Below are 284854 nucleotides of genomic sequence, written 5' to 3'. Positions count from 1 at the left end.
CCCAAAAGTGACAAATAAGGAGAATTCTACCTCGTTGCTGAGACACTTTTTGGCCTGGCTGCAATAAAGCTGTAACAATTGCAATGGCACAGGCACACAAATTATCCTTTGTGGAATTACAAACTTTTGAGGAACTGGGCATTTCAGTGCGTGAATCGGCCTGGCTTTTATTTCAGGGACATGGACTGTGACCCAGGGCAGGCAGCACACACAGCCCAAGGGAAAGCAGCCCCATTTTCCAGAGGAACTGACTCAGTGGGAAAAGGGACCCTGGCCACAATTCAGGGTTTATCAGTGGCCATGTCAATCTTTCCACACAGAGAAAGATTTGTGATGAGGTCAAAGATACCTCAGACTGTTCTTCCCTTCCCCTCACACAGATTTACAAGCCCAAGGACACCTGTTAGGGTGAGTGGAGATAAGAAAGGACATTCATATTTCCTTATCTGGAGCTCTCTGCTTTATAGCCCTTCAGCCTTACGGGGCAGGAGTGGTTTTATCCCCAGAGAAAGTCCCTGGGAACATCATGATCAGCTTTCTAAACACTCAAAGCCTCCTGAGGAGGCAGCAGCTGGATCCACACCTGGAATAAAGGCCTCCTACCCACACAGACACAGACAGAAATCCATGGGAGTTCATCCAGCTCAGCTCCCCCTCCAGCCAGGGGGTCCCATCCCATGAATCCTCCAGGCTTGTTTTGATCTGGATGCCATCCAAGCTCAGACTGCCCACTCTGTCTGTGCTGGAGGCACTGGGACACTGAGCACTGAGATTTTGGCTGTGAGGTTCAGCAATCAGAGCCTGTCCCTACATTAAATTAAGGTAATGTGAGAAACATCCCCAGAGCACACAAAGCCACAGGAGTCTCAGCATCCTCTGCCACCTCCTCGTCTGGATTTTGCACCAGCTCCTGTTTGAAACTGTGCTTAATCTACTGTTAATACATTCTTTCATTATAACAGTACTTTATGAATAAATTCTTCTATAAAACCTTGCAATGATGCAATCCAGCCTGAAGCTCCTCTGATTTTGCTAAATTTGGGCTTGGGATGCAACCTAGAATTAGCACTTAGGCAAGGTTTGAGAAACGCTGGAACTTTAAAATTAGATGGCAGAAAAACTCCATTTGTGAGGACAACATCAAAGTCAAAACACAGGAAATGCTGAGATTGTACTCAAACCTTAGTAAAGATTATTATTCCACACAAGGAATTTCTTTTTCCTCTCAACAATAGGCCCATAATTAGAATTGCCTCCTGTGCTGAGCGGCACACGGCTCAGTGCCCAGGCAGCACACCCTGCTCTCACAGCAGGACGTGCCAGGGATGGTGGCAAGGGATTTGTCTTTGTCCACAGGGAACATCAAGAGCCTTCAGGAGGCAGTGAAAATTCTGGGTGGACTCTCCATGACCCATTGGAGAGACTTTCCTGTGCAGGGACTGTGGCAGATGCTGGAGATGGCTCCACTGATGTCTCAGGGGAATGACTTGCAGGAAGGAGCTGAGCTGCTCCATTTAGATGATGAAACCTTGGTGAAACTACTCCTGCCCTGAGGCAGCAGTGTGATGGTGTTCACAGGGGTCCCAGGATGAGGGAAGAGACGAGGATCTGACTCCATGTTTCAGAAGGCTGATTTATTATTTGATGATATATATTATATTAAAACTATACTAAAAGAATAGAAGAAAGGATTTCATCAGAAGGCTGATAAGAATGGCAAAAGAAAGAATGATAACAAATGTTTGTGGCTTGGACAGAGAGTCTGAGCCAGCTGACTGTGATTGGCCATTAATTACAAACATGGGCCAATCCCAGATGCACCTGTTGCATTCCACAGCAGCAGATAACCATTGGTTACATTTTGTTCCTGAGGCCTCTCAGCTTCTCGGGACGAAAAATCCTAAGGAAAGGATTTTTCATAAAACATGTCTGTGACACAGCAGCTCTCTGGCCACAGAGAGAAAACACAACTTTCCCAGGCATTGCCCTGGGGAAGGATGTGAGAAGATCAGAGAAAAGAATGAGAAACAATTTTTATCTCCACTTGTTGCACCTGTTGTGCACATGTGGAATGTGTTATGGAGATTTGTTTGCCAAAGGGTGGTTCTTAATTAGCCAATGGTGATGGTGTTTTAATTGAAGGCTCAAATAGGTCCAGGTGTATTGTAACTGTCTATAAAATATATTCTGATGATGATTAATAATTATATAATATAATAAAGAGATTGATCAGTCTTCTGTGAATCATGGAGTCAATGTTAATTATTTCCAGTTCAGGGATGTGCTGCAACACTGCCCTGAGGTGCCTTGTGCACATTCCTCAGGCTCCTGGTGCCATCTGTGCCATGGCCCTGCAGATCTTGGCTGTGTTGGGCAGGATTTATCTGCTGGAGCATCCCCTGAGCTCAGCCAACAGCTCTGTTGAGAGGCCAGGCCTCAGGAGATGGGGACATCCAATTCCTGCTGCTCAGGAATTGTCACAGTGCTGTGTGTGCAGGCAAAGGTTCTCACAATGCCTTTGGGAATCGCAGAATCATTTAGGTGGGAAAAGAATTCTGAGACCATTGAGTCCAACCATTGACCCAGCACTGCCAAGGCCACCCCTGTCCCCAAGTGCCACGTCTACACAGCTCCTCAATTTCCCCCAGGATGGGACTGCACCACTTCTCTGGGCAGCTGTTCCAGGGATGGATACCCCTTTCCATGCAGAAATGTTCTCTAATAACCAGTCTAAACCTCCCCTGGCCCAGCCCAGAGCAGAGTGCCACATCCAGGCCTTCCTTGGACATCTCCAGGGGTGGGATTCCACCACCTCCCTGGGCAGCCCCTGCCAGTGCCTGGCCACCCTTTCCAGAAAGAAATCCTTCCAGAAATCCACCCTGAGCCTGCCCTGGCCCAGCCTGAGGCCATTCCCTCTCCTCCTGTCCCTGTTCCCTGGGAGCAGAGCCCGAGCTCCCGGCTGTCCCCTCCTGTCAGGAGTTGTGCAGAGCCACAAGGTCACCCCTGATCCCCCTTTTCTCCAGGCTGAGCCCCTTCCCAGCTCCCTCAGCCTCTCCATCCCCTCAAAGTCTTCATCCTTTTCCTGAGGGACCAAAGCCACCCCAGGCCTGGAGGTGCCCCAGCAGTGCCAGCCCAGGGGATGGGCACTGCCCTGGCCCTGCTGGACACCCAGAGCTGATCCAGGCCAGCAGGAGCTCTGTCTAGGGCTGTTAAACACATCCAGACAGGGATTCTCCACGTGTGCAGCCTGTGGCACCCACTGTGCTGGCTGACCCTCCACCCCTGCGCCAGTGAAGCATGGACAGAGGAATATTCAAATAATTCAAGTTGCAAAGTGGAATGTTCATTACAGCGTGGGCATAAATGGAATCATTTCCAAAGGCATGTGCAAAGAGAGAGAGAAAGAAAAGGAAGGAAGGAAGGAAGGAAGGAAGGAAGGAAGGAAGGAAGGAAGGAAGGAAGGAAGGAAGGAAGGAAGGAAGGAAGGAAGGAAGGAAGGAAGGAAGGCTCTCTTTTATCTAAGAAGTCTTAGATATTCTTATAATTCCCAAAACACCTAATACATATTCATTACCCAACTCCACCTACTCCTGTTTCATATTAAAATGTATTTAAATGAGTCCAAAGTTCCTTCACACTTGTGCAGCCCTTCACCTCAAATGGGTCTGTGGGTCTGACATGGGTCTTTGGTCTCCTGAGGTCACAGTGACCCTTCACCTTTGCCTTTTTGGCTTTGGACCCCTTGGCTGTAGCTCAAGGTTCAGGGCCCAGGTGCAGCCATGGCCTCTTCTTTTCCACAATCAGATCCACATCCCATCCTGCTTCTGTAAACACAGTAAAGACAAATACCTGATTTATATCTTAGCCTTAACTATTCCATCTGCTAATAATTAACTCTCCCTTATTATCTCTTCTCTTCTTGCTATACTCTTAATTGTTTCTATGCCCCCTAACTAAATCTAGCCAAACTTTTAACTCTTTCACTTTCTTTAAACCCTTGATTGCCAGGCCCTGGGCCAGGCTCACCCCACGCTGCCAAACACTTTCAGCTCAGCCCTGCCCCAGGCCAGGCTGGGTTTGGAATGGGGAACAGGAATGGGGAGAAGGAAGGCAAGAGATAAAGGGGAAATCTCTGCTATTTGATCAGCTGAAATGAAAAGGTCTAAGAGCCCTTCCTTGAAGAGCACAAGGATGAAAGGAGCAGGAGTGCAGCTCCGTGTGCTTGTGCCTGCATTTGAGAATAAAAAGCAGTCAAGAAAGAAAACTCCTTTCTCCTCATTTTATCTGAGGACAGAATGCAGACAGCAGGGTTTGTATTTACCTCTCATTTGGATTCAACAAATGTGTCCTGTGAGTACATTTTTAGAAACTATTTTTCTTCAAGAATACATTTTTTATTAGCTGTTATTGCTCAATTTGTGCTGGTTTCTAAAGAACTGGTGTGCCTCGTAGGGACAGATGAAGACGAATGATTCATGACTCACTGCAAAGATCACAGGGTTTATGGAGCCTCATCAGTCAGGCATTTCACAGCCCAGGTGAACACATGGAACAGCTGTGGCCTGTCTGGAAAGCCACCAGGAGTAGGCACAGGGACACAGGTCCAGGTTTCTCCCAAAGGAGAGCCACACTGGAGGCTGATAGAGATCTCACACACATCCACGGCTTTTCAAATCCTTTAGTTGCCTTCAAGCCCCAAACCAATGAAACTTTACTCTCCTGCTCCTTTTTTGTAGGGGGATAGAACATAAGTGCCACAGCTGTAGCCAATCAGAAGAGTGTTATAAAAGAGTGGATTGGTGGAACTGGAGTCAGTGGCTGCTGTGAGGACAAGGAAGAGTCAGTGCCTAGAGGAGCTGCCTACAAGAAACATCAAGCAGGTATGAAACTCTAGCAATATGGAACCCTTACAATGCAATGGCAGTAGAACTCTTGCACTATATTGACAATACTCTTTTTGCCTCCCACCACTGCAGCTTACAGGAAAATTTAGTCTGGTTGGGATTTTACCTCTTCATTCACAGGGTCATTTGAGTGACAACACCATTTTTTTCAAAAGCAGAACAAGTTTTCCCATGAACATCCAAAGGACAAGGCTAAACTGGGAACACAAGAGGGAAAAAATGCCTAGAAAATGTGTTCAGGTGCCTGGTGAAGCAGGGCCAGGACATTTCAGGCTGCACAGGATCCCTGAACTCCTTCTGCGGTGGTATCAACACCCTCACACTGACGCATAAGCAGATGCTCTGCAACGCATATTCCCCATACAGATATGTTTTCTGGGTAGGGATATATGTGGAAAATATACCATATGTGGGAAATACATCTCTCTCCATCTGAAGATACCATTTGGGATCTCAGACCCATTTCCTTGGTGGTGCTGAATTACTTACCACTGAAATCAATCTTTATCTAACAAAAATCCATTCTCTTCTCTTAATATCCACTGGAGGAAAGAAAAATTAGTGAATAGATGTCCTGCTTTATGGCAAATTTGGGAGAAAGCCTCCAAAGGGGCCCCTCCAGAAAGCAAACCCACACAGCCCCTGCCCCCAACTGGTTTGGGGAGGATTCCTCAGAGAGAAGTGGAAAGAACCTGTTTATTTAACAGGCACAGCACCCCCAGCACACAAAATGAACAATACTGGGTGACACCACTCTGTCACTGCTCTGACAAAGATGACAAATTCAGAAATCTCTCTGGGGGTGGTCACTCTGTTCTCAGTCCCTCCCTGCTGGGGCAGCTGCTGCAGCCACAAGGTGCAAACTCTCGGTGTTTGCCAGGTCCCAGTCCAGAGCAGGTTCCAGTTGGTCCAAAAAAGGGAAAGGAGAAACAGTCCAGGGAAATTCGGGCTGCTCAGCTAAACTAACTAATGAACAGGAGCCAAAGCAAGAGCAAAGCAGAAGCAAGAGCAAAGCAAAAAGCAAAAGCAGCACCCATGTACTGCCCTGTCTCTGTGTCCCACCAGCCATGGGGGAGCGGCTGATAACAAAACCAAAACAAAACTTTCACTCTTCAGAGCCAGTCTGGAAGGCACAGAACACAATATCCAGCATGAACAGAACAATGACTGGGGATGCAAACATCATAACATCACCCTAGGACGATAGAACAACTGGAAGGGAACAGAAAAGAAAACCACTCCTGCTCTAGCAACTCCTACCTCACCACCTGGAGGCTGGAGAACCTTTCCAGGTGTTTTGTGGGCACCCTCCCAGAGGGGGGAAGTCACACCTTGTGCTCCAGGGCACTGAGTTATGTGTGAGGTTCCATCAGGGGGATGGCAGGCTGTGAAAGGAGTGAGGACAGGGCTCAGCTTGCAGCCAGCTGCCCTTCCCACACAGGGAGGCTGGGCCAGAGAAAGCCAGAGGATCACTGCTATTTCTCCCAGCCTCTGAATTATAAGAAAAACACCTTTTATTTCCTTTTTTCTTCCTTCTGAAATAATCACCCAAGCCTAGAGATGTAGTATTTTTGGGGTCCCCCATCATGGGGAGGAATGATGAATCTGACTCCATGTTCTTAGAAGGCTATGATATGATATGATATGGTATTATGCCATACTAAAGAATAGAGAATGGATACTTACAGAAGGCTTAACAAGATATTAATTAAAAACTTGTGACTCTCCAGGGCTCTGACACAGCTGGATGTGATTGGTCATTAAGTCAAAACAATTCACATGAAACCAGTGAAACAATGACCAGTTGATAAACAATGTCCAAACATATTCCAAAGTAGCAAAACACAGGAGAAGCAAATGAGATAATGTTGTTTTCCTTTTTCTCTGAGGCTTCTCAGCTTCCCAGGAGAAGAATCCTGGGCAAGGGCATTTTTCCAGAAAATATGACAGTGACATAGAGAGATGCTCTAACAATAATTCATGTCCTTAAATTGCTTCCCTTTCCTGCTCAGCTTGCTTGGAAAGTGTTCCACAAATTGCAGCCCAAGAATGTTCTTTATTTCTCCTTTGAATCAGCTGGGTGTAAAACAGGAGAGGTTTATAATGAATATTACAAAGGGATTGTTCCCTATGAGGGTGGGCAGGCCCTGGCACAGGTGCCCAGAGCAGCTGTGGCTGCCCCTGGATCCCTGGCAGTGCCCAAGGCCAGGCTGGACAGGGCTTGGAGCATCCTGGGACAGTGGGAGGTGTCCCTGCCCATGGCAGGGGTGGAATGAAATGAGTTTTAAGGTCCCTTCAAAACCATTCTGGTTCTTTTATGAGATGTCTTCTCATCCTTTTCTGGAGGAAAACCTAAACAAAAAGAGCATTTAGGAAACTATAAACTTGTGCAACACAAAATGTCCTACATGAGGAAAACTGCAAAAGAGTAATTAAAAAAATAATAACAGGGAAGATGTGGCCTTTTGCAGAATTCAGTAATCAAGAAGTTCATCTGCTCAGCACAAACCAAATTATTTTCTTGGTAGAAATGTCTGAAGTGGTTTTGGATTTAAGGAGCTTGCAGAAGTAGGTACACATCTTAATTGCTAGGAAAGTAAATTAAAGGCAACCATAGTGCACTGAGCTGACTGATGAAATTGGGGTGGAAGGGTGTAATTAAATTATTTTATAATAGTTATATTATTTCAGAGGACATATGATATAAAAACCAGTGGGTGAATGTGACAAAGGCTGATTTTTCTGAGCAGACATTTAGTCCTGTAAGGAATGAGGAGTGTGTAGGGAATGAGGAGGGTGTGAGGATGAGGAAGGTGGAGGGAGGAGGAGTGTGTGAGGATGAGGAATGTGTAAGGGTGAGGAGTGTGACCATGTTCACAGGGGTCTGAGGACGAGGGAAGAGATGAGGATCTGACTCCATGTTTCAGAAGGCTGATTTATTATTTGATGATATATATTATATTAAAACTATACTAAAAGAATAGAAGAAAGGATTTCATCAGAAGGCTGGCTAAGAATAGAAAAAGAAAGAATGAATAACAAAGGCTTGTGACTGGGACAGAGAGACTGAGCCAGCTGACTGTGATTGGCCATTAATTAGAAACAACCACATGAGACCAATCCCAGATGCACCTGTTGCATTCCACAGCAGCAGACAATTAATGTTTACATTTTGTTCCTGAGGTCTCTCAGCTTCTCAGGAGAAAAAATCCTAAGGAAAGGATTTTTCTTTAAAGATGTCTGTGACAGAGGAGTGTGTGAGGATGAGGAGTGTGTGAGGATGAGGAGTGCGTGAGGATGAGGAGTGTGTGAGGATGAGGAGTGTGTGACACAAGGAGTGTGTTAGCATGAGGAGTGCGTGAGGATGAGTGTGTGAGGATGAGGAGTGTGTAACACAAGGAGTGTGTGAGGATGAGGAGTGTGTAACACAAGGAGTGTGTGAGGATGAGGAGTGTGTAACACAAGGAGTGTGTGAGGATGAGTTCGTGAGGATGAGGAGTGTGTGAGGATGAGGAGTTGTGAGGATCAGTGTGTGAGGATGAGGAGTGTGTAACACAAGGAGTGTGTGAGGATGAAGCTGAGCAGGAGCAGTGCTGGCCAGGTGCAGGAGGCTGGGCTGTCCCACACCCATCCCCCAGTGACCCCTCTGCCATCCCCCTGCTCTTTGGGGATCCTGCTGAAGCAGAACTCCCCCGTTCTCCCCACACCCACAACTGCAGAAGTTGGTTTTGTTTGATCAGCTCAGCCATCCTTCAGTCAGTTCCTGTGGGGATCCATGGGAGTTTCCTCCTGCAGTCCCTGCAAACACACTGAGAATTTCTCCAGAGTGACAAGAGCACTCTTCAGCAGCAATGTCACCAGCAAAACAAGCTGAGAAACAGATAAATATTGTGACAATGTCACTTCATCCACACGATGAAGACAAGAAACCTGCTCCAGGAGGAGCATTTTAGAGAATTCTGCTGTATTTTACAAAATGTTTTGAATTTAATGAAGTGTCCATCATGGGAGAAAATTCCTAATTCAAGCTTTGAAGCAACTATACCCTGGGGGGCTTAAAAGCCCTGTGGATGTGGCACTTGGGGACATGGTTTAGTGGCTTGGCAGTACTGGGGGAATGGTTGCATTCCATGGTCTTGAAGGTCTTGTCCAACCCAAACAATTTTCAGGAATCTGAAGGCAGAAGGGCCCTGGATCTCCTTCCTGGACTCTCAGAATGCTGGGAGGGAACCTTAAATCCAGAAATCATCAGGGCTTCATTAAAGCCAAGGGAAATAGAAGACTCTACAGCACTCACAGATGTGCCCACCCATGTTCAGCTCCTGGTGAGAGCAAGTAAAAAATCTGAAATTCCTTTTCCCTGAGATCTGGAAAGAACCAGAGGGAATTTCACTCTGAACACTGCCCCTGTGATGAGGTGCACGAGCAAAGCTCCCAGAAGTGGGGTAAGAGCAGGTAACTTCTGAAATGCTCTGCACCAGCAATGGCAGGAGAGGGGGCTGTCACCTGGGAACAAAGGACATCAAAGTCTGCAGGCAAAAGCTGATTTTCTTCTGTTTCCCCCAAATATGTTGGGTTTGATGCCAGCCTTGGCAGTGCCACCTATTTATAGCTATTGGCCAACGACAACAACAAAATTTGAAAATCAAATGCAGAGCATCCCAACCCTTTGGGAACAGCTTTTCCTGCACCTTGGGCTCCTTAAACAAAGCTGAGTGGGAGGATAAACTGAGCTCTGTAAGTCAGGAAGAGCAATGATGTTCTCTCATAGTCTGTCATTGATTTCTCTCCAAAAATACATGAGAAGTCACAGCAAAGCAGGAGGAACAGCCCATCGAGGGTGAGGGGGGATGCAGAGCCATCCTGGCTTCCCAAATGTCACACTCCAGCTCCTCAGAGTCACTGCTCACTGGTGAGATCAGGGTCTGCAGTTTTGTTAGACATGAAATCACTCAGCAGGGATTCCTTTGGTACCCCCCAGTTGGGCTAGGAAGTGATCCTGAAAGGTGCCATGGCTGACTGTCCCTTTGCATGGTGGCTAAAGCCAAGCAGGAGGCTCACAGGGATTGCTCATGGCTCTGCTGGGGCTGGGATTTTCCCCATGGATGCTTTCCTCCACCAATGCACAGCTCTGCCTGTCCTCAGGCTCTGTCAAAGGCCAAGCCTGCCCACACCTTGCACTTGTGTTCTCTTTGTGTCTTTTCCTCTTAGCATCTTCCTTTTGTGACTCTCTGGGGCCTGGCAGGGCTTTATTGGGAGCTGAGAGGGACCAATTCCCTGACATTCTCCTGGAAATGCCCTGAACAAGGCAAGCTCAGTTCATTTCTCTTTCTGCCCCATTTCATGTGCAGGATACTCCTGCTCTGGGAGGGTGGAGGCTTTAAGGGGTGCCTGCACCAGTGGTGCTGCCCAAGTCTGAGGTTGGAAGATTCAGCTGGGGCTGTGTGTTCTATTTCTGTGTCTGTCAGAGCTGGGGCAGTTCTCTGCTGTTCTTGGGGCAGTTTTTTCTTGATCTCTGCCACAGCCAATCCTCCCTGCAGGAGATCTCTGCTGTCCATGGCCACCGAGTGTCCCTGCAGGGCTGATCCAATTCCAGCATCCCATGGGGAGATGCTGCGCCCAGGGCAGGAGCCAAGCATTCCTACCTGGATCCAATGTGAGCCTGGCACAGCCCAGCAGCCTTTGCCCAGTGCATTGCCAGAGGAGCAGCTTCTGCTGCCCTGCATGGCCAGAGGGAGCCCAGGCCCATCTCCAGCAGCCCTGGAGCTGCAGAGGAAAACTCCCTCCTTGTGCAGGATCCCTGCTCCAGCAGAGCCACAGCTGGCACTGCAGGAGGGCTGAGCCCCCATGGGATGGGGCTGTGCCACCCCCTGACACACAGGGGACAGGGCCTGCTCTCACTCTGGCAGGGTTAGTTTGTATTGCTGCATTTGTATTTTTAATTTTCCTAGTAAAGACCTGTTATTCCTATTCCCATATCTTTGCCTGGAACCCTTTTAATTTCAAAATTATACTAATTCAGAGCAGGGAGGGGGTTTTCATTTTCCATTTCAGGGGAGGTTCCTGCCTTCCTTAGCAGACACACCTGTCTGTTCAAACCAAGACAGCCTGGCAAGGGGCTGGAACCTGAGGATTTGGAAGGGCCCTTCCAGCTTAAACCATCCTGGATTCCTTGATTCTGTGCTCTTGGATAACTCTCCAGGACAAGACTCATACCTGTGTTGCCTCAAAGTGCCTCTGCAGAGCCACTGACTCATTAAATGGCAGCTTTGGTGTCCACTGAACCCCACATTTTATACCAGTGACCCCTGATCAAAACTCCCAGCTGAGGGTCCCTGCCCAGGGGATTTGGGATTCCTGGGAAATCCCACAGAAGCTTTTGGTACAGGGCCATAAATCCTTGTGCCAGCTCTGGCCTTCCATCCCTGATGCCAGATGGGCACAGCCAGGGTGAGCAGAGGGGCAGTGGCAGCGCAGGCAAACACACACAGGTTGGGCCAGAGCAGCTCCAGCAGGGGGAACACCAGGAGAACCCATCTCCAGCCTCCTGGGAGTGCTCCAGACACAGGGATGGGCAGCTCCAGCAGGAGAACCCATCTCCAGCCTCCTGAGAGTGTTCCCAACATGGGGATGGGCAGCTCCCCCAGCAGCAGGGGCACAGGGAGGGCTGCAGGGCTCTGCACAAGCCCAGCCCAGCCCTGTGTGGTTCTCAGACAGCCTCACTGCTGGGAGAGGCTCCCAGCAGTGCTCTGCTCCTCCTAATCACATGTGACAGTCCCAGAAGCTCCTGACTCATTTTCTGACATTTCCTCACCCTTGTGCCCTTCAGGCCACATCCTCAGACAGGCTGAGAGGTGCTTTCCTTACTTTAACTTTGCTCTGAGACCAGGTTGGATTGGTTTGGAAAGCCAGGTGTCTGCTAAAGAAAGGCAGGAGCCTCCCCTGAAATGGAAAATGCAAACCCCATCCCTCTGAATTGCTATCCATTTTAAATTAAGGGGCTCTCAGGCAAAAATATGGGAGCAGGAAATAACAGTTCTTTACTAGGGAAGAAAATAAAAGGATAAAATAAACAATGCAATAAACCAAAACAACACTGCCAGAGTCAGAACCCAGCCTGACACCCTGTGGGTCAGGCTGTTGGCAGCAGAACCATTGGAATTGTGGCTCAGCCCTCCTGCAGTGTCAGGGCTGGTTCTGCTGGAGCAGGGATCCTGGAGAAAGGTGCAGTCTCTGCCTCTGAAGATCCAGGGCAAGAGGCAGCTGCTGTTCCTCTGGGCAATCCAGTGCAGAAGCTGTGCTGGTGTTCCAGAAGCTCCAGATTCTATCCAGGTAGGAATGCTTGGCTCCTCCCTCTGGGCTCCCATCTGCCAATGGGATGCTGTAGTTCTTATCAGCCATGCAGGGACATTCCATAGCTGTTATCAGCAGGTGTCCCCCTGAGGGAGGAGTGGGTGTGGAAGAGATAAGGAAAACTGCCCACTGACCAGAAGAGAACTGCCACACAGATGGTAATAGAACACAATTTGCTTGGCAATCTGGGACACAGGCAAACGGAGGAGCCCAGGCAAGCCCTGCTGCTCCAAAGAAACAACAGAGCAAGGCTGTTTTGAAGCACAGAAGTTAGAGAGTAAAGCACAGCCAGAGTAGAGTTTAATTTTCCATAAGGAAGCTGCTGAGAAATATTTCTGGAAAGATGTAGGGGATGAAGGATTTATAAAGTCACATTTTTTCTGCTTCAGCTGCTGGATGCCTCCCCAGCAACCTCTCCTTGCTCTCCCCTGAGCCAAGCTCTGCAGCTTTACCAGCTTAGCACTGAGTTAACATCCCTGATGCGCAGCAGCAGAGAAAAGCAGGGGTTTAACAAGATAGAGCAGGAAAATAAATACATTTAATACAGTTAGTGACACTGCTGGTTTAAGTGGGGACGGACAGAAGTGCTCTGCAGGCTGAGTTTGAAATATCCCACTCTGTGCTGAGTGTATTTCAGGAGTCACCAAACAACACAGAGAGCTCAGTGTCCAGCCAGCCAAAATGTCTCATGCTGAGTTAGAGAATTACTGTCCATTTATCCCTGCAATATTTGCCAAGGGTAGCCCATAACCATGCCCCTGTCCTTCAGGGACACACAGTCCCAGGGTCCCTTTTTGGTTTCTTGCAGTGAATTTTCTTCCATGGGTGCAGATACTGCCCAGAATTGGGTAAAAGAGTCTTCCTGGCAGGAACCTGAGCTGCTGTAGATCCACTGGTATGAAGGGGAGTTCTTAGAGAGCACCCACAGGACATTGGGTTCCACTCAGATTGAGGCTGAATCAAAGAAACAGCAGCAGAAGCCTGCAGCCAGGGGTAATTTAAAATAAAGGAAATGAACACAAAATAAAGAAAAGAAAAATTAAAGCCTCTTTTAAACCACTGCATTTTCAGAAAAAGAGATGCAAAGGTGATCTTGTCAGCCAGTTCCAGGTGACAGATTTCATTGTGAATCCTCTCTCAAGCCTTCTCCCCTCCCCATTGCCCTAAAAGATCATCCAGGCTCTTCCTACAACTTTTCCCTGTATTCCTTCCATTGTCCTTTCCTAAGGAAAGGATTTTTCATAAAAGATGTCTGTGACAGTAAACTATTTTGGAGAGAACAGGGGTACAAAGACGAAACTATGACAAACAGAAAATGGGGTAATAAAAACACAGTACAACAGGGATTCAACCCCTCAGCTCAGTGTGGGGACAGGGACTCCACTCCCTCTCCAGGAGAGGGACACAGCAGGGCAGGGACAGCTCAGTGACACCACTCCATTCCTTCAGTAGGTCACAGCCTTGCCTAAAAGCACTTTTTGGCCCACATCCACCTCCCCTGAGCAGGGCAGCTGATCCAGCACAGGCAGCTCTGCTGTTCCTGCAGCTGGAGCAGGTAAAGCCCAGTGGGGCATCCAGGGCTGGCAGAGAGTAACTCCATCTGACTGCTGAGCAGCTTTGCTCCCCCCTGCCTCACTTTTCTTGTCCTTAAATGCCTCCCTCTCTCCTCTCCCACACAGAGAGCATTTCCAGGAGAGCTGAGCTCCTGTGGTGTCTCCTTGCAGTCAGCTTCCAGAGCAGCTCGGAATTTCAACACATTCCTCAGAGAGCCAGAAGGAAAAGTCACCAGGAGTGGACTTCCCTTGCTTTTTTAACGAATAATTTCTTGGTTTTTAGTTTTCAAAGCCAAGCCCTTATCACCAAAAATAAAAAAAAAAAAATCAAAGTTTCCATCAGATTAGTTCTGAAACCTCAGAATTTTATTATAAATAAAAAGAAATCATTTCTCCTTTCCTGAGTGTGCAGATTTAAGAGACTGAATAAACATTTTGCCTTTTAATAAAACATCCCTTTTCTAGTCTTACAGTAGCAGAGAGAATTTGGAATCATAGACAAATTCAAAGCAGGCAACTTCAAGGTTGGATCAGGTCACCGAGAGCCCTGTCCGTCTGTGCTCTGAAACCCTCCTGGAATGTTCATCCCTCATATTCATGGACAACTGCTCTGGTGCCTCACAGCTCCAGGAGCTCAACAGCTTCACCCAAGGCTCTATAAAAGGTTCAGAAACCTGCAGGGAACTAAACGAAAATGGCAGAATAAATTGCTTTACACAACCCGTATGATTAAGGGAGCCTTCATCAGAATGCAGATGTAAAGAGACATGGCAAACCAGGTCAGGCTGGCTCTGCTTCCCTCTGCTTGTGGTCTGTCAGGAAGAACTCCAAAGGGATAAACATCTGGTTGCCTCATTGGTTAAAGTGCTTTCACACTTGGTTCTCCTTTGGTGTTTCATTTTCTTCTCAGCCCATCTCACCACGGCTGGTTTGAGTGGACACATCTCCATGAGAGCCTGCTGGAATCTCTCAAGTGCATCCTCACTTTGGAAGGAGCACAGGGAATGTGAGGAGGGCCCAGCTTCATTCTGAGAGGTCCCTGCCTGCCCACCATCACCACAGCCCAAAGGGATCTGCTGGAAGGCTCTGCTGCTCTCTTGGTTTGAAAAGACAGCTGTCAGCTAAGGAAGGCAGGAGCCTCCCCTGAAATGGAAAATGCAAACCCCCTCCCTCTGAATTGTTATAATTTTGAAATTAAAAGGGTCCCAGGCAAAGATCTGGGAATAGGAAAGTTTTTAAGAAAATTTTAGGAAAATTTTAAATTTAAATTTTAATTTAAATTTTTAATTTTATTAGGAAAATTAAGAATACAAATGCAATAGTACAAAAAAAAAAAAAGAAAACAAACCACTGGCAGAGTGAGAGCAGGCCCTGTCCCCTGTGTGTCAGGGGGTGGCACAGCCCCATCCCATGGGGGCTCAGCCCTCCTGCAGTGCCAGCTGTGGCTCTGCTGGAGCAGGGATCCTGCACAAGGGGGGAGTTTTCCTCTGCAGCTCCAGGGCTGCTGGAGATGGGCCTGGGCTCCCTCTGGCCATGCAGGGCAGCAGAAGCTGCTCCTCTGGCAATGCACTGGGCAAAGGCTGCTGTGCTGTGCCAGGCTCACATTGGATCCAGGGAGGAATGCTTGGCTCCTGCCCTGGGCGCAGCATCTCCCCATGGGATGCTGGAATTGGATCAGCCCTGCAGGGACACTCAGTGGCCATGGACAGCAGAGATCTCCTGCAGGGAGGATTGGCTGTGGCAGAGATCAAGAAAAAACTGCCCCAAGAACAGCAGAGAACTGCCCCAGCTCTGACACATGGGGACAGAGCACACAGCCCAGGCACATCTTACAACCCAGGACAGGTGCCCTGGGAGATCCCTGGAAAACCCACTGTGGACACCACCATGCTGCATGGATGCAGCTCCATGCTCCAGGGCCTGTTTGGATGCTCTTATTAACGCCTTTGTTCTCTCACTTCTCAAGCTGACAGTTTATTTTCCCTCCTCCAGGTTGCTGCCATCACACCAGGGAATATTTACAGCTGTCTGTACCCCCTGGCCATGCATTTTCCAGACAACTGGCTCATGGGATATGCACTCTCCCTGAAAGGAGAGGTAGGAAACGCTAAATAGAACTGAGGATGAGCTTCTCAGGGTGCACAGGCTCCTTGTGGCTCCTTTAATTTCCCTCCCAAGCTCCCCAACATATGGAAAATTAAGAACCTGCATTAAAAGAGTTCAAAAGTTGTTTTTAAAAAGCACCCCACAAGGTGGGGAGGGAATTCAGGGGGGATTTCTTCATGGAAAGGGTTGCTAATCATTGGAAGGGGCTGCCCAGGGCAGTGGTGGAGTCCCCATCCCTGGAGGTGGCCAAGGAATGACTGGACATGGCATTCAGTGCTCTGGGCTGGGGATGCGGTGGGGATCAGGGACTTGATGGTCTGGGAGATCTTTTCCAAGCAGAATGATTCTGGGATTCTGGGATTCTGGGATTCTGGGATTCTGAGCCAGCTCTGGTGCACCTGTACCCCAGTGTTGGCTGTTGGGAAAGAGCTGGGAGGGCCCTTGCTGGAGCTCCCTGCTCATCCCTTTGTTCCCAGCCTGGCCTGACCACAGCCAAGCCTAGGCTTGGCCTTGCTGATCCCAGCCTGGCTTCCAGGCTGGATCTGGGGTCGGTCACCATGAGCCCATCTGGACAAGACTGGCTGAGCTCAGCATGGCTGCTGGACCCTCTGCTCTGAGCCAGGCCCTGGGGGTGCAGCAAGACATCACTGCTGCCCCCCTGATCCCACTGCTGCCCCCCTGATCCCATTCCTGCCCCCCTGATCCCACTGCTGCCCCCTGATCCCACTGCTGCCCCCCTGATCCCACTCCTGCCCCCTGATCCCACTCCTGCCCCACTGATCCCACTCCTGCCCCTCTGATCCCACTCCTGCTCCACTGATCCCATTCCTGCCTCTCTGATCCCACTGCTGCCCCCCGATCCCACTGCTGCCCCACTGATCCCACTCCTGCTTCCCTGATCCCACTGCTGCCCCGCTGATCCCACTGCTGCCCCCCCATCCCATTCCTGCCCCTCTGATCCCACTGCTGCCCCCCTGATCCCACTCCTCCCCACTGATCCCACTCCTGCCTCATGCTCCCCTTGGAACAGCCCCCCCTTCTTCTCCTGCCAGTTTATATCCAGCTGAACTTGTTGGAAAGCACAGTGCACAAGGCAGGGAGACGTGGGAGAGCATCTTTCTTCCTCTTGTTATAAAACACAGCCGAGTTGTTTCTGCCTTTGCAGAGCTCGTTGCTGATATTTTCCTTCCTGTGCTTTTCCCTTAGGCACCTCTGCCCACCAAAAAAAAAAAAGAATTCCCACCATTTGATTGGAAAGGAGCCAGTGCTGGGTGAGTCATTCCTGTGGGTTCACACTTAGGGCTGTCTGTCACTCTGCTGTTGGCCTTCCCAGCTGGTAATTGGGATGTGCTGCTCCCAGTGCCAGGCAATCCTGGGAAAGGCCAGTTCCCCTGGGAGCTGGGACACCACACAGCTCTCCATCCTGGGGACACCCAGCCCTCATCCCAACCTCTGTGCTGCTGCAGATAGGGAGCCTGAATGGAAGCTTTGTGCAAATAGAACATTCATTTTCCTGACAGCGTAATAATAAAGCCACTAAATCAGTGGCGGGGTTTTTTGCGTTACACACACTATTTAAATGACTTGTCATCCCTACAAATTGTGCACTGGATAAATGACTGCTCCAATGTTTACACATGTGACTTGCAATTGAGACTTTCTAGCCATGAAGTGGCATTAGTGAAGAAAAATGTGCTGGGCAGTGATAGTCCTCGAATAATTCACTCCTCCTGAACAGGAACTGTCTCTCCTGAAGTGCTTTAAAGCTGAGATCAAAACATGACCTCCTGAGCCACTGTTTAATCTACATCAAAAAGTGGAAACTAGGGGATATTCTCCAGGATCCTGTTCCTGGCAGGTGCAGGTGCTCACAAAGCTCAGAGCACGCAGCCACAAGATGGGAGGGAGCCAGCTGCTCCCTCTCTGCTCACCACCAAGGGTTAACCACAACCAGGGATTGCTCCGAGCAAGCTTCAGCCTCTGCTTCAGTGTGGACAGGCTTGCCAAAAGGGACAGGAATTCTGCCATCAGGAGTTGCTCTGCAGGATGCTGAGGCTGTTCTGACCTGGGGCTGGTGTGTGCTGTGCTCCAGAGGGTGTCCCTGGGAAGGCCCTGCCCTGTGCAGGCTCAGCAGGGAGCACAGGCAGAACCTTCCAGGCTGGGCTGTGCTCTTTGGGCACAGCTCAGTGTGCAAGGCAGGGACTCCTGAATCACAGGGTCAGTTGTGGTGTTTGTGAGGGTGCCCAGGACAAGGTGAGAGATGAGAATCTGACTCCTTGTTCTCAGAAGGCTGATTATTATATTATATTATATTATATTATATTATCACATTATATCACATTATATCACATTATATCACATTATATCACATTATATCACATTATATCATATCATATCAATTATGCTATACTAAATTATAGAGAAAGGATACATCAGAAGGCTAGAAAAGAATGAATAATAAAACCCCGTGACTCCTCAGAGAGTCCCTCACAGCTGGCTTTGATTGGTCATTCAGTTAAAACAATTCAAATGGAACCAATCAAAGATGCACCTGTTGGTAAACAACCTCCAGACCACATTCCAAAGCAGCAAACACAGGAGAAGAGAATCAGATCATTATTATTTACATATCTCTCTGAGGCTTCTCAGCTTCCCAGGAGAAGAAATCCTGGCAAAGGGATTTTTCAGAAAATATCATAGTGACAGTCAATGAAGCTGGAAAAGACCTTTGAGATCATTGAGTGATCCAACACTGCCTTGTCACCCAGACCATGGCAGGTCCAGGCTTCCCTTCAACACCTCCAGCCACAGTGAAACCACAGCATCCTGCAGGAGCAGCTCAGGGCAGGTTGACAGAGCACACACACAAGGATTTACCCCACACCTTTTGGCAAGATCAGACTGGATTCTTTCATTTTATCTCCCTGTGGCCAAGTCTGAATTGTGAGCTGGTCTCCCTTGCACTGGAGGATTCCCAGACATGATTTGGACACATCAAACCAGCCAGTTTGGGGGCTGATCCCACCCTGTTGCCTTGTGATTTCAGGGTTTACCCCAGAACCTCGGGTCCCTCCCCTGATAATTCCCTTCCAGGTGTGTCAGTCTCCTCTCCTTTCCCTCCCTGACCCCTCCCAGCACTGTCAGTCAGTCCTGGCATTCCAGAAGGGCATTGAGTGATTGGCAGAGTCACAGGATGCCCTCTACCCCTGGGGGCCACTGGGCCATCCAGGTGTCCTTTGTCCCTTTGTCCCTCCCCTCCTGTCCCTGCTTGGTGGCTCCCTGCCCCTTCCCTGCCCCTCTCCCCGGGGTTAAAGGAGCAGCAGCCACGGGCTCAGGGAGCTCTGTTGGAGCTGGTGCTGCATTCAGAGGCCTGAGGGCCAGAATAAAGCTCTGGATCCAAAGCCTCCAGCAGAACCGACTCCTTTCCTTCACCATGGCCTCAAAGCTTCTCTGCCAGAGGGAAACCTGAGGAGCAGCCCCTGTTATGGGGGGAAGCTCCATCCCAGCACCACCAGAGCTCCTGCAGGCCTGGACCTGTCCCCAGTGCCCGGCTGCAGCACCCAGGCAGCCAAAAGTGTCTGTGAGGTGAAACACCACACACCCAGCCAGCCAAAAGTGTCTGTGGGGTGAAACACCACACACCCAGCCAGCCAAAAGTGTCTGTGGGGTGAAACACCACACACCCAGGCAGCCAAAAGTGTCTGTGGGGTGAAACACCACACACCCAGCAGCCAAAAGTGTCTGTGGGGTGAAAACACCACACACCCAGCAGCCAAAAGTGTCTGTGGGGTGAAACACCACACACCCAGCCAGCCAAAAGTGTCTCTGGGGTCAAACACCACACACCCAGCCAGGAAAAAGTGTCTGTGGGGTCAAACACCACACACCCAGGCAGCCCAAAGTGTCTCTGAGGTCAAACACCACAGTGCCAATATTTGGTTCAGCACCAAGGGCCAGACAAGCTCAGGTATGTCCTGTCCTGCTATATTGGTAATATTCCAATACCACCCTATCCACAAGGAACAGCTGGTTTTCCATAGGAACAGGTCCTGTGGAGGACTGAAAAGAAAAAATCCCAATTCTTCCCTGCCTGCTGGAGCAGCAGCTCAGCTAAGCGACAGGGAGTTGTGGATGGACTGACATTTATCCCTCTTAATCTCTGCAATGCTCTCACAAAAGATCACACCCTGAGATCTCTCCTGGTGCATGTGGAGGGCATTGGATGAAAGATTTACAGGGACAACACAAAGTTCTTTTCCATTGAGTGGCTTTTCTATTTAGTGTTGGAGTCAAGTATTCCAGGAGGAGGTTTGAGCCTGAAAAAGAGCTGTTTCTTTCAAGCCATAAGAGAGCAGTAAATGCAGTGAGAAGAGTGCCCTGTCCAGGAGCACGTGTCTGGTGACAAGGGCTGGAGTTGAAGTGGTTTTGGCAGGAAAGGACCATGACCTGCAGCTGGCAGGTCCCTCTCACATCCTGCACAATCACTGTGATTTCCAGATCCTCCTGTGGATAGCAGCAATTGCTCACTTTGCAGCACTTAGAGCTGTCACTGGGGCTGGAAGGAATCACTTCTGGGATCAGAAGCTGCCTGCAAACCCTTTGCTGGCTCTGCTGAAAGGAGATTCAGAGTGTGGGGCTGGAGCAAGTCTGCCCTGAAATTCCGGAAATTCAAGGTTTTGCTCCAAGGACAGCACTGGGATGTCAGGAGTGGCACTAAGGTGGGCAGATCTGTGTGCCTAGGGCCAGATGAGGCAGGAGGAACCCCCCTTTTGCCCTTCCCCTCCTCATCCTCACCACTGGAAGCAACCTGCTGCCCGTGGGACAGCCCCATGGTGTGAAGTGCCCTCGAGCTTTCTGCCTTGCTCTGCATGTTAAAAAACATGCTCTACATGTAAAAAAACAACCTAAAACCATCAAGAGCAGTAAAGAAAAAATCAAGTCCCAGATAAGAAACATAAAGAGATACCTTAATCTTAAAACTGAAATCCTCTTGTAAAACTATAGAGAAAGACTCTTTTTCCCTATAACACATGAAAGTATAGGGAAATGGAAGTGTTCAAATTCTAAATAGTGAGCAAACACTTCTGGGCCACACTTCTCTGTGTGTGGCCATGGAACAGTCACTGCCCTTCCCTGCACCTTCAGCTGCCCTTTCCTGTCAGAACCCAAGATATTCCTGTGGCTGCCCTGGAGGACTTGAGACTCTGGCAGTGGGCTCAGAGACCTTGGCACAGAGTGAAAGACACCCATGCCTTTGATTTTAACCCATGGAAACAATTCCCAACTTTGTGTGAAGAGTTACAAGCCACAAGAGTTTGGGTAGAATGACAGTGAATTTATCACAGGGCGAAAATGTAGAATTTTGGGGTTTTAGAATGGGGGTTCAAGAAGCAAGATGGAGGGATTTGGGCGTGCCTTGTCTTTCTCCTTCTTCTTCTTCTCCTTCTCCTTCTTCTCCTTTGTCTTCTTCTTCTTCTTCTCCTTCTCCTCCTCCTCCTCCATTTTCTGCTGGGATGGTGGCACTTCTGGATTGGTTTAGAGTAGAGACAAACTGTCTAACATAGGTGACAGGTACTGGAAAATTATTGTAAATAAAGCACATGTAGTTCTTAGTATAAAAAGTCAACACCACCCCAAGGGCAGGGACTGTGCCACAACCTGACCTGCTGGACAGATCTCAGCAGGTCAGAGAAAGAATGGAATAGATAGCAGAAAATAAACAACCTTGAAAAGCAGAACCAACAAATCTCAACTTCTTCAGCCGTGGGGCTGGGAAAAGAAAGATTTTCTAATATCTCGAGGTCATCTCAACCACAGAAACCTGAGATTTCCCATCCCAGCCTGTGCAATATTCACTCATGGACCAGGAGTGCCTCAGATTTACAGCCCCGTGGGGAGCAGTCTTAGCAGATCCAGTCCTTGACCGAAGCCAGGCAAATCATCCCTGTGGGAATCACTTCAGCACTCTTCTCCTTGCCACTTGAGAAATTCCTTTGGCAAATGAAGAAATCCTTACTCAGCTGCCCCTTAGGAGGAGAGACAGCCATGAAAGTGAGTAATGCTGTGAGTTCACCCAGGCCTGCCCCTCAGACCCTGCTGTTTTGCTGCCTGCTCAAACTTTGTCTCTATATTAAGCTGCACATCTTTGACTCCCCAGCCTTCCTGGGAAGCTTCCAAGGTTTCTTGCTCGTGCTGTGGCACTGCTCCTATTACCAGCCAGAGAAGTTTGGGAGTTCAGAACAAGGTAAAGTTACACAACCTCGATTAAAATAACACCACAGCAATGAGCTCTGCTCTCCCCATCTCAGTAACAGCCACTCTGTTCTCCTCCAAGGGAAAATCTTGCTGAAGTTTGCTGCCTGCACGAGCCTGAGCCCCTGGTGTTAATCCCCAGCCCTGGGTTTCAGCTCCTTGCCATGCCTGGCACTTCACAGTCAGGCAGCAATGATTTTTCAGCACCATTCACCCACTGTGCTCAAGTTCCCTGGAAAGGTCTGACTGGCTGTAAGATGAGCCTTTGCTCCTTTTCATGACTGTGTCCCTTGCACAGTGGGCTGTGGGGTGGTGGCAGGGACAAACCCTGCTCTGGGGTGGCCATGCAGCACAACAGGGACAGGCTGGGCCCAAGGGGGGCACAAGGAAGCTACTTCAGTACCAAAACACCACAATTAAGAAAAGCAGATTTATCTCCTTGCTGTGCCACAAAACCAATGCAGCCTCTGCACCGAGCAGCCAGGAGCACCCTCTGTGTTGGACAAGAGATCACAGAATACCCTGAGCTGGGGGAGACCCCCAGGATCACCCATGGCAGCCCCAGCCCTGCCCAGACCCCCCAACAGCCCCAGCCTGGGCATCCCTGGCAGCTCCTGGAGCTCTGGCAGCCTCGGGGCCGTGCCCATTCCCTGGGGAGCCTGGGCAGTGCCAGCACCCTCTGGGGAAGAGCCTTTCCCTGGTATCCAGCCTGAGCCTCCCTGGCACAGCTCCAGCTGTTTCTGCCCCTTTGCCTCATTTTCTTTTTTTTCCTTTCTCCTTGTTTTTCCTTCTCTTGCTTGCAGCTGCTTCCCTTGAACAAACCCTGCCCATCTCGTGCCTCCCAAAGCCCCAGCTCGGTGCTGTGTGGGATTTCTGAGCCCTCCCTCAGTGCCAGCTGCTCCCTGAGCACACCCCAGCACATTCCTGGGGCTGCAGGGTGAGCAGGGCTGGGAGCATCGGGTTACAGGCATTTGCAGAGGGCCACTGGCACCTCAGCTGTCGCTGGCTTAAAATAAGCAGAGTTGCTGGGTCTGGTGGCTCTGCAGCTCGTTGTGACAGTGCTGTGCTAAAGACAAGGTCCCAACAAGGTTTTGCTTCTGCTCTCAGCAAGATGCTGCAGAAGAGCTAAGCTTAGACATCATTTAATCACAGCTTTATAGAGCTCTTAAAGCACCATGAAAGAAATATGTTCCTCAGCCCAGGCAGTGCATTTTATTATGCTCATCCAACAGCATAACCTTAGTTTAACTCCAGGTTAATGAAACTTAGGGTAGCACTGAAAGAATAAAAAGTGCCAGGGAGCAACACGAATCCTAAATCTACATTTTTCAGTGGTGCAACCTTAGATTTGACCTTTGGGAACAGACTTGCAAAAGTGAAAGGCATCTGAACTAAAACTTTTACTGGAGACTCCAAAATCAGGCTGAATGCTGTGGGGGTTCTTGGGCGTGGACTTGTCTTTCAGTCTGTGATGAAGGGTTCCCAATGGAGCTTGTGTTTCCTCTCTTTACATCCCAGTGGTGGGCAACAACTGCCTGCCAGGCTTGGGGCAGCTTTCTAGTGCACCACTTCAAATAAATACACTCACTCCTTCCCCATTAAAATATGCTGGAGAGCCTTTCCATGAGAAATGCTTCCATGGGCACTTTTTAAACGAGCAAAGCTCATGGGAGCCATAAATTGCTGCAGCAGTGCAGTCAGGGCTGGGAGAAACCTGCCTGCTCTTGCCTGGCCAGGGGTGATCTGAAGGCTTTGGGGGTGATCTAAAGGTGTGAAAGCACACAGCTTCAGATCCTCCCTGAGGCTCTCTCAGCACTGCCCTGCTCAGGAACAGCACCTGTGCCAGAGTTCCCAGGGCTGCTCCTTGTCCTCCTGCTGAGCCCTGAGGCACGGGGTGTCCCCAGGGTGTCCCTCCTCTGGCAGGTCACACCATGCTTTGGCTCAGGAGGGACCTCAGCTCGTTCAAGGACAGGGATGCCACCCACTGGGTCAGGAGGCTCCAGTGCCCACCCAAGCAATGGCAGGGTTTAGTTGAGGTGTTGGGGCTGGGTTGGACTCAATGATCTTGAAGGTCTCTTCCAACCTGGGCATTCTATGACTTCTGTGAACCTGGCCTCCCTAATTTCTGCCCACCCCCTGTAAATCCTCACACCTCTCTGTAGCTTCACATTTCTCTTCACAGAGAAAAGCAAGGCACAATTTTTTTTAAGAATATTTTTGAGGTTCACCTTCTCTGAACTTCAGAGGAAGAAAGCACAATTGTTATCATTTGCTGTGCCTGTGTTTGTGCCAAAGTAGAATGCAACTTGGAGATTGTTCACCCACAGTGATGGGGTTTTGTTTCCTTGGCCTGTGAGGGCCAGGTGTGTGTGGGGACTGTTGGGTGACAGTCACGAGATTCAGTGCAGTGTGAGCAGGGTTGAGTGCTTGGCAGGTTCAGTTTTAGATGTATAGAATAATATAGTATAATAAAGTAATTAATTACCCTTCTGCTATCCATGGAGTCAGATGCATCCTTCTCTCCCCTCGGCGGGGCCATCACAGCATTGCAATCCCTCTCCATCCCAGCCCTTCCCTCTTCCTCCCCTCAGTGATTCAAACCTCCAGAGCCCTGAGCTACCCCTTGCTCCAGTCCCACATAATCCTCCCCTTGGCTACTGAGGGGCCCCAAATTTATTACCCAAACCTCCTCAGATCCATCCCAAAGGTCCCAAATCTGTATCTGACCCAGTGGAACCCCAGTCTGGGGCACAGCCCCTGCCCAGTTCCACAGCTGCTCTGTCCCCCTGTGTCACCATGATATTTTCTGGAAAATCCCTTTGCCCAGGATTTTTCTCCTGGGAAGCTGAGAAGCTTCAGAGAAAAATGAAAACAATAATTATCTGATTCTCTTCTCCTGTGTTTTGCTGCTTTGGAATGTGGTTGGAGATTGTTTATCCAACATGTGAATTGTTTTAACTTAATGACCAATCATGGTCAGGCTGTGTCAGGACTCTGGAGAGAGTCACAAGTTTTTCATTAGTATCTTGTTAAGCTTTCTGTCTGTATCCTTCCTTTATTCTTTAGTATATTTTTAGTACAGTATTCTTTAAGATAATATATGTAAGTACATAAAATAATAAATTAGCCTTCTGAGAACATGGAGTCAGATTCTCAAGTCCTCCTCGTCCTGGGGACCCAGCAGATACCAAACCCCTGGGAGCAGGACTGTGGGATTTGCCTGGGCTTGTGTGACAAGGGGACTGGGCTTGTGACCCACTTGGCCTGTGAGGATGTCCCCAGCCCTGTGGCTCGCTGGGAATGAGGGTCACTTGGCTGACCTTTCCATGCAGGAATGCACAGCACATCTCTGGGCTCAGCTGCACTCAGGCTGTGCAGGAGGTGAGGGAAGAGGCTGGATTGTGGATTCCTGCTGGAAATTGAGAGTGGGGAGAGACAGGAGCTCCTGTGTGGTATTTTCGGGGTACCCCATTGTTTGGAGGAAAAAATGATGAATCTGACTCCATGTTCTCAGATGGCTAAGTTATTATTTTATGATATTATATTATATTATATTAAAGAATACTATACTAAAACTATACTAAAGAATAGAGAAAGGATACTTACAGAAGGCTAAAAGATAATAATAAAAACTTGTGACTTTCTCCTCAGAGTCCTGACACAGCTGGACTGTGATTGGTCATTAAGCCAAAACAATTCACATGTTGGATAAACAATCTCCAACCGCATTTCAAAGGAGCAAAACACAGAAGAAGCAAATCAGATAATTATTGTTTTTCTTTTTCTCTGAGGCTTCTCAGCTTCCCAGGAGAAAAATCCTGGTGAAGGGATTTTTCCAGAAAATATGACAGTGACACTCCTGCTCTCCCAGATGCTGCAGGCAGAGGTGCAAACAGCCCCAGCTGCACCTTGGAAAACTGCCATGGAGCAGGAGAGGAACCAGCCCTGACATGAGAGATGCTGTGCTGGCTCTGCCTAAGGAGGCAAACACCTTTGTCAGAGCAGGAAATGCCTGCAGGAATGCTGCTTTCTGCTGAAGTCACACTGATCTGCCTGGAGAGGAAAAGGCTCTGGGGGACCTCACTGAGGCCTTCCAGTCCCTGCAGGGGACTTACAAAAGAGGGAGAGCCACTTTGAGCATGGGCTGGTAGGGGTAGTGTGGGATCTCAGCACATCATTCCTGATGTCCAGAGATGCCAGGAGAACCCTTGGGGGTCTCGAAAATCCTGGAATGTTGCCAGAAGTGTCTGGTGGCTTGATTTTGATCCATCCACAGAAATAACAAGAGTTTGAGGACAAGAGAATCACTTTAGAGTAAAAGGTGTAAAAGGGACACATTTAGAGGGTGAAATATAGACTTTAAGGTTTTGGGTACAGGGGGGTTATGGAGACAAGATGGAGGGATCAGGGCGTGTCTTGTCCTTCTTCTTTCTTCTTCTTGTCCTCCATCTCCTGTGGTGATGTTGGCACTTGGGGATTGGTTTATGGTGAAGGTGCACTTGCTAACATGGGTGAAAAGCATTGGGAAATAAAGATAAATATTATGTACGTAGATTTTAGTATAAAAAGACATGACCGCCCCGTGGGTGGTCAGAGAGTGCCTGTGACTGCTTGCAGATCAGACCTCTGCTGGGCAGACACAAAATTTTGTAGATAAGAAACAATAAACAATCTGAAGACCGAAAAGCTGAAGAGTCCAGACTCGTCCTTTGAAACGCGTGCCACCCAAGAACCACCCTACCCGTGTCGGGGCAGAGACAGACAGCCGAACCCGACAGGGTAGGACAAGGGGGAGCTGAAAGAGGAGAGATTCAGCTTGGGAATTAGGAAGGAATTGTTCCCTGTGAGGATGGGCAGGCCCTGGCACAGGTGCCCAGAGCAGCTGTGGCTGCCCCTGGATCCCTGGCAGTGCCCAAGGCCAGGCTGGACAGGGCTGGGAGCAGCCTGGGACAGTGGGAGGTGTCCCTGCCATGGCAGGGGTGGGATGGGATGAGTTTGAAGGTCCATCCAACCCAAACCATGCTGGAATTCTGTGATTCCACAATAATTTCCCTATTATTTCACCACCAGTGCAACCCCTGTGTTCAGGCTGATAACCCTGCCTATCTTTGGGTGGTTTTATTTTTGCAGTGGATAAACATGAGCCATCCAAGCCCTTCTGTTCTGCATTCCCACCCATGAGCAGCACAGAATTTGGAAGGATGGTGCTTGCCACAGCTGAGTTCCTGTGTCTGCAGGGTGCTCACAGGTTCTGTTTGCCTTGAACCTCCAGGATACCAACCCAAATCAGGGCTCTGCTGTGCTCCCAGCCAGGAACAAACCCTGTCATGCAGAGTTTTCAGCCAAGAAAGGAGAGGCAGAGCATTTCTCACGTTATAGACTAGAAACACAGACTTAAGGAGCCTATTTAAAGTACATTTCAGCTCCAGAAAAGACTCTCCTTGACCTCCCCAGGTTTTGGATCCCACTCAGGGAAATTAATCAAGTTGCCAAAATTCACACAGTGAGTTTAGAGAAAAGCCAGAACCCAGAAGCTGGATTTGCCAAGGCCCAGCTCTTGTGCTTCAGCCAGCCCAATGCTGGAGGTGCAGGAATGGCAGCAACAATCTGCTCAAGTGTGAAATCCTCACTGCCAGCCTGGCAGTGCTCTCAGCTCCCTGACCTGCTCCACTGCTCACAGCCAGGATTTTCCTTGAGCAGGCAGGGATTACAGAGCAGAGCCAGCACTGCCAGGTCTGTGGTAATTCCCTGGCCTCAGGGACAAGGGGAAGGGGCTCTTTTTCAGTGTCTGAGGCTGGAAATGGGGCTGTGTGTTCTATTTCTGTGTCTGTCAGAGCTGGGGCAGTTCTCTGCTGTCCATGGGGCAGTTTTTTCTTGATCTCTGCCACAGCCAATCCTCCCTGCAGGAGATCTCTGCTGTCCATGGCCACTGAGTGTCCCTGCAGGGCTGATCCAATTCCAGCATCCCATGGGGAGATGCTGTGCCCAGGGCAGGAGCCAAGCATTCCTCCCTGGATCCAATGTGAGCCTGGCACAGCACAGCAGCCTTTGCCCAGGGCATTCCCAGAGGAGCAGCTTCTGCTGCCCTGCATGGCCAGAGGGAGCCCAGGCCCATCTCCAGCAGCCCTGGAGCTGCAGAGGAAAACTCCCCCCTTGTGCAGGATCCCTGCTCCAGCAGAGCCACAGCTGGCACTGCAGGAGGGCTGAGCCCCCATGGGATGGGGCTGTGCCACCCCCTGACACACAGGGGACAGGGCATGGGCTGACTCTGGCAGGGTTGGTTTGTACTATTGCATTTGTATTTTTAATTTCTCTAATAAAGAACTGTCATTCCTATTCCCATATCTTTTCCTGAGAGCCCCTTAATTTCAAAATTATAATAATTCAGAGGGAAGGGGTTCGCATTTTCTATTTCAGGGGAGGCTCCTGCCTTCCTTAGCAGACACCTGTCTGTTCAAACCAGGACATTCAGGGATTGAGATTCCTTGGTGTCCCCAGGGTGCCTCATGGTGCCCCAAGGAGGCAGCTTGGGGCAGCTCAGGCAGCAATTTCCAGGCTGTCAGCTCCCTGATGGATTTGCCTCCCTAGAGGATGCAGCCCAGGGGTGTTTGCTTTGCTGCAAGCCAAGCAGGAGTCCTGAGGGTCAGCAGACACTGCCTGCTCCAGGCACCCTCTTGCTCAGTGTGAGAGGATGAGGCAGTGGACACTGCCCAGACAATGTATTCCTTTCACTCCACCAGTTAAATGCTGAGGTTTCCCCCCTCTTTCATCCACAAGTGAGTTTGGCATTGTTTTATTTGGTTGTTAAGCTGCACATTACAGCTAAGGGGCTTTCCCTAAAGAAAAATAGTCACTGCCTTGGACAATGGATTATTTGGAATCACTTCATCTATCAATAAAGTGCAGCCTTCTCTGCAGGGAAATGCAGCAGCAATTTAACAGCAGGGGCCAGGAATGGAGACAACTGCAAAGAATGAACAACTGCACCAAGGAAAACTGCAAAGCAAATGGAATGTACCTAGGCAAAACAGACATTTGATTTTGGCCAAGGTCTAACAGACAATTGTTAGAAAAGCCTCACTAAAGCTCTTCTGACTAAGTGCCCTTTAGGTTTTGGATCTGATAAAAGCATCTTCTGGAGAGAAGGTAAGATGGTGAATCTATTTGAAGCAACCAATTTGAAAATCGAGTATTCTGAGGGGATTTATTTAAAGATCTTGCCACTGTTCTGAGTTCTGAAGCTCTATTTTTATGCCTTTGTTTTCATTTGAAAGAGAACACATTATTCCAACTGCCCTATGACTAGCAAAGATGATTATGAACAAGAAAAGAAATGTGCATTTCCTTCTTCTCCTAGCCAAGGAATTTGCATGTTAAAATAATGGATGTGAATTTAACAAAGCAGAAAGCCCAGACATCTGTGGTGGCACCATCCCCCAGCACTTTGCTTTGTGTGGGAATGCAGGAGATCAACAGGAGCCCTGGAGAGGGCACAGATTTGGGGAGAAAATGTTGAGATTGGAAGCAAGGAAAGGTCCAGAATCCCAGCCCTGCTGCATCATGGTGATGCCTCAGGTTTAGCTTTTATATTTCTCAGATTCTGTGCTGCTTTAATGTGTAATTCTGAGCTTCATATGAGGGGATGGTGAGCTCTATGCACAGAACAGGGAGACACAAAACAATTCCTGCTCCAGCTGGGCACCAAGGACAAATGATCCAAATCTCAGCCCAAGAGCACAAACACCGTGGGCTGGAGAGAGAAAAACAAGCAGGGTGGGACTGCAGGGGCTAAAGCTGGAATGGGACAATGAACTGCAAGATGCAAATGGAGCAGAACTGATCCCAGGGACAGACCCCGTGCCCGGCCGTGCATTTTGGGGCCATTTTGGTTCATCTTGGGTGCAGCCCTGGCTGGGCTCTGGTGCTGCCCAAGGTGGATCCATGGAGGAGATCCTTTGAATAAATCCCTGCTTTATTCTTTAGCTCTGTCCAGTCTCTGCTCTAGGGCAGCCCTCACAGGGCATCCATGGCAGTGCCTCTGTGCTGGTTTTATGAAGATCTGGAACACACCCTGGATTTCCTGCACTGCTCAGAGGGCTCTCAATGCTTTGGTTTGCTTGGAGCTGCCCAAGAGAGATTCCCCTTTAAGAGACAGCTTTAAAATCAGTCATTTGATGGTACAGAGGTGTTATTTCTACAGCCCAATGGTGCATTACAAGTTGTCCTTGGACATTTCATTCCTTGGCTGCGAGGAGCCCCGTGGATGTGAGGAGCAGGAGGAGTCACTGAGCAGAGCAGGGCTCCACAGCAAAGCAGCCCCTCAGCCCTGCCAGGACCTGCCTGGTGCCACCCATGCCCACAACAGCTCACACCAGCCTGGCAGAGAGTCACACAGCACTGATGGCAAAGATTTTTTTTTTTTCTCCTCTTACACAGAGAAAGAACAAACCCATGAATTTACCTCAGGAAAGGAATGAGCAGCAGGTTAATCAGAGTCCTGAGGGAGCAATGAAATGGAGAGCAAATACTTGTCTTTGCTGTTTTCCAACATTGGAACAAGTTACAAAAACCCCAGTGAAATACTAAGTGCTGAACTCAGGAGGGGAATATCCTGTCCCAAATTACAGCAGCTCCATGGGAGTCTCAAACTCGGGATGTCCAAAGTTTTGAACTTAAAACAAGACTTAACACTTTAATGAAATATGAATTCAGCTCTAGAGAGATTTTTTTTAAAGAATATTAAGTCTTGTTTACAAGATGCAAACAGACCTCAGCCAGTAAAATGGAAGGTTGAGGACTCCATGAATTTGGTCAGACTTCCTTCTCTTGCATAAGAAAAACAACAAAACTAAGGGAACCTCAGGAGCTTTTTTTGCCATTTCTGGCAAAAAAAGAGAAGAGGTGGATGAGGTGATAACACATGAAACTGCTGAGCAGAGTAAATTTTGAACCAGGGTGCAGCACCACAGTTTTGTGGCTCCTTGATGTCATCACAAGATCTCTTTAAAGGTTTTTAGATTTGTTTCACAGGGAGTAAATTATTCTAATAAAGCATTTCATTGAAGAATTGAGAATATCTCAATGAGGAATCAATAGCCAGTAATGTGTATCAGTCTGAGCTTGTCACCAACAGATGCAAGCAAAGAAGGAAGGTTCATATTTGGGAAGAAATAATATTCTCACCAAACATGCAGCTTTAGAGTAATCAAACCTACCTGCACTCCCACTGCATCAGCAACTGGTCCTGTAAGAAACAGCAAAAGGGGGTGGATGGGTTGATGATGCATTTCAAGTTTTTCTAGATTAAACATTTTGATTTTCTCTAAAGTGGATCAAAAAACATTCTTACATTTGACAGTCAGAGTCAGGATAAAAGCTCTGTGTCTGCTCCAGTTTGAGACGTGAGCTCTCAGTGAGGGAAGGGAAGGACACATCCTGTTTGTCTCCCGCTAAAATACTCCAGGTGTGGGCCACAGAGTGAAAACACCAGGATCTGCACAGAAATAGGGATAAAGGAGGCGCTGGGGAGGGTCTTCAGAAGAGTTGAACACATAGAACCAGTGGATCATGGAATGGATTGGGTTGGAAAGGATTTTACAGCTCATCCCATTCTACCTCCCACTATCCCAGGGTGCTCCAAGCCCCATCCAACCTGGCCTGGCTCTTATTCCCAATGTTTCCTAGGAGAGAGGACCTTCTCTGGGCAGGGGAGTGCTTGTAGGCACCCAGACAACAGCTGGGTAGGTTTTTATTTATGGGAATGCTTTGAAAAAAGCGGAATTCCCAATCCTACCTCACACCTCCCTCCAGCCTTGCTTGTGCCTCCCACAGGAATTCTGCAAGCAGAGAGAATCTGTCCCTCCCTGGCAAGAAATCTGTCTTTGGTTTGAAAAGCCAGGTGTCTGCTAAGGAAGGCAGGAGCCTCCCCTGAAATGGAAAATGCAAACCCCCTCCCTCTGAATTATTATAATTTGGAAATTAAGGGGCTCTCAGGCAAAGATGTGGGAGTAGGAATAACAGTTCTTTATTAGAGAAATTAAAAATACAAATGCAATAGTACAAAAAAGAAAACAAACCCCAGCCAGAGTGAGAGCAGGCCCTGTCCCCTGTGTGTCAGGGGGTGGCACAGCCCCATCCCATGGGGGCTCAGCCCTCCTGCAGTGCCAGCTGTGGCTCTGCTGGAGCAGGGATCCTGCACAAGGGGGGAGTTTTCCTCTGCAGCTCCAGGGCTGCTGGAGATGGGCCTGGGCTCCCTCTGGCCATGCAGGGCAGCAGAAGCTGCTCCTCTGGCAATGCACTGGGCAAAGGCTGCTGTGCTGTGCCAGGCTCACATTGGATCCAGGTAGGAATGCTTGGCTCCTGCCCTGGGCGCAGCATCTCCCCATGGGATGCTGGAATTGGATCAGCCCTGCAGGGACACTCAGTGGCCATGGACAGCAGAGATCTCCTGCAGGGAGGATGGGTTGTGGGAGATCCAATCCAATCAGATCCCAGCTGGATGTGATGTCCCAGCACAAATCACAGCTCTAGGCAGAAATGGGTGAAATTGGGATGGTGAAAGAACTCCATCTACACAAAATCCAGGAGGGAAAATGTATTTCCAGAGGAGCTGGGAAACCCTCCTAGGGAAAAGAGGAAACAGGGAGGGATTTAATGTTTTCATAAATCAGGTGCACAGCAGGAAGGAGCCAGAGCAGAATGTCACAGCAAGAGGGGGTCTGGAGATCCCCCTCCCTCCTGGGGCAGCTCAGACCCCTCAGGGAATGAACCCCTGAGCCCCAGACACCCCTGCCCAGCCCCTTCAGCCACAGCTCCACAGGGCTGGGACAAGGCACCAAAATCCACTGGCTCCAGGAATCTGCCATGTCCTTGGACACACAGAGGTCTCATTTCATACATGCAAGTGTGAGCCTGGCTCAAAACAGGGCAGGATTCAGGGAACAATAAAACACCCAGAAAATGCTCATCAAGGTGAACCAGAAAGAACAGGATCGCTGCTTAAAAAGAGACACAGGCAATGTAACTATATTTAGTTTATAAGTATATGTATATAACTTTAGACAATATTTTTGTCTAAAGCAATGAATGTGGCAGTGCTTTAGGAAAATTGAGGGGTTCTGCTGATTAATACCCAGAAAAGAGACCAGTCTGTGAGGACAAAAATGGGGATTCTAAAGGATGAAAAAGGAACCCTGAGTCTGTCTCCACTCCTTGTCCCAGGTGAGTTCAAGCACAATCAAGGCTCAGCAAGACAGGAGAAATCTGAAGACTTGGAAGCATTTACATTAATAGAGAGCACTTAGAGGTATCAATTACACCAACTGAAGGGGGTTCTTTGTTCATCAGGCCTGAAACTGAACGTTAATTGTTAAAGATAGGGAAGATACAACGTGTGGGCGAGCCCTGCCATTAAGTGCTCCTACTTTGCTCAGAAGAAGCAGCTATTTTAGTTTTAAATCACAACATAAACCTAAGCAAGGAGGGCCTGATCCAGCCTGACAAATCTTATATTCCTCCATTGCTCATATTAATTTGAAGGCCACCTTTCAAAGTTGTCTCCTTATCTCAGGGCTGATCATTTAGGTACAATCATAAAGCAAATTATTTATGCCCAGCCCCTCTGTGAGAGGGTCAGCCCTTCAGATCTGCTTAGTGACACTGTGCTCTGTGCCCATCTGTCAGAAAATACCTGATTTCAGAATTGCATTGTTTGATTTGAAGGAAAGGGTGACAGAAAACGGGGTGTACAGAGAGTTTAGTGAGTGCTGCTCTGCTTGCCTTTATTTTTTTCCCCCTTTCCCAAGCATCTCCACAGGCCCCCAGAGCCACCTCCAGCTGCACACCAGGGGAACAGAGGAGCCACAAGATGTCCTGAGTGAGGAACAGAGCACCAAGGAGCCAGTGCAAAGGGGAACAGGTCCTGAAGCACGGACAGAGGAGTCTTCAGCTAATTAAAGTGAAAAGTGGAATGTTTATTACAGCATCAGACACAAGTGGAATTATTTCCAAAGGCACGTGCAAAGAGAGAGAAGAGAGGAAGGAAGGAAGGAAGGAAGGAAGGAAGGAAGGAAGGAAGGAAGGAAGGAAGGAAGGAAGGAAGGAAGGAAGGAAGGAAGGAAGGAAGGAAGGAAGGAAGGAAGGAAGGAAGGAAGGAAGGAAGGAAGGAAGGAAGGAAGGAAGGAAGGAAGGCTCTCTATTTATCTAAGAAGTCTTACATATTCTTATAATTCCCAAAACACCTAATACATATTCATTACCCAACTCCACCTACTCCTGTTTCATATTAAAATGTATTTAAATGAGTCCAAAGTTCCTTCACACTTGTGCAGCCCTTCACCTCAAATGGGTCAGTGGGTCTGACATGGGTCTTTGGTCTCCTGAGGTCACAGTGACCCTTCACCTTTGCCTTTTTGGCTTTGGACCCCTTGGCTGTAGCTCAAGGTTCAGGGCCCAGGTGCAGCCATGGCCTCTTCTTTTCCACAATCAGATCCACATCCCATCCTGCTTCTGTAAACACAGTAAAGACAAATACCTGATTTATATCTTAGCCTTAACTATTCCATCTGCTAATAATTAACTCTCCCTTATTATCTCTTCTCTTCTTGCTATACTCTTAATTGTTTCTATGCCCCTTAACTAAATCTAGCCAAACTTTTAACTCTTTCACTTTCTTCAAACCCTTGATTCAGTCCAAGGGGGATGCTAGAATTCTCTCAGTGTGGGAAATAGATTTGTAAAGAGTTTTCAGGACTCGACAAAAAGCTCACACAGTATGTATCTGTATATAAACTTTGAGATAAGAAATACTGATTTAGAAATGCCATAGAATAGGACAGATATTGTTGAGAGAGAGACAGAGCTAAAGTTTCAAAAGATAAGTTTCAAATAAGACTAGATATTTTAGAAAAATAGAACTGTGAAAGATGCATTGTAGTAAGAGCTATGAGGGGGAATTTTAGATGATTAGATGGTAGTTTAGATTTAAACCTTTGCACAAGGTTTACAAATTTCAATTTTAGATTATTAGCTTCAAGGTATCTACAGTATAGTGTGTTAAAAAACTGATAAGCTAAAACCCACTTATAGTGTATTGTAATTAAGGAATAGTTAGTTTCATGAGTGGGTACTTTTAGATGGTTGGCTTTAAGGCATCTACAGTGTAGTGTGATAAAAAACTGATAGGCCAAAAAGCATTTATAGTGTCTTGTAATTAGGAAATAGTTGGCTTCTAATTGTGATAGCATGAATTATAACATCTGTATTGTCTCACCCTTCTCATTAAACTAAAAATAGAATAAAAAATTTTTCAAACACCTCTCAGTTACCCCATCTCTAAATAAAAAAATAAAACTATTGTCTGACATCTCAGCACCTACAGTGAACCAGACAAGCCCAGGACATGCCAGCAGCTCCCTAAAATGCCAGGGAATCACAGCATTATCCCTGTGTTGCATAAATGACATTCAGAGCATGCAGAACTTCTCCAGAGATCAGTGCAAGGGCTTGTCATGATGTGACATCTGTCCCATCACATCCCCAGCACGTCACCCACGGAGAGCAGCCAGGGAGGGGTGGCTGGGCAAGGATTCCAGCCCTGCACTTCCTGACCTTTCCTCTGCACATCTGCTGCCAGGAGAGGAGGGGAAAAGTGCCCAGCAGAGCCATGAAAACAGAATCAAGAAAGATCTGTCTCACATTTGCTTCTTTTGAACAGCCAGAGACAGCTGCAGGCTTTTCCACTCCTAAAAGCACAAGAACTACAACCTAGAGAAAGGTTGGGGTCTTTTTTCTGGTGATACAACAGAAAGGTTTCTCTTTGCTGTTTCAGCAGCAAATTTGATAGGAAAAAGCCAAACAAATCCCGTTGCCCAAGTTTTCAAGTCAAGTCTCCCCATTTTCTAGTAAATCCCAGCTTTATCCTGTCAGGAGACAACAAATCCCAGAATTATGGACACTAAGGAGCACCTCCAAGGGCTGCCCCTTCTCCCCAGTCTGACACATCCCCTGTGCTGCTGGATCCAGCGCAGATAAGGCAGAGCTTCTTCAGGAGCTCCCAGGGATCACCAAGATCCCTGCTTGTCTGCTGGGTTGTGAGAGGATAAAACAGTTTTTGGGAAGGTTATCCATATATCCAATTTTCCAAATGATAATAATAATATGTATAAATAATATATAAAATTATGTTTATATAATATTATATAATAATATATATTTTGTATAATATATTATAATACATATAATATATAATTATTTATATATAATTATATAATCATTTTTATATATTATTATAATAATATATAAAATTTTATTTAAAGAAAATAATAATTTTGTTGTATTCTAATTAAATAATTAAATAATTAATTTAATTAATTATAAATTAAACTAATTTAATTAAATTAATTAAATTAATAATTAAATTAATTATTGGATAATAATTTTATTTTATCCATTTAAATGTTAAAGAGCAGCAGACCCTGAGTTTGGAAGGCATCACCACCTGCTCTTCCACCGAGGTAAAACAACCAAACACTTTGGTCCCCAAGGCCAGCCAGCCACAGTGACTGCAGCAGGTTTTTGGTGTTCACCTGCTTGTGAGCACAGCTATTTTTAGCAGGTCATTTATTTGAGATCAGGCTCTGGGAATATCCATTCCCTACTCAGCTGTGAGGAGACAAAACCTCCCTGAGCCTTTCCAAGGCAGAGCCTGCTCCTCAGACACCACAACTCCTTACAAAACCTCATGCTAAAGCCTCTGGGGTCAGGGACATGTTGAAAATAGGGTCAGCTGCCACAGATGCCACGTCCTGCCACTGCCTCCAGACACTTCCCACCCTTACCCCAAGAGAAAACATTTCAGGCAAGCTTTCAAACAGCCTGTTTGAGTAAAACTCAATGATCCTCCTGGCTTCCAGCACTGCTCACTTTGCTCCTGCCTGTGTGGCACAGCTCAGCACCTTGATGGTCACAGAGGAAGAGGCATCATCTGAGCCCAGCAGGCTAAGGGCTAATTGAGGAGAGATTTTATATTTATATATATACAGATATATCTATTTATATGAGCGCCCAGGCAAAGGAAAGGATCCCACACAGCATCTGCCTACCCACAGTGTCCAGAAATCATAAAAAAATTGGACCAAAATAAAAGAGCAATGTAGAACTTGGAAATAACAAATCAAATGCAACCAAGACTACTAAAAAGTCCTTTGCAGGGGAGAGAAAATGAAGAGGAAAAGGTGGAATTCATACTTAACCCCATTTCTGCAGGATGGGACATTAAAAAAGATCAGTTTCTGTGAAGAGATGAACAGGGCCAAGGACATTCCTACAAAGATCCCATGCCTGTAGCCCAGGTATATTTTGATCTCTCCTGCTGTGGGAAATGGCACATAGGAGCAAGTTATGAGTGCATCCACCACAGCACAGAGAGAGAGAATGTCCCACAGCCTTTATGGCCCAGAGAAGCACGAACAAATGCAGCAACTCTCACCAGGGAAAGGCTCTTCCCCAGAGGGTGCTGGCACTGCCCAGGCTGCCCAGGGAATGGGCACGGCCCCGAGGCTGCCAGAGCTCCAGGAGCTGCCAGGGATGCCCAGGGTGGGGCTGTTGGGGTGTCTGGGCAGGGCTGGGGCTGCCCTGGGTGACCCTGGGGGTCCCTCCCAGCCCAGGACATTCCAGGATTCTCTGACCACCCCATGCCAATGCTGTCCCACACATCAGCCAAGCACACAAGTGACACATGGGTGATCCCTGTGCTCTCCCTTCATTCCTGAACCCCTGCACCTACAGAAGACACCAGCAAACCCTTCCCAGCACGTGTGCACCTGTTTTGTTCCTTACAGACCCAGCAGGAGGTTGGTGCATGTCCCAGGGTGACATTATGATGCTTGTATCCCCATTTGTGTGTTCAGTTCATGCTGGATATCATGTTCCGTGCCTTCCAGACTGGCTCTGAAGAGTGAAAGTTTTGTTTTGGTTTTGTTATCAGCCGCTCCCCCATGGCTGGTGGGACACACAGACAGGGCAGTACACGGTGCTGCTTTTGCTTTTTGCTTTGCTTCTGCTTTGCTCTTTCTTTTTGCTTCTGCTCATTAGTTAGTTTAGCTGAGCAGTCCGAATTCTCCTGGACTGTTTTTCCTTTCCCTTTCTTGGAACCCCTCGAGCCTGCTCTGGACTGGGCCACTTTGGGGCCTACCGGGGCCTACTCTGGGCAGCACTGAGAACTCTGGGCAGCACTGAGAACAGAGTGACCACCCCCAGAGAGACTTTCTGAATTTGTCACCTTTGTCAGAGCAGTGACAGAGTGGTGTCACCCAGTATTGTTCATTTTGTGTGCTGGGGTGCTGTGCCTGTTAAATAAACAGGTTCTTTCCACTTCTCTCTGAGGAATCCTTCCCGAACTGCCTGGGGGCAGGGGCTGTGTGGGTTTGCTTTCTGGAGGGACCCCTTTGGAGGCTTTCTCCCAAATTTGCCCTAAACCAGGACAGTGCTGAACCAGCAGCTCCCCTCTTATTGAAATCTCTTTATGAGGAAGGAGCTCTCCTGCAGCTGCCAGTCAGGACAGCAGTTAGGGTTTAAAACATGAAATAAAAGAATCCACTGAAATGTCAGGCAGCAGCATCTCAGCCTGCCTGTTGTAAAAGAGTAAGTTTAAAATAATAATAATAATAAGCAGTAATAAAGCCCTGTCATCTCTGGAGTTCTCTCCCTTCTGTAAGGCTGAATGTGATAAGAACTTAGAGAAAGGAAAACCCAGTCAGAGACAACAGGGCCTCACCAGCAGCCTCTGGTGTTTTATCACAAAGGGACCTTTCAGCAGCCCTTTATCAGAGAGGCAGAGTGCAGAGAGCCCCCCCTGCATCCCTGGGCTTTGGGGATGTCACTGCAGCCCCACAAGCTGCTCTGGCTCTGTGGGCTGGCTCAGACCACCCAAAACCCATATCAGGTAATTCCAGAGCATTGCCAGTGTCTGTGTGAGATAAAACTGCTGAAACTCCCAGGAGTGGAGATCAGGCTGCACAAGGTTTACAAATAGCCACACTAATTACCAGCCACTGGGACTGTAAATCAAGTTCACCAGCTCCATATTTCAACATTTGTACCAATATAGGCCTGGCAGAAACCCCTTTTCATTGCTTTTATTCCCATTTAATGAGATGGAAGTCCAGCAGCAAGGCCTCAGGGCCTGATCCTGTGCTGGACAAAAGAGCCCGGGGTGTTTTGCAGGGTTACTGAACCATCTGTGCTTTGGACATTTATTCCTTCAGACCCAAGCTCTCCTTGCTTAGCCTCAAGAGGAATCAAGGTATTGGAGGCTGTGGGAGCAGATCTGAGCTATCACAAGCACTTCAAGGGCTGTGAATTCAGCACATTAGTCAGGAATTCAAACCCCTAAATATCCTCAAATCATTCAAATGATCAGAATGTTTAGATCAAACATCAAAACAGGCAGTGGAGACAATTTAACTTCTTTTACGCTTCATTTCAAAGCTCTGGGTTTTTGGAACTGATAAAATTTGACCATTTCAGCTTTGTGCACTACAGCAGCAAAGCATGCCAATTAAAAGATGAAAAAAAAAAAGGGGGCAGGGAGGGGCTGTCATTTTTCTGAAGATATCAGACTGGCAGCTTTCTAAGGAGAAGATGATTTGAAGCAAAAATATTGTCAGAACAATATTTTTGTGGCCAAGCTTCAGCAGAACAGCCTCTGGCCATGGAAGCAGCAGAGCTCTTGGGCAGCCCTGCTTTGGGAAGTTTGGGCTTGTAGAGAAATTCAGCTCCAGCCCAAAGCTCTGCAAGGCCATGGATTAGACTGACAGATCAGCTTCTCTTTTGAAGTGAATGTCAGCATTTCCTGACTCAAGGTAGACATTCACAACCACAAACTTCAAATTCACCATTGTCTTGGTTTGGAAAGACAGGTGTCTGCTAAGGAAGGCAGGAGCCTCCTCTGAAATGGAAAATGTAAACCCCCTCCCTCTGAATTGCTATAAATTTTAAATTAAGGGGCTCTCAAGCAAAAATATGGGAACAGGAATAACAGTTCTTTAACAGGGAAGAAAATAAAAGGATAAAATAAACAATGCAGTGCACTAAACCAACACTGCCAGAGTCAGAACACAACCTGACACCCTGTGGGTCAGGGTGTTGGCAGCAGTCCCATTGGAATTTATTGGGATCAGGCTCTGGGAATATCCATTTCCTACTCGGCTGGGCAAATTGGGCTGTGTTTCCAAATGATATATGGATAATAATAATATATATAATTTTATTTTAAGAAAATAATAAAATAATTTTATTGCATATTAATTAAGCAGTCCTCCTGCAGTGTCAGGGCTGGTTCTGCTGGAGCAGGGATCCTGGAGAAAGGTGCAGTCTCTTCCTCTGAAGATCCAGGGCAAGAGGCAGCTGCTGTTCCTCTGGGCAATCCAGTGCAGAAGCTGTGCTGGTGTTCCAGAAGCGCCAGATTCTATCCAGGTAGGAATGCTTGGCTCCTCCCTCTGGGCTCCCATCTCCCAATGGGATGCTGTAGTTCTTATCAGCCATGCAGGGACATTCCATAGCTGTTATCAGCAGGTGTCTCCGTGAGGGAGGAGCGGGTGTGGAAGAGATAAGGAAAACTGCCCACTGACCAGAAGAGAACTGCCACACAGATGGCAAAGAGAACACAATTTGCTTGGCAATCCAGGACACCAACCCAGCCCAAGGAGAAAGGGCTGCAAACAGAGCATGGAGTTACAGCTGTTAATCAGTATTTGGTGTAAGTGGCATCTTCCACAGGAATCCCCCAGGTCTCCTCCCTTCAGTGGCAGATTCAGCCTTTAGTTCAATACTTTATGAGGAAGAAAACCCAGAAAATCAGCAGAATAGGACAGTACTACACAAGGCCAGGAAAAGCCTGAAAACTGATGAGATTTGGCCACACATCCCAATGGTGCAGGTACAGAGGAAGGCAGTGGCTGAAAACAGAGGGGAAATACCAGCTTAAAAATTGCTGAGATTTGCAGCACCATACCTGAAGCTGAAATAAAAAGAAGCACTGCTTGCTCCTGGAGTAATTTGAAAGTAGGAATCTGTCAGTACAAGGAAACATCTCTTTCACTGGACTTATCTAGCACTGATTGGGCTTTAGCAAAAGGGGAAACATTTTCTTCCCCAATTGTACACATGTCCCATGATTTATATTCTTTACAGTGTTTTTATGAGCTTCTTTAGCACATCATCCAGTGTAATAACAGCATGGTAATTGTGTTGGCTGCATGTCCTGGCACTTAATTATAATCCTGTCATTGTCATTTCCCAGCTTGTCTAACAGAATAACCTTGCCACGTGGCTGACATCCAATTAAGGGAGAGGAGGAGAAGGAGAGGAAAAATACACAAATATGATATCAATATAAAAGACAGTTGCTTGATGGCTTTGTGATGATGTCCTTGAGTTACAGCTCATGGCCACCTTCACCTGCAGGCTTCTCACATGGGATTCTGTGCACAAGGACCTCCTGCACTTCAATGTTTTCTTTAGGATGCCTCTTCTTCCTTTCCTTCTGGACCAGCACAAGTCAAGCTCCATCCTAACTCTGGCAAATATTTGCTGTCCTCATGTGAATGGAGATTCTCCCTTCCCTGGGTACAGCCCCAGCACCAGCCTTGAAATCACTGCCTGAAAACACCCAGTGGAAGATGCAGAAGATGGGTGGAGAGTGAAGTGACACCTCAGAGAATGTCACAGGGAGGGTGGCTGTGCCAAACCTCTCTGGTCCCTGACTCCAGGGCACTGAGGGTGGTGAAAATGAAAAGGAGTGGGTTCAATGGAGTTGCCCAAAAAGAACTTTAATAAAGGGTGAAAAACAATAAATGTGGAGAAGTCAAGCACAGTACACGGGGCAGGATCCTAAGACCAAAATAAAGGGGAAGCAACAATTTATACACTTGGGGGTAGAACATTCTAGAACTATAGCCATGTAGGGGAAACAAGTAAGCAATAGGGGAGCAGAACTTAGACAACTTAGCATAACAACACCAAAGGCTTATGTGGGGAGTCTCAGGCTCACCCTAAGTTTAAAAAAATGATTCACAGAGCTTGAAATTCACACCCAGGTCTGTTGGGGTGAAATTTGGCTGACTCCAAGTCACTGTGGGCCAATTCCTACAGGAGAAGTTTAAAACTGAGTCAGAGGGCAGCAATGAGTTAATCTTCAATCCTCTGCATTCTGTTCCTTGTCTCCACTCGTGTTTTTGCTGGCTAGCACAGCTGATGGGGCTGGCACCCTCCTCCAGCCCATCCTTACTCACCAGCTCCCACCCAAAACCCAGTGGAGAAGATCTGGCAGGTCTGGAATAGCTCAGCTCCCACCTCCAGGCTGCTCAGTGTGTTCCAAACCCAAATCACTCCTCCAGGCAGCATCTCTTTATCAAAGCACCCAACACACAGGACTAAATTCACCTTGTCCATCCAGTCTGTCCCCTGCTGCAGAGGGGTTTTAAGGGAATTTGCTCTGGGATCACTCACACAGGCAAGTTCCAGTTAATGGCGCATGGGCCCTGCTGCTGCAGCTCCCAGCTCACACAGGGGCTCCCAACACTGCTGGTAAAGAGCTCATTTGTGCTTCCCATGCAGCCCCACAGAGCCAGGGTGTGCTCCCTGGCACAGATGGATGCAATTTTTTTATCATCATAGCCAGGTATTAGAAGTTCATCATTAAATGATCATTATCTGATCCCACAGCTCAGCATCTCAGCTGAGGAGACACTGCAGCTGCTTGCCAGCTGTAGGAATTCCAGCTCTGGGAACTCCAATGAATTGTTGTCTACTCACTGTCCTGTTCTGCAGTGATTATTTATGTAACCAGGATTAATAAGCCAAAAAAAGAAGAGCTATTGACAAATAGCACACCTGTAAAACAGCAACCTGCAGTGCTGTAAGGAATTAGAACTCCTCACTGCTGAGAGGGCCCTCAGCAGAAGTTTGCCCTGAGAAATTTCTGAAGCTTTCCAGGAGAAAATATCCTCTCCCACCCTTCTGCCCTGTATTAACAAGAGGTGTAAGGAGGCTTTTCATGGGCTCCTCTTGTCTTGTCCCTGCCAGCAGGGCTGTGCCCAGGGTAAGAGCCAGAGCAATGGGACTCTGCAGTCATGGCTTAAACACTTCCCAAGCTGTTGTGGCTGTGTTTACTCTACCCTGACTGATTAAGAACAAAACCCTTGAAACCAAGGGAAAACAGGAGTGACAACTGTGGGGTTTGGGGAGGCTCACTCACAGTGCCCATGACAGCAGGCACGTGGAGTCTCTGCAAGTGGGAGCAGGAGCAAAGAAATGTCCTTTTTCCTTCCTCCCAGGGATGGTCATGGCTTTACTGTGAGTTTTGGAGCACTGGCTTCTCTCCCTAAGGAGCCTGAGAGGTCCCCCAGCCCAGGTGGGCTGAGAGGGAATCTCCATGCAGGGAGTTAATGGAGAGTGGCAGAGAAGAAAGGCTGGTTCCCCTTCCATCCAGAAAATCTCACGAGGATAAAACCCCTGAGTCAAAGCTGGACTTACAAGAGACTTGAGGTGACAGCAGCAGGACTTGGGGAAGAAAGGCAACCTGCAGCTGGCTCTGCCAAGGCACAGCTGACATGGTCAGGGATTTACACCTGCCTGTATTTCTGGGGGTTACCATGGGATGCTTTGGTGCCCAATAGCTCCTGCTGTGCTGCTGAGGCACCCCTGGCTGGCCCAGGATTCCCCAATCCCTTTCCTGATTCCACATCCAGCTGCTGCAGCAGCAGCTCCACAAGAGAACAGCCCGTGCTGGAGCTCAGTCCTGCATCCCATGGAGCCTGCAAAAGGTCACCAGGAATCGTTTCCTCTCTGTTCTTGTTTTTGTTTAAAAGGCAGTCTGCTGAAGTGCTGCTTTAATGTAAATTTTCCTACAACTTGCATTTAAATTGATTTATGAGCGCGCACACCGAGGGCTGCACCAGCTTAACCAAGGCAATTAAAAGCCTGATGTTAGCTTAATTGGTTTGAGGTTTGCTATCAGGAAAGCTGAGCTGCTGAGCTGCCTGTCCAGGGGCACAGCATGCCCACATTTCCTCATTTCCTGGGGTTCCAAAGGCACACGTTCATGCTGATGTCCTTGGCTGCACATCGCAGCAAATCAACCCCAACAAGACACCTCAGTGGGAGCTGAGACTCCCCCAGGGTGCTCAGGGGCTGGGATGCTGAATTCAAGTTTTTCCAGTGAGATCCACGTGTCCCAGTTGGAATCAGTTCATTTATGAAGTGACCCCAAGTACCTGCCCTGTTCAAACCTCAGGGGCCTCCTCAAACACCAACCAGGACATGGTTAAGACCCAGGTTCAGGAATATCCCCAAACCCAGTACTTGGTATTGAGGCTCCAAGAAGAGCTTTTGATTCAGCCCATCTTTCTTGGCAACCTAATAACCTGATTTTTTGTCTTTAATCAATTTTTCCTGTCCTGCACACAACTTTCCCTGCCCCCAGTGTAACATAAGCACCTCAATTAAATGCTCCTGAACCTGCTGGGAGATCCCATCCCCTGCTCCACTGAGCTCATTTGCAGATCTGAACAGGAGCCAAGGCTTTGCCAACACAGCTTTGCTGCTGTTGCACAGAAATTGCTGTTTGGCAGAACAGTAAGTGAAATCAAGCAGGCATTTCCCAGATAAACCACAATGTTCTTAACCTGGAAATGTTTTTCTCTGTGTAGCTGATACACAGTCTGCACATGGGAGCATCTCCCACCATGAAATACCATTCTTTGCTAATTAGAAGCACTTTCCTGAAGAAAATAAAAGGTTATTCAAAGCTAAGGGGAGTAGAAAGAAGCTCTTAGTCTTGGTCAGGGAAAGGAAATGAGGAAGGGAAGGGGAAAGGAAGGGGAAACAAAGGGAAAAGGAAGGGGAAAAGGAAGGGGGAAAGGAAGGGCTTCATTAAAGCCAAATTCAATTTAATTTCTTTAAGAATTCCTCCCTGATCACTATTTCTGTTTCTACATTTCCATTCAATACAAGGATCTCATCTGGTTTAATTCTGCTTGGAGAGCTGATGGGGATGTGTCAGTGAGAGCAGGGCTTTGCCTCTATCCAGGCAGGCTGAAAAATGAAATAGCTCTGAAGACACCACTCTTGTAGTACTCCTAGAAGTCCTTAAAAACCTTCAGCTCCTGCAAGATTGCCCATCCAGAATGTGAAGCAGCTCAGAATTTGCCTTTTCCATGTCTTGTTTCGTGTCTGGATCTACACCACTCATCTCTTCAGGGATCTCACATCTCCATCCCCACACTCTCCTTGCACCAAGCTGCCTGTTTGGCAAGGGCCAACACAATTGCCTCAGTCCCATTTATCTTTTAGCAATCAGGAGAATTAATTAAAACACCAATGACATCAACACACTCTTGGCTGGACCAGTTTACGGGCACTGAGACAAGGAGGGGGGAAAGGACTGAAGAGAGCAAGGAAGGGATAAAGGAGCAGCTCCTCTGTCCTCAGGCAGGTGAGGCTGCAAACATCAACCACAGAGCCAGGAAAGCACAACCCACCTGTCCCTGATACAGAAGTTTTGCCATTATTTGGCATTGTCTCACAGTAAAAGCAGAAATTCAGCTTGTCCCAAACCATCACCAATAGTTACTGTTTTTACATTCATCATTTCAGCTTCTGCGCTGAGGTCTGGTCTCACTCCAGCCCCCATCACCTCAATGTTTGGGAAGCTCTCCTCAGCCTGGCCTTGCATTGAGGATTTATTGTGTTTTGACCTCTTTGAAGTCAGTTCTACTCTTGTTTTCCTCTTCATCCCAGTTATTTAAGGGAACTTTTCCCATCTGATCCAGACAAAACCCTTACATTTAGCAGCTAGAGATCAAAGTTAATTTACCCATCTCAAAGGGCTCCACAAAAACATAATTAAAAACACATCTTCCAATTGGAGGTACATCCTCAGACCCACAGACAGGTGAGACAGGAGCAGCACAAGAATCCCCCACCAGCATCCTGTTGGAAAGGAGCAATCAGGAAAGGACAAAGGAAAAAGCAGAGGAGACACTGGAAGGAAAGTGATGGAGATCCCCCTCTCCACAACAGCAAATTTCCATCACCTCCCCTTATCCAGGTTTGTATTCTCAGTTGTGCCATTTCAGACACAATTTCCCAAGGATAAAATCTTTATTTCAGCATCCCAGAGCTGACAGGAGCACAGGGGGTTTGCCCATCCCTGGGCACAGCCGAGGTGAGGGTTGACTTTTGGGGGCTGCTGTGCTCACAGAAATCTGACATGAGATTCCCAGCAAGGGCTACTGAAAAGGGCTCTGTCCAGCCTCATTCTTGTAGCATGGCATTTTACAAAGTTAACCATGTGCTTTTAATTTTTTTTAAATTAAAATTTGTCTTTTATTTAGATTTTAAATTAACTTCATTTTTTTAAAATTAATTTCCATGTTATTTCTTTTAGCTTCATCTGATGCTGCCCCACCTGAGAGCAATTTTACCAGGAAACTTCTTTACTGGAGAGCACAGAGAATCATATCAACTTGCTTATCTTTCTCTGCCACAAACCCATGAAGATCTCCACAATGTGCCCCCTAATGATGTGGAGACTCCCAGGAAAACCAGGCAGGAGAAGCTGCAGGGTTCCCCCTGCCCTGCTATGGCCCCTCTCTAATAACCCAAAGCTTTATGGAGTGCCATGAACTCCAGGAGCTGGAAATTTCAGCTACCACTGGGCTCACCAAGGACAGGCACTGCCCAGGCCTCAGGGATTTGCTTCTGGCCACGGTTTTCCCCCTTGTGAGCCTTTCAAATAGAATAGAAAATTAAAAATGCAGCGTTTGGCCTTGCACCACCCTCAGGAGAACATCAGTCCGACATCATGGGAAGTTACCCTTCCACAGAACCACAGAATCCCAGGATGTTTTGGGTGGGAAGGGACCTAAAAGCTCTTTAAAGCCCATCCAGTGCCACCCCTGCCATGGCAGGGACACCTCCCACTGGCCCAGGCTGCTCCAAGCCCTGTCCAGCCTGGCCTTGGGCACTGCCAGGGATCCAGGGGCAGCCACAGCTGCTCTGGGCACCCTGTGCCAGGGCTGCCCACCCTCACAGGGAACAATTCCCAATATCCCATCCATCCCTGCCCTCTGGCAGTGGAAGCCATTTCCTGTGTTCTATCCCTCCATCCCTTGTCCCCAGTCCCTCTCCAGCTCTCCTGGAGCCCCTTTAGGCCCTGGAAGGGTCTCTGAGCTCTCCCTGGATCCTGCTCATCTGCTGTACCAGGTTGCCAACGTACTCCAGGTGTTTGCCAAGCCCTGCATCCAGGGAATCCAGCCCTGGTTGGGGGATGTTGAACTGGGAGCTGTGTTTGTGTCCCTGGATGAGCCTGAGCAATCCCTGCCCCTCCTGTGTGCCTCACTGTCCCTGCTGGTGACTGAAGTGACTCCTGAGGCCTCCTGAGCTTACTGCTTACCTTGAGGGAAATTTGCTCCCACAAAAATTGGGTCCTGGCTGAAGCGAAGCAGCATTAACAGACTCCAGCATAAACCAGTATAAACCTGTAGGGGGATAGAATATAAGTAAATAAAGGTAGTATAGAAAGTAATCTTACCCCCTAAGGAGTTGCAGCTGGGTTAATTAGCAAAGATCAGGAGCAGGCCTGACCTTAACAGGCCACAGCTGTAGCCAATCAGAAGAGTGTTATAAAAGAGTGGATCGGTGGAACTGGAGTCAGTGGCTGCTGTGAGGATGAGGAAGAGTCAGTGCCTAGAGGAGCTGCCTACATGAAACATCAAGCAGGTATGAAACTAGCAATATGGAACCCTTGCAATGTAATGATAACAGAACTTTTAACTATAATAACAACATAAACCAGTCAGGGACGGGCTTGCCCTAGGCATTAAACCACAATTCCAGAACCCCACTCCCAGGGGAGGCACTGCTGATGTTGTGGTGCTGGGATGGCTCCAGTCCATCCCCTCACCCTCCCTCATGCTCCAGTTTCCAAATAAACCCCAGCAGCCTATTGCTTTGGTGCACCCAGGTCTCTCCCATAAAAACATGCTTTATATGCACTTTGCATGATCAATACCATCTTGTGTTTCTCTCCAAAGCCTTGGCCAGTGTCACAAAGAGGGATGGAGGTCAGGGTAGCGAGTTCAGTGCCTGGAACAGCAAGAGCAGGGTGCAGGGGGGGCTCTGGCAGCCTCTGCTCAGCTGCCCCAGCTGGTTCTCACTTCCAGGTTTGTCCATTTTCCCGTAAGGCTTTTCAAGCAGAGAGCTGGTATTTATATCTGCATACACTGGGCTTTGCTGGAAGGGATTAGGTATTTTTAATGAGACAACAATAAAATGCATTTACTTAATTTGGTGCACCAACTATTTCATTTGGAATGATTTAGTACACGGTGTAATTTCTGTTTCCAAACACTTCTGCCTGCTTAGGGCTTCCCACAAGAGGTTTGTTCATTAGCAAGAACAGGTATAAACAGAAATTCTGAAAATGCTCCCTGTATGGGGCCGGGAGAAGGAACAATGTCAAGCTGCTGTTATATCTTGTAGGAAAATGAGGTTTGTTTATTAAAGTCATAATCAGTCACCATCATATTTTCTGGAAAAATCCCCTTGCCCAGGATTCTTCTGGAAAGCTGAGAAGCCTCAGAGAAAAGGAAAACAATTCTGATCTCATTTGCTTCTCCTGTGTTGTGCTCACACGTGGAATGTGTTTGGAGATTGTTCACCCACAGGTGATTGTTCCATTGCATTCTGCTGGGAGTTGTTTTCACTCTTTGGCCAATCAGGGCCAAGCTGTGTCAGGACTCTGGAGAGAGTCACCAGTTTTCATTATTATCTTTTTAGCCTTCTGTAAGTATCCTTTCTGTATTCTTTAGTATAGTATTCTTTAATATAATAGAGTATTATAAAATAATAAATGAGCCTTCTGAGAACATGGAGTCAGATTCATCATTCCTGCCTTCATCAGGGGTCCCTGAAAATAATAATCCACACTGTGAGCTTAGATCTCTGCTTAGAGCTCTGCAAAGCTCTGCAGAGGGACCAGCTCAGGGGGAAAATTCAAATGTCCCTTTGCCACAAGCTAAGCACTGTGTGCCCAAACATCCCTGTGCTTCAGTGTGAGAGTGGTGGGGTCACCCTGGGGGCAGGGGTGGCAAACTTCACCCTGTGAGTGTTTCTGTGAGAAACTATCCTGCAGGCAGGGGAGCAGAGGGAAGCAGAGGCACTCACCAAGTCCTGCAGGGAACCATGGCCCAGACTGTGCCCACTGGGATCCATCCACTGAGGGAAGGCTGAGCAGGGACTACAGGAGAAGCAGGAAACAAATGGGCTGCAGGCAGGATGCTCTGTCTCTGATCATCTCGTGGCAGAGAAAAAGAGAAGAAAATAACAACAATGTTCTATGTAAACAATGTGAAAATCCTACAGGACTTAACAGAAGACAGCAATGGAAATTTTGGGGGTAATTCAGAAATACTAAAGATTGATTTTGTGGTGGGTGAAGTCAACCTCCATCTGGGTTTCTTGAGCAAGTCATGAGCGCCTAAAAATTGTCCCTTTGCCTGGAGATCTTCAATAAATAACTCTGTTCTGGGCACAGATTTCCATGGATTTCCAAACAACACTGTGCTCCCAGAGAACCTGGGTGATCAGGGCCTGAGCTTTACAGGAGCACAGAACACAACAGCTGAGGCTTGGAAATAGCTTTCCCACCCTGGTTTTGTATTCAGACAGCACCAAACAACAATTAGTCATTGTTTCTTTCAGAAAACTCAGGTCAGGAGCCCAAAATACAGATTCTCCTTATCACAGAGACCTTGCAGGTCAAGCCCCTGGGCTTTTTCTGGCTGCTTTGACCTCCAGACTTTCCTTTCACCGCTTTTCCTCTGGATTCTGGCTTGCCAGCTGGGATTTTGCAATACTTTCCCTCTCCTCCTTGCAGCTGCTCCCCTCCTCTTCCTGCTCTGGGACACTCAGCCAAAGTTCTTGGAATAGCCAGCCCCTGGTGAACACTCCTTCGCCCTTGGAGGAGAAGAACTTGTAGCCGGCTGGGTTTTGGAAAGCACAGTGAAGGATGCAGCCTCCTCTCTTGGAGGAGAGGGGATTTAGGACGGTGAGTTCCATGGGTCTGGAGGAAGGAAAGAGCCAGGAAGGAAGAGGTGACCCCATAAGGAGAGGGCAAGCCAGAAGGAAATGCCTTCTGATGGTGACAGAAATGGGATAGGAGCACCCAGGAGGAAGAACTTTGGCACACACGCAGCTGAAGGAAGTTGCTCATGCAAAAGGAACTCACAGAGCTGGAAGCAACTGTTATTGGAGAAGCCAGGCCAGAACTGTGGAGTTTCCCAGCTATCCCTGTGACAGGACAATGCCAGGGAGGAGTGTCAGGCCAAGCCAGGCTGAGCACCCTCCCAGCAAATCCACCCTGGGCATCCAGATGCCATCCAAAACCCCAGCTCTGCCCTTTCTTCTCTGACTCTGTTGGTGTGGCAGCTGCATCACCCAGCATGTGTGGAAACATCCCCACAGCCCTGCAGGCACTGCTGGCAGCAGGGCCCAGCCCTGGGTGGTTTTTGGGAGGTGACTTTGCTACAGGAAGGGCCCTGGGTGTGGCATTCAGTCCCATGGTTTAGTTGATGAGTGTCCTAGATTGCAATGCAATGTGTGCTCCATCTGTCAGAGCTGGGGCAGTTCTCTGCTGTTCTTGGGGCAGTTTTTTCTTGATCTCTGCCACAGCCAATCCTCCCTGCAGGAGATCTCTGCTGTCCATGGCCACTGAGTGTCCCTGCAGGGCTGATCCAATTCCAGCATCCCATGGGGAGATGCTGCGCCCAGGGCAGGAGCCAAGCATTCCTACCTGGATCCAATGTGAGCCTGGCACAGCACAGCAGCCTTTGCCCAGGGCATTGCCAGAGGAGCAGCTTCTGCTGCCCTGCATGGCCAGAGGGAGCCCAGGCCCATCTCCAGCAGCCCTGGAGCTGCAGAGGAAAACTCCCCCCTTGTGCAGGATCCCTGCTCCAGCAGAGCCACAGCTGGCACTGCAGGAGGGCTGAGCCCCCATGGGATGGGGCTGTGCCACCCCCTGACACACAGGGGACAGGGACTGCTCTCACTCTGGCAGGGTTAGTTTGTACTATTGCATTTGTATTTTTAATTTTCCTAGTAAAGACCTGTTATTCCTGTTCCCATGTCATTGCCTGAGAGCCCCTTAATTTCAAAATTATAATAATTCAGAGGGAGGGGGTTTTCATTTTCCATTTCAAGGGAGGTTCCTGCCTTCCTTAGCACACACCTGTCTGTTCAAACCAAGACAATGAGGAGGTGTTGGGTTATAGGTTGGACTTTGTGATCTTAAAGGCCTTTTCAACCTGGCTCATTCTGGGATTCTCAGGGGCCAGGCTGCAGGAGCACAGGGTCAGTGTGAGGCGTGAGCTGCTTTTTCTGCAGTGTTTGTACCATGATCCCCTCCCTCTGTGCCTGTACCCAGCTTAGCCCAGCTCCTGCTGCCCTGGAAGAAATATTCCTTTTGCAAATGTCTGGCAAGGGGGAAGGGTTTTACAGGCAAGCTGCAGTTTGGGACCAGGATCCCACCACCTGCCAGGCTTATGATTCCTCCTGAATTTGCCCTTATGTGATTTCTAAAACATTCTTTTTTTCTCAAAACCATTTGGCTTTGTTACTTTTAAAATGAGCACAGCTCACCAAGAGCATAGGGAAGGGAACAAAACCACTGCCACTGTTTCCTGAAATCTAAGCTACCAATTTTTAAACCCCCCTTTTTTTCACATTCTGGAGGCATATTAAGATATTTTGCAGGTGAATATTTTTCAAAGTTACTGGGGAAAACCAAAACCCAACAACTTGGCATTTGAGTAAATAATCCAAAATATGAGAAATAACAGGAGAAAACTGTGTTTTCTACCCAAATCCCCAAAGAAAACTAAAAATGGGCAGAATAAGGAAGCATGAAAATGATACCATGGACACTGCAGGCACAGCAGAGATAAAAATGCTCAAAGATCCACCTCAGGATATACAAAGACAAAAATGAGAAAAACCAACTTAAGATGTTCCCTTTATTCCTTGACTCTTGAAGACAAACTGGGAGTTGCTGAGGAAAGGGAACAGCCCCCATTTGGACACTCTCTGGGAGCTACTGCAGGATTCAGCTCCTGGGGTTCTGTGATTTCCCCTGCTATTAATGCTGCCAGCTTTCATTTTCCAGTGCTTGCAACTGCAAAGAAACGTTCCAAAAGCATTTCAGTTTCCCCAGAATTCTGTGTCTGCCTCACTGCCAGTCCAGAAGAATTAGAAAAACTCAAGTTTCTGTTTGTGTGGTCAGACTTGTCCACAACAGTCCTGCCCACAGGCTCTGGGACCCTTCCACATGAAGGGGATTAAAAAAGCAAGCTAGAGTAGCATTATTGTTATTGTTATTTTTCACTTTATTTCTTTAATTTAATTTCATGCTTCCTTTTTTGTTTTGTTGGTGTTTTGTGCACTGAAACATTTATAATCAGTCATTATTCTGGCTGATGGAGAATGCACAATGTTTTAGGAGTGATATGACATTTACATTCACTTATGAGCTATTAGATGTCTCCTTAGGAGCAATGAAGAATGTCAGATCTTGACATCTTGTATTTTGCATATCACTAAGGTTCCTTTGGAGCTACTTCCCAGTTATTCATAGAATGGCAGAATCACAGGATGGTTTGGGTTGGAAGGAACCTCCAGGCTCATCTCATTCCAACCAGGGAATCTTCCCCTGGAACAGGTTGCTCTTACCTGGGGACAGGGGCAATCCCACCTTTCTAGCAGAATAAGAATGATAATTCCAGCATCCATCCCATAATTTACATTGCAATGCAGATGTAAAACACAGTTCTGTGTCTTTGTTCGTTGGAGCAATGTCTTTAAAGTCAAGGATTCCACTCCTGTGAGAAAGAACTGCTCAAGGTTGTAAAAACAGATCTTGGATGCATTGTAAAGGAGAATTATAATAGTATTTAACTCTCAGTTATAAACTAGAGCCTACAGAGTAAAGAAACAGGTACTGTTCTCACTTAATAAAAAATTCCTGTCATTCCCAGCCTTGGCATGGGGATTAAAATCCTGCTGGATCCCTACATCCTGCTGCTCCAGCTCTGCCCAGCCAGGGACTGCTGCTCACCCAGCCCACCCTGGAAGCTCTCAGGGAATTCTGCCATGGCATCAACCCCACACATCCCTGCCTGGTGCTGCACAGGGCCTTTGGGGGACAGCAGCCATGTCCTGGTGAAAGGAGCTGCCTACAGGATCCAGTAAGGAGGGATTGAGGACAGGCAGAGACACTATTTACAAGAGCAGGACAGGACAAAAGTAAATGTCTCCATACTACCAGAGGGTTGGATGGGATATTGGGAAGGAATTGTTCCCTGTGAGGGTGGGCAGGCCCTGGCACAGGGTGCCCAGAGCAGCTGGGGCTGCCCCTGGATCCCTGGAAGTGTCCAAGGCCAGGCTGGAACACCCTGGGAGAGTGGAAGGTGTCCCTGCCATGGCAGGGGTGGGACTGGATGGGCTATAAGGTCCTTTCAACCCAACCCATTCTGGGATTCTATGATCTCTGCAGGTATTTGAATCTCTGACCTCTCATCCCAAAGTCTGGGAAGTTAAAAGAGTGCTTCAAGATGGCATCTCCCCAAAAAGCTTCCTTCTGGGGGAGACTGAGATCTCCATTTAGGCCCTGTGTCCTTTCAGTAGTGCAAAAAGCCAGAGTGAAAAGATTCTCCTGTTGTCCACGAGTGTCTGCCTTCTCCTCAGGGTTAAACTGCACAAAACTTTCAACAGAGGCACTTAAACCCCGAGTGGCAGGAGGAAAAGCACACCCAGACACCATCCAGTGTCCCTTCATCTCCCTGTGCTCCTGCACAGAGGGAGCAGCAGCGTTCCCAGCCTGGCTGGGCAGGGACACTGCTCGAGGCAGGCTGAGACCCAGCCCTGCCCTGCCCACAGAGCCAGCACACAGCAGCACTGCCTTAGAAAGGACAGCTGTGTGCTAAGGAAGGCAGGAGCCTCCACTGAAATGGAAAATGCAAACCCCCTCCCTCTGAATTAGTATAATTTTGAAATTAAGGGGCTCTCAGGCAAAGATATGGGGAAAGGAATAACAGTTCTTTACTAGGAAAATTAAAAATACAAATACAATAGTACAAAAAAGAAAACAAACCCCAGCCAGAGTGAGAGCAGGCCCTGTCCCCTGTGTGTCAGGGGTGGCACAGCCCCATCCCATGGGGGCTCAGCCCTCCTGCAGTGCCAGCTGTGGCTCTGCTGGAGCAGGGATCCTGCACAAGGGGGGAGTTTTCCTCTGCAGCTCCAGGGCTGCTGGAGATGGGCCTGGGCTCCCTCTGGCCATGCAGGGCAGCAGAAGCTGCTCCTCTGGCAATGCACTGGGCAAAGGCTGCTGTGCTGTGCCAGGCTCACATTGGATCCAGGTAGGAATGCTTGGCTCCTGCCCTGGGCGCAGCATCTCCCCATGGGATGCTGGAATTGGATCAGCCCTGCAGGGACACTCAGTGGCCATGGACAGCAGAGATCTCCTGCAGGGAGGATTGGCTGTGGCAGAGATCAAGAAAAAACTGCCCCAAGAACAGCAGAGAACTGCCCCAGCTCTGACACATGGGGACAGAGCAGCCCCAAACCACATCTTGTAACCCAGCACACTGGGGAATGTTGCCTCCCATCCCGTGGGGATGTGACCAGTGGAGTGGGTGATTCTGACCCACAGGTGACAGCAGAGTTGGGCTCCCACCCCTCCTCCTGCCTGACTTCCTTGGGGTCCTGGGCAGGCTGGAATGAGTGGAACTGTGTGGCTGCAGGTTTTTCTGAGCCTCCAGCCCTGGGCCATGCACACAATCAGCCTGGTTTTGTGTTTTCCTCCTCTCATTCAGCACAGCAGACAGAGGTGTGCAATAATCACAGGCACAGACATCCATCCAGTGAGACCCAGCACTGCCCAGCTCCAGAGATAGAGCTGTGCCTAAACCTCCTTTCAGCTGAGCCCAGCTAGTGCTGGGCCTGAGGGCTGCTGCAGGTAAGACACGGAGAGAGTGCAGGATGGGATGTGGGAAAGACAAACTGCCCTGACATGAATCCCCCCTGGACTGTGGCCTGGAGTGCTGCTGCCTGCCCCATTCCCTGTTTCATGAATGCTCTCTGAACAAAAGGATGAGCAAATCATTATCAGATGAGGCAAAAAGCCAAATATTTCAAGACACATCTACCCCCTGCCTGTGAGGCTGGAGTTGCAAGTTTTGGTTACCAGGATAACAGCAGCAGGATGAATTTCCACCTGGACTCTGTGTGCCTCAGCTGTGACCTAAATGTGTCATCTCCACAACAAAATGGGAGTCTGGCACCTGAAAATGGGGAAATTTAGGTTGGATATTGGGAAGTAGTTTTTTACTGTGAGGGTGGGCAGGCCCTGGCACAGGTGCCCAGAGCAGCTGGGGCTGCCCCTGGATCCCTGGCAGTGCCCAAGGCCAGGCTGGACAGGGCTGAGAGCAGCCTGGGACAGTGGGAGGTGTCCCTGCCATGGCAGGGTTGGGACTGGATGGGCTGTAAGGTCCCTTCCAAGCCAAACCATTCCATGAGTCTGTGAATGGTGGCTGAGCACCCTGGAAATTATCTGCAGTCAGCAAACACTCTGGAAACCAACTGGGAGCTCCTCCACCAACTCCAGTGGGCACTGGATTTGATTTGTAGGTTTTAACTCCATTGAATCCTGCAATATCTTCTGGGATGCCCTGTGGGCTTTGAGCAGTGCTCAGGAGGAGCTCTGGGGGCTCCAGCCCTTGCTGACCCAGAGATGGGAAGGCTGAGGAGCTCCTGGCTCAGTCCTCATGCTCTGAGCAGCACTGCCCATGGTTTGCTCATTTTGTGAGCATGTTTATCCTACTCCCTGGTGGGGAGTCAAAGGATCCCTCTCAGACAGGTTTTATATGGGCTTTGCCTGTCAGACCCTGCCTGCAGCATCCTGGAAGGAAAATTCTCAGCAAGGATGAAAGTGCCACCTGGAACAAGGAGCCTGGAGAGGCCAGCAGTCCTCAGGACACAGGGCTGTGGCCAGCAGTCCTCAGGCATGTGGCTTTGTGAGCAGCCTGTCTAGAGCATGTGTTCCCCAGGGACTGAGTAAACCAAGGCTGTCCTCTGCTGTGTGCATCCCACTGGAGCAGCTCTGACTTCAGAGACAGCACTGAGCTGCCAGAGGGAGAGAGAAAAGGGAGAAGTTGCTTTGGACTCCAGCTTCTAACTCTGTCTTTGGAGCTGAATTCTTCCATGTCTGCAAACTTGGCTCGATTTACACAGGGCATTCTGATTCTCCCTCTCATCTGCTTCAAACATGGGATTAGGCAAAGCATTCAAAATTGAGGACAACCACCAAAAGCCCCCTTGGCCACTGAATAAACAAAGCCAGGCCTCCAGAGGGTGAAATCAATTCCTGTTAGTATTCTGTGCCATGCAACAGGAGCAATTCCACTTAGCTCTGCCTTAAATGCCACTGTGTGTCACCCTGTGCAGAAAGTGATAGTTCCATTTTCAGCACATTGATCTCCCATGAAATCAATGGCTTGGAGCAGGTTCACCTGTCCAGAGCTGGGAGCAGACTCAGCTCCCCAGTCCCTGCAGGATGGGGGCTGGAAATGTCACTGCAGCAGCAGGAGCTCCTGTTGTGCTGCTCACACCAGAGGCAGCCTGTGGGATCCTCTGAATCCTTCCCCCTCAGGGAAATCCCCAGGGCCCTGCCTTGGAAGATAATGTACGCTCTGGTTTGAAAGCAAAATCAATTAGAGACTCCAGGGCAGAAATATAATTTATTAGAAAAAGGAAAAAAAAAACAAAATACATACAATAATACAAAAGAAAACCACTGACAGAGTCAGAATACAACCTGACACCCTGCTAGTTAGGGTGGTGGCAGCAGTCCAGATGAAATGGTCTTGTAGAAGTGGTGATCCTGTAGAAATGATCTGGTAGCTCTTGTCCCCTGGAAACCAGTGGGTGAGGGTGGCCATTCCTCTGGTAATCCAGTATAAAGACTCACTGCTCTCTCCCAAACCCCAGATTATATCCAGGTAGGAATGCTTGGCTCCTCCCCCTAGGTGAAGCATCTCACAATGGGCTGATACCTTTCTGTGAGTCATGCAGTGGGTCCATTAAAAGAAATGGCTCCTGCAGGGAGTTATCTCTGAGTCATTGCGGGGCCCATTAACAGGAGATGAGGAAAAAACCCCAATGCCTCTCCTGGTTTCAGCAGCTCTTGAGGATGGGAATAGAATACATCTTTATATTGTAACCTAGGACATGTACCAAGGGGTTTTCCCCACCTAGGCTAAAGAGGGGACTCAGCCCATGGTGCCCTGCATCACTGCTGCCAATCCACATCAGATTGGCTCCCCCATGGGCCAGCTGACCCGGCCCACCCCAATCATTGATCCCTCATTGCCCCTGCAGGTTGCTGCCCTTTGCCTGCCCCTGTGCCCTCAGGTCATTGGTCCCTGACCCCACCCTTGAGTCTGTGAAGATCCCATGGTTTGGTCTTTGTCCCTGATCCCTTCAGCATCCTTTGGAATAAACCTTTGCTGGAATGCATCATACAGACCCCTTCCTGTCTTTTGTGGAAAACGCCAATCACTTGTTTTAAAATTGTAAAAGTTTAATAGTAATAAAATGGTTATAAAAATAGTAATAGAAACTAGAGCAATAAGAATTTGGACAATCAGAGTTAGGACAATAGAGGACAATAAAAAGCAAAGAAATATGGACTGTCCAGATGCTTCCTGGGCAATTAAGCCCCAAAAGCACACCCTCTAACAAAGGATTAACCCTTCAAAGCAATAGCCTGTTGCATATTCATATATCTCATACATGATGCAAAAATTCTTTCCAAACAATGGGTGTTCTCTGCTTATTGTCGACTCCCCCCATTCATCTTGTTGGCTTCTCAAAGTCTAGAAGGAGGTGGAAGGAGTTTGGTCTTTCCCAATAAGGAGGCAATAATTCTTCTCTTGGAGGTTTTGGTGTCTTATTGCTGTTATCTCTGTGTGAAGAATTTCTTGATTATCTTATCCATTCCTTGAGCTAGTTAGAAAAGTAGCTTACATCACAGAGTTTCTATTTTATATTATTCTATAGCCTAAAAACTGTATTTACCACACTACTTAAAAGAGATTAATGCAACATAACTTTCCAACATAACACATATAGTATTCATCTTAATATTTGTGAAGAGCCAATCACATAATATGCATTTTTCACACTTTCCTCTGCTGAGCTACCTGTGGTGTGTATGTGCATGGACTTGAAATGGCTGCTCTGGTGGCCTTACTCTGAGTGGCTTCTGAAGGAGACTCTTTGAAGAAGGCTGCAGCATTTCTACCACCCTGCCATGCTGCAACAGCAGCATCCCCAGCTGAGGGACAAAAGGGGGGTTTCACTCCCTTCCTTCAGGAGCTGGGTCCTGCAGGAGCAGCCAGAGGTCGTGTGTCTGGCAGGAGGTCACACACGGCAAAGGAATCTGCTCCTGAGTTCCACTGTGTCCTGGTTTAGGACAAATTTGGGAGAAAGCCTCCAAAGGGGCCCCTCCAGAAAGCAAACCCACACAGCCCCTGCCCACAACGGTTTGGGAAGGATTCCTCAGAGAGAAGTGGAAAGAACCTGTTTATTTAACAGGCACAGCACCCCCAGCACACAAAATGAACAATACTGGGTGACACCACTCTGTCACTGCTCTGACAAAGATGACAAATTCAGAAAGTCTCTCTGGGGGTGGTCTCTCTGTTCTCAGTCCCTCTGGCTGCTGCCCAGAGTAGGCCCCGGTAGGCCCCAAAGTGGCCCAGTCCAGAGCAGGCTCGAGGGGTTCCAAGAAAGGGAAAGGAGAAACAGTCCAGGGAAAATTCGGACTGCTCAGCTAAACTAACTAATGAGCAGAAGCAAAAAGCAAGAGCAAAGCGAAAAGGCAAGCAAAAAGCAAAAGCAGCACCATGTACTGCCCTGTCTGTGTGTCCCACCAGCCATGGGGGAGCGGCTGATAACAAAACAAAACAAAACTTTCACTCTTCAGAGCCAGTCTGGAAGGCACATAACATGATATCCAGCATGAACAGAACACACAAATGGGGATACAAGCATCATAATGTCACCCTGGGACACACTGCCAGCCTGAAAACTTCCCCCCAGGCAGAGCCAGCTTGAGGGCTGGCAGAGCAGCTCTGTGAGGAGCTCATGGAATGATGTGGAGGGAGCTGGAGGCTGGATGAGGGCTCTGCTGAAGGCAGCTCCTGGCAGACCAGCTTTAACCCCTCCAGGGCTGTGGTCCTGTCACCCTCCAGGGGACACTGTGAGCTCCAGGGGACATGAGCAGGACTGGCAGGGTAAGGAGGACACTCCCAACCACTGGGGCTGCCTGAGGCTGCCAGGCCTTTCCAGCTGGGTCACAATGGTGAGACAAGGGGATGGTGGGCTGAGGAGCACCCTGGAGCCATGGAGAAATGAGATCTGCAGGGGACAGTTCAGAGCACCCACTGGTGCCCCACCAGGCACAGAAGGAATTCCTGCTCCCAAGGTCGATCAGACTGGGGGGATTTTGCCACTTGGAAGGTCCTGAGCTGGCTCCAGGCTGAGGGGGAGCAGGGCTTGGGCACCTCCTGGGTGTGTGAGCAGTCTGTGGGTCAGGGAGGCAGGTCCTGCTCAGTGCTGGGGGAGCAGCTGATCCCAGCTGTGGGGTCAGGAGGGGATTTTCCCCTGGGAAGATTGGCCCTGGCCACACTGGCATCCCCACTTGCCAACGTGGTCCCTTCAGGCCAGGCTGCCTGCTCACACAGCCCAGAGGTGTCCCTGTGGCCTGCACTGGGAGGAGGATGGTTTCTTTTCCCACTGGCTGGAGTGGGCAGTGTCCCTGGGGTTTTCCTGCCTTCCTGTGCAGCACTGAGCACGGCCAGGGCTCCTCTGGGTCACTCTGGCTGCATGGCTGCTGCTTATGCTGAGTGTCCCCAGGTGCCTGCATCTGGATGGGGGGAGCTTTCTGTGCCCCCAGGGTCAGGAACTCCACTGGGCCTCACCTGAGAAATGACAACTCCTTTTTCTGCAAAAAGGTGCAGGAAGAGCCTGCCCAGGTGAGCCTGTAAGCTCCAGGGACAGCAAAGTCAGGAGTGTTGTGGGTAATGGAGCCCTGGACAAAGAGCCTCCTTTGTCCTCAGGCAGGAGAACATTTAGGCTGGATGGTCCTGAGTGTCCCCTCAGAAGAAAAGTGCCTGAACACATTTACACAGGCAGACAGGACAGGCAGGAATGGTTTAAACTGCAGCAGGAGAGATGAGGTATTTTCAGGGTACCCTGAATGAAGGGAGGAAATGATGAATCTGACTCCATGCTCTTAGAAGGCTAATTTATTATTTTATGGTATTATATTATTTTAAAGAATGCTATACTAAAACTATACTAAAGAATAGGGAAAGGATACGGACAGAAGGTTAAAAATACAATAATGAAAACTCATGACTCCTTCCCTCAGAGTCTGGCACAACTGGACTGTGATTGGCCCCTAAGCCAAAACAATTCACCTGTTGGATAAACAACCTCCCACCACATTCCAAAGCAACAAAACACAGGAGACGCAAATGAGATAATATTGTTTTCCTTTTCTCTCAGGCTTCTCAGCTTCCCAGGAGAGAAATCCTGGTGAAGAGATTTTTCCAGAAAATATCACAGTGACAGAGAGATTTAGATGGGCTGCTGGGAAGGAATCCTTCTAGCAGTGAGGGTGCTGAGGCCCTGGCACAGTTGCCCAGAGCAGCTGTGGCTGCCCCTGGATCTCTGGCAGTGCCCAAGGCCAGGTTGGAACAACCTGGGCTTGGAACAACCTCGGATAGTGTAAGGTGTCCCTGCCATGGCAGGAGTGGCACTGGATGGGCTTTGAGGTCCCTCCAACTCAAACCATTCTATGATTTCTGCCACTCCTTTTCTTGAGGATCTCTCAGGGTGTGCAGAGGTGACAGATGGAAAACATTCCCATGTGGGATATTGTTAATTATGGGGCTCTGTTGCTTTGTTTTTCTAAAGTTCTTCTAAGCCTTCTGATGTTTACATTTTTGTAATGGAGTTTCTCACACACTTTTCATGTAAATAATGATTGTTTTGCATTCATTTCTGGAGGAGGAGGGAACTGATGGACTGTTGGTTTGACCAGTGTGGTTGGAGAGGTGGCAATTTCATCCTCCAATCCATGGCCACTTTTAAAATTCTATAAATATCGGAGTTCACAAATAAACTGCCCCTTTTTTGACTTTGACATCTCAGAGTGCAAGTGTCATTCATTTCTGTGACAGGACTCAGCTGAGATTCACACAATGAACAATGGGCACTGTCCCTGAGCACTGAGGACCATTTTGGGCACAGGGGACCTTTCCCAGTGAGGTTTACGGGGTGGGAAAAGAAACAAAGTGCAAAATAATTTGCCCATCTTGGTCCTTAGGCAGATGATTCTTGAAAAGGGGCTGATAAGGGGATAAGTGAAATATCTGATGAGAAATCTGCTCTGCTTTCTCTGCTGGACACACTGGGAGGGAAACCCAGCTGGTGGAAAACAGAGTACAGGAGTTGCATAAAGTTCTCCAGATGTATTTGAGGTGGCTGAGTTTTACTCAGACTTATTTCACATCCTTCATCCCCATGCCACTGATGCTCTGATGGCTTGTATTTATCAAGCTCCTGTGACAGTCTCTTCTGAACTTTGACCATCAATCTATCTCCTTCTACCTGTCTGGAGCTGACTCCATTTTTTAGGAGCCGAGGAAGGTGCTCTGCTCTGCAGGAATTTGTCACTTTGTCACTGCCCTGCACACGCCCCTGTGGAGGCCAGCATGGCTCTGCTCTGTCACTCTGTCCTCAGTCTCTGGGAGGTTTCTGGTACAAAACCCTGTCCCAGGGGCAGGAGTATTGTATTGGCAGGGAATGACCCAAGGAAGGCAGGAATGATGCATCTGACTCCATGTTCTCAGAAGGCTCATTTATTATTTTATAATACTATATTATATTAAAGAATACTATACTAAACTATACTAAAGAATACAGTAAGGATACTTACAGAATAAAGTAAAAAGATAATAATACTAAAAAGATAATAATGAAAACTGGTGACTCTCTCCAGAGTCCTGACACAGCTTGGCCCTGATTGGCCAAAGAGTGAAAACAACTCCCAGCAGAATGCAATGGAACAATCACCTGTGGGTGAACAATCTCCAAACACATTGCACATGTGAGCACAACACAGGAGAAGCAAATGAGATCAGAATTGTTTTCCTTTTCTCTGAGGCTTCTCAGCTTCCCAGGAGAAAATCCTGGGTGAAGAGATTTTTCAGAAAATGTGAATGCCACACAGGAGTGCTTTCCTGGCACAGCTTTGCTCTTCTCACCCCTCTGAGCCCTCCATGTGCTGACATTCCTGCAGAGCAGTAAGGGATGGGCTGGGGAGCACAAGGATGTTTTGATAAATATTACAGGAAGTATCTCTGACACTTTTGTTATGTTCTTACATCACTGCCTGCAGCAGGATTCCAGCTCAACAAACCCAGTTTCTCTCTGTATTTTGCGCAATGCTCTCAGGGATGCAGAGGGTGGGGTTGTTGGGTGTCTGTGCAGGGCCAAGAGTTGGACTGGATGATCCTGGTGGGTCCCTTCTAACTCAGGATATTCTGTGATTCCACAATTTTGAGAAACCTCACAATAATCTGTGAATTACCTAGTATGTAAAGAAATATAAAATAATATAGAAATAGAAAGAACAATAATAGTAATAAAAGAATAAATATTTAAAATTTAAAGAAATAAAAAAGAAATAAAGGAATAATAATATTTTAATAATATAGAAATATAAAGATATTTGTTAAGTGGGCATCAGACCTAAGAACTCTAATTGTTCCACTCTGGTTTTGGGTCCCTGTACTGGTCTGTCCCACTCAGTGCTTTGTTGACTCTCTCAGCATCTCGGGGAGGGTGTAGGGAAGTCTAAAGGCAGGTCTGAGCTCTCTGCCTTGGCCCTGGTGCAGGTGACAAGCCTGAGCAGCCCAGAGCAGCTCACAAACCATGCCCAGGGTGGAAAGCCCAGAGAAGATTCAGAGTGACAAATGAAAATATTACAAAATAGGAGCTGGAAGTGATTTCCTCCCTTTCTGACCTATTGTTAATGCAGTTGTAGGGGAAATGCTAAACTCCACTGCTGTGATCTTGGCTTGTAACAAGCTCCCCGGCACCTCTGCAAGGATTTTTATTTTAGCCTGACAGGTTTTAGAATTTAATTTTCAGTGGTTTAGAATTTGTGACCTGCCCAGCTCACCTGAGCTCATGGAGCCCAGAAGCATTGGCTGTGTCTGCTCACCACACAGGAAGATACTTCCCCAAATTTCCCCTGGAAGTTTTACATCTGGATATGTGAGGCATGAAGGACGTAAAGTGCTCCTCACGAACATTAATCTGAAGCAACTCTGCCTATTCCTAGAGCTGGGCTTTGGAGATATTCCACCTGGTTTCCAACCCTTTGTGGAAGGTGTGGTTTTCATTTGAAACAAACATTGGCCAAAGCAAAAATCTCCTGAGTGCCTGGGGTCCTGCTGCATCTCTGTGGTGCTGGATCCTCTTGGACTTTCCTGTCAAAGCAGGCAGGAGCAGATTGATTCCAACATCTCCTGAAGAATCCAAGGCTCTGCTGTGAATCTTCAGGAGATGCTCCCCAGGAGTGGACACCTGCCCAGGGTCCCTGTTCGGGTGCCAGCTGCAGGTGGCTGCGTAGCTTCCCTGGGCCGGTGCTGTCGGGTGCCTGCAGCACCAAAAGCGTCTCCAGGCTGCCTTGACAACTCCCCCAGCCCACCAGACACCTGAGCCCAGATGGAGTAATTGAAGCCTCACCAGGAAGATGAGAGGGCTCTTCACATAGTAAACCCAGCAGGATTTATTGAGGGTAGGTCTGGGTAAGGTGAAAGTGAGAGGAATGCAAGGAGATAAGGTAGAGGCAGGAGCAGACAGGAACACAACCCCAGCCGAAAGGAACCTGTGGCAAAGAACCAAGAACACGGCAGGGACCGGGGTATATGGCTGGGGGAAGGCAGGCAGGCTCAGGATGCAAACCATCCCATGGGGAAGGGAGTCAGGGGAGGAGCTGAAGTGGGGTGACATGGGCTGCACCAATGAGGGAGTGGAGTGGGAGTGCTCCTTCAGAGGAACCAATGGGGGAACAGGGGGTACGGTACTTTCTAGAACTGGGGGATGAACAGCAGCTGATGGACAGCAGGACATTGGCATTGGAAAGCAAAGAATCATGGGGAGTTGTGTCAGTTCCTCACTCTAACAATGGTGTTTTCCCAAGGCATTCTGGCTCTGTGTGCCCCAGGGTTGTCTCTTACATTATTGAGCTTCATGCTTTTTCAGCTTAGGCAGAACACGGCCTAGAGCTCAAAACTCAAAACAGATTTTGGGGTTTAGAAGAGGTTTTTCCTGGCCCACATTGTGCCCCCCCAGGGTGTGAACCACCATGGGCAGCTCTGTGCTGACCAGCCTGTCCCACCCTGAGAGTGTTGGGTACAGTTTGATGTGTTGGGGTCACAAGGTTGAGGGATTTGACCAGCTTGGCCAGACCCACCATGAGCAGCACCTTCCACTGCCCATCTCCCTTTGGGAAGAGCTGCCCAACCACAGCAGGGTGGGAAAGGGCCCAGAGGAGCCTCTGCAGAGCCAGCTGAGCCCAGGGACCTTGGGTGAGGAGGAGGAGGAAGAGCAGAGACCCTGTGGCTGCCACTGCTATGGACCAGGTCTATTTACAGAGCTGGGATTTCCTTCTTGTTGGGAAGGATGAAAGTTTGACAAGAGTCTCACAGATATGTGTGCTTAGCAGAAAGATTTTTGAATGTAGAGTCTGATGAAGGAATAGAGATGGAAGCAAGTTTTGATATAGAAGAAAATAATTGCTGAGCCAGTCTCACTGGCTAACCAAGGAGGCAAAGGGTGTGTGAGTTAGAAGGGGTTTTTATGGCTTAGAGCAAAGGATAAACCCACCCCAAACAAGAAGATGTTTTTACCAAGCAGAAAGAGAGAACAGGCAAACAAGGCAGCAAAGCTGCAAGTAGAAAAAAGGTCTCAGAATTTTCCACTGCAAGAAAACTGAAAAACAACTTCTAGCTTGAACTGTAATGTACTGACTTTTAGTGATTGGAGAACAGTAACATGAATATGGTAATTACAGTAGTTATGATAGGCTGTAGATAATAGTTAAGGTATAGATTGGTGCTACTGTGTTAAGATGCTCAGCAAAGAAAAGTCTATAATGCACTGTAACCAAAACCAAAGGGTCTCCAGGCCTGCCTGCAGCTGGAGCTGACAGCTGTGGGCACAGCTCTGTGACCCACAACCCTGGGCTGCTGGAACACCTTGGATGGAATAAACTGCATTTTGGAGAGCCCCTGGAGTCCTACATCCCTCATTTAGGCTCTTACCTTCTCATCTCCTGCTGAGCCCTGCCTGCTTCATGGATCCTGCTGCTTTGGGATGAAATGTGACTCTGGTGCTGCCAAAGCTCTCTGGCAGTGAGGAGGAGGAAGTGGCAGCCCTGTGAGTCCAGCCCAAGGCCAGTACAGAAGGCAAGGAGGGGCACAGCAGGACCTGTCCTCAGTGTGTGCTGATCTTAAGAAAACTGGCACCAAGAGCCTGCTTTGTGTGGAAGAAAACTGGCTGCTTCTTGAAATGGCAGGATCCTGCCACCCCCATTAATGTCAAACTGGCTGTAAAACAGGTGTTTGAAGCCTTTAAATATTTGCTGGCCAAGTTGGAATCTTGCTTCTAATCCTCTAAAATAGTTGTCTAGACCTCCAACAGCCACTGGGTGCTGTTTCTGAAGCAGGATGTGCTCTCACCACCTTCCAGTGCTGGCAAGGCAAGGAGCAGAGCCCAGACCAAAGGGCTGAAAGGGTTAAACCTCCCCCATTTCCCTGGCAGGACCCAAATCAGTGACAAAGGCCCAGCAGTGCTGGCTCTGAGGAGCTGGGTGGGATGGGCCATTAGCCTTTGGCTGAGGCTAATCCAGGAGTGGGGAATGTGCACCCAATTCCCAAGGCCTGGTGGAAGCTGGAACCAGAGCCCTGGGCTGGGTGACACAGGAGGAGAATGTGCAGGCTGGGAAAAGTCCAAATATAGCTTTAAAATGCAGCCTGAGCTGAGTGAGGGCTTGGGCTCAGCACATGGGGAAAGCAACTTGGTGGTGACAGGTGCCTGAGCACTGATCCTGTCTGCAAAGGGGCATTTGCATTAGAGGAAGCACAAGGAATAGATTAAATGTATATTTAGGAGAGTCCTTTCAGGCTGGGAGCTGATGGGTGGCTGGAGGCAACTTTTGTTCCAGATAGGGCAGGAAGCTGCCAACAAAATCAGCCTTTTGGGGCTTGATTATGGAGGAGGAGCAGGGAAAAGGGAGGATAGGTAAGAGCTGGGGGCTAGAGGTGGGTGTGGGAGCATGGGATGAGAATGACACAGGAGGACATGAGGAGAGGCTGGAGATGGCAAGGAGTATCCTGAGGCATTAATCAGGCATTTATCTCTGCTGTCTAGTAAACAACTGGTGATCATCTCCAGCCCTCTGTCCTGCAGAACTCCAGCAGCTTTCTGCTGCTCCTCATTATAGCCTGGCTGGAGGACTTGCTGTGGGTCAGAACATCCAAATCCTGCTGATTAACTGGGTGAGAAATCAGTGCTGCTGGACTGGAGGATATTTTTTCTTCTCAGCTTTTACTTTTTATAAGAATCCATGGGCTGGGGGCATTTGTAAGTTGGCAAAGTCAGGATCTCAGAAGCTGGGCACTGTCTGTGTGTTCTAAATCCACCTCCAGTTATGTGGGATGCAATTCCTGTTAATGAACTGTGCATGCAGGAGCTGCCCTGCCCCTGCCAGCACAGTCCCTGCAGGTGCTTGGTGAGCAGCTATTTTCTATCAGCTATTTTCAGGAGGTTGCCTGGCTGATTAACTGGGATTCCAGATACCTTCTCTTGCCTGGTAACTATTTCAGCACATGCTGAAATGTGTTTGGGAACTTGTGGGAAATGGAAAGAGAGAAACTTCCACAGAGCCAGGAGAGTTTGATCTGCAACCTTGGAGGGAGCTTGGATTGATGTACAAATAAAGTACACAGATATTAAGTAGAAAAATCTTAAACTTATGTTTCTGTAGTTGTAAATAAGAATATACCTTAAGTAAATAAGAAACTGTATTGGGTAAGATGGCAAAGATTCTATAGAATAGTAATGTGATAGTATAGACTAAGCTGAGAGTTTAAAAGTTATAATAGAAGCATATGTATATAGGTGTTAAAATAGGTTAGGTTATTATTATTAGGTTAAATAGGTTAGGTCATTATTGGGTTAAAATATCCACAGTGCAATAGAAGTGAATAAAAGTGATAAGTTAGAAAAGCAAAATGAACCTTATATCAACTGTCTATTAGATTAGAAAGTTATATACTGTCTTTTAACAAAGAACTTGTAGCTATTTTAAACTATGACCAACTGCTTACTCCTTTAAAATCTCTGAGATTGATGTTTATCTAAACAAGAAATTGTTCTTAACCCAACAATAGTCCCATTCCTTTATTACAAAGCAGTGACAATGATAGGAACTGTGTCCTGAGATGGAGCCCCAGGGGATGTCATTCAGCATTCTCCAGGATGAGTAAAATAGTTGAAATTTAGTTTTTATACAGAGGATTGAGAAGAATCTGTGCAGGTGTCCCAGCCTGCCCAGCACAGGGCTGGTCCCAGCCCAGAAGTGCTGATGATTTTTCTTAACCAACCTTTAATTTCTTTATTCCAAGGTAACGATCCTGCTGCTGCTCAGGTTCTTCTCCTCCTGAGTGATCTCTCAGAAGCCCTGGGTTGTGTCTCTTCCCTGCTTTGGAAGTGGCCAGGTGATGATTCAGGGGGATGCAGAACAGGGAAGGGATTTTGCAGGGATCAGGTCCTGCCTGCTGCACTTTTGGAGAGGGAACTTGCAGTGCCTGGGAGGTGAAGCTCTCTGACTGACATATTTTGCAGCAGCTGCCAGAGTCAGAGTGATTTTGGTGCCAGACCTGAGCTGTAATTATTGCTAATGGTGTCGTGTTGACTTTGCTGCTTGTAGTGCTCAGCACAAAGGTGGGTTCAGTAAACACAGGAAACTAAAGCCAATTTATAATAAAAATCATGACTTCTGCAAGTGTGTGCCTGAATGAATGGAGTAATGTGTGGGAACACTCATTCTCATAAAAATGATAAAATTTCCAGCATTTTCTGATCCATTCTGTCCATTCCTCATCAGCATTCATAGAAGTAAATTGTGTTTGTGGAAAGTTCTGTGAGAAAAGGAGTGTTTGAATATTAATGGGAATTACAAGAAGTGACATGCAGCTGTGTGGGGAAAAGCTGGAGTAGAAGCTCTCTGATGCCCAGCATGTGATCTTGGGGGATTTTGCACAGTTTCACAACATCTCTGGCAGCAAAAGGGGATGCAAATATAGGATCAGGTGACTGACCAAGCTCTGTGGGCAATAAACAGCTGATACTCAAGCTAAATGAACTCTGGGGCAAGCCTTGATTTAGACCTCTTCTGCCTACAACATTTAGCTCATGAATAAATAAATACATACATAATTACAATAGTTACTGGGTTATTAGGGTAGGCAGTGAAAAAACCCCACCTGTGACTCCAACAGTGTCAGGTTTTTGCCTTAAACCCTTCAAGCACAACTTGTGAGCTCAGTTTGTGAAGAAACTGGAGCTGAATTTATTACTCAGTCCTATGACTGAGCAACTGTGCAGAGTTTTGTACTGGGGCCAGGGACTGCTGCCTCTGCTGCTTCCAAGGAGAAAATCACCCCTCAACAAACAGGGCACAGCAGTGACTCCCTGAACAGAGATCTGCTGTTAATGTAAGGATAAAAACCAGCTGGTTAGAATTGGGATTGTTTCCTGGATGCAGATCTTCAGCTGGGCTGATGCCAAGGTGTGGGTTCTGTTCCATCACCCTCCTCCTCCAGTCAGGGGGTGATCATGAACTTGTGTGCTCTTGATCCTTCTGCCTCAGGTTCCAATCTTGGACAGGGTTCCTCCTGAGTTTCTACCTAAATCTGAATTAGGGATGAATTGTTAGTGAGATGTCTGCTCAGCCACCCTGGGCTGCTCTCTAGTTCTGATCTGTGTGTGTTCTCATTGGAGTCAACTCTTCCAAAGAATTTCCTAAGGTTTTGTTTTGTTTTGTTGGGGTTTTTTTGTTTGGTTGGGTTTTTTGGGGTTTTTTTTGTGGTTTTTTTTTCTTTTTGGTTATCAGAGAATCCCAGAATGGTTTGGATTTGGAGGAACTTCAAAGACCACCTTGTTCTGCCTTCCACTATCCCAGACTGCTCCAAGCCCCATCCAGCCTGGCCTTGGACACTTCCAGGGATGCAGCAGCCACAGCTCCTCTGGCAGAGTTTATTTCCTTTTTAACCAATGCTTGTCCTTGACCTCTTTTCCTTATTTTGAATGAACTATTTCAAACAGTTACATTTTATTTTGAAGGAGTGTTCCTAGCCACTCCCCATTTCTGTTTCTGCTCCTCTATTGCATGGACCACCCTTCTTCAGAGAATACCTTGAATTCTCTGGACCTACAGGCTCCAAATCTGCTGTCTGTGGATATTGTGGATGTTGAGGTAATGTCTGGCTGGATAAGGCTGCCTGTGAAGTGCTTCTAAATAATAATAATAATAATAATAATAATAATAATAATAATAATAATAATAATAATAATAATAATAACTGAAAACCCCAACCAAAGGGGATCTTCTGAAGGACCAAAGTTTATTTAATGGGAAGTTTGTGGGAACATTTAAAAGTATTTTCTTGGCTCTAAAAGCCGTGGTTTGTATGTCCTCTTCTCTGCAGGGCCTTGGGAAATAGACACAGGATGAGGGACAACCAAATTAAATTTTACCAGGTAAGACTGGTTTAAATTTTTACCTGCTTAGATTGCTGGCACCTTTTGGTACAGAGCCAGGGAGAGCTGTTGCCAGACTGGTTTGGGGGAGAAAAGCCTTTTCCATACCTAAACAACAGGGAAGGGATCACTTGGACACGACCTGCTTGACAAGAGCATTATCCCTGGAGCTGCTTCTCCTTCTCTGGTTATTGATTGTTGTGTATAGTGAAGTATATAAGGTATTGTTACTAATATTGGTATTATAATACTGTATACACATTTACATAGTAAAATTTTTTTAGTTAAGGTGTAAAATTTTTTTAAAGTAAGATCTTAAATTATGATTTATAGTTTGTTTTCTTGATTAATTTTTTTCGGTTTTGAGGTTCTTTGTGCATGGATTTTGAATGGTTAGATTAATTTATATAATACAATTTTCTAAGGTTTTATAATTATGTTTATGTATTAGTAAAAGAAAATTGGCAGTGGCTTTGTTTTGTAAGGTTGTATGTTTGAGAGTATTAATATTTGTTATTATGTTATTAATTGAAATTGAAGTAGCATTGATTTTCTCCAAATCCATTTCCCACACTTCTCTGTGCTCTGCCCCCACTCCCAGCTCTGTTTGCCCGTGGTTCCCCCCATTGTTTGTGGTGATCACAGAGCTGCTCCCAGCACCCCCAGCCTGCAGCAGGGATGCTCCAGTGCCCCTCTGAGAGAGCTCAAATCAAAGCCATGGAGCAGCAGAGAGGGCTGGAGAACATTGATGGAGAAAAATGACTTTTGTCAGAGAGCTTGTCTGAGGCTGGAAATGGGGCTGTGTGTTCTGTCCCCATGTGTCAGAGCTGGGGCAGTTCTCTGCTGTTCTTGGGGCAGTTTTTTCTTGATCTCTGCCCCAGCCAATCCTCCCTGCAGGAGATCTCTGCTGTCCATGGCCACTGAGTGTCCCTGCAGGGCTGATCCAATTCCATCATCCCATGGGGAGATGCTGCGCCCAGGGCAGGAGCCAAGCATTCCTCCCTGGATCCAATGTGAGCCTGGCACAGCACAGCAGCCTTTGCCCAGTGCATTGCCAGAGGAGCAGCTTCTGCTGCCCTGCATGGCCAGAGGGAGCCCAGGCCCATCTCCAGCAGCCCTGGAGCTGCAGAGGAAAACTCCCCCCTTGTGCAGGATCCCTGCTCCAGCAGAGCCACAGCTGGCACTGCAGGAGGGCTGAGCCCCCATGGGATGGGGCTGTGCCACCCCCTGACACACAGGGGACAGGGCCTGCTCTGACCCTGGCAGGGTTGGTTTGGGTTTTTTTTGGTTTTTTTGTGGGTTTTTTTTTTTTTTTTGGTTTGTTTTTGGTGGTTTTTTTTGGTTTTTTTTTTGGTTTTGTACTATTGCATTTGTATTTTTAATTTTCCTAGTAAAGAACTGTTATTCCTACTCCCATATCTTTGCCTGAGAGCCCCTTAATTTCAAAATCAGAGCAGGGAGGGGGTTTCCATTTTCCATTTCAGGGGAGGCTCCTGCCTTCCTTAGCAGACACCTGGCTGTTCAATCCAAGCCTCCCAGTGTCTTGCTGAGTGTTTTCCCCAGAGTCTGCTGTGCTGACTCTGCTGCTGTTGAGCCTTTCCACAGCTCAGCTCTGCAAAAGTAGAGACACATCCGTGTCAGTGCTGAAAAATTCATCCTCACACCCTCTGCTCCAGCTTGTCAGGGATTTTCAGGCCAGAATGGCCCATTCTGATTATTGAGCCTGATCTTCCTGATAACCCAAAGTTCACCCCAGGATTTCTACATCAAAGCCAGGGGCTGGCAGCAGAGCTGAGTGTTTGAAAAGGGCACTGCACCTCAGTTTAAAAGGCTCCACATCCATCTCTCAGTAACCTGGCTCAGTGATTTAAGCACTGCCACTGCCCAAAAGTTCACTTTGTTTCTATTTGAATACCTCCAACTTTCACTTTACAGCCAAATCCCTTTTATTTACAGATTTTTGCAGTGTAACTTCTATTCAGTTGCATCATTTCCTGCAATAACAAATGAACCTATTGTTTTAGCAGTGATGGATCACCCCTGCTTGTCAAAAATAGGAACTTAGGAGGCATTTTGGCTGACAAAAGATGAGTTAGGGATTGCAGGATGCCCGTGCCAAGTGCAAGGACACTGGTACTTGAAGCAGTGGGGGAACTGTGCTGGCTGCAGAGATTGTGATTGATACAGGTGTGACCAGTGAAGGGACAATGATGGATATGTTTATTATTTGAAGTTCAGTTTCAATCATTTTGACTCATCCTTAAATGCATCAGGGTTTATTTGCACTTAAGGGAGAGGAGCTCAGCTAATTGCTGGAGGCTCTGGCTGAGTGTTCAGAAGGTCCAGCTCTGAGAAGCACAGAGTCATTCCCAGTCAGGAATTAGTCAGGCTCTACAGCATCACAGCCTGTTTCTGGAATGAATAATGCTCAGGAATAGGCAGCAGCACTTTCCTCCTAAATGGGAGATTGTTTTACAGCATAAAAAAAGATTTTAAATAGGGAAAATGACATTTTTTTCTACATTTGCAAAGCTTTTCAGCCAAATGATCCACCACAACCACTACGAAAGGTTTTCTCAGACCAAATCAGATTTTCACAGCAGAAGGATGAACAGACTTGGCTTAAAAGAAAAGAAATCCCATTGCATGGGTTAAACAACCCTTTAATTTCTTATTTTAGTGCTCCCAGGGCCACTAAAACCACAGAGTTCAAGCTGACCTTCCTGATTTCTAGGATAATTCTCTAGGAATTCATGAGTGATGTGTAACATTCCTCAGGAAGCAGCTCCCTCTGCCTCACCAGCATCCTCCCCATGGCTGGGCAGCTGCTGAGGCTTCAGCCCCAGCTGGGGATGGCAGGAGGAGGCAGCTCCTTCAGGCTGGAAATGGCTGCAGGGGCTGCAATTCCTCAGTTTACCTCCTTCTCCAGGAAAAACTGCTCAGGCTCCTTTAAGGATGACATGTCTATGACAGGATTCCTTTTTAAATGCTATTTTGTTTAATAAATCATGTCAATTCCAGCATGTAAACTAGAGCATTACAGACAGGCTGGTAAATAATTAACTGCTCGTTTGCATGAAGGGGGAGAAAATACCCAATTCAGCAAATCAGGCAGGAAGCTGAGTGTTCACCCTCCTAAGGAATAAAGGGTTGGCTCCTAAAATTCTTGTGAGTGTGCTGGGGTGAGGGCAGAGATGTTTTTTGCTTGGGATATTGGCTGGAGATTGGGAACAGTGTGGATAAATGAGTGCCTGTATATGTGTGAGCTTTGTAAGGAAGCTTTCATGGCACTTAGGGGTTTTTTGGGGTTGGTTTGGAGGTGTTTTATGTTTGATTTTTTTTTTCCTGCCACCCTGAAACTTTAGGAGTAACAGGGTAGGAGACACAAGCAGTGAGGGTGCTGGTTCTAGCAAATGGATGGTTCTGTAGCAAGAACAAAACTGAATGTATGTAGGAATTACTGATAAATATCTGAACCCACACACACATCCTAAAACCTTGTTGGGGCATCCTTTACTGATATTAGTCAAGGAAATAGCTCCAATTCTCACAGTGATGCTGCCTTCAACAATTACAGCCCCCAGGGCTTCAGGGAATCTGTGCAAGAAAAGCTCCTCAACCTATTTGTCCTCTCTCAAGAAGCACCAAGGCCTTTATGAGGCTTGAATTTCAGGGCTGGGGGTGTTTGGTGTTGCTGGGTGAAGTGTTTAATCAATTAATACTAAAGCTGCTCAAGATTTCTGTGGTGCTGGATGTTCTCTGCCCTTGGGGCTTCCAGTCTTTGAAGCTGTTACTGCAGTAGCCTCTTATTTGGACAATAAAAACAACTAAAAAGGGAGCTGGGTAGGCAAGGAGGACAAATCTGCTTTGGCTTTGCAAGGCTCTCTGCATCAAAGCCTCTGGACACCCAAAAGTGAGATGTGCCAGCCCCAGGTGCCACCTCTGGGGTTAAATGGCTGTGATGTGATTTATTGGATGGAATCCCAAGGGCTACCAGGCCACTTACTGAAATGTCTCAGGGAAAAGAACAGAATTTTCAAGGAGCAGAACACATTAGCCAGATAAACTTGCTGTTCCCTAAAACAAGGTCCTTGGCTGCCCCAGCCCTCTGTGAGCAGGCTCTGTTCCTGCCCCTGGGGCAGCAGCTGAGGGCTCTGTGATGCTTGTGCATATTATTTGTACTGATTGGGAACTGGGTGTGGGAATGAGCTGTAGAATCATGCCAGGCTGCCTGGAAAATGGGCTGTTCTTAGGAAAAACAGCCCCTGCAGTGTGCCTGTGGTGTAACAGAGCTGTGACTGTCACACATAGCTCTGCTTCTCTGCAGGTGACTGAGGCTTGAAAGGCACTGTCTGATGGTGGCTTGGTCTGGGGCTGAGCCTGGCTCAGGCTGCTGGTCAGGGATGGTCAGGGGTCAGAGCTGCTGGTCAGGGATGGTCAGTGCCCCTGGTCAGTGCTGGTCAGTGCTGCTGGTCAGGGATGGTCAGTGCTGCTGGTCAGGGATGGTCAGGGGTCAGTGCTGCTGGTCAGGGATGGTCAGTGCTGCTGGTCAGTGCTGGTCAGTGCCTCTGGTCAGTGCTGCTGGTCAGGGATGGTCAGTGCTGCTGGTCAGGGATGGTCAGGGGTCAGTGCTGCTGGTCAGGGATGGTCAGAGCTGCTGGTCAGGGATGGTCAGAGCTGCTGGTCAGGGATGGTCAGTGCCCCTGGTCAGTGCTGGTCAGTGCTGCTGGTCAGGGATGGTCAGTGCTGCTGGTCAGTGCTGGTCAGTGCCTCTGGTCAGTGCTGGTCAGTGCCTCTGGTCAGTGCTGCTGGCCAGGGATGGTCAGGGGTCAGTGCTGCTGGTCAGTGCTGCTGGCTGCTGCCTTCAGGGGACACAAACAGGCCAGGGAGGTGACACGGGCCCAGAGCCATCACCTGCAGGGCTGTGGGAATGGCTGCCACCCCCATCCATCCCTGCCCACAGGGTAAAAGTGCTCCTCTGCCTCGTGTAAGGGGTGCCCTGGGCCAGCAGGGAGAGCAGCCCCGGGCTGTGCAGGGCATCCCGAGCCGGGGAGAGGAGGTTTGGGCAGAGTCTGTGTGTCCTTATCCCCAGCCTGAGCCTATCACAGCATCCTCTGCCCTGCATTCCAGGAGAATTCCCCTTCCTCTGCCCTGCAGGAGCCTGGCCCTGCTGACACAAACCCTGAGGCTGCTCCTCCACATCCCTCGGTGCCTTCCCTGCTCCCCCCTTCCCCCTGCTCCTCCAAGGGGACCCCGGCCCTGGCAGCCAGCTCAGTCTGTTGCCATGGAAATTGTTGTCACAAATGAGGACTTCCCAGCACGGCAGTGCTGTTAAACCCAGACATTTGCATATGCCTCTGTCTCTGGGGGGGATTCAGGGCTGAGCACAGGCAAGGATGAGGCTGCTCTCCTGTTTCCTGCTGGCCAGGGACACCCAGGGTGGGGGAGTGGGGTATTTTTGGGGTCCTCTGTGGCAGGAAGGAAATGATGAATCTGACTCCATGTTCTTAGAAGGATATTTATATTATATTATATTATATTATATTATATTATATTATATTATATTATATTATATTATATTATATTATATTATATTATATTATATTATATTATATTATATGTTTAAACTATACTAAAGAACAGAGAAAGGATACTTACAGAAGGCTTAAGAAGATACTAATGAAAAACCTGTGACTCTCCAGAGTCCTGACACAGCTGGCTGTGATTGGTCATTAAGTCAAAACAATTCACATGAAACCAATCAAACAATGACCAGTTGGTAAACAACGTCCAAACCACATTCCAAAGCAGCAAAACACAGGAGAAGCAGATCAGATAATTATAATTTTCATATTTCTCCGAGGCTTCTCAGCTTCCCAGGAGAAGAAATCCTGGCAAAGGGATTTTTCAGAAGATGTGATGGTGACAGTGGAGGGATCCTGTATGGGCAGCCAGGGAGCCCTTCCAGTGCCTGTCTGCTGGAATGTGGGTCAGCAGCCAGTCCTGCAGCATCAGTGCCTCCTCCAAACACTCCAGCTTTCCCTCTGAAGTGCTGTGCACAGAGCAGCAGTGTCAGCAGCCAGGAGAGAGAAGTCAGGCAAGAGCACTGGAAATAAATGTGCAGGGAGGGCAGCTGGAGAAGCCAAAGCTGCTGCTGGGGCTTGCAGCCCCCTGGGCTCCCTGAGGGGATTAAAGCTTCCCCTCCCTGGGAAGGGGTTTAGGGGGAACAGGAGTAATCCAAACATGGCATCTTCTCCTTCCTTCCCCCTAAGCATTGCTAAGTTTAGCTGTGTTGCTTCCAAGAAGAACTGCTCAGCTAAATCCCAGGGCCTGGCTTTGAAAATTTCAGCACGTCCCCTGTACTGCAAAATCAAAGCCTCTTCCCTGCTGAATACACCTTTGATCAGAACTGTGAGAAATATTTGCAACCATGTGAAACTTGAATGATTTGGGGTTTCATTACACACTTGAAACTCAGACCATTTTCATCAAAGGCATTGCTAAAGTTCACCAACCCTCCAACAGAACCTTTGATGCTTTATGGCTCGCATTTTGTGCAAAACTCGCAGGTTTGCTGGACTTTTTATAAGTGAAACTAGCTGAAAGTGGCTTTGACTGCATTTTGAGAACAGACACTCATAGAAAAGGCAGCCAGATGAATTTTGTTGCCTTTAGAGCTGCTGCATGCTGTCATCTGGCAATAAAGGGTAATTCTGCTGAACCCAGCAGTCAGGGTTGTGGCTGTAGCTGGGTGAGAAGGAGGCAGAGAGCACTGGTGTGGCTGTGCTCTGCTCTTCCCTCAGGGCTGGGCATCCCATGGCAGCAGCAGGTTGCTTTGAAGGGTTTGGAGGGGTTTTTTTGTTAATTTTTTTTCCTGCCACCCTGAAACTTTAGGAGTAACAGGGTAGGAGACACAAACAAAGGTGCTGGTTCTAACAAATGGATGGTTCTGTAGCAAGAACAAAACTGAATGTATGTAGGAATTATTGATAAATATCTGAACCCACACAGACACCCTAAAACCTTGTTGGGGCATCCTTTACTGATATTAGTCAAGGAAATAGCTCCAATTCTCACAGTGATGCTGCCTTCAACAATTAAAGCCCCCAGGGCTTCAGGGAATCTGTGCAAGAAAAGCTCCTCAACCTATTTGTCACTGTCTCAAGAAGCACCAAGGCCTTTATGAGGTTTGAGCATTTCTCATGCCTTGCCCTAGGTCAGCCTTCCACTGGAGCACTAAGGGAGGTCCCAGCTTCCAGAAGGTGGGAGAACGACCTGTGCTTGTCCAGGTTCTGTCCTCAGCAGGGTATTTTATCATCTCCAAGGGTTCTGTTCCCCACAACATCACCCACTCCTTACTCAGTAATTTTTGCACCTCCTTTCCAGTCGGGTTCGGCTGTCTGTCTCTGCCCCGACACGGGTAGGGTGGTTCTTGGGTGGCACGCGTTTCAAAGGACGAGTCTGGACTCTTCAGCTTTTCGGTCTTCAGATTGTTTATTGTTTCTTATCTACAAAATTTTGTGTCTGCCCAGCAGAGGTCTGATCTGCAAGCAGTCACAGGCACTCTCTGACCACCCACGGGGCGGTCATGTCTTTTTATACTAAAATCTATGTACATGATATTTACCTTTATTTTCCAATGCTTTTCACCCATGTTAGCAAGTGCACCTTCACCATAAACCAATCCCCAAGCGCCAACATCACCACAGGAGATGGAGGACAAGAAGAAGAAAGAAGAAGGACGAGACACGCCCTGATCCCTCCATCTTGTCTCCATAACCCCCCTGTACCAAAAACCTTAAAGTCTATATTTCACCCTCTAAACGTGTCCCTTTTACACCCTTCACTCTAAAGTGATTCTCTTGTCCTCAAACTCTTGTTATTTCTGTGGATGGATCAAAATCAAGCCACCAGACACTTCTGGCAACATTCCAGGATTTTCGAGACCCCCAAGGGTTCTCTTGGCATCTCTGGACATTGGGAACGATGTGCTGAGATCCCACACTTTCCCAGTGTGCCACAGTCAGAATCACACAGAATTAGGTTGGACAAAACCTTTGGGATCATGGAGTCAAAGCTCTGAGCTAACACCTCCCTGGCAGCCAGACCCTGGCACTGAGTGCCATATCCAGGCTTCTCTCAAACACCTCCAGGGATGCCACAGGTCTGGGAGCTGGGACCTGTCCCTGCCTGCTCACAGGGCTCCCTCTCCCTCTCTATCAGAACCCAGGACATCCCTCTGGCTGTCCTGAACACCCAGGACATCCCTCTGGCTGTCCTGAACAGCCAAGACCCCTGCCATGGGGCTCAGAGACCCTAACACAGAGCCCAAGATGCCCCTGTGGTTTTGATTATGACCCATGGAGCAAATGACCAACCTTGGATGAAGATCAGCAAGCCACGACAGTTTGAGTAGAATGATAATGATTTTACATGGGGTGAAAAAGTAATTTTGGGGTTTTTAGAATGGAGGTTCAGAGGGCAAGATGGAGGGATCTGGGTGTGTCCAGCCTTTCTCCTTCTTCTTCTTGGCCTTCATCTTCTGCTGTGATGGTGGCACTTTTGGATTGGTTTAGAGTAGAAGCTCACTGTCTACCATAGGTGATAGGTATTGGGAAGTAATTGTAAATATTGTACATGTAGTTTTTAGTATAAAGACATAACCCTGCCCTGGGGACAGGCAGAGTGCCTGGAACTGTCCTGCTGGATGGACCTCAGCAGGGCAGAAGAAAAATTTTTATAGATAAGATACAATAAACAACCTTGAGAGCGAGAAATGAAGAGCCCTGACTCCTTCTTCAAGCGCTGGGCTGGGAAAAGAGACTTTAACACATCTCAGGGTCACTGTGAGCAGTGAGAGACCCCGAGACAACTCTCTCTGGAAATGAGGTTCCTTCTCAGATTGGCAGCCAGGGCTCTCCTGGACTCTGCTCCTCCCAGAACAGCCTGGCCCAGGCAGGGAGGGTTTTCCCTGTTCCCCTGTCCCTGCAGGGGAAGGGTGGCCTCTCACCAAGCACAAAATTCTCCAGTGCAGCATTGTCCTGGTGAGCTCAACTCCTGCTGCTGAGGAGCAGTGAGAGGCGTGAGGGGGAAAGAAGTGATTGACACTACAGGGACACAGTCAAAGCTAGATGAAGTTTGGAAAAGCCCTCTAAGATTGAGTCCAGCCACAAAGCAGAAGGATAAGCGTTACATTTGCCATTTTCCCAGGCACTGGCTGTGTGTGTGTTGTATTTCCAAGCCTGTTCTCTCCTGCAGATCACTGGGATGTTCTGAGCAGTGCTCCCCACCTGGAGGCATTTGCAAACCTTCAGAAGTCAGCAGCCAGAGCCTCTGCTACGTGTTTCCATCTCCCCTTTTATTTTATGGATCTAACTTCCCTGTGTGAGAGCTGGAGCTTGGTTAGGGTTAACCCTTGGTGCAAAGGCACAGCCTTGATGAAACTGAAATGATCTCTGCTCTTCTGGGTTGGAAGGAGCTGGGAGAGTTACACCTGCATTACATGTGGCTACCTGAGAAGATTTTGCATGTTTAGATATAAAATCTGATCCAAATGAAATATAATCCTTGGAAAATAACCTGTGTACTGTGATACAACAAATGCTGGCTGGGGCAAGTGCTGCTGGGGTGACACAAGGGATGCCAGAAGTGTCCAGCACATTGTGCTTTCTGTTCTAGGTGACTGCTAGGCCATGAAATGTGACTTTTGGCAAGACTTCATTCTATTCCATAAGCCAAGTAGCAGGACTTTGATTTAATGATGGTGTGCTTAGCTTGAGTCCGAGTCTCAGGTTTGAAAGGCAGCATTGAGTTCCAAAGGTGACCTGAAATGGTACCTCTGGTCCTGGTGGTGCTGGGAGGGCCCTGTTTACTTTTTCCCTCCCTTTTCCTGCAGTTATTTGACCTCCTCACACCACACAAGGCTTCTCCTCTCAGGAGAGCAGCAATGCATCAAAGCAGATCCGAGCTCTCCTCTGGAGGAGCAGAGCAGCAGAGTGGATGTCCTGGTTTGGGCTCTGCATCACAAAACAGAGGCTCTGACTTGGACAGGCTCCCCACCATGGCTTTCCCCCGTGATAAAGAGCAGCTGTGGTGTGGCCACTGTCCCAGATTGCAGAGTAATGTGTGTGTTCTGTCCCCATCTGTCAGAGCTGGGGCAGTTCTCTGCTGTTCTTGGGGCAGTTTTTTCTTGATCTCTCCCCCAGCCAATCCTCCCTGCAGGAGATCTCTGCTGTCCATGGCCACTGAGTGTCCCTGCAGGGCTGATCCAATTCCAGCATCCCATGGGGAGATGCTGCGCCCAGGGCAGGAGCCAAGCATTCCTACCTGGATCCAATGTGAGCCTGGCACAGCACAGCAGCCTTTGCCCAGTGCATTGCCAGAGGAGCAGCTTCTGCTGCCCTGCATGGCCAGAGGGAGCCCAGGCCCATCTCCAGCAGCCCTGGAGCTGCAGAGGAAAACTCCCCCCTTGTGCAGGATCCCTGCTCCAGCAGAGCCACAGCTGGCACTGCAGGAGGGCTGAGCCCCCATGGGATGGGGCTGTGCCACCCCCTGACACACAGGGGACAGGGCCTGCTCTCACTCTGGCAGGGTTGGTTTGTGTTACTGTATTTGTATTTTATTTTATTTTTTTTTCTTCCCTAATACAGAACTGTTATTCCTACTCCCATACCTTTTCCTGAGAGTCCCCCTTAATTTCAAAATTATACTAATTCAGAGCAGGGAGGGGTTTACATTTTCCATTTCAGGGGAGGCTCCTGCCTTCCTTAGCAGCCACCTGGCTTTTCAAACAAAGGCAGCCACCATGGCCAGCTCCTCTGAGCAGTCACCCAGCACAGGCTGTGGAAAAAGAGGGAGTGAGGGAGGTTTTTGGGGGCACTGAAACCCCTTCACCTGCTCATGGTGCTGCCAGCCCTGCTCAGGTGTCCTGGGCTCCTGTCCCTAAACCCATCTCCCCCAGATGTGTCTGTGCAGCCAGCCTGCAGCACCTCCAACAAGGACATCAGGGCCAGGAGCTCCCTGTTGCTGTGTGAACACACAAAACAGCCTTTTCCTTGTTTACTGGAAGCAAAGCTGCCCTGGTTCTGCCCCTGATCCCCTCAGTCTGACCCCTCAGGCTGTGCTGTGGGTGGCCATGGCTTTGTATGAAGTCAAATATACTAAATAAATAGCAAGTGAGTGTTAGGAGACACACCAGGTCTTACAAAAAGCAAACTCAAGGCTGAACTTGTTGAATCAATGCTGGAGCAGGAAGGGAATCTCATTCCTGCCTTTGGTCTCTCAGGGCATTGCATTCCTGGTGGATCCTGAGCTCACCTCCCCAGGGCTCAGAGGAGACAGATGGGTGCCAGGCCAATGCCATGTTATGTGGACATGGCCAAAAAATTTCCTCTGGAGCCCTTTAAAAATGTGGGGGAGAAATATTAAAAATTTGGCCACATCTGACCAAGTGCATTCCTGGCCTTGCTTTTGTGTCTTGGAGATGCCCCTTCAAGAATGAGGATTTGTAGCAGATGTCTGCACACATTAACACTGCACAAATATTACCATGGAGGTGTTTTTTAATGTGTGGAAGCAGGAACCAGACTGGCACAAATTGTTCCACAAATCCCAGAGCCTGGGGGATGCAGGCAGCAGATGTGGTACTGGAATGGCTGCCCAGGGAGGTGGTGGAGTCCCCATCCCTGGGGGTGTTTAACAAAGCCTGGATGTGGCACTGGGTGCCAGGGTTGAGTTGAGGGCTTGGGGCTGGGTTGGACTCGATGATCTTGAAGGTCTCTCCCAACCTGGTCATTCTGGGAATTCTGTGGAAGGGAGGGTCAGTTCCTGCTGGTCAGGCAGGTCTGGAGAGGGGAGCTGCAGAGGGACAGGGTCACCTCAGGGTGCTGGCAGCAGAGATGTGAGGCTGTGAGGGGCTTTTAGGCCAGCAGGAGGGCAGAGAGCACGGTCTGAGAGCACTCAGGATGGTGCTGGGGCTCAGAACCCCCACTAGGCCCCCTGTTACGGGTTCCTGTGGCTGGGAGCTGAGCTGGGAGATCAAAGCCGGCATGGCCTGGCTGCCTGAGCTGCATTCCTGCCACAGCCCAGCCAAAAGGAGGGAATTGGCCAAGCATTAGAACACAGCTGGGGAGCTGCAGAGGCAGGGAGATGTGGATGTGACAGTCTGGTCAGAGAGAGAGAAAGCCAGATAAGCTTTCCCATTAATTGGGCTGGGAAGTTTTACTAAGGCAGAGAGAAAGAATGCTAAACAAATGGTAAACTATCTGCAGGTGGTGTTTTGTAATAAGTTGTTTTTCTCATGTTTACCAAAGGGGTGTCTTCTTAATTAGCCAATCATGTGGAATGTGTTGATTAAATGATCAATCAGGTCCACCTTTATCAGACCAGGGTATAAAAGAATGGGATCCAACAAACGGGCAGCTTCTGGTCTCTAAGCCTCCTGACCTAGAGTCTGTGTCACTTATCCATTCCTGACTCAGCAGTGACAGGGAGAAGCTCAGGCATACAGGAGGGAGCTGCTGACACCAGAGATGGTTCCAAGAAGGGCATGAAGAGCTGCTGGAATCCAGATCTGAAAACTGGGCCTGGGAGAGGATTTGTGAGGGAAGTTGTAGCCCAGAAGGTGCTTGTGGCATTCACATTCTCTGGAAAAATTCCTTCCCCCAGGGTTTTTCTCCTGGGATGCTGAGGAGCCTCAGAGAAAAGGAAAACAATTCTGATCTCATTTGCTTCTCCTGTGTTGTGCTCACATGTGGAATGTGTTTGGAGATTGTTTACCCACAGGTGATTGTTCCATTGCATTCTGCTGGGAGTTGTTTTCACTCTTTGGCCAATCAGGGCCAAGCTTTGTTGGGACCCTGGAGAGAGTCACCAGTTTTCATTGTTATCTTTTTAGCATTCAGTAAGTATCCTTTCTGTGTTCTTTAGTATAGTATAGTATTCTTTAATATAATATAGTATCATAAAGTAATAAATGAGCCTTCTGAGAATATGAAGTCAGATGCATCATTGGGGTGTTCCCTGTAAATACAATAGGTGTCTGGGGCCATTTCCAGCCAGGGCTGTCCCAGCACAGTGGCCCTGAGGCAGCAGGCAGGGCAGGACCTGGCCCCACACAGACCTGAGGGCACTGAGACCATTCCCCAGGGAATGGAGACCTGGAAACCCTTGGTTTTCTTTCTCCTCACAGCACAAATGGGAGAGGGCAGGGAAACATCTTTGATCTGCTGCTCACACAGTGCTGTGTGATCCCATCTGTGGTGGCTCAGGGTGAGCCCACCCCGGGGGAAGCACAGCTTGTGGCTGGGCAGGTTTTGTGTGGGTGTGCACGCAGTGTGTGTGCAAACCAGCCTGCATGTGTGAGAAAGTCAGCACAGCATCGTCAGGAGGGTCCCTGAGACACATCCCCCTCCTCCTGCCAAGGTTCTGTGCCCTACCTTATGGAAAGAAATTCAGCAGGAGCTCCAGGAAAAGCAGCGGCTCCACTGGGAGCAGAGCGCCTGTCAGACTTGGAAATTAAATGGAAGCACGACAAATCTGGATTGTTCCTGCCAAAACCAACTTTCATTACTTTATAATTCAACATGTGTTACCAGCTCCTATTATTAGAAAGGCAAACTTCCTCCACTGTGGGAAGAGGCTGAGATGGAGCTTTCTAGCCCTCTGTAAGTTAATTACAGTACACATGTTAAAAGCAGCATCTGTCTTAGTCAATCTAGTTGATTATTGCAGCACTTTATTTTTAGTTGTTATCAAGATGGAGGATGACACTGATATAAGTGGGGAGCTTTGCACAGATCTTGCTCAACCGTTTGTTCTCCAAAACCAGATCTGGTGGCTCTCCTCTCCTGGAGCTGGGCCAGCAAAGCCCTTGATGGACTTGTATGAAAAGAGTCTGTGCAGAGTGCTTTGGCTGTGGGGTTACAGCAAAGTTATCAAGGCCTGGCTGTGAAAATCAGCTGTGGAAATACCAGGGTTGGTGGCCCTTTCTGGTATTCCAGTGGCCAAAATCTTTGCTGCCTCACTTCTATTCTGAGCTCCCTCTGATGTAAATATTTCTGGCCTCATGATTGAATGCTTTGATTTAACACATAACAGCTCCCTGTTCATGCCCTGATGTCTAATTCTGCTGCTTGTGCTATTTCAGCTTCTGGGCAATGTGTGAGTGTCAGGGTGATGCTGACAGGACCAACAAAAGCATGCCAGGTAAGTTTTCCTGGGGAGTATGGGAAGCTTCTCCTGGACAAATGAGAGGTCTTGAGGCTGTGGCTGAAAGTTCAAAGTCTGGCAACAACTCCTCCCTCCTGCCTTAGGGCCAGTGAGCTCTTGTGATGTTGGTGCCATGTAGGAGGTGTGGAATTAGCATTTGGGGGTGTATTTGAGTGGTTTTGGCTGGGAGGCTGGCACTGACACAGTTCCCTGTGGAATGGAGACCTGGGAAACCTTGGTTTGCTTTCTATTCGCAGCACAAATGAGAAGAATCTGCCTCCTTCCCAAGCTAAAATGAACAGGTACACAAGAAAGGAGAAATCCTGAAGAACCCTTCCACCCACCACTCCTTCCATTTGGGTTTTGGAGCAGCAGCACCTGGAAAGCCCAGAGAATGAGCAGTGTGGGTCTGAGGGCAAGGACTGTCCCCAGGGCTGCTCCTCCTGCCCCTCACCTGTGATCTCATGGCCAGCAAACCTGTGCAGTGGGATGGAGAACAGAAAGAGCATGAACAGACCCTCATCAGATTCAAAGCAGTGCTACTCCTGGGGTTATTCCAGGGAACACTTCCCAGAGCTTCCTGAGCTGGTGGCAGGAGGAGCCTGAAGCTGCTCCCATCTCCCTGGGAGGTGCTGCAGGTGCCAGCTGAGGATTTGGTGTGACAGACACCTCGTGCAGCACATCTGGTGCCTGTAACCAGATCAAAGGAAATCTAAATGGGCTGACATCTCAGTGTCCTGTGGCAGCACAGCAGGGCTGATGCTGCCTGATAAGAGAGAAAACTTTCCTGGCTTTTGTGCAAGGGCCATTACCAGTGCGGCTTCCTCACTCTTCTAATTTTTTTTCCTTTGCTCCTTATCTTAGAATGACAGAACAAAATGTAGCCGGGAGAGTGCTGCCTGACTTGTTACTGTAGATGTTAAATGTGCAGGGGTTATCAGAGCCAGGCCATAATTCCTGGTGCTTCCTCAGCAGCAGGAAATCCCCACCATCCCCACTTTTCCAGAGTCCTGGGCAGAGTGGGAGCTTCAGAGTTTTTCAGGGAGACCCTTCCACTGAGTCAGGAGGTACAGCAAGGACCCTCCTTGCTTTCTAAACTCCCTCTCAAGGGAGCTCAAAGGATTTTACAGGTGTAATTGAACCTTTGTGTTGCAGGAATAAGGATGGCAAACCAGATATGTTTATATTAAAATTAATTATATGTTTATATAAAATGAATTATTAATGATGATAATGATTAGACTAAAAGATCTCCATCAGAATTATTTACTACACAGGATAGGAGTTGTAACTATCAGTATAACATAAATGATAACTATCAGTGTAACAGTGCACTGGTTTTGAAGCAATATTGAAGGAATTATATTAAAGACAGCAAAACCAATTATGAAGTAGATGAATGTCCCTCACCCAGACCAACACCCACAGGCAAATCTAACTCTGTTCTCCTCTCTCACCTGGGCACCCAGCAGGGATTTATGGTCCCTGTGTGATGGAGGGTGGAGACTGATGTGCTAACAAGGGGCCTTCTGGTGCTGCCACAACTGAACATCATGCCCAGGTTACTCTGCAGGCTTGGGAGGGAAAACAAACAGCCCAGGGGTGAAGAGAACCTCTTTGGGTTCTTCTGACTCAGCTGGAGCTGTGACTCTGGAAATACTTTGAGGAGTGGACATGAAACACTCTGATGAGCCATGGGCTGGTTTCCAGAGAAAATGAAAGGAAATGAAAGTGGCTGGGAGGGGAATTAATGTCCCTTGGGACGCCAGCAATGTCAGACCAAGCAGCCCTGTCTCCTTTCTGTTTAAATTGGGCCTGGCCTGCACACAAAGGGTATCTGTGGGATCAGGGGCACAGGAACAGCTGGAGCAAAGCTGGAGCCACTGTGTCCAACTCCCACTGACCACCGAGGCAATGAGTTCATTCTGAACCAATAATGCTTGTGTGATTAGAGAGTTGCTCAGTGGAAGGTCACTCCCAAAGGTCACAGTTGCTGTGTGTTTGCTCCCAGGAGGTCTGTGAAGCCACTCTGGCAGGGGGATGGAGAACACCCTGTGCTGGCTGTCTGGGGATGCTCCCACAGCCCTGCCCAGGGCTCCCCTCACCCTGCGCCCACAGCCCCGTGCTGCTCACTGAGCACCTGGGGAAGCTGCTCTGCCCTGTCCCAGGGGCTCTGGGCTGGCCAGGGCTCCTGGGGGGGACAGGCAGCACCTGCTGGGGGCTGGCTCTGCAATCTGTGTCTGTTTGGGGGCTGTTTTAGGGGATCTGTGTGTGTTTGGGGGCTGCGCCTCTTTGGGGGTTGTGTCTGCAATCTGTGTCTGTTTGGGGCTGTGTTTAGGGGATCTGTATTTGGGGGGCTGTGTTTGGGGAGCTGGGTTTGTTTGGGGGCTGTTTCTGGAATCTGTGACTGTTTGGGGGCTCTGTTTAGGGCTCTGTTAATGGGATCTGTATTTAGGGGACCTGTGTTTTAGGGGGGCTTGTTTTTAGAAAGCTGGGTTTGTTTGAGGGCCCGTGTCTGTTTGGGGGCTGTGTCTGCAATCTGGGTCTGTTTGGGGGCTCTGTTTAGGGGATCTGTATTTAGGGAATCCATGTTTTATGGGGGCTGTGTTTGAGGAGCTGTGTTTGAGGGCCTGTGCTTGTTTGGAGGGCTGTGTTTGGGGCAGTTGTGTTTGAGAGCTGTGTCAGAGGCTGTAATTGGGGAGCTGTGTTTTTTGGGGGGGGCTGTGTTTGAGGATTTGTGTCTGTTTGGGGGCTGTGTCTGTTTGGGGGCTGTGTTTAGGGGATCTATATTTAGGGGACTCATGTTTGAGGGGAGCTGTGTTTGAGGAGCTGTGTTTGTTTGGGAGGACTGTGTTAAGAGGGCTGTGTTTGGGGGACTTGGGCTGTGTTCAGGAACTGTGTCAGAGGCTGTAATTGGGGGGCTGTGTTTGAGGATTTATGTTCATTTGGGGATCTGTGCTTGGGAAGGATCTGTGTTTGTTTGGGGGCTGTGTTTGGGGATCTGTTTGTTTGGGGGGCTGTGTCTATTTGGGGATCTGTGTTTGGGGGCTGTGTTTATTTGGGGGGCTCTGTTTATTTGTGGGGCTGTGTTTATTTGGGGATCTGTGTTTGTCTGGGGATCTGTGTCTGTTTGAGGGGCTGTGTTTATCTGAGGATCTGTGTCTGTTTGGGGATCTGTGTCTGTTTGGAGGGCTGTGTTTGGGGATCTGTGTCTGTTTGGGGATCTGTGTCTGTTTGGAGGGCTGTGTTTGGGGATCTGTGTCTGTTTGGGGATCTGTGTCTGTTTGGGCCTGTGTTTATTTGGGGATCTGTGTCTGTTTGGAGGGCTGTGTTTGGGGATCTGTGTCTGTTTGGGGGCTGTGTCTGTTTGGGGATCTGTGTCTGTTTGGAGGGCTGTGCTTGAGGGGCTGTGTTTGTTTGGGGATCTGTGTCTGTTTGGAGGGCTGTGTTTGGGGATCTGTGTCTGTTTGGGGATCTGTGTCTGTTTGGAGGGCTGTGTTTGGGGATCTGTGTCTCTTTGGGGATCTGGGTCTGTTTGGGGGCTGTGCTTGAGGGGCTGTGTTTGTTTGGGGGCTGTGTTTGCACTGAGCCCAGCCCAGGAGTTGCCCTGACTCCCCTGCACGCCGTGGGCAGTGAGTGACCCAGGGGAGGGTCCTGTGCTCAGCAGGAGCCTTTGCAGAGCTACAGCCCAGGGCTGGGGAGTTCCAGCAGCCCTGGGGGAGCCTTTCCCACCGAGCTGGGGCTCTCTGCAGCCGCTCCTCGCTCTGGCTGCATCCCTGCCTGCCCCTCCCCGTGGCTGCCAGGTGAAGCAGATCAAAGGGGGCTCCTCACTTGCTAACAAAGAACTTCCAAGCTCATCCCAGAGACTTTCAACCTAACTGCTCCCTTTGCTCCTTTCATGTCTCCTCTTTGTTTGGTGAGTGCACTAATGCAAGCCCCAAATAAGCATCTGCACTCATAAGACATGAACAAACAGAGAAAGGATAATAATATCCAAAGGTTTTACAGGAGAGGTTAAAAAGGGAGCCAGGCTACAGAGACTGCTCAATAGTGCTTTGCTTGACTGATGTTACAAAGGCAAAAGACAGAAAAATCCTTGGAAAATACCTCTGAGCAGTGATTGCTCTCTCAGAAAGCCTCACAATTAGGCATGAAAGGAGTCCTTCCAAGCTTCTCAGATGCATTAAAGATGTTATTATGAGATAGTTAGGCTACATGGAATAATTGGAGATCTGCTCCGTCCCTTACCTGCCCATCTGTTGAGGGCTCTGTGCAGAGCTGATGTGAAAGGCCTTGGCAGCCCTCAGGCCATTCCTGGCTCCTGGCTGCAGTGCACAGGGAAGTGAAATGAGCCTTGTGTGTTAATGGCACCTGGTGAGGTGCAGCCCTGCACAGCCCCGGCCCTGCCAGCACTGAGTGCTGCCCCAGGGTGTGCCTGACACCTCGGGAGGCACCAGAGCTGCCTCCCCTTGCCCAGGGATGCTGCACATGCACAGGTCACACTCACACCAGAGCTGCCTCCCTGTGCCCAGGGATGCTGCACATGCACGGGTCACACTCACACTCACACCAGAGCTGCCTCCCCGTGCCCAGGGATGCTGCACATGCACGGGTCACACTCACACCAGCACCAGAGCTGCCTCCCCGTGCCCAGGGATGCTGCACATGCACGGGTCACACTCACACTCACACCAGAGCTGCCTCCCCGTGCCCAGGGATGCTGCACATGCACGGGTCACACTCACACCAGCACCAGAGCTGCCTCCCCATGCCCAGGGATGCTGCACATGCACGGGTCACACTCACACCACAGCTGCTCCCAGGGGTAACTCAGAGGAGGAGGAAGAAAAGCCCAGCTTTGTCTGCTGGTCTGTAGGCAGAGCCAGGGGTTCTGTCCTTACAAGAGCACCAGGAAAGCCTTTGATTTTCAATTCAACATTCGAGGTCCTCTGTCTAGCTGAATCTTTTTAGGTTAGGGGTAAAAAGGGTCTTAGCAGGTACTGGATTCTGTTCCTCACATCTAGACATCACTTTGTTTCATCCATTTTGTGTTGGCTCATTGTTTTTAGGGGTTTTTGGCTGGGTTTGGTGAGGGGTCTCTCCCATTGCATGCTGACTCCATGTCCTTTCCCCATCACCCTTTGGGTGCCATCCTCCAGGAAGCAGCAGGGTGTCACTGACAAAAGGGGGAATTCTTAACCATCAACTACAGGTAGTTAACAAAAAACTATTAACAACAGATGATTACAACAACAAACAGTTAGAACTCCACCCTGGCAGCAGCTGGCCCAACCTGTGAACTCTGCAACCTTTTAAAAAAGTGGGCAACTTTTCTACTCATAACAATGAGTATCTTCTCCAATTCATCTTTGCCATGTTTGCTCTGCTGCTGAGAATTGGAAGGGTTTCCTCAAGCAAATGTTGTATGCAGTTGTGTGTTCCTGGGAAGCTAAAAAAGAAAGATTTGGCAGCTCAAACCCCACAATGGTGTCAGTGCTGAATTAGAGGAGTTTATTACAGTAAGGCTTTGCTTTTCCTTCCTTACTGGGAGCTCCATGGGGACCTCCTGCCTGCATCTTCATGAGGAGGCACAGTCTATGTAATCCTTCCCACTGTCCCCGGGTCTGCTCAGCTTTTAAATCCCACACAGTCCAGCCAGAAGTCTGTAAAGAGCCTCCTTCATTGCCCAAAGTTGCACTATAAAAATCACTGAACCTACAGAAGCCCCATAAAACCAGGGAACTAACAATGAATGTGATTTGACTGCCACTTCCCCTCTGGAAAGGAGCTAGGTAGGGCAAGTCCTGCTGGGTACAGAAGGTGAGGAGCAGCTCTGTTGATCCCCTCCAGCCTGAGCTCTGGGATTGCACTGGGGGCTGCTGCTTTTTCCTAAACCACCAGCCTGTTACAGCCTCTCTTTGTTCCTTCTCCTCCAAGCCCAGGGTCAGTTTGCTCCCAGGATGTTTTCATCCTTATCCATCTGTTGCCATCCCAATATTTAGCCTAAAATTCCCCCCTTTCCATTCAAATTCAGGGATCACCTCCTCCAAGGAACCACTGAGGGATCTGGCAGATGGAGTTACTAATCCACTAATCCATCATGTTGGAAAAATTGTGGCAGGCAGGTGAAGTTCCTGATGACAGGGACAAAAGAAAATATAATCCTCATTTAAAAAAAACAGCAAAGGGAAAGATCTGGAGAGCTGCAAACAAGCCAGGCTCCTGAGGTACCAGTGAGGGATCCAAGCACAACTTCTGTGTGTTTGAGGAAGAAGTTCAGTGTTGCTTCCTCTGCTCTCCAATGTTCTGCACCTTCAGCAGCACTGGATGCTCTTCCCCAGTGCACTCCCATTAAAAGCAGTGGTGCAGAACTCAGGGTCCTTGCACGGGGGTTTCACCCTCATGAGCTCAGTGGGCTGAGATAAAAATAGGGTTTGACACAAAGGATTTGACTTGAGGGGGAAAGCAGAGAGGTTTCTTGCTGGGATTTGCTGCTAAGGAGATCTGTCACAGACCAAAGGAGATGTTCAGGTTCCCTGATCTGATATTTTCTTTCATTCCTTGAACTTGGCTGAACTCTGTGTATTGTCAAGCATTTCTTTTGTAAATTGCATGGATTAATTAGCTGCAGATCCTCATAAATGTCCTGAGAAAAACACTTTCTGCCTTGTGATGCTGCCTTTAATGTGAAGTTTGTTAGACAGGAGGTTTCAGGAACCTCTTCCTGGTGACTCATCTGAAGCACAGGGGAGCTTGCATTCCCATTTACCTCACTGGATGATGCTCCCTTCCTGTCGGGGTGTGAGCTGTGTTTGATGGCTCCTTTGAAAGGAAACTTCACCCCTCCAGAAGATCTTCGGTCTTTGGGGCAGCACTGAGTGACCTAAAGGAGCTCCAGCCTCCTTCAAGGCAGTGCTGATGCTCCCAGGCCTGGGGATGGGAGCTCCATGGAGCTGCTCAAAGCTGCAGGGCTCTGGGAGCTGCTCACGCTCCTCTGGGGCTGCTCTGCACAGCCTCAGGGCACCTTCTGCATCATCCAAAATCTGTCTCCAGCTGAGAAACCAGGTCTTGGAGGGAGACAACCATTTGTCCTCTCTCTAAGCCTGCAGAGGTCCAAGCAAAAGGGAGAGGAGCAGCTCAAAGCCCTTCCCAGGTTGGAATGGGATGGAAGTGAGGAGCAGCAGGGCACCCTTGGCAGACCCTGCTGGGCCCCTCAGGACAGAGCCAGTGCTGGAGGTGCTCTCTGTCTGTGTCCTGCTCCCTCTCACAGAGCTGCAGGACAGCAGCACAGAGCTCCTGCTTCTCCTGTTCCATTGGGAATGTCAGGAGGCCTGGGGGGCTGCCAGGGGCTGCCAGGGGCTGCCAGGCTGTCCCTGGAGCCCCCAGAGCAGGGACTGATCTCCAACCTTGGCAACTCCTTATTCCAAGGTCCCAGACCACCAAGGGACCATTGCACCATGAGTCATTCCAGAAAGCCTGGGATTAGTTTAGATGAGGAGAATTAGTTTCATCATCAAAATGGCAAGAAACCTTTCTCTTTTTCCTCTCTCTGCTTTTTCTTTTTTCTTTCTTTCTTTTTTTTAATGAAAGCTGCAAGTCTGAAACAAAGACTAAAACCCACGGGAGTACCCTAAACCCTCCCAACTTGTGGGGTTTATCCATGCTTGAACATTTTGTGCTCCTCTGCCTGTGCAAAACGAATTAAAGGTTTCAATCCAGCTCCTGGTGGAAACAGTGCTCCCATCACAACTGGCACTAATTGGCTCCCTCGTTAGCAGCTCATGGAGAAGATGAGCAGCGAGCTCCACACACACTGAACCCAGCAGCTCCCAGGAAGGTGGGGAAGCAGATCCTGGTGCTCTGCCTCTTCCAGGGAGCACCAGCCTTTCCTTTCCAGGCCTGCCAGCTTGGCATTAAATTCCCTTAAATCTTGTTTGTGATGGCAACGTCCCCCTGAGGGATTAATTGAGCTGTGAGAGAAGCAGAGGAATGTGAAGGAAAGGCTGCAGCTGCATCACCCAGGTGTTGTGGTGTTGTCAGGTCCTCAGGATGAGGAGAGATGAGAATTTGATTCCATGTTTTCAGAAGGCTTATATTATATTATATTATATTATATTATATTATATTATATTATATTATATTATATTATATTATATTATATTATATTACTATACTAAAGAAAGAGAAAGGCTACATCAGAAGGCTAAACAGGAATGATAATAAAAACCCATGACAGACTCAGAGAGTCTGACACAGCTGGCTGGGATTCGTCATTAAGTAAAAACAATTCACGTGCTGGATAAACAATTCTCCAAATGCCATTCCAAAGCAGCAAAACAGAGAGAAGCTGAAGCTTCCCAGGAGAAGAAATCCTGGTGAAGGGATTTTTCATAAAATATCACAGTGACACAGGGTTAATGCAGCAAAGAGGGACCAAAAGCTGCAGCTCTGGATGTCCAGGATGCCAAAGGATCCCTGGCCTGCCTGCAGCAAATGAAGAATATTAATGGGGAGATGGGTTCAGGCTCCCCTGCAGCTGGAGGGAGGGGAATTGCACCTGGGAGGTGGCTCCAGTGCTTCATCCATCAATATTAATAATATAATAACACACAAGGCTGGGGCTTGCATATTATCTCCCAACGAGCAGGAGCCAGACACTGGGTTCCATGTAATTTAATTTCAATTAGTGCACTGGAGCTTTTTAAAGAATGGACTATATATTCTTCTGCAGTTACTCGCAGACTATTAAACACAACGCAGAAAAATTTTTATGTAAATGAGAATTATCTTATTGGCTTTAGTATCTCTCTCCCTTTCCCTTCCCCAGGTAATTGGGTAGGAAGGTGCTGAGAAAAAAATAGCAGGTGATGGGAAATGAGAATAATGAAATCTCTGCAGCATTGCCTCCTGTTAGATGCAGGAGCCCAAAATATATGTGTGTGTCAGGTTAATTTAATTTGCTGTTAATTAGCTTAAATGGCAGTCTTACCTTCGTGTGCTTTCACTGCATTCCTGTCCAGGCTCTCATTAGGCAGAGGGATAAAGCAGGTGCTTCTTAAAAATATCAGGAGTGCTATTTACATTACAAAGCTACTCCCAGCACTTGTGGTGGAGGAGCTGCAGTCTTGTCCCTGGGTACAGCTGGTGGGAGAGGGGAAGCAGCTCCTGGTTGCCACACCAGAGCAGGAATTCCTCTATTAATGAGATGAGAATTGAGAACACAAGGTGCAGCAGCAGAGTCATGGAATGGTTTGGGCTGGAAGGACCCTCAAAGTCCATCTCATTCCAGCCCTGCTATGGGCAGAGACACCTTGCACTGTCCCAGGGAGCTCCAAGCCCCAATGGCCTTGGGCACTGCCAGGGATCCAGTGCCAGGGCCTGCCCACCCTCACAGGGAACAGTTCCCAATTCCCAATCTCCCATCCATGCCTGCCCTCTGGCACTGGGAGCCATTCCCTGGGTCCTGTCCCTCCATCCCCTGTCCCCAGTCCCTCTCCAGCTCTCCTGGAGCCCCTTTAGGCACCAAAAGGCCACAATCAGATCACCCCAAAGCCTTCTCTCCTCCAGGCCAAACAAGGCCAATTCTCTCAGCCTTTCCTCCCAGGAGAGGTGTCCCATTGCTATAAATCCAGTACAAAAATGGGTGTGTAGCTGTCTCCAAAGCCAGGTGCACAGCAGGCACTCAGAAGAATTCCTGCAGGATTCAGGGGTTCACTTCCCACCTATTTCTAGCTCATGTAGAGGAAGACACCTCTGCAGGGATATGGAAATGTCTGTGAATGCAAATCATTCAGAAACAAAGTTCCCAATTATTTAATTCAGGCCAACAAAGGAAATGAAAAATCTAGGTTTGAATTAAAAGAGCCTGGATGAACCTGGGAGAGAAAGCAGAGGTGGGGAAAAGGCAGCAGGGATGGAAAAGGGCACAGGGAAGGAATGCAGTGTAGGGGAGTGTGCTTTCAAATATTGATATGGAAAAGGTATAAATAGAAACAAGCACATGCTTGTGGAGCTCATAAAGGGCTTGTTTACAAGGGAGCAGAGAGGTTCATTAAGAACAGGAGCAAGCACCTGCTCTGAAATAAGGGAAACTCTTAATGAAAGCACAGAGAGGCTGGAGAAAAGCATTTGAGGCCAAAAGTGCTCAAGAAAGAGGAAGCTTCAGCACCTCTCATGGTTCACACTCAGCATTTGTGTGCAGGGTCCCAGCCCATGGCAGGGTTCACAGGAGAGCAGAGTGCAGGGCAATGGGGCTGGCACCAGGAGCTCAGGATCTGCTTGTCACTGCCTCATTCCAAGGAGTATTAAATCCAAGCAAAGAGAACAAATACCTCAGCTCATTTCTTATTTTCAATTCAGCTGCTTCTCCAAGGTTTTTGTTTGTTTGTTTGTTTGGTGGGTTTAGTAGTTTTTATTTTGTTGTTGCTGTTTTGGGGTTTTGTTTTGGTTTTGGGGTGATTTTTTGTTTGTTTTTTTTGGGGGGGGTTGGGGTTTTTGTTTGTTTTTGTTGGGATTTTTGAGGGGTTTTGGGGGTTTTTTTGGTGTTTTTTTTTTTTTTTTTCACTTTGTCTATCTCCAACTGGAAAAAAATACAGGCATGGAGCAGAGTCTAAACCCCCTGGCAGATGTCCTGCTCCCCCTGTGTCCAGCTGATGTGCTCAGCTCTGCAGGGGTGGAGGATTAGGTTGTGGTGCCATCAGGTTCAATCCTTCCTTGCACTCACCTTGACAAGGATAATTCCTGACCCATCCTCCAGGAGCAGATGTGATGGGGCTGTGAGAGCCCAGCCTGGCTGAGGAGGGAGGCTGATGGCCAAATCACCTCAGATAATATCACAATACCCCCAGCTGGAAGGAACCCACAGGGGATCACCAGTCCTGGCCCTCACAGACAACAGACACCCCAGGAATTCCAGCCTGTGCCTCGGGAGGTGAACACAGAGAGGGAGGGAGGGAGGGAGGGAGGGAGGAAGGAAGGAAGGAAGGAAGGAAGGAAGGAAGGAAGGAAGGAAGGAAGGAAGGAAGGAAGGAAGGAAGGAAGGAAGGAAGGAAGGAAGGAAGGAAGGAAGGAAGGAAGGAAGGAAGGAAGGAAGGAAGGAAGGAAGGAAGGAAGGAAGGAAGGAAGGAGGAAAAAGAGAGAGGAAAAAAGAAAAAGAGAGAGGAAAGAGAGAGGAAAAAAGAAAAAGAGAGAGAAAAAAGAGAGAAAGAGAGAGGAAAAAAGAGAGAAAGAAAGAAAAAGAGAGAAAAAAGAGAGAGAAAGAGAGAAATAAAGAGAGGAAGAGAGAGAGAGAAAGAAGAGAAAGCAAAGAAAGCAAAGTAAGAAAGATCTCTGTCCTCTGAGCTCCCTCAGGAAGAGCCCTCTGGGGCCTGCCCTCCCTCCTGCCATGGTGGGTGTTTCTCTGACCTGACATGCATTTTTCTCCTTTTTTGCTTTGTAGGAGTTTAAAAAGATGTGTAGGACGTGTCCTGGTATCCCCAGGGCATCCCTGCTGTGGGAATTGTCTGTCCAGGGACTCCCTGCCCCTTCCCAGGCCTGTGACAGCTCTGCAGCACCATTCCTGCACCCCTACACCTCTCACCTGGAAATCAGGGACTTCTCTGCAGTTTGGCACCAGTGAAAGACAAGAATGTTTCCCTGTAGCAGAGAGAAATCTCCTTTTTCGCCTGTGCCAGACAGCTCTGCCTGGGACAGACTAAGACAATAATTTGGGTGTCACATTCACATTCTCTGGAAAATCCCTTCACCCAGGGTTTTTCTCCTGGGAAGCTGAGAAGCCTCAGAGAAAAGGAAAACAATTCTGATCTCATTTGCTTCTCCTGTGTTGTGCTCACATGGGGAATGTGTTTGGAGATTGTTCACCCACAGGTGATTGTTCCATTGCATTCTGCTGGGAGTTGTTTTCACTCTTTGGCCAATCAGGGCCAAGCTGTGTCAGGACTCTGGAGAGAGTCACCAGTTTTAATTATTATCTTTTAGCATTCAGTGAGTATCCTTTCTGTGTTCTTTATTATAGTATAGTATTCTTTAATATAATATAGTATTATAAAGTAATAAATGAGCCTTCTGAGAACATGGAGCCAGATGCATCATTCCTGCCTTCATTGGGACATTCCCAAATTCAATAATTTGGGGATGATGGTGGGAGAGCTCCTGGTTTGAAAGTGCTGCTTGGCACTCCAGGCTCCCCTGTAACCTGCCATGGGGTGGGGCTCAGCAGGGCTCATGGCTGGAGAGCAGCCTAGAAGGAAGCATTTGCTTTGCCCAGGGAATTGTTCAGCATTTCTTGGTGGCAGGCACTGCCCTGGGGAGCAGAGTCTGGCTGCTGTCTGAGCCCTCCTTTCTTCCTGCACCAGGGATAAGGATGTCCCCTGCCCTGAGGTCACCCCTGAGGCGGCCTCTGCCTCCTTCCCAGCCAGGTACAGCTTTTCCAGCCTGTGGAATCCTTTGAACCCTTCAGGGAAATCCCCAGGGCCTTGCCTTGGAAAAATACACCATGGAGTCTCCACCTAGGCTGAAAGAGAAGATTTCCCCATGGAGCCTTGCAACACTGATCCATCCCAGTTCCTTTCCCCATATGTACCAAATTCTCATGGTTTATCCTTTCTGTGGTGGTGTTCACAGGGGTCCCAGGAAGAGGGAAGAGACAAGGATCTGACTCCATGTTTCAGGAGGCTGATTTATTATTTTATGATATATATTATATTAAAACTATACTAAAAGAATAGAAGAAAGGATTTCATCAGAAGGCTTGCAAGGAAAGCAGGGAATGGAATAACAAAAGCTCCTGACTCTCAGAGAGTCCGAGCCAGCTGACTGTGATTGGCCATTAATTAGAAACAACCAACATGGACCAAAGATCCCCCTGTTGCATTCCACAGCAGCACATAATCATTGTTTACACTTTGTTCCTGAGGTCCTCTCAGCTTCCCAGGAGAAAAATCCTGGCAAAGGGATTTTTCAGAAAATATCATGGCTACACCTTTCCATGTTTCCTCATTGGTTGTGATACCCCTTGTGGCCACATTTCTCTTCACAGAGAAAAGCAAGGCACAACTTCCCAAGAAATTTCTGGGATTCACATTCTCTGAACCTCAGAGAAAGAAAGAACAATTCTTATCTCATTTACTGCTCCTGTGTTGTTCACAAGTGGAATGCATTGTGGAAGATTGTTTACCTGAAGGGAATTGGTAATTGGATTCTGGTGTGAGTGTTTTGATTCGCTGACCAATTGAATCCAGGGGTGTTGGGACTGTCACTGACAGTCACGAGATGCTGTGCAGGGAGTGCAGTTGAGTGCTTGGCAGATTCAGTTTAGATGTAATGTGATACAGATGTAATATAATATAGTATAATAAAGTAATTCATTAGCCTTCTGATAAGATGGAGTCCTCCTCATCATTTCTCCTGGACATTGGGAAAAATATCCCCGATAACCCCTGGTGGCTGGCCCCATCTTCCCTGCAGGGCAGTGCCCTTTGCCCAGCCCTTTGTGCCACCCCGTGCCCTCAGACCCTTGGCCACTGACCCCTTCCTTAACCTGGTGCACCCCACAGGGTTTGGTCTTTTGTTTTTGGTTCCCTTGGGTGTGTTGAAATAAACCTCACTGGAACTGACCATAGAAAGGCCCTTCTGCCTCTCTTGGCTGAGCTGGCCTGGTGAGTGTGGTGTGCGTGGACTTGCCTGAATGCTCACCCAAGCAGCTTTTCCAGGAGATGCTGATTGGGAAATAGGCAGCAGCAACCATCAACCCAACCCCACTCTGCTACAGCAGCCCATGCTGTTCCCCTAAAGGCTCGAGGACCTTGCAGCAGGTGCACCTGGACAGTGAGTTTAGCACAGTTTGCTCCTGGAGCTCCTGCTCGGCCCTGCCTCAGCTGGAGCTCTGCAGAGGGAGGGCAGCCCAGGCTCTGACCCTGGGGGCTGCACTGGCAGCTTGGCAGGGCTTCAAGCACTCCAGCCCAGCTCTCCTGGCCTTGTGCTTCCCCTCCCAGCCATGCCAGCACACGGTGCCTGTGTCCCCACTCCTGCTGGCACTGCTGGGCTCTCTCAGAGGTGTCTGCCTGCCTGTGCAGGCAGGAGCAGCCCCAGCACCAGGGCTGGCTGTTCCAGCCAGAGAAGAGGGTCCCTTGCAGTAACTGTGCCCAAGGCTTGCACAAAGTGCTCCTGGTGTCATCACTCACCTGGGCCTGCTCAGCAAAGGGATTCTGCTCAGTTGCTGCCACACTGAGAACTTGGACAGGCTTAAACCTGGTTTAACTTCCAGTGGAGGGGAAGGTGCTGATCTCCAGTTCCAGGTGATGCCAAGTGAGGAGATGGAATGGAGCTGTGTCAGGGCAGGGTCACAATCTGTCACAATCTGTCACAAGCCATGAGGAGGTGAGGGTGGTCTTGGCTCTCCTGCACATTCCCACTGGGATGGATTTGCAGGGCAGATGGAAATGAGCTCCCTAAGAGCCCTGCTGTGAGGATGAGGAGTAAAGAGCCCATTTGTTCAGTCTGCCAGCATGATCTGATTTCATACTCTGTGTTTAGCAGAGAAGCTGTTTCCCCTTGAGCAGAGTTATGCACTTTGCAGTTCCTTCTTTAAAACGACTTAGTTATACATTTGCTCCATGTTATTTTGAATTCTCTTGAAGATCAAGGACACTACAAAGCCAGCAAGATAAAATTAGCATCTGAGCTGTAGCCTTTGCTTGGTATAAGAAATGCAGATCAGCTTCACTTGCAGTGAATGCTGGAAGGTGAATTTCATTTATGCCTTCCTTCAGCAGACCCAGTTCTGCCATCCCTGTTTGTATTGAGAGCCACCACAGCCCCTAAGCTGTCCTGGTACTCCTGAACAGCCGCTGCCAGAGGAAGTATCAGACCACAAAATTGGATCTCCAGCTGATAAGAAATCAGTTTGTTCAAAATCGGTTCTTATCTCCTCACAGTGTGATCCTGGGAGTTTCAGCAGGGGAGCAGTCAGGCTGGGTTTGTTTGTGCACAGCTCTCCAAGCAGCACCAGGCCCAGCTCCAATGCTGGGGGATTAAAAGGCTTTTGGAGGGGAGATTGTGCCTGGAGAAGAGCCCAGGAATGACCTGAAGGTGGGAGAAGTGCTCTCCCACGGCCAATGGTTTGGGTGGTGCCCATGCTCATGGGGCATCTGCTTGTTGGGGAAATGCTCTCAGAGGGCAAAGGTGGCTGTTGGAGGCCACTTGAGCACAGCAGGGAGATGAGCAGTGTCTGGAGGAATCAAGGCACGTGTGTTTCAAAGGGAGATGAACCATCAGGAGGGGCAGCCAAAGGACCTAAACACCACTCAATCCCTTCTCCTCAGGGCAGATTTCTTGGGCAGGTGCTTTTCAGGAGTTTCAAAGAATCTCAGATTGCCTCAAGCTGGAAGGGACCCACAAGGATCAGCAGCTCCCTTCTCCTCACAGGAATACCCAGAACAAAACAGGATTAAGAGCATTGTCCAGGTGCTCCTTGAGCTATGGCAGACTCTGATATGACCATTTATTTCCCTGGGGAACCTGCTCCAGGGACCAACCCCCCTCTGAGGGAAGAACCTTTCCACAGTGTCCCACCTGAACCTTCCCTGACACAGCTTCATTCCATCTCCTTGTTTGGCATCATTTGAAAGACGAGATCAGCACCTTCCCCTCCATTGCCTGGAAGCTGAACTGTCCTGGTTGTAAGGTCTGTGTGTGCTCTGTCCCCATGTGTCAGAGCTGGGGCAGTTCTCTGCTGTTCTTGGGGCAGTTTTTTCTTGATCTCTGCCCCAGCCAATCCACCTGCAGGAGATCTCTGCTGTCCATGGCCACTGAGTGTCCCTGCAGGGCTGATCCAATTCCAGCATCCCATGGGGAGATGCTGCGCCCAGGGCAGGAGCCAAGCATTCCTACCTGGATCCAATGTGAGCCTGGCACAGCACAGCAGCCTTTGCCCAGTGCATTGCCAGAGGAGCAGCTTCTGCTGCCCTGCATGGCCAGAGGGAGCCCAGGCCCATCTCCAGCAGCCCTGGAGCTGCAGAGGAAAACTCCCCCCTTGTGCAGGATCCCTGCTCCAGCAGAGCCACAGCTGGCACTGCAGGAGGGCTGAGCCCCCATGGGATGGGGCTGTGCCACCCCCTGACACACAGGGGACAGGGCCTGCTCTCACTCTGGCTGGGGTTTGTTTTCTGGTTTGGGTTTTTTTTGGTTTTTTTTTTTTTTTTGTACTATTGCATTTGTTTTTTGGGTTTTGGTTTTTTTTTTAATTTTAGTAGTACAGAACTGTTGTTCCTATTCCCATATCTTTGCCTGAGAGCCCCTTAATTTCAAAATTATAATAATTCAGAGGGAGGGGTTTTACATTTTCCATTTCAAGGAAGGCTCCTGCCTTCCTTAGCAGCCACCTCTCCTTTCAAACCAAGACATGAACCAAGCTGAAACCTGTCCAAGTTCTCAATGTGGCACCAACTGAGCAGAGCCCCACTGCAAGTACCAGGTCCAAGGAGAGGATCTGCCCAGCACCACTTGGCACAGGGTGACCCCTGCCATGCATTCAGGTGCACAGCTGGAGAAGAATGGGCCATGAAATCCTGAGCAGAAATTCAAAGTTTAGATTTTTTTTTTTCCTTTAGCCATCCTTAGAGCCTTTACACATCATCTGTGGCCTTCATCCCTCTTCCTGTGGACTTGCTGGTGCCAGGCCCTGTTATCTCTTTGAAAACAGACCCAGAACTGACAGCCTTCACAGCACTGGCCCTGTTAGGTCTCACAGATGAAGCATTATCTTCTCAGCCTGGACCAGGAGGTGACTAGAAGGGCACCCACATGATCCAGACCAGTGCTGACCCCTCTGGGCTCCTGCAGCTCAGGAGCTGGAGCACTGACCCCAAAAGCAAAGGTTTCCTTTGAATCTGACACATCCTAATCTTTTATTCATGGTGGGTCATCTGTGGTGATAAGGCAAAGCAGAAAGAGGAGGAGGACAGATTAAAACTACAAAACCACCTGAAGATGCAGATGGAATCTCAGATGGCACAGTCAGGATTAAGAGACCTGATTTCAAAACTGGCAAATTGTTTTAAATGCTTTATGTTTACAAATTCTGCACCCAGAACCTGAGGTACTCTGTATTTCCAGCAAATGAATTCCCCCAAAATAAGGGATGTATTTTCTGTCTCCGTGTTTGCAGGGTTACAGAACAGCTCTGAGGTTTTGCACAGTATTTGAGATGATTTACTGAGATCTAAGTAGGGTTGTCAGTGAGCATACTTGGGTGTCAGTCTCTTGATCTTCATTGATTTGTATCCATTTATGCCAGCTCAGGATTATTCTTTCAGGACGATGGCTCTGAGTACCCAAGCTTTAAAGCCCAAGTTGGTTTAATTGGACTCTTAGGTGAAGTGTTTCATGTTTCCAAAGTAGGATGAACACAAAGACACTTTCAAAGGGTTACTGATCCAAGCTAAAAAGTAGGTGTTTATTCTGGGAATTGTGCTGTCATTTGTGGTCATGGATTTACAGGGAGCCAGCAGGAAACAAGGCAAACCTGATCCATCTGGAACCACTGGCACCACCACCCCCTCCAGCACAGCAACCAGGCAGATCTGGATTTTAAATAGGATCATGTCATCTGCAACCACGCTTCTTGTTAGAGGAGAGAATGTTGTGCATGGAACTAAAGGTGGATACAAGCCACAAACATCCCAATCCAGACTTTGGGTCTTTATTGATCCAGATCCTTTTGTTTGTCCCATTGGAGGAATAAGACTGATGGTGAATTTTAGCTCTGGAGCCAACTTCTGCAAAATCTGAAGGAGGTGGGAGGCTGGATCCAGTTTGCACCAGAACACCTCATTCCCAAATCCAGGTGCTGGCTCAGGGAGGACTCTGCTCTGTGGAGCAGCCCTGCCCTGCCCTGCCCTGCCTGGAGGGCCCTGAGCACAGAGGATCTTGCTCAGCCCTGGACAGGATGAGCTGTCAGCACCAGGTCACTGTCCCAGCACGCAGGGACAGGGAGAGCTGATGGGCTGCTATTGTTGAAAATACATCCCTTATTTTGGGAGAATTCATTTGCTGATATTGTAGGGAATTCTGTGTGTCTTAGGTTGGAAATGGGGCTGTGTGTTGTGTCCCCATGTGTCAGAGCTGGGGCAGTTCTCTGCTGTTCTTGGGGCAGTTTTTTCTTGATCTCTCCCCCAGCCAATCCTCCCTGCAGGAGATCTCTGCTGTCCATGGCCACTGAGTGTCCCTGCAGGGCTGATCCAATTCCAGCATCCCATGGGGAGATGCTGCGCCCAGGGCAGGAGCCAAGCATTCCTACCTGGATCCAATGTGAGCCTGGCACAGCACAGCAGCCTTTGCCCAGTGCATTCCCACAGGAGCAGCTTCTGCTGCCCTGCATGGCCAGAGGGAGCCCAGGCCCATCTCCAGCAGCCCTGGAGCTGCAGAGGAAAACTCCCCCCTTGTGCAGGATCCCTGCTCCAGCAGAGCCACAGCTGGCACTGCAGGAGGGCTGAGCCCCCATGGGATGGGGCTGTGCCACCCCCTGACACACAGGGGACAGGGCCTGCTCTCACTCTGGCACGGTTGGTTTGTACTATTGCATTTGTATTTTTAATTTTCCTAATAAAGAACTGTTATTCCTATTCCCATACCTTTTCCTGAGAGTCCCCCTTAATTTCAAAATTATACTAATTCAGAGCAGGGAGGGGGTTTTACATTTTCCATTTCATGGGAGGTTCCTGCCTTCCTCAGGAGACACCTGTCTTTTCAAACAAAGACAAAATTGCTGGGATTTCTGTTGGTACAATCAAGTCTCCTTTTTCCTAGGGGAAAGGATAAAATCCTTACAAACCGTGGATGTCTGGGATTCCCAGAAAGTTGCAGTAGCACCCAGCACATCTCCTGCCTTACTGTCTTATGCTGAGGGCAATATTCCCAAATAAAAGACAATTGAGGGAGGAGCAGAACGTGTCACCTTCCACTGTGTGGGATTTTTATTTGTGAAACACACAAAAAATTAAAGACTCTTCAGTTCTCCTGCCAACTCTTCCATGATTAACACAAAGGAGGAGGGATTGAATTTCACCTCTCTAACACCTGTCTAACCCCCCCTGAAAGGGTTTGCTGCATCCCCACGTTACTCTCATTTGAGGCTTCACACTTTTCTGTCTGCTGTTATTTCATTTTCATTATCTCAGTGTTTCCAGACAAAAATAGTCCCACTCTGGCAAATCACTGGATGTTTTTCCTCTGTTGCAAACAGATTGCTTCCCTGCCCCTCCTCAGCATCCAGCCCTGGCTGCAGCAATATCCCTTTCATTAGATGGATCAAGAGCATCCTGCATCCTCTGTATCAGTTTCCCCCCCAGATGCTGGGATTGATGTGGTGGAAATTTCCATGAGTTCTGTTACCTGTCCTAACATAAAATACAGACACCTGTGGGTGCATTCCTAGGCTGCTTGTCACCTCCTGCTTCCAAGCTGATGTGGAAGCTGTATGGAAAAGACAAATGGTATTTGCCAGTTAGGTCTACTAATTACAGGACGTGGTTTTGGGAGGGAAAAAAATTGTTTTCACTTGCAGTCTTTCCAATCTGTTTTGAATTAGGAGACACTTAGGATTAGAAAGTGTTTTCTCATTAGAACAAATGTCACAGATTTAAAAATCTCTTCATTTAATTTTCCTCCTAATGTTCTTTGGCTTGAATGAGTGAGCTCTTAATGTCCATTTTAATTAAAGCATTTCTGTGGGATTTCTGCCTGGGCACCTAATGACAGCAGGTCTTAGGGAAGTGGATGTGCTCTAGCTAAGAATGGGAACTCCTGGATGGCAGCAGAAACTCTCATTTTGGGGCTTTTTAGGGAAAAGTGCTAAAGGACACACAAATTAAGATGTGCCTAAGAAATGATCCCACGCTTCCAGCGGGCAGAAATACCACATGGTTTGGGAGGCACTGGCTGGGTTTGCAAAGGGATTGATCTGAGTTTCCCAAGCCACTTTGAATTTTTCTCTTTTTGCTGCTGTTCTCCTGCCATCAGCACAGGCTCTGGCAGCCAGGCAGGGGCGCTGGGCTCAGCTGTAGCACCCTGTCCCTGCTGCCAGACCAGGTTTCTCCTCCCTGTTCAGGTGAAGGTTGGTCCTTCCCCCTCTCCCCAGCAGCTCCCGTGGTGCTGGATCCATTTGTCAGTGCACACCCACGGGAGCTGCCAGTGAGCAGGGCTTTGTCAGCTTTCCCAGGTGAGAAATCCTTTGGCACAGCAGCTTTCACCAGGCAGGTGCCACAGGAAGGCAGGAAGGTGCTGTGAAATAAAAGCATTGTTGGAGCACATGCACATCCCTCTCCTGGAGCATGGCAAAGGCAGTGGGAAGCATCCTGGTGGGGAATTGGATGATGCTGCTCCTCAGTGTTCTTTTCCAGCTGGGAGAGCCCCCACTTCTCCCTTTTCCCTGGAGCAGCCTGGGATGAGGAGCTGGTCCCTGCCTCTGCCTCTCCCCAGGACTGCCATCCCAGGGGATCCTAGAGGAGAAGGACCTGGAGGCCAAGAGCAGCACATGGACAGTTTCCCTACAGTGTAAGTGTTGAAAAAAACCCACAGAGCCAGACCTCACAGGTGGAAATGCCAGAGCTGGGGAAAGGCAGGAACCTGCCTGGGCTCACCCCAGTGGTGCCTGGCTCCCTCCCTCCCTGCTCCAGTGACACATAAATCTGGAGACAGTTAATAATGAAAGGCTATTAAGATAAGATTTAGTCTTTATCGTTCTTGTGCTTCCTTCATTTGTCAGGCACTTGAAGCAAGCAGAGCAAAGTCGATCTGGGAAACGCTGCTGATGCCCAGACAGTGGCAGATTTATTGGTGCTTGTGCCCAGGAACAACAACCAAGGGACAAGGAGCTACCTGGGCAGGTGTGACCCTGTGTGATTGGTGTCCCTGCTCCTCTCCCTGGGGACACTCACTCAAAGCAGTCACCTGCATTGGTAGCTCGTGTCACTGCTGGAGCTGGGCAGCATTTCTGGGCCAAAAAGTACCTTGGCAGACAAAGTGTTGTTTTGAGGAAGAAACTCATAAAATTATGCAATGTGTTGTGTTGTAAGAGACCAAAATATGAGCTCGCTCCAACCCCCCCTTCCACTATCCCAGGGTGCTCCAAGCCCTGCCCAGCCTGGCCTTGGAAACTTCCAGGGCTGCAGGGGCAGCCACAGCTGCTCTGGGCACCCTGTGCCAGTGCTGATTAACCACCACATTCCAGGCAAATTGGTTTCTTTTTAATGATCTTTGGATGTAATATTCTTTATTTGCTCCCCCTTCCCCAACACATTAATTGTTTTTCTGTCTTTTCTGAGAGAATCCTCTTTGTGCTGCCCCCCATTCAGGGCCTGTGATGTGCTGTGTCTCCTGTATGGTGGAGGGAGTGCTTAGCAGCAAATCTTCGATTTCCTCAATGTAACAGTAAGAAAAATGTAAGAAAATCAGCATAGGTTTTGTTTTCAGCACGTTTTTAGCTGCATGTAGTGTGCAGATCCTGGAAGGAAAGGATATACACAGGGCAGGGGGTACAGCCCCAGGGCTGCCAGAGCTCCAGCAGCATTTGGACAACACTTTCATGCACAGGGTGGGATTGTTGGGTGTCCTGGATGATCCTGGAGGCTCCTTCCAGCTGCGAATTTTCTGATCCATGATTCTGTGACTTCTTGGCAGGAGTTCCTGTGGGCAGGAGCCTGAGAGGAGACGTGCAGCCCTTCCTGAGACAACAGTGGTACAGATACAGCCACCTGCAAGGCACCTGCTTTTTGAGATCATGTTCACTGAGTTTTCCCTCCTTTAACATCAAGTGGATGAGCTCCAGCTCCCCCCTTCCAACATCCTTTTAATTGCTTTTAGACTGACTTGGAGATGGGGTGGAAACAGAAATGTGAGAGAGGTGAGTTCCAAGGTCAGCGCTGCTCACGCGGCTCTGCCGTCCCACTGAGCTCATAAATTGCTGTTAACACCTCCTGGAAAGAACAACAAATATAAAAGGAGAACCTGGCTCAGCCTGGGAAGCAGAGCCATTACTGGGGCAGCCACTGCAGAGCAGAGTCTGGCATGACAGCAAATCCAGCCCAATTCCAATGCCTGCTCAGCCCAGAGGGGATCCCAGCCCCTGGCTGCATCCTGGTCATCTCCCAGGAGATGGAGATGGACAAAACTGCCTTTGTAGGCAACTTCTTTTTCTAAACATCACAAAGCACCTGGGTATTTCTTGCTCCTCTCCTATTAGAAACCTGCTTTGGCAGAGTGCTCTTTTATTTTATTTTATTTTTTTGCTTGTTCTTCAAACAGCTCCTTAGAATGGGGCTTTGTGGTGTGGAAAGCACAAATTAGTTCAGAGCCTTTCATTTGCACTCCCCACCCCTTCCACTTATGATTCCCTTCAGTGGGATTCACAGAATCTATTATTGCTGCTGCAGATTGGCCATGGTGTGACTTTGGTGCAAATTCTTTCTATGTTGACACTGTTGCTTCATTGTTATTCTTTCTGTATGAGTGAAACAAAATGAAAAATTCATTAAAAACAGAGAAAAAAAAATGAGGAAAGAAACCCACTGGTATTTCTCTATCTCCCAGCACAAAAATCAAATGTGGAAGATTGCAAACAGGGTGATGGGAAGGGTGAGAGAGTTAAATGTCTGAAGGATCCAGCCACACACAGTGTCTAGGACAAACATGCCAATAAAAAGAACAAAAAGGACCTGTCATCTTCTCAGGGTCCCACGATCCAATTAGGAGCCAGGGAAGGGTCCCACAGGTGGACTCATGTCCTGTGATATTTTTCAGAAAATCTTTTTGCTAGGATTTTTTTTTGGGGGGGGGAAGTTGAGAGGCTTCAGAAAAGAATGAAAATAATTATTTGATTGTTTGGGAATGTGCTCTGGAGATCATTTACCAGCAGGTGCATCTTTGATTGATTCCATGTGAATTGTTTTTAATTCATGACCAATCACCATCAGCTATGTCAGACTCTGAGGAGTCAATTAAGAGCTTTCATTATCATTCTTGTGAAGCCTTCTGAGGTATTAATAATAAATATAATATAACATAACATAACATAACATAATATAATATAATATAATATATATAATATAATATAATATCAGCCTTCTGAGAACATGGAGTCAGGGTCTCATCTCTTACCTCATCCTGTGGACCTCACAGCACCACAAGCTCACTTTTTTTGGGATATTTCAGCAGGCAGCACCCCCTCAGAGGAGCTCTGGGAGCTGCAGCACGGCCCCAGGGAGCTCCCCAGGAAGGGGCTCTGCCCTCAGCCCTGCTCCCAGGGAATCACAGGATAGACTGTCCTGGGCTGGGAGGGACCCCCAGGATCACCCATGGCTGCCCCAGCCCTGCCCAGACCCCCCAACAGCCCCAGCCTGGGCATCCCTGGCAGCTCCTGGAGCTCTGGCAGCCTCGGGGCCGTGCCCATTCCCTGGGCAGCCTGGGCAGTGCCAGCACCCTCTGGGGAAGAGCCTTTCCCTGGTATCAGCCTGAGCCTCCCTGGCACAGCTCCAGCCATGCCCTGTCCCTGTCCCAGAGCAGAGATCAGAGCTGCCCTCGGGAGGAGCTGCAGCCCCTGATGAGGTCTGAGCTCAGCCTTTTCCTCCCCAGCTGAACAAACCAAGTGAGCTCAGCAATGCCCAGATGGCCCCTGCAGGCTCTCCCAGTCTGGCAGGACCCCACATTCTCTCCTTTCCAGCTGGGCTGGCACCCCCAGGCCCCACATGGCCCCAAGTCTCCACAGACATCAGCTCCAGTGTGGCTTGCCCCATTTCTCCAAGCAGGGAGGCAGAGGCAGGAGGTGGCAGGGAGGGGACAAACTGAGGGAATCTGAGGCACAGCCAGGCTCTGCTGGCAGTGGGACTCTGGGAACAGTTCCCCACCACATGGATGCTCTGGTGGGCTCCTGTGGTATTTCCTGGGCCCCCAGGATGAAGGAGGAATTGAGAATCTGACTCCATGCTCTTAGAACGCTAATTATTATTTTAAGATACTATATTATATTAAAGAATGCTATACTAAACTATACTAAAGAATAGAGAAAGGATATAGACAGAAAGCTAAAATATAATAATGAAAACTCGTGACTCTTTCCAGAGTCCTGACACAGCTTGGCCATGATTGGGCATTAAGTCAAAACAATTCACATGAAACCAATGAAACAACCACAGGTTGGTAAACAATGTCCAAACACATTCCAAAGCAGCAAACACAGAAGCAGATCAGGTAATTATTGTTTTCCTTTTCTCTGAGGCTTTTCAGCTTCCCAGGAGCAAAATCCTGGGCAAAGAGATTTTTCTAGAAAATATGATGGTGACAAGGGCCTTCTGAATTTCCCAGTCTGCAGCCTCAAGGACACCCATTCAGGATTGGAGGGACAGATTCTCAGGGAAGGCACAGCCAGAGGAGCTGGGCCATTCCCTGGAGCTCCTCCTCACCAGTGGGACCTCAGCAGAATTGCTCAGTGTGGTTCCTCAGCCTCAGAGCAGTGTGTGAGTGTTCAGGGCAGACCAAGGGACTTGGATCAGCACATCCTCAGCTCTGCAGGCTGGAGGTCCCTGTCCACTTCTCCCTGGGCTAAGGCTGGTGAAGAGCATCTTCTGTGGTTCCTCACTTGGAAGCCCACAGCAGCCCAGTGCCTTGGCTTGGCTGTAGTCTCCTCTTGGCATGCCAAGGCAGCACCTCCCAGTGCAGGTGGCTTTGTAAAGGCTGCAGGAGCCCTGGGCTCCAGGGAGAGCAGGGATGGGTTGGGCTCTACCTGGGTGCCAGTTACAAGGGGCAAAACCCCTCAGGGGTCTTTGCTGGGCCATGCCCTAATAGCCATGGCAATGACCTGAGAAATGCACCTCAAAATGAGACCCTCAATGTCCCTTCCAAGCTGAGGTCTCCTGGAATCTTGTAGCTCCCCAATCCTCTTCCCAATCCTGCTGCAGGTTTGCTCTTTTTTTTTGCTGCAGCTTTTTTATTCTCCTGACAGACTCTCACAGAGATCACGTCTTGATCTCCACAATCATCACTACATAATTATCCATCCCAGGAGGGGGACACCCCCAAAAATAATCACCTAAATATTTTTTAAAAATAAAAATGACAAAACATTTCCCAGGATCTCTGCTGAGGAATGTCACAGGGGAAGAAAAACTCTTTTTGTGATCAAGAGACTGAACTTCAAAACACCCAAACTGCACATCTCCACGGGGCACCTTTCTGCAGGGTTATTAATAAGAAATAATTGTTTTAAATGCAGAAAAGCCTGTGTACTTTCTATTCCCTTCCAAAAGCCCTGCATCACTTGTCCTTAATGAATAATGAAAGATGCTTTTGTATTGCTTCCCACCCATAGACTTTCAAGTGATTGTTAAGCAATAATAAATAGGGCTCTAAAGAAATCAGGGCTTGATGAAAACTTAATTCTGGACTAATAAGAGAAGCACCTGCTGCTGCACAAGTTTATAGACATTCCTGGGGCTTTGGTGGGTGGAGAATTTTGGTGAAAGCTCTGAATATTCCAGCCCTGGGAAAATATCAGTAAATGATTCTGAAATGTTGTTGTGTAGCTCCAAGGGAATTAGAATTTGGAAGGAAAGCAGGAGATGCCATGGCCAGAACAGGCACTTTGATGCCCTGATCACAGCCCTGCTGTGATCTCACTCTCAGGGGGAATTTATCATGGAAAGCCAAACCCAAGGAGGACATTGTTCTTTGAGGAGAGAGGGACAGCAACATCCTGTGTCAGATGGGGGATTTGGATTTCATGGGAAAACAGTGCATTCCACCAGGAAGCTGGTGTGGCTTTCAGCTCTGCCAAGGGAAAGCACATGGTGCAGGTGAAAAACTGGAGCTTAGAAGGGATTTAATGGAATAATGGAATGGGTTGGGCTGGAATAGACCTTAAAGGCCATCTCATTCCACCCCCTGCCATGGGCAGGGACACCTTCCACTGTCCCAGCTTGCTCCAAGCCCTGTCCAGCCTGGCCTTGGACACTGCCAGGGATCCAGGGGCAGCCACAGCTGCTCTGGGCACCTGTGCCAGGGCCTGCCCACCCTCAGAGGGGAGAATTTCTTCCTGATATCCAATCTAATCCCTGCTCTCTGTCAGCCATGAGCTGCCCAAGAAAAAATAAGCTGAAAAAGCCAGTTAATTGATCTCATTTGGGTTGGTAGGTATCAAGTTCTTGCCTCCAGCTCACAGCCAGAGACATCTTGATGCTGACAGGAGAGTTCACCTTACTGAGGGGTCTTTACCCAGCCTTCAGAGGTATCTTCTGAGCACCTCAACACTCCCACCAGTCCCATCAGCAACCAGCACTGTGTTGGGTAGTTTTGTGTAACTGATCACTTAAATACCACTATAATTCTGTTGGGATCAGTGGGGAAAACTTGTGGGGGATTTGCCTTGATTGATTTGTGCTGTTGCACTATTCCAGGCATGTACCAGGAATAAATTTCTTCACTGAAACGGTTGTCCAGCCCCGGTACAGCTGCCCAGGGGGGTTTAAAAGCTGTGAGGATGTGGCACTTGGGGACATAGGTTAGTGGTGAGCTTGGCAGGCTGGGATAATGGTTGGACTTGACGGCGATTGTGATTTATGCCTCTCTGATGGCTCGCTCCTGCTGCTGAGCTCCTGCCCTTCCTTGCACGCTGTTGAGAGCAGCTGCCTGAAATTATTTGCATTGATGTCACCCGAACCCCGCTGCCGTGAGCTGTGGAACCCGTGTGCCACCTCCAAGCGATGCTGTCCCTGCACAGCTCCGCGTGTGCCGGTCCCTCTAGCGCCGGGGCTCACAGCCCGGCCTTCCCACGCCTTTAGACAGCGGCGAAATGCCGGACGTTCATTTCGGTCAGGAAACATCATTTTCCCAAGGGAACCGCTTTCTTCCCGGTGAGTGCCAGGAGCAGGCGGACACAGAACGGAGCAGCCGAGCTGAGCATCGCGCTGTTACCGAGAGCCTCTGGGGGAAGAGCGGCCGGGCCGGAGCTCCGCGCTGGACCCGCGGCTCCGCTGCGCGCTCGGCGGGGACGCCGCGGCTGCGAACTTCGGCTGAGGCTCCGGTGAACCGGGTGTAGGCAAAGAGCTAGCGGTGCCGCTGGGAGCGGCTGCTCCGCAGCTCCCGGGCCGCGCTGCGGGGCCGGGACCCCCAATACCGAGAGCCCGGAGCGCAGCCGAGCCCCGCCGGGGCCGCCCCGCTGCTCCCTCACGGGGACCCGCGCCCGGAGCAGCCCCGCGCGCCCGGCCCCGCCCGTGCCCGCCCCGCTCTGGACTCTTCCACCGCGCGGGCAGCGGAGCGGGAGGGAGCGGGCGGTGCGCGGCGAGCGGCGCTGCCCCGGGCCGAGCACCGGCGGCGCGGCCCTGCCCGGCACAGCCCCGTGAGGGCGGATCGGTACAGGCCGCGCCGCGGCAGCAGCGAGAGCGGGCGGTGGGCGGAGGGGTGGGCGCTCCGCGGCGCGTGGGTCCCCCCCGGCTTGGAGCCGTGGTACGGTCGGCGGGAAGGAGCCGCGGCGCGGGGCGGTGCGCGGCACTGAGCCGGCGGCTCCCGCGGGCGAGGCGGGACGGGCCGGGCCCTCCGTCCGCACGGCACCGACCTGCCCGGCACCGACTGCCCGGTGAGTGCTGCCGCCTCTTCCCCCGGCTGCTACGGGGAGCCGCTCCCGCCAGCCGGAGCGTGCGGTCCGTGCTGGTAGCGCAGGTTCCCCTTGCTAGTGGCACAGTGACTTAGTGCTGCTTTATTATTTTTTTTTTCCTTCTCAATCTTCACTTTGCCGATCGGTTTTCTTGCGTGTGGTTAGGTTTTTCCGCCTCTGATGCACGTTTTCCCCGTTTTACGGGATGGGGAAGTGCCGCGCCTGGAAGCGGCTGCCGGGTGGGTCCGACCCCGCCGGGGTGGCGATGGCTCCGGGGCTGAGCCCTGCGCGGGTCCCGGGCGCTTGGCAGGGATGTCCGCGGTGTCACCGCACGGTCGCGAGGTACTTTGTGCCTCCTGCAGACCGGAGATGCTCGGCCGCTCTGCCAGCGGGGCCTCGGGAGGCTGGGAGCGGCTTTGTAGCGAGAAAACAGGCGGAATATCGAGCCCGAGCGGCGCTGAGCCGCGCCGCTCCCCGCGGGTCCGAAAGGAGCCCTGCGGGCTCCAGCGCGCGGTGCCGGCACTGCCGGAGCTCCTCTGTCGCGATTATGTTGGGGCTGCTGGTGTCTGTCGGGAGTTGTATTTAGGAACAGGCTCCTCAGGGAAGTGGTGGAGTCACCATCCTTGGGAATGTTAAAAATGAGCGGATGTGACACGGCCGTACGGTTTTAGTTGGCACGGGGGGACTCGGTCAGAGGTTGGAACCTGATGATTTTGGAGGTCTTTTTCAACCTTAATGACTCTGTTGACTTGAGGTGATGTATGAAACTCTGGCTCTTGCTCCAGAGCAGCTTTGGTGAGTGTGAAACAGTCAGATCTGGCCGTGCTTTGGCAGGGTGTCCGGCGGCTGATTCCCTTTGCACAGCAGAGACACAAACTGCCGGGATGGACAGCGGGGTGGATGTGCGCCTTTATTTTCTGACTTGCTCCTGAAGAGTAAGAGCCCACCTGCTGGAACAGCCCATCGCAGTTGTACTGCAGTGTTTCAGCACAGAATCCCAGAATTATTTAGGTTGGAAAAGCCCGCTAAGATCGAGTCTAGCATTACCAAGCCCACCACTAAACCATGTCCCCAAGTGCCACTTCTGCACCTCTTTTAAATGCCTCCAGGGATGGTGACTCCACCACTTCTGAGTGTATTTCTCCCATGGTTTTGGCATGGGGAAGGGCTGGGAACCAGCCCGTGCTGTGTGCCTCGGGGGCCTGCCCTCAGCGCAGAGGCTGCTCAGGCTCTTGAGGAGACTGAACTCAGCGGCATCACGGCTGGCTTGGGCTGACTTTCAGGGCCAGAAGAAAAGACCCTTTTATTTCCTATTGAGGAGCCTGCTGTCCTTCCCCCAGCAGTAAATCCGTGTGGTGGGCGCAGGCCGGGCAGGGAGGGACGGCGGTGGCAGCGCAGGTCGGACCCTGCTGCCACCCTCCCCGAGCTGGCAGGGCCAGCACCAGCCCTTGGCATTGGCCCTGGACCTCAGCGCCCTGGCTGAACCTGTTTTCCTTGGCTGTGTCATCAGGCCAGCAGGGCTGGGCTGTGTCCCAGCGCCTCCGGACTGTCCCTGCTGCGGGAGGAGGGCTGAGCTCTCCCACAGTGCCTCTGCTCTGGGGCTCCCTTCGGCAGTCAAAGGGGGGGGGCGCTTTCCCTTTGCCCGGTCCTTTATTCTGCTGTTTGTTGGGATTTGGGCTCTTTGCATTGTTCTAAAGGACAGGGAAGGAGCCTGGCTTCCAGGTCAGCTCCGGGATGCTCATTTTGCCCTGTTCTTTATTCTGCTGTTTTTTGGGATTTGGGCTCTTTGCATTGTTGTAAAGGACAGGGAAGGAGCCTGGCTTCCAAGTCAGCTATGGGATGCTCATTTTGCCCTGTATTCTGCTGGTTTTTTGGGATTTGGGCTCTTTGCACTGTTCTAAAGGACAGGGAAGGAGCCTGGCTTCCAGGTCAGCTCTGGGATGCTCATTTTGCCCTGTATTCTGCTGTTTTTTGGGATTTGTGCTCTTTGCACTGTTCTAAAGGACAGGGAGGGAGCCTGGCTTCCAGGTCAGCTATGGGATGCTCATTTTGCCCTGTATTCTGCTGTTTTTTGGGATTTGGGCTCTTTGCACTGTTCTAAAGGACAGGGAGGGAGCCTGGCTTCCAGGTGAGCTCTGGGATGGTCATTTTGCCCTGTATTCTGCTGTTTTTTGGGATTTGTGCTCTTTGCACTGTTCCAAAGGACAGGGAGGGAGCCTGGCTTCCAGGTGAGCTCTGGGATGCAGGGGTGGGAGCTGAGGAGCAGTGCCACGAACAGAACCTCAGATGTGTGACCCTGGAGCATCTTCCTGGGCTGCCTGCTCTGGCTGACAGCTTGTCACAATGTTTATTGCTGCCGTTCCTGGAAGGCTTTCTGTGGTTTTGGCCGCGTGTGAAAGCTTCCTTCGAGAGGGGAGGGTGTTCAGACACTCCTCCAGCTCTCTGAGCAGGGGAAGATTGCTGCTGTTTCACTTCTGTCAGGCTGATGTTGGAGATGGATTTCAGGAGAACGGCAAAGCAGAAAGAGGTGTGTCTCTTAAGAACCACTTTCTTTAGAAATGGCTGATAATAGACAGTGAGTTTGGGGAGGATGTTTTATTTAGGGATTGAAAAGAGAGGATTAAAAGCTCTTGACAGAGAACAGTTTATGTGGAGTAAGTGATGGGACTTGATCATTCAGAAAAATACTCTAACGTGTTCCCATCACCAAGACAGCTTACAGCTCTCTGTGTCCCAAATCATTCAGTAAAAGCAACAAAACTCCTTTTGATTTAAGTTCTTCACTGGTGGCTGCATAAGGAGTTTTCAGACCTAGCAATAAATTTGTATCTGCTCAAAGAAAACAGCCTATGGGTTTAAAAATCTGTGATATGCTAAAGGTACTGTGGATTTATCCAAGGTGTTAATTGTGGGCATTGGAAGTAGCTGTGTCTGCCTCAGAAAATTGCAGCTCTTCCTTCCTTGCCCCCTCCCATTAAGTTTTTGGCACAGGGCTGTGCTCCTGGATTTGCAGAAGCAGAGTCACTGCTCTTAAAATTACTGAAATAAAAAAGGTTTATGCAGGGGAGAAGAAACAAGAATCAAATTTTAGGCTCAAATTGTGATTCCAAAACAAGTTGCTCATTCTTCTCACAGCTTGAGGTTTGTGATGGAAAGGTTGAAAATATCCAGCAAGAAAAACAGGCTGGGGAAAAAAAAATCTGGAATAAACTGAACAGAGTGAAATTCAGAATAAACTGTCATCAGAGAGTGTTTATAAACCTGCTGGAGAAAAGGAAGGGAGCAACCATTCAGATCAATAACAAGTTCTTTTTTCATAACTGTAGAGCTTTAATCATATAGTTTAAAAAATAATCCTAAATGTGTGCATTTTATACCTGTGCTGGTAGCTGGGGCTAAATCTGCAGAGTTCATGCTGATCTGGGTAATCTGAATCAAGCTGAATAGTAAAGAGGCTCTTAGGAGGATCTGAAACCCAGGAGGCATTTTTCAAACCTGAGTTATGTCACTTTTTTTAGAGGTGCCTCAGGCAATTGCATTTTAAGAAGACAAAGCTTTTGTTTTCAAGCTGGCCTAGAAAAATGCCAAGGATGAATCCAAAGTAAAGGCTTTCAGAAGTTGTCATTTGTGATTAAGTTGATTTTGCTGCTGTGCACAGAAGGCTGCTGCCTTCCCCGGCGTGCCCAGAGCTGGGGCTATTTTTATGTTTACCACCAGTCCTGGTGTACCTGTTTAATTCCAGTGAGTAATAATAGTGCCTGGAGGGTCTCACCTGAAAGTGTGTGTTTAATGAGAGGGTCAGGTGTCTGCCAGCTCCATATCCAATAGAAAATTAACTGTAGGTGCAATATAAAAGGCAGAATTGAGGTGATACCGGGCAGGGATTGACTTAGATGGGTATTCTGCAGAATTAACATCTGTCTGTGTCTAGTTTAGTATTTGAGATGCTGGAAATACCAAAGCCAAGGCTCTTTCCTTTCCCAGAGGCCAGTCTGCACGTACACAGTGAATCCAAAGCTTTTCTTGGGGCTTTTGCAGCCTGAAACAATCAGAAGGAGCAGCCTGGTGTTGCCAGGCTGTGGGCAAACAGAGGAGCTGCTCCTGCAGAGCCCGAGCTGGGGGAATATTGTGCAGGATGTAACAGATGATGCTGGAGCATGGATGTGGAAGAGTCTGCTGCCTGCAATCTGGAGTGCTGTGAGCTCCCAGCGAGATGCTCCTTGTTAGAGAAAGGTGAAATCCTGGGAGTGTTGTAATGACTGCTTGTCCTTAAATGAAATGAGAGTAGGTTTTGTCTGAGAATGTGCCTGCAAGCAGCTCTGGCTGCAGGAGCAGTGCCAGGGCTGTCTCACCTGGGCAGGAGGTGTCCCTGGAGCCCCCCTGTCCCTGGGAGCCCCAGATTGCTCAGCCCTGGCTCTGGATCCCAGGGAAGGGCTATAAGGGCAGCCTGAGTCATCCTTTTGGCTCTTGTGTAACACCCAAACAATGCTGCTTGTCCTGCTGGCCCAGGGCTGGCCAGCACCAAGGGATGTGGCCCTGGATGGAGCCTGTCCAGGGGCACCTCTGAGCTGCAGCTCCTGCAGCAGCTGCCTCCTGCAGTTCTCACCCTGCCACCTCAGAATCCCAATATTTGATTATTTCTTTAAAGCAAGCCTTGAGTATGTATTGCAAATGTGTAGAGCAAGTGGTGCTGGTGATCTGAGGCAAGACTTGGCTTTTGCAGGGAAGGTCCCCAGTTGATTTCAGGGCTTCTGGGCTTTTCCTTCCCCTCTGGTGCCCGAGATGCCCTGCAGGATGCTGAGCTCTGTTCCAGGAGCATCCCTGCACCTGCAGCAGGGTATTTTCTTTACTAATCAGCCACAGACTTTGCCAGTGATGTTGCACAACTGTCTGGTTTTTTGTTTTTTTTTTTTTTTTTTTTTTTTTGTGGTTTTTTTTTTTTTTTTTGCTCCTAAAGATCTGGTTTAAAATAGAAAAAACACAATGCCAGGTTGCTAGGGTTTATTTCTACCAAGAGTTAGGTAAATAGATGGGCACCTCTGGGCTGTCTGTGTGAATTCAGTGACTCCCTGGTGGTATCTGCAGCATCACCTCCATGTGGAGATGGTACCAAACAAAAGGAGCTGAGAAGTGCCAGGGCTTTATCTGATGATGCTTTTGCAAGCAGCTTACATTTCAACAAATACAGCCACGGCTGGGAATGAATGTGAACTCATTTCCAGCTTGCTACTGCAGGCAGAATAAGAATGGCCAGGTTAAAAGTGTGAGCAGGAGGAATAACTGAGGCAGTGCAGCTCCATTCCTGCTGTGTCCTACCTCCCCCAGAGCGACAGCATCCCTCCCCTGGGGCTCTGCCTGCTGGCACTTCAACCGGAGACAATTTCTGCAAGAGGAAGTGTTGAAGAAAAGGTGGCAATGTGGAACCACTGGTGTTCATTTTAATGTGTGAATTCTTGAGTTCAGGATGGGCTGGCAAAGGTCACAGTGGACAAAGGACATGGTTACAGGTCCCCCCCCCCCCCCCTCCACCAAAGCTCTTGATGTCTTTATTAGTCTAAATCTTATGCTGCCCTTCTGTCTTTGGCAAACTTTCTTTTGGAAAACTGTTTTGGGAGCATTAGTGAGAGGCATTCTTTTGGAAGGGAGGGTGGAGCCCTGGCTGTGTCAGTGCCCTCAGTGCCATGGCTGCCTTTCACCTGCCCTCCAGTGACATCCTCCACTTGCCAGGGCTTCAGGGTGACTCTTCTGGCCCAGCCTGTGGCCCCTGTGTAGAAAACTGCAGGTGGCTGGTACTCAAACATAATTCTTTTTTTTCAAACCTAGCAAAAATCTCGGTGTTTGCTGTGGGACAGACCTTGCAGAGCTGGTGGTGCTGCCTGGCCTGAGCTGTGTTCCTGCTGAGGGGCAGCCCTGGAGGGGTTTGGTGGCTCAGCAGCTCCTGGTTCCCATCCCTGGGGCTGTGTCTGCTGTAAAACAGGGATTTTTGTTGGTGCTGCAACAATCTGCAGTGCTTGGAGCTCTTACAGCTCCCGAAGCTCCTTCTGGAGTTGGTAAAAGCTGTAAGCACTGCAGAAATCCTCTTGAGCTCTTCTAGTAATTTAAACTTACTGGTTTTGTTTATAATTTTTTAACTTCTGCTCCAAAGAGGGCAGCTCTTATGTTCACACATTTCAACAGGCCAATAAAACCTCACCTGCCTCTGTGCTGGCTCTGAGAGAATCCCAGCATGGTTTGGCTTGAAAGGGACCTTAAAGCCCATCCAGGAAGGGAAGGCAGGGACAGCTTCCACCATCCCAAGCTGCTCCAAGCTCCATCCAGCCTGGCTTTGGACACTTCCAGGGATGCAGGGGCAGCCACAGCTTCTCTGGGCACCCTGTGCCAGAGCTTCAGCCCCCTCACAGGGAACAATTCCTTCCCAAAATCCCATCTAACCCTGCCCTCTGGCAGTGGAAGTAATTCCCTGTGTCCTATTCCTCAAAGGGAAGCCAAGGATCTGGCTCTGAAATTTCAGTTTAAGGTGAAAAATCCTCGGTGCAGCTCACACCCTGCAGCCAGTGTCCATCCTGCCCCTCTGGTGGCACCCTCAGGGCACAGGTGGGGCTGAGGAGAAAACACCCCCTGGGAATTTCCCCTGGCAGGAAAGCTGTGCAGGTAGTTCTGCACATCCCAGGTGGGGTTTGGGAGCTTTCCTGTTCATCAGGAGATGTTTTCCAGTGCTTTCCCTGCAGCTGGGCTCCCCAGCCATTTGCCTGCAGCATAAACAGCATTTCCAGGAGGTCATGGGAATAGTGCCGAGCTTGCTGATGCCTCCTGTGAGCACAGCCACACCTCGTGGCAGGAGACAGGCAGGGAGGGCTTAGATGATTTAATTAAACTTGTTGTGAGGAAGAAATTAAATTTGGTCTCTTGCCCTGCTCGTATTACGAGGGGGAGAGTGCAGCCTCTCTGAACTGAGCCATTCCTTGCCTTCTGTTTGCCTTGGAAAAAAAGCAATTTCTCTGTCAGCTTTTAGCCTGGCTCCTGGGCCCCAATTGCTTGTTTATCTTCAGCAGCTCCCCAAATGGCTTTGAAGATGGCCTTAAACATTGATAATCTCTTACAGTCCTTCATCTTTGTTCTGCCAGCAGACATTAGGAAAGATATTTTAAATTACCTTTTCCCCCCAAATGAACGGGCTGTGTGCATGGGCTGGGAGAATTAAAGCTCTTTCAGCCAAAGTATAAATCAGCTGCTCCCATGTTTTTTGCCCAGTTCTCCTGGATTCATCTTCCAGCCCAGTCTGCAAAGCAGCAGGGATTCCAGGGAAGATAAAAGCCAAAGTGCAACCTAATTTCGAGGCAGTGTTCTGTTTGGGGAGCAGGATCCTGTTTCAAAATATCTTTTTCTCCCCTTATTTCAGCACTGGGATCTTTCTCCTTGCTGCTCCCTAGGGGAGGGCTGGGGGGCTCCATGGAGTGATGCTGTCAGACAATGGGGTGCAGAGCTGAGGTGATGCCTGACACTGGCAGCTGCTGGCAGGGAAGTTTGGAAAAGCAACTTTTGGATCTCTTCCTTTGCCATTTGAGCCCTGAGATCTGGGGAAAAAAAAAAAAAAAGTACTGGCTAACAGCAGAACATTTATTCTGTGTCAAACAGGCAGCAGACAGCAGAGGTGGTTAATTCAGCATGGAAAAGCCCAGAGCTACAGCTGAACAGGCAGGAAGGTTTAATCAATCATTTGGAGCAGGTTTCTGGTGCTCCTTTATGCAGGCACAGTTTTTTGTGGTGTTGTTAACATTTAATTGGTAGCAGGTCACAGCAGCCTCCCTCCCAGGCAGAGCTGGAAGGGAGCAGGTTATTTACATGCACAATCCCCCTAATTCTTGGTGAATGTCCCAAAATCCTGGTGAGAGGAGGTCCTGGAGGGCTTGGGCTGAGGAGCTGGGCTCAGTGAAGGGGGTGCAGCAGCCTGAGCTGTGTGTGGGTTTGTGATCCAGGCTGGTTTCTGCATTTATTGCTTTTATCATCATTTATCATATCACAGAGTCACAGACTGGTTTGGGTTGGAAGGGACCTTAAGGGTCATCTCATTCCAGTCTCCTCCTGCAGTTCAATTTGCAGATTCCATATCCCCATCCCCTTCTGTGTGCTGATGCTCTCTGCCTTTTCAAGCCCTCGTTTGCAAGAGGGGGGGAAAGCAGTGTGACCTCAGAGTCAATAGATTTTATATGTAGCATAAATATCTACATTTTGTACTTTGTTGTGAGGCATTGGTGCAGGGGATTCTGGCTCAGTGAGTCAGAGGCTTTTACCCACTCAGTGATGTGAGTAATTTATGGCTTGCCCCAAGTCTGCACAGCTGGGCTGCCAAACTACAGCGTGTTGGGGAGTAAATATTGCATGTTTACACAAAGCCTTTTCTCTCCAAGTCCCCAAAAAGAGGATGAGCCACTTTAACAGGCTGCTCAGGCTGGGTAGGTGCCATATCCCAGGGCAAAATGGAGTTGGGCAAAGCAGCCCAGCAATCTTATAAATACAGTGAATTTTAAATTCTTTCCTGGGTTGTAACAGGAGGGGAGCATTCCTGAGCATCTCCACAACCTGCAGTAATGTGACAGTGATGTGAGAGAGAAAGCTTTGTGCAGTGATGGCAAACAGCCTTTAGATCCACTGAGTTTTTGTTTAAATAAAGTGGTTTTGGAAGTAGGTGCCCTCAGCCCATGCTGGAATTGTTTTCCCTGTTAGTACCAAACAGGCTGATGCTGCTGAGGTGCAGGGAGCCAGACTTGTGCTGCCAGTGACTGCTTTATAAATTTCCAGGTTAAATCAGGCAATAAGTTTGGATTTTATTACTTTTTTTCCTTACCCTGAAGCTTGTCAACTTATTTTACTCTGAGTCTCACAGTCCTGAGCAAGAGGAATCTCCAGCAAATAGACCAGCTGATAAAATTGATACAAACCAATTAATTAATTTTATTAGAATTTTGAAATACTCTGAGCTGGAAGGGACCACCAAGGATTGAGTCCAACTCCTGGACACTCCAGTTATCCCACCCTGTGCCTGAGAGCATTGTCCAAGTATCCCTTGAGCTCTGGCAGGCTTGGTGCTGTCACTTCCCTCAATTCTGGTTCATCCCTTGAATTTTGCTTGCTCAAAATTATCTAGTGAGAATAGAGACAACCAGGAGGTATTGATAAGGATTCCCACCCTCTAGATTTGCTTTTTACTCCCACCCCCCCAAAAAAATGTAACCAAATCTGAGCAATCTGTAGGACTTAGTAGCCAGTGCTGCCATTTGCCCTTGCAGCAGGGTGGTAAATGAAGCTCTGGCCCTGATGCTCTAAATATAAAGCAGGTAGGAGGGCATGTGACATGGGCTGACCTTGGGCAGCAGCAGCAGAGCTGGGAGCACAGCCAGGGCCAGCTCCCAGCTCCTCTCTGGGACCTTCCTGTGCTGCTCTGGCCACCCCCAGACCCTGCAGGTCCCTGCCCAGCCCCAGCCAGGGGCAGCTGCCCGAGCCCGGGTTGGTGCTCCCGGCATTGCCGCCCCATGCCCAGGGCTCTGCCCTGGCACAGCTGATCTGCCCGGGGCTCTGCCCTGGCACAGCTGATTTTCTCAGAGGGGCTGGACTCTGGGGAATGCCTGGCATGTGGGATTTCACTCATAGCTGCAGTTTTTGCCAGGCTTGGTGTTGGGTTGAGGAGCTGGCCCTGCTCTGAGCAGCCTCCTTGGCCAGTCTGCCCTCAGCACCTGTTTCCTATTGCTGCATCAACTGATTTTCTTACCTTTTTTGTCTCAGGGTTACACTCTGGGAGGTAACAGACACCTGAAGTTACAGAATCACTGAGGTTGGAAAAGACCTCTAAGACCATGGAGTGTAACTGTTAACCCAGCACCGTGTTTGCCATTAACCCATGTCCCCAGGTGCCACATCCCCCTGGTTTTGGAACACTTCCAGTGACTGAGCCACTGCCCCAGTGCCTGACCACTCTTTAGCAAAGATATTTTCCCTGATATCCAATCTAAACTTCCCCTGGCACAGCTTCAGGCAGTTTCCTCCTCTTGCTTGTTCTCTGAGAGAAGAGCCCGACCCCAACCTCTCCTAAGGGACTTGTACTTTGCCAGGTCACCTGCAGGAGTGTGCAGCTCATCTCTGGTGAAGGGGTTTTGCAGCAGTGCTGTGGCTGTGCCCTGATTCAGCAGCCCCAGGGCTCTGTCCCTGTGCTGGTGCCATTCATGATCTGTGAGGATCCCTGGGGGATGGATGTCAATCCTTCACACTCCTGCCCAAGGTTACAGGGCTGCCAGTCCTGGGAGCAAAAGCTGTGTCCCAATATTGGAAATCATAGAATCCTGCAATGATTTGGGTTGGAGGGACCCTAATCATCATTAGTTCATCCCTTTTCAACCCCTGCCATGGACAGGGACACCTTCCACTATCTCAGCTTGCTCCAATCCCCGTCCAGCCTGGCCTTGAACACTTTCAGGGATGGGCAATCCTGTGAAATGTATTTAAACCAAAAAAGATGGACGTGCTGCTCCCGAGTTCCCATCTGAATCCTGGTGCAGCACTCCTGTGCACAGCTGCCTTTTGTTCCTGCACGTTCCCAGGCAAAGCAGGTGGTGGTGAATTTTTTTCTGCATTACAAAAAAAAAAAAAAAAAATCTGTGGCGTGCTGTGTGAGGCTACTCACATCTGTGCACTCTATGTAGGTCAGATGTGGAGTTGCTTCTTTACGAAGACTCAACTTGACAGCGTTTCCTCGCTGCAGCCAGCCAGGGAGGATCACAAAATTCACCAAATTCACATGCTGCCTCCATGAGAAACGTCCTCAGGGAAGCCCCCCAGGGGCTGGGTGTGCAGGTGAAGTTTGCTGCCTTCCTGGTGGGCTTCAGGTTTGTGACAATGAGCTTTATTGAGGAAAGATTTATCGGGGCTGCGTATCCAGCCTGGGTTCGGTGTCATAGCAGATTAGCCTTGCAGCTGGAAATGCTAAATGCATCCCTGCCCTGCTTCCAGCAGCTGCCTTGTGCTCTGCTGCCACTGAAAAGCCTGTTCCCTAATCTCTGCAGCCCGTGTTGCTCTTGCTGTATTTCTTCACATGCAAATGCCTCTCCCTTCCCTCTCCTCCCCCCAGCTGCTCCTGCTCTGGGATTCCTTGACCTCTTCTGACTCTGGCAGTGGTGGAGGAGAAAATGAGTTGGAAACAGGCAACCTGTCATGCCCAGGAGCAGGTTAGGGACCTGATCTAACGCCTTGTAGAGCAGCTGAGAATCTCCCCTTGCTCATGGACACAGCCTCAGATCCAGGTGTGTGTGGTCTTGTGGGAGATGCTCCACTGGGGTGAAGCCATCAGGGATGAAGGACACAGTTCCTGCTGATCTGCTACTGAGCAGGGTCCTCTGATCTCCTCAGTCTGATCCCAGCCCATGGGACAGGAGAGCTGAGCCACTCTGGCTGGTTTGGACATGTTGGGACTTCCTTCTGTCTTCAGTCCTGGGGTTCTGTGGGCAGGAACTTTCACAGAAGGAGATCCTGGGGGGGAGAACTTGAAAACAGGTCCCTGAACATCCATTAAAAACAGATCAACAGAGGACCTGAGGTTCAACTTAAATCTGAAGAGGGAAGTGGCTCTGCTGCCCACCTTACTTTTCCTGAGCTGAGCTGACCTTGGAAGCCACCACCACAACTGGAGCAGTGGCCAAGGGGGATCAGAGCAGATGAAGAAGGATGTGTGGATGTCCTTATGCAACCCAGTGCAGGGTGGAAGATGCTTCCAGTGTTCAAATTATTCTGCCTGCTCCACAAGTCTTACCAGGAAACATTTGAACTGAAAGAAGGGCTCCAGCTGCCACCTCCTCCTCTGAAAATGAGCAGCATCTGCAACAAAGGAAGGATTCAGCAAAGGAGGGATTGTCTACAGGTGCTGACAGCTTCCCAGGAAACTCCACATGGGATGGGAAGTTGTGTCCTGAAGCAGCTGGATGGGCACTGAGGAGCTTGGGCCAATGAGCAGCTCCTGGTGCCTGGAGCAGCTCCTGGTGGAACCAAACCTCATTCCTGTTGGTGATATTCACTGAATAAAATATCTTTCAGTAAATTTTTGCTGTCCATATAGAAGTCTTGGTGGGGTTCTTATGTCCCAAGACAAATCTGGTTGTGACTTACCCATGGATTTGGGAGCATTGCTCTTGGGTTGGAGTAGGCTCCCAGTGGGAGGAGATGGACTCTGGAATTCACAGAGTCACTCAAAGCTCCATGGAAAGGAGCAGTGTTGGAACACTTGAGGGGAAATTGGACTAATTGAAAATTGCTTGTCCTGCTCTACAAGGAAACCAGCTGCAGTCCTGGTTCTGGGTGTGTAAATGAGTGTGAGCACATCCCAGTGCAGCTCTGCTGCAGAGAGCACCTTGCTAATTGCTCTGCTGCTGTGTTCAGCCACAGCTGCAGGGATGAGAGGTTCCCATGGCTGCTCCTTCCCTCCTTCCCAAAGAAGATGAAGAGTGCCTTGTTAGGGGAGCTCCAGAGTGCAACCAATCTCTTAAACTCCTGCTGATCAACTGAAACGAAGAGGGAGCTAATGAAATCCCTATTGCCACAACACATTTGTTTTGACCTTTAAAAGGGAAATGTGCTGGTGAGTCAGGAGTCCCAGCAGGAGATCTGGCCTTGTTTTGGGCAGGGGATGGAGTGGGGACCCTGGGGGGTTTTAAGTGGAGGCAGAGAGCAGAGCAGGGGTAAATTTGCTGTGCTTTGGGTTCTGGTGAGCTCACAAGTGGAGTCCCTCAGCTGTTCTGGTGGTGAAGCAGACAGAGGTACTCCAGTATTTTGCAGTTTTCTCCTGACTTGATTTTAAAAGCAGGGTGTAAACTCCTAATTTTTAGAGATGAAAAAAAGGGAGGGAGGAAGGATCCTGTGCCATTCTTTGTGTTCACAGCAGAAGTGAAATGACTGCTTTGGCCAGAGCAACGAATCTCAAACGTTTTCATGGCAGAAAGTCCTTCTGAGAAAGGTTTGGGGGAAGTTTGTGCCTCAAGGGGAGTGAGCCTGGCTGAGCCTCCCACAGCTCATCAAGGGAGAAGATGGGTAAAGGCTGAGTTTGGTGCTTTGAGGAGGTTCTCCTCCTGAAAGTTCAGAGGTGAAGAGGATTTTGCATTCCCCAGGACCTCCATCCATGGAGAAGTGGCCTTGTGGAGGACTGGCTCTTCAGCTGTTGGGGCTGCCTTTCTCCTGGCAAAGACCTTGAAGGTCTCAGTAGCCAAAGGCAGCAAAGCCCAGGTGTTTGGAAGGCACAGACACTTTGGGAACATCTCTCCAGAGGAGCACATGCAGCCAGTTCCACACTGGTCCCAGTGCTGTGGTGGTGGTGGGCACCCTGCCCTGAGGATGCCAAGGACCAGAGCCTCTCCCTGTGCAGGGACTGGGTGCCAGGGGGCACAGCTGCTCCTGTGTCGGGTCCGTCTGTCTGTCTCTGCCCCGACACGGGTAGGGTGGTTCTTGGGCGGCACGCCTTTCAAAGGACGAGTCTGGACTCTTCAGCTTTTCCATCTTCAGATTGTTTATTGTTTCTTATCTACAAAATTTTCTGTCTGCCCAACAGAGGTCTGATCTGCAAGCAGTCACAGGCACTCTCTGACCACCCACGGGGCGGTCATGTCTTTTTATACTAAAAACTACGTACATAATATTTACCTTTATTTCCCAATGCTTTTCACCCATGTTGGCAAGTGCACCTTCACCATAAACCAATCCCCAAGTGCCAACATCACCACAGGAGATGGAGGACAAGAAGAAAAAAGAAGAAGGACGAGACACGCCCTGATCCCTCCATCTTGTCTCCATAACCCCCCTGTACCAAAAACCTTAAAGTCTATATTTCACCCTCTAAATGTGTCTCTTTTACACCTTTTACTCTAAAGTGATTCTCTTGTCCTCAAACTCTTGTTATTTCTGTGGATGGATTAAAATCAAGCCACCAGACACTTCTGGCAACATTCCAGGATTTTCGAGACCCCCAAGGGTTCTCCTGGCATCTCTGGACATCAGGAATGATGTGCTGAGATCCCACACTCCTGTGGTGCCGGGGAGGTGATGCTGCTGTGACAGCTGGAGGCAGCAGCTCTGCATTCTTGGAATTTTGGGATGGGTTTGCTTCCAGAGCAGCAGCCTGCTCGTTCTCTCCCTCCTCACAACTGGAATGAAATCAGTCTCTGCATGAGCTGCTGGAAGGATTTTTGTGACAACCAAGTGCGACAACTCAGGAGGAGCAGCAAGAGCCACAGAGGTCCTGGGATTGTCAAAAGTCTGCCAAGCTCTGTCCCTGACCCTGCCACCACCCTGTGTGCCTCCAGTCCTTTGCTAAGAGGAGTTTATTAACCTTCTGCAGTAATTTTCTGTCTGGCTGCTCCTTGGCCAAGGCTGGGGGGAATTGAGCTGGAACTGTCCCCCTTTTGGGCTGGGTTCCACACCTGCCTGCCCAGAGAGCTGTTCTGTAGGGAGCCTTGTCCATCCCTGCTGCTGATTCAGCCCCAAACCACCCTGGTCAGAGTCCAGGAGGCCCTTGAGGGTCTCCAGCACTCCACTGAGGCTGTCTCCATTCGCTTGGAGTGTTAAAAAGGAGTTGGAATCTCTGTGCTCTGCTGGGAAGTGCTGCCTGTTCCTCTCCTGCCACCCCAGGATGCCACCAAGGCTGTGCTTTGATTTGCCTCCATGGATTATTTTGATCATAAATCACCTGGGAATGCCACAGGAGCTGGGAATCCTGTGTGCCCTGCTGGCTCCAGTTTATTAAAATCCCCCATCCATAAACAATAACTCTTCAAAGCTGTGTGCTGCAGAAGCTGCAGTGCTGGGTGATGTTTTATACATGACCCTGCCAGAACCAGCCTGCTCCTCTGGGGGCAGCTCAGATCTGGCCATCCTTGAAATAATGCTCAAAACAAGGTGTCTCCTGCTTGTTCAGCAGAGCCTGAGACTCCTTTAAATAAAAATGTGACACTGGATTTTGTCAATAGGATCTGGTTAGTCCCTTGGAATGGGAATTATTCCTGACTGATGTCAGCAGTGCCTCTGGGATGGTGGGATTTAGCTGCAGATTAGCATGAGTTACTTGGTATAAAGGAAGGCAGAAAACATGCCAGCCCAAGCAATTTGACCAAACTTTACATTTTTCTGGGTTGCAGGGACAGTGGGGAGCTCCTGCAGCCCTGGAGCTGTCAGTCAGTGCTGGGGGCCCTGTGTGGCACCCTTCCGCTTGGGAAAGGGCTCAGGAGATGGGAGAAGTCACTTTTTGTGCCCCTTTTGGGGAAGAAATGTGCTGGTTTCATGGTGACTGAGTGCTGGGAGCTGGGGAGGGCTCAGGAGTCAGGTGTGAGTCACTGGTTTGAAAAGAGAGGTGGCTGCTGAGGAAGGCAGGAACCTCCCATGAAATGGAAAATGTAAAACCCCTCCCTCTGAATTGTTACAATTTTGAAATTGAGGGGCTCTCAGGCAAAGATATGGGAATAGAAATAACAGTTTTTTTATTAGGAAAATTAAAAATACAAATGCAATAGTACAAAACAAACCCCAGCCAGAGTGAGAGCAGGCCCTGTCCCCTGTGTGTCAGGGGGTGGCACAGCCCCATCCCATGGGGGCTCAGCCCTCCTGCAGTGCCAGCTGTGGCTCTGCTGGAGCAGGGATCCTGCACAAGGGGGGAGTTTTCCTCTGCAGCTCCAGGGCTGCTGGAGATGGGCCTGGGCTCCCTCTGGCCATGCAGGGCAGCAGAAGCTGCTCCTCTGGCAATGCACTGGGCAAAGGCTGCTGTGCTGTGCCAGGCTCACATTGGATCCAGGTAGGAATGCTTGGCTCCTGCCCTGGGCGCAGCATCTCCCCATGGGATGCTGGAATTGGATCAGCCCTGCAGGGACACTCAGTGGCCATGGACAGCAGAGATCTCCTGCAGGGAGGATTGGCTGGGGGAGAGATCAAGAAAAAACTGCCCCAAGAACAGCAGAGAACTGCCCCAGCTCTGACACATGGGGACAGAACACACACAGACCTTACAACCAGGACACAGAAATCCCTGGATGTGTTTAAAAACTGGATGTGGACTCAGTGCCATGGTTCACTTGATGAGGAGATGTTGGGTTGTAGGTTGGTCTTGATGATCTCAAAGTTCTTTTCCAACCTGGCTCATTCTGTGAGACTCGAGCAGGAGCCCTGCACATCTGGACTGTCCCATGCACATTTCCCTTGGGTGGAATTGCACTATTTCCAGGTAATAATCTGGCACAAGCAGCTAAAATGTTGAACCAAACCCCATTCCTATTTGTGGTATTCACTGAGTAGAATATCTTTCAGTAAATTTTTGCTGTCTATATATAGATTTTCCATTCTTGGTGGGTTTTGTTACCCTTTTCTGTCCCAAGGTAAATATCCTGGAATGAGTGATCTCATGATTTCAGATTCTGTATTATTTTTTGAGTGTTGCACTTTTCTTTCCTCTCTACCTTTTGCTGCCTGGCCTCCTCCAGGGATGTTGTTTTCAAGATTTATTCTTGCAGCTATTTCAGCAGGATGGCCAGCAGCAGGCACGGGGAAAAAAAAAAAAACCTCAAAAACCTCAAGATTTTCATGTTGCTTGACCTCAAGAGCCCCAAGTGTCAGGAACCCAATAATAAACGCTGCCAAACCTTGGAGGATGGTGGGAGCTGGTGACCTTGTAGTGCATGTTTGCAGATACTTGTGCTGCAATTTCAGGTTCCTGATGGTCTCTTTCAAATGCTGTGCTGCACCCTTGCATCTGATGAAGGCATGGGATTTTTTTTTTTTTATATTGTGATTTAGGCCCCAAAAGCCAATAAAATCCTTGAGGTTCCTTAAGGTTCTCTTGTTGTGAGTGTTTTTAATTCCTGTGTGCTCATCCACCATTGCTCATCCATCATTGCAGCAATGAACTTGGAAAGGCAGCACAGGGACATAATTATGGTAGATACTAAAAAAAATCATAATAATGCAGAAAACCATAGATACATTAAAAAATCCTAGAGTTTGATGAGCCTTGGGGTGTTGTGGGGGATACAGCCTCAGCTGGTCTCTGTAGGAGCAGTGTGTGTCTGTGCTTCCATGTGAGGTCTTTTCACACTTTATGGGTGCTCTCATATCCCTGCTTCCAGTTTAATTCCACTGTGTGCTGTCTGTGAGGGAATCCCAGGATGATTTGGGCCCTAAAGCCCATCCATTGCCACCCCTTGCCATGGGCAGGGGCACCTTCCACTGTCCCAGATTGCTCCAAATCCCAATGTCCAGCCTGGCCTTGGGCACTGCCAGGGATGCAGGGGCAGCCCCAGCTGCTCTGGGCACCTGTGCCAGGGCCTGCCCACCCTCACAGGGAACAATTCCCAATCTCCCATCCATCCCTGCCCTCTGGCACTGGGAGCCATTCCCAGTGTCCTGTCCCTCCATCCCTTGTCCACAGTCCCACCTCAGCTCTCCTGGAGCCCCTTCAGGCCCTGCAAGGGGCTCTAATGGACTCAATTTTGAAGATGTCCTGAGTTATCACCTCTATCTCTCTGTCAGTCCACTTTATCTTCAACCTGCCAAGTCCTTGATCTTTATGGTGACATCTCTTGGGAGATGCCAGGGGTGTTCCACTGAATGAGGCATTTCCTTGTACCAGGAAGATTTTCTTCACTGTGCAGCTTTTCCATGCCAGAACACTTTTGCAGCTGATGAGCTGAGCTTGGCTTGCTGATATTCTGGGCTGGGAGTAATTCTGGTTTCACTGCAGCTGTTTTGATACACAGTAATAGAAGGATGGAGCTCTGTGAGAAATGGGGCTGTGATAGGGCAGGAGTCCTGGCAGATGGCACACCTGGACCTCATGGATCAAAAGAAACCTTGCTGACCTCATGAAGTAACTGCAGACTTTATTATTCCTTAAAAAAAATTTAAAAGTCAGGTTTCTCCTATTCTTTGTGTTCTGCAGGCTTGTCCAAAGGTTTCCCTGCAGGGATTGATTTAGGCTGTGTGTTTAGGCAATGGCACACAGACCCTGGGGTGCTCCCTGTGCCCTCAGCCTGGGGCTGTTGTCACCTCAGGGGGCTGTGGGAGGCTGACCCCAGCTCGGTGGTGGCACAGGGGGGATGTGCCCAGGGGGTGCCCAAGCTCTGGGTCAGCTCCTCCCAGGGCAGTCCTGCTGCTCCAGGAGCTCTGTCTGTCTGTCTGTCTGTCTGTCACTCTGGTGCTCCCTGGGCTCTGCTCTAAGGGCTTCATCCCACTGGTGTTGGGGCAGCACAGCCAGAGGCACTTCCTGTTTATTTATGATTATTTATTAATAATAGTAAATTATTATTTCTTTCCAGGATTATTTAATTCCTTGTTTTGTGTGCACTGCAGGTGTGTGTGAGTCCCTCTGCTCCAGAGCTGTGGGAGCCTTTGCAGAGTCTCTCCCTAGTTCACCACTTCTTGGATGGGATTCTGGCTGCTCATGGAAAATCTGAGCATCTTCTGCCAAGCCAGAGCAGACAGGCCCCAGGCACATTCTGCATTCCCTCTGGGAAGCCTCATCCCTAGAATTCCTGGGAAAGGCAGCACAAACTCAAGCTGCACCAAGGGAAATACAGGTTGGATATTAGGAAAAAAGTTTTTCATGGAAAGAGTGAGAAAGTTCTGGAATGGCTGCCCAGGGAGGTGGTGGAGTCCCCATCCCTGGGTGTGTTTAACAAAGCCTGGATGTGGCACTGGGTGCCAGGGTTGAGTTGAGGGCTTGGGGCTGGGTTGGACTCGATGATCTTGAAGGTCTCTCCCAACCTGGTCATTCTGGGAATTCTGTGAAACCAGACTGGTTGGCTTTGACATAATCTGTGTTTTCCAGGAGCTTCCTCTTGCCCTGGGCATCTTTTGGATGTTTTCCATAGTGAAGAGAGCCCACCCTCAGTGCCAGCAGCTCTCTGACCAGCAGAGTGTCTGGAATGTGAAATCCAAGAATGAAATCCCCCCACACTCAGACACTTGTGCTGCCCATGCAGGGCAGCTCTGCTCACAGCTCTGTTCCTTCTGCTCCTGCTCTTGTGTAATGCTGAAGATCCAGAGCTATTTTTGCATCTTCAATTAATTAAGGAAGGAGGGTTGATTATTTTCTAAATGCCATCTTTAGGAAGAAGAAACTTGAGTGAAACTTCATTCCCCTGGCTGCCTTTGTCCTCTGGTTGATAATTATTTTTAAACTGCCCGTCATGTTGTGAGCAGGGTTGTTGTAGAGTTTTTTTTGCAGTTGTCAAAATGTCAATTCTAATGAAAATCTCCACAGACACGCCATACCTAAGTGATTTAAGCCTTTAGGCTAAACAGGCTGCTGGTAAAATGCTGCTCATTTCCAGATGAGTCAGAAAGGTTTGTGTGTGTCTTTTTGTTTTTAATATGATTTTGTTTGGTTGGAATGTCTTCATCAAAATTCGTTGTTGAAGGGTTTTTTTCCCCCCTCTTTAAAGGCTAAGCAGCTGCCTGTCAGCTCACCCCAGAGCTGCTTGGAATTCAGCATCTCACAAAGCAGTCACATTTGGGAAAAGGGAAGTTCCTGTGTAATAACAATAATTGAAAATTAATAGTAGATTAAATTAATACATAATTAGAAAACACTAATGCTCCCTGTGAACAAAGGCTGATTCCTACAGGAGCCTTATGAACTGAAGAGGGAAAGTGGATGATGCTTTCCCTGGGCCCTGTGTATTCCAGCCTGCAGATCATTAAAGCAATTATAATTTCACAGAGGTTTGATCTGGAATTGATTTCTTTGTGATAATTCAATTTGGAGCCTTGCTTACTCCAGGGGAGCAAACGACAGAAGATGAAGTGTGGAATTCCTGAGCTGTGTCCTGAGCCCTGGGCTGGGGGGGCTGGAACCCACCCAGGGAGGGACCTGGCTGGAGCCTGGGACCTCTCAGAGCTTCACTGGGAGGTCACCAATTGTGGTATTTTCAGGGTCCCCCAGACAAAGAAGGAAGGAAGGAATCTGACTCCATGTTCTCAGAGGGCTAATTTATTATTTTATGATATTATATTCTATTAAAGAATGTTATACTAAACTATACTAAAGAATGGAGAAAGGATACAGACAGAAGGCTAAAAGATAAAAATGAAAAACTCGTGACTCCTTCCAGAGTCCTGACACAGCTGGACCATGATTGGTAAGTAAAAAAATTCACATGTTGAGTAACCAATCTCCAACCACATTCCAAAGCAGCAAAACACAGGAGAAGCAAATCAGATAATTATTGTTCTTCTTTGCTCTGAGGTTTCTCAGCTTCCCAGGAGAGAAATCCTGGGCAAGGGGATTTTCCAGAAAATAGGATGGTGACCCATCAATAGCAGCTTCTGGGGGTGGGAGATGGGGCTTGGGTCCCTGCATCCTTTAGCTGTGCCAGGCAGGCTCAGGCTGATACCAGGGAAAGGCTCTTCCCCAGAGGGTGCTGGCACTGCCCAGGCTGCCCAGGGAATGGGCACGGCCCCAAGGCTGCCAGAGCTCCAGGAGCTGCCAGGGATGCCCAGGCTGGGGCTGTTGGGGGGTCTGGGCAGGGCTGGGGCTGCCATGGGTGATCCTGGGGGTCCCTCCCAGCCCAGGATATTCCCTGATTCACTGATCCTTGCTGAGAGTGTATCCATAGAATCTTGGCCTGTGGCGAAAAATTCTTGGGACTGTTCCACCACAGGATCCCAACCTGGTGTTCCCAGCCTGTCAGCTGCTTTGGGTTCATCCTGATCTCCACAGAGCCTCCACAGCCTTGGCTGTAGCTGCTGAAGGCTTGGTCCTGATGATCACAGAATCCTGGAATGGTTTGGCTTGGAAGGGATCCTAAAGCCCATCCAGTGCCACCCCTGCCATGGCAGGGACACCTCCCACTGTCCCAGGCTGCTCCCAGCCCCATCCAGCCTGGCCTTGGGCACTGCCAGGGATCCAGGGGCAGCCCCAGCTGCTCTGGGCACCTGTGCCAGGGCAGAATTCCCTGCTAATATCCCATCTAACCCTGCCCTGGGCCAGCCACCTGGTGTTCCCAAAGCCAGACTGGATCCAGGTAGGAATGCTTGGCGCAGCATCTCCCCATGGGATGCTGGAATTGGATCAGCCCTGCAGGGACACTCAGTGGCCATGGACAGCAGAGATCTCCTGCAGGGAGGATTGGCTGGGGGAGAGATCAAGAAAAAACTGCCCCATCAACAGCAGAGAACTGCCCCAGCTCTGACACATGGGGACAGAGCACACAGCCCCAAACCACATCCTACAAGCCAGGACACTGTCCCTGGATGTGTTTAAAGAAATTGGATGTGGCACTCAGCTCACTGGATGGGCATGCAGGAATGTGCTGTCCTGCAGCTCTGAGGGGCTTGTGGAGGCTCCTTCTCAGTAGCCAGCCCTGGGGGTTGTGGTAAAACAGAGAGAGATGAGGAGGAGGAGGAGGAGAGGAAAGAAAACGAAGCCAAGGAAAGCAAAATATGCAGAGGCAAAGCAAATCCAAGGCAGCAGGGAAAATTGGGACCTCATGGAAAATAATGATAAAGTTTGGTAAGCAGCTGCTGAGCTCCATCCCTCCCCTCCCAATTAGGCTGCATTAGTGCCTTGTGGGAAGCACCACAGCCTGCTGAAACTAATAGAAGCAGAAAGAGCTACTCCTTGGTGAATTTGCTTTCTTCTTGGCCCAACACAACATTTAACTTTTATTTTCGTTGCTTTGTGCGCAAGCCCCTCCATTTCCCTAATCTCTGAGGCTGTGTGTTTGGGAATCCTGGAGGAACAGCTACTCAGGCTGGGGTTTTGTTCCTAATTCTGTTTGTGTGAGTTGTGACTTCAGCTGCTCCTCTGTTCCAGGGCTTCAAAAAAACCAATAAACAGAACCTGTTCAAAAAGAAAAGAAATTGAAAGACTTCTAGCTTTAATTGCATTCATTAGGCTTGGGTATGATAATAAGGGGATGTTAGGGAAAGATGAATTTTATAAATTTATTATTTCAATCAAAGGTAGGCAGGAAGGGTTCATGGCTGATTCCATAACACTTCTCTGGAGTGAGTGCTTATTCAATGAGTGCATTTATTTTGATCTCTCTTATCTCTAAAGCCATCTTAGCCCTGCAGTTGTACCTTGGGCTGGTTTGGGTTGGAGGGAACTTGGAGCTCATCCCATTCCCCCCCTTCCACACTCCCAGTGCCCAGACTGCCCAAGCCCTGTCCAGCCTGGCCCTGGCACTGCCAGAGCTCTCTCCTCACTGCTGTGGGCACACTGAGGGGTGACCCCAGTGATTTTCCATGGGGTGGCTGCTTGTGGTGTGAGGAGCTGAGCTTTCCCCACTGCAGCTGCTGGGGGACACAAGAATGTTCCTGTCACTGTTGTTTTTCTGAAAAATCCATTTGCCAGGATTTCTACTCCTGGGAAGCTGAGAAGCATCAGCTTCTCCATGTTTTGGTGCTCTGGAATGTGGTCTGGAGATTGTTTATCCAAACATGTGAATTGTTTTTAATTAATGGCCAATCACCATCAGCTGTGTCAGACTCTGAGGAGTCAGTCATGAGCTTTCATTATCACTCTTGTTTAGCATTCTGATGTATCCTTTCTGTTTCTTTAGTATAGTTTTAGAATATAATATAATATAATATAATATCATATAATATAACATAACATAACATAACATAACATAACATAACATAACATAATATAGTATGATGTAATATAATATAACATAATATAACATAACATAATATAATATAATATAATATAATATAATATAATATAATATAATTAATATAATATCAGCCATCTGAGAACATGGAGTCAAATTCTCATCTCTCACTTGTCTTGGGGACCCTCACACCACCACAGTTTCCATGGTGGGAACTTGTGGGAAGTTTCCTCCGAGGGGATGTGGGAAGCCCTAAGAGGGGATCTCCAGCCCCAAACCCTGGGGTTAGGGGTTCTCAGTGCTCCCAGGTGCCAGAGGAAGGGATGTGACACCTCCTGGGGCTCTCCACAGCTCCCTAAGGGTGCAGCCAGGCTCTGCTCCCAGGGATGAGTGACAGGACAGGAGGAGCCACCCTCAGGCTGTACCAGGGAAGGTTTAGGTTGGATATGAGGGAAAATGAGACAATCCTGAGAGGATTGTCAAGCACTGGAACAGCTGCCCAGGCAGTGGTGGGGTCAGCATCCTTGGGGGGATTTAAAATCCACGTGGATGTGGCACTGGGGGCCGTGGGTTCGTGTGGCTGAACCTGATGAGCTTGGAGGGGTTTTCCACCCTGAATCACTCAGTGATGCTTTGGCTGTGACACCTCCTCACTGGGACCCTGCTTGGGGTGTCCCAGTCACCATCAGCCCAAGCTGGCTGGACCTGCAGTGAGCAATTTGGGGCTGAGTGGCCTCGAATGTAGAGGAGAACATTTTAATTCTCCTCTCCTGGTTGCTCTGAAGGCCTCTCCCCCAGAGCAGTGCCCTGAGCTGCTGCTGTGCCAGGTGTGGTGGGCAGCCCCCACTGCTGCCTGGGGAGAGCTGCTGGAACTGGGGCTTTGTCTGGGAGGAATTCTGAATGCTCCAGGGTGTGGCATCTCGACAAGAACATCTGACAGACTCAAAGTAGTGCTCACAGAATAAAAACAAATGTGGAGAACTTGGTGGTTTCCACTTCACTGAGAGGGTTTGCAGTGCCATTCACACAGCTGGGGATGTCAATGAAGTGACACATCAAATGGGGTTATTGTGCTGCTTATTTTGTTGCTTTGAAATACTGATTCCAAAATATCAAACTTTTTTTTTGTTTTGCTTTCATGTTTCTCATTAGAAAAGAGCCCCTCAAATTGTATATTTTCTTTCAGGAAAAGGGAAAGTTTTTTTTGAGGATTCTGAATTTTGTTGAGGATTCTTTCATTTTTATAAAACCCCAGGTGCTGAGTTTGCTGCTCATGTGGGTGCTGTGGCTTGGGCTTTCTCTGATCTGCATTTTTCATTCTCAAAGTGTAAAGGGACAGAGCAGGATTATTTCTTTCACAGAATCTCAGACTGAGTTAGAAGGGACTTAAAGCCCATCCAGTGCCACCCTTGCCATGGCAGGGACACCTTCCACTGTCCCAGCTTGCTCCAAGCCCCATCCTGGCCTTTCTGCAGATTAAAAGTGTCCAGAACAGGAATTTTGGTGAACTGCAGGCCCAGTGCTGGAGTTCATGTGGTCCCTGGGTAGTGGTGGCTCTGTGGCTGCCCCTGCTTGGGCACAAAGTTATTAAACATTAATTTTAATAAGTTACTGATAACACAACGTTGCTGAACTTTGTGTCCTGGCCAGGTTCCATGTGGAGCAGGGGGAAAGGGGTGTCTGGACATTTTTTCCTCAACCAGCAGTGGACACACAGAGGCTGTTCCTGGCCAGAGCAGCTCTCAGTGCTGGGCTGCAGCACCAGGCTGCTCTCTCCTGTTGTCACCCCCAGAAAGGATGAAAATGCATCCCCAAGGGTCACACCTGCTCTGACAGCTCATTTTTCACCTGGCACCAAGATGAATCTGTGTGATAACAAGCTCCAATGCACTAGAAAAATGTTGCTTAAAGCAGCTGGGTCAAATTGAGCTAATTGGCTCTGACCTCACTAATTCAAGACCCCAATTAATTTGGTGTGCTTTGAGGGCTGGGCTTTGCTGCTCTCCAGGGCACAGCCCAGCTCTGGGTTGTGTAAAAGCAGCTGGATGCTGGGCAAGGGCTTTGGGACCAGAATGAGTGATGGCTTTGTACCTAGAGCTGCCTGTGGCTCTATCAAACCTGCTCTTTCATCAAAGGCAAACTGGGGGTGATACCTGAAATGAAAAGTTTGGGAGGCTGTTTGGGATCCTGGCACTCTCAGCAGACATTTACTGGGACTGGACCCTCCCCAGCTTGGCAGTGGGCTGAGCACAAGGCTGCCCCAAACACTGCCTTGGGCTGCTCCATGAAAAGAATCCATTGTTGCTTTGAGGTTCTGATTCTGCAGAGAGATTGACGTTTGCAAGGAGCAGTCCTTGTGGGTGGAATCCCCAGCCTATCGTGGAATTTCATCTTGGAGGCACCACAGCTGCAGCATCCCGGGAGCTGCAGCTGGATCTCACCTGAGCCACGTGCACACAGCTTCCTCCAGCGCTTCCCTCAAGCCCTGTTGGGCACCTGGCTCCAAACCCTTCCCTCCAGTGCTGCCCCAGCACATGGAGTCAGCTGCTGGGAGCTTGTCCTTCACTGCTGGAGCCACAGCCTTTGTTTCTGTGCAGGGCTGGGTTGAAACAAGATATTGTGCTGCTGGAGGCAAGGTTTGAACTGGATGTGGTAAAATGAGAGCTCAGTGTGTGTTGGGAGAGATCCCCAGGTGATGGCCCATGCTGGGGAGGGAGGGGTGAAGCTGCTGCCTGTGTGTGCCTGTGTCCCACTCTTGCCTTGCTCTGAGCCCCTGATAAGGCACAGTGTGGTTACATTTAGGGGATCTGATGTGCTGAGCTGCTTTAAAAACTGTTTAAAGATGAGGAGAATTGGGAGGCTGTGGGTTTAGGAGCTGGATCCTGGCTGGCTGGGGGGAGGCACCTGAGCTTATGGAATTTGGGGTAGGTAAGGGCAGCAGCTCCAGGATCTCACATGGATGCTCTGCTTGGCACCAGCACTGAGCTGGGAGAGGAAAAAGGAGCCTGTGGATTTGGGAGCTGGGATCTCAGTCTGTACTCTGTTAATCACAGAATTATGGAGCATCCTGAGCTGGGAGAGACCCCCAGGGTCACCCATGGCAGCCCCAGCCCTGCCCAGACCCCCCAAGAGCCCCAGCCTGGGCATCCCTGGCAGCTCCTGGAGCTCTGGCAGCCTCGGGGCCGTGCCCATTCCCTGGGCAGCCTGGGCAGTGCCAGCACCCTCTGGGGAAGAGCCTTTCCCTGGGATCCAGCCTGAGCCTCCCTGGCACAGCCCCAGCCATGCCCTGGGTCCTGTCCTGCCACAGAGAAGAAATCGGTGCCTGCCCCTGCCCTGGCCTTTGGGAGGATGGTGCAGAAGGACAAAGGGAAAGTCTCTCACTTCCCCTCTGCCCACAGAGCTGTCCTCTTGGACCACTCTGGGTCAGTGGGACCAAACCTCTCAGCACAGCCCTGTGTCCTAGCTTTAGAGGCTGCTGAGAGCAGCAGTGGCCCTGTGGGGTGCTGCACGTGATGCTGCAGTGAGCCAGTGCCTCTGTGCTCTGCTCCAGCTGCCCCTGCATGCTCAGCTCCTTCCTTCCCCCTGCCAGGCTCCTCTGCCCCCAGACCTGTTTCTGTCCTTGCTTCCCAGTGGGCACCTCCACCTGCAGCCAGGATCTGTGACTCAGTGGGTACCAGTCCCTCCATATCCAGCATTGCCTTGCTCCCTGGTGCTGATCAGCCTGAGTCCTGCTGGAACCTTTTCCCAGGGGACCTGCAGGCTCCTGGTGGGAGGGAATTGCCCATCTATCTGCACAGCCTGCGGCCTGGCCTGGTGGAGAAATGCCCATTGGAGCTGGAGTGAGGTGGGCACAGATGCAGCAGGCACTGCTGCAGCCTCCCTGCATCTCAGATGAGACAGGCCAGGATCACAGGGAGTTTGAGCTGTGCTGGGAAAAATCCCCAGGAATCCTCTGCTCTGCTGCAGGTCTTAAGGAGACATTACAGCCACAGCCTGGGTGAGAAGGAAGTGGAATATTGGATGATCTTTAGGGCTCAGGGCAAATTGAGCAGCATTCTTCCTATGAGAGGAGGGAGGTGGAAAGCATCATTCCTACAAATGGGAAGAAATAAAGGAAATTTCCATGAGTTGGGTGTCACTGTTTTCTGGAAAAAATCCTCTTTGCCCAGGATTCTTTTCCTGGGAAGCTGAGAAGCCTCAGAGAAAAGGGAAAACAATAATTATCTGATTTGCTTCTCCTGTGTTTTGCTGCTTTGGAATGTGGTTTGGAGAGTGTTTATCCAACAAGTGAATTGTTTTGACTTGATGACCAATCACAGCCAGCTGTGTCAGGACTCTGGAAGGAGTTTTCATTAGCATCTTGTTAAGCCTTCTGTCTGTATCATTTCTCTATTGTTTAGTATAGCATTCTTTAAGATAATATCATAAAATAATAAATTAGCCTTCTGAGAACATGGAGTCAGATTCATCTTTCCTCCCCACGACAGGGGACCCCAAAAATGCCACATTTGGGAAGCTGGGGTGTCTCTGTGAAGCTCTCTGGGAGGAGAGCAGATGTGAAGCCTCTGTCTGCCCTTTCCTGCTCCTGGGAGCTCTGCACTCCAGAATCTCTGGCTGCTTTTCCAGGCACAGCAGTGCCACAATTGATTGTCCCTGCTCTCTGAGCTGGTTAATTTATGGAGCAGCCCAGCATGGGAGAAGGGCTGATGCATTTTGATCTTTGTCCCGTTTTGAACTAGTGCTGTAGTTGATAAAAACGAAAAGTTTATTTTGTAGAATGAGCGAGAAAAATCTCCCAGGTCCACATGCAAGGATACTGGTGCCAAACAGCTCCAAATCACATTTGGAATCCTGTGACTTAAATATGGCCAGGAACATGGAATCTACATGAGAAAAGAGGGGAGCAGTTGTGTGGATTTTAGTATTTTTAGTGTCCCAGTGCTTCCTGTTTAAACTCAATGAAATATACCCCCCATAAAAGCACTGTGGGGTTTGGATTTTGGTTTGTTTGGGGTTTGTAAGAGTAGGGAATAGCTGTATGTCCATGGTTGTTACTCCTCCTTGCCCATACATCCCAGGAAGGAAGCCAGGCTTGAGCTGCAGGGTTGGGTTTCTGTAGAAGGGACAGAAACACATGGCACAGCTTGGCTGGGCATAAAATATCTCCTGGAAACTTGTTCTTGTGAAAAGATGATGATGGTTTTATTCTAGAGGAGAGAGCACAGAGACAGCAGGGCACGGGTGGGTGAGGGATGCTGTCCTGCTGGCATCTCCTCTGGGATTCTGGCAGGTTGTTGTGTGGGATGTGACATTTCTCAGTGCAGATGTGGAAAAGTGGTTTGGGCTCCCTGGAAGTGAGAGGTAATGATGGAGGTAAGACTGTACTTAGTAAAGCATGTTTACCATGGTTTCAGTGTTAACACTGAAATGTTGAACGGGCAGACTTGGAGTGGAGCCCAGGTCTCTTCCTGACTCGTGTCCCATTTGCAATCCTAAGGAATTCCAGGGGTGCTGGATCACCAACATTCCCCAGGTGGTTTTGAAAAGCCAGGCCCAACAGCAGGAGGGGGAGCAGAGAACCCTTGACTGGTTTGGGTTGGAAGGGACCTCAAAACTCATCCAGGTCTGTCACTGTGGGACACAAAATAAAATGACACCCACACTGGAGCCTCCAAAGTGGAAAGAAGGGAAGTTTATTTTCTGACTCCAACATTTATAGGCTTTCAAAGGTGACAGTGGATTGGAGGGTGACAGTGCCACCTCCAATGACACTGGACAAACCAACAGTCCATCAAATTTCTCCTCCTCCAGAAAAGAATGTAAAAACAATAATTATTTAAATAAAAGTGCATGAGAAACTGCATTACAAGAATGTAAACATCAGAAGGCTTAGAAGAACAGGGTGACACAGGACCCCCTCTGCCATGGCAGGGACACCTCCCACTGTCCCAGGGAGCTCCCAGTCCCATCCAGCCTGGCCTTGGGCACTGCCAGGGATCCAGGGGCAGCCCCAGCTGCTCTGGGCACCTGTGCCAGGGCCTGCCCACCCTCTCAGGGAACAATTCCCAATATCCCATCCATCCCTGCCCTCTGGCACTGGGAGCCATTCCCTGGGTCCTGTCCCTCCATGCCTTGTCCCCAGTCCCTCTCCAGCTCTCCTGGAGCCCCTTCAGGCCCTGGCAGGGCTCTGAGCTCTCCCAGGGCCTTCTCCTGGCTGAGCAACCCCAACCCTCTCAGCCTTTCCTCAGAGCAGAGGGGCTCCAGCCCCTGCAGATCTCAGGGGGATTTGGGGGGAATCTCCTCCTCTACATCCCTCCAACAGCTCCAGGTGCTTCCCGTGCTCAGAACCCAGAGCTGGAGCAGCATTGGAGGGGAAAATCTCCTCTCCACACACACAACCAGGAATCCCAAGTTGATATTCGTGCCCCAACCTTTATGTTTTCTAACCAGCACAGATCTGCTCTGCTGCAAGAATCAGAAATACTCTTCCAAGCTGTTTTGCTCTTCCCTTAAGCCAATGGGAATGGGAAATCAATTTAGGACAAATTGGGCTAAATCAACCCAGGGAGGATGATGCTCTTTGAAATCAGGGAATGTCTCGGTTTGAAAAGCCAGATGTCTGCTAAGGAAGGCAGGAGCCTCCCTTGAAATGGAAAATGCAAACCCCCTCCCTCTCTAAATTGTTACAGTTTTGAAATTAAGGGGCTCTCAGGCAAAGATATGGGAGCAGGAATGACAGTTTTTACTAGGAAAATTAAAAATACAAATACAATAGTATACAAAAGAAAACAAACCCCAGCCAGAGTGAGACCATGCCCTGTCCCCTGTGTGTCAGGGGGTGGCACAGCCCCATCCCATGGGGGCTCAGCCCTCCTGCAGTGCCAGCTGTGGCTCTGCTGGAGCAGGGATCCTGCACAAGGGGGGAGTTTTCCTCTGCAGCTCCAGGGCTGCTGGAGATGGGCCTGGGCTCCCTCTGGCCATGCAGGGCAGCAGAAGCTGCTCCTCTGGCAATGCACTGGGCAAAGGCTGCTGTGCTGTGCCAGGCTCACATTGGATCCAGGTAGGAATGCTTGGCTCCTGCCCTGGGCGCAGCATCTCCCCATGGGATGCTGGAATTGGATCAGCCCTGCAGGGACACTCAGTGGCCATGGACAGCAGAGATCTCCTGCAGGGAGGATTGGCTGGGGCAGAGATCAAGAAAAAACTGCCCCAAGAACAGCAGAGAACTGCCCCAGCTCTGACACATGGGGACAGAGCACACATTTTACAACCCAGGGCAGTTCTTGTATCTCCCCTCGGGCACCTTGGCCCTGAGCTGCTCACAAGGATGGTGACTGGGGACTGCTCAGGATGTGCTGAGCCCTTTGTGGAGGTCCCACAGACCTTGCTGGTGTGTGGGGAGGTGAAGGCATTGCTGCTGCTGCTGCTCTGGGAGGGTGGCACTGTCCTCTGGAGGAGGTGTGGGCAGGTGTCCCCTCCTGGGCCAGCCCTGCCCAGGAGCAGCTGTGGCTGTCTCTGAGGGGCACAGGTGTCCCTTCAGTGTCAGGGTCATTCCAGAGGGGAGTTCAGCTGGCAGTGTCCATGATCAGAGCCAGACATGGCTGCAGCCCTGTAAGGCACCTCTGCCCTGTAATTACCTTGAAGGCAATTACCTTTCTCCTGTAATTACTACCTTGTTACACTTGTAGAAAATGAAACAGGAAAGCCTAATAAATATGATTGCCTGGCAAAAGATTTTGAGAATATGGAAACTATAAGTGAGATTGAAATGAAAGCAAGCTTTGAGATACCTCAGTTACTGAACAATGGGAAAACAATGGTGTGGCCAGCTGAAGGTGATCCCCTTTTGATGGAACAACACCCTCTGCTTGCAGACAGGCCCAAGGCTCAGAGCAGACCCCACTGGCTGGGCAGAAGGGGCCCAAAGAGGAGTTTTTAGGGTTTAAAATGTAACACAGTATGGTAATGTAGTGATTCTTATAGGCTGTATGTAAATGCTATAGGATTTGTATCTTGTACTAGATTGGTTAGTGAGAATGAGAATATTCATCACAGAAGAAGATTTATTGTATTGTAATGGGAACTTTGCTCTCTTATGCTCTTCCTTGCTCTCTCATTTTCTCTTTACCACGCTCTTGCTCTCTCTCTTTACCTCTCTCCCTCTCTCAGGCCTGCTCTGGGCTGTGTTTGGCAGCTCCCAGCAGGGCCCTGCCCCAGGCCCTTTGCAATAACCCCCAAGTTCCAGCCCTGGCTGCAGAGATCTCTCGTGTCCGTCTGTCCCAACCGTCCTACCCCCAATGCTCCTACAACACCCACTCCCATCTCCCTGTGGCTCTTCCCTCCCCCCTCACTGACACAGGCTGAGCATCCCTAGACCCAGCAGTGCTGGACAGCCATTCTCCTTGGGAGCAGGGGTGGGGAGCAGGAGGGATTTGTGTCAGGACCCCCTTGGCTCAGGGTTCCAGATCTGCTGGCTGCAGGAGCAGAGCCTGCAGGTTCCTGTTCATCCACAGCAGCTGCCAGGCTGTGCAGGAGTGTCACTGCAGAGGGGAGGGGGGGTCTGGACTCTCCCTTGCCACCCCCAGCCCCTGTTTCCAGGATCCAGGCTCCCATCTGAGCATGGCTTACCCAGCCCTGTGGGAAGGAGCACCCTGAGCAGAGATCCCTGCTCTGTGCTGAGGAGGAGTCTGCAAAGCAGGAATGCCCAAAAAGGGGAGTTTGGGGGGAACTGGGCTGTGGACACAGCAAGGAGAAGGTACTGGGGCTGGTCCAAGCTGCTTTGGCAAAGGAAGGAGCTCAGGAGCTGAGTTAGAGCTTTCACACTGGTGCAGGGGAGGAGCCCATGTTGGGGTGCTGCCTAGCGGGGACCCTCTCCAAAACCTCTGGGGGTGTGCTCAGGCCATCCCCCCGTGCACCCACCTGCCTCCATCTGTCTGGCCAGCAGCAGCCACGTGTGTCCAGCAGTGAAGTGAGCCAGGAGGGCCCTGCAGAGCTGCTGAGCCAGCAGGGGACAGCTCCAGCTGCCTCGTGGCTTTGCTGACCCTGGCTGACCTGGCAGGGCCCCCTGTGCTGGGGACAGTGGGGTGAGAAGGGGGGGTCCTGGCAGAGCTGCTGCTTTGTGGAGGTCAGAACTGTGTTGGGATGCAGGTGCAGAGCTGGGTTTGGAGCCGCTGTGTGAGCAAGGGATCACATCCCATCCCTGAATGCCAACCATCTGCATGATCTGCCACAGAGTGAGGGGCTCAGTGAGCAGCTCCTGGGCTTTTGGGGCAAGGTTTGAGTTGCAGAAGCTGCAGGGAGGAGCTGCAGGGATGGCCACAGTAGATGTTGCAGCTAGCACACCTGCTGTGCTGGTTTAGTGAGTAGCTCTGGATTAAAACTGGAGGGTTTCTGCTTTTAAGTGAAGTGAGAATGAACTTCTGTGTCACAGACATGTTTTATGAAAAATCCTTTCTGTAGGATTTTTCCTCCTGAGAAGCTGAGAGGCCTCAGGAAAAAAATGCAAACAATGGTTATCTGCTGCTGTGGAATGCAACAGGTGCATCTGGGATTGGTCTCATGTGGTTGTTTTTAATTAATGGCCAATCACAGCCCAGCTGTCTCAGACTCTCAGACACAAGCTTCTGTTATCCTTCTTCTTCTTGCTTGCAAGCCTTCTGATGAAATCCTTTCTTCTATTCTTTCAGTATAGTTTTAATAGATCATTTACCTTTAATATAATATATATCATAAAATAATAAATCAGCCTTCTGAACCATGGAGTCAAATCCTCGTCTCTTCTCTCGTCCTGAGACCCCTGTGAACACCACCACACTTCTGCCCTAAGTCCATCTGCTCTACCCCTGTCCTTGGAGTATTACAGGACCATCATCCTCAGAAACTTCCTGTGCATAAAGGGGCTCCAGGAGGGCTGGAGAGGGACTTTGGACAAGGGATGGAGGGACAGGACACAGGGAATGGCTTCCCACTGAGAGAGGAGGTTTAGATTGGTGTTAGAGAAAAAATCCTCACTCTATGAGAGTGCTGAGGGCCTGGCACAGGGTGCCCAGAGCAGCTGTGGCTGCCCCTGAATCCCTGGCAGTGCCCAAGGCCAGGCTGGACACTGGGGCTTGGAGCAGCCTGGGACAGTGGAAGGTGTCCCTGCCATGGCAGGGGTGGCACTGGATGAGTTTTAAGGTCCCTTCCAACCCAAACCATGCTGGGATGATGCACTGGGAGCAGCTCTTTGGGATCTCAGAGGCTCTTGTGGGACACAGGTTCCTCTGCACCAGCCCCTGCTCCAGACAGGAGGTTTCTCCCAAGCTTGTTCATCAAGTGGTTTTGGTGAAGAGCTCTCAGAGCTGTCCAGCTTCAAGCAATGTTTGAAATTCCAGCTTTGCTGTTTGTTTGTGATTGGCCTGAGAAGTTGGAGGGTCCCTAAGAGTCACTCAGGGCTGTGATTGCAGTCACTGGGAGCCTGGAAGGGGAGCAGGAAAAGTGTTATTCCCACAAACAGGACTGGGAGAAATTTGAGTAGCAGGGACTATGAACCTAAGGGAAAGCTGTGCAAAAGGAAGAAAACCAAATTTTACTGTATAATCTGACTCCTACCTGTTTGTGCAATTAAACATTTTGTTTAAATTAGCTCCAAACATGACTGCAAACATGTATTAGAGTCCTTCAAATGTTTGTAAAGAACCTCCTTTGAAGTGCCCCTTAATCAAATGCTCTTATCCTCACGAGTTACTTGTTTAACTGCTTCCCCTTTTTCCCACCTGCCAGATTATGCAGTTTCATGGAAAATGCAGTTCCATGGGAAAAAACTCACCAGGAGAAGCCAGGATTTTTGGAGCATTGGTAGCTCCCCTTTTAGACCTGCTGTTTTCTCTCTCTCCAGCTTTTTGCAAATCCTGCTATGACTCTTCCCAGCTGGATGTGTGTGGTGGTGTTCACAGGGATCCCAGGACCAGGGAAGAGATGAGAATCTTGACTCCATGTTTCAGAAGGCTGATTTATTATTTGATGATATATATTATATTAAAACTATACTGAAAGAATAGAAGAAATAATTTCATCAGAAGGCTTGAAAGGAATAGAAAAGGAATGGAATGATAACAAAAGCTCCTGACTCTCAGAGAGTCTGAGCCAGCTGGACTGTGATTGGTCATTAATTAGAAACAACCACACGAGACCAATCACAGATGCACCTGTTGCATTCCACAGCAGCAGATAATTATTGGTTTTCTTTTCCTCTGAGGTTTCTCAGCTTCTCAGGAGAAAAATCCTGGCAAAGGGATTTTTCAGAAAATATCATGGCTACAGATGAGAGCCAGTGGAGGTGTCACAGAGCCCTAGGGGGTGGTACAGGTGTTCCCTTCTCAGAGGCTCTTTGGTGGCCCTTTGGCCACCGCTGAGCCAGCCAGGGGAAGGTTTGGAGCATGCCTTTGGTCATCCCTGAGCTGGGAGGAGTTCCTGGGAGGAGTTCCTCAGGGTAGCAATGAAACCTTGTGTACATCTGATAGCAGAGCTGGCTGTTCACTTACCAGTAAATAACTCTGTGGCTGGGGGCCATTTCTGCCTTCTTGCTTCATTTCCCCATCTGTAAAAATAGTCTAATGGAAAAAAAAGCCAGGCTCAGGTCTCTCAGGAGAGCATTTTCTTGCTGCTTCCCTGAATGTTTAGTGCTGTTTTGTTCTCCTGTGGGGTGCAGAGAGCTCTCAGCCCATCACAGGTGCCTGATGCAGAGCTGTGCCAACATCCATGCCAGGAGGAAATGCCCAGGAGCTTTTCAAGGCTGCAGGGCCACAGGGTGAGTCCAGATCAGCTCCTGACCGTGCCACAAGATGCTTTTCTGCCCTGGGGTGAATTAAAATGACTCTGGGTTGTGTCCTCCTCAGTTGGAGTGTAAAAGCATCTGGTTGCAACCTGGTCTGGCCAGGTTGGATGGGGCTCAAAGCAGCCTCCTGGGGTGGGTACAATCCCTGCCCAGGCAGGAGAGCTGGAATGCCGTGGTCTTTAAATACCTTTTAAATTCCTTCCACTCCAAATCATTGTCTGATTTCTCTGTGTAGCAGTTTCTCTTCTAGCCCAGGTGATTTTCTGTCTGACCTGACCCTTGCCCCTGTGGAAAGCAGCCTGGATCTCCTCTCAGCTGGTGAATTTTCTAGGATAAACAACCCAAAAAGGGCAAACAACTTGCTTGATCCTGGAGCTCCCCAGCTGGTGCAGCAGAGGGCTGCATCTGAGTTCCCTGGTCAGCTCTCCCATCTGCCTGCCTGGCCTGCTGCAAAAGCCTCTGCTCCATTAGGAGTTCCCCCAGTGGCTTCCTCTGTGTTCTGCACATGAATATCTCATTCCTGTGTCCAAGGCACAGTGGTGGCTTGGGGACATCCCATCTCCTGGTCCCAGCTGGCTGGCTGGGGCTCCAGTGCAGCACCAGGGGCTGCAGCATCAGCCTCCTGATTGTGCAGCCTGAATCTCTCTGCAGGAGAAGGGAATACTGGTAGGAGCTGTCATGGTGTTTTCCATGTGGTTTTGCTGATTTGTGCCTTTCAGGCATGCAGAATCAGCCTGATGTTGAGCATTATGCACACCTTGTGCAGGTCCCACAACTGGAGGTGTCATTTGTTCCAGGTTATCAGTCAGCTCTGGAAGCTCCAGGGGAATCTGTGCCTGTCTCATGTAACCCCACCCAGGCAGGACTTTATCCACTGTGTGCAATAACTGAGTGAAGTTCTAATTAGACAAATCTAATTAAGGGCTGGATGTAAGGACTGTGCCTAATTGTGATGATACCCCCACCCATTCCTGTACAGAAAAGAGTTGCTGGTGTACAACAAATCACCCAGCTGGGTGCAGAATGAACATCCCCCTCTCCAGCTGGAGCTGTGTGGATGGTGGGGACATCCCTGGAGGTCCCCTGGCCATGGGGAGCCTCCTGTGGCTGCCTGGGATCCCTGGCTCCTTTGGGAGGAGGCTCTCAGAGGTGCCTGTGAGGATGAGGGTGAGGAACTGGTCAGAGTTCTGAGGCGCCATGGTCTGTGCACCATGACCAAGGGTCCAGGTGGCTGCTGGGCTGGGATTTACTGGGTTTGTGTCAAAGCTCAGCCATGCAGAGCAGCAGTGGCACCTTCCCTTCAGTGTCAGACCACCTCTGCCTCATCTGATGTGCTCTCAGAGGCCAAAGGAGCAAAAAAATTAATTATCCCATGTGGTATTTGCAGGGTCCCCCTGTGGCAGGAAGGAAATGATGAATCTGACTCCATGTTCTTAGAAGGCATATTATATTATATTATATTATATTATATTATATTATATTATATTATATTATATTATATTATATTATATTATATTATATTATATTATATTATATTATATTATATTACATTATACTATTACTAAAACTATACTAAAGAATAGAGAAAGGATACAGACAGAAGGTTTAACAAGATACTAATGAACAACTCATGACTCCTTCTAGGGTCCAAACACAGCTGGCTGTGATTGGACATGAAGTAAAAACAATTCACATGAAACCAGTCAACCACACACCTGTTGGATAAACAATCTCCAAACCACATTCCAAAGCAGCAAAACACAGGGGAAGCAAATGAGATAAGAATTGTTTTCCTTTTCTCTGAGGCTTCTCAGCTTCCCAGGAGAAGAATCCTGGGCAAGGGGATTTTTCCAGACAATATGACAGTGACAATCCCACTCTGGAGATCTTTTGTTCTGTGATTCTCAGTGCTGCACCAGCTCCTGGAGCCAACAGCATCTGCTGGTGGGTAAAACTTCTTGGGTGCTCTTTTCCCATGAGGTACCTCTGCTATCAGCCTTGAAAATCAAGTGTCTGCTTGTCCAGCAGCATTTCCATCAGAGGGAGGTGGTTCCTTCCAGCAGGACGCAGAGCTCAGTCCCTGCACTGCAGTGCAAGGTGTAGAGGGATCAGCTGCACTTACCAGTCTGGAGTTTTCTGTCCATATTTCTGCAGTAGTTAGTGCTGAAATCACTCTTGCAGAAGAATCTGGGATGTTTTCCTTTCTTTACCTTGGAAGTTTGTCCTGCAGTGGGAAGAGCATGCCAAATTTCTGTCAGCCCTGCAAGAATTTGGATATCAGAGGGGAGCCAGACGTGGGACAGAGGGAAGGAGAAGATGGCAGTGAGGTTAAATAGAGAGATAATTGATTGTTTTCAGTTCTGGTTGGGATGTGAATCCATTGTGGTTAATGAAGGAAGGCAAATTGAATTGAAGAGCCCTGTGTGGGAGGCTCAGCCTGGCACCCAGCCAGTGCCAGAGGCTCCTTGTGGTGTTCCCTTGGTGTTCCAGTGGCTCCACCCTGGTGTCACTGGGGGTTTTATGCCAGGTGAGGGGAGCTGAGCTCTGACAGCTCCAGTCATGGCACAGGTGCCCAGAGCAGCTGTGGCTGCCCCTGCATCCCTGAAATGTCCAAGGCCGGGCTGGACAGGGCTGGGAGCAGCCTGGGACAGTGGGAGGTGTCCCTGCCATGGCAGGGGTGGCACTGGATGGGCTTTAGGGCCCTTCCCAAGCCATGCTGGGTTTATGATTCTCTGCTGTGCCCACACCACCCTCTCCAGGCAGAGGACAAGGCCAAGCTCAAGCTGTCACCATGTCCCAGAGCAGAAGCACCTCCAGCATGACCCATCTCCCAGAGACCTGAGTGTGACAGTGCTCACAGGGGTCCCAGGATGAGGGAAGAGACGAGGATCTGACTCCATGTTTCACAAGGCTGATTTATTATTTTATGATATATATTATATTAAACCTATACTAAAAGAATAGAAGAAAGGAGTTCATCAGAAGGCTGGCTAAGAATAGAAAATGAAGGAATGATAACAAAGGCTTGTGTCTCAGACTCTCTGTCTGAGCCAGCTGACTGTGATTGGCCATTAATTAGAAACAACTAACATGGGCTAATCAAAGATCCACCTGTTGCATTCCACAGCAGCAGATAACCATTGGTTACATTTTGTTCCTGAGGCCTCTCAGCTTCTCAGGAGGAAAAATCCTAAGGAAAGGCTTTTCCAGAAAATATCATGGCTACACCTGAGGAGCAGCTGGGCCTGCTCCTGGCCAGGGAAACTGCACCAGCCTCTGCTCTGCCTTGCATTTGATCTCTCTGCCTAAAGAATTCCCCTCTACTACCCTGAGGTGTGGCTTCCCACCATGTCACCTGCAGGGTGGGGACTGCAGTGCAGGGACAGCCCTGCCCCATCCCTGAAGTGCCCAAGGCCAGGTTGGAAGGGGCTTGCAGCAGCCTGGGACAGGGGAAAGTGTCCCTGCCATGGCAGAGGTTGGACAGAGATTGTTTTAAATGTCCCTCCCAACCCAAAGCACTCTGGGATTCTGTGATGGTTCTGTGTGGAGCAGGCTCAGGGCACATCCCTGTCCTTAGGGCTGCCACTGCCAGCCCAGTGAAGTTGCATCCCACTGGTTCTGGTGGTGGAAGCTTTCCAGGGACCTTTGGGCTGTGGCAGGTGTGTCCAGCTGTGGTGGGGGCACAGCAGGGGCAGCCCAGCCCTGCTCAGGGTGTGGGGCATTGCCACTGCTAAAGCCTGGTACAGAGATTTCCATCTTGGATCCCACTCTGGATGAGTTTGTTCACAAACCTTGCTGAGCCTGGATCCCTGTGCTGGTGGCAAGGCAAGAGCCTAATTCACAGACATATTTTCTGAAAAATCCTTTTCTTAGGATCTTTTCTCCTGAGAAGCTGAGAAGCTTCAGCTTCTCCATGTTTTGCTGCTTTGGAATGTGATTTGGAGAATTGTTTACCCAGCATGGGAAATTGTTTTTACTTGATGACCAATGACAGCCACCTGTGTCGAGGCTGTGAGCAGTCACAAGATTTTATAATCATTCCTTTCTATTCCTTTCAAGCCTTCTGATGGAATCCTTTCTTCTATTCTTTTAGTATAGTTTTAATATATAATTTTCTTTTTATACAATATATATCATAAAATAATAAATCAGCTGTCTGAAACATGGAGCCAAGATTCTCATCTCTTCCCTTGTCCTGGGACCCCTGTGAGCACCACCACAAGCCTTCACCAGGGTGGTGTTTCCATGCTTTATCCTGTCCCTCTGCTCCTGCACATCACCCTGCTTTGTGCAGCAGCTAAAAATAATGGCAGGCAAGGTGTGATGGGGGGACAGGGGACAGTTCCCTGTGTGTGCAGGAAACCTGAGCCCTCCAGCTGCAGCAGCCTGTCCGTCAGGCAGCACCAAGTGCTGGGCTCTCTCTGGGTGCTCCCTGCCTACAGAAATAAACAGCCTCTGCTAATGCCTCTTGCTAGCCTTGACTTTTTGGTTTGTCTCTGTATTTTTAGCCTCAGGACACTGTGTCCCCAGGGCTGGAGAGGACCTGTGTTGCCTCACACCCTTCCCAACCCAGCTCTCCCCTCTCCTGCTCCCAGTTTAGCAGAGGGGAGGGGGCAGAGCTGCTGCTTCCCCTGGCTCTGCTGCAGCAGGACCTGGGCTGGCAATATCCCTCTGTCCAGGGGTTTATTTGTGGTTCTGGTGAATGAGATGATTTTGCCTGAGTTGTGCCTTTCAGGCATGCAGAATCAGCCTGATGTTGAGCATTATGCACACCTTGTGCAGGTCCCACAACTGGAGGTGTCATTTGTTCCAGGTTATCAGTCAGCTCTGGAAGCTCCAGGGGAATCTGTGCCTGTCTCATGTAACCCCACCCAGGCAGGACTTTATCCACTGTGTGCAATAACTGAGTGAAGTTCTAATTAGACAAATCTAATTAAGGGCTGGATGTAAGGACTGTGCCTAATTGTGATGATACCCCCACCCATTCCTGTACAGAAAAGAGTTGCTGGTGTACAACTGCTGAAGAAAAGGAGGCTCAGGAGGGACCTCCTGGCTCTCTCCAGCTCCCTGACAGGAGGGTGCAGCCAGGCTGGGCTCTGCTGCCAGGTGAAAAGGGACAGGGTGAGAGGAAACGGCCTCAGGTTGTGCAAGGGGAGCTTTAGGTTGGAGATTAGGGAAGATTTTTCCCAGAAAGAATGGTGAAGCCCTGGAACACACTGCCAGGGCAGTGGTGGAGTCAGCATTCCTGGAAGTGTTCAGAAAACACTTTCAGTGTGGGCATGGGGCTTAGGGACATGGGCTTGGCATTGTTGGACTCATTTGTCTCACGGGTCCTTTTCAGCTTTAATGATTCTGAGATTCCAAGTGAAGGGAAAAACCCCCACAGTTGATTGCATTCAGCACATTGCAGGATTTCTTTGTGTTTCACCGAGTGGGGGACAGGCTTGGGAGTTTATTCTCTTTTATTTACAAGTACAGAATGATTTAGCACAATGCAAAATTAAATGCCACTTGGAATAAAGGTTCAAATGTTCTTCCATTTGCCAAGTGCTGGGCTGAGCACATGATTCATGATGTGCTACTTCAGTCATGCCAAATCCACCTTTGCAGGCAGCTGAGCCCTTGGGTTGTCCTGTTCCTGGCTTTGGAGCCTCCTGAGCATCTTCACCCTGGCCCTTGGCACTGAATTGGTTGGCTTGAGGGCTGAGCTCCTCTCTATGGGTCCCATGTGTGCTCTGCTGGGCTCTCAGCCTCCCTTAGCCTGGACTCTGGAGTGTGAAGGGCTCCCAGGCTGGCTCTGGGTTATGGCTGTGCTGGAGGTAAAGAAGAAGGATCAGCCTCTGCCCTAAAACCTCCATCTTCTTTTATATATAAAAAATATATATATTAAAAAAAAGTGTATATATATATATATATCTATCTATATATATCTATATAAAATAAATATATATTTATATCTATAATTATATATATATAAATATATTAATTATATATAATATATTTAATATTATCTATATAATATATATTTATTATATAAATATATAAAAATTAAATATTAATTATATATATTACATATCTATTTATATATATTTATATATATAATTATATATATATTTTATATATATGTATAATTATATATTATATATATATATAACTGGGCTTAAAGGCTACCTAGTGCCTTAAAGCCCATCCAGTGCCACCCAGGCCATGGGCAGGGACACCTTCCACTGTCCCAGGCTGCTCCAATATATTACTATATTATTATATATATTATTATTATTATATTTTTATGTATTATTATATTATATATATTTTCATATTATTTTATATATATTACTGTATCATGATTACCTTAAACTCTGAGTTTTCCACCCTGTGATATCACACACTTCTATTCAAACTCCACAACCACAATCCCAGTTCTGTCATTCCATTTTGGAAGCTTTCTCCACGGCCTCAGGTCAATGCAGTGTTCTCTTGAGGGTCAGTGCCTAAAACCACAGAAAGTCTGGAATTCTCAGCACCCAGGGCTCCAACAGCTTTGGATGGAGCACAGGAATCCCATGAGGTGCAGCTGGGCAGCAGCACAGATTTGCTCAGCACCCTGCAGTGGTGGTGGCAGCTGTCCCTGCTGCCATGTGTCCCTGCAGGACTGTGTGACCTGCCCCAGGGACAGCCATCTGAGGGCTGCTGGGAGCTCTCAGCACTCATGATGGACTGTGGAGACCCAATTTTGGCTCTTCAAGGAATCCCAAGGGGTGCTGGAGTGAGTCCCAGCAGGGCTGTCCCTGCTCTGCAGTACCCACCTTGCAGGGACATGGTGGGAGTGACACCTCAGCAGGGCAGAGGGGAATTCTTTGGGCAGAGAGATCAAATGCAAGGCAGAGCAGAGGCTGGTGCAGTTTCCCTGGCCATGAGCAGGCCCAGCTGCTCCTCATGTCTCTGGGAGATGGGTCACTGCTGGAGGTGCTGCTGCTCTGGGACACGGGGACAGCTTGGCCTTGTCCTCTGCCTGGAGAGGGTGGTGTGGGCACAGCAGAGAATCATAAACCCAGCATGGCTTGGGTTGGGAAGGGCCTTAAAGCCCATCCAGTGCCACCCCTGCCATGGCAGGGACACCTCCCACTGTCCCAGGCTGCTCCAAGCCCTGTCCAGCCTGGCCTTGGGCACTGCCAGGGATGCAGGGGCAGCCCCAGCTGCTCTGGGCACCCTGTGCCAGGGCCTCTGGGTTGTGCTGTTATCCCATCACACCATGTGCTGCACAAGGCTTAACTGATCTTCATTAAAGCAGAACTGTGCAAAGATTTTTGGGGGGCAGCCATACAGTTCCTTAAAAGAAGCTGCTGCTTAATTTTCCTGGCTTTATTCCCTGCCTTCCCTGTGCAACTGGTGCTCCTCAGCCTCATCATTTCCTGTCCAAGTTCTGAGCTGAACAGCTGAGAGATTTTGCATTTTTTAATGGCTCTCTACTGTGCCTGAATTAATGGAAAAATGAACTGAGACCAAGATGAAGGTATTGAAGGGAGAGGATGACAAATTGGCTTTGGAGCATGGCAGCAACGAGCACTGTCAGGGGTTCACGCACTGACCTTTATCTAAACAGAACTGTGTGTAACGGATAAGAATATTTAACAATAATTAATGTCACATCAGTGCAGAGAACAAAATGACTACATCAAGCAGACAAGAAATCCACTGCAAATTACTCAAAAGAGAAATGTCAGCTCCTCCATATCTGCAACCTGCCTCGTGCTGATGGGGCTGGAAGGAGCTGGGAGGGCACTGAGGAGAGGAGCTATTAGAAATGATTTAGGGACTGGATGATGTGTGCAGGAGTGGAAACAGCAGCAGCTCTGCGGGCCCAGAGTGCTGTGCAATCAACCACCAAACTGAGCTGGTAATTGGGTGGGGGAGGAATGTGTACAAACCAATTATCCCCACTGCTGAGGCTCTGACAGGCTGCTCAGGGCTTCTCTTTCCTCTCTCCTGGCTCTGGGATGTCCTGGTGTGCTGGCATTCAGCAGACACTGCCCTGCTTACTGAGCCCCTATTGCAATGCTGTGATGGCCCTGACGAGGGGAGAGAATGATGCATCTGACTCCATGGATAGCAGAAGGGTAATTAATTACTTTATTATACTTATATATTATATATTATATTATTCTATACATCTAAAACTGAATGTGCCAAGCACTCAACCCTGCACACACTGCACTGAATCTCGTGGCTGTCACCCAACAGTCCCCACACACACCTGGCCCTGATGGGCCAAGGAAACAAAACCCCATCACTGTGGGTGAACAATCTCCATGTTGCATTCTACTTTGGCACAAACACAGGCACAGCAAATGATAAGAATTGTGTTTTCTTCCTCTGATGTTCAGAGAATGTGAAACCCAGAAATATTCTTAAAAAAAATTGTGCCTTGCTTTTCTCTGTGAAGAGAAATGTGGGGCTACAAGCCCCCTTTGTGTTTTATAGGCAGGAAAAACCATCTGCCTGGTGATGCTGGGGTGTTTTTCATTCCCTTTCTGAGCTGGGGCCTGGCATGGTGCCCCACAGGCAGGGGCAGTGCTGGGGAGGGATGCAGGAAAGCAGCTGGGGCACATCCAGAGGGAGCAACGAGGCTGGGAACACAAACCCTGTGAGTGAGGAAGCCCTGAGGGAGCTGGGGGTGCTCAGCCTGGAGAAAAGGAGACTCAGGGCTGCCCTCATCACTCTCACAGCTCCTGAAAGGTGCCTGTGCTCAGCTGGCCCTGGGCTCTTTCTCCAGCAGCACTGACACAACCAGAGCACACAGCCTCGAGCTGCACCAAGGGAAATACAGGCTGGAGATTGGGAAAAAGGTTTTCATGGAAAGGGTGAGAAAGTTCTGGAATGGCTGCCCAGGGAGGTGGTGGAGTCCCCATGCCTGGGTGTGTTTAACAAAGCCTGGATGTGGCACTGGGTGCCAGGGTTCAGTTGAGGGCTTGGGGCTGGGTTGGACTTGAAGATCTTGAAGGTCTCTTCCAACCTGGTCATTCTGGGAATTTCTATGATTCAGCTGGGCTCCAGGGGTGCCTGTGCTCTGCCTGGGACAGGGAGGGCACTCTGCCAGCCCTGATCTGATTGCAGGATGGGTGGTGGTCCATGGACCATTCTCCAGTGGTGGATTTCATCAGTGTCATGACAGCACCAGCTGATTGAGGGGGAGTTAACCCCTCCTGACCTGTGTCCTGCTGCAGAGCATCCCCTGGCCCTGGACACTTCACAGAGTCAGTGTGACAGATGAGCAATGGGATGGGTGACTCTCACAATTAAAAGGCAAATATCCTGTATATATGTTGGGAGAAGCTTTATAGATTTCTAGTTATGTTTGACCCCCTTGTGTTGTTATCATGGGCTGGCCTGGGTTTGGGACATTTGGGAGGGTCAGTTTGTCACTATGGCAGCACCTGAGCTCCAATCAGAATTTAAGGCAGTGATCTCCACCACTGGGCAGCAAAGAAGGAGTAGATGGACAGAACTTTGGGAGGGGCTAAAGGGTTAAAAGGTGAAACCTCCATGGTGGATGAGCACATGGTGGGGAAAATCCTCTGCTCCCAGTGCTGTAATGTTGTCTCTATTCAGTCTTCTGTTGGTTTTTTGATAAGGTTTTAATAAATCTTTTACATTTTGGAAGTGAGTATCATTTCTCACAGTCAGGGAGTGGTTTGGGCTGGAAGAGACCTCAAGTCTCTTCCCATCCCACCCCTGCCATGGCAGGGACACCTCCCACTGTCCGTGCTCCCAGCCCTGTCCAGCCTGGCCTTGGGCACTGCCAGGGATGCAGGGGCAGCCACAGCTGCTCTGGGCACCCTGTGCCACTCAGTGTGCTCAGGCTGACATTGTGAAAATATTTGGAATATTCAGCTAATGCACAAATGTGGTGAAAACCTTAACCAGGTTACAATTTTATTGTGAACAGACCTTTGTGCCCATCCTAATGAATTATTTCCTTACCATTAATTAATTTACCTGCATGGCCATGTTGGGGAAGTGTTACCAACCTCAGAGCACAGAGCTGGAGCCCAGGGTCACAAAAGGAGCCTGGGGAAGAGCCAGGAGCTGCTCCTGAATCCCTTGAATTTTTGGCTGGTGCAGTAGCAGCTGGTGCTGTGACCCAGCCATGATGCTGCTGCCCACTAATTAGTTTTGTTGTCAGCATTTTGCCAGTGGCAGGAGGCAGCCAGGTGCCTCTGGATTAGCCAGGGTGTGAAAAATGGCTTTCCAACTGCCCTGGTGACCTTCTGACAGCAGGAGAGGATTCACAGGCAGAAGATGGAGATGTCAAGATACAAAATTAGGGATGATGGGGAGCTGTGTCTGCCCCTTGAAGTGAAACAGGAAAACCTATGCTGGCCTGGGACCTGGTTTAAGGTTTCCTGTCTGTGATACAGGAGATTCTGCTGTTTGCCTCCTGCAAGGCACATCCTGCTCCCAGGAGAGAGGTGGGAGCAGAGCCAGCTCCCAGCACACCCTGAGCAGCATCCTGGCCCAAAAGCTGGGTCAGGAGAAGTGGCTGATGTGCTCAGGGGCTAAAGAAACCCAGCCCAGGGTGGGATGGGCAGAGAAGTGATAACTGAGGGATCTGAGCAGCCTCCCCATGGCAGGGAATTGGAACAAGATGATCTTCAAGGTTCCTTCCAACCCAAACCACACTGGGATTCTGTGGGGATGGATCCAGGAAAATAGGACATTTAAAGATCAGTTAAGACTGAAGCCAAACTGAGGTATTGTTTACAATGAAAAGCTGGGAATTTGCTTCAGAATGCAGGAGCAGGGCTTTGACAAAGCAGGCAGTTAATTAAAGTGCATCAATTAAAGAGGGTTCCTCCCTATTTTGTCTCCCTTGAGAGGAGGTGCAAAAAAAGTACTTGTTAGCAAAAGAGATTTAAATAAATCCAGGGTGTTAGAGGTAACATCTGGAGAAGCACAAAGGGCAGAGACCTGTGCTCTGGTGCTCCAGGCTCTCTTTTCCAGGAGGAGCACTCACACTTCCAGCTGAGCCCGGAACTGACTTGCTGAGCCTTGACTCTGCCTGTGGCATGAACTCAAATGGTTTGGTTACTCCAGGATTCCTGCCAGTCTCTCCCAGTGTCTCCCAGTGCTCAGGAGTTACTCTCATCCCTGGTTTTATGCCCAGGAGAGGCTGGGGCACAATCAGGTCTCAGCTCTCAGCTCCCATGGAAAGCTGGAGAAGTTCTCAGTGTGGGGGCACATGAGAGGATTCTGATTTGGGGCTGCTTCAGAAGGAAAAGCCTCAGCTGTGGGAGCAGTTCTGGGCAGGCTTGAGCCAGCTGAGCTGCCCTGAATTGTGTGGAGACTCCCCAGCAGCTCAAAAGAGGAACTCCAGGTTTCCCTTTCCTTGGAACATCCATGAGCCCTCCTTGCTCTTGGACTCTGCTCCCTGCAGCCCCTCTGAACCCCTCAGGATGGGAATGGTTTCTCACATGTCTCCTGCAGGGATGGGGCACGGAGAGAGGGGCTGGGGGAAGGCAGGAACCCCCTCCCACCTGCCTCATCTCCCAAGGCCCACATCAGCACCTGCATGGCACCTGGGCAGGGACAGCCCCAGGGAATGGCTGCAGCTGTGTCAGGGCAGGTTCAGGGTGGATATCAGGACAGCTCTGCTCTCCTGAACCTTGGCTGTGCTGATGATTTTCCCCTCTCCATCCTCAGCGCCAGCACCAGCCCTGCCCCACAATTCCAGCGACCATTCCAGGGGCCATTCTCCTCTTTCAAACCCCTTGGCTTCCCTCCCTGAGATGCCTTCTTTTCACCCATTTCAAAAGTCAATTTTGCAGAGAAGTTTGAGGGGAGGGACCAAGAAAGAACCCAAAGGGAGCAGTGTCTCTGTCCCTCTGTGAACCTCTCAGGAACCCTGGGCCAGTCCCGAGCCGGCAGAGACCGGGGGGGGGGGGCGGCCCCAACATGGCCGACAGCGGGAGACACTCTCTGTGTGCCCCGAGGGTGCTGAGGGCACCTGGGCTGGATGGAGACACTCTCTGTCTCTCTGTGTGTGCCCCGAGGGTGCTGAGGGCACCTGGGCTGGCGGGGAGACACTCTCTGTGTGTGCCCCGAGGGTGCTGAGGGCACCTGGGCTGGCAGGGAGACACTCTCTGTGTGTGCCCCGAGGGTGCTGAGGGCACCTGGGCTGGGGGGAGACACTCTCTGTGCCCCAAGGGTACTGAGGGCACCTGGGCTGGGGGGAGACACTCTCTGTGCCCTGAGGGTGCTGAGGGCACCTGGGCTGGCAGGGAGACACTCTCTGTGTGTGCCCCGAGGGTATGAGGGCACCTGGGCTGGCAGGGAGACACTCCCTGTGTGCCCCGAGGGTGCTGAGGGCACCTGGGCTGGGGGCAGACACTCTCTGTGTGTGCCCCGAGGGTACTGAGGGCACCTGGGCTGGCAGGGAGACACTCTCTGTGCCCCGAGGGTGCTGAGGGCACCTGGGCTGGGGGCAGACACTCTCTGTGTGCCCCGAGGGTACTGAGGGCACCTGGGCTGGCAGGGAGACACTCTTTGTGCCCCGAGGGTGCTGAGGGCACCTGGGCTGGCAGGGAGACACTCTCTGTGCCCCGAGGGTGCTGAGGGCACCTGGGCTGGCAGGGAGACACTCTCTGTGCCCCGAGGGTACTGAGGGCACCTGGGCTGGCAGGGAGACACTCTTTGTGCCCCGAGGGTGCTGAGGGCACCTGGGCTGGCAGGGAGACACTCTCTGTGCCCCGAGGGTGCTGAGGGCACCTGGGCTGGCAGGGAGACACTCTCTGTGCCCCGAGGGTGCTGAGGGCACCTGGGCTGGCAGGGAGACACTCTCTGTGCCCCGAGGGTGCTGAGGGCACCTGGGCTGGTCGCCTTTGCAGCAGGAGAGACACCAGAGACATCGGGAGAAGAGAAAGGGCCGACTCTTAGCAGGGGTTAATCCAAGGTTTTATTAGGATCCCAAAGGAGCCCCTACACCTCAGGGGCTCCTGCTGAGAGCCCCGGGAGATGTGCCAAGGTTACATTTAAAGGGAGGTGGAAACCCAAAGTAGAGAACATTTTACCAACCAAGAAGTGACCCTAAGGGATGGGTACTGGGGGATGGACATATAGGACAGCGTATGGGACAAGGCTTGGGGGGCTGACCCCTGGCCTCTGGACAATCACTCAACGACTTGGACCAAAGCTTCTGGATGGAGGGGATGGGATGCTGAGTGATTGACAGAGAGCCAGGGTGGGTGTGACTGTGGTCACAAGGGTTTTTAGGATGAAGAAGTGACGAGAATGTTGACTCTATGATTAGAAGGCTTGATTTATTATTTTATGCTATATGTTACATTAAGACTATACTAAAAAGAAATAGAAAGGAAAAGGTTTCTTCAGAAGCTAGCTAAGCTAAGAATAGACAAGAATGAATAACAAAGATCTGTGTCTCAGACAGAGAGCAAGAGCCAGCTCTGCTATGAGTGGTCAGTAAATCTAAACATCTACAAGAGACCAATCACGGGTCTACCTGTTACATTCTACAGCAGCAGATAACCATTGTTTACTTTTAGTTGCTGAAACTGCAGCTTCTCACAAAGAAAAATCTTAAGAAAGGATTTTTCATGAAAGATGTCTGCGACAGGTGGGGGTGTGGGGATGATCTCATGCCGGGAGAGGGATAACACAGGTAAAGGGAGGGGGTACAGTTTGGGATAAACCATTTGGGAAAAATATGGGGATATAAAACAAAACTACTTCAAAGTATTACAAAATATAAAACCACACTACAACAGAGCAGGAGTTTTGAAGTTGCACCACCTGATTCTCTCTGAGACATTCTGCTCTGTCAGCTCTTTTTATGCACACCCAGAGCTGGTGCCATCTCACACCTACTCCACACTTGTTTTTAAAGGACACAGCATTATGATAGCACTGCAAAGATGGATCTTTATCCTCAGTTAAGTGGCATTTTTTGTCCTTTCATTTCTGCCCCAGTTGAGGAGCAAATCCTAGAGAGCAAGCTCTTTAACCAAGCAGGAGGTGCCTGTGAAATTAAAGGAGATTTTGTTTGCTAGGAGAAAATCAGTGCTGGTGTTTCCAGAGCACTGGGGTTGTGTGTGATGCCTGGGAGGGTTCCAGGTGAGTGGAAGTGCTGCTGTCAGGATCCCAGGTGAGATGTGGGAGCATTCCATGTGGGACAGCTGCTGCTCTGAGCTGTTGGGATCCCTCTCCAGCACTGGGCTCCACTGTGGCTCTTCCCTTTTCCTGGAGTCCCCAGTCTGGACCAACCCCACTGCACCAGGAGCTTCTGCCAGTGGGTGCTGGGGGTGACCCAGCCAAAAAATGCCTGTAAAAGTCCTGCAGTTTCCACTTCTGAATCCTGGTTATGTCCCCAGCTGGCAGATCTCTCATGCTGGGCAGGTCAGCCAGGTACATCAGTCATGGCACCTTAATTTAAAGTTCCAGGAAGATCTCAGGGGACACAGAGGAACTGACTTAAAGCAGAATGTTTTAATTCCATCAAGGAATAGTTTCAATTTGGCCTAACCCAAAGTAAGATCTTCAGTTTCAAATTTAATATTTTCAAGTATTAAATAAATAAATGAACAAAACTATGAAAAACTTTTACTGTGGGATATTTCACTGTTATCTTGATTTTTAAAATTTTTCTAAGCCTTCTGATGTTCACATTCTTGTAATGAACTTTCTCACACACTTTATGTAAATAACTTATTGTTTTGCATTCTTTTATGGAGGAGGAGAAATTTGATGGACTGCTGGTTTATCCAGTGTCATTGGAGAGGTGGCACTGTCACCCTCCAATCCACTGTCACTTTTGGAAATCTATAAATATTGGAGTCAAAATTTTGAATTTTTTTTTTTTACCTTGGAAGAGCTACATGTCCACCTCGTGTTATTTCATGTCCTACAGTAACATTTCACTTTGAAAAAACTCTGTTTTTTCCCTCAGCCATGGTGACCAGAAATTCCTGCCTGCCTCCATCCCTGTCCTGTGCTAGCATTAACCTGATGGAGCAGTTCTTGTGGGATTTTTGGTGCCTGAGCCAGCCTGAAACAACCCCCCAGTGCTGAGCCCTGGGAGAACACAACCACCTCTGTCTGCTCTGCTTCCAGCTCCTTGCTAAGCAGCTCAGAGTCTTAGCTCAGAAAGTCCCAGCTCTGATCCTTGCAGACAGCAGCAGCTTTGCTCCCAGCCCTGCAGAGCTCCCAGCAAGTCGTGGATTATCTGCTCACCCTCCTCCTCCTCCTCTGCTTCCTGCAGGGTGAAGAGGCACAGAGAGGAGCTGCGCCCGCTCCCGCGGCGGCCACGGGGACAGTGACACGGCCCAGGTGCCCAGCCAGCCCTGGTGAGTGACTCTGGGTGTGCTCCTGGGGAGGGACAGAGCCCTGGGAAGGGCACAGCACTGGCTTTGGGGCAGCACCCCCCTGGCAGGAGAGGAGCTCTGCAGAACCCTGGTTCTGCGGCACTCTGAGGGTTCCTCCCTTGGAGCCTGCTGGGAGAGGCTGATTTCCCTCCCCCTGGCCTGGGGTGAGTGTTCAGGGAGTCAGAGCTTTGTGGCTGTGCTGAGGGCCTGTCCCTGTCCCCAGTGCTGCTGGGGGTGGGCTTGGGTCACTTGAAGCCCAGGCAGTGGTGGAGTCACCATCCCTGGAGGTGTTCAGTGCCATGTGTTGGGTCAGAGGTTGGACTCAGTGATCTCAAAGGTCTTTCCCAGCCTAATTCTGTGGTTCTTTGAGTCTGTGATTACACCCTGTGGCTTGTTTTGGACACAGGTTTGGGCATGTCTGCCTGTCACATTCATTGCCCGTGCTGTTGCTGGAAGTTCTGTTTGCAGTTTGTCATGGGGAGCTGAAAACAAGGGTGGCTTGGGATAACCTGGAGGTGAACCCTGCTGCTGGCTCTGCTGGGCTCATCCCAGAGCAAGGGCATGCAGGGAGAGGCAGGTGGAGGTGCCTTGAAAGGCTGATCTGGAGCAGAGACTAGACAGAGCTAAATGGACAAAATAGGGATTTATTGCAAGGCATTAAAAGGACAGCACAAGAGCCTGGCTAGGGCTGCACCCAGGCTGAATTTAAGATGGATCCTGGTCAGGAGTTTTTACACTTTTATCAGTTTTGGTTCATCTCCATATTGGGTTCAGTTGTCCAATTGCAGCTCCAGGTGATGAAATCTCAGCCCCCTGGCTTGCCCCCTTCTCTTTGCATTGTTTGTGCTCTTTGGGTAAAGGTTGTCCTTGATTCTCCAGCTGGGAAGGGATTGCTTTGTCCAACTACCCTGTGAGGAGAACCTGCTAACACCTAAGAGGAAGTGGCAGAGTTACATACCTGAACAGAGCAGAGAATTTGGAAAATATCAAAGTTAAAACCATCATTGGAAGTGCTGTGCTTGGGGCAGGCAGGAGCTGCTGCTGTGTGGGGCTGGGGGCCAGGGCAGGCTCAGAGCTCTGCTGCTGCCTCTGCCCCTTGGGCTGAGAGGAAACATTCCCCTGGTGTTTCCTTCTTGGGGCTGTGCTTGTCAGTGCTTATGGCAGGACAGAGGAGTTCCCATCCCCACAGGGCACAATTTAGGAAGTTTAACATCCCCCAGATGCTGAGCTGAAATCACTTCTGTGAAGCAGAGGCTTTATGGAGGGATGGGAGGGGATTTAGGGATCAGGTGCAGTGGTAGCATGACCTGAGGGTTGGGAAATGCTGCCTGGGCATGGCTGTGCCTGTTGGAAACTTGCTGTGCTTGCTGAGCCATGAGGTCAGGGAGGGCTCTGCCTGCTCTGCTGGGAGTTTCCTTGGACTTCAGGGCAGTGAAAGCTGGAGTTTGCTTCAGCAGAGGGTGAAGATTTCAGGGTGTCCTCGTTCTGTGCTCAGCCCATGGCAGAAAGATGCAGCAGTGTGGTTTTTAGCAGTGGATTTCTCTTCCAGCTCCTGGGCAGGTGAATAAATGCAGAAATTACAGATTAACAGAGTGAGTTGGAAAGGGACCTTTAAAACCATCCAGTGTCCCCCCCGCCATGGGCAGGGACCCTTCCACATTCCCAGGCTGCTCCATCCTGGCTGTGGGCACTGCCAGGGCTGAGGTCCTCAGTTTGCAGTTCATCAAGGTTTGCAGAACTTGGCTTTTCATTGGTATCACAGCTGGAATGGTCCTTTGGATATTGCATAGAAGAGAGAAAAAACAAATGTGATCAGATAAAACTTCTTATCACAGAGGCAGGAGCTGTGCTGCTGTGGGATGGACCCCTGGAGATACCACACCACTAAATAAGGATCTTATTTGGAAATCTAATCCAGGAAACTCCAAATAACAGCAGGGAAAAGACTCACCTGAACTTCTTCAAATCAAAATGAGGGAGAAAGGGAACTTGGGTGTGATCAGATTTGTCTATAACCATTTTCTGTTCCAGCTTAGTGTACCTGCCTGTGGTGGTAGTGAAGATATTTTGACACAAAATATTCTGGCACACAGATAGGTTGAATAAAGGACCTGACTAAAAACCCTGTTCTGCATGGCAAAGACAGCTACTGTACCCTAATTCCACAGACCAGGATTTAACTCAGCAAATGAAATTGTGGGATTCAGCAGCACTGAAGAAATCCATGGATTTTTACTGTTGAAGACATTTTTACAAAGAACACTGCCAGAAATTTTTCCAAGTTTTGTTTTGGCTGTTGGCATACTCAGTAGAGTTTTGAAATGTGGACCCTTCTCTTTGTACAAGGCATTTCCTGGAAGTGGAGGGAATTGTCTTTTATGCAGCAAGTTCCTCCCTCCCTCAGGACTCCTGAGCCCCTGAGCACTGCTGCCTGATAATTTGCTCTTTCATTTTTCACTTCTCCCTGCACTTTAACTGGTGGCACCCAGAATAAAGGTAGATTCCAGAAGGAGCTGCAGAGCTCCCTGTTCCTTGGGAGATATTTCAGTGGGGAAATATCTGTCACTGAGGCAGTTAGAGAAGAACACAGAGAGAGACTGGAGAACAAGGAAGGCTGATGAAAATGCCCATTATTGCAGGAATATTGCAGGGAAAGTGTTGGAAATAGCTGGTACTGAGTCCATCCTTACAGGGCTGGGAGTGCCCTCAATGAGAGCACACAGAGGAGCAAGCATCCTTGGGTGCCTCAGCAAAAAAGGGATGGCTGAAATGTTCTGTGTGGGTGGAGGGCCAGCAGGGCTCTGAGCACAGATATTCCAGGCCCTAATCACCTGCTCAGGTCCTTGTCAGGGCAGTGCTGCCTGGCCAGGATTAGGGGGGCACTGGCAGCCCTTTAAGCTCCCATCTGTGGTGACCTTCTTAGCACCCCGTGGGCCAAGGAAGGAAGGGATCTAACAGCTTCTTAATTTAGAGAACACCAGGTCAGGAGGAGGTTGCAGATCCTGGAAGCTGGGATGGGCTGCAGTGCCCAGGGCAGAGGAGCCTGTGGGATGGGACCCTCACAGGGCTCGTGGCTGAGCCTAAAAAAGCCAAACTCCAGCACTGAACTCCCCTCTGTGCCTGAGGTGCCTCTGTCAGGGAATGGGGGGTTGGATCACTCAGCTGGGAACTCACTCCAGAGGCTCCACAGGAGTTGTGAGCCATCAGAAACCAGGCTGAGGAGGGCACCAGCAGAAATTCCCCCAAAATGCACTCTCCCAATCTTTATCTGCTGAAAAAAAATTCAAAGACACAAAGAAAATTTTGAAGTTAAAACTCATGTTCTGAGCAGGCTCCTGGGAAAGATTGCCCTTGTCTGTGCTGGGAATGTCTCATGGCACCTGCAGTTCTTGGGAGTGGCTGGCAGGAGCATGGGGGATTTCTGGGGTGGTGGAAGGTGGCCTGTCACCCTGAGTTTTTAAGATTTTCTAAGCCTTCTGATGTTCACATTCTTGTAGTGAACTTTCTCACACACCTTCTATAAATAACTCATTGTTTTGCATTCTTTTATGGAGGAGGAAAAATTTGATGGACTGTTGGTTTGTCCAGTGTCATTGGAGGGGTGGCACTGTCACCCTCCAATCCACTGTCACTTTTAGAAATCTGTAAATGTTGAGTCAGAAAAGAAACTTCCCTGTTTCTTCCCCTTGAGAGCAGCAGTGTGAGCTTGTGTTGTTTTGTGTCCTCAAGTGACAGTGGCCCAGTTCCCCAGGGGCTGGGGGAGGTTTTGGCTGGACCAGGCTCACTCCTGTCCCATGGGCTGGGCTGGAGCCACGTGGCAAAGGCAGGCTGGGAGCAGAGCTCTCCTCACACAGAGACCCCAGTCCCTGGCCACTCTGCAGAGCAGCAGAGCAGCTTGGGGTGCTCTTGGCACACAGTGTGAAGTGGAAGCAAAGCACAGAATCCCAGAAAGCTTTGGGTTGGAAAGGACCTGAAATCCCATCCAGTGCCACCCCTGCCATGGCAGGGACACCTCCCACCATCCCAGGCTGCTCCAAGCCCTGTCCAGCCTGGCCTGGGACACTGCCAGCATGAGGGGCTGTTCTGGTTGAGGATGATCAGGAGTCATTTAGGATTAATGACCTAATTAATCATTAGGTTTATTACTGATTAATAAGCAGGAGTGGGGTGTGCAGGCTCAGCCCCTGGGGGTGTCCAGCTCTGCAGTTCTCAGGGATGGAGCCACCCCCTCCCTGAGCCCCCAGTGCCTGTGGGAGCTGGGCTGGGACCCAGCAAGGATCAGGTCTTCCAGGACAGCCAAGCTCTGACACACCAATCTTGATGCTGGAGCCTTCAGAGATGGACACTGGGTGAGGGAGGGAAGAGGAGCTGCTAATTAACCCTTGATAAACACCCTCATGGCTCTGTCCCTGGGCTTACCTGGGCTTTTAAATAACCAGATGAAGCTCTCAGCTCTGCCAGGGCATTGGAGAGGTGCCAGGAGATGCAGGACAGGACCCTCTGGTGCAGTCTGAGGGTGGAAGGTTGTGTGGCTGGAAGCTGGGAAGAGCAGGTGTTATTTATATACAGGTGTTATAATACTGGCTGTTATTTAAGGGCTGTGAGGCTGAACAGAAAATCAGCAGAATCATGTTGGATCCCTGAAACATGAGCTCCACACAAACAGGACCCAGGGTGTGACCGTGTTCACAGGGGTCCCAGGATGAGGGAAGAGACGAGGATCTGACTCCATGTTTCAGAAGGCTGATTTATTATTTGATGATATATATTATATTAAAATTATACTAAAAGAACAGAAGAAAGGATTTCATCAGAAAGCTAGCAAGGAATAGAAAGGAATGGAATGATAATAAAATCTTGTGACTGACCAGAGAGTCCAAGCCAGCTGACTGGGATTGGCCATTAATTAGAAACAACCACATGAGACCAATCCCAGATGCACCTGTTGCATTCCACAGCAGCAGATAACCATTGGTTGCATTTTGTTCCTGAGGCCTCTCAGCTTCTCAGGAGGAAAAATCCTAAGGAAAGGATTTTCCATAAAAGATGTCTGTGACGCCAGGGCATTGCACCACTCCTGCTTTGGGATGTAAAACCTGGAGCAGCCACAGAAACTGGAGCACATGTGGAATTATTGACCTGTACATTCAGGCAAAACTGCCATGCCCCAAGCAAGCCATGGGTTAAAAAGCACCTTCTTAAGCCAGTGATTCATCTCTAGAGCTGAGCTGGTTTCTGTGATCAACCCAAATGTTTGATTCTTTCAAGAGCTGAGCAAGTGATTCTTAATGAACACTCAGTTTTCTGCAAATCTTGATCTTACTGAAATACAATGTCAATTTAAATTGTCCGACTAGAGGATTTTTGTTTTTCCTTTTTCATTCCTGGATTTCCTTGTGGAAATCATCTGTTTCTCAGAACTTCTCAAACCTTGGAGGTTAAATCAGATTAAGGTAACGCGTGAATGGAAAATGTAAAATCTTTTCCCAAGTAACTGCTTGTGCAAACACCAGACAGATCATGGCACAAATCCCTCCTCCTGCTGTGGCTGTGCTCAAACTTTGGGTGAAAATATTGGCAGAACATCCTCTCCTGCCTGGTGCAGCTTTGTGGCTGCATTCCTCAGTTCTGGAGCTGGAATGTGAGTCAGAAAGGAGGGAGTCAAGGGGGTGCCTTAAAATGAAAGTACAAAAATAGCTCTCCCTGCACATCTTTTCTCAGCTTCCCCTTACAAGGCTGCATTGACGTGTGCTGGATGGGATGTGATGGCTCTGGCCTTGGCAGATGCATCAAATGTGACATGTGAGCATGGGTGTTAGGGGTTTTTTTAAGGAGACAAATAAGGGTTAGCAAGAAATGCAGAAAAGATAAGCAGTGACGTGGCCACAGTCCTTCATCTATAGGAATCCAGGCCCGAGATTTGCTTCCAGCTCGGCCTGAACTGGAGATTTCAGGAAACAAGCCAAAAAGTTGCTTATTTTGCCATTTCATCATCAAATGTGCTGCTTCCCTGAGGCACTGACCTTTCCCAGGCAGTGCTGTGACAAAAGCTGTGGTGGAACATGAGGAGGGAGCCTGTGCTGCCTGGAGAGGCTGGGCTGTGCCACCCAGAGCAGGGGAGATGCTGCCACCCCCTGTGTTTGGGTGAGCTCTCTGACACAAGTTGTTGGGGTTTGATTTCTGCTAAAATCCTTTAATTTTGGTTTCTTCCTGAGGGTGAATGTCACTGCAGTAGTATCAGGGACAGCCAAAGGTGATACAGAGACTCCATCATCAGAAGGCATGAAAAGACAATTTATTATTAGAAATCTACAGTTCTTCTAGAAACAATGGTGAACCCAAGACCTGATTGGCCTTTAGGAATCTTCTCTCACCTATTGGTGGACTGTCACAGACATGTTTTCTGAAAAATCCTTTCCTTAGGATTTTTTCTCCTGAGAAGCTGAGAGGCCTCAGGAACAAAATGTAACCAATGGTTATCTGCTGCTGTGGAATGCAACAGGTGCATCTGGGATTGGTCTCATGTGGTTGTTTCTAATTAATGGCCAATCCCAGTCCAGCTGGCTTGGACTCTCTGGTCAGTCACAAGATTTTATTATCATTCCATTCCTTTCTATTCCTTGCTAGCTTTCTGATGAAATCCTTTCTTCTGTTCTTTTAGTATAATTTTAATATAATATATATCATAAAATAATAAATCAGCCTTCTGAAACATGGAGTCAACATTCTCATCTCTTCCCTCATCCTCAGACCCCTGTGAACACCACCACATTTGGTGACCTGAGTGAAGAATAATTCCACATTGAGCTATGAATAGCACACTCTGGAGAACCATATCTATACACAATGGTTACAGAAAGAGAGAGAATAATTGTGTGAATTCTTTCATCTAAGTTTCCCACAGCTACTACACAGCTTCCCAGGATTTTCCTGGGGGAGCCATGTCTCTCTCTGTTCAGAAGATATGTAATTACTACAGCTGGAGGTTCCACTGGAAACACAGGGTCAGTGAGGCTGACCTTGGGATGTGCTGGGCAAGCTTGGAGGGCTGATGTGGGTCCCCAGCTTTGCTCTGTAGAGATTCCCCAGGGAATGGGCACGGCCCCGAGGCTGCCAGAGCTCCAGGAGCTGCCAGGGATGCCCAGGCTGGGGCTGTTGGGGTGTCTGGGCAGGGCTGGGGCTGCCATGGGTGATCCTGGGGGTCCCTCCCAGCCCAGGACATTCCATGATTGTTTGGGACAAACACTTGATCATGGGCTGTTCCTACCCCCTTTCCCAAGAGAAGGGACACAAAGGGACCATGGCAGCCTTGGTCTCCTGCCTGTTTTTGCTGTGGTACTGGGGGAAGGCCTTGTAATCAAACCTTGTTTCATTCCCCCCCATCTTTGCCTGGGCTTGCTGTGCTGTGGGGAGCCAGGACATCTGCACCCTGTTCACCTCCCATGCATGGGTCATCTCCTCAGAGAGTCCTGGAGCCATTACAGTTGGAAAGGACTTCCAGGATCATCAAGTCCAACCCTCAACCCAGTATGGTATTTACAGGGAATATCCCTGTAATGAAAGCAGGAATGATGAATCTGACTCCATGTGCTCAGAAGGCTCATTTATTATTTTATAATACTATGTTATGTTAAAGAACACAGAAAGGATACTCACTGAATGCTAAAAGATAATAATGAAAACTGGTGACTCTCTCCAGAGTCCTGACACAGCTTGGCCCTGATTGGCCAAAGAGTGAAAACAACTCCCAGCAGAATGCAATGGAACAATCACCTGTGGGTGAACAATCTCCAAACACATTCCACATGTGAGCACAACACAGGAGAAGCAAATGAGATCAGAATTGTTTTCCTTTTCTCTGAGGCTTCTCAGCTTCCCAGGAGGAAAACCCTGGGTGAAGGGATTTTTCCAGAGAATGTGAATGCCACAACCCAGCACTGCCAAGATCATCACTAACCATGTCCCCAAGTGCCATATCTGCATGTTTTTTGGATACTTCCATGCATGGTGACTCCACCACTGCCCTGAGCAGCTTCTTCTGATGCCTGACTATTGAATCAGGACAATCCCAATGTAGGGAATAATGTGCTCTGACTCCACGATTCAAAAGGCTGAACAAATGCTTTATTAAGCTCTGTTTATTACACTAATTCTATATTAAAACTATACTAAAAAGTTTCCCTACTAAAAAGGTCCTACAGAAAAACCTGTGCCTGTCTGATGACAGCCAGGACACAACTTTGACCCAATTGGCCAAGGAATCCAAACAACCTTCACTGGTGTCCAATTAACAAATCACTCTGGGTCAACAATCTCCTAACACATTCCACATGTGCCAAACAACAGGAGCAAGTAGAGAGAATTGTTTTCTCTTCTTCTCTGAGCTTCTCACTGCCTTCCCCAGGAAGAATCCTGTTTCTCTGTGTTCAGAGAATGTGAATACCACACCTGACCACCCTTTTGATGAAGACATTTCCCAGTATCCAATCTGAATCCCCCCTGGCAGAACTTGAGGCCATTTCCTCTTGTCCTGTCCCTTGTTCGCTGGGAGCAGAACCCAGAGCTGTGGAGAGCCAGAAGAAATCCCCCTTTCCCCCTCTCTTCCAATGCCAGCTTCCCTGAGCCTGCAGGGGTGGGCTGCACTGAACCATTCCTTACTTCCCACAGTTCTGCTCCCAAGCCAAGGAGAACTTTGGCAGGGCAGGGAGAGGTTTGTGGGCCACTGAGCTTTCTCTGGTGTTGTTAATTATCCATCATTTCTTGCCCTACTTTCCCTGCAAGCCTTCCCTGCCTGCTCAGTGTCTGCTGGGACTCAGGAGAGTCCTTGTGCTTCTCCTGGGCTGGCTGGCTCAGCCCCACAGAGATGTTCTGAATCTGTTCCTTGTCCAGCTTTGCCTGTCACTGTCTGTGCCTTGATCTTCCTTGTGCCCCTCCTGCTAGATCCAAAAAGTCTGCTGCATTCTTTTTTTTTATTTTTTCCCCCCATTTTCTTGTCATAGATTTAAATGCCTTTATTATTCCTTCTTCCCTCCTCTGGCAGAGGTGTCTGTGCTTATAATCTCCTTAGCACTGAGGCAGCCTGTTCATTTCAAAGAAAGCTGCTTTAAAGGCAGGTGTGAGCCAGACTTGGCCAATTCTTTCTTTTCCCCTGTGGCTTGAAGGGCCTCAAAATATTCCTGTAATCATTTCACAGAATCCCAGAATGGTTTAGGTTGGAAGGGAGCTTAAAGTTCCTCTCATGGGCAGGGACACCTTCCACTGTACCAGGTGATGCAGGGAATGGCTGCAGCCTTTGGGTAATGGGCAGGGGACACAAATGGGACTTGAGGCAAGTTCTGCTCCCCCCATCTCCAGGGGGTGCCTGAGCTGTTCTTTCCCCACCCAGCCCTTCCCCACCTCGTGGCTCTGCTGTGTTCAGGGTGGAGCAGCTCCAGTGTCCAAGGGCTCAGGCCTGGGGGAAGCAGAGTGTCCCCCTGTGCCCCAGCCCTGCTGGGGATGTGCCTGTGAATCTGTGCCTGTCCTGCAGCCTCACCCACAGCCAGCCTGCAGCCTGCAGAAGGCACTGGGATGCACCCACCCCAGCATGGGCTGGGCTGGGCTGCAGCAGCCTGGGCTGCTCAGGAGCTGGGGGATGCCCCAATGAGGGCAGGAATGATGCATCTGACTCCATGTGCTCAGAAGGCTCATTTATTATTTTATAATACTATATTATGTTAAAGAATAATATACTGTACTAAAGAACACAGAAAGGATACTCACTGAATGCTAAAAAGATAATAATGAAAACTGGTGACTCTCGCCAGAGTCCTGACACAGCTGGGCCCTGATTGGCCAAAGAGTGAAAACAACTCCCAGCAGAATGCAATGGAACAATCACCTGTGGGTGAACAATCTCCAAACACATTGCACATGTGAGCACAACACAGGAGAAGCAAATGAGATCAGAATTGTTTTCCTTTTCTCTGAGGCTTCTCAGCTTCCCGGGAGGAAAACCCTGGGTGAAGGGATTTTTCCAGAGAATGTGAATGCCACAGATTCCTGCAGGGATGGCTGTAGGGAGTCTGGGGGTGCATTTTGGGGAGCCCTGGGGGCAGCCAGCTCCAGCCTGGCCCTCTCCTCCTTTCCCTGTGTCTGTGCAGACACCCCAGGGCAGTGTCCCCTGCCAATGCCCCACACTGTCCCTCCATGGGGCAGGGGACAGCAGCTGGGGGGACTCAGCACTCTGCTGCATTTTGGGTGCAAAGGCCAAGGAGTGAAGCTTGCTGTGCCAGCACCTCCTTCTGCAGGAGACTTCTTTTTTTCCCTGATGCTTCTCAGAGTCTGGAAATGTGTCTGTGCTGTTTGCCTGAGCCTCCCATGTGGTCACAGCCTCTGCCTTAGCTCCTATTACACTTCCCAAAGCCTCTTCATTGCCTGGCTCCTCTAATCCTTCCAGGAGCACCCATGTTTTATGCCTTGGTTATGCCTCCCTTCCTTTTAATTAATTTTTCACAGTGCTTTGCTTGTCCCTGTTGCCCTTTTTAATTTAATTTATTGCTCACTAGCCATCACAACACCTGGGCAAGCCTTTAATTTATCTTTTCCTGTGTCCCTTGCACCCCCTCTGCCCTTTCCCATTATTGATTTCTCCAGTTTGATTTCACCAGCATCATCTCCCACCTTTCCCTCCCACTCAGAATTGCTTGGTTGAGTTTTCCCCCCATTCTTGACCTTGCTGCTTTGTAATTCCTGGCCCAGCAAAGCTGGGATTGCTGCTTGCTGGGATTGCTGCTTGCTGGATCCCCTCCCTTGCTTGGGCTTGGCTTCCACCCCAAATGTCTCAAAATTCCCTCTGGGTGATTCCCATCCCCTTAGAGCTGTGAGAAGGAAAAATCTCCTTTGCCAGGGAGTCTCATCCAGGTGGGAGGGGTTGGTGGCCATCCCCTGGTGCAGCTTCTGTGCTGAGCTTCCTGCAGGCAGGGAGGAGTTCCAGGGACAGGGCTGGGCTGGGCTTGGTTCCAGCCCTGAGCAGGGAGGGAGGAGGTGTGTGCCCAGCAGCTCTGCATTCCTGCTGTTCTCCTGGAGATGAGGATGTGCAGCTGAGGCTCAGCCCTGGCTGCTCCCAGCCCAGCTCTCCTGCTGCTCTCCAGCTTTTTCCTGCTCTGCATTTAAACACTGGGGAAATTGTAGAAGGAAAGAGGGAATAAATGACTTTTCTTCTGTCTTTTAGCTGCCCTGTGGCTGCCACAGCCCAGCTCCCAGAGCTCAGACAAAGAGGGAACCCCTGCTTTGCTCCATGGCTGTGAGGAATTGAGGGCTTTTATTTGCCACCATAAATGGTCCATTTACTTACAGAGCAGTCCCTGCAATTACCACAATGGCTTTGGAAAGCACATTACTGCAGATATGCAGGTTATTTTGTCATCTGTGGCCATTTGATTTGTAAGCTGAGCCCAAAAGCGGGAAGGAGGTCAGGGGGATGGGAACCATATATTTGTTAAAAACACACAGCAAGGCAAGATCATGAGCTGTTACCTGCTCCCCTGCAGAACAGGCACAAAACACAGGAGGCTGAGGCTCAGCAGAGTGGGTATCTACATAGTTCCCTGTTCCTGCTAGAAAATACTTTGGTCAGAGCTGTGCTCCTGTATGGGATTCCCATTTCCATGGCATCTTGTGCAGCTGAGCTGGTTCTGTCCCATGGAGGAGCAGGGTGTCTGAAGGGTGGGGCTGAAACTGGCTCTGGCAATGGATGTGGCTGGATATATCCTGTCCTTTGGAGCTCAGGGAAAGGCTCTTCCCCAGAGGGTGCTGGCACTGCCCAGGCTGCCCAGGGAATGGGCACGGCCCCGAGGCTGCCAGAGCTCCAGGAGCTGCCAGGGATGCCCAGGCTGGGGCTGTTGGGGGGTCTGGGCAGGGCTGGGGCTGCCATGGGTGATCCTGGGGGTCCCTCCCAGCTCAGGACATTCTGTGATTCTATCATTCATTCTACCTGCTGACTCCCTGAGTGTAACAGCCCTGGGATGTTGTCACCATATGGAAAATGAGGAAGTACAACAGGTACTGCATGGGTCATGGGGAGCTTAGAAGATGTCACAGGAACCAAGGCAGCATCACTGGTTTGATTGGTTGTTGGTTATAAATACCTGTAGTTCCACAGTGAGGTGCTGGCATGGCCAGAATTGATTAGAGAATAAAATATGGGAACTGGAGGATTGTTAGTATTGATTAGGGAATAAAATGTGGGAACTGGAGGACTTTAGTTGCCCAAGGCCTGGAGGAGCTGGCTGCTGCACTCAGCAGAGGTGGGTGGGGAACATGGCAACTTGTTCATTCCATTGGTTTTATTCTGTTCTCTCTCTCTTATTCTTTTCCTCATTCTCCCCATTTCCCATTCTTCCCTCTTCAGCTGAGTTAGGCCCTGCAGGTAGGATCACCCTATAACTCCTGAAGGTAGGTCAGTTCCCTGATGCTGACAGGGAAATCTGTGGGTCTCTGTGAGCTGCTGACCCTTTTTCCAAATTAAGAAGCTCTCCTTGTCCACCTTTGACAATTTTTATCAATGCACGAGCAAAGGAGACTGGCTCTCTTCTCCCTCTGTCTCCAGGTACAGAAATATCCTTTTTTATGTAGGAACAGCCCCCCATTCTACCCATCCTTACCTTGCCCTGCTTTTTACCAAGGTGTGGGGTGATAGGAGAGGAGGGAAGGGCTTTAAGCTTAAGGAGGGCAGGGTTAAATGGGATATTGGGATGGGATTCTCCCCTGTGAGGGTGGGCAGGCCCTGGCACAGGGTGCCCAGAGCAGCTGGGGCTGCCCCTGGATCCCTGGCAGTGCCCAAGGCCAGGCTGGACAGGGCTTGGAGCAGCCTGGGACAGTGGAAGGTGTCCCTGCCATGGCAGGGGTGGCACTGGGTGGGCTTTAAGGTTCCTTCCAACCCAAACCCTTCAAGCAGTCCATGGCAGAGCAGTGTGCAGCACTTTGGGAGGATTTGTTTCCCAGCTGTCAAAGGAAACCTTTAAAGAAGCTGGAGACCATTTGGGGCTCAGTCAGCTGTAGCCACATTTCTCTTCACAGAGAAAAGCAAGGCACAATTCTTCCCAAGAATATTTCTGGGTTTCACATTCTCTGAACATCAGAGGAAGAAAACACAATTCTTATCATTTGCTGTGCCTGTGTTTGTGCCAAAGTAGAATGCAACATGGAGATTGTTCACCCACAGTGATGGGGTTTTGTTTCCTTGGCCCATCAGGGCCAGGTGTGTGTGGGGACTGTTGGGTGACAGTCACGAGATTCAGTGCAGTGTGAGCAGGGTTGAGTGCTTGGCACATTCAGTTTTAGATGTATAGAATAATATAGTATAATAAAGTAATTGATTACCCTTCTGATATCCATGGAGTCCTCATCATTCCTCCTCCTTGGGGCTCACAGCACAGCCATAGTCAGTGGCTCAGTTTGAGATTCAGAGTGAGACTTGAGCAAACTCACAATGTGAGAGGAAAGCTGCACTTCACTGATGGACTGCAGAGAGGGGATCCTGCTCTGTGTGAAGATAGCATGGACACAGTAACTGACAGACCAGGATGTGTTTGGATCTGTTTGGATAATTTCTCTTCTTTTGTGAAACACCCCAGGCCTCTCTGTGTGCTGATGGATTCAATCCATCTGCCTTCCCCTGGGAATGACACCTCTTCCCTGCTCCATGGGCTCTCTGCAAACAAGGAGCCATAAATAAACACCAATATCTCTCTTTGCAGGGGGTTAAAGCTGCACTGGAGCTTTGCCTTAGTACTTGTAAATAAAAAAGGGCAGGTAAGGGGTGCTCCAAGCCAAGGCCAGGCAGAAATTGGGAACACACATAGATGCTGCTTTGTGGCACATGAAATCTGCAGAACAGTAAAATCAGGTGGTATTATTTTGTAATTTGAGAAATAAGTATGAAATGGATGGAAAGTTTTTGATCTGGACCCAGCCAGGTCTTCCAGTGAACTTTTTCTTTTTCATACTCACAAGCCGAGGATAAATGCTGGAGTTTATAGTGCTGGAGGTTTTGATGGACTGGGAGGGGTGGAGGAAGCTGCACTTTCAAAGCCTGCTGAGACCCATCTGCAGGGAGATTTGGGGAAAAACCTTCCTCTTGTAGGGCCCAGGTGCCTGGGTGGTGCCTCCCGTGTGATGCAGGGGGAGTGCAGGGCTGGAGTTCATGGTGTAGCAGGGTTAATGAGCTGCTGGAAGGTTGATGGGCAGGGGAAAACCTGGCTCAGTTTTGGCTCCAGGACCCTGAGGTGAAGGAATTCCCATAGGTACAGGTACAGCTCATGGGCACACTCAGCCTGGCAAGTGTGTCCAGGGAAGTTTGTAGGGGTGCCTGGATGTGTGAAGTATGATTTGGGCTGTTAACTACACCACTGGTGTGTTTTACTACCAAAACCCAGTGTTTTAGTATTGGTATTGTACTATTATATAGTATAATAGTATAATATATAATACTACTACACTAATAGTATAATATATAATATAAATAATATAACATTATATAATACATTACAATGTAGTACAATACAGTGTAGCACAATATAACATAACATAATTAATATAATATAACATAACATAGCATAATATAATATAACATAATACAATACAGTGTAGTACAATATAATATATTATAATAAATATATTATCATTAATATAATATAATATTCAATGTTAATTAGTTGTTTATACATTCCAGAATATTAATGTCCTGTGATATGATATTAATAGTAATAATATTTATATAATACTATGTTTATACTATTATATATATATATTATACTAGTATATATACTGTTATACTAGTATAATATATATACACTATTACACTAGTATTGTAGTATACTAGAATAGTATTTTAGTACAGTAGTATTTTAGAACACTATTGTAGTACACTATTAGAGGTATACTGGTATTTTAGTACCAAACTACCACTACTTTAGTACTATTAGTATTAAAGTACTACTGGTACGGAGCTGGGGAAGGGCTGGAGAATTCCTGAGGGAGCTCAGCCTGGAGAAAAGGAGGCTCAGGGGGACCTTGTGGCTCTGCACAGCTCCTGACAGGAGGGGACAGCTGGGGGGGTTGGGCTCTGCTCCCAGGGCAAGAGGAAACGGCCTCAGTTGCATCAGAGGAGGTTTGGGTTGGATATTGGGAAAGCTTCTTCCCTGAAGGGTGGTCAGGCATTGGAACAGGGCAGTGGTGGAGTCCCCATCCTGGAGGTGTTCAAAAAGTGTCCTTGGGGACACCTTCCACTGTCCCAGGGAGCTCCCAGCCCCAGCTTGGCCTTGGGCACTGCCAGGGATCCAGGGGCAGCCCCAGCTGCTCTGGGCACCTGTGCCAGGGCCTGCCCATCCTCACAGGGAACAATTCCCAATCTCCCATCCATGCCTGCCCTCTGGCACTGGGAGCCATTCCCTGTGTCCTGTCCCTCCATCCCTTGTCCCCAGTCCCTCTCCAGCTCTCCTGGAGCCCCTTCAGGCCCTGCAAGGGGCTCTGAGCTCTCTCTGGAGCCTTTTTCTCTCCAGGTGAGCACCCCCAGCTCTCCCAGCCTGTCCCAGAGCAGAGGGGCTCCAGCTCTTGGAGCATCTCCATGGCCTCCTTGCCACTTGTTCTGTCAAGTCTCAATCATTTTTGTTCAATCAAAATCAATTTTTTCATTCAATCATTGTTTCAATCATTTCTTTCTTGCCCTGGGGCCCCAGGGCTGGTGCAGCTCTGCAGGTGAGGTCTCACCTGAGCAGAGCAGAGGAGAATCCCCTCCCTTGAGGTGCTGAGGAGCTGCCATTGCCTGGTGCTGCAGGAGCAGGGCACTGCTGCAGCTCACACCACTCCTGGTGGGCTCAGTGACACCTCCTCACGTGTGAGCTTCCCCTGTCCCTCACTCTGCCTCACCTCACCTCCCTTGCAGCACTATTCCCAGTGCCTGCCAAAGTCCTGCAGTCCCTTGGGATGTTTGTCCTTCTGTGCCTTCATCCCCTGCATGCTCTCAGTGCCAGGGCTCTGTGCTGGTGCAGGGAGCTGTTCCCAAACTGGGATAAGATCCCCTGCATTCAGCTGACTTGCATTTCCTCCTTATCCTTGCTATTAATCCCAAACTTGCAGAATCACCAGGTATTAGGATTTGATAGAGACTCTGCTCTCTGTGTGCCGAGCCAGCTGATGGAAGTCTTAATCCTGCAGGTGGTGAGCTGCCAATCCATCCAAAGCCAGGCTGCATTAGCACTCTGATACCAGAAATATCCTCCTGATAGGGGAAGATCCCTGCCAGGGGGAGCTGGGGAAGGCAGAGTGCATCTCCTGTGCGCCTGGGCTGCCCAGTGTGGCACATCCTGAGTGCCTCCTGTGGCTCTGAAATTGCTGTGAAAGGGGAAGAGAGAACAGCAGCCTGCTTCCAAAAATGTCAGGCTGCAAGGGAGGAGGGACAGGGCTGGGGGAGCTGTGGCTGCAGGACTGGGGACACTCAGGGGGTGCTCACCTGGAGAGGAGAAGGCTCCAGAGAGAGCTCAGAGCCCCTTGCAGGGCCTGAAGGGGCTCCAGGAGAGCTGGAGAGGGGCTGAGGACAAGGGATGGAGGGACAGGACCCAGGGAATGGCTCCCACTGACCCCCAGCCAGCAGAGGTGCTCCCTCCCTGCTCCTCCATCATCTTCCACAGCCATCCTCTCCCTCCCCTGGTGGGAGACAAAGCCACAGCCCCGTGGTCACTGTGGGGTCCTGAGCCTGCCCTGAGTTTGGGGACCCTGCCTGCCTCAGGGATCCCATGTGCAGACATCTCCCAGGGCAGGGAAAGGCATGGCTGGGTGTCTGAAATGTGATTTGGGCTGGTAACTACACCACTGGTGTTTTAGTACCAAAACCCAGTATTTTAGTATTGGTATTATATTATTACATAGTATAATATAATATTGCTATACTAATAGTATAATACATAATATATATTATAATAGAATATAATTGCAATATCTATTAGCTATCTTAATTATATACTATAATATCTTAATTATATGTTATATATACTATATCTTAATATATAAGATATACTATATTATATAATACTATATATTATTTATAGTATAATATATATTATATAATATATATTATAGATAATATAATTATATATTATATTTATATATTACTATATATATATATACACTATAATATCTAAGATACTAAGACATCTATATACTATATTATATAGTATATAGATGTCTTAGTATCTTAGATATTATGGTGTCATAATATAATATAATATAATATAATATAATATAATATAATATAATATAATATAATATAATATAATATAATATAATATAATATAATATAGACACATTAATTCATATTAATTATTATTAATATTATAATACTAACACACCATAATGTGATAATAATGTAATATTATAATATTTATATAATACCAATCATATCATATATGATACTATTTTATTTGTGTTATAATATATTAGTATGCTATTTTAATACACTTGTATACTAGATGTATACTGGTATTTTAGTACCAAAACTACTGGCACTTTAGTTCTAGTAGTACTAAAGTACTACCTGGTGCTGATATTTTAGTACCAAAAACCTGCTTTCTGTTGGGCCACTTCTATTTTGCAGTTCTAGGAACAACTTACAACAGTCAGCAGGAAACAAAATGTGTCATTTAGAAAATGAAACTATTGTGGTCATGGTGGACAAGAACATTTTCAGAAAATCCTTTTCCCCTTTCCTCACTGTAATTCTCCACAGTGACCAGGCTGGTTTTCTTCACCTGGGCCCAAAGGAAAGAGAGCTCAGTTCAAGGTAAATGCTGCTCATCCCTCCAGGATTCAGCATTCCCTTGCCCTGTAGCAGATCCATCACTTGCCTGATGTTTCCAGCCAGGAGGGATGGGCTGTGGGGATGGAGCAGCGTCTGTGTGGTGGGAGCAGACTGGGCAGAGCAGGCAGCTCTGGAATAAATAAATAAATATGGAATATATTCTATGAAGTAACTTGGTGATTCCCAATTAATACCCTAACTGCCCCCCTTTTTTTAATTATTGATTCCAATATTACCGAGCTGAGTTGCAAACGCTGTGGAGTATAAAAAGGAAGGAAGGGCTTTTTAGGGACATTTTGGAATTACAAATTACGTTTGTTGTGAAAAAATGAGAGACAGTCTGTTTAATTGGTGGTAGGATGCAATTTGTGAGCACTTAGGTAAGAAAAATACAGCTATCTAGGGGATCATTACAGATCCCTTTCCTCTGAGTCAGCAAAGCTCAGAGCTGGGCAGAAAGCAGATCTATATTCCATAAAATTCAGAGTACCAGGGAGCTCTGTCCCAGGGATTGCTCTTTGCAGGGAGAGAGGTGCTGGCTCAGGGATGGACAGAGAGGAGCACAAGGTTTGGGGGCTCAAAAAGAAAAAGCAGAGGGGCCAAAGGGGCTGGATCCTATTGCACATTCCCTTCTGGAAGGTGGGGTGAGCCCCCTGGGTCACAGGAAGTTTCTAGCTGCAAACAGAAAATTAAATTTGGGATTCTTCTCATGGTTTTTGGCTTACAGAGGGTAGATTTAGATGGGATATTGGGATGGAATTGTTCCCTGGGAGGGTGGGCAGGCCCTGGCACAGGGTGCCCAGAGCAGCTGGGGCTGCCCCTGGATCCCTGGCAGTGCCCAAGGCCAGGGCTGGGAGGGAATGGGATGCCAGTGTCATTCCCACAAAGCCCTTGGAAAAACACCCCTGGGAGCTTGCTGCTGCAGGCAGGTTTGTGGCACCAGGAGTTAATTAGAAGTGAAGCCTGTTCTCCTGGTGGCAGAAGCCTCTGGAGATTCCATATTACTGTTTGGACTGAGAAGGGCTCTGCTCAAACTGCATGAATCAGGATTTGGCACAGGATCTTCTGTGGAGGAGGAAATTGGGGCTGCCTGGTGCCATCATTTCCCACCAGAGAGAGGGAGAAGGGTGTGGTGTTTGAGGTGCCCAGGACAAGGTGAGAGATGAGAATTTGACTCCATGTTCTCAGAAGGCTGATATATTATATTATATTATATTATATTATATTATATTATATTATATTATATTATATTATATTATATTATATTATATTATATTATATTATATTATATTATATTATATTATATTATATTATATTATATTATATTATATTATATCATATCATATCATATCATATTATCACATCATATAATAATGTTATATTATAAAACTATACTAAAGAAAGAGAAAGGATACCTCAGAAGGCTAAGCAAGAATGAATAATGAAAGCTCATGACTGACTCCTCAGAGTCTGACACAGCTGGTGGTGATTGGTCATTCATTAAAAACAATTCTCATGGAACCAGTCAAAGATGCACCTGCTGGTCAAAGATCTCCAGACCACATTCTGAAACACTCAAATAATTCTTGTTTTCATTCTTTTCTGAGGCCTCTCAGCTTCCCAGGAGAAAATCCCGGGCAAAGAGGATTTTTCAGAAAATATCATGGTGACAGAATGGGGGTGCTGAAGGGAGGGATGGCAGGGCAGGACAGGGGAGGGATGGCACTGAGTTGAGGGCGTGTGTGGAAGCAGGCAGGGACAGCCAAGGTGTGCATGGACAGAGACCTGGGTCTCCTGGCTGCTGTCCCCTCCTGCTGTTCCCCCACTGAGAGCCTCCTGTGTGCCCTGGGGGTCTGGCAGCTCCTGCCTGCAGTGTTTCCCACCCTAAAGCATCCCTGTGGTTGGGAAATGTGGTGGGAGATCAGGTGAGTGCCACCCCTGTCCCCAGCTCGTCACCATCTGCTGTCCTGGTGGCCGTGAGCTGATGCTGCCTTGGCCACCCTCACGCTCACCTGGTGTAGGTCTTGCAGCACCAGCAGGACAGACCCACCCCACCCCAAGCTCTGCAGCCCCCCTGGGCTCTGTGGTGGCCCCTGGGCTCTGAGCCTGCTGTGCTTTTAAGGGCTTGGAGCTGCAGAAGGATCTGTAGTGTTGGAGAAACCACCTGCAAAATTATAGAATCTGGAATGGTTTGGGTTGGAAGGGACATTAAAGCCATTCCAGTGCCACCCCTGCCATGGCAGGGACACCTTCCACTGTCCCAGGCTGCTCCCAGCCCTGTCCAGCCTGGCCTTGGGCACTGCCAGGGATCCAGGGGCAGCCCCAGCTGCTCTGGGCACCCTGTAGGTTTCTCAGCCTGTAGGGAAGGTCCAAGTTCCAGCCCTCGCTGTGTTCCTGCACCATGGCCAGCATGGGAGAGACCACCAGGCACTCAGCAAAGTGTGATGGAAGGAGAGGTTGCTCCTGGTCTGCATCAGGATGCTGCTCTTGCAGGGCTTTTCCTCACTGGAAAAGCTTTTGCAGCTTGTGGGCCCCTTTCCCTCTGTGGACTCCCCATTTTCCTGCTCCTTCAGGCTGTTCCTGCCTCTGGCTCAGGAGCTCTGTCCCCAGACCCTGCAGCCCCCCTCAGCCAGGGCTGTGCCATCCACTCCATTTTGGGTTGGACCCACAGCTGGGTTCAATCTTCACCTCTCTGGTTTTGTGTTGCTGAAATGGCTCCTGAGGTGTTAGAAACTCTTTTTCCCAGCCCCACAACTGAAGAAGAAGTTGAGATTCATTGGTTCTGCTTTTCAAGGTTGTTTATCTTTTCTTATCTGTTCCATTCTTTCTCTGACCTGCTGAGATCTGTCCAGCAGGTCGGGTTGTGGCACAGTCCCTGCCCTTGGGGTGCTGTTATCTTTTTATACTAAAAACTAGGTGTACTTTATTTACAATAATTTTCCAATACCTGTCACCTATGTTAGACAGTTTGTCTCTACTCTAAACCAATCCAAAAGTGCCACCATCACAGCAGAAGATGGAGGGCAAGAAGGAGAAGAAGGAGAAAGACAGAACATGCCCAGATTCCTCCATCTTGCTTCTTGAACCCCCATTCTAAATCCCCAAAATTCTGCTTTTTCACCCGGTGCTAAATTCACTGTCATTCCATTCAAACTCTTGTGGCTTGTAAATCCTCACACAAAGTTGGGAATTGTTTCCATGGGTTAAAATCAAAGGCATGGGTGTCTTTCACTCCGTGCCAAGGTCTCTGAGCCCCCTGCCAGGGTCTCCAATCACCCAGGGCAGCCAGAGGAATGTGCTGGGTTCAGCCCTCACCCACTGCAGCACCTTGGGAGCAGCACAGTTGACAGCAGCTCCTCCCCAGGGCTGAGATGGAATTGAGGAGCAACTCTAAATCCCTCCTGTGATTATTTTTTTTTTCCTTTCCTGTTTGTTTTACTCAGATGTAATCAATGCTCCAAAGGGCAAAGCAGCAGTTTTATTTATTTATCACAGCAAATAGCACTTGGCAGTTTGCTGACCAATGCTCTCAATAATCAGAATTTTTCAGGCTCTTTGCAGAGAAGCCCTGTGGAGTGGGTATACATCAATAATGCCATGATCACAGAATTTGATTGGAAGGCCACCTTTTATAGATTTCATAGCTCTCCTTAGCAATGACATTGGTGATTTAGTTCTACAGAAGAAAAATTAAAAGGATGAGTTTTAATTCAAGTTTTTTAGGTTAAAAATGACTTTTTCAGTGCAAATTGACATAGAATTCATAGAATCACAGGGTGGTTTGGGTTGAGAGAGACCTCAAAGATCATGGAACCATGGAATATTTGGGTTGGAAGGGACCTTAAATCCCATCCAGTGCCACCCCCTGCCTTGGGCAGGGACACCTCCCTCTGTCCCAGGCTGCTCCAAGCCCTGTCCAGCCTGGCTTTGGACACTTCCAGGGATGGAGCAATGGTCATAGAAAGTTTTTCATTTTGCAGTTTTCTTGCTTCTAATAGGAAGAATGAAAGCTGTAGCCTTTACTGAGAAACAGTAAATTGTAACTTTGAGTTTTAATCTAAAAAAAGGGGGCCACAGTTGATACATTTTCCTTTAAGATTTGTGATTTCATGGCAAACCCCTTTCCCTCCCTTTCCAGCTGCTCTCCAGCACTGTCAGGTTGTGTTTTCTGACAGGAGAGAGAGGATTCCTCAGCAGAGCCCCACTCTGTGCTGCAGGTACTGTGTCCCTCTCCCAGAGACCTGAGAATTCCATTCCTGGGAATTCCATTCCAAGGAGGCCTCATGAATCTCATTTGGGGTCTCTTCTCCCAGCACTTCCTCAAGGGCAACATTTGCTTCCAAGCCCTGCCAGACCAGCATGGGCTGCTGGAGATTAGAGTGGCAAACTGGCACAGAAAGAATAAAAGGAACTTGGATCCCTGAATACACCTGGGTCCTTGAATGCCGCATCCAGCCTTGCCTGGCGTGAAACACAACCAGGGCTCAGCACCTGGGCACGTCACAGCTGCCCAAATGTCCTCCTGGAGATGCTGAAAATGTTTGCCTTGGTTCCCTCACAGGGGTGGTTCACCCTGTCCCCTCCATCCCCAGTGCCAGCCCCTGTCCCTAAAGCCTTTCTGCTCAACCACTCCCAATTTTCACCTCCCAATTAGCAGTAATTGCTTGATCTCTAGGGTGGCTGAGCTGGAGTTTTCCCTGAACCCCAAATATAAGTTTTCATGCCTCTGTGACAGAGCAGGAGCCTGATGTGGGGCAGCCTGTGATACCCAAATCCAGCAGCTCTGGCAGCTCCACCCCCAGGCAGGGGCCAGCAGGAGTGGGCAGGAACATTCCCAGACACAGGAAAAAGTGTGGACCAATTTCCCTCTTTGGACTCCCCATTTTCCAGCTCCTTCAGGCTGTTCCTGCCTCTGCCTGGGTGCTGGGGGCAGAGCAGCTCAGGAGCTCTGCCCCCTGACCCTGCAGCCCATTGCTGCCCTCTGGAAAGGCTGCATCTCCCCAGAACCTGCTGTCTCCTGCTTCAGGGAGCCAAACAAAGCCTTGACCAGGAGGTTTAATGGATTACATCCATAGAAAGATTTCTTAAGCCTCTCACTTTGAGCTGGGCTTTTCCAGCAGGGAGTTATGGATGTTAGCTGTGTCCTCTCTGCTCAGGGCTGGATCTGGAATTATCCCAGCAGAATTCAGGACCAGCCCTGTAGCAGAAGGGACCAAGGGAAATGATGCCTCAGGTTTTAGCTTTTCTATTTTCCAGATTCTTTGCTGCTTTAGTGTGTGGGTCTGGGCTTCATATGAGGGGATGGTGAGCTCTGTGCACAGAGCAGGGAGACAAAACAATTCCTGCTCCAGCTGGGGACCAAGGACAAATGATCCAAATCTCAGCCCAAGAGCACAAACACCGTGGGCTGGAGAGAGGAAAACAAGCAGGGTGGGACTGCATGGGCTAAAGCTGGAATGGGACAATGAACTGCAAGATGCAAATGGAGCAGAACTGATCCCAGTGACAGACCCCGTGCCCGGCCGTGCATTTTGGGACCATTTTGGTTCATCTTGGGTGCAGCCCTGGCTGGGCTCTTGTGTTGCCCAAGGTGGATCCATGGAGGAGATCCTTTGAATAAATCCCTGCTTTATTCTTTAGCTCTGTCCAGTCTCTGCTCTAGGGCAGCCCTCACAAGGCATCACCTCAGTGTCCCCCAGGCACTCTGGGGTGTCCCTGGGCATGTCCCCTTGTCACACCTGTGGCACAGGTGCTGCTGGCCTTTGCTGGGGCTGGGGCTGTGGAGGAGGAGCCTCAGCCATGCAGATCCCATTGATCCATGGCCCAAGGATGCTGTTCCCAGCCAGGGGGGCTGTCAGGGTGCAGCACACAAATATTTGCGCAGTTGAGAAGCACTTGGCAGCCTGCAGGTAAATATTGCCAGAGCAGTGACTCTGTTAAGGCATTCTTAGGGATGGGGACACATCTGCCACCAACACAGAGTCCTGGGCTGGGAGAGCAGCCTGTGCCCCCCCCCCAGCTCAGGACTGGGCTCCCATTTCCACCCAGAACCACATGCAGTCCCTTATGGGGTGCTGGGTGTCCTTGGGGATCAGGGAAAATACATCCTGGGAAAATACATGCTGGGAATATACATCCTGGGAATATACATCCTGCTGCTCCTTCAGCCTCTGAGAAATGACCTGGATGTCACCCCTGGAATGCTCTGCAGAGGGGAGAACCCCAAAATACCAAATGATTTCAGCTGGGGCTCCCTGGGAGTGCAGAGCCACTCTCTGTGCCAGTCCCTGGTGCTGCCAGGACATCACTGGGTGCAGGGTGCACCCGTGTGCAGTGTCCCAGCCAGGGCTGCTGCTTGGACTGGATAGCAAGGAAAATTCCTTCTTGGAAAGGCTTGCCAAGCACTGGGAGGCTGCCCAGAGCAGTGATGGACTCTGCACCAAGGGAAATATATTTCCCTTGGAAATAGGGAACCTAGAGGTTGGAGATTAGGAAAAAGTTTTTCATGGAAAGAGTGATAAAGTTCTGGAATGGCTGCCCGGGGAGGTGGTGGAGTCCCCATCCCTGGGGGTGTTTAACAAAGCCTGGTGCCAGGGTTGAGTTGAGGGGTTGGGGCTGGGTTGGTGTCCCAGATTGCCAAGCAAATTGTGTTCTCTTTGCCATCTGTGTGGCAGTTCTCTTCTGGTCAGTGGGCAGTTTTCCTTATCTCTTCCACACCCACTCCTCCCTCAGGGGGACACCTGCTGATAACAGCTATGGAATGTCCCTGCATGGCTGATAAGAACTACAGCATCCCATTGGGAGATGGGAGCCCAGAGGGAGGAGCCAAGCATTCCTACCTGGATAGAATCTGGAGCTTCTGGAACACCAGCACAGCTTCTGCACTGGATTGCCCAGAGGAACAGCAGCTGCCTCTTGCCCTGGATCTTCAGAGGCAGAGACTGCACCTTTCTCCAGGATCCCTGCTCCAGCAGAACCAGCCCTGACACTGCAGGAGGGCTGAGCCACAATTCCAATGGGACTGCTGCCAACAGCCTGACCCACAGGGTGTCAGGCTGGGTTCTGACTCTGGCAGTGTTGGTTTAGTTTATTGCATTGTTTATTTTATCTTTTTATTTTCTTCCCTAGTAAAGAACTGCTATTTCCTGCTCCCATATTTTTTGCCTGAGAGCTCCTTAATTTAAAATTTATAGCAATTCAGAGGGAGGGGGTTTGCATTTTCCATTTCAGGGGAGGCTTCTGCCTTCCTTAGCAGACACGTGGCTTTCCAAACCAAGACATTTGGACTTGATGGTCCTTAAGGTCTCTTCCAAACTGGTCATTCTGTGAATTCCTGGAGGGATTGAAGAGGGATTGAGTGGCTGTGGCACTTGGGGACATGAATTAGGACAGGGTGGTGGTGCTGGGTGATGGTTGGAGCTGATGGTCTCAGGTTCCTTTTGCACACTCATTCCATGGTTCTGTGCTGCACAGGGAGTGCCCAGAGCCGCTGGTGGCCGTGCCCTGACCTCAGTGGGGAGGTGGTGCCAGCTCAGAGCTGCAGCTGGGCACCCCCAGGAGCTGCTGGTGAGAGGAGCAGCCCCGGGGCTGGGCTCCCACCCAGGGAGGACCCAGATTGCAGGGCAGGGCTGCAGCCTGCAGCTCCTGGCTCCGTGCAGGGCTTTGTGCAGCAGCTGCTGGCAGTGAAGTGTGTGGATGAGCCTCATTTACGCTGCCTCACCAGTGCAGTTGAGTGTAATTGTTCACTGTGCTTAAAGCCAGAGCCAGGGGGAATTGCCAGGATATATTCTCTGGGTGTGAAATGCAGGAAATAATGGAGCAGAGGGCTGGAGCTGGTGTTTTAGAGCAGTGTAGAAAAAGCAGAGCTGTGATTTAAGGGAGCAAATAAAACATTTCACCTGGTGCTGCTGTTTTACACAGACAGGCAGGGTCTGAGCAGCTGCTTGTGCAAAATGTGAGGTAGAGCCCAGTGGCATAGGGGGTGGGCTGTGCATGGATTCCCAAATCTGTGCTCCCCAGGAGCACCCCAGGGCAGGCTGGCATCTCCCACGAGGGCTGTGTTACCCTGCTGTGACCAGTGGGAGGGATCCCTGGGGATGGATTTCCATGAGGAGAAGGCTGGAGGCTCTGGGAGGTGTTGGGAGCAGCCCACCACTGTCATTCCACCATTGTTTGTGCTCACTCCAGTCCAGCCCAGCACTGAGCCTGGAACCTGAGTGTGATTAAAGTGTCTCTTTCAGACAGAAATGCAGTTAAGATGTCAACAGTCAGACTCCCCTGCCCCCTTGTCACTTGTGCCAGTGGTTAATCATTTCCCTGCTATAATTTGTGCCCTTTATCTCATTTGAATTGGTTGGGTTTCAGCTTGCAGCCATTTATTCCTGTTCTGTCCTTACCCTTTTGATTAAAGAGCCCTTTGGTATCTGGTATTGTCTGCAGATGAAGGTTCTTACACACAGTAATCACATCACCTTCCCATATCCCTTTTGATAAGCTAAAAAGAACAAAGCCTTTAATTTTCCTTTTATCAAGCATTTTCTCCAGCCCAAATCACCTTTGGGGGCTTCTTGCTGTACTTTATAATAATTTTTTTTTTAATCTGTAGAATTTTGATCTTGAATTGAGCATCTCAAGTTTCATATTGGAAGTGCCAAAGTCCTGCCAAGCCCCAAGGCCTGAGTTTAGAGTGTGACCCATGCCCTGCATGGAGCCCCCATGGTGCCTGTCAAGCAGGGAGCCCCAAAGCCTGGATTGAGGATCTCTGCTCTGGAGCCAGCCTGGGAGAGCTGAGGGTGCTCACCTGGAGAGGAGAAGGCTCCAGGGAGAGCTCAGAGCCCCTGCCAGGGCTAAAGGGGCTCCAGGAGAGCTGGAGAGGGACTGGGGACAAGGCATGGAGGGACAGGACACAGGGAATGGCTCCCAGTGCCAGAGGGCAGGGATGGATGGGAGATTGGGAATTGGGAATTGTTCCCTGTGAGGGTGGGCAGGCCCTGGCACAGGTGCCCAGAGCAGCTGGGGCTGCCCCTGCATCCCTGGCAGTGTCCCAGGTCAGGCTGGACAGGGCTGGGAGCACCTGGGACAGTGGGAGGTGTCCCTGCCATGGCAGGGGTGGCACTGGGTGAGCTTTAAGGTTCGTCCAACCCAAACCACTGTGGGATTCCTTCTGTGGTTCACCACAGCCTTCAGCCTTCAGAGCAGGAGTGTGGCACTGCACAGAGCCATTCTCAGCAAGGTGTCTGCTCTGGTGCCTCCCCAGTCTGTCCAGATGTGTCCCATTAACCCCTTCTGGCCCGGCCAGCTCAGGGTCAGGACAAAGGCAAGGGCACACAGGGTCCTCATGGATCTGGAGTTCATTTCTCCAAGCCTTGTCCTGGTGCCTTCCTGACGTGACTCCCTTCACTGGGGACACCTCCAGCTCTGCTTGGGCATTTTGCTTTCTGATCCTCCTGTCAGAACATGCACCAGAGAAAAAGAGACACCTAAAGGGACTCAGTTGTGTGAAACTTTGCTGGAATTCCCACCACAGCTCTTGGCCACTTCCAGGCTTTTCCAGGTTCGTCCATACAGGTGAATAACCCAGGGGAGGGAACTGCAGGAGTGCCTTGGTGTGAAGGACAGGTGTCTGCTGAGGAGCCTCTCCTGAAATGGAAACTGTAAACCCTTTCCCTATTAATTATTAGAATTTTGAAATTAAGGGGCTCTCAGGCAAAGATATGGGAGTAGGAATAACAGTTCTGTATTAGAGAAATTAAAAATACAAATGCAATAGTACAAATAAAGAAAACAAACCCCAGCCAGAGTGAGAGCAGGCCCTGTCCCCTGTGTGTCAGGGGGTGGCACAGCCCCATCCCATGGGGGCTCAGCCCTCCTGCAGTGCCAGCTGTGGCTCTGCTGGAGCAGGGATCCTGCACAAGGGGGGAGTTTTCCTCTGCAGCTCCAGGGCTGCTGGAGATGGGCCTGGGCTCCCTCTGGCCATGCAGGGCAGCAGAAGCTGCTCCTCTGGCAATGCACTGGGCAAAGGCTGCTGTGCTGTGCCAGGCTCACATTGGATCCAGGTAGGAATGCTTGGCTCCTGCCCTGGGCGCAGCATCTCCCCATGGGATGCTGGAATTGGATCAGCCCTGCAGGGACACTCAGTGGCCATGGACAGCAGAGATCTCCTGCAGGGAGGATTGGCTGTGGCAGAGATCAAGAAAAAACTGCCCCAAGAACAGCAGAGAACTGCCCCAGCTCTGACACATGGGGACAGAGCACACAGCCCAGCCACATCTTGCATTTCCAGCCCAAGAGAAGGAGGCAGCTCTCCCTGTCTCAGATGGAAATCTGGGATGTCCTCCTGAACTCTGAGGAGCTGAAGCCATGGAGGATCAAGCCCCTTAATCAAGATTCTGTCACAGTCTCAGAGCCATTCCAGCAATGGTGCATCCTCATTTCTTTGCAGCAACCCTTGCAGTCGACCCAAGGAGGGGTTATATTTGCATAGTCTTCACTTTCTTTTATCTCTCTCTCATGTTTTTTGAAAGCTTGGATATCTGAAGCACTTAGCTCTGCGTTGAGTGTCTCATTAAATTGCAGAACCCTGCTTTTCTGGGCTCTGTTAATTAAGCACTTGATTGAAAGTCTAAATCTGAAGGCTTGGGTATTGACTCCAGCTTTGCTAACCTGAGGTGATCTGCTCAGTGTAGTTACAGCTCGCCCAGCCAATTTCTGCATGTCCTTCCCCCTGCTCTCCCCAGGCATCCCAGATTGCTGCAAACCCTGGTGTTTCCACTGCCTTGGCTGGCAGCTCTCTCAGATTTATTTTAGCTCCTGAGCTCTGCTGTCACTGGAGTTTGCTGCTGCAGTTGTTGGTTCATAAAGACTGCCTGGCCATTTAGCAGGCAGCAGTTAATGAGCAGCACAGATTTTCTCTTGGATGCTCAAGTAGCCTGTTGGTTTTGTCCTTTTAATTTTTAATTTTATAGATATTTCATGTATTTGTGTAACAAGGAGCCTCCCTCTAGATGCCAGCATGTTTTTCATGCCAGCAATTTAAACTTCAGTATTTTCATCTCTCTGTCATGTTCAGGGCCAGTCCCTCAGGGACACCCAGGTTTGCAGGTGGGAGTTTCCTGGTGAACCTGAACCTGTGGGTCCCACTGGGCAGTTCTGGGCTGTGGAGAAGGACCCTGCAGCCAAAATGCAGCAGCCTGGCTGCTCCCCCACCCCATCCTGCTTTTCCATCAGCTCCTGAGGTCTCAGGGTTTTATGTGGTTGAAATGGCTCCAGAGGTATTAAAAAGTCCTTTTCGCAGCCCCACAACTGAAGAAGAAGTCAGGATTCTTCAGCTCTGCTTTTCAAGGTTGTTTAATTTCTCTTATCTGTTCCATTCTTTCTCTGACCTGCTGAGATCTGTCCAGCAGCTCAGGTTGTGCACAGTCCCTGCCCTTGGGGTGCTGTTATCTTTTTATACTAAAAACTACCTGTACTTTATTTACAATAATTTCCCAATACCTGTCGCCTATGTTTGACAGTCTGTCTCTACTCTAAACCAATCCAAAAGTGCCACCATCACAGCAGAAGATGGAGGACAATAAGAAGAAGAAGAAGAAAGACAGAACACGCCCAGATTCCTCCATCTTGCTTCTTGAACCCCCATTCTAAATCCCCAAAATTCTACATTTTCACCCAGTAATAAATTCACTATCATTCTATTCAAACTCTTGTGGCTTGTAAATCTTCACACAAGGCTGGTAATTGTTTCCATGGGTTAAAATCGAAGGCATGGGTGTCTTTGACTCCGTGCCAAGGTCTCTGAGCCCCCTGCCAGGGTCTCCAATCACCCAGGGCAGCCACAGGAATGTGCTGGCTCCCAGCACTGAGGGAAACCAGCATGGCAGGAGAGCAGATGGAGGGGAGAGCCAAGGACAGGAGGTCTGAGAGGTCCCTGAGCCTCCCTGTGGGATGGAGGCAAAGGAATGTTCCCAAAATCAGCTGTCCCATGAGCTGGATTAGCAGAGGATGGCACAGAGCTCCCAGTCTGGGCAGTGGGAGCCTCCAAGGCAGGAGTCAGGGAGGTCTTTGCAGCTGGGTCAGAATGTAAAAAATGCCTATTTTATGATTGGCTTTTTGCCAATATTCAAATGAATATTATATGTGTTGTGTTAGAAAGTTATGCTGTGTTAATTTTCTTAAGTAGTGTGTTAAATAGAGTTTTAGGTTATAACATAATGTTAAAATAGAAACTATGCATGTGGGATGTGTTTTTAAAGAAAGGAATGAGGTACTCACACCAGACAGCAGCCACAGGACACCTAGATCCTTCAGAGAAAGAGAATTTATTGCCCCATTATCAGAAGAAAGGAACTTCTTCCTGCCTCGCTCAGCCATGATGATGCTGGTTAGGATTCAGAGGAAGAAGCTGACACTGCCCAGACAGAATCCTGTGTTTGAATGGAATTTATGCATCATCTATGAGGTGTCTCAATATGCAACAGGCTGTTGCTTTTAAGGGTTAATCCTCTGTTAACGTGGGTCCTTTTTTGGGCTTATCTTGCCCAGATAAAGGTAGCTGGACTGTCCATAACTCTTTGTTTCTATTGTCTCATATTGTCCTAAATTCTGATTGTCCAAATTTTCATTACTCTAATTATATTACTATTTCTCTAACCATTTTATTACTATTAAACTTTTAAAATTCTAAAACCAAGTGATTGGCGTTTTTCACAGTCACTGCCTTGGGTTTGTGGCCCATTCCTTTCAGGCCAGGCCAGCAGCACACGAGGTGGCCCCAGTGTCACTGCAGTGTCACTGCAGCCCCTGCTCCCCAGTGCTGTCACATCCAGGGGCCTCTGTAGCTCACCCTGCTGGGCAGCACTTGCTGCTGACTCTCCCCCTCCCTTTGGAGAGGAATTCATTTCTGGGGTTTGTTTTTCTTGCCTATCTCATCATTCCTCACTTTAAATTGCCTCCCACACTGGTTTGTTCAATATCTGCTCTGGATCCTGCATCTCCTGTCTCCCATCCCTGGACACTCTTCCTTGCTGCCCTTCTTCCCTCCCCAGGTCACAGCAGAGGGGCCCTCCTTGCTGTGCCCATTGCACCCCTGCAAAGGGGGCACTCAGGGTAGGCTGTCATTTAATTGAATTTTCTTCTGAAGCTGCAAGTGGAATAATCCTAAAGCTCAGCTTTGCCTCGGAGTCACAGCCTCTGTGACCTGGGAAAGGTTTTCTTTATTAGTTTCTTCATCTAATCAGTGGCTCTGGTTGCTGTCTTTGCTCCTGAGGAATATTTCTGACTTGTTTGGAGGTGAAGGATTGCTGAGACCACACAGCTGCTCTCAGAGCTCCCTGTCTGTGGGTGTGCATAGGCAGGGAGGCTCAGGAGTGGATTTGGGGGGAACCAAGTTCCTGCTCTGCACAAAAGCAGCCTTTTTATTTATGAAGGAAGCACACCTTCTGTCCTTCTCCATCCAGTCCCAGAATTTAGAACTCATTTAAAGGCCAAGTGTGTTACAAATCTGCCCAGGAGCGTGGCCAGAATAAAACAGGAAGCCCTGAGCAGCCCCTGCTGTGGCTTTGCTGTTCACCTGCTGAGCCCTGCACAAACCTTTAGTGGGCAGCTGTGCCATCCCTGCCCAGGGTGGCACTGCCCTGCACTCACAGGCAGTTCATGGACTGGCAGGGGTTAAATACCTGCCTGGGCCACCTGCAGCTGGTGCAGATCCCACTGGGGCTGCTTTGGGATGGCACTGGGCTGATTTTCACAGGAGCGGGTTTGGGTTTGTGCTGGGAGCAGAGCAGGTGTGCCAGGGATGCTGTAGCCACACCTGGGCAGGGCTGGCACAGAGGTGAGGTCGGTTCTGCCCCTGGCATGAGGAGCTGGAAGGGGACAGCTGAGCCCAGGTGTCCCCTGGGATGTTCCCTTCCAGGTGTGTGGTGACATGTGATGGATGAAGGGTCTGAAGAGGAGCTGTCTCAGATTGGTAGAGATAAGGAGATCTGTCTGTGATGGATGAACACAGCAGATAAAGGCTGATAAATCTGGTGTGGATGAGCTAAATCTGGATGTATTGTAAAGACAAATACTTTATAAATATGCTGAACTGAAACTCAGAAAAAAGGATGGACAAAGATGCACGAATAATGATGAAAAATGTCAATTTTGACATTGTACAATTCCATGCTTCATTTTTAACCTTGCTGAAGTTCTTTTCCACGTTTATTATTGTATCCTTTTGAATTTCAGTGTATGAAAAAATACAAGTTCAAAGAAAGATCTCTAGCTAAATTTAAATTAGTACTTTTATGAGTGGGCTTTGGCTCAGAAACATTTTCACTAGAAGCAAGAAAGTGCAAGAAAAATTTACACAGTATCCATCTGTAAGGACAACTTGTTTCATTTCATTTGTGGTTAAATCTTGAACAACAAGGAAAATTTGTAATAGTGGTCTTCATCTGAGCACAGAAAGCTGGGGGAAGAGGGAAGGAGGTGATGCTTGCACTGATGCTGTTTGTCTGCCCGAGTCACTGCTGGGGTGAAGGAGCCCTGAGATGCTCTGGAAGTGTCCAAGGCCAGGTTGGACAGGGCTTGGAGAATCCTGGTCTGGTGGAACAAGATGCAGCCCCCATGGGATGGGGCTGCTGCCAGCACCCTGACCCACAGGGGGTCAGCTCCTGTTCTGGCTCTGGCAGGGTTGGTTTGTATTCCTGCATTTGTATTTTACTTCTATTTTTTCCCTAGTAAAGAACTGTTATTCCTACTCCCATGTCTTTGCCTGAGAGCCCCCTAGGTTCAAAATTATAATCTTTTCAACCCAAACCATTCCATGAACCTAGAATGATTCTGAAGCCTGCTTGCCCATGGCAAGTGGGGGATGGATTCCCTGTTTTGCTTTGCTTGTATGCACAGCTTTGGCTCTCCCTGTTGAGCTGCCTTTATCCCAACCTGCTTTCCTCACTTTTACCTTTCCAGTTCCAACATCCAACCCAGGGGAAGCAAGGGAGCAGCTCTGTGGGGCTGAGCTGCCAGCTGGGGTTTGTCACAGCCATCTTTTACAAAAAATCCTTTCCTTAGGATTTTTCCTCCTGAGAAGCTGAGAGGCCTCAGGAACAAAATGCAAACAATGGTTATCTGCTGCTGTGGAATGCAACAGGTGCATCTGGGATTGGCCCATGTTTGTAATTAATGGCCAATCACAGTCAGCTGGCTCAGACAGAGAGCTGAGCCACAAACCTTTGTTATTCATTCTTTCTTTTTCTATTCTTAGCCAGCCTTCTGAGGAAATCCTTTCTTCTATTCTTTTAGTATAGTTTTAATATAATATATATCATCAAATAATAAATCAGCCTTCTGAAACATGGAGTCAGATCCTCATCTCTTCCCTCATCCTCAGACCCCTGTGAACACCATCACAAGGGACAGGCACAGGGCATGGCTGGAGCTGTGCCAGGGAGGCTCAGGCTGGATACCAGGGAAAGGCTCTTCCCCAGAGGGTGCTGGCACTGCCCAGGCTGCCCAGGGAATGGGCACGGCCCCGAGGCTGCCAGAGCTCCAGGAGCTGCTCCTCTGGCAATGCACTGGGCAAAGGCTGCTGTGCTGTGCCAGGCTCACATTGGATCCAGGTAGGAATGCTTGGCTCCTGCCCTGGGTGCAGCATCTCCCCATGGGATGCTGGAATTGGATCAGCCCTGCAGGGACACTCAGTGGCCATGGACAGCAGAGATCTCCTGCAGGGAGGATTGGCTGTGGCAGAGATCAAGAAAAAACTGCCCCAAGAACAGCAGAGAACTGCCCCAGCCCTGACACATGGGGACAGAACACACAGCCCCATTTCCAACCTCAAACAGTGTTCACTGTGCAGGACATTTCTTTTTTAACAGCACCAAAATCTGTGTTATCAGGCAGAAAGGGAAAGCTGCTCCCCAGAGCTCTCAGCTGGGACATTCAGCCCCTTATCTGAGTAAGCAAAATCCCAGATATCCAAACACAGGCAGCCTATGGAGTGTCTGGAAATGCAGAACAAAAGCCTCTTTGCACTCCCAATAAATTGGTCCCATAGGAATTTTGCTTTGAAATTCTAATTGACCCAGGGAAGGAAATTATTTCATGGACTTTGAACTCATTAAAAAACTCCATCATTCATCCACAGTTTATTCCTGACACTTAATCAAAAGCAATGTAATGATCTTTCTAACGAACATAATGTGATGTTGTTGGGAATGTTTCTGCTCCCCAGTACACAGCACATTGTAGCAGTGCAAGGTGTTTATTAGCTTTTTTATTACAGTTACCAAGTGCCTCTCAGGAGTTTCAGGAGTTTCCAGAACTAGGAGCAATTGTTTTGGCATCCTTGAATCACAGATTTTTGTGGATTTGGGGAATTCCATCTCTTGTGGAATTTCATATCTTTAAAACCTTCTTTTATACAAATGAAAAATAAAGCATCAAACCCCTGATTAAGAAAATCTAGAAGATACTTTCAAAATTCAAACTTGTGAGTTACCATTTGAAATCAAATTTGAGTGCAGAGATGTTAAATTACAGGGAATTCACAGCACACCAGAGGTGTCAGAAAGCACCTGGAAGTTCAAGGAGGCATTTTGTATTGTAGCACCCTGAATCCTCACCATCTTCAGAGAGAGAAAAGATGTTTTCACTCAGGAGGGTCCTCAGTGAGATAGAATTTAGGGGAAAAAATCACATTTCCTACTCAAGCTTGGCAGATTTACCTTGTTTTTAAGTGCCTTCTAAGGGGAAGGTTCTCTTCTGGAACAAGTAATGTCAGACTTGTCATGGTTGTGGATAGCTTGAGTTGTGCAGTACCCTGGGTTTTAGAGAACTCTCATTTCTCCAGTCCAACTCCCAAGACATGTTTCACCCCAAATCATGATAATCTGCTAACCCTGAGAGCACAAGGTGTTCTGGAGAAGGTGCTTAAAACACAGACCTGTGGCTTTCACTCACCCTGAAAATCAAAGGGTTTCTAAATCATTTGGAAGTTTGTAAATCCCACCATTTCCATAGAAATTTCTTACTGAGCATTGTCACCTGGCAATGCTCCTCACAGGGTGAATAAAACCCAGTAAAGTCATCCTGGTGTTTCCTTAGGGACCAATCCTGCTGCACTGAAGTTAATTATTAATTATAGTTAATTGTCTTCTGTAAACAGGGCAGAAACTGCAGCTCCACGAGCAGCTGGTGCTGCTGGAGCTGGTGCAGGGCAGCTGTTGGTCTGGGTTCATGGGCTTCCTCACAGAGCTGTGCCCATTTGCAGCTTGAGCTGAGCTCTTCCTGGCTGTGGGTGGATGTAGATGAGTGTGGAAGGTGGTGGGGAGAGGCTGAGACCTGGATTTTCTCATGTGCTGGGCTGGAAGGTTTTCTGCAGCTGCCTTGTTCAGGAGCTCCCAGTCCCTGTCCCTTCTCTGATGTCTAAACAGGGTCATGCTCCTGGTAGAGTCTTACCCAAGAGGCTCTTTAGGCCTTCCTAGAGGTGTCCTCAGCCACTCATTTTTATGGAACTCGGTGTAATTTACACCTGAGATGCAGTAGCATGAGCAGCTCTGGTTTGCCAGGAGCAGGTTTGGAATTCACACCCTGTCCCAGCCTCATCCTTCTGTCCTGGATAATGTCCTTGGCCAGGGATGTCAAGGACAACAAGAAGGGCTTTTTCAAATATGTTACAAACAGAAGGCAGAGTAGAGATGTGGAAAGAAGAGGTGGCTCCTGGAAACCCCCCCAGACTCCAGAGAGACTCCCAGCACCTGGTGACAGCCCAGTGCAGGTGTGGGGTCACAGCCACACCTTCCTGGGCATGGCAGAAGGTCTCACTCCATTCCCTCAGCTGTGCCAGGACCCCCTGTCTTGGTTTGGAAAGACAGGAGTCTGCTAAGGAGGGCAGGAGCCTCCCCTGAAATGGAGAATGTAAACCCTCCCCACCCCTCTCAATTGCTATAAATTTTAAATTTAGGGGTTCTCAGGCAAAAATATGGGAGCAGGACAAACAGTTCTTTAATAGGGAAGAAAATAAAAAGATAAAATAAACAATGCAATAAACCAAAACAGCACTGCCAGAGTCAGAACCCAGCCTGACACCCTGTGGGTCAGGCTGTTGGCAGCAGTCCCATTGGAATTGTGGCTCAGCCCTCCTGCAGTGCCAGGGCTGGTTCTGCTGGAGCAGGGATCCTGGAGAAAGGTGCAGTCTCTTCCTCTGAAGATCCAGGGCAAGAGGCAGCTGCTGTTCCTCTGGCAATCCAGTGCAGAAGCTGTGCTGGTGTTCCAGAATCTCCAGATTCTATCCAGGCAGGAATGCTTGGCTCCTCCCTCTGGGCTCCCATCTGCTAATGGGATGCTGTAGTTCTTATCAGCCATGCAGGGACATTCAATGGCTGTTATCAGCAGGTGTCCCCCTGAGGGAGGAGTGATTGTGGTCACTCAAAGAGAGAGATAAGGCAAACTGCCCACTTGACAAAAGATAATCTGCCATACAGTTGGTAATGGAATACATCTTGCATTGCAATCTGGAACACTCCCCAGCAGCACCTGGCACAGCAGTGAGAGACAGCCCCAAATCCCCCCTGAGATCCCCAGCCTGTGTCACCATGGCTGTGCAGGTGGGGGAGTGTCACCCTGATTTTTCAAGTTTTTCTAAGCCTTCTGATGTTTACATTTTTGTAATGAACTTTCTCACACACTTTACGTAAATAACTTATTATTTTGTATTTTTTATGGAGAAAAAGAAATTTAATAGTCTATTAGTTTGTCTAGTGTCATTGGAGAGGTGGCACTGTCACCCTCCAATCCACTGTCACTTTTGAAAATCTATAAATGTTAGAATCAGAAATTTAAAAATTCTCTTTTTGCCTTAGAAAAGCTGCATGTCCACATTGTGTTATTTTGTGTCCTGCAGTGCCAGGGGAGCAGCCCAGAGGGTCCTGGTGTCCAGAGGAGGGACACAAGGATGGGGAAGGGCCTGGAGGGGAAGCCCTGTGGGGAGGGCACTTGGTCTCTTCAGCTGGAGGAGACTGAGGGGAGACTCATCACAGCCTGCAGCTGCCAGGTGAGGAAGAGGAGAGGAAAACTCTGATCTCTGCTCTGTGACAGGGACAGGAGCCAGGGCATGGCTGGAGCTGTGCCAGGGAGGCTCAGGCTGGATACCAGGGAAAGGCTCTTCCCCAGAGGGTGCTGGCACTGCCCAGGCTGCCCAGGGAATGGGCACGGCCCCGAGGCTGCCAGAGCTCCAGGAGCTGCCAGGGATGCCCAGGCTGGGGCTGTTGGGGGGTCTCTTTGAGGCCACTCCATGATCCTTGTGTGTCCCTCCCAGGTCAGGACATTTTGGGGTTCTGTCATTCCCTGTGTTTCCTTTGCCCATCTGTTGGATTCCCCCCATGTGCCAGCTCTGGCTCTCCACTGGCACTGCCCTGGCTTGGAGGAGCTCTCAGGTGATGTGTCTGTCCCTGATGGACATATTCCACTGGGGAGCTCAGGAGACACATCTGGCTTTATTCCTGACACTTTTAAACTCAAATTAAAGCACTAAAGGCACTGCTTGCCTCTAATCCTCAAGCTGGGTTCCTGTGAGCTCACGTGCAGATGTGAGCCTGGAAACCAGGTCAGGAAATAGAAAATGACACTTTTGAAAGAAAAGAAAGCGTGTAAATCTCCTGAAGTTTCCTTGCCCTAGCCCTGCCTGTAAATCCTGCCAGTGCTGGGAAGCAGCAGGGCTCCCTTCTGGTGTCTGAGCTGCTCAAAATGATGAAAATCCCTCAGTGGCAACTCCTAAAATGACTGGGGCAGGGGGAATGCAGATCCCCTCTGTCATGTGTGGGGTCAGGAGGCACCAGGGGTTCATCCTGCCTGGCAAGGGGGTGTTGGATAGGTGGATGTGCCCTGAGGGGAGGACAAGGGCTGTAAATGCAGAGCTGCCCCTTGGCACCCCAGCCTTGGGAAGGTTTTTCCTGCTGGGCATGGACACAAAGAGCAGGCTGACCTGGGGATGTGTTTGCTGTCCCTTGGAGCACTGATGCCTGGCTTTGTGCTGTATTTCTTGTCTGGATGTCTTTACCCAGACAAATGAATTCATTTTTGGTTTTTGGGAGTGTGGCTGGTTGAGCAGTGGAGCTGGGGAGGGTAACAGGGCCCAGATGAGCCCTGGATCAGGCTCAGGCTGGTGCTGGCTGTTCCCAGCAGCACATCCCCATCTCAGCCCTGCCAGCTTTCACCCAGAGGAAGATTGTCCCCACAAACCCAGCTGGGTCCCTTTCAAAACTCCCTTTTGTCTGATCCCATTCATCCTGGATAAAACCCCAACCCAGTTATATTTCCTCTAAATGGAGGCATTTCTCATACACACTCATCCCACTGCAAAGCAGCATCATTATCCATGTGTGCCTGGGCACAAAAACCTCAGATAGATTTTGAACATCTGACATTTTTCCAAGAATAAACAGTAGGAGAGTTGGAAAATGTTTGCAAACTTTTCCTTCCCACTTCCTAACCTCCAGGGAGCAAACAGAAATATTCAGTCCTTTCAGATGTTAATGAAATTTTGTATTTTGAATGAAAAGAAACAAACAGAAACATTTCTCTCCCCAGCTGATGCTGTGACTTTGTCCCTTCATTCTGCCATCACAGTCACTTTGTTCCTTTCATCTTGTTGAGAAGTTTGTCGCTTTGTCACCCTGGCTGGCTGGAGTGGCTGAACTGCTTTCAGCAGAGGGTGATGAAGTTTATTCTGATCCTTCCAGGACCAAGTGAGTCCATAGTGGAGGTGCCCAAGAGAGGAGTGGAGTCAGAAGCACAGCTCTGGGCTGGGGACACTGACACAGGACCTGTCCTCTCTTTATTCCTCATTTGCATCTTGGCCTCACATCCCTTATTCTGGCTCCCAAAATCACCATAATCAATGACAAACAATAAACTGAAGTGTGAAAACTTTTAATTCAAACTGCGATGAGGAAGCATTGCTGGACATGTTCCTCTGCCTCCTCAGTGGTGGGCAGAAAGGAAATTTGGTTTATCAGCATTTTATCATCGTTTCCATGTGGGTGTGGCTCTGGGGACACAGTGGGCTTGGCAGTGCTGGGGAAGCATTTGGACTCCATGATCTTGATGCCTTGAGCAGCTGGATCAGAGGCTAGACACAGTTAAGGGGAATAAAAAGGATATTTATTGAAGGGCCTTCAAAGGCCACCCCCTGGCAGTACCAGAGCCACAGCTTTGGCTCTGCCCAGATGGCTCCAAGATGGGAGCAAAGAGGGCTTGGTCACAAGATCTCACATTTTTATAAGCTCTGCTCCATTTGCATCTTGCAGTTCATTGTCCCATTCCAGCTTTAGCCCCTGCAGTCCCACCCTGCTTGTTTTTCTCTCTCCAGCCCACGGGGTTTGTGCTCTTGGGGCTGAGGTTTGGATCATTTGTCCTTGGTGCCCAGCTGGAGCAGGAATTGTTTTGTCTCCCTGCTCTGTGCACAGAGCTCACCATCCTTCATATGAAGCCCAGACCCACACACTAAAGCAGCACAAAATCAAAGAAAAGAAAAAAAAAAAAGAAAGCTAAAACTTGAGGTGTCGATCTTAGAGTGTTTTCCAAGCCAAGTGATTCCACAGTGAGGTTGGATCCAGGCAGGTGCTGGTGGCTGTGCATTCCCAAGTGGAGCAGCTGGGCTGTCCCATGGAGTCACCACTTTGGGATCAGGTTGCAGGAGTCAAAGCAAGCTCTTGGAGAAATAAATCAGGGCTGCTATGGGAAGGGATTATTAAACATTATTTTGTTATTCTTGCTGCTGCTTGTCTGGCTCCTGCAGCTGCTGCAGGGTGGGATGAGCAGCAGCCCGGGGCAGTTTGGGTGTGCTCCTCCTGGAACCACCCATGGGGAGAGCCACAGGCTCTGTGCCAAAATCCCAGCCATGATCCTGCTCCTTCTCCAGCCCCTGAGGGATGCCTGTATGCAGGTGTCACCCCCCTGTGACAGTGACCTCAGCCTGGGGTACTGGAGGGAAAAGCAGAGCACAGAGCTCCTGAGGGACAGCCCCACATCCCCAGCGGGGCAGAGGCAGAACCTGAGTCAAGTCTGTGTCTCATGGATTCCAAGTCAGTCCTTTATTCTTTCATGGGATGGAATCATACCATGGAATCCCAGAATGGATTGGGTTGAAGGGACCTTAAAGCCCATCCCAATCCCCCCTGCCATGGCAGGGACACCTTCCACCATCCCAGGCTGCTCCCAGCCCCATCCAGCCTGGCCTTGGGCACTGCCAGGGATGCAGGAGCAGCCACAGCTGCTCTGGGCACCCTGTGCCAGCCTCACAGGGACATCAAACCCTTCACCTCAATCTGTTCCTTCAGTTCAAAGCTGTTCCCCTGTGCCTGTCACTCTGCCTGGGTAAAAAGTTGCTGCTCACTGCAAGGGGCTCTGAGCTCTCCCTGGAGCCTTCTCCTCTCCAGGTGAGCACCCCCAGCTCTGCCAGCCTGGCTCAGAGCAGAGGGGCTCCAGCCCTTGGAGCATCTCCATGGCTTCCTCTGAACAGTGGGGTCTCACAAGGACAGAGGAGGCTCAGCCACAGCCCTTGGGTGTAACTCAAGGCTTTAGGCTGTTTTGGTTTTGGAAGAGTTTTATCCAAGATTCTGGCTGGGATCCTGGGGAGATCTGAGCCAGTTTTTGGAAGCAGGATCCTTTAATCCAGCAGTAAACAGTGCATGCTGCTGCAGGTGGTGTCTAACCCATCAGAGAGAGATCCCCTCACTGCTTATTTACCTCTGTCAGAGCTTATGAAAGAAAAATAAATGCTGTGGGATTAGTCCCCTAATGAATAGACCCGTGTGTGCATGCATGTAGTGCAGCATCTTACAAGTCCATCTCAGTAGTTTTTAGGCTTGAGAATGAAAGTTATAATGAGGAAAATATTGATTTCCCATAAAAGGGCTTTAATCAAATGCCCTGACACCCCAAGGGGGACAGAGCTCTGCTACAACACCAAATTGCACTTCATACACCATCTATTTCTCAAGCCCTGTATAAATGAGCCTGCCCAGTGGATATATGAGAGTTCCCAGGTGTCATAGATCACAGAGCAGGGGGAGCTGTGAGGAGAGCCAGGGCTGCCTGCCTGGGGAAGGGAATGTCTGCCAAGCCTGCTGGGCAGCCACAGCAGGGCCTTCTCTAACCCTGGGCAGCACCTGCAGCCACATGAGGCTGATGGAGGGGTGTAATGGTGCTCACAGGGGTCTGAGGATGAGGGAAGAGATGAGGATCTGACTCCATGTTTCAGAAGGCTGATTTATTATTTTATGATATATGTTATATTAAAACTATACTAAAAGAATAGGAGAAAGGATTTCATCAGAAGGCTGGCTAAGAATGGAATAGAATAGAATAGAATAGAATAGAATAGAATAGAATAGAATAGAATAGAATAGAATAGAATAGAATAGAATGATAACAAAGGTTTGTGGCTTGGACAGAGAGTCTGAGCCAGCTGGGCTGTGATTGGCCATTAATTAGAAACAACCACATAAGACCAATCCCAGATGCACCTGTTGCATTCCACAGCAGCAGATAACCATTGGTTACATTTTGTTCCTGAGGCCTCTCAGCTTCTCAGGACGAAAAATCCTAAGGAAAGGATTTTCCATAAAAGGTGTCTGTGACAGAGGGGTGCTTGCTCAGGGCTTCAGGGTGGTCCTGTTTGTCCCTAAGTGAGGGAATTTCTTTGTTCCTTGGGGCTCTGAGGTGTCTCTGGAGCCTCCTCCCCCCCAGGTGAGCACCCCCAGCTCTCCCAGCCCTCAGACCCTGTCTGTGAGCTCCTCTGGACTCTCTCCAGCAACCCCACATCCCTCTGATGGTGAGGACCCCAGAACCTGGAATTAAAGACCCTCTCAGGGTCTGGGCTTTGCTCTGTGCCAGCACAGGGGCAGAAGGAAGTTCATTGCTGCTCACATCAGCAAACTTGAAAGGAGCTTCAAGGTGTTGAGCCTGAGGTTCACGCTTCTCTTGAGGAAAATAACAGAGCAGTGGAGACCCAGATGGAAACCTTGCCTTCAGGAGCCAGTTCAGACATTTCTGGGAGCCAGTCAGTCTCATGATTAGCTTTAGCTTTCATTACTTCCATATTTCCTCCCCACCATCCTCTTCTGCCTCACCTCACCCTGCAGTTGGGAAGTTCTTTATTTATGTTTTGGCTTAAATCAAATGCCTTGACTGTGTAGCAGGGAGCCAGGAAATATTAGCACCAGGGCTGTGTATTCTGGAGGAGCATTGCATTGCTTCCTGAGTGCTTATTTATCCATCCTGGAGGGGGGAGGCTGTGCAGTGTCTGTGCCTCCTTGTCCTGCCAGGAGCATCCTCCCAGCCCAATATCTCCTTCCAAATGGAGCTGGGTGCCAGGGTTCTTCCAGGAGTTATCTGAAACACTGGTGATTTGATTAGAGCAGTTTGTCCTTCCCTGCCACACATCATTCCTGTGCTGATGGCTCATTTTTCTTGGCTGGAAGTGGAATTGCAGCACACAGATCACTTGTCTGGCTCTGCCCTGCTGATGGATCGCGGTGCCTGCACCCTCTGCCTTCCCTGCTCTGCTCCCCCAGAAATCCCCCCTGCACCCTGCTCTGCAGTCCCCCAGAGCCTGGCAGGCTTGGGAAGAGCTCTGTCAAGTCCTGGTTACTGGAGCCTCCTCTCAGAATCACCAGATTCTCTGTGCTCAGGCTGGGGGAGGCTGGGCCCTGCTGGCTCCGGGCGGGATCTGTGGGCACAGCCTGGGGACATGGGGGGCAGAGAGGCACAAAAGCCACCAGAGCCACCCCCATGGGCCCCAGGGCCACCAGCAGCTCCTGTGAGGCAGCCAGAGGCTGCTTGGAAAGCCAGAGTTTGGCTCTCCAAGCCATTTGGTTTGGAAAAGCCCTCTGAGAGCAGGGAGTGCAGCCATCCCAGCCCTGCCAAGGCCTCCACGGACCCAGGTCCCCAACTGCCACATCCACGGGGCCTTTGAGCCCCTCCAGGGATGGGGGCTCCACCACAGCCCTGGCAGCCTGTCCAGTGCTTGACCATCCTTTCAGTGCTGAAATTTTCCCTAATCTCAAACTGAAATTTTCACTGGCCCAGCCTGAGGCCGTTCCCTCTCCTCCTGTCCCTGGAGTCCCCCCAGCTGTCCCCTCCTGTCAGGAGCTGTGCAGAGCCACAGGGTCCCCCCTGAGCCTCCTTTCTCCAGGCTGAGCCCTTTTCCAGCTCCCTCAGCCCCTCTTGGTGCTCCAGACCCTTCCCCAGCTCCCTTCCCTTCCCTGGATGTGCTCCAGCCCCTCTGTCTCTGTCACGAGGGGCCCAAAACTGACCCCAGGATTTGAGCAAGGAGGGGTGAGCAGTGCCCTGCTCCTGCTGGCCACACTGTGGCTGATGAATTGGTGACAGCCCCAGATCAATAAATCAGGAGCAAATTATAGAAAGCAGCAAGGTCCACCTCCAAAATGAGGGAATGAAGGAGAACCATACCAGGAGCACTCTGGGCTGTGATTACAGAGATCATTGATTTTTCTGCAGGAGTGAAGCATGGAGCAGATCAGGAAACACAGCCCCTGTCTGCAAGGCACAGCAAGTGATCTGAGGGACAAACTGGCTCCACAGACCTTGTGATCATTATCAGACTATTGGGACCTGGAAACCCCAGTGGGGCATCTTTGCTTCCCCCCTTCTCACCTTTATGGGTGGGATTTTGGGATTTCATTGAGGCACCAGAAATTAATGAATTCCATTAAGAGTCCTGATCTGCCTTAATTTAAGTTTGCACAGGGGTTTTGAAGTATAAGTAGGTTAAGAGGTTTAATCCTCCAGTTCATACCTTCTGGCATGGCCCTGGTTTTGTTATGGTTTATGCATTGCAGAGGAGGCTGAACTACATAAAAATGTCAGAATTTACACTCTCAGACTGTCAGCCATGCACAAGTGTCACAAGGTTAATTATAGAGGCCCAAGCCCTTCTCACTTTCTCCTTCCCTTCAGATGTCATGTTTACTCCCTGCTCTGCACTGAAGTGGCTGGACTTGGGCTGGATTTTACAAGCAGGAATAATGTGTGACTCCAGAATAATGTGTGACTCCAGAATAATGTGTGACTCCAGCTCTGCTCCGTTCTCTGAGATAAGATACATCAAAAATCATCCAAAATGGCTTTTTGTGTGGCCATTACTCCTCCTGGGACCTTTGGGACCCTGGGCAGAGGAGCCCCTGGCATGAGTGACCACCTGGGAGGGTGGGCAGGCCCTGGCACAGGTGCCCAGAGCAGCTGGGGCTGCCCCTGGATCCCTGGCAGTGCCCAAGGCCAGGCTGGACAGGGCTGGGAGCACCTGGGACGGTGGGAGGTGTCCCTGCCATGGCAGGGGTGGGATGGGATGGGTTTTAGGGTCTTTCCAACCCAAACCAGTCAGGAATGCTGTGGTGAGGGAAGTGCAAGCAGAGCAGATGCCCCCAGAGGCAGGGGCCTCTCCAGGCTGTCCCAGCAGGGCTGCACACAGGGCTGGCTCTCACTGCGAGTCCTTCCCATGCTGGGCTCTCAGAGGGTCTCTGGATGTGGTGCAGCTGTGCACAGCTGTGAGCATCTGGAGAAAGTCTCTACAAAGCCACAAAGATTGTCAAAGACCTGGAAGGGCATAGAGGATAAGGGCACTGTGTTTGTGCAGCCTGAAGCAGCAGAGTCTGGGGGGCTGCAGCTCCTCCTGAGGGGCAGCTCCAACCTCTGTGCCCAGGGACAGGCACAGGGCATGGCTGGAGCTGTGCCAGGGAGGCTCAGGCTGATACCAGGGAAAGGCTCTTCCCCAGAGGGTGCTGGCACTGCCCAGGCTGCCCAGGGAATGGGCACGGCCCCGAGGCTGCCAGAGCTCCAGGAGCTGCCAGGGATGCCCAGGCTGGGGCTGTTGGGGTGTCTGGGCAGGGCTGGGGCTGCCCTGGGTGATCCTGGGGGTCCCTCCCAGCTCAGGATATTCTGTATTCTGTGAGAATGAAGCTTTCACTGCAGGCACACACTGCCTGGGTTCCTGGTGTTACAGAGTTACCTGGGATACACACATCAGCAGGGACTGAGGATGGAGAAAACCACTCTTGAAAGGGCCAGCACAGAAAGGAACCTACCCTGGGAATTATTCCTGCAGGAATTGCACTCATGGCCAAGGAGAAACCTGCAGAAACAGGCCTGGGGAGCTTTCATCCAAGTGTCTGGGAGCTGTTACCCAAAGCCAGGACCCTGCAGCCTCTGCAGCACAACCACCCTGCCCTGCCCTGCCCTGCCCTGCCCTGCCCTTCTCTCTGCCTGGGGACAATGGAGAGGGAAGAAATTCTGTAAACCCCTCTTTGGAAAGCCTCCAAGAGCTCTTTCCACCCCTTCCTTCTTACAGGCTCAGTCAAGTTTGGGTTGAAGCAGGGCTGGAAGCTGAATTTGCAGTTTGCCCAAGCTGTGGGAACAGCACAGCCCTCCCAGGGCAGGGATGGATGGAGGTGAAAACAAGGAGAGAGCCCAGCAGGTGCTGCCAGTGCTGAACTAAAACACTGCCCACGTGTCTGTGAAAATAAAATACCTGCACTTTACTGCTCCTGTAAGTGCTCCACCAGGATGTTTTGGGAGTAGTATTCAGCCTCCCCCAAAATACAGTTTTTAGTCAGTGAGCTACTCATGTGGAAAAGTGCTCCCAACTCTGCTCCAGCAGTGCTTTATTCATTGTGGTCATGCACCCATGTCCTCTGCCCTCCTGCCCTTCACTCTGCTCACCTCACTTGTAAAGAAGAGATGCTTTTGGTCTGTGCTGTATAAAATATGCATTGGGACTCCCACGTGGGATGGGCCAACCATTTTACTGGTCAAAGAACCTTCCCTCACAATGAAAGCTTCCTGTGGGAGAAAATCCTCACTCCATTCATTTTTAAACATTCCTTGTAAATTAAGACCTTGGTATTTCCTAAAGCCCCTCACTTCCCTGCCTCATCATTGATAAGCTTCTAATCCCTTTAATCTCTCTAGTCAGGAGGCTCCAGGCAGCAGGGAGCTTTGTAAAGGTGTGGAAATCTCCCCAAATTCCAGTGTAATGCCCTCCTGCTCTGCCTGGCACCTTCCTGACTGTGGGAGGGGGGCAGGGAAGGGCACTGCCCAAAGGGGGGATGATGATTTCATAAGCTGAAAGCTGATTAAGAAGAAAGGGGTCTCTTTCTAAACCCTTTCCTGTCCCACCTTTGGGAGTTTCCCCCTCTCCACCAGGTTCTGGAGGGCCCATGCCCCTCTCTGGCTGGCTGGCACCAGCCCAGGACAGGACTCTGCTGCTGAGCTGCCCTTGGCATGGCACGAACTCCTCAGGGCAGGACCTGTGCAGAGCTTCCAGGTGGCCGCATCTCAGCTTGGCTGAGGTTCTTCCACCTGTGCCTATTTAATGCTTCTATTTGCCCACCTCCTCCTCACTGAGCTCCACTGCATTTCCCAGAGGCTGGAGCTGATGGTTTAAACAGAGTGAACGGTGCAATTTCCACAGAAATACTGTTTCTGAAGAGTAGAAATGAAATGTGATGGTGGCATGAATTGTGTCACCCATGGAGCTTCTGCAGAATTCCTCTCAGTCCTTTGGTTTCACAGCATTAGATTCATAAAATCATGGAATGGTTTATGTTGGAAGGGACCTTAAAGCTCATCCCATTCCACCCCTGCCATGGCAGGAACACCTTCCACTGTCCCAGGTGCTCCCAGCCCTGTCCAGCCTGGCCTTGGGCACTGCCAGGGATCCAGGGGCAGCCCCAGCTGCTCTGGGCACCCTTTCAAAGAGAATTGCAGTAGGTCCTGAACATCCTTTAAAGGGGGAACCTGTAGTTTAACAGCCAAAGTCTCATTCTTAGGTATTTTAGATGAAGAGTTAGAACTACCACAAGCTTTAGCAAGGCAACTGGAGCCCCTGCTTCTGCCAGCACGTCCTGGTGCTCACAAAGGGAGAACTCCTCTGGATGTGAAACTGGAGAGAGACAGCACCATGTGCATCAGCTGGCATGTGTATGATAAATTGCTGAATAAATTAAGCCAAATTATCCCTTAATCTGACCACCTGTATAAATCAGGCCCCGGGACTGCCCTGAATTCCATATTAAAGGAGCACATGAGAGGGAGCAGGTTTTTTAGGAGGATTATCTGCCTTGCTTTAAAAGCAGCAGAGGATCTGTCAGAGCAAGGAGCCTCTCAGGCTGATTACCCCCAGTGTTAGGTGTTTGTTCCTGCTTTATAATCTGACTTTGGGCTCATCCTCCAGCTGCTGGGTGCTGTCATGGCTCCCTTACAGCACCTGCAGCCCTCAGCCAGCTCTCAGAGTAAATGTCCAGATCTCAGAGTGAAGATGTCCCAGGTCAAACATCTTTAAGGAGTCTCAGGTTATCAATACCTCTTTATCTCTATGAACCCAGCTTGGGATCTCGCTGTAAAACAAGATGTGTATTGGGGGGTGATTGGCACTAATGACCCTACAGACCTTATCTGTAGCAGATATCACTGCCATCATTGGCATTTCCAGGCTGCTTTTCAGGTAATTCACAGCTGTGAACAAACCTGCATGGCTTCATCTCGAACCCAAAAAGCAGCTCAGGGGACTGTGGCGCTATGGGGAGGTTAAAGACCTGAGTGAAATGAAAGGAAGAGAATTTTTCCCATGGGAGGTGTTCCCATGGGTGCTCCAAAGGGGGAGGTTTTCATCTCCTTGTAGGAATGTTGTCCATGCAGAGCCCTCCCAGCTGGAAATGTGCTCCTGAACTGGGGCCAGGCTCTGTGTGAGCCACAGAGACACGGAATTAAATCACTCTGGAGGAGGTGACTGCAGGGATATTTCCTCCTCCTTGCTCAGGAGTGAGGGGTCCTCTGGGCAGGGAGACAAACACAGCTGTCAGGAGTTCTTCTCTCACCCTCTTAAGTAGTTTGGTTTTTAACAACAACAAAAAGAGAGCATTTTAAAAATAAACCCTCTTTTCTCTTTATTCCTGCCGTGTCTGAGGGACATGGGGCAGGGGTGAGTTTGGCAGTGCTGGGATAACAGCTGGACTCCATGATCTTAGAGGATATTCCAACCCAAATAATCCTGAGATCTGCAGTGGTTGGGGTACATTTGCTGTTCTCCACTGCAGAGACAGGGTGGGAGTTGTGGTTAACAAAATCCAAGTGAGTTTCACAAAATCCCCTGGTGCCAGGAGAAGGTGCTGCTCACCAGTGGGCTCCCAGTGCAGCCTGAATTGGGTGCCAGGAGCTGCCATTGCAGACCCCACCTGCCAAGAGCCAAGCAGCTGTCACTGGTTCAACAAAACAAAAGCCCTGTGGATGGAGGGGGGTTAGGAAAACTCTTCAAAATGGAATTTTCTTCATTTTTCCGTTTTTAGTGCTGGCAGTGTACAGTAAAGGGGTCCTAAACACGTGTGGACAGAGGTGTTGGCATGGCTCAGACTGTTGTATAAAATAGAAATTCATAAATTATAAATTATAAATTATAAAATGTCCTGCCTTTCCCAGAAGCAGAGCATGAGCAGGAGTGTCCCAGCATTCGTGGCTGTCCTGGCTGTGGTGCACAGGGGTGACTCCATGCACAGCAGCACCCTGGCAGAGTGGGGGATGAGGGAAAGGCTGAAATCCCACTGCAGTGCACCACAAAATGCCACAAACCAGTTTGAATTCCCCACTCAACTTCATCAGCTTCAGCTCATCAGGGCTGGGCCCTGTGTTGGTGTGCAGGGGCACAGCTCACAGCAGCTCATTGAGCACTGCAGATGAGCACTCAGCAGAGGAGATGAGTTTGGGTTGGCTGCTCAGGGCTTATCCAGGAGGGTCAATCACAGATTCCCTGGGGGTTCATCATCATCACACAGGAACAAGCCCTGGGTATCTGAGAGCTGAGGCTGAGCCTTCAGCACAGGAGGAAAACGCTGTGGAGCGGGAGCAGTGTGGGGTTTGCATCCCTGGGGGATGGAAAGAACAGAGGGAACTCATCCAAGCAGGGCAGGGGGCACTCAAGGTTATGAAAATGAAATCATTCTTCTGCTGCTGCTTTCCCAGCCACTGCTACTGTTAAAATGAGTAATTGTGGAGCAGCCATGTCCAGACAGATCTGCTTGTGCTCACGGCTCTTGGTGACAGCCAAAGATCCCTGCACAGCCAGGAGAGAAAACAGAGCTGGGGTCAGGATGGGGTCTGGGCATCAGGGGTGGAAGGCACAGCCCCAGGCTGCCAGGTTTGCTGGTAAATGTCAGTTTTGCCTGGGTTAAGCAGGACAAAATAGACTAAGAGGATTGTGAAAAATGCCAGTCACTTGTTTTTTTAAAATATTTTAAAGTTTAATGATAATAAAATGGTTATGAAAATAGCAATATAATTAGAGGAATAATAATTTGGATTAGGACAATATGAGATAATAAAAACAAAGAGTTACAGACAGTCTGGGTACCTCTTTCTGGGCAGCACAAGCCCAAAAAAGGACCCACATAGGATGAACCCTTAAAAGCAACAGCCTGTTGCATATTCATACACCTCATACAGGATGCATAAATTCCATTCAAACACAGGATTCTGTCTGGGCAGTGTCAGCTTCTTCCTCTGAATCCTGACAGTGTCTTCAGGCCTGAGCAAGGCAGGAAGAAGTTCATTTCTTTTGATAATTGGGCAATAAATTCTCTTTCTCTGAAAGATTCAGGTGTCCTGTGACTGCCATCTGGTGCAAGTCCTCTCTTAAAAAAAGTATCTTACATAGCATAGTTTCTATTTTAACCTTATATTATAACCTAAAACTCTATTTAACACACTACTAAAAAAATTAACACATATAGCATAACTTTCTAACATAACACATATAATATTCATTTGAATATTTGTGAAAAGCCAATCATAAAATACACATTTTGCACAGGATGAATTCCTGCCTGCTTCCCTGTGAGGGTGAAGGAAGGGTGATGAGCTTTTGGGCATGAGGATGTCAGGCACACACGCAGGGCAGCCCAGGGCTGTTCTTTGCCATCTCTGCTGCTGCCACAGCCAGGGCTGGGTGTTGGCCCCTGCCAGGTGCAAGGCAGAGCCCCACGGCTGCAGTGCCACATCCCTGCTCTGCTGTGCCTCCCCCTGGACACCTCAGGGGGCTCTGGCAGAGGAGATTCTGGAGAGAAGATTGTCTCAGAGGTTTTAGGGACAGGTTTTTGTGCCTGGAAAAGCGAGGTTTGCCATTGTGAGTGCTCCCTCCTCCAGGCCCAGCACATGAAAGCCAAGCAGGAGATGTCCAGGGGCCCCTCCCTGAGGAAGCTGAGTGTGATGAGCACCAAATTGCCATTTAATGTGATCTGATTGATTTGATAAGCTGTTGTGTTAACAAGAAGCTCTGCAGTGTCCCCTGGCAGCACCCAGGCAGTTTGAGATGTGATGTGTGGCACTGGGAGGGCCTGGGAGGCTCCAGCTTCGTGTGGAACCCCCAGACTGGGGCTGGGTTAGAGAATGGATCTGCAGAGACCTGCAGAGCTTCTGCCTTCCCTTCCTGCCAGGACTCAGGGGCAGCAGCCCCTCTGTGTGGGGCCTGATGTGAGTGGGAGCAGGAGGGGGCCCTGCCTGGTGTGGGGAGGATTTGAGCATCTGTCACTATAGGACACAAAATAACCTGACACAAATGTCCCTGCTGGTTTCAGTTTATTTTCTGACTCCAGCATTTATAGATTTCCAAAAGTGACAGTGCCACCTCTCCAATGACACTGGACAAACCAACAGTCCATCCAATTTCTCCTCCTTCATAAAAGAATGCAAAACAATAAGTTATTTACAGAAAGTGTGTGAGAAAGTTCATTACAAGAATGTAAACATCAGAAGGCTTAGAAAATCTTAAAAAATCAGGGTGACAAGCATCCTGTGGGGGTGAGGAGTGTCAGGCTCCCCACAGAGCCTGCTGTGGAATTTTGGCTTTCCCAGGATGGTCTGTGGGGAGGCACCTCCATCCCAGAGCAGATCCAGCAGGGTCCTGCAGCCCCAGCCCTGGGTGCAGCACCAGCTGCTCCCCCAGCCAGCTCTCCACACTCCTCCCCATCATCATCATCATCACCAGCAGGAGCAGTTCCCTGCATGGGGGATGTCCCAGTGCCCCAGCCCTCAGCTCCTGCCTGGCACAAGCTCCATCACCTCCAAAGCTGGGCCCAGGGCTTGGCTAGCACTGAGAAAGCCACATGGGCCTGGTTCCTGAGCCTGGCAGGGCCCTGCCAGCCCTGAGGAATGGTCCAGCAGCTGTGAGGACATTTCTGGAGCTCTTTGTTCATGGATTCCAGGGGTCCCTGGTAATTGGAACGTGGCAACTCCTCACACATAAGAGATGAGGTGCTGGTGGAGGGGATTTGTCACTGCTTCACTCCCCTGCACCAGGGAGGGCTCATAAGTCACAGCTGACAAATCTGTTGATGACTTTTAAACTTCATTTACAGAAAAGAATGACCATAATCGACAAACAATGATGGGCTACTAATCTTGCTGTTTTATTAAAAGGGGGTCTGTGTGTTCAGCCCCTTCTGTGGGAGCTGAATGCTGTCCCCAGGAAGGGCTGGCAGGGAGGGAAGGGCTGAAAGCAGCATCAGCAGAGAGTGCCAGGAGCCCTCCCAGCCTGACCCATCATCCTGGCACTGATGGAGCAGGAGAGCAGCACATGATGGGCTTTGATCTCTGCCATGGGAGGGAAATCCCCAGACCAACCCCAGCACCCTCTGCACAGCCAGGCCTGGCTTTAGTCCTGGCATCCATGGACAGCTGGAGAGGCCAAGGCCAGTGGATGGGGAGCAGGGTTTGATCTTTTTCACAAGGAGGAGTAATGGCTTTTATCACCAGCCAGGGGTCTCTGTACAAATCACCAACAGGACAGGACTGCTGGAACGTGCCTTGAGCTGTTTTATTTTTCAGCATCACTCTCATTCCATGGTTATGACAATGGGAAGATGCCACCAGCTCACACCCCAGGCAGCAGACAAAGAACTTAATGTTACAACTCACTTTATAAGTTTTCTCACCAATCACACAAAGCAAAAGCCCATTGACAGCAGTTCTATCCAACCACCATAAGCACAGGTACCTTTGGTTAAACAATGCTTGCTTATTTCAAATACAATACCTGCTTGTAAGCCTTAAAGCACAATGCACAGAGCTCCATTATTAACCTTAAAACTCCCTAATATCTCTCTAGATAAACTTTTCTGTAGCTTAGGGAGTTATTCTAGACAAGTGTTAATACACAGACCATTGTTCTATTTGTCCTTTTCTACTTTTTACATAATTTTTCTGCTGACCTATCTCATGTCTGCTGCTTAGCTCTACTCACAGTTCTGCTGTCTTTGAGTCCTGCCTTTTGCAGCTTTCCCAGAACCCTCTGATTCCCACAGCTCCCACCACAGGCCTGGCTACAGTTGGGCCCTGGAGCAGCCCAGGTCTCCCTGTCCCACATGAGATGCTTTCCCTGGAGAGAAGGAGCCTCCCCAATCTCTGGGGAGCCTCAGAGGTGGAATTTTAACAACCAAACCTCAGCAAATCCAACCAGAAATGAAGTGGGAGCCACATCCCAGCCACTCCACAGAGATTTGTGTCTTAATTGTTCATGTCATTCTGCATATTGGAAGTGTCTGCAATGATTGTGAAAGGCAATCAGCTGGTAATTAACTCAGAGAGAAGAAAGGAGCGTGGCAAAACCCTCAGCTGGTGAAGGTTCTCAGTGAGGCTCCTGAGGCTCCTGACCCCTGTCCTGTGTTGGTGTGCAGGGGCACAGCTCACAGCAGCTCATTGAGCACTGCAGATGAGCACTCAGCAGAGGAGATGAGTTTGGGTTGGCTGCTCAGGGTTCATCCAGGAGGGTCAACCACAGATTCCCTGGGGGTTCATCATCATCACACAGGAACAAGCCCTGGGCTCGTTGGCTTTGCTTCCATCCCAGAGCAGATCCAGCAGGGTCCTGCAGCCCCAGCCCTGGGTGCAGCACCAGCTGCTCCCCCAGCCAGCTCTCCACACTCCTCCCCATCATCATCATCATCACCAGCAGGAGCAGTTCCCTGCAGGGGGGACACCACGAGCCCAATCTCTGGGAGCAGCTGTGTGACTTTGGAGGTGCCCATGACAGGAGGACCTTCAGCAGGAGGGAGGCGTGAAAAACACCAACCACTTGTTTTTAAAATTTAAAAAGTTTAATAGTAATTAAATGGTTATAAAAAATAGTAATACAATTAGAGTAATAATAACCTGGACAATTTGGATTAGGACAATGTGAGACAATAGAAACAAAGAGTTATGGACAGTCCAGGTACCTTTTTCTGGGCAGCACAAGCCTGAAAAAGGACCCACGTTAACAGAGAATTAACCCTTAAAAACAACAGCCCGTTGCATATTCATATTCAATTTATTCATAAATTCCATTCAAACACAGGATTCTCTCTGGTCATCCTCAACTTCTTCCTCTGAATCCTGACAGAGCCTTGAGGCAGGAAGAAGTTCATTTCTTCTGATGAGAGGGCAATAAATTCTCTTTTTCTGAAAGATTCAGGTGTCCTGTGGCTGCTATTTCTCTGCAAGTCCTTTCTTTAAAAAAAGTATCCTACATAGCATGGTTTCTATTTTAACATTTTTATAACCTAAAACTATATTTAACACACTACTTAAGAGAATTAATACAGCATCACTTTCTAACACAACACATATAATATTCATTTGAATATTTGCAAAAAGCCAATCATAAAATACACACATTTTTCACAGGAGGAAAACCTTTTTTTTAATGGTTTTCTCTGCAGGAGAATGTGGGCAGGCATTTTGAAGGCTCAGTTTGCTCTAGGTCTCTGGGACCCCTTTGATCTGGCTGGGGACTGTCCTGCTGTCCTCAGCTCAGGATTTTGCCAGGTCTCCTGATGGGTGGGGCTGTGCTGAAATCCCCAGGGACAGGAAATCCCTGATTTGTGCTCAGTCACTCAGAAGGAGCAGCCATGGTCCTCCTGGCTTGGCAGAGGTGACCTGGGGGATGAGCAGGACCAGTTTGGCTGGGAAAGGCAGCTCTGGCAGCTCCAGCAGCTCTGGCAGCACAGTGCAGCACCTCTGCTTAGGAGATGAGGTTAATGGTTGGGCTTGGATCATCCTGGAGGTCTTTTTCAACCATAATGATTTCAGACACTGGTGGAGCTCAAAAAGGGCATTCCAGCAGTGAAGCTCCACCTCCAGCAGCTCCTGTTTGGCAGCTCCATGGCCCTGGAGGGGGTTAAATTAAATTAATTAGCAGCACGAAAATGAGATTTTCCTTCTAGTTCAGCATTTCCCTGTGGTGAGAGATCCACGTGTCCTTCCCACAGGAACCTGGCCTGGGAAGGGGGATGTGGCCCAGCCCTGGAGCCTGGCAGAGCTCCTGGCCATGGCCAGAGGGGTTTGTGTGAGTGTGAGGAGGGAGCCCTGGGCTCATGGATGGGGGCAGGGGATGCTGAAAGCAGCAGCAGCAAGGCCACTTCATTACCAGCTGAGAAACTTCCCAAAACCTTGGTTTTCCCCACAAATAAATCAATCATTTGCTGTTAAAACAACAATTGGGCTGGTGGGGGGTGTTCATTAAGGACCATTATCAGAACCCCTGTGAGTGGGAGGGGGGCATGGAAACATTCTGTTTTTCTGTTAGGCTGGGAATGATAAAGAATTAAAGAATAATTCTCAAGAAATTAGTCATGGCCAGCCATTAATGAGCATCTCAGTAACACACTAATGAGCTGGCTTCAGCTGCCTGTAAAAAAGGCCTTTAATTAGATTAGTGCATGTAGCATTGTCCAGTGCCTGGTAGGTAATCATCAGGTTTTGCACTGGTGGGATTATGGATGACATTCTATTTAATTGCTGTTTCCTTTTCATTTTCTTCCTCTTTTTTTTTTTCCCTTTTCTTTTGAAGATTTTTTTCCTCCAAAGAATTTTGTTTCTGTTCTTGAACAGAACCTAAATGTTGTCCATGGAATTCTGCATCTAAAAGGGCTGCCAGACTGGGCTTATCTGATTCAATTGACCTTTAAATTTATTTTGCTGCCATCAAAAAGAATGTTGGTCTGTTCACAGGAGATTTCTGAGATGATTGGAAGCAGAGACTCCTGAAAACTCCACTTGTTGCATATTCTGCAATCAAAGGAGGGAGGGCTTCTAGGAGAAAAGTGCCTTAATTTAAAATATATTTTCATGAAGAAAATGCTTTCAAAGACAAAATCTCAGCCTTGTCAAGCAGATGGAGATGGTAACTGCCCCATCCCTGGGAGTATTCAAGGCTGGGTTGGACAGGGCTTGGAGCAGCCTGGGACTGTGGAAGGTGTGGAAGAGGGTGGAACAATTCTTGAAGGTCCCCTCCAACCCAAACTATTCCATGATTCTTTGGGGTAAAACTGTCTCCAAAGGGGGGTGCAGAGGAGCAGCTCTAGGGTGACCCCAGCCCTGTGAGGTCAGGGCACACCTCGAGTGCTGTGCCCAGCTCTGGCCCCTCGGGTTGGGAAGGACCTTGAGGGACTGGAGCTCATCCAGAGGGGGAAATGAGGCTGGAGAGGGGCTGGGAACACAAACCCTGTGAGTGAGGAAGCCCTGAGGGAGCTGGGGGTGCTCAGCCTGGAGAAAAGGAGACTCAGGGCTGCCCTCATCACTCTCACAGCTCCTGAAAGGTGCCTGTGCTCAGCTGGCCCTGGGCTCTTTCTCCAGCAGCACTGACACAACCAGAGCACACAGCCTCGAGCTGCTCCAAGGGAAATACAGGCTGGAGATTGGGAAAAAGCTTTTCATGGAAAGGGTGAGAAAGTTCTGGAATGGCTGCCCAGGGAGGTGGTGGAGTCCCCATCCCTGGGTGTGTTTAACAAAGCCTGGATGTGGCACTGGGTGCCAGGGTTGAGTTGAGGGCTTGGGGCTGGGTTGGACTCGAGGATCTTGAAGGTCTCTCCCAACCTGGTCATTCTGGGAATTCTGTGACACAGTGTCCAGCTGTGCCAAGGGAAATACAGGGAATACAAGGGAAATCACTCTGAAAAAAACCCATTGATTTCAGATGAGTAAATAATGACTGATCATGCATAGTGATTACTCTTTACATTTGTGTGACTGAGCTTCATGGCCCACAGTTTTCCATCAATTAGCACCCACTTTTATTAAAGATTTTAAGTAGAATTATTAAAATTATTTATCCTCTGTCTGGGAACATCTAGACTCTTGGCTAAGCAAGCATAAGTGAACAAGAACTTAGGGGCTTGAATAACTTTGTAGTGCTGAGCAGTTGTAAACATTGGAGGAACAGTCAAAGTTCACCCTTGGATTGGTTGGATATTGGTTGGAGATTGGGAAAAAGTTTGTACAGAAAGGTGATAAAGTTCTGGCATGTTCTGCCCAGGGAGGTGGTGGAGTCCCCATCCCTGGGGGTGTTTAACAAAGCCTGGATGTGGCACTGGGTGCCAGGGTTCAGTTGAGGGCTTGGGGCTGGGTTGGACTCGATGATCTTGGAGGTCTCTCCCAACCTGGGCATTCTGGGAATTCTGTGCAGCTTTTGGGGGAGCCCCAGCTGTGTGGACACCAGGCAGGGGGAGGAGCAGGAGCTCCCACTGTCCAGCTCTAGGTCAATCCTTTATCACACTTATTAGGGAGGATTAAATGCTCTAATGAATAGATTTTTAATCTTCTACAGGCATAAATAATACATAGAGCAGATGGTAACGAGCCACAGCCATAAACCGAGCGCTGACCCGATAGACTTTGTGACTATTGTACCTTTAGCAGCTGATTAAATACTTATTTAAACAGCTATTGATTATTTATGGCTCTGTTACAGGGGATTTCAGAAATTTAAAGCAGAGCCAGCTTTTCAGAGCATTGGCAGGATTTCTGCAGTTTGAAATGACCTGTTTTAATTAAAAATTCAAAAAGAAGGCTCTTGGCAGAGTGGGGGGGAGAGCTGAAGGAGAACTGGGGGGAGCCACTTCTGTCCCCAGTGTTTGGGCACAGCACTGCATCAGCCAGGGTTGACCAGCTTTTATTTTTTCATTTTTATTTTAGTGGGATTATAATGCTTTTCATACTTGTTTATTTTAGTAGAGAGGTTTTTATTTAATATTAATTCGCTATTTTTAAATTTTTTTATGGTTTCATATGTAATTGGGAAAAAGAAAAAAGAGGGTTTTTATAGTTTGTAAGAGGATTTTAATTTTAAAATTATGTTTGGGGTTTTTTTTAAGTTGGGGTTTTTTTAATTGATTATGATGTTTTTATGGGGTTTTTTAGATGTTTGTGGGATGGGGTTTTTTTGTTTTTGTTTTTGTTTTTTTGGAAAGGGCTTGGTTTTGTGGTTTTTTGGGGTTTTTTTCTGTCTGGTTGGTGATGCCAGCAAGCACTTTGGGAAGGAGATTTGGTCTTTTTTGTTAGGGTTGTTTGGTTTGGTTGAGATAGGAGCTGGGTTTGGTTGTGTTGTTTATTTTGTTAGTTGGAAGAAAAAGAGAGGCTTTTAGGGGAGTTTTGGTTTTAATATGTGCTTTATATAGAGGTGTGTTTCGGTTTTTAGTGGTTTCATAGCTTGCTAGATATATAAAAAAGTTTTTGTATTGATTTAAATTTTTTTAATGTTAAATTATGCTATTTTATTTTTTGGTTTTGTGAAATATATATAGAATTTGGTTTTGTGAAGTACATATATTTTATTGTTTTGTGAAACACATTTTTTGTTTTGTGAAATACGTATTTTTTTATTTTTTACTTTATATATTTTGATTTTGTGGAACATATTTTTTGGTTTTGTGGAATATATATATTTTTTGGTTTTGTGGATTTTTTTTTTTTTGGTTTTGTGGAATATATTTTTTGGTTTTGTGAAATACATATTTTTTTGGTCTTGTTAAATATATTTTTTACTTTATATTTTTTGGTTTTGTGGAATACATATACTTTATTTTATATATTTTGGCTTTCTGGAATTTTTTTTTGTTGTTTTGTGGAATATATTTTTTTTTTGTTTTGTGGAATATATATATATTGGAATATAGATATAGATATAGATAGGAATATATATATTCATTTTGTGGAATATATTTTTCATTTTATATTTTTTGATTTTGTGGAATATATATATTTTATTTTATATATTTTGGCTTTCTGGAATATTTTTTTTTGTTTTGTGGAATATATTTTTTTGTTTGTTTTGTGGAATATATATATATTGGAATATAGATATAGATATAGATAGGAATATATATATATTGGTTTTGTGGAATATATTTTTTGGTTTTTTGAAATACATATTTTTTTGATTTTGTGGAATACATATACTTTATTTTATATATTTTGGCTTTCTAGAATATATTTTTTTTTCGTCTTGTGGAAATTTTTTTTTGTTTGTTTTGTGGAATATATATATATTGGAATATAGATATAGATATAGATAGGAATATATATATTCATTTTGTGCAATATATTTTTCATTTTATATTTTTTGATTTTGTGGAATACATATATTTATTTTATATATTTTGGCTTTGTGGGATATATATTTTTGGTTTTGTGGGATATATATATTTTTGGTTTTGTGGAATATATACTTGTATCCCCAGGTTTGTAGGGCCATCACTGCAGAGCAGAGGGGTTCAAGGAGCTGCCCCTGCCCTTGGCACAGAGGCAGCAGCACAGGTGGCACCAGCCCAGTGCCAGCCCAGGCTGCTCCCCGTGCGTCAGCGTGGGCAGGGCTGGAGCCACCCCCCTGCAGAGCCACATCTGCCAGGGCAGCTGGATCATTGCTGGCACCCTGCAGGACACGTGCCCTGCCCTGCTCTGCCCTGCTCTCCCCTGCCCTGCCCTGCTCTCCCCTGCTCTCCCCTGCTCTGCTCTGCCCTGCCCTGCCCTGCCCTGCCCTGCCCTGCCCTGCTCTCCCCTGCTCTGCTCTGCCCTGCCCTGCCCTGCCCTGCCCTGCCCTGCCCTGCCCTGCCCTGCCCTGCCCTGCTCTGCCCTGCTCTGCCTGCCCTGCTCTGCCCTGCCCTGCCCTGCCCTGCTCTGCCCTGCCCTGCCCTGCTCTCCCCTGCCCTGCCCAGCCCTGCCCTGCTCTCCCCTGCCCTGCTCTGCCCTGCTCTGCCCTGCTCTCCCCTGCCCTGCTCTCCCCTGCCCTGCCCTGCTCTGCCCTGCCCTGCTCTGCCCTGCCCTGCTCTCCCCTGCCCTGCTCTCCCCTGCCCTGCCCTGCTCTCCCCTGCCCTGCTCTCCCCTGCCCTGCCCTGCTCTCCCCTGCCCTGCTCTGCCCTGCTCTGCCCTGCTCTCCCCTGCCCTGCCCTGCTCTGCCCTGCCCTGCTCTCCCCTGCCCTGCTCTCCCCTGCCCTGCCCTGCTCTCCCCTGCCCTGCTCTCCCCTGCCCTGCCCTGCTCTCCCCTGCCCTGCTCTCCCCTGCCCTGCCCAGCCCTGCCCTGCCCTGCCCTGCTCTGCTCTGCCCTGCCCTGCCCTGCTCTCCCCTGCCCTGCCCTGCCCTGCTCTGCTCTGCCCTGCCCTGCCCTGCTCTCCCCTGCCCTGCCCAGCCCTGCCCTGCTCTCCCCTGCCCTGCTCTGCCCTGCCCTGCCCTGCTCTCCCCTGCCCTGCCCTGCCCTGCCCTGCTCTCCCCTGCCCTGCTCTGCCCTGCCCTGCCCTTCTCTCCCCTGCTCTGCCCTGCTCTCCCCTGCCCTGCCCTGCCCTGCCCTGCCCTGCTCTGCCCTGCTCTCCCCTGCCCTGCCCTGCCCTGCCCTGCTCTGCCCTGCCCCGGTGCTGGCAGAGCCTGATGGGGCTGGCCATGGGCAGCAGGGTGGGAGCAGCTCCCCCTCTGCAGCACGGACAGACAGACAGAGCCCAGGACATCCCTCTGGTGCCCTGGAGGGCTCCAGCCCCTGCCTGGGGGCTCAGAGACCTTGGCACGCAGTCAAAAACACCTGTGCCTTTGATTTTAACCCATGGAAACAATTCCCAACTTGACATGAGGATTTACAAGCCATGAGAGTTTAAGTAGAATGATAGGGAATTTATCGCAAGGTAGAAAAATAGAATTTAGGGTTTTTTAGAATGGGGGTTCAGAAGCCAAGATGGAGGAATCTGGGTGTGCCTTGTCCTTCTTTCTTCTTCTTAGCCTCCATCTTCTGCTGTGATGGTGGCACTTTTGCATTGGTTTAGAGGAGAGACAAACTGTCTAACACAGGTGACAGGTATTGGAAAATTATTGTAAATAAAGAACACCCAGTTTTTAGTATAAAAAGATAACACCACCCTGAGGGGGTCCCCAGCAGGGGCTTGGTGCCACCTCCAGAGGACCAGGAGCTCAGGGAGTGCCCCTGGATGGGCAAGGTGCTGATGGCCTCAAGCAGGGCCACAGGAGGCTCAGATTGGATGTTAGGAACAATTTCCTCATGGCAAGGGTTGTTGAGCATTGGCACAGCTGCCCAGGGCAGGGGTGGGGTCACCATCCCTGGAAGGGATCAAAAAACCTGGGGCTGTGGCACTTGGGGATGGGGTTTAGGTGGTGCTGGGTGGATTCTTGCACCTGATGATCTCAGAGGTGTTTTCCAACCTTAATGATTCCATGATGGATCCCTGGGAAGTGCTGGGAGAAATTCACAGCTCTGTGGAAGGAGCCCCTTGTTGGACAGCAGAGGGGACAGCCCAGAATGGCACTGGAGGGAGCCCAGGACCTGCTCTGCCTGCAGGGAAAGGATCCTCCCCTGCTGGGATGTGCTTGGTTGCGCTTACAGGGGGAGCAGGGTTTGCAAAGGGACCCCACAGCTTCAGTCTGGCTCCTGCTGAGCTCATCTCCACCTTTCCAGCCTTCCCAGCTCTCAGCACAGCAAATATTCCCCGAAAATACAGCCCTGGGCCTGCAGAACCAGTCTAATAATTGTGCCATCTTTGTCTACCCCCTTTTTTAATAACTTCTCAGTCCTTTAACACTCATGTTTGGGAGGATTGAAGCTGTTTTCCCCAGAAAACCCAAGCATTGGTTTCTTTCCTCCCAGTTGATTGTGTTTATTGGAGCCCACAGCAGTGAGCAGGATCTTCCTGAGCCCTCCAGCTCTGTGTGCAGAACTTGCTGGGGACTCAGGAGTTATTGAAAAGAGTGCAGGGTTTGTGTTGGTTATTAAACCAACTCTTCAGAGCTGGGCTCTCATGTTTGGGGACTGGCTAGGAAATGGCTCAGGGTTCCCCAGGGAGGCGTGACTGGCACTGGGGGTGACCCATGGAGCTGGGCAGGGAAATCCCCTGTCTCAAAACTGCCTTTTTTCAGCTTAAAGGAAAAGAAAACAACAAGAGCAGGGTGCCCAGAGCAGCTGGGGCTGCCCCTGCATCCCTGGCAGTGCCCAAGCCAGGCTGGGCAGGGCTTGGAGCAGCCTGGGACAGGGGAAGGTGTCCCTGCCATGGCAGGGGTGGAACTGGGTGATTTTTCAGGTCCCTTCCAACCCAAGCATTCTGTGATCCTGTCATTCTCCTAAAGCCCTCAGAGCCCAGGGGAAGCCTGATGGCTGCCCAAAGTGAGATCCTCCCTGTGGCACAGCCAGAACAATCTGTGTGTGCTGGGCAATGTTCACTGCCCAGACCTTCCCTAAAACTTCCTGGCTGCTTGCAAGAAAGTGCAAATCACTCCTGTGGTGGATTTTTGTCTTCCCATATAATGCTGCTGATTCAGCCTTCAAATTCTTAGAAACAGAATGGTTTGGGTTGGAAGGGACCTGAAAAATCATCTTATGGGCAGGGACACCTTCCACTGTCCCAGGTGCTCCCAGCCCCGTCCAGCCTGGCCTTGGGCACTGCCAGGGATCCACAGGCACCTATGCCAGGGCCTGCCCACCCTCACAGGGAACAATTTCTTCCCCAAACTGGCCCTCTTTCAGTTCAAAACCATTCCCCTGTGTGCTGTCACAACAGACCCTACTCAAGAGTTTTGTTCCCATCAAGTTCCAAAAATTTTCTGTGCTGCTCCCTTGCAAGTGGCAAGAAAGATGTTTGGGCATGAAAGGTTTGGGATGAAAGAAGCAAGGGGAACCTCCAAAAAGCAGTGAGGTCAGGGCTGGGCTTTGGCCTGCACAAGAGTACCTGAGATGGTTAAAAACACCTGGACAAGGTGCACCCCACTCACACTGGAGCTCCACAGGCTGGACCATCCATCCAGGTTCCTGGTGCTTTTTCCAATACCCCAAATGCCAAATTTGCCCCAAACCTGGCAGGGATCAGCTTTGTCCCTGTGCTGTGTGCTGGATGTCTGCATTTGTCAAAGCTCCAAGCTGGAAAAACCTGTGATGGTGTTCTGGGTGGAGATGTGGGCAGGACAGAAAACCCCAGGGTAGAAACCCCACAATAGAAATTCCCATCTTCCCTCCTGTGAGCAAACATGATGAGAGGGACAGAAGAGTGTGACAGTGCTCACAGGGGTCCCAGGATGAGGGGAGAGATGAGGATTTGACTCCATGTTTCAGAAGGTTTGATTTATTATTTTATTATATATATAATATTAAAACTATACTAAAAGAATAGAAGAAAGGATTTCATCAGATGCACCTGTTGCATTCCACAGCAGCAGATAACCATTGTTTGCATTTTGTTCCTGAGGCCTCTCAGCTTCTCAGGAGGAAAAATCCCAAGGAAAGGATTTTTCAGAAAAAAGATGTCTGTGACAGAAGAGCCAGGCTGCTGCTGTCACAGTGACACAAAGAGCTCCTGCAGGACACAGAGGGGCTGGGTTTGCTCTCTGCTCTCCCTTCTCCTGCTGTGACAGTTCCTCAGTCACCCGGAGCCCCTGGGGTTTGCACCACCTGGCTCTCAATTCCCCTCTAATCTGGGAAAGGAGGCACTGACAGCAGGGAGGGGACAGCTATCAGCACTCCAGTGCCAGCCTCGGGCTGTTCCTGGGTGGATAGCAGGATTTTTAAGGGATTCCTGCACCTTGGCAGCAGAGGGACAGCAGCATGTGACATTTCTGTCACATATTTAAGCTGAACCAGAGGCAGGGAGAGGAGTTTGCTGGCATCCATCCCCCCTCCAGCATGGAACACGGGCATGTGCAGCTGGGCACGGCCTGTCCTGGGGTGTGGGAGCTCATTGGGACCCTGGAGTGATCCTCACCACCCCTAAAAATGGCCCAGGGGATCCCTGAATGTCTGGGGTGCAAAGCTCAGTTGATCCTGCTGTTCTCTTCTCACCTGGCAGTGGCACACAGGTGCCCTTGTGGGATGAACCCCTGGGGAATCCTGGGCAGGTGCCAGGCTCCAGGGCTGTGTGGAGGCTCAGGTGGCAGGGCTGGGGTCACAGGGTGCTGGAGAGCCCAGCCTGGGTGCAGGTGATGTCCCCAGCTGCTCCTGGGTCACTGTGCTGTGGCCTCAGTGCTGTCCCTGGGGATGGCACAGGCAGGAGGGAGGGCAGGAGGCAACGAGAGGGAAGGAAATAGGTTTAGATTGGATATTTGGAAGAAATTGTTCCCTCTGAGGGTGCTGAGGGCCTGGCACAGGTGCCCAGAGCAGCTGGGGCTGCCCCTGGATCCCTGGCAGTGCCCAAGGCCAGGCTGGACAGGGCTGGGAGCACCTGGGACAGTGGGAGGTGTCCCTGCCATGGCAGAGGTGACACTGGATGGGCTTTAAAGTCCCTTCCACCTCAAGTGATTCTGTGATTTGAGGAAGGGAGGGAGGAAGGAAGGAAGGAAGGAAGGAAGGAAGGAAGGAAGGAAGGAAGGAAGGAAGGAAGGAAGGAAGGAAGGAAGGAAGGAAGGAAGGAAGGAAGGAAGGAAGGAAGGAATCAGTCAATCAATCAATCAATCAATCAATCTTACTCCTGGCAATCTCGTCCTTAAGTCTCCTTGTGTCTTTGGGGGCATTTGGGACTGGGAGTGCCACTGCAATATCTCTGGAGGCTTTGGTGAGGCTGGGGGCACACCCCCCTCCACCCCAGACCTCTCCTGTCTAGAGCTCAGTTTCCCTTGCAGAAAACAGGGATAATCCTGATACTCTGTCCTGGATGTTCTCTGGGGTGCTGGAGGTGAAGAACCCCTTTACACCTTCATTTATTCATGTCCAGGTATTATTCCTTGTTGCCTTTTGTCTTTTTTCCATTTCTAGCTCATCTTGTGGCAGCTGTGGGATGAGGGATGAAAGGTGAAATCAGAGCTGTGGAAATGCCCCTGCTGATGGCAGCAGTGCTTACTGGGATGTCCTGGAATGCCCAGGAATGTGCGTGTGTGCTGTGTGGGTGTTTGTGACCCACAGAAACAAACCCATCTGCTCTGAGCCAGCCCTGCTGGATGTTCCAGGGTGGCTGGAGAGGCCACTGTGCCCCCAGCTGATGGCTCTGCTGGATCTCACCTGGACACACATTTCCTGCTGGAATGCAGGGATAGAGTATGAAATATTAACAGCCATGGTTAAATGCCCTTTTCCAGTTGCTGCAGGAAGGAGGCCAGTAAGTGGTGCCAAGTGAGTGCTGTGTTTAAGAAGAAATGCCAGATAAGTGGGACAGAGTATCGGGTCCGGCTGGCTGTCTCTGCCCCGACACGGGTAGGGTGGTTCTTGGGTGGCACGCGTTTCAAAGGACGAGTCTGGACTCTTCAGCTTTTCGGTCTTCTGATTGTTTATTGTTTCTTATCTACAAAATTTTCTGTCTGCCCAACAGAGGTCTGATCTGCAAGGCAGCCAAGGGCACTCTGACCACCCACAGGGCTGTCATGTCTTTTTATACTAATATCTACGTACATAATATTTACCTTTATTTTCCAATACTTTTCACCCATGTTGGCAAGTGCACCTTCACCATGAACCAATCCCCAAGTGCCAACATCACCACAGGAGATGGAGGACAAGAATAAGAAAGAAGAAGGACGAGACACGCCCTGATCCCCCCATCTTGTCTCCATAACCCCCCTGTACCAAAAACCTTGAAGTTTATATTTCACCCTCTAAACGTGTCCCTTTTACACCCTTCACTCTAAAGTGATTCTCATGTCCTCAAACTTCTGTCACTTCTGTGGATGGATCAAAATCAAGCCACCAAACACTCTTGGCAACATTCCAGGATTTCCGAGACCCCCAAGGGTTCTCCTGGCATCTCTGGACATCGGGAACGATGTGCTGAGTTCCCACAACAGAGGAGAAAGGGAGGCTGATTTCTGCAGGGGATTCCTGGCTCTGCACAGTGCAGAGCACTGTGCACAGGGCCCAGGGGGTTGTGAGACACCAGTGATGGGGCCCAAACCCTCTGAGCATTCCCCAGCCTTGCCTTGTCCCTGCTGCCAAATCCCTGCTGCCTGCATGGGCAGGTGGCCCTGTGAGCTCCATCTGCAGAGCCACCAGGGCCCCTGCCCAGCCCTGCCAGCAGCGTGGCCATCACCCTGCCTGCCCCTGCCTTGGCCATCTGGTGGCCCTGTGCCACCTCCCATCAGCCCAGGCCTGTGATTGTTAAAGTAACCCCACAATCTGTGATGTTCTGATTTATTGTACCACTTCCTGTCACCTTCTGAAGTTTCTTTCCTGTTCCATAATACAAAATGCACTGCAGCAGTGAAGAGAGGAGCTGTTGTTTTTTTGGCTCACAAGTCACTGTGGCTCTGGCTCCCAGCTGAGCCTTTGTTTCATTTTTAATTCTCTCAGTGGACACAGCAGAGCAAGAAGCTGGTGGGCACTGCCCCCCTGTGTCCCAAGGTGGCCCTGGGGCCATGGGAATTCCAAGGGTGACGGGGTGTCTGAGATGACCCCGAGGTGTTGGAAAGTCTCTTTTCTCCAGCCAAAGAAGAAGATGGGATTCCTTGGCTCTGTTCTCAAGGTTGTTTATTTGCTCTTATCTAATACATTGTCTTTTTGACCTGCTGAGATCTGTCCAACAGGTCAGGTTCAGGCACACTGACCGCCCTCAGGGCGGTGTTATCTTTTTATACTAAAAACTAGGTGTACTTTATTTACAATAATTTTCCAATACCTGTCACCTATGTTAGACAGTTTGTCTCTACTCTAATAAACCAATGCAAAAGTGCCACCATCACAGCAGAAGATGGAGGCTAAGAAGAAGAAGGAGAAAGACAGAACACACCCAGATTCCTCCATCTTGCTTCTTGAACCCCCATTCTAAAACCTCAAAATTCTACATTTTTACCTGGTGCTAAATTCACTATCATTCTATTCAAACCCTTGTGGCTTGTAAATCCTCACACAAAGTTGGGAATTGTTTCCATGGGTTAAAATCGAAGGCATGGGTGTCTTTGACTTCATGCCAAGGTCTCTGAGCCCCCTGCCAGGGTCTGGAGTCCTTCAGGGCAGTCAGAGGAATGTGCTGGGTTCTGACACAAGGGATGAGCTCCTGCTCTGTCCCTGCCCCCTGCAATGCAGGGTGTGTTACCCTTAGGCAAGGCTTTATAAAGCCTAAGTGAATTCCTAAGTGAATGACCTGCGTGGGAGTTGCTCATCCCATGTCCAGTTTTATATGGGATTGCTGGGATCCCTGTGCCACAGCACAGCTGCAGGGAGTGTGGGGAAGGTCCCAGCAGCCAGACAAGGAGGGTGTGAAGTGGGAATGGGCAGCAGGGACCCAGAAGAGGCACAAATTCCCCTTTTCTAACCCCCTCCCCAACTCCATGGCAGCCAAAATCTTCATCTTGGGAGATGCCTTTGGAGATTTCCTTCTCCAAAATCCAGCTGGTACCTTCCTGCCCACACCTCACCTTCATCCAGGTCTTTTTTTTTAATATCAAACCCACATGGGGAGGGTCCATTGGCAGCTGCAGAGCTGGCTCATGTGGCTGAGAGCCCATGGAATTTGGGGGAAAAGAAAGTTTTATACCCCCACCCTCCCCACATCCCACCTGAATCCCAGCCTGTTCCAGCCCAGGCACAGAGGCAGCTTAACCCACATCCCTCCTCCACAGGCTGAAGGAGCTCAGCCCCTGATGGAATTGGGGTTTGCAGCTGCAAACAGCTGGCCAGAGCTTCAGGCTCATGTAAATAACACCTGGCTGGGCTGACCAGTCCCTGGGGAGCTTTGGGCTTTGCTGGTTTGAGGCTGGGGGTGGCAGCAGTGAAGCTCTGCAGTGCTGGGGTGGGAAAGCAGAGCCAGGGGTGTGTTTGATGTGAGTGCTGTGTCTGGTTCTGAGGAAGAGAACATTCCTCACCTGGAAATGGGGTGGCCAAACTTGACCAAGCTACTTCTCTTCTGTGCCAAAGTGACTGGATGGTGTCTGCCCTACCTTCAGGAGGGCTTTGGACACAGTCCTGCAGCATCCTGGCCTCCAGGTGAGCACTGCAGGCTGCATGGTGGCTCCAAGCATGGGGAGAGGGGCTCAGCCTCTGCCCAGGGACCAGGGGAATTTCTCAGAGGTCTGCAGCAAAGGAGGGCCATGGGTGGGTAGAAAATGGGTTGGGAACTGGCCCAGACTCCAACAGATGAGGATGGAAAAGTGGGAGGGCATCCTGTAGAGGGGAAGCAGCATAGAGGGACCAAGAGTGTCCCCATGGCATGGCCTGGGCTGGGGGAAAGAGGTGCCAGGGCAGGCTGGCTCTGCAACAAGGGAATGCAGCTCCAGGAGTCACCCATGTGGAGTCACTGCTGTGACAGTGCTGAATCCCCAGGGACAGGAGGGCTCACAGCAGGTCTGGTGTGTCCTCAGGGCGGCAAGGCCACCCAGGGCCACCTGGCTGCAGATACCCCACAGTGTGCAGCCTCTCTGAAGGTCCTGCACAGCCCCAGGCACTGCCAGCATGTCCAGCATGGAGATCCCCTGGGCACTGCCCACACTCAGGATGGAGATTCCAGGAGACACTGACTACTTTCAGGGTGGAGGAATGGAGATTTCAGTGAGCACTGCCCACACTCAGGATGGAGATTCCAGTGAGCACTGGCCACATCCAGGATGGAGATTCCAGTGAGCCCTGGCCACATTCAGGATGGAGATTCCAGTGAGCCCTGGCCACATTCAGGATGGAGATTCCAGTGAGCACTGCCCACATTCAGGATGGAGATTCCAGTGAGCACTGCCCACATTCAGGATGGAGATTCCAGTGAGCCCTGGCCACATCCAGGATGGAGATTCCAGTGAGCCCTGGCCACATTCAGGATGGAGATTCCAGTGAGCCCTGGCCACATTCAGGATGGAGATTCCAGGGGGCACTGGGGCCACCCTGGAGCAGCCTCCAGCTGGGCTTGGTGCTGATATTCAGGATTTCTGTGAAATGAGTCCTTGAGGTTTAAGCTGGGTACCCAGAGTGACCCAAGAGCTGGGAAAAGCCTCCATTTCTCCTCATCTGCACCAGGTTCCTTTGGGACCCTCTTCCAGGTGCCACTGCAAAAATAAATTAAAATACAGAGCATTAAACAAGGGCTGATACAGGGGTGTAAGTTGGAGCACCACTTGCCAAAGGTTGAGAATTGAACTCAGTTAGATTCCTTTGAAAGTCCTGTCCTTTGGCTATTTTTTCCCAGAGTTTTTAGGAAAACTCTGCCTGTCAGGAATTGGTTTTAAAGTAATAAAACAAATGTATCTGGCTCTTTTAATCTGTAAGTGTGAAAGGGAAAATACAACGAGCCAGACTCAGACCAAGTCTAACTTTTTTTTTTTTTTTTTAAGATTGGATTTAGCAGGCAGATTATTTCCAGCCTCAGTGTCAGGTTAATGGAGTGGCAGGGGTTGGAGCTAGAGGAGATTTATTGTGGAGCCACATCCTCACAGAGAAGCTCAGACTTGCAGTGTGTGCAGGGCTGTGTGAGGCCTGGCTTCAGATGGTGCCAGGGATGGAGGGTCCAGGGAAGGTGGAGCTGTGCCCTGGCAGCTGGGCACAGAGCCCTTTGCTGGGCATTGCCCAGGCTGCCACCCCCCTCTCTGCCTGTGGCCATGGGGCAGTCTCCTGCCATGGCCCTGCCCTGGAATTTCAGATGCTGGGATTTGGAGCAGGTGAGCCCTGGCACTGCTGCCTGTCTGTGTGGGCACCCTGGGCAGGCTGGGACCCCAAGGGGCTGGGAGCTCAGAAGGGAAAACATTGTGTTGGGGAAGATGAAACAGGAAAGCCTTATCAATATGATTACCTGGCAAAAGATTTTGAGAATATGGAAACTATAAGTGAGATTGAAATGAAAGCAAGCTTTGAGATACCTCAGTTACTGAACAACTGGAAAACAATGGTGTGGTCACTGAAGGTGATCCCCTTTTGATGGAACAACACCCTCTGCTTGCAGACAGGCCCAAGGCTCAGAGCAGACCCCACAGCTGGGCAGAAGGGGCCCAAAGAGGAGTTTTTAGGGTTTAAAATGTAACACAGGATGGTGATGTAATGATTCTTATAGGCTGTATGGTAATGCTGTGGGATTTGTATCTTGCACTAGATTGGTTAGTGAGAATTAGAATATTCAACACAGAAGAAGATTTATTGTATTGTAATGGGAACCTTGCTCCCTTACCCTTTTAATCTCTTACCTTTTTTACTCCCTTACCCTTTTGCTCTCTTACCCTCTCATCCTCTCTCCCCCTCTCTTCTTTGGGGCCTGCTCTGAGCTGTGTCTGGCAGCTCCCAGCAGGGCCCTGCCCCCAGGCCCTTTGCAATAACCCCCAAGTTCCAGCCCTGGCTGCAGAGATCTCTCGTGTCCGTCTGTCCTGACCATCACCCCCCGACACTCTTACACATTGGTTGGATTATGCCCTTTTCTGACCTAGAGATGGAGCAACTGAGAGGCATTTTTAAAACTTTGATTTTCTTCTTAGTCTCATGAGAAGAGTGAGATATTTATAATTTATGTCATTGCAATCAGAATTTTACTATTTCTTAATTACAATACACTGTAAGTGTTCCTTGGCCTATCAGCTTTAGCTACTTCTGTCAAGTTTGAAGAATTTTCTACAAATCCATTTCCCACAAAAATCCATCCCCTGAGGAGCCAAAATGGGGGTCCCCTGGTGAAGGGTGAGGTGGGTGTGATGCTGTTCTCCCCTCTAACAGAGGAGAGAGAAGCAACCAAAGATTTTGTGTCCTGTGGGGAATCTCTGTGCAGGAGAGCACAAGGAAGGAGCAGGACTGGGGTTTTGGGAAGTCTTGGATGCAACCCCCAAATATTGTGGCTTTTTGGCAGGCTCAGCCTGCCAGGGTAGGAGTGTAGGAAAGGGAACTCCATGTTTGGGGGCTCAGCAAAGCTGGAACATCCCACACTGCCCTGTCAGTGCCTGGGGCAGGCTGGGCTGGGAACAGCAGACAGGGGGGACAGGGTCCACAGGGGCTGCACCAGGGCAGGCAGGCAGGCACTCATCATTAGCAATACCAGGCAGGAATTAAAGCACAGATGCTCAAATGCACATTTGCTCTTCAGGTCCAGGCTCAGAAATGGCCCCACAAATGTGGTGCAGAGGCAGCACATGCAAACAATCAGCCCTCAGTTATGAACAGCTGCATTTTGAACCCGAGGCAGTAGGAATGTTGCATTGCTAAAGGCCAGCAAAGCAGAGGCAATGCTGCAATCAGGAGGTGGAAGCAGGGTGTTCCTTGAAGCCTTCCTGCTCTCCTGCCTTTCACTCTGGCTGTCCCTGCTTTATTCTGAAAGGGTGCAATGGCACCAGCTGTCCCCACCTTGGACCAGGCTGCTCAGACTTGGGGCCCAGAGAGCCAAAACCCCAAAGCCAGGCAGTGCCAGGGCAGGGGCTGGGGCCACCAGGCAGGGGACACCAGGCCCTTTGGTAGCAGCACAACCCCTGTGCCAGGCTTGGGGACCTCCAGGAGTTGTGGACACCCTGGTGGTGCTGCCCTTGGGATGGGGACACCTGTGCTTGCTGCTGGAAGGGGCTGGGGAAGAGCAGCACCTCCATGTGCATCACAGAACACCTTGCACAGCCCCTGGGTCAGTCCCAGAGCCTGTTTGTGCAGCACATCAGGATCCCAAACATCCCTGTGGCTCTGGAAGGTGGGAACCAAGCTGGTCTCTGCACAGCTGGGGGTTCTGCTGGAGCTGGAGCAGACAGGTCACAGTGCCTTGGGTTTCACACGATTTCAGCCCTGTCCCTCCTGTTCAGAGGGCAATCCTGTCCCAGTGCTGCCCGGGGAGGAGCCTGTCCTGCCTGGCAGCCACGGGAAGGGGTTGGAGTGGCTCCCAGCTGCTGTGATGGTGATTTCCAGGCTAACAGTGACACCTCCTGTTTGCACAAAGCCCGGCATGCAGGCAGTGCAGTGCAGGTGCCAGCAGGAGCACATGGGCTGATCACTGCTTACATCTCTTCACTTATATCCAGAAATCCCAAGTCTCCTTCCAGGTGTGAGTGTGGCCTCACAGGGACAAACCCATCCCTGTAGTGGTGAGGGCTGGGCTGGGAAGTGGCAGGGGAATGCCTGGAAAAGTGGGCATGAACCAAGGTGCTGGATGCAGACTGCTTCACAAAGAGTTCTTTGCATTGTGGTTTAGCATAGACAGGTAAAAGCTTTAGTATGACAGCATTAAAGATTTCACTTAGATGTGAAATGGATTTAAATCTTGCTTTCTCCCCTAAAAGCAACCTTAGAATCACAGAATACCCTGAGTTGGAAGGGACCCCACAGGCATCATTAAGTTCAGCTCCTGGCCCTGCACAGAACCAGGGGTCAGCCCGATCAAATGATTTCCAGAATCAAGAATTTGGATTGAATTGAAAATAGATTGAATTTAGGATCGACTGTGCCAGTGGTCTCCCAAAACCCAGGGGCTCCCAAAGATGGGATCTGAGGAGCCGTTTCTGAGAGCTTTGCCCCCCACCCTTTTCTCTGTGAATTCCTCCTCACACCTTTCTTCCTCTCCACCTCTCCTTGCAGGCATCCAAGATGTCCTTGAAGGTGCAGACCAGCAACATCACCAACAAGAATGACCCCAAGTCCATCAACTCGCGGGTGTTCATCGGCAACCTGAACACGGCGGTGGTGAAGAAGTCGGATGTGGAGACCATCTTCTCCAAGTACGGCCGCGTGGTCGGCTGCTCCGTGCACAAGGGCTACGCCTTCGTGCAGTACTCCAACGAGCGGCACGCGCGCGCCGCCGTGCTGGGCGAGAACGGCCGCGTGCTGGCCGGCCAGAGCCTGGGTGAGTGAGGGACGCAGCCAGGGCCCGGCTCAACGTGGCCACCAGCCCGGGGAGGGCTGGCCTGGCTTGGGCTGTGCTTGGCCTTTATCTCCAGCAGCCCCTGTGAGGGCTGGGCTGGGCTGTGGCCTTTCCCCTGTAGCCCGCTGGGAGGGCTGTGCTGGGCTGTGGCTGTGCTTGGCCTTTTTATCCCCAGCAGCCCCTGTGAGGGCTGGGCTGGGCTGTGGCCTTTCCCCTGTAGCCCGCTGGGAGGGCTGTGCTGGGCTGTGGCTGTGCTTGGCCTTTGTATCTCCAGCAGCCCCTGTGAGGGCTGGGCTGGGCTGGGTTGGGCTGGGCTGGGCTGTGCTTGGCCTTTTTAGCTCCAGCAGCCCCTGTGAGGGCTGAGCTGTGCTGTGGCCTTTCCCCTGTAGCCCGCTGAGAGGGCTGTGCTGGCTTGGGCTGTGCTTGGCCTTTATCCCCAGCAGCCCCTGTGAGGGCTGGGCTGGGCTGGGCTGGGCTGTCCTGTGGCCTTTTTCCCCAGTAGCCTGCTGGGTGAGCTGTGCTGTGGATTTTGTCCCCGGTAGCCCACTGGGTGGGCTGTCCTATGGCCTTTGTCCCCACCAGCCTGTTGGGAGGGCTGTCCTGTGGCTGCACTGTGGCCTTTCCCCCCAGTAGCCTGCTAGGTGGGCTCTGCTGTGTCTGTCCTGTGGCCATTTTCCCTAGTAGCCTGCTGGGAGGGCTATGGTGTGCTGTGCTGTGGCCTTTTCCCCATTAGCCCCCTGGGAGGGCTGGGCTGGGCTGTGCTGTGGCCTTTATCTCCAGCAGCCCATTGGGTGGGCTGTGCTGTGGCCTTTTCCCCAGTAATCTGCTGGATGGGCTGTGCTGTGGCCTTTCCCCCTAGCAGCCCCTGGGAGGGCTGTGCTGTGCTGTGGCCTTTCCCCCTAGCAGCCCCTGGGAGGGCTGTGCTGGGCTGTGCTGTGGCCTTTGTCCCCAGTACCCTGCTGGGTGGGCTGATCTGTGCTCTTTCCCCCTAGCAGCCTGCTGGGTGAGCTGTCCTGTGGCCTTTTTCCCCAGTAGCCTGCTGGGTGGGCTCTGCTGTGTCTGTCCTGTGGCCTTTCCCCCTAGCAGCCCTCTGGGAGGGCTGATCTGTGGCCTTTGTCCCCAGTACCTGCTGAGTGGGCTGTGCTGCGGCCTTTTTCCCCATTTTTGGAAATGAAACTTGAGATAATTTTAGGAAGGAGGTAGTATTTTGGGGGTTGGTCTCTTTCTCCAAGCAGCAGCTGACAGGATGAGAGGGTTGAATTTTGTTAGTAAGTTTGTGGATAACACTTAAACTGGAATTGTGTGTCCATCTGTTGGAGGGTAGGAGGGCTCTGCAGAGAGACTTGGAACACTTGGATGGATGAGCACAGTCTAACAGGATGAAGTTTAATAAGTCCAAGTGCCCAGTCCTGCATTTTGGCCACAATAACCCCTGCAGTGCTCTGGGCTGGGGACAATGTGGCTGGACAGTGCCCAGGCACAAAGGGACCTGGGGGTGCTGGTCAGCAGTGACTGACCATGAGCCAGCAGAGTGCCCTGGGGGCCAAGAAGGCCAAGGGCTCCTGGCCTGGATCAGGAGTGGCCAGCAGGAGCCACTCTGCCCCTGCACTGGGCACTGGTGGGGTCACACCCTGAGTGCTGTGCCCAGCTCTGGGCCCTGAGGGTGGGAAGGGTTGAGAACTCGAGCACCAGAGGGGGAAATGAGGCTGGAGAGGGGCTGGGAACACAAACCCTGTGAGTGAGGAAGCCCTGAGGGAGCTGGGGGTGCTCAGCCTGGAGAAAAGGAGACTCAGGGCTGCCCTCATCACTCTCACAGCTCCTGAAAGGTGCCTGTGCTCAGCTGGCCCTGGGCTCTTTCCCCAGCAGCACTGACACAACCAGAGCACACAGCCTCAAGCTGCACCAAGGGAAATCCAGGCTGGAGATTGGGAAAAAGTTTTTCATGGAAAGGGTGAGAAAGTTCTGGAATGGCTGCCCAGGGAGGTGGTGGAGTCCCCATCCCTGGGGGTGTTTAACAAAGCCTGGATGTGGCACTGGGTGCCAGGGTTGAGTTGAGGGCTTGGGGCTGGGTTGGACTTGATGATCTTGAAGGTCTCTTCCAGCCTGGTCATTCTGGGAATTCTGTGACTATAAAGGGGATTTTTATTTGAAGAATTTCAGGGGCAGTTATGGAAAGATGTCCATAAAAGGCCACCCTCACAGGGGTGAGTACATTTTTATAGGTTTTAGGAAATTAGCATAATTGATAAAAAGCACCAATTAGCAGCACAAGTGGTGAGGCAATTCCCTCCCCCCCCCAGGTCAAGCCCCTTCTCTGGAGTCCCCCTTGGCACTGGTTGTGCTCTGTCCATGGAATGGATCTCCAAGAGTTGCTCATGGCCTTGGTTCCCAGGAAGAACCAAGGCACCACTGGGGTCCTGAACCCCTCAGGGCTTGGAGCTCTGGCACTTGGTTTGTCCTTCTGCCTAGGGAAAGGCCTTGGAAAATTACTGGGAAAATCAGTCACTAATACAGTAGGTGACAGAGTTACAAATACATGGGCAAGGAATGCAGAGAAGATATCAAAGAACTAAAGGAAAACCCAAGCAGCATCAGTCCCATGGGGGATGGTGCAGGGATGGCTCAGTCCCAGTCAGACTGGGATGCTGGATCTGCAGAGAGGGTCAGAGCTGACCCAGTGATGACCCAGCAGGCCCAGAGTGACAGGGCAGGGTCAGCAGGATCCAGGCACAGAGCTGGAGAACAGCATTCCAACAGCAGCCCCCAGCAGGGGCTGAAGGCTCCAGCCCCCCTGTGGGATGGGATCAAGGCATATGAGACATTGTGGCCCAAAATTTCAGCTCTGGGCTGTGATTGTACCAGCCAAACAGCAAAAGCAGAGTTCTGGATCATCCCAGGGCCTTGTCCTGGACCTGCTGGGGAAGAACAAGGGGGGGGAAAGACATTGTCTGGTATCAAAGACATGGATAGGACAAGGGGAATGGCTTCCCACTGCCAGAGGCAGGGATGGATGGGATATTGGGAAGGAATTCTTGCCTGTGCGGGAGCTGAGACCCTGGCACAGGGTGCCCAGAGCAGCTGGGGCTGCCCCTGGATCCCTGGCAGTGCCCAAGGCCAGGCTGGATGGGGCTGGGAGCACCTGGGACAGTGGAAGGTGTCCCTGCCATGGCAGGGGTGGGATGGGATGGGCTTTAAGGACCCTGCCAACCCAACCTATTGTGTGTTTCAGTGATTCCCTTCAGGAGCAGCCTTACCCTCAGCCTGTCAGGAGAGCTGATCTCCAGGCCAGCTCAGCCTGCCTTCAGCCAGCAGCTGTGAAACGAGGGAACTTCCTCCAGTCTGCACTGCTGGGGCATGAGAACTAACAAGCAAATCCCCCCAGCTCCATCTTGGCTTTTTCAGATTGCTCTGAGGTGTCACCAGCTCCAAGCTGAGAATTGGAACTGGGGAGAGGATTTTTAATGAAAAATAGTGATTTTTAATGAGAAATGGTGGTTTCCAAGCCTGCTGCAGCAATGTGCACCCAGAAAAACAATTTGCAGCCCATTCCCACCCTGCTGCTGGCACAGCCTGACATGGGAAGTTGTGCTGAGGCCATGCTGCTTCCTCTGAGGAAGGTATCCAGATACCAGAAACTTCTGCTCACTTCTCTTGAGCTCCAGAGAGTGGAGCTGCAGCCCTGGCAGAGCTCAGCCTGCCAGGAATGCTTCCAGCCGAGATGTTGCCCACATGTGCAGCCTGAGATAGGATGGAGAGGGCCTGGGGGAGCCCAGGAGCTCCTTGTGGTGCTCCAGACAGAGGAGATGTGGCCCAGAGACAGGGAGTACCTGCTCACTTAGCTGAATAGAGAGATGAAAGGTTTGCTGTGGGGAAAACCTCCTCTCAGAAAACCTCTGATCTCTGCTGGTCCCAAAGGCCTGGAATTCCAGGAGGAGGCAAAAGGACTGTGTGATAGCTGGGTGTCTGTTCATGTCCTGGACAAGGTGCAAACTCAGCTGCCTTTGATCTGCCCCTTGTGGGCCAAGCTGAGCACAGGAGAGCTCCTCAGGCTGTTCCTGGCAGGAGTGAGCTCTGGGATGTTCCCTTTAGCAGAGTGAGCTCTGGGATGTTCCCTTTGCAGGATTGAGCTCTGGGGTGTTCCCTTTAGCAGGAGTGAGCTCTGGGATGTTCCCTTTAGCAGGAGTGAGCTCTGGGATGTTCCTTTAGCAGGAGTGAGCTCTGGGATGTTCCCTTTGCAGGAGTGAGCTCTGGGATGTTCCCTTTGCAGGAGTGAGCTCTGGGATGCTCCCCTGGCAGGAGTGAACTCTGGGATGTTCCCTTTAGCAGGAGTGAGCTCTGGGATGTTCCCTTTAGCAGGAGTGAGCTCTGGGATGTTCCCTTTAAAAGGAGTGAGCTCTGGGATGTTCCCTTTGCAGGAGTGAGCTCTGGGATGTTCCCTTTAGCAGGAGTGAGCTCTGGGGTGTTCCCTTTAGCAGGAGTGAGCTCTGGGATGTTCCCTTTAGTAGGAGTGAGCTCTGGGATGTTCCCTTTAGCAGGAGTGAGCTCTGGGATGTTCCCTTTAGCAGGAGTGAGCTCTGGGATGTTCCCTTTAGTAGGAGTGAGCTCTGGGATGTTCCCTTTAGTAGGAGTGAGCTCTGGGATGTTCCCTTTAGCAGGAGTGAGCTCTGGGATGTTCCCTTTAGTAGGAGTGAGCTCTGGGATGTTCCCCTGGCAGGAGTGAGCTCTGGGATGTTCCCTTAGCAGGAGTGAGCTCTGGGATGTTCCCTTTGCAGGAGTGAGCTCTGGGGTGTTCCCTTTAGCAGGAGTGAGCTCTGGGATGTTCCCTTTAGCAGGAGTGAGCTCTGGGATGTTCCCTTAGCAGGAGTAATCTCTGGGATGTTCCTTTAGCAGGAGTGAGCTCTGGGATGTTCCTTTAGCAGGATTGAGCTCTGGGGTGTTCCCTTTGCAGGAGTGAGCTCTGGGATGTTCCCTTTGCAGGATTGAGCTCTGGGATGTTCCCCTGGCAGGAGTGAGCTCTGGGATGTTCCCTTTGCAGGAGTGAGCTCTGGGATGTTCCTTTAGCAGGATTGAGCTCTGGGATGTTCCTTTAGCAGGAGTGAGCTCTGGGATGTTCCCTTTGCAGGAGTGAGCTCTGGGATGCTCCCCTGGCAGGAGAACCCAGCAGAGAAGAGCTGTGGTGAGACAATCAAGGCTGGAAGCCTTTCTCTCAGTAGGGGATGGCTGTGTAGGAATGTGGAGAGGGAGGACAGGCTGGGGCTGCCAGGGGACATTGCAGCCATCCTGAATGTCCCTGCAGGTCCTGGCAGCCTCTGGGGTGCCTTCTGCACCCACCCCAGCCCCTGCAGGAGGCAGCTGCCCTAGGGAGGCACTGGAAGCTGGATCCCACCATCCCCTGCCACGTGGCCTGGAAAAGCACAAGCTCTCCCTGCGTGTGGGAACAGGTGCCTGGGGATGAGCAGGAGGGATCAGGGCTGCCTTGAGTGGGCAGATGGAGTCAGTGATGCAGAGGAGGGAGCCAGAATGGGAATGAGATGCAAAATCTGTCCAGGCTGATGTTCCTGCTGAGCTCTTGTCTTTCCTTTTTCACTCTCAAGGGAATCCTGTGGGATCTGGCTGCCCATCACCACCATAGCTGAGAGTATGAACTCCCTGCTGTTGTCAGGGGCCAGCAAGGGCTCCACAGGGCTCTTTGTAGCAGTGGGGACCAGCAAATGGTCTTGGTTTGAAAAGCAGGTGTCTGCTAAGGAAGGCAGGAACCTCCCCTGAAATGGAGAATGCAAAGCCCCTCCCTCTGAATTATTATAATTTTGAAATTAAAAGGATCTCAGGCAAAGATATGGGAGTAGGTATAACAGCTGTTTATTAGGGAAGAAAATTAAAATAAAAAACAAATGCAGTAATGCAAACCAACCCTGCCAGAGTGAGAGCAGGCCCTGTCCCCTGTGTGTCAGGGGGTGGCACAGCCCCATCCCATGGGGGCTCAGCCCTCCTGCAGTGCCAGCTGTGGCTCTGCTGGAGCAGGGATCCTGCACAAGGGGGGAGTTTTCCTCTGCAGCTCCAGGGCTGCTGGAGATGGGCCTGGGCTCCCTCTGGCCATGCAGGGCAGCAGAAGCTGCTCCTCTGGCAATGCACTGGGCAAAGGCTGCTGTGCTGTGCCAGGCTCACATTGGATCCAGGTAGGAATGCTTGGCTCCTGCCCTGGGCGCAGCATCTCCCCATGGGATGATGGAATTGGATCAGCCCTGCAGGGACACTCAGTGGCCATGGACAGCAGAGATCTCCTGCAGGGAGGATTGGCTGGGGGAGAGATCAAGAAAAAACTGCCCCAAGAACAGCAGAGAACTGCCCCAGCTCTGACAGATGGGGACAGAGCACACAGCCCTAAATCATATCTTGCAACCCAGGACATGGAGCTGATTGTTGTCCTTCTCCTCTCCTGGGCTTCCAGTGCCTCTCCCTTGGAGAGGGTTCCCAGCCTGGTGCTGTCAGGGCTCTCCAGCCCATGGGAGCAGTGACTGGCACCTGTGAGCTGCACCCTGGCAGCAGAAAAGGTTCAGAGCCAGGGAGCTGCAGCTGGGCAGGGCTGGGGCTCAGCAAGGCAGGACTGATCCTTTTGTTCCTTGGCAGTGCCAGCAGCCTCAGTGGCTTAGCAGCTGTGTGGGAAATGTTCCTGCTGGCCCTGCACCTGCCCTGTGCCCACGTGCAGCCCTCTGTCCATCAGGCCCCCCTCAGCTGGGCAGGGCAGGGTGGAGGGAGGAGGGCAGACACAGGCTCTGATGGGAATGTGCCCCAGAGCAGTGCTCAGGGCCATGGCTGAGCCAGCCACACCACAGTTGCTGTTCAGGCTCAGAGAGAGGCCAAGCTCCAGCTTCAGCAGGAATAAAGTCTCTTGACAGACCCTAAAAGGCAGCCAAGGAGTTGCACAGCAAGGCCTGGGCAGTGAGAATGTGTCCATGCTCCTGCAGAGCTGTGTCCTGTGTGTGCAGCCTGTGCTCCTCCTGCTCAGCTCATCCAGCACTGCTGCAGCCTCCCTGTGCTCCTGCAGAGGATTTTCCAGGTTATACCTGAGTCAGCAGGATGTTCCTTTGGATCACTTTGTAGGCTCTGGATTTTGAGGGGGTGTGGACCCAGCTGTGCACATTTCCTCATCAAGTCCCTTCATAAACCATGAAAAAACAGAAGTTTTGAATGGCCTGATGTGCTCAAAGTTGGTTGGCTGCCCCCTAAGGTGCAGGTAGCAGAAAGGAAGGCATCATTGAAGGAATTCCTCCCTGTGAGGGTGCTGAGGCCCTGGCACAGGGTGCCCAGAGCTGCTGTGGCTGCCCCTGGATCCCTGGAAATGTCCAAGGCCAGGCTGGACAGGGCTTGGAGCAGCCTGGGACAGTGGAAGGTGTCCCTGCCCATGGTAGGAGTGGAATGGGATGGGCTTTCAGGGAGGATTTCTTCCAACCCAAACCATGCTGGGACCTTTTTCTTCCACCACCTCTGTGGGCCATCCCAAAGCTCAGTGGGGCACTGTTCTCAGGGAGCTGCAGGATGTGCCCATGGGTGCACTCAGCCCCTGGTTCTCTGTGGGGGACCCTCAGGGCAGCTCAGGGCACACCCCTGAGGACCAACATGTCCAGTAGGTGACCCAGCTGTGATGAAGAGTCTCCTGAACCCAGCCAGCCTTTTCCAGAACACACAGGTGGGGCTCCTCCCTGTGGGATCACTGGCCTCACAGCAGCTGATGAAGAGCCCCATGGACTCAGCAGCTGCTCTTTCACTTCCTCACCTTCCACTACTTGGATTTTTTAAACATGAGAGTATTTTTACATAAGTTCTCCTTTCTCTTTATTTCTGCCATGTCCGTGGGCCATGGTTTCAGGGTGTGCTTGGCAGTGCTGGTCCACATGAGGAAATCCTGTCTTGCTCAGCTCAGATCTGACATGCCCAGAGGTCTGACAGCTCTTCATGCACACAGGACCTGAAGAACCAGCAGGGTTTAGGGCTGATTGGGAAGGCAATGGGGCATTTCCCATTGCTCCCCTCTCTGAGTTCTGGCTCCACACCCGATGTTGGATTCCAGGCTCTCAGCAGCTCCATGAAATTGGCTGTGTCACTTCATTCTCATATCAGAAGCACTTTTGGCACCGTGGCAAGGAGTGACATTCCCTCAGGGGATCAGAGGAGCTCATTCTCCCCTCCCCTGGCAGAAGATGCTGCCCCTAGAGCAGCTCAGGCAGGGGCACCATGCAGAGTTTAACACAGGCAGACCCACAGCAGTGCCCAGCTGGCAGTGCCCAGCATTCCTGGTTATTCCCATAGGACCCAGGGGTGGATCCACTCAGGAATCAGCATCCTGCAGCAAGTCTGGATTTTCCCTTATCACACAAAATTCTCCCAGGAAAGCTGTCCTGGTTCTGTGTGTGTGGACAGGACCATGAGCAGGGTGCTGACTGTGCAGGGAATGGTGAGTGGCTCTGGGAAGGAACAGGAAGAGGTTTGCCAAGTGCAAGGTTTATTCATCTTCCTGTGGAGCCCCAGCAGGCCCCAGCTGTGTCAGAGGCAGGTGGCAGTGGGTGAGGGGAGCTGTTTCTCTGTGGCAGGGCTGTGTGCATCCAGCCCAGCTCCTTGGCCGTGCCTTGTCACAGCTGCGTGTCCCTTCCTTGCAGACATCAACATGGCCGGGGAGCCCAAACCCAACAGACCCAAAGGGCTGAAGAGAGCAGCCTCTGCCTTGTACAGGTAGGTGTTCACCACAGTGGGTGGGGTCTCTGGGCTGGGGTTTGCCTTCCAGCACCCCCCAACCCCTGCCCTGAGCTCCCTGCTGCCTGCCCCCAGCAGCCTGGGCACTGCTGCACACCCAGAGCTGCTCCCAGGGCTCCTTCCCCTGGAAGTGCCCCTGGGGGTGTGGGAGATCTCCTGGGCATGGCCCCACCTGTGCAGGGCTTGGAGAAGGGTGGGCAGAGGAGGGGGAGCAAGAGGAGCAACCCCTGCAGCCAGGGAGCAGGAGTGGGCACAGAGGTGCTGGGTGTGGGGGAAAACAGGGAACAGGGACTGTTTAGGGAAAGAGGAGAAAGGAAGAAAGTGGGAAGCCCTTGGGGTGCCAGCTGGAGGTGAACCAAGGAGGTGGCTGGGGGAAGTCCCACGGGAGCCTGTTCTGAGGAGCACAGCCCAGGGAGGGGCAGGTGGGACATGGAGAGGTCTGTGGCACATGGGGTGTGTTACAGATGCCAGTGAGCCCTCAGCTCGAGAGAATTTATCATCATTTCCACAAGTGGTAAAGATTTTCATTAAGCCCCAGATTCTGGAGTCAGGGGAATGCAGGAGAAACTCATTAAGTTCTTGCTTCTGGTTGCAGAAGGGAAAACTTGAAAAGGTACATCAGGAGTGCCCTGCAGGTTCAGGAACCCAAAACCAAATAACAAGGTTCCCAGATGTGTTTTATGTATAAATTGTCATGATTTTGATGCCAGTCTCATGGTGAGGAGACTGAGGGGCTGAGTAAAGAGTTGGAAGGTGTGAGGTTGGGAGGAAAAGACTAAAATCAGTATTGGGGCTATAGGTGGGTGTAGCAAAAGTGGAAATCAGGAGAGAATCATGAGGAAATCTGGAGATTTTTCCAGAAAAAGAAGAAAAAAGTGTGAAGGGTGAAGAGAGCCTTGTGATTCAGACTCAGCCACGTGGTCCTGCACTGGTGTGGTGTGGAATGGCAAATCCTGGCTAGAAAATGCAGCTCTGGCACAGCCAGACCCCCAGAGCCCCAGCAGCCTCCCACCACCCCCTGTGCAGCTTTCAGGCACATTTCTCCTCCCACCCTGGACAATTTGGGCCCTCACAGGACGTGGCTCTCTGGGCTCCCAGGGAATCCCACCTGAGGGGAGGGAGGTGGGAGCAGAGCTGACACAAATCCTGCACTTCAGCTGCTCATGTGGGGCTGGGGCCATCACACACATCAGCTCCTTCCATACATCTTGCACTAACGAGCTTTTCATTTACTGCTCAGCCCTGCCTGCAGCACTAATCCCTTCCTCTGCAATGACCAATATTTCAGACTTCAGACTGCTGAGAGAGATGTTTGCTCCCTCCCACAAATATGGATATGCTAAAATATGGGCCAGAGAACTGCACTGCTCCTGTTCCCAGCAATATTTCATCCCAGACTGGCTGTCAGATTAAAACTTTACCATCTGGACTGGCAGAACTTAGGATATCTCCTGGAAAACAGGGATCCCAGGTTTGCAGCGAGCTGTGGTTACAGCTTCCCAAACCACCATCAATTTCTCTAAATGTTAGACTTCAAAAAAATCACAGCACTGTAATTTATAGAAGTGCTGTGTTAAACACAGCAGAGGATTTTTCCTAAGGCTGGCTTTTGCTTTGCCTCACTCCAAGTCTGCATGAGAGAATTGAGGGGAAAGCAAGGCAAGGAAAATTCCATTCTGAACACACAGAAAGCAACAATTGTGACATTTTTACCTATCCACCAGCCTAGGTGGGTGTCCAGGTGTTAAACAGAAATCCTTGGGGATGCAGGCTCCCATCCACCTCCACCCAGGCTCGTGCCACCATCAGTTTTCTCAGGTGTCTCCACACAAGGCACCTTCACTTCCTACAGAGCCTTGCTGCCATCACTGCTCTCCTCCACTCTTGGATCTCTGGGGCTCCCTCCCTCCCTCTGGCACTTCCCAGAGCATCCCTTTGCACAGGGCAGGTCCCTGGATGCTCCTGCCTGGCACCTTGGCCACCCACACAGGCCCTGCTGCCCTGGGCAGTGAGCTGCTGTCACTGTGTCCCCACTGTGTCACTGCCTCTCCAAATCTCCAAATCTGCCTTCTGCCAACACGTTTTGTTTTTTTTTTTTGCCTGCACAGCCAATGTCTGGACAGGATTTCCTGGGGCATTTGGGGCCACATTCAGGTCGGTGCCAGAGATCCCACCCAGGTGCTGTCAGCTGGCTGGGAAGGGAAAGTGGCTCTGTCAGTGCCACTCTGGGCTTTTGGAGGCACAAATCCCTGCCCTGCCCTGCAGAGCTGGGGCTAAAGCTGCTCCATGGCCACAAGGACAGAGAGGACAGCCCAAGCAAGAGCTGCTGGGTGGCTGCAGCTCAGTGGCCCCAGGAGGGGTGTCTGAAGTGGTGGCAGGGACAAAGCACTGCTGACTGACTGTCACAGCCCCTGAGCACTGGCATCCATCCCCTGCTACACCCAAAGCTGCTGTCAGCCCCTCCCCAAACACCCCTCCCAGGCCCTGGTGCTGGAGCAGGGACATCCCAGTGCCAAATGCACTTGGACAGGGCTGAGAGCAGCCCCGGGGCAGAGGGAGGGGTGAGCAGTGATGTCCCAGCCTAGAGCAGCCCCAGCACTTGGGAATGCCAGGCTTCATCCCACATTCCTTTATTTCCCCCTGCCCTGGCTGTGTGCAGGAAGAAGGGGTCTCACAGAGCTCCCCAAGATCTGTTTGATCAGTGCCACATTTTCCAAGCAGCTTTCCTTTGTCCACTGCAGTAATGCCATGAAAGAAAGGTGGGAGCTGAGCTCACCATGGCACTCATCATTAGCAATACCAGGCAGGAATTAAAGCACAGATGCTCAAATGCACATTTGCTCTTCAGGTCCAGGCTCAGAAGTGGCCCCACAAATGTGGTGCAGAGGCAGCACATGCAAACAATCAGCCCTCAGTTATGAACAGCTGCATTTTGAACCCGAGGCAGTAGGAATGTTGCATTGCTAAAGGCCAGCAAAGCAGAGGCAATGCTGCAATCAGGAGGTGGAAGCAGGGTGTTCCTTGAAGCCTTCCTGCTCTCCTGCCTTTCACTCTGGCTGTCCCTGCTTTATTCTGAAAGGGTGCAATGGCACCAGCTGACTGAAAAACAGCACAAACTATTCCTGTCCACAAAGACAGAGCTGCCAGGTCACTGAGGAGTGATCCCTCAGTCTCAGGATGGTTTATCCAACGTGCTGTGGAATTTTCAGGATAAATCACCCCTAAAAGCTCTCCCTTTCACCAGCTTTGTCCTGGACTCATCCTGGCAGACCTGCCCTGTGCTCAAAGCCTGAGGGATGCTGCTGGGGGATTCCAGGGGTGCTGCTAAAACCATCCAGCCCTGCCTCCCTGGCATCATCTGTTAAGCTGTGAGTGACTGGTGTGTTAGAGCAGGGTCACACAGCCACAGGCTGCCCAAATCCCTCATTCCAGCCCCCTGCATCCCTTGAGGCCTGCCCCACAGTCAACAGGAATCCAAGCAGCCCTGCAGAGGCTGGGTTCATGTTTTGGGAGGTCAGGACCAGCTCCCTGGGATAATTATGCCCCCAATTCCTTTTGAAAGGGTGCAAGTGTCTCCAGTCCCTTAAAGATCCAGTGCCAGGGCAGGAGAACCCCTCACCCTTGGGCTTTGCACCCAGAGATGCTCTGGGGCCCCTGCTCTGCAGTGCAGGCATGGTGTGACCCCCTCAGTGCCCCTGGGAATGCCCTGCAGATGTGCCAGGAGTGATTCCCACCAGGAGAACACAGGCATGGCCATCTCTGCTCCACACCCCTCTGGAAACAGGGAATAACACAGGGCAGTAACATCAACAGGGTTCACTGGCATTTCACCAGCAGATTGACTGCCCTGGGAAGAGGCTTCACCTGGGCTCTTGGGCATCTCTGTCCTTCTCCAGCTCTTCTCCAACCTTCTGCAGGTGGGATCTGCAGATATTTGAGGCTGAGCTTCATCCCACTGGTGCTGGAGCCAAGCCCAGGAGCAGGGCAGAGGTGCCTGAACACCTCAGGGCAGGGTCAGTGCTGGAGATGGAGGTGCCCACCCCATTCAGGGCTGCATCCCTTGTTCCCAGGTGCCAGGCTGTGCCCAGGACAGTGCTGGCAGCAGCAGGGCACTGCTGTGTGCTGGGGCTGGAGCTGCAGCTCCTCTCCATCCCCATGTGCTGATCCCACAGCTCTGCCAGGGAGCAAAGGATTCTGCCAGGGAGGAGAGGCTGGCTCAGACCAGGAGTGTAAATTGGGGTCAGGAAAAAGGAATTTGGGTGTCTCAGAATTTTGCCCAACATCCCCAGGCTTTGTGTTCTTTATGAACAAATGCTCCAAAGCTGCCTCATGGTCTCCAAGCCACAGAGAGCTGCCCAGCAGGAGCAGCTCCTCATGGAGGTGATGCCTCAAGGAGCTGGAACAGAGGCTGGATGGAGTTCAGAGCAAGAAAGTGGAGATTTATTGAGGGGCCTTCAAAGGCCACCCCCTGGCAGTACCTGGATGGCTCCAAGATGGCAGCAAAAGAGAGCCTGGCCATGAGATCTCACAGTTTTATGAGTTTTAGTCCATTTGCATACAGGAGTGAATTGCCCAATTAACAGCTTCCAATGATGAAGTTTCATCCTTCTTGCTTGCTTGCCCACCCTCCTCTCCTCACATTGTTGATGCTTTGGGCCTGAAGTTTGCAGAGATTGTCCTTGAGTCTCCAGCTGGGATAGGATTATTTTGTGAAAAGATCCCAGTAACATTAATATAAAGCTGAAAGCTGCACACCAAAACAGAACAGAAAAACGTAAACCCCAAGGTATCAGAGGGAGGTTGTGCTGTGGATGAAGGCTCTGCTTCATCCCACTGGGAGATCCCACTGGCTCCTCTTGCCTGGGACTGGGGACAACACTGGCTGTGCTGGAGAGAGCCAGAAGCACTCCACCAGAGCCTGTCAGGATTGAAAATATTACAAAATTGCAGCAATTTCATTTGAGTTGCATCTAAGGAGGGGGAAAAAATTGAAGAGGGAGAGTGTAACAGCGTAGAAGCATCCTACTTCAATTTTCCTTTCAAATGGCTTCCTATTTTTGATGGTATTTTGTATTTATTGGATTCAAACAGACCTGGAGTCAAACATCCTCAGTGATCAAAGTGAATTGGCAGGCTGAGGGGAGCTATTTTCTTGGAGGGTTTTTGTATCTCCAGGTTTCACCTTGGGTTAGAGCAAAAATCCAGTTAGCCATCATGAAAAGCTCCATGGAAGTGCCTCATTCTGTGATCTCCATCCCCTCAGCCCCACAAACAGCTGGGTTCATTCCAGCAGCAGCTGCCCTGGGAGGAATTATCTTTCCCTTTTAATCCAGAGAGAGAATAAATAAACACAGATGAGGCAGAGGTTGGGACAGAGGCTGTGGGATGTTCCTGTCTCCTCTGAGCCCAGCAGGAATGTTGGCTACAACTCAGGTCAGATGGGGAGGGCCTGAAAAGAATCTGGAATTCATCTGTCAGAAAAGGTTCTTTTCCACCATGCAGTGGAATCTGGGAGGGTTGTGGTGATCACACCTCCACAGTCACATCTCCCCATCAGTCTCCTTGCTCAGCAGTGAGACCCTGCAGTGCCCATCCCATGGAATGGCACAGGCAGCAGCTGCTCAGGGATAAGGCATTTATGGGATATCTCCTCACTGAAGTCCCCAGGGCAGGGCATGACTGGGGCAGGAGGTGCCACCTCCTTGTCCTTCACCCTGGCACCAACTCTTTGGCCACAAAGCAGCTCTGGTGTCTCCAGCCATACTCAGGTCCCCCCTGGGCACAGGTTGGGTCTCCAGCTGCTGCCCACAGGGGAACTCAAGAAGGGTGGAAGAATCATCTTTCAGAAACCAGCCTGTGAAAAACGCCAATCACTTGGTTTTAAATATTTTTTTAAGTTTAATAGTAATTAAATGGTTGTAAAAATAGCAATCTAATTAGAGTAATAAAGATTTTGGACAATTAGAATTTAGGACAATATGAGACAATAGAAACAAAGAGTTATGGACAGTCCAGGTACCTTTTCTAGGCAAAATAAGCCCGAAAAAGGACCCACGTTAACAGAAGATTAACCCTTAAAAGCAACAGCCTGTTGCATATTCATACACCTCATCCATGATGGATAAATTCCATTCAAACACAGGATTCTGTCTGGGCAGTGTCAGCTTCTTCCTCTGAATCCTAATGGTGTCTTCAGGGCTGAGCAAGGTGGGAAGAAGTTCCTTTCTTCTGATAATGGAGCAATAAATTCTCTTTCTCTGAAAGACTGAGGTGTGCTGTGGCTGCTCTCTGGTGCAAGTACCTCATTTCTTTCTTTAAAAAAATCCCACATACATAGTTCCTATTTTAACTACAGAAGTTACCTTTTAACTACACAACTACATTTACCATACCATTAAAATGTTAATACAGCACTACTAATCAATACAACATAGTACATATAGTAAATATCGGCGTAGAGCCGTGTAAGGTGCACTTTTCACACAGGCAGTTACTGAAACTGAGCACTGGCAGGGAAGCTCAGTGCCACAACAGGCAGGACAGACCTCCTGGAATTCCTGGTCCAAGCCACGCATCCCACCAGCCACCCCAGCCACACACACGTTGTTGTTGCCACTTGTGTCAGAGATGCAGGAGCCCAGATGAACTCTCGGCTGCACTCCTGGGGGCCACCCTGCCCTGTCCCCTGTCCCTCCGGCTCAGCCCTTCCCTCTCCCCATCCATCTCCTTCTTGTCAGCCATTTCCAGGAGGCGGGACAGGCTTTGCTTTTTGGGGCTGCATTCTGTTTGTTCAGAGCGGAGAGGAGACCACCAGCATCACGTCTGACCTAAACGTTAATTGAGTGCTAATTGAGGGTTAATGAGCTCAGCACACCAGGACAGGGTGCTGTGTTCAGCTGGGGCAGCTGCTCCAGTGTGTGGGGTCAAACCCCCTGGTTTGTGCTGCCTTGTGAAAAACCAGCTGCAGCAAGGGGGAAAGTGTTCCTGGGTGTCCAGGGAGTGGGAAATGCTCCTACTTTGGGTTAAAATGCAGCTCAAGCTTAAGAAAATAGGACGTGGGCATTGTCTGCCTGGGAGAGGAGAGGTTTAAATCAATAAATATCCCCATAAATATCCCCTTTGTCCCGACTTTTCTCCACACACATCTTCTTGCTCCTCCTCGAGATAAGCAGGTTAACACCCTCTGCCAACAGCACCCTCCTCTGCCTTCAGCCCCCCAGTCTTCCTCCCTGCAGCCAGGAGGGTCCCTCAAGCCCGGGATCCATTTATTTATCCTCGATGGCCCAGCAGGCAGTGAGGGAGCAGCAATAATGAATTGCCAGCACTAATTAACCCCTGACTGTCTCTGCAGTGGCTACGACTTCGACTATGACTATTACAGAGACGACTTCTACGACAGGTGAGACCCCAGCCCGAGGGGCTCTGTGGGATGGGGATGGGAGGGATTTGGGGGCAGAAGGGATTTGGGGTGTTAGGAAAATTAATCCACAAACATCAGAGGTTTATGTCCAAAAAGGAGACAGAGGAGTCCTTTTACTTTATTCCAATAAAGGGCGAGGCCATGGGGCATTCCTCTGGGGTCTCTCAAATTTTTGGAGGACTCAGCCTCCTTTTTATCCCAATTTCCAGCCACATTTCCCTTCTCTCTTTCCCCATTGGCTGAGGTACTTGGGAGTACAGGCTGAAACACCTGATACCAAAGATTTCCCTCTAATGTATAACCCTCCCTTTTAATTTTTAATTCTTATAAAATTTAGGGGGTTTTCTTCCCCATTGTTGCTTTCATCTTTCAATATCCAATTTCATTTATGAGCAAACCTACAGTTTATTTGTAAAGGCAAATAACTTTTTCCATTCATCAATCAGTGCAGTCCTTCCCATTGTTTCTTTTATCTCCCAGTGCTGGTTTTATCTACCAGCAGACCCACAGCTTGTTTGGAAAGACAAATCTGCCATTCCTCTCAGGGGGCAGGAGGGGTTTGGGTGCAGGAAGGATTTGGGGGCAGGGGGGATTTGAGAGCAGGAGGGGTTTGGGTGCAGGGGCGATTTAGAGGCAGGAGGGATTTAGGTGCAGGGGCGATTTAGGGACAGGAGGGGTTTGGGTGCAGGGGCGATTTAGGGACAGGAGGGATTTGGGGTAAGGGACGATTTAGGGGCAGGAGGGGTTTGGGTGCAGGGGCGATTTGGGGGCAGGAGAGGTTGGGGTGTAAGGAGGGGTTTGGGGGAAGGAGGGGTTTGGGTGTAAGGAGGGAATTAGGGGCAGGAGAGGTTTGGGAGCTGGAGGGATTTAGGGGCAGGAGGGGGTTGGGTGCAAGCTGCAGGGGCGATTTAGGGGCAGGAGGGATTTGGGTGCAGGGCCAATTTAGGGGCAGGAGGGGTTTGGGGGCAGGAAGGATTTGAGAGTGGGAGGGGTTTGGGGGCAGGAGGGATTTGGGTGCAAGGAGGGAATTTGGGGGGGGGGCGTTGGGGGCAAGGAGGGGTTTGGGTGCAGGGGGGATTTAGGGTCAGGGTGTCCAGCCCAGCCTGTGGGGTGCCATCCCACGGCCCCAATCCCCGGGATGGCTGCGGGGCTCGGGCCGGGGCGCCGCTCTGCAGGGCTGCCCCAGCCGCAGCCGCCTCCCCTCCCCTCGTTTCCCCTCAGGATTTTCGAGTACCGGGGCCGGGTGTCGCCGGTGCCGCGGGTGGTGCCGGTGAAGCGGCCGCGCGTCTCCATCCCGCTGGTGCGGCGCGTCAAGGCCTCGCTGCCCGTCAAGCTGTTCGCCAGGTCGGCCATCGCCAACAGCTCGGCCAAGATCAAGTGTGAGTGTGGGCCAGGGCTGGGGACAGCGTGGCGAGCTCCAAAACACCTCAAAATGGCTGGGAACAGTAACCCCGCTGCGGGGGTGCACCTGGGGAAGGCGATGAGACGGGGATTCGGTGTGCCGGTCAAAGAATCCGAATTTATTGTGGGGTACAACTGCTTATATATTCTACTCCAGCCACTACAAGGCTCGGGCTTCATGGGGAGCTCCCCAAACCACCTCAGAACGGCTGGGAGCAGCAGCCCAGCTGTGGGGGCGCACCTGGGGAAGGCGCGGTGTCAGCAATGAGACGAGGATTTGGTGTGTTGGTCAAAGAATCCAAGTTCATTGTGGGGTACTGCTGCTGATGTACTTACTCTGCTCCAGCCACTGAAAGGCTCAGGCTTCATGGGGAGCTCCCAAAACCACCTCAGAACAGCTGGGAACAGCAGCCCCGGCTGTGGGGGCGCACCTGGGGAAGGTGATGAGACGGGGATTCGGTGTGCTGGTTGTGAAAAATGCCAGTCACTTGTTTTTAAAATGTTAAAAGTTTAATAGTAATTAAATGGTTATAAAAATAGCAATCTAATTAGAGTAATAAAAATTTTGGAACAATTTGGATTTAGGACAATATGAGACAATAGAAACAAAGAGTTATGGACAGTCCAGGTACCTTTTCTAGGCAAAATAAGCCCGAAAAAGGACCCACGTTAACAGAAGATTAACCCTTAAAAGCAACAGCCTGTTGCACATTCATACACCTCATCCATGATGCATAAATTCCATTCAAACACAGGATTCTGTCTGGGCAGTGTCAGCTTCTTCCTCTTAATGTGTCAGCATCTTCAGGGCTGAGCAAGGCAGGAAGAAGTTCATTTCTTCTGATAAGAGGGCAATAAATTCTCTTTCTCTGAAAGATTTCGGTGTCCTGTGGCTGCTATCTCAGTGCAAGTCCTTTCTTTAAAAAAAGTATCCTACAGAGCATAGTTTCTATTTTAACCTTATGTTATAGCCTAAAACTATATTTAACACACTACTTAAGAAAATTAATACAGCATCACTTTCTAACATAACACATATAATATTCATTTGAATATTTGTGAAAAGCCAATCATAAAATATGCATTTTGAACACTGGTCAAAGAATCTGAATTTATTGTGGGATACAACTGCTTATATGTTCTACTCCAGCCACTAAAAGGCTCAGGCTTGATCTTTATAAACTAAAAACATTCCTAATGGCAGCCACGTTACTGGATTTAGAAAGGCTGCCAGCCAGAAGTGTAATTGTACCAAAAGGTTTGATTCTTACATACGAGGTGATAGGGAGAAACGTTTTTAAAGTTTTAGACTGATTTCTTCCCGTGTATTTAAAATTAACGTAGAAATCCAATTTCACAGAACCCAGGAGCTCTTCTCCTTGGGGTTCCAGGGATGTTTCAAGAAGGTAAAAGATCCAATTTGATACGATTTGATTTGCTTTCCAAATTTTTAGCGTAAACGTGAGTGTAAAGTTCTGGAGGAGCTGTAGTGCAGGTACAGCCTGAGCCTGCCAAGGCCTGGGGTCAGCCTCTGCAGCCTGCCTGGACACAGCAGCCCAGGCTCTTTTGGGGGCAGCTTCCCTGCCAGTTCCCAGCCTGGGCTTCTCCCTGTTTTTCCTGCCTGTTCAGGGAGCTGCCCTGGGCAGGGTGTGGGGTGGGGCTGCTCTGCAGGGCGCTGAGTGCCTTCCTGTCCTTCCTTCCTCCCCCCAGTGAAGAGCAGCGAGCTGCAGACAATCAAAACGGAGCTGACACAGATCAAATCCAACATCGATGCTCTCCTGGGCCGGCTGGAGCAGATTGCTGAGGAGCAGAAGCTGTCTGCAGGTCAGTGGGGGTGGGGATGCCTCGGGGCTGGCCTTGGGCATCACACATTCCTCCAGGCTCTGACAGGGAAGTGTCAACCCCCAGGTTCCAGGGTAGAATCACAGGCCAAAATTACACACCAAAATTCCTGAAATTGTGGCATTGGGGGTTAAAGTGATGAGATTTTTTTTTCTTTTGTCCTTTTTTTTAGCTTGTATTTTTTTAGTTTGCATTTTTTGTTCTACTATTCTATTTTACTCTGTCATATGCTATCATTATTCTATTCTATTCTATTCTATTTCTTTCCCATTGCTTTCCTATTAATTTCCTATCCTTTTTCCATTTTATCCTCTCCTATCCCTTTCCTATCCCATCCTATCCCATGTCCTACCCTGTCCTACCCATATCCTCTTACTCTACACTACCCCTTTCCTATCCCTTTTCCTATTGCCATCCCATCCATATCCCTGTCCCAATCCATATCCTATTCTTATTCCCATCCCTATCCCCACCCTATTCCTATCCCCCCTATCCAATCCCTATCCCTATCCTATCCTTGTCCCTGTCCCTATACTATCCCTATCCCCATCCCTATCTTGTCCTATGCTTATCCCTATCCCTGGCTCCCACCATCCTGCTGGGGGATGTAGAACCTTCTCTGCCCTCTCCATGATGTCCCAGGCTGCCTCCTCAAAATTAGCAGAACTCCCCATGGCAGGAAGCATTCCCACCATTATTATTTCCCCCCATCCCAATGGATGTGGGGTCTCTGACCCAGGGTCAGGCTGTGGTCCCCATTAATAGCCCTGGTCCAGGGGTCAGCCTGTGGCCCCTGTTGCTATCCCTGACTCAGTGTCAGGCTGTGGCTCCATTTCCCATCCCCAACCCAGGGTCAGTCTGTCCCTGTTCCCATCCCTGCCCCAGGGTCACTCTGTCCCTGTTCCCATCCCCAACCCAGGGTCACTCTGTCCCTGTTCCCATCCCCACCCCAGGGTCAGTCTGTCCCTGTTCCCATCCCTGGCCCAGGGTCAGTCTGTCCCTGTTCCCATCCCTAACCCATGGTCACTCTGTCCCTGTTCCCATCCCCGCCCCAGGGTCAGTCTGTCCCTGTTCCCATCCCCAATCCAGGGTCTCTCTGTCCCTGTTCCCATCCCCGGCCCAGGGTCAGTCTGTCCCTGTTCCCATCCCCAACCCAGGGTCAGTCTGTCCCTGTTCCCATCCCCAACCCAGGGTCAGTCTGTCCCTGTTCCCATCCCCATTCCAGGGTCACTCTGTCCCTGTTCCCATCCCCGCCCCAGGGTCACTCTGTCCCTGTCCCCATCCCCGCCCCAGGGTCAGTCTGTCCCTGTTCCAATCCCCATTCCAGGGTCACTCTGTCCCTGTTCCCATCCCCGCCCCAGGGTCACTCTGTCCCTGTCCCCATCCCTGAGGTGGCTGTGTCCCCACAGAGGCCCGGAAGAAGGTGGAGAGCAGCAAGAGTGAGGTGTCCCAGGAGGACACGGCCTCCGAGGCCGAGGCCACCGCGGAGGAGCCGCTCAACGGGGATGAGGGCGAGGAGGAGGGGCTGGCACGGGAGGAGTGTGAAGATGAACTGGTAAGAGAGCTTGGGCAATGCATCCCTGCAGCAAAGGAGGGGGGCACAGCTTTACTGGAACTTGCCACATCCCTAGGAAAAGTAGTTTTTCCATCCTCCAAAGAAATTGCAGTATTTAAATCTGATTGTTGTCACAACTTGTTCTTCCAAGCCTGCAGAAGCACTGCACATGCAAACGTGTGGAGGTGCTGAAGAAACATGGTTGGCTCTTGAAATGGAGACATTTATCCTTGATTTCACAGCTAGGAGTGGTTTAAACCAATCCACTCTGCTCCCAAGTGATTCTTAGATGGATTTAAACACACCACAAGGACAGGCTGAGTTAGATGAGCTGCATTTGCAGTGCCCCTGCAGCTGATCAGATGTTCATGGAGACACAGGAGGGTTTGGATTGGAAGGAACCTTAGAGAACTTCTCATTCCACCCCCTGCCATGGGCAGGGACACCTTCTACTGTCCCAGGCTGCTCCAAGCCCTGTCCAGCCTGGCCTTGGGCACTGCCAGGGATCCAGGGACAGCCACAGCAGCTCTGGGCACCTGTGCCAGGGCCTGCCCACCCTCACAGGGAGAAATTCCTTCCCAATATCCCATCTGTCCCTGCCCTGGCAATATGAAGCCCTTCCCCTTGTCCTGTCCCTCCAGGCCCTTGTCCAGAGTCCCTCTCCAGAGGCACTTGTGCCATGGCACAGGCCAGGGTCTGACCCCAGCCATGTGTGGGGACACAGCAGCCCCACTGCTCCTAGTCCTGCCCCAAACAGGGGCGTTCCTGGTGAGCCCAGAGACAAATGTGTGCATTTGGATGGGAGCCCAGTGTTTGGGTACAGAACTGGCACTGTGGTAACACTGGCAGCACTAGCAGCCATTTATCAAACCAAAACCCTGCTGAGAACAGGATCAGCTCCAGATGCAGGCTGAGGGCAGCAGGGTAGAAGGACATGACCTGCCCTGAGTGGCCCCAGAACAGCTCCAGTCCCTCCCCACCCCAGCACTGGTGGCAGCAGAAGTGAGGATGAAGCTGAGCATCCCTCTCCTCTTCCTCACCCCCAAACCTGGGTGCCCACACTGTACATCCACAGCCTTAAACTGCTCCAGCTCCAAACATTCCCAGCTGGGTTGGGCTCTCCTGCCCTGTCCTGCTGGAGCCACCCTGGGTGAGGGCTCTGCACAGGGTCCTTGAGCTGTTGCAGGTCTGGGGCCTCATGGCTGGAGTCCCTCAGCCCTGCTGGAGGGGAGAGGTCACTCCAGGCACTGGGAAGAAGAAAGGCCCAAGCTGTGCCAGGAAAAGGAAGGCCAGGCTTGAATTACATCAGGGCAAACAGATGGTAGACATTAGAGGGAAACTTGCTGATGTTAATGATGATAAAGAAGCACACAGCCTGTCAACAAAAAATGTGCACTTCTCTGCCTTTGCAGGGGTAAGAAAACACTGGAGAGACACCTGCTGGCAGTGGTTTGGGAAGAGCTGGTCCTCATTAAGAGGAGAAGAAAAAGATGACTGTTTCAGCTCACATCTCTATTTTCTGGAGCTCCCTGGTCCTGATGTGGCATCGAGACCAGAAATGTTCCCCTGGCAGCCTCAGACAGGCTCCCGAGTGCTCTGGCTGGGCAGGGCAGTGTGTGCAGGGAGCTCAGCAGAGCTCACAGCACTGAGCAGCCCTGAGGTCCCCCCAGGTCCAGGAGTGACTCCTTTATCCCACACCCCAGTGTGGCTGTCACCATGGACATGGCACCCACGTGGGGTCCCTAAACCCCTTTGGCTCTGAGGGGCAGGGGGGTGGCAGGAGAAGAGTCAGAGGTCACTCAGACAGAGCTGAGGGAGTTTATTGAGATCTGAGCCATAAATTTGGATATGGAAAACTCAGAGTAAGTGCAGCTGGATTGGTGGTCAGTACTATTTACTACATTTAGTAGGGGATACAAAGATTGTTGTGTATTAAATGTCACATGTGTGCAAAAAATGTCACCTGCCAGCCCATCAATGCCTGGTGTCAGCTGAGGGGTGTCTTGGGGGATGGCCCTGCTCAAGGGGAGATCCCTGCACACAGAGGGAGGGATTTCTGGAGGGAAAGCTAAAGGACTCCTGATGTGTTCTGGTATTTACAGCACACTGTGGTTGATTTGCAGTCAGATTTTCTTCTGGTTTCATGCAGTTTTGGTCATTTGATCAACTGCATCTAAACAGTTTTTGGGGTTGGTGCTGGTGCCCACTGAAGTCTCACACCAGAGGAGTCTGGATGTCCTGGCCTCCAGGGACCTCTCAGATGGGATTTTACCAAGCAGATCCTTGAACAACCCCAAATCTGCTCTCTCAGGTTCAGGGGTCTGATCCTGCTCTTGGTGTTGGTCACTTCTCTGGGGTGCTCGTGTTCACAGTGCCATGGCTCTGCAGCCAAGGCTTCTCTCCACCTTCACATCCCTGACCAGGTGCTCTTGGCCATCAGGAACCAGAACAAAGCCTCCCCTGCTCAGCTGGGTCAGAACTTACTCTGGGTGCTGTCCCAAAGTCTTCTGTTTCTTGCTCCATGCCTGCTCCTCCCCCAGTGCCAGGGGGGTGCAGGTTCCCCAGGGGTCTCTGCCCCAGTGGGGTGCAGGGGGTGCCTGCCACGGTGTCACCAGCTGGGTGTCACCCTGATCCTGCCCTGAGCAAGGCACCTCCCCTGCCTCTCGGGCAGAGCCTGGTCCCTTTCCTTTCCCTCTGGAGCCCCTTGTGTCCCCTGCTGAGAACTCCTGGATCCATTTCCATCCCTGAGATCCCCACCCTGTGCAGGAGGTTAAACACCACTGTGAGCACTCCATTCCCCAGTGCTGCTGCTCTGCACAGCAGCTCCAGGAGCAGATTCCACTGAGAGTCGTAAAGGCTGGAAAACAATTCCAAGACCATCAAGGCATCCAAACACATGCTGTGCTTTCCAAAGCCCTGCTTAGGGAGCAATTCAGCACCATTACTATTATAAAGGCCTTTATTGTGGCCTTTGGAGTGCTGGATGAGTGTTACCATTCTGGATCATGAGTTCTGCTGCAAACTGGGACCAGTTCCTGTGCTCAGCAGCAGAATCAGGACACTGATTTGCCTTCATGGACTGAGGCACCTTGGCAGCACTGGGCAATTCCAGGCAACAGAAACAGGATCAGAGGAAATGGCCTCAAACTGTGCCAGGAGAGGTTTAGACTGGAGATCAGGGAAATTTCTTCACTGAAAGGGTGGTCAGGCATTGGAACAGCTGGGAAGTGAACATGGATGTGCTGGGTTAATTGTTGGACTTGATGATCTTGGAAGTCTTTTCCAATCTGAATGAGTCTGTGATTCTGTTACTTCCAAGCCCTGGAGGGAATTGCACACCCCAGGTCTGTTTGGCAGAGCCATTTCAGAATCAGGAGCCAGAGGAAGTTGGTGTTTTTGCCAGGTGTGTTCTGTAGCTCGTCCATCACAATGAGCACCTTGGCACTGCTCTCCCACAGCAGGGACCAGCTGGTGACCACATGGGAGCTGTCCCAGTGTCCCAGGCAGGGCAGGAGGGACACAGGGTGATTCACTGTTTGTGGTTCCCTTTTCCCTGCAGGAGAACAGCCATTACACAGACGTGGAGGATGCCAGGCTACAGTAACCAGGTACAGCCCGTGCTGCTGATGGAGCCAGAGCTCTCCTTCTGTGCCTCTTGGGCCTGGGGGGTTGCTGCTTCAGGAGAGGCTCTTTCCCACTGATCCTCTGTGTTTTCCTAGCATGGAGCTTGGCTGCTCAGCTGGGTCACTGGCCAGCCCTTCACCCCCTTTCCTGAGTGACAAATCTCTGGGGTTCAAGGACAGTGCTGTAGCTCCCCCTTCTCTCCTTGCAGCTGTGAGCAACAGTGTGAGGAAAGCACGAGGCTGAACCCTGTCCTGGCACGTTGAGCAAGGCAAGCTGAATGGAAGTGCTGCTGTCATCTCTACCTGGCATTCAAAGGAGAAACATGGCCCAACATCTTCCATCCATCTGTAAAGCAAAGGCAAAGAAAACTCATCCTCCCAGCAGATCCCCACCACCCCTGCAATGGATTTGGAGCTCTGCAGCCAGCAGAGGAGCTCTGCACAGCCCAGAGCCACCACAGAGAGCAGGTGTGTCCCCAGGGCAGCCAGAGGTGTTCTAGAGCTGCTTGCAGGAGAGCAGAGAGAGCTCAGCCCAGCCCAATAAAGACATTTTTCCTGTGTGAGGTGAGAGCCAGAGCATTTCCTACTGAGGGAAGAGAAGCGTGTCAGTCTGGACAGTTTGTGTTCTTGTGCTGAAGGTGCTGTTGGTCAGAGGCTGTGGGGGAGCTGTCCTCCAGCTCAGCCACCTCCTGCCTCCTCTCTGTGCCCCATCAGCTGCTGTGTGTCCACAGTCACCTCCAGGTGCAAGGGAGTCGCTGCTGGAGCAGCTGCTGTGCTCTGGGAAGCTGCTTGAGGAGGGAAGGGGAGAGGAAGCTGCAGGAAATCCAGTGATCCCAAGCAGGAGAGAGCAAGCAGACACCACCACCCTGAGTGGTTTGGTGTCCTCATTCTCCACCGTGTCAGGGCTGAGCAACCCTCAGCAGAGTGAGGGCCGTGGACGAGACCCTTTCCTTGGACCAGCTGCTCCTGGAAGGGATGTGGAGCACCCAACTCCTGCAGCCTGGAGCCAGAGACCCTCCCTGGCTGCCCACACCTCCTCCTGCCCCAGTCAGGGCACGTCAGGAGCGTGGTGTGACCTCCCTGCTCCTGCCTGAGCTCCGTGGTGACAGCATGCCCGAGGCTGGGCACAGGGAATGCCCTGGGCACTGTGGCTGTGCAGCACCTCCCCAGCTCCCAGCTGCTGTGCCCTGCCCCTGCTGGGGGCAGAGGGCTCCTCCTGGGACCCCCACAGCCGGGAGGCCTCTCCCGTTTTTCTCTCCTCCTTTGTCCTTCCTGGGCTCCTCCCGTTTTTCTCTCCTCCTTTGTCCTTCCTGGGCTCCTCCCGTTTTCCCGGGGGCTGAACCTCACACAGCACTTTACTCACACCTGGTGTGTCCTGCCTGCCCCTTCCCCTCCAGGTCCCACACACACAGCAGTGCTTGAAACCCAGAGCAGAGTCCACACCTTCCCCCTGGCCAGTCACAACACCTGGGTGGTGCTGAGTGCTCCAACCTCATCCACAGCATCTCTTGGAAGGGTGAAGGGAAAGCAGCTCCAGGGGTGACACTTCCCTGCCCCTGGGGCCATCCTGGAGCACGCTTGGCTCTTGAAGCACAAAGTTTTCTTTGCATTTCTTAGTTTGGGCTGCTTGAGGAGGGGTTGGAGGGAGCCCCGTGCTTGCCCTGCCCTTGCCCAGTTCCTGTGCAAGGTCTGCACTGAGTTTTCCTGAGCTGTTCTCCAGGCCTGGAGAGATGAGCTGCAGGCTTGGCTGTGAACTGACTGTGCTGCTGCTGTTTGGGAGAGGTGACCTTGTACATACAATCCTGTATAATAAAAGAAAGAAATCTAATTTGCTTCCCCTCTCTTCTCTCTGCCATACACACACACTTGTTTCTTCTGTTTCAGACAAGTCTTTTTTCCTTTTCCAAGCCTCACTCTCCCTGCAGGATTTACTTTCCTTTGCCCAAGGTATATCCCACTGGGTTGAGCAGAACATCTGTGTTCACAGGAGTTCTGGGGTTTTCCCTGGAGGTTTGGAAACTTCTTTCATGCAGGAGAGCAGGGGCCAAATCCAGGCCTTTAATCTCTGGATTTTTCACTGGTCCAGCTCATAACAGACTGGAAAAGTCTGGCTGCTTTGCCAGGCTGCACAAGCCAGCAGTGCTAAAATCTGCTCCTTGAGCAGGTGTTGCTCTGGGTGACACCAGAGCATGTCAGGAGGGACCAGTGACCCCAAATGGCTGGGTTGGAAAGGACCTTAAAGATCATCTCCTGGGGACCTTCCTCTGGACCAGCTTTCTCCAAGGCCCATCCACCCTGGATGGGTTCTTTGTGGCTGAGCCACCATCCAGCCCTGGAGAGCAAAACTGGTGAGTTTCTGGTGAGATGATTGAGCAGCCACCTGTCCATCTGTCCTGCCAGCAGCTCCCTCCAAGGGGGGACAGCAGCAGCATCAGGCTGGGTGTCTTTGTGGCTGGAAGGAGAAACAGCAGCAGGGGGGGGAAAGCCCCAAAACCAAACCAAGTCAAACTGGCTGTCAAAAAGATGGGAATGAGCCCAAGCTTCAGTGTGCTGAGCCATGTGCCCAGCTGTGAGAGCTGAGGGCCTCAGGGGCTCCCTGCAGCCCAGCCTTGGAGCACAGACAGCAAAGAGCTGCTTGGATTTTGTTCATGACTTTGGAGGGACCTGGGGAGCTCTGAGCAGGCCCTGCAGGGCAGTTCACTCTGCCCTTGGCTGCAGGGGGGGCCCAAGGCAATGAGTTCTGGTTTTGGTGCTCAGTGTTGTCTGTCTGAGCCTGCAGAGAGCCCAGCTGAGGGGGCAGTGGGGGGAGAGGGGGACACCCCCACCCCTCCATCACCCTGTGGGCCATAAAGCACCTGCAGAGCTCCCTGCTGGCTCCTCTGCTCTGTCAGGAGAGGAATGGGGGCCCAGAGGGGTCACCCTGCTCTGAGCAGGTTTTCCCTCAGACCCATTTAGGCTGGAAAAGCCCTGCAAGGCCACCCAGCCCAACTTCCCCAGCTCTGCCAAGGCCATCCCAATGTCCCCAAGTGCCACATCACCTCTTTTAAACCCCTCCAGGGATGGGGACCCCACCACTGCCCTGGGCAGCTGTTCCCATTCCTGACCACCACAAAATGACATTTTCCATAATACCCAGCCTAAACCTCCCCTGGCACAACCTGAGGCCATTTCCTCTTGTCCTATCCCTTGATAGGTGGGAAAAGAGACCAGCCCCTAGCCACATCCCAGAAAGGAGGGAGATTCTCCTTAGCCCTACTCTTGTTGCTGATGTATTTACAACCACATTTTTTATTGTCTTCTATGGCAGTAACCAGATAAGTTCAAGTTGAGCTTTTCCCCTTCTTATTTTCTCCCTGCATAACCCCCACAACACACCCTTGTAGTTGTTCTAAATTGCCTCCCTGTTCTTCCAAAAGTCAAGAATTCTTCTTTTCTCCTTAGTTCCAAGCAGCCCCATCTCCTCTTTTGGCTCGCAGGCACAGCCAGCTCCTGGCCCTTTAGGGCTGTCCTTTCTGATAGAGGTGTGGTCCTCCCCAAGGCCCTTTAAACGTCCATGACATAAAAAGATGTGTCAGACCCCCTTAGCTCTTGAAGGAATGTAAAGGCTCCCACCCTATTTGCATTCAACCTCCTTTTCCATGGTCCAGTGTCCCCAAGGCTCCCTGGAAATTGTCCCTGCCCTGCTGGGATGTGGGAAGACAAGGGTTGGGCCAGTCCATTCTCTCCAGAACAACCCCACAGCAACAATTAATTCCACAAGTGCATGTTCTGAAGAAAAGTGACCAGCATGAACTGAGCAGCTCAACTGAACATACGCAGCTGCCATGGTGGGAGCTTGAAAAAAAAAGAAAGAAAACTTTTGTGAAAGGCTTTCCCCACCACCCACAGAGGGAAGGTCCCATTCCCAAGTGTCCTGGACCTCACCTGGCTTCTCACTTGTGCTGCTGTTTGCTCCCATCCCATCGGTGGCAAAAGCAGCCTGGTCTTGCTTAGAAACACCCTCAGAGTCTGTCCCTGCTGCCTTGCCTGCATCTCTGCAAGGAATGGGAATGTCTGGGGCTGCTGACACCATTTGGGTTAAATGGCCTGGCATGGGATGGGATGGCATGGAATGGCATGGGATGGGATGGTATGGGATGGGATGGGATGGGATGGGATGGGATGGGATGGGATGGGATGGCATGGGATGGGATGGCATGGCATGGCATGGCATGGCATGGCATGGCATGGCATGGCATGGCATGGCATGGCATGGCATGGCATGGCATGGCAGCAGATGTGCAGGAAGCTTTGGTGCTCTGGTTTCCCCTCACTGGCCTGCACAAGATTAGAGCAGCAGAGCAGGGTTCCTCCAGTCCCAAATGCTCCTTCCATGGGCATGGACAAACAACCACTGGGACCAAAATGCCTGCAATCATTCCTTCAGTCTGAGTCAGGAGATACAACAGAACCCCCCCTGACTTTATTAACTCCCATTGACTTTGATGAGCATCACAGTTCAGGCTGTGCAGCACTTGGGGAACATTTCAGTTACTGCAGCTGTAACAGGACTGTCCTTTGGGGACTTTGTGAGAGTCACTTGCTGTGTCTGGTGTCCCTCCTGGATTGTGTTCTTGTTAACTGCAGGAGCTTCAATTCCCTCTTCTTGATACCTCAGGTTTAGCTTTTATATTTTTCAGATTTTGTGCTGCTTTAGTGTGTGGGTCTGAGCTTCACATTATGGGATGGTGAGCTCTCTGCACAGAGCAGGGAGACAAAACAATTCCTGCTCCAGCTGGGCACCAAGGACAAATGATCCAAATCTCAGCCCCAGAGCACAAACACCGTGGGCTGGAGAGAGGAAAACAAGCAGGGTGGGACTGAAGGGGCTAAAGCTGGAATGGGACAATGAACTGCAAGGTGCAAATGGAGCAGAACTGATCCCAGGGAGAGACCCCGTGCCCGGCCGTGCATTTTGGGGCCATTTTGGTTTGTGCTGCCCAAAAACCTCCTAATAAATCCCTGCTTTATTCTTTAGCTCTGTCCAGTCTCTGTTCTAGGTCAGCCTTCACCAGGCATCATTCTCAATAAAGTTTTGCATGTGGAGATGTGGCCAAGAGCCCCAGAAGCTCCTGGTGGAGCTCCTCCATCCTCTGGCAGGAAAACACCCCCAGGCCTGGGATGGGGACAGTGGTGCCAAAGGACTCAGCCACACTGGGAGTGCCCTGCACAGAGGGCATGTGGCAGGATGGACTCCCTGCACTGGTCCAGCAGGAAAACCCCGAGCTCAGCACCTTTCCTTGCCCAGATTCCTCCCTGGCAGGGGAATTGTTGCCTCTGCCAGGCTGGCCCTGGCCCAAGGGTGCAGAGCCCCAGCACCCCATGGGTTTGCTCAGAGCTGGGTGAGCCTGAGCCAGGTCTGGCAGCTCAGTGGGACAGCCCCACCCTGTGCTCCAGCCCAGCCCTCCCTGCTGTCCCCACAGGCCAGAGCAGCCCCTGTGTGGCTTTGGGCCAGCTCAGGAGTGGCCTCTGTGCCCACAGCACCTCCAGAGGGACAGAGGGGCTCCAGCCCCAGCACACTCCACCTTCCTCAAGCCCAGGGATGTTCTTGGCCAGGGGCAGGATTTAAATAAAGGCCACCTCCCTCATCCGGAACAAAGAGTAGAGGGAAACAATGTGCTTCAGCAGATTGTTTAAATGAATTTTGGGCAAGTGGAGAAGGTCTGGAATTAAAACCAAACTGCCATGGGTGCAATATTTGAAACTCCACGGCAGCCCCAAGCAAGGGCTTTCCCACCACCAGGGAACCTCAACAGCCACACCTGGAGCCCAAATCACCACATCAGGAGAACCCCAGACAGCTCCTTCAGAAGAATAAAGAAAACAACCACTCCTTCCTCTCTTGTCTGAGGGTGTCAGGGAGGGTGGGGACAAGGCAGCAAAGAAAAATGTTTTAAGCTTCATTTCAGATGAGCTCACATTTCTCAGAACTTAATTTTTTGCCACCTTAGTGGAAAAATGGCAATTTTGGTGCTGAACAAAAACACAGCACAAGGCCTGCAGCAGGTTCTGAGGGCCATGAGCAGCATAGAGACATTTCAGTCCACAAAACAAAAAATGTAACTGAACATTTATTTTTTATTGGCCTTCTATGCCTTATTTTCAAAATGAATCACATCTAGATTTCCTCCCTGTAATAAAGCACCTGCACTGGTGACAAGCAGGTCACAAACTGCTTCCACAGTGCCAGTGCAGTGCTCTCACACTGAAGAAAGAAATGCACCAAACTTATGGCATAATTACCCAAAGCAGGCCTGGGGGAAGAAACAGTGGATTTTAAAAGTGATTTGCTTTACTATGGAATGTAGAATTAAGGATGCTGCTTCTGTTAGAAAAAGCAGAATTTCTGTGAGCCCAGAGATCACTGTGGGGGTGCAGTGGGCTGAACAGGGAGGGACAGAGGTACCACACATTTCTGGTGGGTGCTGAGCAGAAAAATGCTTCCCAACACAGAGGTAAAGTGGTGACTGCTTTATTCCAGAATTTTGCAATGTGCCAAAAGGAAAAAAGGATGGAACAGCAAGGACTGAGTGTGTCCATACAGACAAGAGCAGAGGGAAGTAAGGAAGGATTTTTCTTCTGGTGAGAAAAATCCTTGAGTTCCTTGGGTTTGCTGGGCAGCAACACATTTCCAGGGCCAGCTGGAATTTCTCCTTCTGTATAAAGAACTGCTGCCTTGGGCTTGGGACAGACTGACAGCCATTCTGTATCAAGGATATGTGAGAGTGTAAGGGTTATGCTGTGATACCTCTGTGAATGTTTCTGTAGAGCTTATCTATATCCACATCTGGTGAAACACCTACAGGAAAAGCTCTTCAGGCTTTTTCTAAAAACTAAAGACTGGCTGAATGATGGCACTGCCCTGTCTTCATCACTGAAATAGATAAAATAATGAAAGAGCTAAAATCATGACTAAAAAATGTTAAGATAATGAAGGAGCTGCAAACACCAAACTTGTTTGTTAGCCCAGGGACTGAAGCCAGGTGAGGTCCCCTCAAAGCAGAGGCTTGTCCAGGTGAGATAATGTGTGTTAAGGATCAGCACCAGCCCCTGAACTTGTTTTTCTTTAGGGGAAAATCTGTTTGACTTTAGAAGGAAGATATAGCCAGGTAACATCTTCCCAAAAGCCTTTTTCCTCCTCCAGTCACGAGATCATTTAAGCAACTGATCAGAGCAACCTTTCTGCCCCCTCAGCTCCTGCATTTGAGGGAAAGGACACATGGAATTGTGCTCCTTTTTCTGCTATAGGATTTCACTGTTCACCCACAATAACCCAAACTGCAGCCACTGGAGTTGTCCTAGGGTGGACAAAGCCCTGGCAGCAGAGCAAGCTGTGCACTGCCAGCTGTGCTCCAAATGCAGGGAGCAGAATGAGGGGCAGAGCCAGGCAGGTGCAGCCCAAGCCTGGCTGCTCCCATGGGCACTGAGGGAATGCAACCCTCTGCAGACTCCAGCTGTGGGCCTGCTGGCACTGCTGCAAAATCCAGCAAAGGTTTTTAGCAGGACAGCCTTGCCCTGATTCCCCTGTGACCTGGCTCCTCAACAAGGCACTGAGCTTCACCACAGCAGGAAGAACTCAGAAAGAAAATCCAGCAATTCTTTTAGGAGCTGCAGAGGCTTTGCCGTTTGCTCTCCATCCAGACTGAATCTGAACTGCTGCATTCTCGTGCAGCCACTGATTTCTGTTCAAGGTCTGTGCTCAAATCCTTCTCACAGCCTGGCCTCTCACCTTCTTGGATACTATTCCAGTAATCTGGAATAATCCTCTAGGGGAAAACTGAGCACAGGGGCAGAACAGAGAGCTGGAGAAATGTTATTTACAAGGTGAACAGATAAATTCTAATCATTCTCAGCTGTCAGCATCACACTCATCTTCCCATTTTCTTGATTTCCAGCAACTTCCTGTTTCTATTCCTGTGCCTCCCCCCAGCCACCACCACGGGTCCTTTCACCTGATTAAAGCTCAACACCCCCTGCAGTTTGTGACAAACCCTGTCCTGGTAGCAGCAGCTTTGAAAATCTGCTTTTTCCTCCCCCTGCTGACAACCCCAGGTGCCCCCAGTCTCCCTGAGAAGCTGCCCCAGAGCTGCCTCAAGCCCCAGCTCTCGGGGTGTGGTGGCCATGCCTGAAGGACACACTGCACAATGTCACAATGTCACCAACCAGGACCTCCCAGCTCTCCATGGAGCCATCTCATAAATGCTCCTCCTTTACACCAGCTGTGGTTACAAAAATGGTTAAATTCTTGCTCTGGCCAGAAGCTCCCAGCAATGGGGTTTATTCTCACTGATTTTCACAGCAGCCACCAGTGATTTCAGCAGAACAGAAGCACAGGAGCCCCAGGGCAGCTGATCCCCCTGGATTTGTGCTCCATTAGGGGATGAGGTGTTCCCATTTCCCTGGTTACTTCAGGGACACGAGCAAGGTCCCCAACCCCTTGAGCTGCAACCACCTGACAGTGGAGATAAAAGCACATCCTGGCAGAAGTAAAGGGGATCAAGAGATTGTTCTTTCAAGGCATCAGTGAGCTCAGGCTGACGAGCACAACAGCAATTCTGCTCTCCCAGTACCTCTAGGGACAAGTCTCAGGTGAGTTTCTCTTGGATGGGCTGGGCTGGAAGATGTTTCACCCCCACTGCTGGGAAGGAACAGCCCTGCATGCTCAGATTCTTGGATCAGGTGGAGAACTGGGCATGGCAAAAGCCATGGAGAGGAGCAGCCCAGCTGTTGTTCACTCAGGGACTTTCAGTACCTAAAATCTGGCTCCCACATCTCCACACAGCCAATTTTCAGCTGAGAGAAAAACACATGGACAAAACCAGCTCTGCCTCCAAAAGGGTATCTGCACACAGACACAGGGAACCTCAGCTCCTCTGTGAAGAACTCCAACCCTAAGCTGCTTTCTCACAGCCAGCTCAAATGAAAACTTTTTTGCCTCTGAACACAACTGCACTTCAAACTCTCATCAGCCTCACGAGCAGCATGAGGCATTTGTGTTCAAACAACATTATTTGAATGTACTGTGAAGTTTTTCCTAAAAAAAATAAGCCCCAACTGATATCTGCTCCTAGACAGGCATTTCCTGCATTAGTGAGGTTTTTCTTATTCCACAGCAGGATCTGAGCCTACAGCTCAAGATGCTGCACTCAAATATCAGTCATTAAAAGCCTTCAGGGTTTCAAAGCACATCTACAAAATCCACCTCTGAAACTCTCCTGCAAGGCAGAGCTCACAGCTGAGAGGTTGGAACAATGACTTAGTCTTTTATTAACTTGGATCTTTTTGATGATATTTCATTAAATCAAACTTTTCATTTAAAGCACTGAAATACAGCAGCAGCTCAAGGCCACGCTGTATTTTTTAAAGTATGTTAAAGGTATTTGACCCAGGGAAAAACAAGCATTTAAAAACAAAGTATCATTGCTCTTCAGCTATTTCAGGGTGCCCCACCAGCAAGTCACCAAAACAAAAAGGCAACTCTCATTTCTGCAAGGTTTAACTCCCAACAGGAGACTCTTTGCCAGAGGAAGAAACAAGAATACAACAATAATGTTACAAGAGGCACTGATCCTGGCTTTATTCACTTTAAGATACATCCAACATTGTTATAGCTCACTTGAAATTCAAAATGCTTTTAAGAAACCAACCATAAAACCTTGATTTTTCACCTTACAGCGCTGTCAAAGTTTTCAAATAGCAAGTGAGTGACTCCCCAGCAATACTGTGCTCTGTGTTAACATACAAAGGTTAAAACTTAGTAGAAACCCTTCAAGTTGTGGTGTTTGCTGTATTGCCTTCAGAAGGCCCAGCTCCCCTGACCCGCAGGGGTGGGTGCCCGGGGCCCTGAGCTGCTGCACCTTTCCCTCCCCCTGGGACATTTTGGCAACCAAGTGACAACTGTCCCCACTTGTGCAACCCAGGGGGGACCTTCACTCCCCATCTGCATTCCCAGCTGGAAGAACTTCTACACAAAACCCAGCGAGGACAGGACCAGGTGTCCCCCCAGGTCACCAACGCTGCCAGCAGAGGAAGGGCACGGGAAGATCCTGAAGCAAAAAGTGTTAATTTGGAACCCAAATTACTTGGCAGTGTCTCCTGCAAATTCAGGATTTATAGAAGACTGTGTTGCAGCCACCATACAATGACACTTAGACCTATTACTTTTTTGTTTTTTGCTGCATTTAGATTCTTTTAAAGTGATGAAGAGTGCAGGACTTCAGAAATATAAACCTTTCTCTATTAGAAATTGCAAAATTTAGTACTATGACACTATGAAAACTTACAGTACAGTTTATTGATTCTGTGTTAAGATTCAGCACCAATCTGGTGCCTGAACTGTTTCAGAGCTATTTTTGCCTAATTAAGCCTGTGCACAAGGCACCCATGGCTGTACAGGGAGGAGCAGGGCTCATGTTGGCCTGTCAGCCCTGGGACTCTGTGACTGGTTTCTCTGTTTCAAGACAGCATAACTAAAACAAGCCTGTTATGTAAAAGCAAAATAACCTTTATCTTAAAACTTCATTCTGGGTCTTGGACATAGCTCAGTGACATGATCTGCAGAACAACACACCAACCATTCCCACCAGTGTTTGAAGAGGAAACTGAAGGAAAAATCCAAATCCAAGACACTCACTGTTATAGTATCTTTAATTTATCTCATCTTTTACAGAAGTCTGAACAGATTAAAAAGCACCTCCTTTCCCACCACACTCCTTACAGTTGGTAAAATATATTCAATGAGCAAATGTATGTGAACAGCTTGAGGATCTGCATCTTGCAAGGATTTCACAGACCAATCAATCAAAAGCCAAAATTTCTCGTGGTTTTTACAACCTCGCTTTAATACAACGGTAAATCCACTCGGATGGCAAACCTGTGCAGTCCCATCTCCCCAGAACACTTTGCCAACTGCAGCATGGTTAGCAAAGCTAGTTAGCTTTGGCACGGAGCTGTGCTCTCTTGCCTGTGACAGCCTGGAAGCCGGTTTTGATGCTGGCCACGGAGCAGCGGGAGTGGCAGGTCTCGCACTGCAGGAAGTACAACCGCGTGTCCTTCTGCAGGATGGTGTCCGGGGAGCGGCACGTGTGGCAGGTGACATATTCCTCTGCAGGGACAAAGGGCATGCATTGCTCACCACAGGCCTCTAGCTACAACCCAAACTGTCACACACATGTTTGATGAAAAGTCCTTTCGCTAGGATTTTTATCTCCTGAGGAGCAGAGATGTAGGGGGATACAGTATGGGTAAATGAAGGTGGTGTAGAATGTAATCTTATCCCCCAAAGAGTTGCAGCTGAACCAATTACTAAAGATTAGGAACAGGCCTGATCTTAACAGGCCACACCTGTAGCCAGTAAGGACAGTATTATAAAAGAGTGGATTGGTGGGATCAGGAGTCAGATGGTTACTGCAAGGAGCAGGAAGAGTCAGTGCTTAGAGGAGCTGCCTGTGAGAAACACTGAGAAAGTACAAAGCTCTGGTGACATGGAATCCTTGCACTGGCACTGTAACGATAGTGGAACTCTTGATATATAAAACAACACCAAGAGGCCTCAGAAATGCAATGTAAACAAGGCTTATCTGCTGCTGCTGTGGAATGCAACAAGTGCATCTGTGATTGGTCTCATATGGTTGCAGTGTGATGTCAGGGTTTGCCTCAGATATCTCGGGTTTCTCCCTGTAGATTTCTTCCCCAGGTGTGTCAGTCTCCTCTCCTTTCCCTCCCTGACCCCTCCCAGCACTGTCAGTCCTGGTATTCCAGAAGGGCATTGAGTGATTGGCAGAGTCACAGGATGCCCTCTACCCCTGGGGGGCACTGGGCCATCCAGGTGTCCTTTGTCCCTTTGTCCCTCCCCTCCTGTCCCTGCTTGGTGGCTCCTTGCCCCTTCCCTGCCCCTCTCCCCGGGGTTAAAGGAGCAGCAGCCACGGGCTCAGGGAGTTCTGTTGGAGCTGGTGCTGCATTCAGAGGCCTGAGGGCCAGAATAAAGCTCTGGATCCAAAGCCTCCATCAGAACCGACTCCTTTCCTTCACCATGGCCTCAAAGCTTCTCTGCCAGAGGGAAACCTGAGGAGCAGCCCCTGTTATGGGGGGAAGCTCCATCCCAGCACCACCAGAGCTCCTGCAGGCCTGGACCTGTCCCCAGTGCCAACTGCAGCACCCAGGCTGCCAAAAGTGTCTGTGGAGTGAAACACCACACACCCAACCAGCCAAAAGTGTCTGTGGGGTCAAACACCACACACCCAACCAGCCAAAAGTGTCTGTGGGGTCAAACACCACACACCCAGCCAGGCAAAAGTGTCTGTGGGGTGAAACACCACACACCCAGCAGCCAAAAGTGTCTGTGGGGTCAAACACCACACACCCAGCCAGGCAAAAGTGTCTGTGGGGTGAAAACACCACAGTGCCAATATTTGGTTCAGCACCAAGATCCAGACAAGCCCAGGCAGGTCCCATCTGGCTATATTGGTATTTATTCCAATATCATGTGGTTGTTTTTAATTAATGGCCAATCACAGTCCAGCTGTCTCGGACTCTCTGGTCAGTCACAAGATTTTATTATCATTCCATTTCTTTCTATTCCTTGCTAGCCTTCTGATGAAATCCCTTCTTCTATTCTTATAGTACAGTTTTAGCATATAACTTTCTTTTAATATAATATATATCATAAAATAATAAATCAGCCTTCTGAAACATGGAGTCAAGATTCTGATCTCTTCCCTCATCCTGGGACCCCTGTGAACACCAGCACAGCCAAACTGCAGCCACTGGAGTTGTCCTAGGGTGGACAAAGCCCTGGCAGCAGAGCAAGCTGTGCACTGCCAGCTGTGCTCCAAATGCAGGGAGCAGAATGAGGGGCAGAGCCAGGCAGGTGCAGCCCAAGCCTGGCTGCTCCCATGGGCACTGAGGGAATGCAACCCTCTGCAGACTCCAGCTGTGGGCCTGCTGGCACTGCTGCAAAATCCAGCAAAGGTTTTTAGCAGGACAGCCTTGCCCTGATTCCCCTGTGACCTGGCTCCTCAACAAGGCACTGAGCTTCACCACAGCAGGAAGAACTCAGAAAGAAAATCCAGCAATTCTTTTAGGAGCTGCAGAGGCTTTGCCGTTTGCTCTCCATCCAGACTGAATCTGAACTGCTGCATTCTCGTGCAGCCACTGATTTCTGTTCAAGGTCTGTGCTCAAATCCTTCTCACAGCCTGGCCTCTCACCTTCTTGGATACTATTCCTGTGACCTGGGTCCCTGCTGCTGCTGCACAGCTGCCTGCAAATGCAGCTCACAGGGGCTGACTGGGAACACTAAAATCAGCCCTGGTTAACCAAGAGGAGGTTCTGTGTGGTACATTAGGCACTGACACTGTTTTAATGTTAATAACCAGTACAGATTTGCCACTGCTGTTCCCTGAGCTCCTCTGCTGAGGTGTCAGCAGCTCTGGTACTGACACAGCACTAAAGCAGGAGCTTTGTGACACATAACCTGAGTCCTCTCACCAGCTGCGGCACAAAATGTTTTTGGGGATTAAGAAACATTCTTTAACCTCATGCTTACATGATTTCTAAAAGGAACATAAGAGAAAATTCCACTAAGATGTGCACTCAAATCTCCTCTCTTTGTCAACAAGGGACACCAGCATTTATGGAAAATTTATACAGTGCTTTTATAGAATATTTTTCTGATAAATTTTGGAACAAAAAAGGCCTTTGAACAGAGCTTATTTTAACACTGCATCTGTCAATTCATGGGTACAACAGACTGCAAAATCAACAATTACTTTTGTTTTCCACAGTTCTCATCACAGCCAAGATATGAGGCTCAGATGAAAACAAGCAGTTCTCAAATGCTCTGCTCTCCCTGGCATGCTTTGGTGCAGGGCAGAGTACAGCACCTGTATTTGTATTATTCCACAAGAAAGAAAAGCTGTGGCTCCTGAGCCTCCTCTATGGTGGGCACACAGCTGGGCCATACATGGGCATCACAAGGGGCTGAGAGAAATCTGCAGGGGGAAAAGGAGTTCTACTTACTGATATATCTTCTCAAGACATTTTCTATCTGTTTTTGCTGGAATCTTCCTTTGATTACCAGTTGGTTGTTACCATCTATTGAACCACTAATGGAAAAGAAAAAAAATAATTATTTGATTTGCAGGTGTGAAGCATGAAAACAAATCAGGAACAAGAAGCAAGACAAGGATATATTCTTCAAGAAGAGCACAGCCAGAATTGCATTGTAGGGACAAAAAATGAAAAATCCTGAGGTACTTCAGAGCTACCTCCTAGAGGAAGTTTTGCCCAGGCACAACCCTCCCTGTCTGTCTCAGGGGAGTGAACAAGACCATTTCCTTGGATTTGGAGTTTCCCTCTGTGCCTCCTCACTAAAATGTTCTCTCCTCAGTCACCCAGCCCAGCACTGAAGTGCAGGGAACCCTCATGTTCCAGCCCATCTATACAGATCTAACCCCAAAAATGTTATATTTGAGCAGTATCAACCCTAAGCACAAACAGAGCCCAGCAGCCTTACCTTGTACCCAATTCTGCCAACAAAAATGCCAGGAGATGTTTTGGCTGACGATGTAATCTGAAAATAAAAGTAAGGAAATGTTTAACCTTCCCCCTTCAGAGAAATTTGGTATTCATACAGGACTGGCATGGTAAATCCAATTTGAGTCAGAAAGTTTGAAAGGGAGCAGTGTCAGGGGTTTGCACCAAAGAGCACACACACAATTACTGAGGACACAAGGAACCTGAACAGTCCACACAAAAAAACTCCCACTGTCCCCAACTCAAAATTACAGCAACTAGTGAAAAGTCTTCCATTAAAGATTTTTCATTCTTACTGTCCCAACCCCTGAAAAAACATTAGTAGCTACCATTAAAAACTCCCCTTAGTGTTCCAGGTCCTCAGCAGGGTTTCACCAGGCCTGTTTTCTGGCACATTTTTGATACCCATCAGATCTGCATTCACAGAAGTGCTCACAAAGAACAGAGCTGCCTTCACATGGCATAATTAAGACAGATATCACTGCAGAAAACAGTGGGAAAACACTACTGGAGTCCACATCATTTACCAAGAGAACAGTATTTGTAGTCAGCTCTAATTAGAGAGAACTTTTCCCACCCTTCTCCTCGAGGCTTGCACATAAATGTCACTGGTGACATCCAACTTGCCAGAACCCAATGAACTCACCAAGTTTCAGCCACGTATCATTTTTGTAATTTAAGTATAAAATTAGAAATTATCTCAATAAATCATGTTCAGAAATATCTTCTCACAGAGAAATGGAATGAGCTCTCTGACTGAAATAGCTTCCACTCCTGGTTTGCCACAGTCACTGCCAGAAAACTCTACAGGAGCACAGAGCAGTGCATCCATCTGCTCTTCCTGGGAAATCCAAAGGGGAAACTTACAATTTGCAGATATCTGTGAAGTTGACAAAAGACGTTTTCTTGGTCCCTACTCTCACAACCTGCGGGGGCTTCATGACAAATTTCCTCTTCTCTCCAGCCACCATGTCCGGGTTCTTCTCCCGCATGATGTTAAAAACTCTGTTGAGCAACTGCAAAGGAAGGGAGTCCCAGCCACGTGAGCACTGGCCATTCCTCAAAGCACCTCACCTTTACAGCACTCACAGTGAATTGCAGACTACCTTTGCCCAAGAGCATTTCCCCAGCTGTTCTGAACACATTTACAGTGTTCTGATAAATGCAGAATCCCAACACTGCCTCCTCAAGGGTTTGCTCTGCCCATGGCAAAGGTGTTTGAACCAATATTGCCCCACGTGGAAATTACTGTGATAGAAAACATGCCTTGTTAGCTTCTGACCACAAGTCCTTCACTCTGAAGTTAAAAATAGGAGCATAAGGCTCTACTGATGCAGATGAACATGGAAAATATGTTTTAAAAGTCATTACCTCATCATATGTGTAGTCCCTTTCTGAGCCTGCCCACGCAGGTCCTGACTGAAGGCTAAAAGAAATTCCATCATCTTTTTTGCTATCTTCATCCTCAAATGCTGTAAAGAAAGTTTTTGGGATTCATTAAGAAACATTCTTTAACCTCACGTTTACATGATTTCTAAAAGGTACACAGAAAAAAATTCCACTAAGATGTGGACTCAAGTCTTCTCTCTTTGTCAAAAAGGGGCACCAGCACTCATGGGAAATTTATACAGTGCTTTTAGAGAACATTTTTCTGATAAGTTTTGGAACAAAAAAAGGCATTTGGACAGAACATATTCACATACAAGGTGTACTACATTTCACTTTCACCATCTCACTGAGCTAGGCTATACTTGTACCTTCATCCTTCTCCATTATCTCATCTTCATCTGGAAACTTCACATTCTTCTTTTTCTTCTTTTTATTGCCCAGCATGATATCAAGGTCATCTTCAGGTTCTACTGTCTCTGGCACATCCCCTTCAATTTTCAATTCCTGCAAAGAAGCAAGACTGTAGTTTATCCATGTAAACCACAGCCCCCCACAGCAGCAGAAATAACCCCACTGCAGAGGTGAATGCTGCTGACACCCACCACAGCCCTGAAACCCAACAGGTAAGAATGGAATTCCAGCATGTTGAAGAGAGCTCTATACCCTGCACCACTGCCATAAGCAGGGCCAGATTTGCACCTTCTGGCTTAACTTCTGGCTAGCCAGGAACAAGGTCAGACTGCACTTAAAGGCAGCAGCCATCTGAGGACAGGAGGGAACAGAACACCCCTCATGGCAGCACTAAGCAAAGCAAAGCTGTGCTACTCTGATTTATTATCACAATTCTGCACACTGAAAGAACACAGAGCAAGTATTTTGTCCCCTGAGGCAGATCAGAGGAACATTTTCTTCCCCAAAAGGCAGAATCTAAAAAGGAGGTTTATGCATAACATAACATTTCCCTGTCCTCTTGCTCTCTGGGCTTGCCAGTTACACTGACATGTGATACAAAAACACTACTTGGAATAAAACTTGAGAAGAGTAAAAATATCTTGTACAGCTTCTGGAACACAGCACAGTAGCCAATCCTGTCTAAAGAAAACATCAGAGTGAAAACAGATTTCTTGGCAGATATGGGCACTTTATTTGAAGTGCTGGTCCTTAGAGGACTGCTCTGTGTGTGGCTTCTGACATCCAGATATCTCTGTAACCCCAAAAGACAATTAACCTTGAGGTTAATCAGCCCTTCCTACAGACTGCTGAATTACTTGCTCTTTGTGCAGAGCAGGCAGAGTTTTTCCACTTCTGGACAAAAAGCCCAGGCAGGAACAACATGTTCATTAAAAAAAAATGAAAGACATGTAAAGTTTAGTTATGAACTGCACCAAGACACAATGGCAGACTTGAGACACCTCCAGCACTGCCAATCTCAAGAAAATCGAAGCAAAAGAATTTTCAGCCATAGTCAAGTTATGTAAACAAACCTTTACACCTTCTTCTGCTTCATCTATATCAAATATCTTTTTTGTTTTTTTCTTCTTTTTCTTTTGATTGAAGAAGTTTAAATCATCCAAGTCATCTGTTGTATCTAAAAAACAAAACCAAAGCATTGCCTTAAGAAGTGTAACTGTAGAAACAGTTCAGACATTAAGGTTCCTAATTGGCATCTAAATCTTTCAAACATCTCAGTGAGATATGAGCAATGATCTGTAACCACTGTGGATATCCTTCAGGTTTGAAGAGATCACTCCCCTCTGCCCCCAAATACTGCTTTAGTTTCTACACCTTCTAACTGTGTCTTTTGATTCTTTAAATGTTTCATCCTTCTTTCTGCTGTACAAGATAAATTAGTCACTTTTGTCATTAGAGATGCTTGGACAAAAAAGGAGAAGTGCAGGAGGAAGATACAGTTTCTTTAGTCTGCAGCAGGAGCCAATTTAGCAATAAACTGGATTTAAGTTAATGGCCCTCTGAATTAGGTAATCCTGAAATTACATTGGCCTCAATTTAAAAAGCAATATTTTATACACAATCATACACTTACTTCCTGAAAGATTCCAAAGAACACTCTGGTTATCACATTCAGAATTGTCCAAAAACTAGGAACTCCTTTAATGATGTTTCTGTTATTCACACTATTGCTTAATTGTTCAAATGAAAAAGAGCCATAATTGTGGAATTATTGCAACAATTGCACGTGGAAGATTTTAAACTTCACACTATTTTAGAGAGTCTCTTTTCAGTGCCTTACACAAAGGACTGAGTTAGAAAATTGCAAATTCCACAAGCCCCTGGGAGCTTGGTGGTGTCTGTGAACGTGATTCCAAGCAAGAGGGCAAGCTGCCCTCCAGATAGGCAGCAGAGATCACTCACAGATCTCTGAACACACCAAGGCTCTGGTGTTTTACCCTGGGATGCCAAATTCTTGAAACTGGGCTTGTAGTCTCCAAACAGCACCTTTGAGAGTTTATCTACAGGGATTCACTTTACCTTTCTTCCTGCTGTCTTCTTCATCTGCTTCAACATCTTTGTCTTCTGTTGGCTCTGGTTCAACTTCCTTTGTTTCTGATTGCTGAGTCTCTTCTGCTTGTGTGTCTCCTCCTCCTTCCTCATCCAGCATGAAGGGCTTCTTCTTTTTCTTCTTCTTCTTGCTCATAGTAGGATCGAAAATCATCTGGAAAAGTCAAGAGCTCCTTAGCAGTTCAATAATCATCCCCTATTTATTATTTATGACTTTTCCCAAACTGCTCTTCAGCTTCAACCTCAACTGTGTCAATTACAAGGGAAAAGTGACAGAGTTCACGGCATCTGCTACTTTTCCTCTAGTCCAAGTTTCCTGTCACCTATTTATTAGTGCAGCTGAAAATATGTTAAAACTGTGGCTCTCTGACAGACTGGCTACCAGCTCTCTTTTATGACCATTATGGACTCCAATTTTGCAGTAATACAGCACCACTCCACACAGAGGACAATTTAACTCCACCAAAGCATGTGGTCTAATCACATATCACTTCCACTTGTGAGACACATTGATTCCCAGATTTATTCAAGGCAAGATTTGCCAGCACTCTCTTGACAAGAACACTCTGGATGAGGAGGAAACCTAGAAGGGCCTGGGGATACAGCAAGACCTGCATCAGCTCTGAACACTGAAATGGCAAAGGTCTCATCCTTCTCCCTCCCCAGACTGAGAAACTGAACCTCAGACACCAAGTGATTAAAAGCTGTTAATGAGCTCTTTAGCCAGCAAAGCAGCTTAATTCACCTTGTCTGGCTGCGGAGAAGGCACTAACCCCAGACTCACTTTTAACCTACTCATCATCTGCAGACCTGAGGGATTTATTCCAACACATTAAAGCTTTTTGTTTCACTTCAGACAGAAGCTGCCATCCCGGCTGTTGGTCACTTTGTTACACACACCTGCCTGGACTGCCACACCGGAGTTTATATTAATTATACAACCATTCTAGACACTGTCTCCAATGGTCCTTATCCAGTAATGGCTGAATGCTCTCACAGAGCTGTACTTCACCATCATGAGCACCCTCACTCAGGGAAGAGCCAGCCCTTCACCACGGAGCAGCTCTCCAACTTGCAGCCCAGCTACCCCCTGAAGTCTGGTGGTTTCCCTCTCCCCACAACACAACCTTTCCTTCCACTTCTCATTCTCCTACACATGCTGCTCTTGTGATATTCTTCCCATTTTCTGCAATGTACATGTTTCATACAGGCTCTACCAAAAGCATCAAACTGCTTCTGGTGTCTGAAGCACAACATCCCCAAAGCCTGCACATACACGGGGTCCCTGAGGCTTTCAAGCTGCTGAAGTGGGTCTTTAGTTGCACACACTGTGCTGGAATGATCTTCAAAAGAAAGCCAGAGGGCTTTTCTCTGCTGCTTCCATAGATAGTGGTGTGAATCATGCTGCTGCAATGCACAGAAATCAGAGCATGTCCAACTGGTTCCACATCTGCTTCCTCCTGGACCTCCCCAGCCTGCTGGGACAGCAGGAGAGCTGCCTGCATGGCAGTGCACAGCCCTGGGATCCAGCACAAGGGGCTGACTCATTTCCATCAAGACGCTCTGCAAGATTCGGAAGAGGTTTTTATTGTCTCATGTGAAACAAACCTAAGATCATGCCTCAATCAGATGTAACAGCTTCCAAGAAGGAACCACTCCAAATCACTCTTTTTGTGAGGGAAAAGACATCTGAACCAGCATAAAGCATCTCCTGTGAGGGAAAAGACATCTGAACCACCATAAAGCATCTCCTGTGAGGGAAAAGACATCTGAACCACCATAAAGCATCTCCTGTGAGGGAAAAGACCTCTGAACCAGCATAAAGCATCTCTTGTGCCTACAGAGTGTCTGCAGCCTGACCACACAGAGCTGAACACACCAGGACAACTCCTGGATGCAGGAGATTGGTTATCAGCCTCAAACCCACGTGGCCTTGAGCAGGGCCACCCCAGCCAGGCTTCTGCACACCCAGCACCTACTCAGAACATGGCACACTCCCCAACCTGAGGAGGAGGAGGCCTAAGCCTGAAATGTTTTATTTACCAAGGGCCTTTAACAAGCACTCAGCAGGAGCCTTAGGTCACATTTGCTTTAACAAGTCATGACATAAATAAAGCAGCCTGATAACCCAGCTGGTCATGTTCTGGCTTTCTGAGGCAGGTGTTTCCAAACTTTCTTTATTCCTTTTCTCTGCTCAGCACATTGGCTTAGTCTGAACTTTATGACACCACTTAGTGCTGACAAACTACAAAGCTGCAGGTTTTCTACTGAAGGAACCACAGCCCCCAGCACAACCACAACAAACCTGGATGCTTTTCCTGTGTGAAAAAAATTCATAAATTCCTGTGTTGTTCCTGCTCTCAGAGCCAAATTCCCATATGGGGTTTTCTCCTTTGTAGACCACATGGCTCCTTCTCACATCCATCTCCATATACCTGCTCCTTACTTCAAGTGCCTACACAGTCCAAATCCCAATTTACAGAAAATGAGCAAGTGAACAGAGGGGGGGAACAGAATCAAAGTTTCACAGACCAAATGCAACTCAAGAGTGAAGCCAATGAAGCTCTGAACTGCTGTGACAGTGGCAAACAGTAGGGATTCCAACAGAAGTCACAAATAAATCCCATTTCCTTAGTCTGAATAAACACAGGCACGTGTAGGAGGCAGACATCACCCCTGCCCTAATCCAGTCAGTTCAGGTGTCCCTACACTACACTGCCTTATGCCCAGGGTGAGGAGCAAAATTACCAAGACCAAGCAGCACTTAAATTTGTCAAAACACAGCACTCTCCAATATTATTGCCTGAACCTTCACAAAACTGCAGGGTTCAAAGAACTTCTACATCTTCAGTGGGATTATGTAGTTTGTAGGATTTTGAACAAACTGAACAAACATTAACAGACCACTTCTCCCCACAACTGGCCTGTGCTGCCCCTGCTGTGCCCCAGCTCTGGGCAGCACTCAGGGATGCTTCCAGCAATGAGTTTCATTCATACCCAACTCTGAAAACCTAAAGCTAAAGCTCAACACAATGAACTTCTTACCATCTATCCCAGTTTCCAGTGTTAATTTGTCTTCATGTGCCTTCACCCTCCTGGACTTCACAGGCTTTAAAAAGTTTCACCAACTTAACAGCAATATATCAAAGTATTTGGCTCCCAGCAACCAGAGACCCAGAAGTTCTGGAAGGCCCCTGCACTCACTGCACACCAGCCTGAAGAACAGTGCCAGCTCCACTGGGTTATCGGCCATCATCCTTATTCTCTGTCACATAAAGCACCCAGAGGTGCAACTTCACTGTGGATCCCAGGAATCACCTCAATGTCAAATTAATCCACTATGCAAGAAAATCAGTTTTACTCATAGAAACTAAATTCAAAGCAGGACAGTCCATGAACTGCTCCATGGCCCTGTGATCACCTGAGTAAGACAGCACCTGATGCGAGCATTCCTGAGTGCAGAGAACAGCCCAGACATGAGTACTACAGCTCCCATGACACATCTAGGCACAAAAATGCAACGTATTCATTCTAGATGGTAAAGCAGCTGAGTAAGTCAGTCACAGCTACCACTAAAATACGTCCTAATTACAGCAGTTCTCCTTTATGACGCAGGACAAGCCTCTCTGCAAGGCCTGAGTGTTCACTTTGCTCTGAAGGAAACAAACCACACAGGTATTTTAAACAATACCAGAGAGAAGATACAAAGCCAGAAGCAGCCATCTCCTGGATCTGGCCAGAGCAGCTTCTCACGGGCCACACCAGGCTGATGAGCACCTCACACACGGAAAACTTTCCTTTTCCCCATGAGAGCAATGGAAATGAGGCCAGTAAAGCTGCCAACACAGGACATTCACAACAACTGAAAAATTTCTCAGACACGGATGTATAAACTTCCCTGGTAGTGTGCCTAGACAAACACCACCAGATCCGGAAAACGTTTAGTTATCATTTGTCCAGATGTTGCTATTCGGCTCTCAAGGTTAAAACCCGAGCTATTAAAGCTCCAGAAAGCGAGTGCTAACTGCCTAAAGGCTGCGTTTCGCTAAAGAGCGCAGAACACGATGGAGAAGCGGTGGCGGTGCCATCTGCCTCCCTCTCCGGCTGCTCCGCGCCAGGGGCGCCGCCGGCAGCACACCGGGAGCTCCAGGCGAGCTCCAGGCCTTGCCGGGACCCGCGGCCCCAGCACACACCCGCGGGGGCTCCAGGCAAGGAGGGCCCCGCGTCCGGCCCGGCCTGCGCGCCCCGCCCCGCCTCAGCCCCGGCCCGGCGGGACCCCCGCCCGCCCCGGCCCCGGCCCCACGCAGGGCGGAGGCCGCGCTCGCCGCAGGCCTCAGGCCCGGCGCCCACATGGCGGCGGCCCCGGCGCGGCGCAGCGCAGCCCCCGGGCGAGGCCCTCCTGCGGGCGGCGGCGGCCTCGGCGGGTCTCACCTCGTCGCCGGACATGTCTGCGGCGGGGCCGCGGGCCGGAGGTGCCGGGGTCGCTCGGTGCCGCGGGGTCAGTCCGTGCTCGGCTCTTGCATCAGCGCCGCGCGCCCGCCCCGCCCCGCGCCTGCGCGCGCCCGCCGCGCCGCCTCGCGCGACTTGCGGCGTTCCCGCGCTGCGCACGCGCCGGGCGGCGGCGGGAGCGCTGAGGGCGGCGCTGAGGGGCGGGGAGCGGAACGGGACGGGGCGGAACGAAATTCATCTCGAATCGTGTCGTGCTTGCACAGCCCCGGGTCCCAGCGCAGAGTGGGTGCAGGGGGCTATGTGGCCGTAGCTGGTCTAAAATCCCAGCTCATGCAGGGCGATCCCCGAGCACATCGCTCGGGATTGCATCCAGACGGTTCTGGAATGTCTCCAGTGAGGGAGACTCCACACCCTCCCTGGGCAGCGTGTTCACGGTCTCTGCACAGGAAAGAATTTCTTCCTCCTGTCCAGGTGGAACTTCCTGGGCATCAGTCCCTGCCCGTGGCTCTGGTGCCATTGCTGGGCCCCAGGGAGCAGAGCCTGGGCCCTGCTCTGCCCCTCCTGCACACAGGGACAGCCAGGCCTGAGGGCCCCTCTCAGCTGGGGCTCCTCTCCAGGCTGAGCAGCCCCAGCTCCCTCAGCCTTTCCTGGGCACCCAGATGCTCCAGGCCCTTGCTCAGCTCTGCAGCCTCCGCTGGCCCCGCTCCAGGAGCTCCTGTCCCTGCTGTGCTGAGGAGCCAGAGCTGGACCCAGCACTGCAGATGTGCCTCCCAGGGCTGAGCAGAGGGGCTGGATCCCCTCCCTGACCTGCTGGCAATGCTGTTCCCGGTGCTTTCCAGGATCCCAGTGGCCCCCTTGGCCACAAGGACCCACTGCTGGCTCGTGGAGAGTTCCTTTTCCACCAAGACCCCCAGGTCCTTCTCCACAAAGCTGCTTCCCAGCAGGTTGGCCCCAGCCTGTGCAGGTGCCTGGGGCTGTTCCTCCCCAGGTGCAGGACCTTGCTGGATTTCAGAGGGTTCCTCTCTGCCCATCCCCAGCCTGCTGAGATCCCTCTGAGGGGATGCCAGCCCTCATCGGGAGGCATTGCTTGCCTCATCCAAGCCATTGAAGAGCAAGTTCAACAATAGTGGGCCCAGGAGTGAGCCCTGGGGGACACCGCTAATGACAGGCGTCCAGCTGTGCCACTGTTCTCTCTTGGTGTTGGATGTTGGCATTCCCATGCAAGTCTCCTTTGCTTGCTGAGCTTTTCCTGACCTGGCTCTGAACAGAGATCTCCACCATATCCTAAAAGTGAGCCCTTGATGTCTCTAATGGGACATACTGTTGTGAATACCCCATTGTAAGAATATCAAGGGCTTTTTTGTATGTAAGAATGTACATTCTTCTGCTTTTTAATGATGTGAAAAGACCTTTGAAGATCGTGGCTCCTGGGACACAATCAGCTCCTATGGCAGGGAGCCTCTCCTCACTCTTGAATACAGGATCACAGAATCACAGGATCAGTTAGGCTGGAAAAGACCTCTGAGATCATCGAGCCCGAGCTATGAGCCATCACCACAGTGTTAACTAGATCATGGTGCTGAGTGCCACATCCAGTCTTTCCTTATGCACTTCCAGGTGATTCCACCACCTCCCTGGGCAGCCCATTCCTATGCCTAAGCACCGTTTCTGTGAAGAAATTCCTCCTAAATAATTTAAAATAGTTAAAACTATTTAAATAAATAAATAGTTTAAAGCCCCCAGGCAGGTGTCATGTACCAGCTGGAAAAGAGAGCTGACCTTGGTGAGCTTGTGTGGGTACAGGTTGGTTGCTCAGCCTGTGTGATCCTTGGAGCTGGAGACTTGTGGGTGTAGCAAAGGACTCTCAGAGTATCTGGTGCAAGCTCCTTGCTCAGACAGGGGCAGCAGGAACAGGTTCCTCAGGACCTTCTGCTGGGCTTTGAGTATCTCTAAGGATGGGGCCACCACAACTTCTTTGAGCAGCCTGTTCCATCTTCACAATAAAATGCCATTTTTCTAGGTTTAAGCAGAATTTCCTGTATTTCTTCTGCCCCTTCTGTCACGCAGATGAGTCAGGCTCTGTCTTTTATTCACTTCTGAGCACACTGATACAATCCCCCGAGCCTTGTATTTATAGGTTGAATGACCAGGCTCTCTCAGCTTCTCCTCATATCTCAAATCTTCCAAACCCCTTGTCATAAAATCACAGAATGCTTTGGGTAGGCAGGGACCTTAAAAGTCATCTAGTTTGAACCCCCTGCCATGGGTAGGAGCACCTTCCTCATTCCATTTCCCTAATACTACCTAAGAAAAGAGTGTGGCACCAATGAAAACAGCTATTTACCACGAGGTGTTAAAACTCTGCCTCCCAACCAACTCTGACATTTAAAGGTCACCTGTTTCATGCAAGATATAGTGTCAGAGCAGGCAGAGGCATCAGCCCGAACATTGTTACAGGGTTTGTTTTACATTTTAATATTTCCAGACCATTTGGATTCTTGAAGGCACATAACTTCCCATTAGGGGATGTAAACTTATGCACACTCTATCATTTAACTTTGTTATCACCTACAAGAAACATTTTGTCTATTCTTGGTCTTCCTTTCCTCTGCCTTTGCCCCTTGCTTCAGTGGGCAGTGAGGGCCCCCAGCATGCTCTATTAGCAAAGCCATCACTTTGGAGACAAAGCAGGCACCAGGACAGGAGCAGTTTCAGCTTTTCCCAAGATGAATACAATACTTTTTTTGTTAAACCCCTCCATCTCCTGTTGTGATGTTGGCATTTGGGGATTGGTTTGTGGTGAAGGTGCACTTGCTAACATGGGTGAAAAGCATTGGGAAATAAAGGTAAATATTATGTACGTAGATATTAGTATAAAAAGACATGACCGCCCCGTGGGTGGTCAGAGAGTGCCTGTGACTGCTTGCAGATCAGACCTCTGTTGGGCAGACAGAAAATTTTGTAGATAAGAAATAATAAGCAATCTGAAGATCGAAAAGCTGAAGAGTCCAGACTCGTCCTTTGAAACGCGTGCCACCCAAGAACCACCCTACCCGTGTCGGGGCAGAGACAGACAGCCGAACCCGACACCCAGCTTCAAAAGATTACTTTTCTTTCTTGCTTCTGTACCACCCCATTTCCCTGGGTTATTGCCCCACATTTGTGTCTTTTTCACTTGCTCTTGTGTCACAGGGATGCTGCAGATTTTCAGGTACTGCAGGCAGCTCTTCTCTAATCAGAGAGTCACAGAATATCCTGAGGTGGGAGAGACCCTCAGGATCACCCATGGCAGCCCCAGCCCTGGCCAGACACCCCAACAGCCCCAGCCTGGGCATCCCTGGCAGCTCCTGGAGCTCTGGCAGCCTCGGGGCCGTGCCCATTCCCTGGGCAGCCTGGGCAGTGCCAGCACCCTCTGGGGAAGAGCCTTTCCCTGGTATCAGCCTGAGCCTCCCTGGCACAGCCCCAGCCATGCCCTGGGTCCTGTCCCTGGTCACTGGAGAAAATACATTGATCAGACACGTTTGGTGTTGCTGTAACACTGAATGTGGTCTCCCACCAAATTCTTCTTTCCTTCTTTTGCTGCAGACTTTTGCTTTGATATTTCTGTCATGAGCCTGTCTGCTCTGGAATGCTTTTCCTTGGCATGAAGCCAGAG

At 49.7% G+C, this 284854-nt stretch overlaps 2 protein-coding genes across 4 annotated transcripts; one reads left to right on the top strand and one right to left on the bottom strand.

Annotated features, from left to right (window-relative positions):
• Window positions 1-111216: 111216 nt before the first annotated feature.
• On the top strand, window positions 111217-260097 carry RALY (RALY heterogeneous nuclear ribonucleoprotein). Of its 3 annotated transcripts, none has more exons than XM_066561687.1 (10): window positions 111217-111291; window positions 161749-161833; window positions 233398-233662; window positions 242335-242407; window positions 249780-249827; window positions 251070-251227; window positions 252960-253073; window positions 254501-254646; window positions 258206-258254; window positions 258479-260097. In XM_066561687.1, the coding sequence occupies exons 3-9, from the start codon at window positions 233407-233409 to the stop codon at window positions 258248-258250; spliced, it is 840 nt and encodes a 279-aa protein (XP_066417784.1). In that variant the 5' UTR covers window positions 111217-111291; window positions 161749-161833; window positions 233398-233406; the 3' UTR covers window positions 258251-258254; window positions 258479-260097. The 3 variants fall into 3 exon arrangements, with proteins under 3 accessions (XP_066417784.1, XP_066417783.1, XP_066417785.1); XM_066561686.1 differs by lacking the exon at window positions 111217-111291 and adding an exon at window positions 111919-112013; XM_066561688.1 differs by lacking the exons at window positions 111217-111291; window positions 161749-161833 and adding an exon at window positions 111948-112013.
• An 8840-nt stretch (window positions 260098-268937) lies between these two features.
• On the bottom strand, window positions 268938-281307 carry EIF2S2 (eukaryotic translation initiation factor 2 subunit beta). Its single transcript, XM_066561701.1, has 9 exons — window positions 281182-281307; window positions 276721-276904; window positions 275715-275818; window positions 274599-274734; window positions 274213-274313; window positions 273709-273857; window positions 272822-272878; window positions 272326-272411; window positions 268938-269412 (listed from the first exon to the last, which is right to left on the bottom strand). The coding sequence occupies exons 1-9, from the start codon at window positions 281194-281196 to the stop codon at window positions 269237-269239; spliced, it is 1008 nt and encodes a 335-aa protein (XP_066417798.1). The 5' UTR covers window positions 281197-281307; the 3' UTR covers window positions 268938-269236.
• Window positions 281308-284854: the final 3547 nt, after the last annotated feature.

This window comes from Molothrus aeneus, chromosome 17 (assembly GCF_037042795.1).
Source record: "Molothrus aeneus isolate 106 chromosome 17, BPBGC_Maene_1.0, whole genome shotgun sequence".
Taxonomy (NCBI): domain Eukaryota; kingdom Metazoa; phylum Chordata; class Aves; order Passeriformes; family Icteridae; genus Molothrus; species Molothrus aeneus.
Note: the sequence above shows the minus strand (reverse complement) of the source record. Positions and strands in the feature narration are given on the sequence as shown.

Excerpts from the sequence above, each read along its gene's own strand:
- RALY (XM_066561687.1), top strand. The coding sequence starts at position 233,407 with ATGTCCTTGAAGGTGCAGACCAGCAACATCACCAACAAGAATGACCCC. Across the intron at positions 233,663-242,334 it reads GCTGGCCGGCCAGAGCCTGG|ACATCAACATGGCCGGGGAG; the intron begins GTGAGTGAGGGA and ends CCTTCCTTGCAG. Across the intron at positions 253,074-254,500 it reads GGAGCAGAAGCTGTCTGCAG|AGGCCCGGAAGAAGGTGGAG; the intron begins GTCAGTGGGGGT and ends GTGTCCCCACAG.
- EIF2S2 (XM_066561701.1), bottom strand. Across the intron at positions 274,735-275,714 it reads AAGCAGAAGAAGGTGTAAAG|GAATTGAAAATTGAAGGGGA; the intron begins GTTTGTTTACAT and ends GCTTCTTTGCAG. Across the intron at positions 272,879-273,708 it reads TTCACAGATATCTGCAAATT|ATTACATCGTCAGCCAAAAC; the intron begins GTAAGTTTCCCC and ends TTTTATTTTCAG.